This window comes from Pipistrellus hanaki (assembly GCF_964339955.1).
Source record: "Pipistrellus hanaki genome assembly, chromosome: 17".
NCBI classification, from domain to species: Eukaryota; Metazoa; Chordata; class Mammalia; order Chiroptera; family Vespertilionidae; genus Pipistrellus; species Pipistrellus hanaki.
Window position 1 is genome coordinate 15,612,312 of NC_140519.1, and position 288,358 is coordinate 15,900,669.

The following is a 288,358-nucleotide window of genomic DNA, read 5'->3' on the forward strand; positions in this document are numbered from 1 at the left end:
TTGATTTTATTCATGTCATTGTTTGTATTACTATTTTTTTTTTCTCTATATAAAGGAAGTCCTGTATGTTTTAAATAATGAAAGAGTTTTAGTTTTGTGACTATTGCATGAATCTTATTCTGGCATTTCATTAGATGTTTTCTCTTTTTTTTTTTTTTTCTTTTTTCTTTTTTGTTTGTTTTTTAATGTATCATTGAAACACAATAATATAGATTGGCATTTATGTTTTAGAGCAGCAACTGATATTGTAGTAAATACATTTTATTAACACCCTCTCCCTTCTAATAAATGTTTATGCATACATTACTGTGATCCCCCCACCCCCTTCCAAAAAACCCCTATTAAATAAAGCCTTTTTGGGACAATTCACTTCAGTCCATCCATCAGTGGTACATTCTCCTATGCACCAAAAATTTGCTCTCCTATCTCAATTGACTCATGCAATGGAAACATGGTCACAAGCCAGTGCAGACTCACCACAAGACTCTTTTATGAAAGTATAAATTATATTACTACTCCAACTCTAACGAGCTTTGAGATATACTAGGTTTTTCCTGGTCCCCGCGTGTTTTTCTGCTTGTTTGTGCTCAGCAAATACATCGAGCTTCACCTGGCATCCTATTTACCCACACATGTGCTGCAGAGGACTACGATAGCAAGCAAGAAAAAATAAAGACAGAGGAAATAATAATTGGGGGTGGGGGACTAGCCATATTTTAAGGTATAAAAGGAGACACATTCTTGGCTCACAACAAGGTGAGAGAAATGTGCGACTTATTCAGCAGCCTTCAATGAGTCAATGAGAGGAATATAGACCATTCTATATTCTATATAGACTATACTCAATTGCTCTGAGTGGAGTTATCTTCTTAAGTGTTCCAGGCCTGTTTATGTCTATGTCTGTGTTTGTGACTGGGAAATTTATGCTCTTTTGTTCTTGATCTTTATCATTTAACAAGAAAACCCAGGACACAAAACTGCACCCAGGTCAGGAAGCAGCAGGGGAGACTATAGAATAAGCTAAGCAAACAATACAGGAAGCCTGTAGTTCAGCAGGGCCAGCCTCCTGGAAACTCCCATTTGAGCAACATCAAGGCCAACCTCAACATCCACCAAGAGATTGGCGAAAGGAAAGACAACAACAAAAACCCAAATCACAATGTTTCGAGAGGACAAAAATCATAGCCCCAAAACCACATCTAAGTTTACGTCAGCCACACTGAAGAAGGAAAAGGAAAGAGTAGGTCAAAGCCAACCGGCTTAATATTCTGTTAGGAATCTCATGAGTCTCTCCCAAGTTGTAATCCTGATTTATTCTATTACACAACATTCCATTTCATGCAATTTTTAGGTCACGGCTTCAGATTTCTCATTCTAGTCTTCTTCCCGTGTTTTTTTTCTTTTTTCTTTTTTTTTTTTTCTTCTTCTTCTTTAGGAATCTTCAGGGTTAATGTGTAAATTCTGCATTTTAAGTAGGACAAAATTTTCAGTGGTACCCAAAAAGTCATTTTCTCAAAAACAATTCTCTATTTAGAAAAACAAACAAACAAACAAACAAACCTTCTAGCAACTAATAATTAAAAGAGTTCCACTACTGCAATACTAAAGGAGTATTGGGAATCTATTTTTCATTTATAAAGCAAAATGGTAAGTTATTTTGGTATTTTATATTATGAAGCTTTGAGATCTCTATTTTGCAAGCCTGGTTGTTTAAATAATAGGAGGAGGATTCTGGAAGGGACAAAGAATGCAATCAAGATGTCAGCTGTCCCTCTCCAAAGCAAGGCATAAGACAGTGCTCTGTAAGGGCAGCCTCCTCCCAGACCAGGTTGGGGAGTATCTCTGTATCGTCGTCCCCTCTTGGCGATTTTCTGCACTCCTCATCCTCCCCAGGCCTTTCTCCCTCTGAACTCTAGCGACTTGCCAAATGGTACATCAAATACATCTTGTTCATCTCCTATCCCGTCATCCCCTTGTGGTTCTTCTGCTTGTTGAGTTCTTACAATCTGAGGACGTATCACCTGTAAATGATAATTCTGCTTCTCTTGTTGATGTCTCCTTGTGTAAATGAACAGATTGCAATGGAAAGTTTTCATAGAACTTACAAAAGCACATTATTAAGAGCTATGTTTTGCATCCTATGATTAAATAATACAATTACCTATAGCAGTTTAAGCCAGACTGAAATATTTGATTAACTTATAAGTGCATACTCTTGTTTTTATTCAACATTATAAAATATCTACCAGAATGAATACTATCGATATCAGATTTCCTTCCTTAGTCTCACTCCCCTAATCCTGCAAAACATCCCACCAAAAATAAATATGAAGTTGTATCGTATCAGATGCAGCCATAGGAGGATTATGTGTCTTGAATCAGGATCTTCTCACCTTTTCTGCCCTCTCAAGCCTTTGGACATCCAGCCTTAGGCTGAGATGATCCCAGAACTTCTCCTTTGGATTCTTTGCCTATTGTCTGCAGCGCCTTATCTCAGTGCTGGCTGGGCTACTGGCTTGCTGGAACATTGCCCTTTCTGCCTGTTCCAACATGCATGCTTGTTAGAGTACTGGGGCATGATTCCAGTGACAACAAAGCAGCAAGTACATCCATCTACAGTCACACACACAGGCGCACTCACATATGCACACACACGAATTCAGTAAGGACTTAAGAGAGGACTCACTTTTAAGAGAAGATGCCTTTCTGTGGTCCAAGAATATTCAAATCTGGAAAGGAATCAGGTCCTTACAGATACTAAGTTTCTTAGGAGAGCTTTCCCGCTAATCAGGTGTTCACTGAAGATACTTCTCCCCATTGTGTGTGTGTTGCAAGAGGGGTTTTAAATCACATTTCACTACATGTGATATTTTAATGTGGAAATGTCATTGGCTTATTGAAGAATAAGAACTTTTTTGGATTTTGAGCATTCATTAGCATAGTTTTTACAAATTATGTTCTACCATTTCAAATTGTACTGTTTGCTTTCTCAACTTCTCCTTCTTTAAGAAATTGTTTTAAATGTGCATTTTTCTAGAAACTATGTAGAAAATGTACCAGGAAGCTTTTTTTTTAAATTTTTTTCCTCTTTGGAGTTCTACAAGGTTTTCTCTAAGAGTTTTGTTGGTGGTTTCTACGAGTAGCCTGATGTCACTGCTCTGAGCTAAGAGGCTAGGACGACGGTAACCTGGCAGGCCATAGGAAACCATCCATCAGGCCGGGTCAGGACGGACACCCGGAATGTCACAAAAGACATCTCACCTTGTGCAAAGTGGAAGGAAAACCCTTAGCTGGCAGAAAGTTCAAGAGGCACTAGCATCGATCACATGTAGCAGAGAGGGGAAATGTGCAGATGCAAACATCACCTTCCCCGCTACAGGGTAAGATGGCAGCATACTCTTGTTCTGCCACTTAGTGAAGTTAACGTTCCCAGTCAGAATAGTTCTGTCTCTAATGCATTTTCATTTGCATGGGCTTCATGTTTTATCAAGGTGAGTCTTGGATTTGGGGGAACTTACATCTTCATATAAATACACCACAAATGGTATACGTTCGTGGATGTAAAAACTCAAGATTATTCTTGGGCAAAGCATTTGAGGATGTTTGAAGTGCAATGTTAGAATTTTAGAACCAACAATCACGCTTGCTTTTTCTTTACTTTATTGATCATTATTATTATCCGAATCACTGAATTTTGACCTGAAAGGACCTAAGTAAGTTGTAGTAATGCATATATTAATTAGCAATCTTGATCTGACTGTAACAGGTGCAATAAGTATGATTGCTTTTGTGATTTTCGAGAAGCGCATTTCCTTGGCAAGAGTCAATTATTGAAAAATCCGTGGCCCTCAAATAGGAGGTAACCAGGAAGCACCTGTAGCAGGTGATGGGTGTCTCTTGGGTACTTTCATAAACTTTTTTTGTTTTATATTTGAAAGTAGCAGGAAGCTTGAAACTTTGATAAGTAAGAGGTAGTTTTTCTAAATATATGAAGTTGTTTTTTAATGTCATCTAAAGTTATAAGAGAAAGAGAAACATTAGCAAAAAACAAGGGAGCAAAGTAAAAACAGTTCACCTGGCTAGAAAGTGATTCTACCCTGCTCCTGAAACCTGTATCTACTCAGTTGTTTTCAAGTCTTGCTTATGCATTTTCTGGAGTGTGTTCTTTTGAATCAAGTGTCTTCTGTAGTTTTCTGTTAACTCTTTTATGAAAAACAATATAGATATACAGGGAAAATTATTTAATTATATATGTTTAAATAGAGGTATCACGTGTGTTTGAATCCCATTAAATAAAAACACCAAATGAGTCATTTGTCCCTTATCTATCATGGGTCACTCATCATATATACCAAATTATAGTCAGCAACATGGACAAAATGGGTTTAACTAAACAGGAAAAACAATGAAATATTAGACATTTGTTGAAAATTATTACTATTATTTCGATATCCTAAAGAAATAAAATCGATTTAAGTATGGCTATCTCTTGAGAATTTGAAGAATAAAAGTATAATATTAAGATAATATTTCATTAGAATGGGATAGATCAGAGAACATAAAAGATAAAAATGTTTCAAGAACAATAATGAAAGCCATGTTCTAACAAGGGACATTGAAATGAACATCAGACTGTTCTGTACTGTTATTGTTGGGAGAAATATTTGAGATGTTTAAGACCATATGTTATTGTTGCTACTTACATCCAGTCCTTAAGAATTCTTTTGTTAGCCTAGTTTTGTCCTGTAACAGCTCTGAACTTGGGATTGGTAGCAAAGACACCCCTCTTCCCAATCACAACAATATGAAAACATGATGCTTTTCTGAACAATAGCACTTGACAGCATTTTGTAGTAAAGGGAAAAAGCACATACTTCAAATATATTTTTAAGAGAATCTAGATTCTGATTTTGCTGTTTGTTTTTGTGATCTTGGATGCATTTCTGCAGGTGTCCAAGTTTAGAGTTTTCATGTAAAATAAGATCAATCATATTTGTCATATGGCATTGTTTCTACTAAAGGTAGGTGTCTATATATAATTTCCTGCCCCGAGAATGCACTGCCAACCACAGTCAGAGACAAAACCCTAATTACGACTGGACTCACAGTGAGTCTGCCTTTGGCATTGTATTATAGTTTCTATGCCTGAGAAACAACTGAAGCAAATATTCTGCCGCTGGAAATCATCCTCATTACCAAGGACCAGGAATCAATATACTAGTTTTTGAGGAGACAGCAGTTCTAGAAAATAAAACCCTCCGTGTCTCCAGAAGGAGAATGGATTAGAAAAGTTGTCCAAAGCATCTCTCCTTTCCCCAGGAAAACTCAGCAGATGATAAACTTCTTTGTAAAACAGACCAAAATCAAACTAGAAAGCTTCCTTATCAAAGAATTTTTTTTTTTTGCAGAAGCATTAAAAAAAGGGGTATTTATTGCATAATACATTTCCAGATACAGAATTTTCATTTTTATTTTAAGTGAAATATGTAGGATAAAAATATCTAAAAGGAGGTATCTGACCACTGCAGAAAAATTAATCTCCTTTAAAAATTGATAGTTATAGTCAATCACTTGTCTCAATACCATCCAATGCCCCTAGAATATTGATGCCTGTGCTCTTCCAATCTTAGGATACCCGTGGCCCCATGTCAGCTGTAGTCCCCCCCCACACACACACACACACATACTTTGCACACATACACATACACATGGACAACACAACCCATTGTTCCTTTTGCAGGTGCAGCAGTAGCAGCTGCTGAGAGCACATTAGTTCAGTTTCAGGTACCTTTTTGACATCCCATATGTCTTCATTGAAGGTTAGCAAGAAAGGAGGAAGTTTGGAGGAGGCCGAGTGAAGAGCTGGATAAAGCCAATTCACTGTATTTGTGTAACCTACGGTTGACCTCCTGCCACCATCAAACAGCCCTTCAAAGAGCTGCATCATTTATTTCCTCAGCCTTTTAGGACTTTCCATCCACAGAGTGCCCCTCCCCACCACACACACACACACACACACGCACACACACACACACACTTGAGCTTGCTGTGATGGATATCAATTTTGAGAAATACCGACTATTACATCAGCATCATTTTTAAAAATTCCTTTTGGCAGGTTGGTGTGGCAAATAAACCTTAGACTGGCACTCAGAAAACCTGGATTTTCGAGTTAGCTCTGCAATTAAACAGTTGGATGGCCTGGAGCAAGTCCCTGTTCTTGGCCTTGAGTTTCCTCATTGTAAAGTGGAATAGTAGGACTAGATATCAATATATACTCATGTCCACAGTTCTCTATTTCTATGATAAATTCCTAGGCAGGAGATCCTTCAACGTGTCAATGGAATTCATTGTTGCGGCACTTGGAATTGATGGATCACCCTTGAGGAGTGAAGTAGGGACCACGGTCATCCATCTCCTTGTCCTGATTGAGAACGAGGAGTTTCCCTATAAACAAGGTGCCTCTCTTCCAAGACTCAGAGAGCCCTATGACTCAGGTTTCAGGGGCTGGACCATTTGCCCCGGAATAGACCTACCACTCTGAGGCCAACGGCCTAGTTCCGTGGTGTTCTAAATGGGTTAGTTCTGTGGCATTCTAAATACAAATTTGAACAGAGTCACCCATTGAAGTATGTTTAACTTCTTAAAACATTAAGTGTGTCTGGTCTACACATTATTTGCCGTGTTATTGGTAGGAAAAGATATCTGCCTGGACCACCTGGCTCACATTTTGTGGGGCTTGCACCTTTGCCTCTCACAAAACGATGCTTTTAAAAAATAATATCTGATAGAAGAATGATGGCTTTCATCATTCATATTAATTCATAGCTGATCACCTGTAACAGATAACTACTCAGACTACGATGTTACCGTGCCAGTCTGGCTAAGTGCTTCGGGAGACTTGGAGCACAAACTCTGCTCACTCAAAAAGCTTGTTAATGGGTCCCTCATGACTCAGCTATCAATTTTTTAGTATCAGATATACATGCTGTAGCCATTATTACTTTCACTTAGAGCCAGATCTGACCTAACTGTACATCAGCTTATGAGGTTTTATTTTTTTTCCACTCAAGTAGTAGATAAAATTGAGAAATAATGGTGTATAGAAAAAAAAATATATATCTTAATAAAAACGTCCAGTGTAATAGTATGAGTGTAGCTACTTTGTCTTTTTAAAAGAATTGTTCATTTTTTGGCATGCTTTCTACCTTTAACATATCCTGAGTTGTTTAAATGTGCTTTGTAAGCAATGATAAAATGACAAGTTATCATTGATCTGTCCTTTCTTCCATCTCAGAGGGATTCATTAAATAATGCATGCACCCCTGTGAATTACTTTCTTCACTACAGTATCCCCAGACCATTAGCCAAATATAGCAACATTAGCATCTTCCAACCCTCCGAAACCCTTTTGGCTTTCATTTAATTAAATTATCCCATTATGAAAACTCTTATAATGAGATTAAATTTAATTATTTATTAGACACTTATTTGCACTAGGGAGCCTATCAATTATGCATGGTTGAGCTAAACATTTTTCAATCCATCACCTTTTCTCTTCAAGGAAGGTACAATTTATTAAGTACATTTGGGATACTATATCTAGCCAGCCTTAATGGGAATAAGTATTTAGCCCTCTAAAAAGCTACTATCATACGGATTAAAATTACTTTGTCTGAAAAGTAGACAAGAGAATTGCTGTCAGATATTTCAGTATTCTAGACTCCCAGTTTTTGTAAACCCTAATATAGTTTTTAGTCCATTATTATTATGCACTTACCCAATATATCAAATATAGCTTACACTTTACATATAGGATTATTTATGGAACTAGGAAAGTATGCATTTAAATCATATAGTTTCTTAGTAATCCTTTATTAAAATGTCAATATTAGTAATATTTTAAATGCTGATCTTAAAATTTTTTTACCGCTCTGCCAGTGTGACTCAGTGATTGAGCTTTTTTAATCCATGAACCAGGAGGTTATGGTTCAATTCCTTGTCAGGGCACATGCCTGGGGTTGTGGGCTTGATCCTCAGTAGAGGGTGTGCAAGAGGCAGATGGATGATTCTCTTATCAGTGAAGTTTCTATCTCTCCCTTTTTCTTCCTCTCTAAAATCAATAAAGATGTATTTTTTAAAAACAACATTTATGGAAAATTTTAGGAGAGACAAAAATAGAATAGTATAATGAACCATTAGGTAATTGTCTTCCAGCTTCAACAATTTCTAACTCATAGCCAATCTTATTTCAGCTGTCACTTTCCACCCCAGTTGAAGCAATTCTGAGAGTATATTATTTTGACAGTTTATGAAAATAAAGTTGAGTGTCTCAAGACAAACATTTTTTATAATGGGCTGAGTTTTTGATGAATGCTATGATAATAATTGTCAATTTATGGCCCAGGGTCTCCCATCAGGTGCCATTAATACGCAGTTAATTATTCTGGTATGATTTGTGCTTTGTCTTAAGTCAAGATGGAAGGAGGCACCTGATTTTAAGTAACATGTATATTTTTAAGTACTATAATGGACTATATAATAGCTCCCTAATTGGCCTCCCTGCTTCTACCCTTGGCATGATAAAGTTTATTTTCCACACAGCAGCTGCAGTGATCTTTTTAGAAGGATTATGTTATTATACTATTCCAAACCTTCCAGTAGTTCTTTATTTCATTCTGAGTAAAATTAAAATCCCCATCATGGCTACAAAGCTCCATACAATCAGAGTTTCTACTGGTTCTCTGGCCGCATCCCCTCCACCCCATAGCTTACTTCCCTCCACCAGTGATGACCTTGCAGATGCTCAGATACCGGAAGCACATTCGGGCCACAAGGCCTTCTCACCTGCTCTTCCCCCCACCTTCTCTGTGGCCTGCTTTCCCACTCGCTTTAGCTCTCTGATGAATACTACCAGAGAGGCCTTCCCTGAGCAGCCCCTCCTTCCCCACCAGTCCCTGTTTCGTTTTTTCTTTGTGGCACTCATCACCATCTGACAGATATGTTTGCATTTCTTCCTCTCCTACCAATATGAGTTTTCTGAGAGGAGACACTTTGTCTTTTCATTGCTTTCTTCTGTGTCCCCTATGCCAGACACTGCCTGACACACAATAGGGTATTCAAAGAATATTTGCATAATAAGTGAAAGAAAATAATTTAACCAATTTTCTGAGATACATATAATATTTTTATCGATTTCAGAGAAGAAAGGAGAGGGAGAAGGAGAGAGAGAGATAGAAACATCAATGATGAGAGACAATCACCAATCAGCTGTCTCCTGTCTCTTGCAGCCCCACACTGGGGATTGAGCCCACAGCCCAGACACGTGCCCTGACTGGGAATCAAACCGTGACTTCCTGTTCATAGGTTGACATTCAACCACTGAGCCTTGGTGCCCAGGCAATAATGTATATATTTGAATATTCATAACAGTGCCATATTTTTTCAAGATTTTGTTTGGGTGTGGGGCCAGATGAAGTAAAAGGTAAATTAAAACCATTTGTGTCACCAGCGTTATAAGTCAAATTGGAGGCTTTTATTTATTTATTTATTTATTTATTTATTTATTTATTTTTTATTTTTTGCCTTTAAAAAAACAACAGTTTTATTCAAACACAAGCCCACTCAGATATTAATTCTGTAAGTCAGAGTGCTTATGGGGTCAAGGCAAAAAATGGGTTCCAGTAGAATGGGAATAGGGGGCAAAGGGAAGAGCTCATCATAAGAGAGTAGCAGAAGCGATTTATGAGGCTTTAAGAGAGTTGGGGACCAGAATAACCCATTAGGTAGGAAAATGAGATCACATTTCTCTTTGGGAAAGTCACTCGGGTATCCTGAGAGGAGTGGATACTCCTGGTAAGAGTCAAGAGGCAGATAATCCAGCTAAAAGTCTTGATGAGGCAGGGCTGAAGGAGGTGTGTGGGAAGGTGGTCTCAGAGGAGGGAGATTTTATGAGCAATTGGTGAGGTAAAGGGAGACATTCAGGATGACTTTCAATTTTCTCATGTAGGAAAGCGTGATAGAGGCTCAGAGGCCGATTTGGGTCTGGCAATGATGATGGTGATTGGGAAAACAATGTGACTTGCCTTCTCTCTACCTATCAAGATAGAGGTATCTCTTAGGCAGCCAAAAATATGGGTCAGCACTCAAGCAGGGTTTCTGAATGTTGGCATTATGGCATGGGCTGAATAAGTCTGTGGTAGGGGCTGTCTGGTACATTGTAGGGTGTTCAGCAGCTTCCATAGTGTCTACCCATTAGATGTCAATAGCATTTTCCAGTCATGACAACCAGAAATGTCTCCAAACATCAACAAAAGCCCCCCTGAGGTGCATAAATCATCCCCAGTTGAGAGCCATTGGTCTAAAAATATATAATATGGAACCATAGCATTTGTCTAGTGTTTTTTAAATTTTTAATATAAATATAAATAACTGGGGACATTTTAAAATACGGAAACTGATTCAGTAGGTCTGGAGTGGACCTGAAATACTGCTTTTATAGCAGGATCTCAGATGATGCCTAATCTGCCAGTCCAAGGACCACATTTTTTAGTGCCAAATTATAGATGACACTTGAAGACAGAATGGATGAGAATCACCCAGGAAGTTTGTATAGAGCAGGGGTTTAACCTCAAAAACATGGGTTTTCAGGGCGTTATAAATTAGGCTTCCCGGATGACTATTTCCTTTCTCTTTATTTTTAAAATTATTTCTTTTTCTCTTACACGTCAAACATTTTTATTAGAGTAGTACTGCTCCCTTTTACTCTGCACCAGTGAGAGTTCCAGCAGAAGCTAGAATTCCACTCCCATGACACAACAGCGGAGCATATAATAAAGGAACTGTTTACACAGATGTAGGCAAGTTTAGGAAACCAGTCAGGAATGGTGAGGCACCAGGACCCTGGCACCTTTGGGATGTCCAAAGAGCGCTGGTGCCGTGGAGGAGACCCCTGAGGAGGAGCTGTTAGCCCAGAGGGCAGCAGCCTCTGGCAGACCCACAGCACAAAGCAGGGAGAAACAGGGAAGACATACCTCTCCCTCTCTCGCCTCCAGCCCTTCCACCATCCCCATGGAAGGAAGCCTGTGGGCCTGGAGCCTGGGCAATAGATCTGTAGAGAACAGCCTCCTGAGGCAGGAGGGAGTGGAGAAGAGCAGACATGAAGGAGAAGTGGACAAGGAGTCACTAACACTTCAAACAGGTATAAAATATACCTAATCAAGCAATGTGTATTTGTCATCATCCCCACATTATGGTACCCAGAGTGGTTCCCTATCTGGAGGTTAAATAAGAGGCCCCGCTAGTACCACCATACACATTTGGCTTTGTTTGTGTTGGCTCTGGCTCCAGTTGAAAAACATCAATGAAAGTGAAGCAGGGCTTGGCCACCTTTGGTTCTACTTTCGTGTCTGGCCATGCAGCGAGGAGCCCCAGTGCTTCTTTATGGCCACGTCCTGTCTGTAGAGCTGAGTTGTGGAGACAAAGAAGCAGCTTGTGTGTGTTGCCCTGAAAGCATACCAGGCAAGGTAGAATTCTTTGATGAGGGGAAAGCTCAATTTTAAAAGGTTGGGCTGACTCCCAAACTAACAGTTCTCTCCAAAGGATGCTTGCCACACTGTGCAGTGAAGAGGGGAGATGCTGAGGTTGGACAGCAGCCTGTGTTTGGATCCGGGGTTCCCCACTTGCGAGGTATGTGAGTGTAGGCTCATTATTTAACATCCTTTGGTATCAATTTTCTCATCTCTAAACAATGGAATCTGTAAAATGGAAATTATTGTACTTACTTTATTGGGTTATGGTGAGCATTAGTTGAGATGATACACAGAAAAGAGACTTACATGTGGCATATGTAAGGTCCTCAATAATGATTAGTGTGTTGTTCGTACAATTAGGTAGGTTGCCTTTTATCCAAACAAAAGGTGTTAAAATTAGTGAGAACTTCAAGTGCTCTGGAAATGGTCAAAGAAATAAAGAAAAGTGAAGTGGTTCCTTTGTCAAAGGATGTCATCACCCACTAAGAATCACTGGTATTTCTCTACTTTCCTTCAGCGTGTCACTGGGTGAAACAGCTGATAACTCTCAGGGAGCCCAATGTCTCTGTTTCTCTTCTGTTATGTGCATCCTCATGCCATTTACTTCTAAGTTTTTGGTAGTAAAAATATTGATCTTCTTTAAATAAGTGGAGTATCTACAACACTTCAGAACCTGATAGATTTTGTTGTTTCACTGAGGAATGTTCCAAATAATCATCTATCATGAGAGCCCTGAACTCCATGGGAACTACAGACATACATCACTATCTCTTGTAGAAGTTCATGAATAGAAAAACAGTATAAGGATTTCCTCTTTTCTATCTAATATTTGAAGTTCTTATGAAGTTTGTAGGTATTCCAGAGACAAACGCTTCCAAGCAAGTAATCATCAAATGGACATTTCATTTTCTCTGAGTAAAAAGGAGAGCTACTCTCAGAATATTTGACTCCACAGAGTTTCAGCACAGCTTGGCCCACTTAGTGGAACATTTTGACATACATGTTTGAGGTAAATATTTTGATTCAAGAATCTGAAGGAATTCTTACAATACAGGCTGAGAAGCTGTTTTGGCGCACTAGCCTCTCTGGGAGAGGGGATTGCAGGTGGGTTTTAATGCTGAATGTTTAGTGCTTGGAAAGTGTCTACAGACTGAAGACAGAAGTGATAAAACTCTAGCCATTTTTTTGCAGTCAAATTAGAAAGTTTGCAAACCTGGTCTAAGATGGCCACCTATTCTTGGGCACCAAAAATAATGGGACAAGAATTCAGTTCCAGCTCAGCCTAAGTGCCTCAGTGGTTGAGCATTGACCTATGAACTAGGAGGTTTTGATTCAATTCCCGGTCAGGGCACATGCCCAGGTTGTGAGCTCATTCTATGGTGGTAGTCCTTTAGGAGGCAGCCAATCGATGATTGTCTCTCATCATTGATGTTTGATTGTCTCTCATCATTGATGTTTCTATTTCTCTCTCCCTCTCCTTTTCTCTCTGAAATATATATATATATATAAATAATCCAGTTCCAAGAGTCTTAGCACATGCTGGTGTTTCATGATAGAAGCCTGCTTAGTGGTGGCTGTCATGTGCTGCATACCTAGATCTCCCTCAAGGAACCAAGGACTTATTTCCCAGTGTCTGGGATTGTCACTGGCAGTGTGACTGGAAGCTGTTGTTAGCTGTCAGCCCTCTTCAGGAATTGCCTTTGCTGAAAAGCCCATGAGTACAACCTTCCTGGGACAGCCTGAATCCAAGGACTCATTGATACGCCAGTACAATGGACTTCTCTTGGCCCCAAGTCAGGATTATTCTGCAGGGCCTTCCCCTTGGGCTGGCAGAAGCCTTCCTAGAGGTGGCCTTGCAGTCAACCTCTTTCTCTGCCCTTTCTCTTTTACTCCCTAACAGCACTCCCTCAGAAACATACCACGTGCTAATCATCTTTGGTCCTGCATTCTAGGGAACCAAGCTTGTGACACCCTCAGCTAGCGAACAAAGCCAAAGGATCATTTCCTTTAGAAGCAAGACTTTTAGCTCCTCCAACTGAATGGAAGTTGATAATCAACCGAGTATCCAAACATGATACAAACATACCACATCAGGAGCCACACTACAAATACAGCATTTCTGTCAAGCTAAGCAACAGCATTGAGATTTACTTTCTAACATAATTAGCTGGGTTTTTTTTTTTAATTTTATTTTGCATATACAATTTATATTTTCTTTTTTGTATAATAAAATAGTGGCTGGTTTCTATATTTGTGACATGAAGATCGTTTCATAGTCCACATGTTTGAAGTAAATTTCCAATGCAATAATATACATGGCATGCTGAACTTTATGCCTAGGTGTTTATGGGCGTTTTATCATGGGAAATGGCCCATGCCTTTCATTGGATTCCCAAAGGAGTTCATGACCCAAATAAGGTTTAGAACAATTGGTATAAAGTAAAATGAGAAGCAGAGCTAGGATAATATCCTGAGCATATGGAAAGCGCTCAAATATGTGCTGAATATCCAGGGGCAATAAGAGTTGCTAATGCAGGTGACGGAGCAGCCCCTGTGGGAGAGGCAGACTGCTGACCCAGTGGCACCTGGAACTGTCACCACTGAACAGGTGCTGGGGACTCCTGAGAAGTCAGCTAAGACATCCAGTATCCCTGGCTTGTTGTTTGATGATATTTGACAGGTCATCGCTTTGACATTTTGCTCATCTTGGGTTCTCCTTTACTTCCAAACATCTAAACCACTACCTTTGCCACTTCTTTCCATTTTGGTCCTTCTCTCATCCTACAAAATGAAATGATGGCTCTTTCGCTTACAACATTGGTTTGGACTACGACATTTCAGCATGTCTCTCTAAGAAATAAGATAATTTAAAAATACATAGAATTATCCTACCATCATTGTACCTCAAATCAATGAACAATCATTTCTTTACATTGTCAAGTGTCCTGTTGATGCTCATTTATATAATTGCAATTTCCCACGGTTTTGCATAAATGTCACAAATTGATTTTGAAAGTTTGCTTGAATCAAAAAGAGGTCTACAAATTGAGATCACTGTTTATAACAACTACTTTTTTACTTGCCTCTCTCTCTTCTATCTCTCCATTTAGTGTTGTTAGTTGCTAAAGAAATCAAGTCATTATCCTGCAAAGTTTGCCAGCCTGCCTTTTGTGGATTGTATCCCTGTCCTGTATTTCAATATGGGCCTCTGTCATCTGTATTTCCTGCAAATTGTAGTTGGACCTAAAGGTTTGACCAGGGAAACCGCATTTTAAGAGTTAAGAAGGAAAAATAAGCAAAATATGACTAGTTTTCCAGAAGTTTGGCTGTGATAAGGAAGAAGAAAGTACCTTAAAAATTTGAGAAAAGTTTTGTTCTTTTCTTTTGTTGTTGTTATTATTGTTTTAGTAAAAGGTATATGGAAATTTTGCACATGCTTTTTGAAGGATAAGAGGAAAGATTCAGATGTTAGAAGTTTCAGATACAAGAAAGATGATCATTTATGTAGCAAAGCCTTCACAAAAACATAGAAAGAGAACTGGATGAGTGACTTCCCATGTATTCCTTCATTCACCCATTCTGTTTTGCTTTCTGTGTACTAGGCCCAGTGCCCAGCCCTGGAAAAATACAGACAATTTCAACAAAATAACTTACCCTGCATTGGAAGGGCCTTCTGTGCTAGGAGAGAGAGCCCACCATGTGAACTAGTAAAGGGATGGAACTGCAGGTGGCTCAAAGGAGGGAGGGCTCCAGCTTTTCATCCTGCAAGGCCTGCTTTCTGCGCCTTAAACCTGTTAACCGAGCGGGACGTATAAATACGTCAAACGTAAACAATATCAGATACGGGTAGGACATATGAATACGTCCTGGAAATATATGTTGCGCCCTGAAACTTGAGGGACATATATTTCCGAACAACAAAGGTATTAGTCATCCATACATGTCTCGACATGAATTTAAGACACGGAGGAAATCAGTATAATTTCGCTATTGAGAGTGGTGGACGTGTTCTGGGTGAGCAGTGACGGGTATGTACTTACACTTACCTACCTATTTTCGTATTATATATTATTTACTTATATTTTTTATATCTCCAACCTTTATATAATAGAAAAACATATAAAATTGATCCAATCATCAATAATTTGTTAGAAAAGTTTAAAAGTTTTTATGTATGTGAACGAGAAATATGCGTAGATGAATCCCTTTTATTATGGAAAGGGAATTTATCTTGGAAACAATATATATCTACAAAAAGAGCTAGATTTGGAATGAAGTTGTTTATTTTGAGTGAAAGCCAATCTGGATACGTACAAAATATAATTTTATACACAGGCAAGGACACAAATTATGGTTCGAACTACCCACAAGAAAAACAATCAACAAGAATTGTTTTGGAGTTAACACATGACTTACTGAATAAACGGTATAGGATTTACTTAGCTAATTTCTATAGGTCAATTCATTTGGCTGAACTCTTGTGTCAAAACAATGCAGACATTGTTGGAACAATGAGGATAAACAGAGTCAGAATCCTCAGTGAAATAAAAACAAAAAAATTACAGAAAAATGAACATATAGTAAGAATCAAAGACAAACTTATGGTTTTAAAATGGAAGGATAAAAAAGACGTATTGATGCTCAGTTCTATTCATAATGACAAAAAGACAATGATTGAAAAGAGAGGAAGAAGGCAAGAAAAACCGAATGTTGTCCTGGATTATAACAAGAATATGGGCGGCGTAAATTTGGGAAATGGAGTTATGGTGGCCTACATGGCTGCCCATAATAGGGTAAAAAAAATTTTATAAAAATTTTTTCTACGATTAATTGATATGTGCTGCTTCAATGCATATATTATATTTGATCGATTACACTTTTTGATAGAGTGTGTAGAGAAATTGGTAGATAACAACATAGTGAAAACCCACCCAAAGACATCAACAAGCAGCTCTACATCTAAACCATCACGCTTAGTTGAAAGGCATTTTCCAGAACAAATGAAAAGCAATATAGGAAAAACTAAATCCAGGAAATGCCGAGTTTGCTACAAAAAAGGTGTTAGGAAAGAATCTACATACTGGTGTCCGGATTGTAAGGTAGCACTATGTATCAACAATTGTTTTAAAATATATCACACGGAAGTTGAGTTTTGAATTTTTACATCTATATTTCAATTTTTTAAGCTCAATATTTCTATTTTATTTGTGTGCTTTTGTTTATTGTTCTGTAATTGTTAACTTTTTAATATTTTTTATTGTGTATAGAAATAAAAAATATATTTTTTGTAATCTTTATAATTGTAAAATTTATAATTTTTTAATTCGATGTTTCCATTTTTCTGTTGGTATTCTTTTCTATTTGTTTGTAATTTTGTATTTTCCTTTGTGCTTTATATATAAATAAATGAAAATATATATATTTCATTTATTTTAATTAAGTATAAATTAAAAAAATAATAATATATACGTCCACTGGGCGTGACGTACTGACACGTCCTAGTGAAAGAGTATGCGCCCGTTGTACTTTGCGTAATTAAAAAGGGAACTCCCGGGTTAACAGGTTAAGGAGATGGCTGCCCAGGAAAAGGCTGGAGAGGAGAGAGGAGCTTAAGGAACCGTTGTTCGAAATGCAATCTCTTGTTTAGGAAAAAGAAACAAAGAAAAAAAGAGCTGGCTCCGAATGAACAAGGATTCAGAAAAGGGAAAAGAATGTCCTGGATTGCAGTCTGGTCCTGGAAGAGGGGCCTGTGTTGGCCACTTGCCTTCCCGGAAGGCCTAATATGATATGTTGGCATCTAGACCCGTCTTATTGTAAGAATTGGGCTGGATCCTACCTTCGTTCAGGCATCTCAGAGCAGATTAACTAGAGAGATGGGGTCCCACTATGTTAAATAAGATGAAGTATATTACTATCCTTTCATTTTTTACATTTCAAAACTTAACATCATTTGAGCCTTTCTTCCGTTACTTCACAAACTGCTAATTGATGTGTTCTGCTTGTTTTACCTCTAAAAAAAAGTGACTTTTAAACATTCTAAACTGCCACCCACAGTTGGAACTATATTTTCATCACAGTTGGGTACAAACACATTTGTATGTGTGAATATCTACATGCCTGAGGGGGGGGGGGGATTATGGAATGATACTTAAATTTATCAGGGTTGATGCCCTGAAATATTTAATATTCAATTTCAGTTTTCAAAAATGTTAATAGCAAGCCATTCAAGTCACGTTAAGACCCACTAATAGGTTGTGACCAGCGGTTTGAAAAACACTATTTCCATATTTCTCCTTCCTCTCCTTTTGGGAACTTTAAAAATAATTCTATGATATGATATCTTCAAAATTTCCTAGTCCTATTCTGAAGTGTTATTGTTTTTTGATGTAGATTTATTTTTGGCCACTGTCTTTCTTAAACACACAAAAATTCTTGAATAGAAGTGAAATATGTTAGTCCTTCATAATCTGACCCCAGTGCCATTTTAAATCTGACTTCACAATACATCTTTCTTTGCCAATCACTGTGCTGCAGTCAAACTGACTTACAGTGGATATCCCAAACACACACAATTATTTTTATGTTTCTTTCCAAAGTAAAAAAATCAAACATACACTTTAGGAAGAGAAACAACCCACACATATTTAAAGAAAGAGTTCATAACCTTCCCTTAACCCCGCTCCATTCCTATTCTCTTGACAAGTGCCAACAGCCTGAGGTGTATACTTGCATAACTTTCTCCATCTTTTCCCAAACATATATTCTTTATGAGGTTTAATTAATTTTCTTTTCAAAAATGATATTATAGTATGCACATTACTCTGCAACTTGTTTTTTTTTTTCCAATTTTAAAAAATATATCTTTATTGATTTCAGAGAGGAAGGGAGAGGGAGAAAGAGACAGAAGCATCAATGATGAGAGAGAATCATTGATTGGCTGCCTCCTGCATAAGAGGGAATCGAGCCCGCAACCCAGGCATGTGCCCTCACCCGAATCAAACCATGACCTTCTGATCCATAGGTCGAAGCTCAACTACTGAGCCACTGCGACTGGGCTGGAACTTGTTTTTATTTGAAAATGGTTATCCCTTCAGATGTATAGATATGGTTCTAACTTATTCTTCATAGAAGCAGCATGCAATTCTTTAGTGGCCAGAATGTACCCATTTATTGCTCTACTGGTAGAGGATCGAGTAGATTCCAGTTCTGCCATCACCAAAACGATGCAGTGCAAGTTTTTACGCAGTCATCCTTTTTATTCATATAGGACTGTGGTCGGCAAATTGTGGCTCGCGAGCCACATGCAGCTCTTTGGCCCCTTGAGTGTGGCTCTTCCACAAAATACCACAGCCTCGGCGAGTCAATTTTGAAGAAGTGACGTTAGAAGAAGTTTACGTTTAAAAAATGTAGCTCTCAAAAGAAATTTCAATCATTGTATTGTTGATATTTGGCTCTGTTGGCTAATGAGTTTGCCGACCACTGCTATAGGATATGGTCCCGCAAGTAGGATAGCTGGTTACAGCATATGCAAACTCTAGTTGGTTTCCATAAAGCCCACCAATTTACATTTCCAGGTTGTTGTGGCATTTTGCACTCCCACCCGCATCATATGTGAATTTCCACTTCATCACCATTCTGCCAGCACTGCCTATTACTCCCTGAGCATTTCGGTGTCAGTTTCTTTGATTTGCGAATAATAATGCCTTCCTTTTCACATGTTTTTTTGGCCATAGGGAGTCCCACCTTTGCTATTTGTCTGTTCATATTCTTTGAACAAAGAAACGCCACATTAACAGTGAGGAGATATAAGCACATATGCAAGAGAAAGACTTATGAAAACATTTTTCTTTGTAAATCTGTAGCAATACATCTGAAAATTCAGAAGAAATGAATAATTTCCTAGCAAAATATGGACTAAAATGTTGACTCAAGAAGAAACTAAAACCCTGGAAAGACCAACAACCATAAAGCAGGTTGGAAAAATAAATAATGGTCTGTATTTCAAAAGGCATCAGAGCTTCCAAAGATAGCCAGGATGGCACAGGCCCATGGTAGCCTATCTCTCCCACTGATTACAAGGGAAACTGGCCAACATACAAAGAGCAACCATGTAGAATTCTGAAAAGGAAATGAAAGCAGGAAGATTGGGAAGGAAGGCCAAAAGTTAGGAAGGGAATTACATAGCACCGAGTCTGGTTGCTTTTCTCTTTCTTCTCGTGCCTTTCACTTGAGGGTGATCCTCCAGCCCTGTCTGTAGCTGCAGAGATATGGGAAGCAAGGATGAAAAACACCATCTTTCCAGCCAGCCAATGAGTATGGAGGTAACATCTTCAGGATCCCCTTCTTTCTTCATCCCTCCTTCTCCCGAAGGCAGCCCCAGTGGGCAGCTGTGTGAGTAGGGAGTACAGGGCACTAAAACTCAGAAAATCCCTGCCTTTATGTCCAGAGGAACTGGGAATACAGAACCATGTGGTCTGAACAGGGTGGGGGAAGAGAGGGAATACCTGTTATTATTTTGTTTCTTTCTCACTTTAAGTCTTCTGCTTTGGCTCCTAGGCAGGCCCCAGTCAAGAAGCTGCAGATGCAGTTTTAAGAGCAACTATATTTTTCAGCCAAAGGATAGATAAAAGAGAGGTGTAGGATGGTGGGGATCCCAAAAAGGAGGAAGTTGGAAAGAAGGACTCCCTCATTCTATGTATTAATTGGAAAATATTCTGGGCTCACACCTGAGCTCTGCATGTCTGGAATAGACCAAAAAGAAGATGCAAAGGCTTTGAAAAATCACACAAGTATATAAACTACTGTCCAATTCCCAGATTTGCCTCTGTGTGGCTCACAAATACTTGAAAACTAAACAAACACTCTCAAACGACTATTGGGTCAGAGGAAATTTTAAAAGTATCTTGAGGCAACAAAACAAAAACACAACATGCCAAAAGTATTGTGGCGCAGCAAAAGGAGTACTGAGAGGCAAGTTTATAGCAATAGATGCCTACGTTAAAAGGGAAGCAAGGTCTCAAACACCCAACCTTTCACCACATCTGTTGTTGATGACCTGATATTACATGTAGAAAACCCTAAAGTCTCCACACACATACACACACACACACACACACACACACACACACAAATACTGTCAGAGTCCTAGCTGTTTTTGCTCAGTGGATAGAGCATAGGCCTGTGGAACAAAGGGTCCAGGGTTGGATTCCAGTCAAGGGCACATACCTTGGTGGCAGGCTCCTCCCCAGCCCGGGACCTGGCTGGGGCTCATGCAGGAGGCAACCAGTCGATGTGTTCCTCTCACATTGATGTTTCTCTCTGTCTTTTTCTCTTCCACTCTCTCTAAAAAAAAATCAATGGAAAAAATATCCTCAGGTGCAGATTAACTAAAAAACAACAAAACAACAACAATAACAACAAAAACCTTTTAGAACTGCTAAACAAATTGAGTAAAGTTGACCAGTACAAATCAACATACAAAAATCAGTCTCATTTCTATATACAAACAATGAATTATGCAAAAAGAAAATTAAGAAAACAATCCATTCACAATAGCAACAAAAAGAATAAACTACGTAGGAATAAATTTAACCAAAGAAGTGAAAGACTTGTACATTGAAAATTATAAAGCATTGACGAAGGAAATAAAGATAAATAGAAAGGCATCCCATGTTATAGACTGGAAGAATTAATATTATTAAGATGTCCATACTACTCAAAGTGATCTACAGATTCAATGCAAATCCTTTCAAAATCCCAATGTCATTTAGAAATAGAGCAATTTTAAAATTTATAGTTCAGTTATAAATTCAATATTTCAGTTATTCAAGATGAGCAATTTCTGGAGATCTAAAGCACAGCAATGTGACTATAGTAATCAATAATATATGTGTATATGGTGCACTTGAAATTTGCTAAGAGGCTAGATTTTAAGTGTTTTTACCACATACAAAAAAAAATGGTAACTATGTGAGATGATGAGTATTTTAATTAGCTTGATTGTGGCAATTATTTCACAATGCATAGGTAAAGCAAAACATCAAGTCATATACCTTAAATATATTTAAAAATTTGTCAATTATATTTTAATAAAGGTGTGTGTGTGGGGGGGGGGACCAAGCTAGTTATAGAACATGAAAGTTTGATAAGAACTGTATAATCAATACAGTGTCTGCTTTGCCAGCTCACTTTCTGAAAATCTTGCCAAATGCTTGTGGTTATATGCAGGGTGTTTACTACATCCCATTAAAGGGGATTTCCAATGCATTTCAGGTCTCATTTAACCTGCACAATATGGAGCTGTTTTATTTTTTTTTTATTGTTGTGGTTAATAATTAACAGAGAAGCCTGACATTTTTGCTGTAAAGCAGAGATTTAACAGTATAATTACATACTATTTGCTGTTTCAAAGTATTTATGATATGTTCAAATACTGAAGAAAAAAATAAACAAGTCAGACTGGTATACTGAGTGGTAAATGCTGTTCAAATGAAAGACCATGTGAGTTTTGTGGCAGTAATGACTTTCCCTCCACAAGTAAAAGGGAAGGGGAGGCAGGAGAACCTTTGTTGTTTTTCTCTCTCTCCCTTTTCTTTTTTTTTTGTGTCTTTATGTTTTGTTTGTTGGTGGTTATTGTTATTGTTGCTTGATTGTCTTGGCAAAGTCCTGCAATGAGGCAGATTGGCAGGCATCCTGGTGCGGAGGGGTGAAAGGGCCCAGAAGAGGAATGCGCTGCATGCTCTGCTCCACAGAGGGACTTGTGTGTAGGGACTGGCTGTCTTCCCAAATCGCCTGGAACTGGCTGGAGGCTGTGAAGTTGACAGCATGGTGTTTGATAACCAGGACCAGTGCGCATAAGACTTGACCTATGAAATTCATTTCCAAGCTGATTTTGACCATCATTCTCATGCTTATGAAAATAGGAGAGGCCTGGAGCACAAATTCGTGCATGGGTGGGGTCCCTCAGCCTGGCTGGTGATCAGGACCGATTGGGGCCATCTCACCCAGGCCTGATTGGGGCTGATCAGGCTGCAGGCCAGCAGGTGCAGTGGAGGGATCATGGGAGGTTGGCTGTGGGAGCACACTGACCACCAGGGGCAGCGCCTGCATTGAGTGTCTGCCCCCTGGTGGTCAGTGCGCGTCATAGCTACTGGTCAGTCATCCAGTCAACTGGTTGTCCTGTCATAACAGCTGCTTAGGTTTTTATATATATACTTCCTCTGATCGGAGCTACTCTGCTAAGAAAGACCTGCTCATTTCCTCTTCCCAAATGCATGTGCTAGAGCTTTAGCATCATAGCGTTCTGTGTTTTTGTTTGTTTAATTAGAAAATTGATAATATTATTTTCTCTCTAGTTCCTGTTCCTAAAAAGCTGAGATTGAGGCTAGCTGAAGATGCTCAGTAGAGCCATAGCTCCATAGAGGTTCTTGGACCATCTTTCTGTCTGTGTGTTTAACTATACGCTAGCCATCATAATAATGAGCCCCTTATAAAAACCCTTAACAGTTAACTGAATAGCTATGGTCACCCTCACTCTCTAACCTACGCCCCTCTCTGCTTTCTTTTTCCTATTGTGACAGCCAAGCTTTTTTTTTTTTTTACAGGAGTTTCATGCCTTTGCAAATTCCATTCCCAACTGGCCAGTGAATGCAATAAAATGTTTTTAACTGCAATTACCAGTGGCCTCCCCAAGGCAATCTCATGGACACTTATGCTCGACCACTTTGCTGAATGCCCTTGGGGATCACTGGCATCATGATAAAGTGGAAATTGTTCAGTCTTCCAAATGTGGCAGAACTAGGTTTGAGTTACAGGTGTCTTATTACTAGAGAGACCTTGAATAAAATACTTCATCGTTTTGGGTAACTGGGTTTTCTTGACTGGAAGATGACTATACTACAATGGGAATTAACTTGGGGGATGGCAGACAGCATGTACAGGTTTAGCACAGTTCTTGGAAAATACTAGCTGTGCCATCACTGCTTCCCTCCTTGAAGCCTCATCCCAGGTTCTATCAGTTCATCCACATTTCTGATGCTTCCTTGTCTGTGCTATGTTGCCATAGGCACCTATGCTCAGCTTTTCTTCTCAGAATCCCCTCACTCTAAATGTTTTCTATTGCTCTTATGCTTTATTTAATCACCACCTGGTTTCTGAGAATTCTCAAAAGTATATTTCCAATCCACATCTTACCCCCAAGAGTTAGACAACTGAAAGTCTTCACCTGAACATCCCATAGGCCTCAAGCATCCAAACTTAATGTGTCACCTTCCCTGAACCCTATTCCTCTTCATGCTTCATGTTGCATGCTCATCTCTTCATGCTACCTCTATCTAAACTATGACCCAAAGGAAGAAGTTTATGAGTCATAAGCATCAGCTCTACCATCATATAAATCATTCAGTTCCAAAAATTCATCTTCCCAAATATTTTCCAGATCTCTCCTTTTTCTCTCAACTACCTTTATTTCTTTTATCCTAGTCTCGATCTTTATCTCTCAACTGTTACAGAGCTATAGTGTCTATGCCTTATTTGCCTCTCTTATTCTATCCTTTATGCAACCCACCAGGATGATGTATGTATCTGAAAGAGATGGCAATGTTGCTCCTTTTCTTAAATGTTGTCAACAGCTCTTTGCTTATACATTGACAATGACACCATACTATTTCCATCTTATATCCTTTCAGAAATGCTGAAATCTAAACCAGTGGTGTGAAGCATATTCAACCCATTCTGCTTGTTAAAATATAAAATTGGTGATTGTAAACTCATGGCTACAAATGCTGTTTGGGCTAGACAATGTTGGTCCATACGCCGTTTTAAAATGGTTTTTAATTGCAACATTTAGAGATTAGAAACTTTCTTATGGGGAAAAATGTGGAGTTTTGATTTCTCTCAAAAATCTCAAAAGATTCAGACAATGAATCCATAGTCCTATATGACAACAACCCACTTGGGTTGAAAGACAAATGACCAGTCGTGAGAGTTCACACTACACCGCAGGCCCACCCCAATTTTTCTTTCACATTAAAGACATTGCAGCTTGCCAACCACCTCATAGATGTTGACCCTGGTCCTGGAGACAGCTCTGATTCATGGGAGTTTCTAGATTCGTGAGGCTCAAAGATTCAAAAGATGGTAAAATTAAAGAAACGAAAGAAGTGTAACTGAATAATTCGCCATGATGGAAACATTAGCATGCCTGAAAAACAGACACATCTTTCTAAATGTTGTGAGTAATGCAGTTAAGCATATTTTTTTACTACAAAACCAAAACAAGCAGGGACAGATTTTATAGCTACCTAAATGGTGAAATGTCAGGGACAGATTTTCAAATCATTAAATGGGAATTTATTCCACCTGATCTCTATTAGTGTTAATAAGAACCACACCGCTCAGCGCTTTGAATATTCCTCTCAGGTGTTTCTCTATGAATATTTATGCAATCAGAAGTAAAATGCTCAGCTAAGTATAACCCAGAGAGATATTATTCAATTATAGAGAATTTGAAAATTTTCTAAATTCCAGTATAACTATATTCACTCAGAAGCAGTTTTTGTTTTTTTTTTTAATTGGAGGAAAATTAACTAATGGAAGAGTACAGTGCTACATTTTTTTTAAAAAAAGAGACTGAAATGAAAGTAAAAATAATATTGTGTTTAAGTATCACTTCTGGCATTGTCTCTGCAACTTAGCCTCTCGGAGACTTAGTTTCCTCATCTGTAGGACAGGTATATTACCTGAGCTTTCTAATCTAATTCATGTGGGCCTCCTTCCATGACATTACATGGGGGAACGAGCTTTATAAATAAAACATATGGAAACTACAGATTTTGCTATTTGATCAGTAGCGCTTGTAACAAGTAAAATGTGTTTCTTTCTTTCCTGTTTATTTCCTTAACTTATCTCCTTTATTATCCACATTTTCCCCATTCCTGTTCCCGTGATGCCTAGCACATGAGGTTTACCCTTACTCTTGCACAGTTAGAGGCTGTTCTGGCCTATGGAGGCCTGAGCTCACCCCTTTGATCAGTCACCTGATGCCTGGCTGCTTTGAGTAAGATTCTAGTCACTCACTTTATTTAAATAATAATTCTTAGTTTACTGATATATGAGAAATTAGGTGCTAGCAACATACCATTAGCTTCACTCGTCATTACTAAGAGTGAATTAGAAAAATCTTTTGGACCATATTTTAATATTTTCCATCCATGGGGGTCTACCTGCATAGGCGGGTCTAGGAGTATATCTTACCTACTTAAGCGTTACTGCATCAGTGAACATGCCATTGTGAGAACTGTTATTTTTTTTTTTTTTTTTTTTTGGATCAAAGAACCCCAACCTGTAAGCCCCTCCATGCTCAGAACTTGGATTCAAGACTGAGTCTGCATTTCTCCCTCCAGGAGGCATTGCCATTTCCTGATAGAAGGGTTCCATGGCCTATGTCACCCTTTGCTTTTCTGAGATACAAAAGCACTGTCAAAAGAATAACACTAGTGGGAAACCATTGATCCCGGTTGTGTGACAGCCTCTTTCGTTCTTTAGTCATTCTGGGAACAACTTGTCAAGCAAATATATTACAGAGCTAAGACCTTGAGAAGGTCAAAGGAGAACACAGTTGCTGCTTTTAGGATGCTCATATCCCAGGGGAGGAGAGAGAGGGTTGGCAGGAACAGCACTGGGTGACATAGTACCAGGTCCAGGTATCTGTGAGAACACAGGAAGTCCCAGGGAGGGGCCCCAACCTGGCCTCACTTGGTCAGAGAAGGCCACCAGGGGTGGCCCCACCAGAGAAGTCCCTGGGTGAATGGGTTGGGGGATCTGGGCCAGGATAAGTCAGCCCTCCCCCTTCACCTTCTCCCCCCACCCCGCACCTCTTACAATGCTTAGGGAAGAAGACATCTGTCTGGGAGGTTAAGCTCTGTAAACAAACCTGCCTAAAAATGATTCAGTGAGAACAGACCCACCAATTTAAAATATAAGCAGGCTGATAATGTCAGCAACTTGAAAACAGCCAATTATGTTATCAAATCGTGTATCATCAGAGGTCTAAGCTTGTCTCTTAGTGAGGCTGGGAATTGGATGCACTCAAAGATCTGGAGAAGATTATGGAAGGTGGAAAGCACGTAAAATTGTAGTTGCTGTCTCTGAGATGTAGAATTTTAAAAAGTAGTATAAGCATGGTAACACACATTCTATATTTATCTGGGTGAAGAGGTCATTGTAAAGCTCTTTAAAATCTGAAATATTTGACATATTCTGAAAATTAGAAATAATCCCTATATACATCCACCTAGATTGTGAAAATATACATTTTTGTCTTGTATTGTTCAAATGGTTTTTTCTTTTCTTTTTTTCCCCTACGAAATAATACATTAGCCTGGTCAGCATGGCTTAGTGGTTGAGCATCGACCTATGAACCAGGAGTCACGTTTCAATTCCCAGTCAGGGCACATGCCTGGATTGCAGATTAGATCCCCAGTGTGGGGTTATAGGAGACAGCCAATCAATGAATCTCATCATTGATCTTCTCTCTCTCTCTTTCTCTCTCTCTTCCAATGCATTTTCATCTTCATTCTCCTTCCTTCCCAGAGGTGACAACTCTTCTGAATTTGGTGTTCATTATTTCCCCTCCTGAACTTATATTTTAACTGAAATCTTATTTTTTGTACACAATTATATTATTGCATGTTATAAAGCTTAAGTAAAAAATATCCCATAATCTGATATTATCATTAAACTTGCTTTATTGCTTCAAGTATATGTATATATTTATATTTACTCTATGTAGCTCTAGGTCATTGGTTTTACCATCATAGAGTAGAGAATATACTACAGTTTAAAAATAGATTCTCCTGCTGATGTAAATGTAAGTTGTTTCCTTTTTTAAATGTTTTAAAAATAGCCATGGCCCAGTGGCTCAGCTGGATGGAGCTTTGTCCTATACATCAAAAAGTTACAAGTTTTTGATTCTCAGTCAGGTACCTAGGTTGAGGGTTCAGTCCCTGACTGGGGTACATACAAGAGGCAACCAATCCATGTTTATCTATCACAGTGATGTATGTTTCTCTCCCTCTCTCTCTCTCTCTCTCTCTCTCTCTCTCTCTCTCTCTCTGTCTTCAAAATCAATAAAAGCATATCCCCAGGTGATGGTTAATTTTTTTAAATATTTGAAACTGTGTTGTGATGGATTTTTTTGTGCATTTTTCTTTATGCTCATGTATAGGAATTTCTCAAGAAATATGGCTGGAAATGAAATTGCTGGATGTGAGGGTATTGGTATAGCTTTTTTCTAACAACAGTATATAAGAATTTCTTTATTGCTCTAATTTCACCAACTTTTAGAATTGGCAGAATTTAGAAGTTTGATTGAGCTTAGAATGAAATGATATGCCATTTTAATTTGTGTTTTCTTAAATAAGTTACATTTTTAAAATTGGCTATCAATTTTTAAAAGGTGCTCTTAGAAAACAATGTAACTAAGATTATTGTATATTATCATAACTGTTCTATGGAAGAAACGTAACTTAAGCAAAAGTGCAACCTCCCCTCAAAATGGAATATCTTTAAGTTAAGGTAGCATTGATTAGTAACATTATACAAAGCATTAGAATTTTTAAAAATCACAACAGCCCATTCTTTTTGATTTGCCATGCCAACATTCATGTAGTTTTGTCATTCTTCCAAAGTGTGGACTGATGCAAATTTTCTACTCTTGTTAATACTAAACATTAAAATGATGTCTTTACTCTAGCATCTTCTTGAGAGCCTAGAAATCTACATGCTTTCTATAAGACTGTGACCTCAATCTGCGTGTTAGGTCACAGTACAGAGGAATTGGTGAATTTCGAAAGTATAGGTCCACCAAACCATAGAATTCTGACTAAGATGATGTTGGAGTTGCATAGTCTGACTTCCTGAGTAATCAGAGCAAACGTTTGTCTGGATTTATCTAGTTTGACTCCTTCGGCCATGTAGATTCTTTATTCCAACTCTGCTTTATCTTATGCAGTGACTGGAGAAACAAGCATATACATCCTTTCCTAGTAAAGGAGAAAATGCCGTGCCCTTCAGAACATAAACATTGCTTATCTGTTTCCTATTAATGCAAACCTTTTAAGGAGATAAATTGCAACTTTAAAGAATTAGAGACTCTTGTAGGATATAATAATATCGTGTGCTGAAATACATGCAAAGTGAATATAAAATTAAATTTAATATATTTAAAACGTGGATACTTTACCTCCCGTATACCTTTAACCACTGGGACACAGTTGGTATATTTGATCTTTTAAATTTAATTTACTTCTGTTAAGGTAGGGAACCTTGAAATATATTTTACTCACAAATTTGTGTATATTTTAGCGACCCGTAATGCAAAGTAATTCAATATTCTACATAATAATTTGTTACCACTGTTCAAGTACTATTTCAATTCAGTATAACATAATTTAAATTATGAAAATAAAGTTTTTGTCTACTTTCATCTGGTTTTGATTTCTTCATTTTTGTTATAAGAGCCCTTCATAAATATTATGTAATTCATCTGCTGTTCTGCTAAACTGTCTATTATAGCTTTACTCTAACAAATGGAAGATCAGACGGTAGCCTTAATATATGCGTTCTGTTTCTTCTCATCTTGTATGTCATTAGTAAAAATAAGGATGGTTGTGATGTATAATGAAAATGTAGATTCATAACATGATTAACTTGATGTAAAACAAATTTTAAAGTGCCCCAGGCTTTAAAGACATTACTCTGGATCTGTGCCCATGTTGTGTATACAAAGTGCTTTTTATATTATAAGGGACTAGAACCAACCTGTTAACTGAAATACCCATAAATCCCCAAGTGACACACGGAGGCAGACAATTACAAATGATGTCTGCACACAGGAGCATGTGTGATGGGGGCAGTGTGCGTGCACATGTGTGCACACATGTGGGTGTGTGTGTGTATGAGGGGAGCATGTTGGAATATTTTTACATTCCTCTAGGAAGGGAGGAAATCTTCAAAGCACTTTTAGAACCAAAGTGCTAATATGTCTGCTCCGCTGGTACAATGTAGGCCCTGGCTTTGGAGATAATGCTATCAGGCTCCATTTCACAAAAGATGACCATTCTATGGCAGTAAAACAAAGCTGCCCTTAGTCCTGATAAAAACGAATTCTAGTCTCTTGTTGTCTTTCAAAACCCCCAAATCTTGCAATGGCGTTGCTCCCAAGTCATTGTTTGCATGAATCTTGTCCCAGGCCTCCCCGGGCTCCTTGTTTATTCTCCTCCTTCCTCTTTCTCCCAGTTTCCCCACCACCTCCTGAGCTCCTTTGCTGGTGGAAGGAATTTTATCTCACGTTGGCATGGAGAAGACTTGAGCCTGCTTGTAGACGTGAGTGAAGGGGTTGGTGGTTAACGCAGAAACCCTTTTCACAAACGATCTTTCCTTCTGTGTTTGTTCCATTGAAATTTATCTCAAAATACACCATGGCCTTCCCAGCCAGTGTGACTCAGTGGTTGAGCGTCACCCATGAACCAGTTTGATTCCTAGTCAGGGTACATGCCCAGGTTGCGGCTTCAATCCCCAGTAGGCAGGGTGCAGGAAGCAGCCAATCAATAATTTTTTTTTGTCATCATTGATGCTTCTATCTTCCTCTCCATCTTTCTTCCTCTCTCTCTAAGATCAATAAAAAATATAGTTAGCCCTAGCTGGTTTGGCTCAGTGGATAGAACATCGGCCCTAAGACTGAGGAGTCCAGGGTTTGATTCCAGTCAAGGGCACAGACCTCGGTTGCAGGCTCCATCTCCAGCCCAGGTTGGGACACATATGGGAGGCAACCAATCAATGTGTCTGACATCGATGTTTGTCTCTTCCCCTCCTTTTCACTCTCTCTAAAAGTCAAAGAGAAAATATGCTCTGGTGAGGATTAACAAAAATAAATCCAATCTACAATAATAAAGAAGGAATATGCCAATTTTCTACCACACCCTCAAAGATGGGGGTGCCCAAAGCCACAAGATAGCAGCACCTCAGTGAGGGGTGACTAGGCTGGTGGGGGGCAGTTGGGGGCAACCAAGCTGACAGGGAGGCAGTTAGGGGGTGACCAGGCCAGCAGAGGAGGTTAGATGGGATGACCAGGCCAGTGTGTGTGGGGGGGCAGTTAGGGGTGACTGGGCTGGCAGGGGGGGGGCAGTTAGGGGCAATCAGGTAGGCAGGCAGGTGAGCAATTAAGAGCCAGCATTTAGGATTGTGAGAGGATCCCAGATTGGAGAGGGTGCAGGCTGGGCTGAGTGCCTTGCGAGCTTTTTTATGGCTTTGGCCTTCACTCTTTCATTACGGAGTGGTAGTTGCTAAATGATTTGAAGCCCCGAGGTGTTATCATCAGCATCACAGTACATACACTGAAGAGAAGGCAGGGTCAGTGGGGGCAGCTGGGCTGCCTGATCCGGGCAGGGGAAATAAGGTAAGACGAGGCACTGCGTGCCGAGATATGTAAAGGTGGCACCCGCTGGACTTGTTGGCTTTGGATGTGAAGGAAACCTGTAGACGTTCAGCTTGAGTTATGGTTGTGCCCCAAGAGAAATAGAGAGCTAGAGGAGCGGGTAGGAATAAGAGTCTGCTTTGGTAAAGACTGGATTGGAAATGTTTCTGGGACAGCCGGCTCATCGCACGGAAGAGGGAGGGGGAAAATTATTTGGAGCAGCGAGGCCCAGGTGGTGCCCAGCTGAACTCTGATCGACCCGAGGGGCTGGAAATGCCAAGCACAGGGGCATGAAGCAAAGGTCAGGTTTGGGAACGGCCGTGTCTCCGAGTGGCTGGGAGGAAGGAGGACGACCGGCAGTCAGGACTTTGGGCTGGAGGAGGAGGCTTGGGCCGAATCGTCCAGGGCCACTGTGGTCAGCTGACAGGTTAGAACTTCACTCTAAAGCTACGGAGGATTTTAAAATGAGAGATATGATGCGAGTCATATTTTATGCAGGCAGCTGGACAGTGCGGGTACCGTGCTGAGTCTAGATTGGGTTTGGAGCTCAGATGCTGTCTGTTAGGACAGTGCTATTGCGTGTTCCCAATTCACATGTGAAATCAAAGTTCATTTTATTTTCCACATCCAGTTGCCTCTTGCTTCCAAGCACACAGTAGCAAAACAGTAACAACAAAAATCTTTAAATGTGACAATGTCAGAGCAATGCCCTGAAGCCTGTGTGGTTTTAGATGCCCTCCCTCCCTCCCCCTACTCAGTGCCTGGGGCACAGTCGTGTGCCATCCTGCCCTGCACGTGTGGCTCTCACGTCCCAGGTCCATGCGCTGTGCTGGCTGTTGTCCTTGGCCCACGGGGAGCTCTGTGGACCCTGCCTGGCTGCTGGCACAGGTGCGGTCGGTCTGTGTGGTCCTGGCCAGCATCAGGCTGGTCCCTACCCTTCAAGCCCTTGGTCCTCACCATGGCCTCCAGGCTCCAGGGACCCATCTGTAGCCTCCTCCTTTTCACAAATAGCCTCCATCTACTTAGCTGGTCAGGTTTCTTCCCACTTCTGTGTCTGACTTCCCGTTAATGTTCATGTATTTAGATTCTAATTATTCAGGCCCTCTGTGTTTATGTCATGTTACTGCAGGAGCAAGGAAGCAGAAAGGAGACATGAAGGGAGATGAAAGTCAAATCAGTGGTGTTTATTGTTTGTGTGGAGAGACTGGAGTCATCCTTAATTTCTTCCTTTGCTTCAAACCCACATCCAATCTGCAAGTCCTATTGGTTCTCATTCCAAAATAGGCCCTCAGTGTGACTCCATCTCATCATGTCCCCATCACACCTGATTCCAGATTACCCTCACTACTCACCTGGGCCACTGCGATAGCCCCCCACTGTACAGCCCTGCCCCTGTTCCTGCTCTCCTGCTATCTGTCCTTACACAGCAGCCAGAGTCATCTTGTTTACATGTCAATCAGATTGTGTCACTTTTCAACTCAAAAAAACAGAATAAAAACAAGAAAGCAAAAACAAAACAAAACAAACAAAAAACACACCTCTGGCGACTTCCTTTTATACCCAGTCCCAGCTCTTCACTAATCTCCATGCCTCGCACTCCATACGCAGCCCTGGTCCTATTCTTTCCATCTCCTCCACCCTGCTCACCAGACTTGATGCCTTTGAACTTGCTGTTTCTTTTGTGAAGACCACATTCTCCCTTAACTCGATTTTTTTTTCAAGTCTGTCACCTTTTCATCATTTATGAAACTCATAAATGAAACTTCCGCAAAAAGGCTTTTCTTGAGAAGCTAATATGACACCGGTCACCTTCCCCATGACCCTCTCTACCAAATTTTACCTGAAATTTTTGTGCTACTTGTCAATAATTCCTCTCTCTCTTTCTCTCTCTCTCTCTCTCTCTCTCTCTCTCTCACACACACACACACACACACACACACACACAATTGTCTATTTTTTCTTTTTGTTTTAGTCAAAAATATATGTACATAATGTAAAAAGGCAAATGATTCTATAATAATTACTCTATCTACATGCATGCAAAACCATGTAGTATTCTATGACTGCTTTTAACAATTCAATTTCCTATTCTCCCCTGATTGGTTAAATGTACTTTCTACAAGTTCCCACTATTTTTAATTCTATCCATTTTTTCCTCTTGAAAACGGTCTTGGTGCCTTCTGACCTTCTCCAATCTGAAATGCCATGCTTGGTGCAGAGCCCTCACACTAGACATTCGCTTACCCACCAACACCAGGGATTAGAGTCTTCCTGTTTGAGCTACTTATTTCATAAAGGAGGTTTGCTCCAAAATTTGGATGGGACACATCCTCTGTTAGCTTTCTGAAAAAGGATACTTGGGAAACACATTTTTGAGACCTGACGTGTCTGCACATACCCTTAATTTTTCTACTTGTTATTAAGCTTGTCAGGGTACAAAATTCTAGGTTGAGAATTTGTTTTCCTTAAGGAATTTAAAGCAATTGCTCTGTTACCTTCTAAAAACACATGTTCTAATTAACAAGTCTGAGGGCATGAGCCGTGCTTTGTGTCTGATCTGTTTTTTGTTTTGTTTTGTTTTGTTTTTTTGTTTTTCTCTCTAGATTCTAGAAGAAACTTGTAGGAGCTACCCTTTTCCTAAGTCTTTAGAAATTTCTCAATCATGTTTGTTGGTGTGGGTCTTTTATAAAATCCACTTTGTTGAGCTCTTTCTATTTAAAAATTCATATCCTAGAAAACATTTTAGAATTATTTACTTAAGTTTTACCCTTGATTTTCTCTGTTCTCTTTCTGAAATTCCACTTATTTGATGTTGGACCACCATATTTTCTTACAGCTTTTTATTTTCTTATCATAGTTTCTCTTTTTCCCTATTTTCCATCTCTTTTGCTAGTCTATTCTCTGGGAAACGTCCTTATTTTATTTTCCAAACCTTTCTAAATTTAATATTTCTGTTATCCTACTTCAGAAAGGAAGGAAAAGGGAGAGAGAGAAACATCAATGATGAGAGAAATTGATTGGCTGCCTTCTGCATAACCCCCACTGGGAATCAAGCCAGCAACCCAAGCATGTGCCTTGACCAGGAATTGAACCTGTGACTTCTTGCTTCCAGGGCCGATGCTCAACCATTGAGCCAAACCTGGCTGGGCTATTCTACTTTTTATTTCTAAAGGCTCTTTTTGTTGTTGAACATTCCTTTAAAAAAAAATTCATATTGTTATTTTTCAATCTTGTGTCATGGCTGCAGTATTGATTTCTCTGGGGATATTAATGAGAGTTTGTTTTTGCTTTTCTTGCTTTTGCCTAATCTGTTTCCGGCAAGATGTTTTTCTTTGTTCATAGGGTTTCTACATTCTTGACTGTTGGCTCATATGTAAGAGCGTGCATCTTAAAATTGATTGACGTATAAGAACTTCTAGACCCTGGTTTTTCTGTGGGACGATTAGGCTGGGTCCTTTCCTTGAGAGACAATCAGGTCTTTCCTCTTGGGCTGGTCACAATTCTTAGGGAAGGTTCTTTGAGGCTCCGGCCTGGATAACCTGGATCTAGCAGCTAGAGTTCCCGGAATCCTAATGGGGAAAGTGTGCGGTGGAAGGAGCAGAGGCAGTTGTCCTAGAGGTCAGTATTCAGCACTCAGCAAACAGAATCTGCCTGTTTGAGTGTGATAACCTTTCCTCAACATATTCAAGGGCTTCTCCTTCTGCCTACATGTTTGAATGACCTTGTGGAGTAGTGAAAGGAACTAAATGATTCTTACACCAACTTGTACCCAACCCTCCATTTTTTAAAGTCTTCCTTTTACTCCCATTTCCAGAATCATCCAGTACCACTCATTCCTGAGAGGTGGGGGGTCTTTCTGGTTTCTGTTTGATCACCTTTTGGCTTTTTCAGATCTGCTAAATCTGTTACTAATGATTTGCTTGTTTCGTTGTGTGTGTGTGTGTGTGTGTGTGTGTGTGTGTGTGTGTGTTGTTTTTTTCACTTCCAAAATGTGTTACTGCTTTCTTATTACATACCTTGTTTGTTCTTTGGAATTTATGCTTTAAAAAAAAATCATGTACAGCTGCTCTAGTGGGATACATAAAAAGGCAATAATAAATGCCTCTGTTCAGTAGGTCATTTAAAAATTTGTTGACATTCTTGAATGCACACATGGAAAGTGGAGATTCTGTCTGTCCTGCTTACTCCTGCATCTCTTGCTGCCCACATCCTGGGATGTGCTGGGTGTGAGTGACTCGCTGACAGACCAACTAATTAGCTTGGTTAGTTGAATTTTTAAATAGCCTTAAAGCTGCACAATTTGAAAATGACAGTGGTCACTCCTAACTGCCCTCCCCTGCAGGCCTGGTCCCCCTCAACTGCCCTCCCCTGCAGGCCTGGTTCTCCCCCAACTATCCTCCCCTGCCAGCTTGGTCACCACTAACTGCTCTCTCCTGCCAGCCTGACCCCTGCAATTGCCCTTCCTTGCAGGCCTGGTCCCTTCCAACTGCTCTCCCCTTGCTGGCCTGATTGCCCACAACTGCCCTCCCTTGTCAGCTATCTTGTGGTGGCCATCTTGTATCCACATGGGGGTGGCCATTTTTGACCACATGGGGCAGCCATCTTGTGTGTTGGAGTGACAGTCAACTTGCATATTACTCTTTTATTAGATAGGATACTCTCCTTCATTTCTCGCTTCCCACCCCCTACCCCACTTACCCCACCCCCAGCCATCACCTACTGTAGTCCATGTCCATGAGTTTTTTTCTCTTTTGTTTCTTTTTTGCTCAATCCTTTCCCCCATCTTTTTTTTTTTTCCCCCAAATATAGGTCATTTAAATATAGGTTATTTATTGGTTGGTAATAGGTTTGATTTTAGGAAATTGTAAATGCAGAACTTAGAGATGTGAGTTATAGTTTTCAATAATTAATCATGATTTAATTATGGTGAGTAGGTCATTCTTTTCCATTTTTAAATGTATCAAATGCAGTGCCTCTCAGAAGAGATGGGTATACTTTACTTGTAATGGCACTATAAATTTAACACAAATCTAAAAACATTATCTTTTTCCTTTAGAATGTCTAAGTCAGAGATACACATTCTTTCCAAAAGACCTGGGGCCCTGAGCTGGTTTTCTGGGTATTGTCTTGACTAACTTCTTTCTTTTCTTCCACTTTGTTTCTATCCTGTCCCTCCTTCACCTCCTCCTTACCCTCTCCACCCACTCTGCTGGGAGGAGGATCCCTGGCAGGCAAGGGCAGGAAGGAGGGGAATGGCTCTCCCAGGAGGCCAGAGCTAATGGGGGCTCTGTGCATCTGTCAGCAGGGCCTGTCAATGATGACCGTGCCACAGAGGTCCCTCCTACGGGCTCTCTGACCTCTTGGTAAACTATTTGTTTTTCCTTGTATTGATTAAGACACACACACACACACACACACACACACACACACACACCCCAGCCTATAACTCCCTATCAACCAGAGTGTTGTTTTTAAAAATCATACAAATTTAAGATCTTCTAATTCAGATAACCCAGATCCTTGATGTTATTCCTCTCTGCAGTTCAGGGCAATCATATTATTGATGATGTTAAAATAGAATCCCTAAAAGCAGCAGGGAATGCTTCCACCAGACTTCCTTTCTTTTTTTTTTCTATTCTTTTTTTTTTTTTTGAAAGAACATGAACCACAAATGTAAAAAATCAATATAATACTCCAAATAGTAAACCATCCAGAATAAGAAATTCTTATTGAGAATCTGAAGACTGAAAGCTTTCATCTCTTATTCACATTTCGACCATAAAAAGGTCCTCTCTGTCAGTGTTTGAACAAACTGACGCAATTGTTTTCCCTCCTATGAAATGCAGAGTCTATTTTCACCTTTTCTCTACAGCTTTCTAAAGTCAAATACAAGGACCCAAAGCAACTTGATCTCCTGCAAGTATGAATCTTTACAGTAGAGAGAAACCTCCAGGTTGTATACCTATTGACATCGCTTAATAAAAACATCTAGAATAATGGTGCTTCTGGTTGTGTTTCCAATAGCAGTGTGATTGCAGCGCACTGTGGATTAAGTTACCGAGCCTTTGAATGCTGACCTTCTGTCTAAAACAGCTTTAGAGGTTACTTTTTTACCCCCGATTGGGAGACTGGAGTGGGGGCAAAGTTAATGCTGCTTGAGGGAAGAAAAAAAATTCTATAGGTTATTAGGTTTGGGTTTTTTTATTTTTCTCCTCCTTGGCATTTCCTTTGTAAGAATAGGAGAGCTTCTTGATTTGGAATACTTAAACTATACCTCCAAAAGCATAAGGAGACTTGGAGGGCATTTTGTATGTAGTTGTTTCCTCTGAGAGCAAATCAAGTGTTTATGATGTAATAACTATGAGGATCAAAGCATATCACCCTGGGTAACTGAAATTAAGGACCACAAAAGGAAAGAAATTGACAGAACTGTGAAACGAGTTGTCCACATAATTGCTTGTTGTGAACTCAGACCCTTAGCGTTTCCTTTTTATTAAAAAAAAAAAAAAAAAGAATTTAGGGCTATTTATAATCCTTACTTTGGGAAGGTAGTTCACCTTTTTAAATAACTAATGAGAGAAAAAAATATATCTCCTGATTTGATAATTTCAAGCTTAAGGACTTATTACAATTTTCCCCAGTTGATGATTTTATGTATTTTTTATTTTTGAATTGGCAAACAAGCTTGCAAATGTGTTTGTGAGTAATCAGTTATGATATAGTGCTGGTGTCTGTTCTATATTAAATATACCATTTCTATATGTCATCTCAATGTATCACACACCTTTCAGGATTCATTAACTTTATTGAGTGTCACACCTTGCTCCAACGTCCTGATACAACCTGGACACACTGATGTCCCAATGCTCCATCTACCACTTTATGGTTACTTCGATGGTGCTAGGTAAATGAGGTTGATTCCAGAACAAATAATAGGTGGGAGGGGAAAGACTTATTTTTAATAATAGGACTAAAAGAGTTAAACGGTGACATTATTTGTTAAAATAAATGAATAATGGGTATAAAATGCCTAGCACGGTGCCTGGCACATAGTACACACTCAGTACATGCTAATCCCCTTCCTCTTCCATGAGATATGAGCTATTTCTGATGAATTTAAAAACTGTGAACTCAGCTGTCATGGAACCTGCAAAACACAAAGCAAAATTCCAGATCCTCTTACACGTATTGGGAGGTGCTGACAAGGTTGGTTTTGCCCATGGCTTAGAGGGAGAAAAGGCTGAGGGGGCGGCAACTGGGATTTTCTAGGTTGCTTCATGTCAACAGAAATCCATCTTCCAGTGTGAGAAAGGAAAGCAGCATATTCCTGAGATTAAGCATATGCTTCCAAGACCAATTATTTACATATTTTTGGCAGTAGGTAGAAAAAGTAACTCTGCTTGCCATTTTAGAAAAGTCAGTAGATTTTTAAAATAGAAACCTGATGTCATATTTTTCTTAAAGTACCTCTATCAACCCATTCTCTTTTCCTTTAAAAAAATTATTTAGAAAGAGGAAGGGGTGAGAGAGAGAGAGAGAGAGAGAGAGAGAGAGAGAGAGAGAGAGAGAGAGAAGGAGAGAGAGAGAAGGAGAGAGAGAGAGAGAGGGAGGGAGAGAGAGAGAGAAGGAGAGAGAGAGAAGGAGAGAGAGAGAGAAACATCGATGTAAGAGACACATCAATGCCCCCCCACCCCCTGCACGCACCCCAACCATTATCTTTCCTTAAAAATTTGGTTATCATTATTAGTTTCAAGAAGTTCTGCTCCAAGTTCCTATTGAGAATAATATTTTTAAAAAAACATCCTGTAGGCAGTCATTACTACATATGATAACAAGTATTCCACCCTACATAAATAAATGGTTATTATCCACGTGTAATAACCAATGTGCTTATTAAGGGGGCAGGAAATAGGTCATATTTCCACATTGTGTTGGCATAAAGACTGTAATATTTATGAAAATAATTTTCTGTGCTGCAGTGAATAGCTAGTAATTGCCTCCTTAAATGTACTGCTAAAAGCTATTCATGTCGGAGTTTGAATGGAAAACATTTAGCAAAAATACTGGTCGACATTCAGTTTGGTGGATCTCATATCATTCTTAAAATAAATAGAGGATGTTTTCCTTGGTTGCGTTTCAGCAGAAGGCTTCTGGGAGCAGGGCCCTCACTGTAGGTCTCCTGCCAGTGGGGAAAGAGTAGGCCATGGAAGTGACCGCTCCAAATGCCAGCAAGGATCATCATGTCGGCCATCTGGACAGGCTTCCAGGGTTCCAGAAAAAAGCCCAAAGAGCAGGGCATGGCAGGAGCCTCGAGAAAAGACAGCGATCTGGAAGCAGAGGGCTAGAGGCAGAGCATTTTGGAATACTCTATCCGCCGCCATTCCACTTTGAACGTTAGTAAAATGTTGAATACTTGCAGCTTTATGGATGTTCATGACCTACAAGAAGACAAAACCACTAGGACATTGCTTTTGAAGAAAGAGCACTGGTCTTGAAGTGCCAATTATATTTTGTAACTTACTCTCCCATGATTCTTGAGAAATAACCTCCTAAGGATGGTGGGAGCAGAGAGATAAGTGACGGCCAGGTAATCACATGCATGCTTAATTCAAAAAGGATTGAAAGATAAATACAAATCAGAGGCAAATGACCTCTGAGTACATCTTTTATTGGGGACCTCACCACTGCTCAAGAACTGACTCATTGTTAGCTGGAATGGAAGGGGGAAAGGGACATGTGTTTTGTGCTTTCTTTTCTCCATGTTGGTTATATTTAATTGGATTAATCAACTGCTTATTCAAGTAGTTTTTGAAAAGTTCCAAGTTGCCTTTTTTATTGTTCTAATGAATTCCTTACATCTGCTCTTGCATTTTTTTTTAAAAAGGGGCATTTTTTAAAATATATTTTATTGATTTTGTACAGAGAAGAAGGGAGAGAGATAGAGAGTTAGAAACATCGATGAGAGAGAGTCATCGATCAGCTGCCTCTTGCACACCCCCTACTGGGGATATGCCCGCAACCAAGGTACATGCCCTTGACCGGAATTGAACCCGGGACCTTTCAGTCCCCAAGCCGACGCTCTATCCATTGAGCCAAACCGGTCTCGGCAGCATTTATTTTTGCAATCATGCCTCTATTTAAAATTCCCTGTTAATTGAGAAGCACTAACAATTCTATCAAAATTGCAGACTTCTATAGAATCAGGCATTTACCTAGCAACAGCTTGCTCTGTAAGATAAAACCTATTTGGAGACACAGTATATGAAAGATATTGTCCCTTTGAAGGTATTCAAACATTTCATTAATGCTGATTATTTAAAGTGTTTTTCTTTTCAAGATAAAATTTATATATATTTATATATGTATATATGTGTGTATATATGTATATATATGTGTATATATGTGTGTATATATACACATATGTATACAATTTTGTTCTAGGAAGGAAAATCATATTAGAAAATATTTTATTTCTAGTCATATGTGTTGAAATTTCTGTAGGAAATATAAAATAGTAATGTTTCCTACCAATATTTGTCTTTACTAATAGAAAAATTTTGGCAAATTTTCCTAATTTCTGTTGTGATATATATGGTTTTATTTAGGGAACATCTTGGTCCTTAAAGTTGGTCGTTAAGTATGTAATTCTAGTTGGTGAAAATTTAGAAATAGGAAGTTAACAGTAAACCACAAGTTGGCTCTTTTTAGTAATGGCTTACATTTTGGCTATTTATCAGAGAATACGTTGGATGTAAGTTGTATTGTAATTATTGCATATTTGATATCCAAAGCAGAAACCAGACAATTTGTGGATGAGCATGTGATCATTTTTAATCCATCTAATTCTGATTTAGGAAAGGAAACCACTTAAAAGTGCTATATATGCACATGGATATTTCTTTTAGCCAATGACTATGCTCTTTGCTACATAATTATGTCACATGACCTATAGCATGTCAAGTAGGGGTCACATTATGTTCATGCTTTTCATAATTTTCTTCATAATTATATGCATCATTTATTTAATAGTATCTTGTGTTATCTAGTAATTGAATTTCAATATAAAAACTAATGTAATGAATTTGATTATAATGTAGACAATTCTATACAAAAGTCGGGTATTTACATTATATCCCTGCAGTTCTGACTTCATACAGTGAGTATCTTTGGATTTGCCAATACAACCTTTCATGGATCAGAATGATAATATTTTACCCTTTTATGTGTATTATGTGTATATAATTTTTAAATTAGGGGAAGCCTGGGTATAATAGCTTTCTGTAAATTTTCAAACAGGGGTTGCATTTTCTAACCAGGACTTCAAATTTCGTATTTTTATGGAGCTTAGAAATAAATATGATAGCAAAAGCAGTCCTTGTCTGATATCATAGACTGAATCAATGTAACATTACATTGTACTCTAGAAACCTCCATGAAGTGCTGTGTTTTATTTTCTGTGTATTGAATAGCTGATACTCCTGGTCTGAGAAATTGCTGTAGTTGTAACGTCATTCTATTTCTGCTGCATATATGCACAGACCCAATAGCAATGAGCTGATTTTTGACCTGGCTTCCCAAATATGGTAGCTGACTAGCCCATGATTCCTTGCCGCTACCATACGAAATGAAATCCTAGGTGAGTGTGCAGTGTAAGCTTTCTTTTCTGAGGGATTCAGATTGGTATCCTTTCTGGGGGAAGAAGAGGGGAGTGTTGAATTTTGGTCATCAGAAGCTTTTTTGTTTTGTTTGCATCAGAACGGTGCTATCATTTACAAACTAGGAAAGCTAACACTGTGTCTATGTCCTTTATTAATCTGTGATCTGAAAACATCATAAAATCATTTAAGAAGTTACTGTGATAAAACAGTTTTAAGGACAATCCAGTGGGTATAAAGATTTTATTTTAGAGTCATTAAAACTGGTTTGGATGAGTGAGTAGATTCAAAAATAAACACTGGTGTTTGAACTGAGGCATAGGGCTGGCACATAAAAATAGAATAGTCACCTAAGTGATGCCTTCTTTAACTATTTGAGATCAATGTAACGGTGAAGTCACCAACCTAACAACTGAAGCCACTTATTTGCCTAAAACATGAAAGTAACTAAGTATCTTAAGCTGGACCTGCAATTTAGCCATAATCTGAATGGCACAACCCTCTAGGTAGCATAGATTTTCATGCATAGATTGAGTTCTAACTTGTTTTTTAAGAAGAGACTATAAAGAGTTGTAGGTAAAACACATCTTTCTCCCCCCCCCACCCCCCCAATCATTTAAAAATCCTAACACGGCAATATAACCTGGTTCGTACCCACAAAAGTGGTTCAGGTAAAACTCATCATTCCAGAAACCTTTGCAGAATCACGCTCAGGCTTCCATTGTTAAACTGGTAATAGCTCACACGTTTGCTCTCCCCCACTCACCCCACCCCACCCTTGATGTACTTAATGTGGAAAAGGCCATTCTCCTTTCTTTCTATTTCCCCCAGACCTGTCAGTTGTTACACTTAGAAAACAACATTTGAAAAGCATCCCTTCCCCGAGTTTCAGGGACTGAAGAAGGAAAAAAAAAAGTTTTGGAAAAGTATAAAAGATAACGCCTAACGACTCCCCAAAGCTCCTAATTGGTAGCTGCTGCCGCCAGAGATGCGTGTTGACAGTGGCTCGGAGAAGTTCTTCCCACACAGCTGTTTATCCTGATAGCATGGGGCGCGCTCCTTTCTATCATAATTTTTTTTTTTAAAGCAGCAAGGTTGAGTCAGCCCAGCCGGGCTCCCTTTCAATTGTTGCATTGAAACCAATAAGGTTAGGACAAGAGAGAATCGCTGTGGTTGGCATTTGCAAAAACAACAACTAAAAGCCCGCAGGCTGCTGCGCGGGGCAGCCCTACCAGCTGCAGCCAAGCAGCCGGGATGCGAGTCCGCCGCGCCTTTGTCTGCGGCGCTCAGATGCTATCGGCGGCCGCGGGGCGCCGGGGGCGCGGGGCTCGGGGCGGTCTCTGAGCGGCGCCGGGAGCCCATGGCTCCGAGTTTGGGGCGAAGGAGAAACCCGGCGGTGCCCCTTCCTCCGACCCCGAGCCTTCCTGCTGCTGCCGCCGCCGCCGCCGGCCGCTGCGGCGGGCTGCCCGCTGGGGACCGCGTGTGCGCTCAGTCGCTCGGCAGCCCGAGCCCGAGCCTGCAGCAGCGGCGGCGGCCCGGCTGTGCCCGCGGCCCCGCTCCGCCCCGCGGCCCCGCTCCGCTTCCCCAGGCGCCCGGCTGCCCCGCCAGCGCCTGAGCCCGCCCGCGTCTCGGCCCCGGAGCCAAAGGATGGAGGTTTGCTGAGCCGGGAAGGAGCGCAGCGAACGGGTGGACACGGCGGCAGATGTGAGCGCTGTAAGTACGGGCTGACCGTTTGCAAAGCTCTAGCGACTGACAACAGCTGTCCGTCTGTCCGTCCCGAGGGCAGAGCTCGGGGTAACTGGAGCGCTTTGGGTCGCTTTGGGTATTGTTTTGGTTTCTTTTTTAAAAAAGGAAAACATGAGGGGAAGAGGATGACACTTTTACCTAGGACTCGAGGAAGCAGAGGGTATGATGAATTCTCAGCCCCCACATGATCCCAGCGATGGGAATCCTGAACTGGTCATTACAAATGAATTGTTTCACAGTTGCTTTCGCTGTGATCCAGATCAATCCATAGAACCTCCTGCCGGGAGAGTACTTCGTATCTCCTTTTTTCTGAGTTGCTGCACAAACCTCAAACTGTGATTGTGTGGTGTTGAGTAAAGTAATATATATAAGTCTATATATATATATATATATATATCTCCATTGCAACACACAGATAACTTTTCCTACACACTTTTAGATTGATCTGAGAAAATGAGGAAGAAATTAACATTTTTGAAAGGACAACAAAAATAGATACCACTTTTAAAGGGAGGAAATCCTCTTGCTTCAATAAACAAATTTTCCAAATATTATATTAAACAGGCTCGTCTTCAAAAGGTGAGATAATAAACATTTGTCAAATTAATACTATCTTCCACTTATTGACACTTTACATGACTTGAATGGACTTTGAAATTTAACCAGACTTAAACTTTTTGAATCACCATTTGAAATATCTGTCGTTCAGAATCAGTATATGAATTGCCAATTACTCACCGGTGTATGTTTCTTGGGAGGAGTTTTTTGAACACATTTAAGCAAAGCTTTTGCAAGAATTCAATAAATTCAGAGCTGTCCTTGTGGTTAGATAACCGTTTTGTATGTTTCATTCCTTCAAAAGACAAGGGGCCCAAAAAGTCGGTAGTTAAGCACATAGTGTAGTTTTATAGGTTTGGGTTTTTATTTTGTTTTGTTTTTTGAATGTGCCTTTCAGGGTAGGTTTTATATTAGGCTTATATGAGTGTTTTCGCCCACCCTTTGGATTTGAGGACAGGCACACATGAATAGTCATGCCTTTTTTTTTTCTCATTATCAAATATTTGACTTTCTCGCTGCATGAGTTCTAAGGCCCAAAGTGTTCAGTGAGTGAACAGGCAGCCACGGATTTTCAATCCTGAAAATTCTTTGCGGTGACAGACAGAGAAGCCTAATTGAGCCACTGTTCAGTTTGAGAGTGCCAAAGGCAAGTCAGCTGCTCTCTGGGTTTCCTAGACATGATAAATGATTTTCTCAAAAGAAAATTTCCATCGGGATGAAGAAAAAAAAAAAAAGTGTTTTATAAGAGTACTTTGAAAGGAAAAAAGCTTAGAGCGGGAATAAAACCACTTGTTCCATTTAATCAGATATCAACATGGTATTTTGAAAACAGTCCTTTAAAACTCTAGGCAGAACTAGTATCATTTAAATACTTGTGTGTGTGTGTTTGTTTGTTTTTTTTTGTTTTTGTCCACGGGGACTCTTTTGTCATTTTCTTTAAATTAGATACTTCAAAAAAGTAATGCAGTATATTACATTAAAAACCAGAACTAGTATTAAAGCAGTCATTTTATGGAGTCTTTGATAAAGAAGGAAATAAGTGTTAACATTTCAATGGCATCCCTCCACTTCTTGGCAGAAGTTTATTTCAATTTTAGGTTTAGGTTTTAACCAGAGTATTGACACCATAGGCAGAAATATTGATTGAGGAGAGTTTTAGCAAGAATACATTCTGATTAAAAAGCAGATTTGTGCCCAAGGCACATATTTTTTTTTTTCACTATAAGATGCATTCTGATTAGAAAATTGCCATTGTCTTTCAAATTTGGGTGTACTCAGGTTGATCTGTGGTTGGGCAAAACTAGCTTGCCTGCCAACTCTATTTATTTAGATAAGTTCAGTACTTTCACTTTGAAAATTTCTTTTTGGTTTGAAGAAAGTTAAGTTTAAAATTATAGTCGTTTTGTAAAAATTGCTTCTAGCAAGCAGAAAAGCCTGTGGAAAACCCATAATTTAGACAAGTACCTACATTTTATTTGCTCTGTGCTGCTGAGATTTAGAATCCCTTTCCATTTACAGTTTACTTTTCACAGAACATTATTAACTTTTTGGCTTCATACATGATCTTCTGTCAGATGCTTTTGATTTGTAATTTAGCAAAGTATAATAAACAGTGCAAAAGTCATGAATTTTGCTCTGCATCCTGAGCTCTGTGGTAGGGAAAATGTGATAAAATGTGTACCTTAAGTCTTGTTTGATGATCCCTCAAAGCAAGTTTGCCTTCTGGAAATAATTTCTGGGGTTGAAGAGCATGGTATTAACAGATTTAATGTGGCTATTCAATGGATTGGCGAAGTACTATGTGAGGTTTAACAAAATGAGAGAGACAAATTGAACATCAACAAAAGTTACATCTGTGAAGAATTATAAATTTAATTAGAAAAAAGGCAAACATAAAAGACCTCATTAACTAATCAGAAGTCAGAGTTACTAGTTTAGGATTCTTGAATATAAATTCTAAGAAGTTCTGCTATCTTCTCTTTGTGTTTTCAGTAGCTGTGTGCTACTCTGAGTATTCTATAGGAAGAGTTTTAAAAAGCATTAAAATGAAATGACTTCATTGTAATATAAGATGACCATTTATAATGTTCAGGGAAATATTGTTGCACTCATAGGAGCATTTGAATTAAAAATACCAGATTAGGAGAAGACAAGAAACATTAAGTTTATGGATGGGAAGCAGAAAATGTAAGCTTACAGATAGATGTCTAACAGCATTTTTTTTTTTCCTGAAAACCATGAAATATTTTTTTCTCTCTTTTGAATGGAAATATGTCTAATTATTTTTGAAACACATCAGGGTTTTAGACCTTGAAAATACAGAAACTTCCAGAGATCTTGTTATATATATAAGAGAAAATCAACACCAATCAGAAATAGGTGTTCTTTTTAAATATGTCATTACGAGAGTATGTTTCCTTACTACACTGCAATCTTGTACTACACATAAAAAACTAAAAGCATGTGAAGTGTAGCATTTTGTAAACTGTAACTAATTTTGTTCACATCTGTGTCTAATTGTTGTCTGCATTCGCATTCTTGAGAGTAGATTTATTTTTCCTGGACCGCGATGTGGATTCAGCTGACCAGCCTAAGTGAGGATTAGTTGTTTTAAAGTTATTTTGATTAAAGAGTCATTTTTAAATACAGTAACACACAACACATGGTTTAAATAATCCTTGAGACACAAAAGAATATATCTGAAGTCTACTTAATGAAATGAAGATCGTGAATGTGGACTTTCAAAAATTGTAGTGTATAAAAAGTACAGTAGAGACTGAGTCAAGTCAGCAGAAATATATTGTTTTGAAAATACATTTTTTTTTTTAGTGAGAAAACGTGTTAGAAGAATTCTTATTTGGAACTCCAATGAACAGTTTGACTTCGAAATTTAAATATGACAGGTTAAACCTCAAATATAAATATAATCAAGCTTTCAAAGTATATAATGGAACCCAAGTTATATTTCTAAGCTTATACAATCTAGCTAATGTTAAAATAGCAATGTATTTTAACACTTTTAACATTAAACAGAAAGTATGTTTTACATACTCTTTCACATAATTAAGCCAAGAGAGTTCTTAAAACTAAGTTAGTTCTCACCTATAATTTATTCCAGGTGTATAAAAGTGAGGAAAGAAAAAAAGAAAAGAAAAAGATTTTTTTCTTGAGGTATATCGCTGCAGTTTCTAAGGGGAAACATTCCATCTTGTGTAGAACATTAATTTCAACAAAAATTGCAGAAGCCTGTTATTACCGAGAGACATACCCACGAGCATTCACATTAAATTTCCATTTAATGCCCAGGCATCTCTTAAAAATTATTTCCCATCCTGCACATACTCTAGAAAAGCATAACCTAGAAATCGCACGTCACATTCCCCAAGGCATGTAGACTTGAACGGTGGTGCTTCATGCGTGCCAGCAAGCTGGTATTTCTTAATTTTGGAAATCATCATTTACAGAGAATAGGGCTCCGTCGTAGATATTTGGCCGGATAACTTTAAGGCCACGAGAGACACACCGGTTCTCAACTTGGTCCTGGACCCCTAATGCATGTCAGTTCAGGTTGAATGAAAATGCACATCAAAGGTTTGGCAGAATGCTCTCTCCAGCTGAGGCAGCAGCCTGAGCCTGGGAGCCAGCAGCCCACCTTCGCCTGAGCTGAGCTGCTCACCTGCTGGTCCTTGGCGCTGGGCAGAGACTAGCAGAGGCTGCCCTGCCTGGATGGCTGGTTGTCCAGTGAAGTCCCACAACCCAGATTTCTTCTGGAGGCAACCGACAGGGACATGCTGGCTACCTGGGACCCAAACGGATGACTGTCTTACCCATTCTCTCTCCTCTCGGGTTAAAAGATGGAAAATCAGATCCAAGCGAGCAGCTTCCCCTATTTTACCAGGCCTGGAGGAGTACACACACGTGGCTGCCTTTTAAATCCGCGTGGGCACAGGAGCACAGCGCTCCGGGATGGGAGCTATCAGGGTATGAAAACTTGCCTTTGCCACTTGTAAGGAGTCCAGCAGGACTCGTTTTCCGTGAATGTGAAATGCCAAGCAGTCACTATAGGAGAAAACGGGAGATAAGGATAAGAAACTGTCGGGAGTCAGGGGGTGGGCGGGCACTCGGGTTCAGCTGGTGAGAGCAGCAGATGAAAGATCCAAGGAGAATGCTGGAGGGGACCCTGGCCTGGGCCACCGCTGTGAAACACACTCGTTTTGCTACTAGCGATTTTTTTTTTTTCCTTCCCTCCAAGCACCTTTTCCAAGCTGCCTGGGCAAGGCTGCTTTGCATGTTGATTGGGGGAGGGGTAATCCCGTTTGCAGCTGTCATAGGCCAGTGATGAATCACTATCGAGTCATTTGGCCGCGGTCCCCCCCCTGACCAGGGGAGGAAGAGGGTAGACCTGCAGGAGGAAACAACAGGAGAGAGACCTCAACTTAAAGACAATATGCCTTTCACTGCTGCAGGATCCTCCTTCTTCTCTTTTGGTGAAAAGGGAGCATTGTGGTTCTCAGCCATGTGCTCTGTGTAATTAAGAGCTGACACCGAAGCAGAGCTAACAACAGCTTCTAATTCTTTTTACCCCTGATCACAGGTGCAAACACCTCAACCCAGTTCAGATGTTGCTGTTTCCTCAAGTTGCAGGTAAGGAGGATATTGTTGATATTTGACATTTTGGGAGATTATACCTCTCTGTGACCCATATCTATTTTTGTCTAGTATTTCTTAATTATTGCTATTAATAGCAACAGCCTCTGCTGGAAATTACTTAGCAGCGTGTGTGTGTGTGTGTGTGTGTGTGTGTGTGTGTGTAAAACATTTTGAGTATGCAGAAAGGGAATAGGAGCTTGGGTTTGAAAATGATGATGGGCTATGGTTTCTGGAGTGAGGAAAAAAACTGTGACTATAAAGCAAATTTAGAAAAGAGAAATCAAATTTTAAGCCATTTCTAGTTTGGATTCAGATGACTTGGGGAAATTAAAACTCACTGTAGAAGAAAAGAAAAACGGTTCATTTTAAGCCATTTTAAATCAGTTTAAGTGCAACCTCCAAATTAAAATGACTAACTTTTAGTCTTAGCTTCATAGATAGGATATTAAACATGCCTGCCCCGCTTAAAAATACACACAGATTTACAACCAAGTAAGTGGGTCTTAGATTCTCAAAAACTTCAAAAACAAGATGGTATCTAGGGATGTTTTTAGTCACCTTAAATAAATCCTGCCTTCTTTCCTGCGATGGTAAATGCGCATGGGTAGTTGTCCAATGGAGCACATGAGTAGTGGCTTTTGTACCTTTTACAGAAGAAGTAACTGCTGAGCCTAAGGACCTGCAGGGGAGGTGGGACTGTTTTTATAGGGGGAACACGCACGCTTGGAGCACTGAAGTGGAATTGTTCTGTCCCTGAGTGACAGTTGAGGTATTCCAAGTGCTAATGCTCACAGGACTCCGGTCCGTGGGCCTTATCCCTTTTCAATTGGGCACGCTGTGTGTAATCCACAAAGCAAACAGGAGAGCCGACATCATCATGTCTTAATGCTGCGTTTGTTTCAAGGGAAACAGAGGGACAATTAAGCAGTTTGCCAGAGTAAACACACGCAGCAGAGCTATCTCACCCTCTGTCATTAGACTTCAGGCTCCGAGTGTTTTATTTGGTTTGGGGGCCCATTAAATTACCATCGCTGGGTGAATTATAAGGGAGTACTTAGTGCTAATTTATTAGATCAAACAGATTCCATAGAAGGGTGGGTTTTTTTCCTACTTGTTGACACTTTTTTTTTCTTTTAGAAAAATGATGCCTTTTTTAATGTAAAAGTAGCATGACTACATTAAAAAAAAACACATGAAATTAGGGTAATTGTCTCTTTTGATCTGTTTCCCTTGATGAGCTCTATAAGAGAAGAAAAAAAAAAGATTTTAAAAGCTCCCTGTGAACGTTGGGCTGTATAGGTAAGGCAAGTGGCTGACACCTTTCGTCACCACACGTTCGTTCGGAAAGGGTGACTGGAGGTAAAAAGTAAGGTGAACTATTTTGGGTCTGAGGAAAGAGAGACAATGGGGCGTTTGTGAGAGTGTGTGTGCTCCAGAGGCGTCAAGTCGTTAGCGCATTACACAGCGGCGTTATGAATGTGGTGCATCTGTCACACGGAAGGCTTCTTGTCCCTAGGTCTATGGAAATGCAGGATCTAACCAGCCCGCATAGCCGTCTGAGTGGTAGTAGCGAATCCCCCAGTGGCCCCAAACTCGATAACCCTCATGTAAATAGCAATTCCATGACTCCCAATGGCACCGAAGGTGAGTGTCTGCCTTCTCACTGTTTCCTTTGCACCTTGCTTCTTCATGACTGTGTGCTCTGTTGTTAGGTGGTTACGAGTTCAAATCCATGAAATGACTCCTCTGTTTCTCCTTATGTAATTTGACTTCATGAATCAGTACTCATTAGGAGCTGCACGTCACGAGGCTATTATAACACTACATAGATTGGTTTTAATTTGCATAGATACATACAGATGCCTATTATACACAGAGGGCATGCATAACATTTTGAACCTTTTTTTGTTGTATCTCCTGCTGACCATTTTCCACAGCACAGTATCAACTTGCAGTGTTTTGCTTTATGAGTAATGAAAATTTAGAATTAGTTCCTTTATTTTGCTTTCACCTTTTGTTATTAAATATAAACTATGTGTTGCATGCATATAACATTGGACTGAATTGTTGTAAATATCAGTAAAAGAATTTGTGTGCCTAGTCTTCTTGGCACTTTGGACATTAAGTTATATATTGTTTACAAATATACAACCTCATTTGGATGATATACAAAATTTGTTTGCTTCTTAAAGTTAAATAGTATGTTTAAAACATAGTACTATTACAATTATTTGTGTATGATGAATACATGAATATTTATATACATGTTATGTAAATAAAAATACCTACTTTAATCCGCATATACATAAGTCTAAACATGTAAATACGATTATTATATGTATTGTAAGCTGTTATTCATACTTAGATACCGTGTATATTTTAAAACTTTAGCATAAGGATCTATGACATGTTGTAATCCATTTGTTTTCACCTAAGCCTAATGAAAAATTACTTCTTCACAGATTATATGTTTGCTTATTTATTCCCTCCTAAACCTCTGGACCTTGATGAACTTAGAGCATAAGTTTCACTAGAAGTTCAATAACTTATTCATGTTAGAATTCCATCCATAAACATAATTTTCCAATCATCATTGTGATCTTTTATCACATTTCTTAAAAGTAAACAAAACTAAATGCCATGAAATTGTTTGGTTCAGTATTCCAGTGTGTATTAGTGAAGGCTTTTGAAACTATTAGTTTCAAAACTGTTATGAAATTTATGATAGAAAAATATAAAAATCAGCTGTTTTTCATGTGAGACATCTTAATTTTTATGCTGTGACTGTTGTTTTTAACATGTAAATACAGGGATGGGAAAACATAGATTTACAGTGGCATGTATGGAAAATAATAAACAATAGCAAACTTTGTTTCATGTACTCACAATTTTAAACCTACTTTTGCCCACCCTTGTAGCCTGTATTTTGCATTTAAGTAAATGCTTTCGTTACCAGTGGTCATGAAATATGGTCACTGTCAAAAGTAGAAACTTCGCTGACCTAGCCAAAATTAATCTCTGAATAAGGTGCCTTTTCATCTGAAACTCTTTTCTTCCCATTTGCTTTCACCTTTTGTTACTAAATATAAACTATTTGTTGCATGCATATAACAGAGAATTTTAAAATATTTAAAGGAAAACAGTCCTAGGGTTTAAGTAGATTTTTATAAAGCAAATAAAAAGCGAGCAGTCATTTCTCTCTGTCCTTTGGGATTCAGACGCAGGTGGAGGGATGTTGAGGGCACAGTGCAGACTGGGGCCCACAAAGAGGTCCCTGGGCTAGTGTGCCCCACGCCAGTGTCCTTTGACAGGTAGACACTGACCTTGAGCAGGCAGCCACTGACAAACGCCAGAGGGGGCCAGACACGTAACAGTTGTTCTCATCACTGACAAATCCAAATGAGTATCATTTAGAGTAACTTAAATATATAGAAGAATACCAATGCCAAATTATTTTTGCTTAATAGGATATACCAATACATGTTGGTAGGATTAATATGAAATAATGGTCGTTAATTTTCTTATAGAGGAAGAAGTGAAGTCAGGGTGAGATGTTTCATTTTGCCATTATTCACAGGCATACTGTCTCAGATAAAATAAGCACCACACCATTATGAAACCGAGTGTATGTGGGGACTTCCCCCTGGGGTGGCTCCGTGTGAATGATGTGAGGTTTGCGTTTTAAGGGCCTGTGGGGTGGTCATATGTTCCTGAGTATTTACACTGAATCGCTGATATCATGTTCAGATTCGGGAATATTTTTTGCACAACTAAAATAAGTTCAAAATAATAAAACATGTTGGACACGTGTGTAATCTGATGAGCCATTCAGTTTGGGAAATATTTAAAAATGACTCCTTATCCTTAAAAAATCTTAATTATCTTATATATTGGAAATGAGATGTTTAGGCCAATTTCAGATCAAGACACAGTTACTCGTTTCACTCTGTTTTCGGGAATTCTTCAGGGTGGATGTTGCAGGGGTTCTAGTCGTTAAGAGAAGCTAGGAGATGCCAAGGGTTCCAGTCGTTAAAAAGTGACGCTAGAAGACGTTAGTATCAATTGTCCAGAAAATAAAATGGGGTTTTAGTCAACTGATGGGCATATTCCGTTTTATGTCAGTATGAAGTCTGAAAATGTGGGCTCAAAACTTTCCTCACGATCCCTGTTCCATGCCTGTGTAGATGCAAACAGTATTGCAAAGTTCTGGGTTATTATTCAGTTGGTGAATCAATTCATCATGCTACTTACATGTTCTATAATGCGTTGGCTTCATTCCTCACAGTCACCACTAGAGGAGTTAAGCTTAAATGAGTGAAGTCACAATGTCTGGCAGGCTTCCCTGGGGTCTAATCATAATAGATTTCCCTGTCCCTTCTTTGAAAACCTTATTTATTTTGAAGCCAGCAGTGTTTACCAACGAATCAGAAGAATGAAAAAAACACAAGAAATTCATTAAAATTTCAAAGAGCGTTTAAAATACCCATCACCTCCCCTAACTCCCTAGTTTTTCTTTCTAGCTTTCTAGGCCGTGATTTATATTGGAGCGACTTCGCTGCCGCCTCATTGAAGCTGGTCCCCCTTAATTAGGTCAACAGAACTTCCATGCCGTTTACCCAGTCGCTGGCTTTGCCCACATTTATATTGACCGTCTTGTCTCTCTCAGGGCCATTTTTTCCTTCCTGCCACCACTTGTCCCTCTAATGAGGCTAAGAAAACACGAAAATCTCCTGTATCAAAAACCATAACTTCATCTGAAGAACAAACAAGGAGGGAATGGAATGGAAAGGCAGAGAATATTAAGTTTCTTCTTCGGTCTGCTGCCAAATTATCCTAAGACTCAATGTTTGTAGGCTCTGTACTCACAGGCCAGCGCCTCTTTTCATGGTTCATCTAAGGGATAAAGACAGACACTGAGCTGCAGCCTCAAATATTGTGCTTTTTCATATCCTAGATGAAGTGGTCCTCAGTTAGAAAAGTTGTTTGAATGTTTCATGTTTCAAAACTCGCAACTCTTCATACTTGCATGTTCCATTCCAGCCTCTCTGAGTTGTTATTGTTGCAGTTAACTGTTGGTTTCACACAGTTTATACATCTCTGAATTATAAAACGTAAGTAGATAAAAAATACTATAAAATAGCCTAGGTCCATGGTTGGCAAACTGCACTTCTCAAGCCACATGCAGCTCTCTGGCCCCCTGAGTGTGGCTCTTCCACAAAATACCACGGCCTGGGCGAGTCTGTTTTGAAGAAGTGGTGTTAGAAGTTTAAGTTTAAAAAATTTGGCTCTCAAAAGAAATTGCAATCATTGTACTATTGATATTTGGCTCTGTTGGCTAATGATTTTGCCCACCACTGGCCTAAGTGAATGCTTGACCTGCATTCAGAAAAGCACTGTTAGAAGGTGTTGTTTCCAAGCGAATTCATTGTGTAGTTGCTCTTAAACAATTAAAGTTTGGCCTGGCGGGGAGACCAATGGATGGTTTTGAAAACATCAACTGTGGCTTTTCTTTTACCTGTTTTTTCCTGTCTTCCAGGATAGGATGGAGTAGAAATTTCTTGTTATGTTGTTACAGTACAATTTTTAAGACCTAGGACTTCTAGTGGGGATGCTTTTTTAGATAACTGGAAATCTAGAGGGTTCTCAGTGTGTGTGTGTGTGGGGGGGTGTTCACGCGTCAGCGTGGTGGAGGCTGTGTGCTGGTGTTTGTGTTGTGTAAGTGTGAGAAGTAGTTGGGAAATCTCCCTTCAGAAGGGCTCAGGGCTGGAGCAGTAAAAGGGTTTTTATTTACGGACCTAATTAAAGCCTTGTTTGCAAAGCAGTGATTCTTTCCATCTTTGTTTTTCCTGGTTGTCTTAAGTCCCTGGGAGGCCATGATTGGTCCGTTCATATATTCCTGGTTTGACTGTTTATTTTTGGTTGGGGTAGGGGGGAGGGGAAGGCGTGGAGAAGGGCCAAAAGGAGGTGTGAGCAAGCGGAATGAAGAGTTTTCCTGTATTGAAAATTTAGATTTATACGTAAGAAGAAGCTTAATTTTGTCTGAAGGCAGATGAATTTGCCTGTGAGTGACATAAGACCAGATGCCATTGGAATCTTCCCTGCAACTAGGGCTTCAGGAATTCAGTAATTCAGATAGTCGTTTGGAATGATATGTCAGATTTTTAAGATGATAAGAGATACAATCTTGAATGAGGTGGCTAGATTTTCTGCATTTTAAGATGTATTTAATTGTAATATTGCATATTTTACATCACAGGTTAATTCAATTGTACAAACTGGTATTACCAGGAGTTATTTTAAAGTTATTTTATCATTTCTGCAAAGCTTAGAACACTAATAAGTTATCTGACATTGTTTTCCTCACTGTAATATTAATGTAGTAAAATACAGTTTTGTCCAACTGGAGTATTTTAAAGAAATCTATGTACAAGAAATATGCAAACTGGTGTGAGAGTGCATAAAATTACGGTCTGAGGCTGCATTTGAAGGCTATATTTATATTTTTGTGGTCCAATATTCTGTCGTTAATAGAAACATGGTAATATAATTTTATTGTTGTTTACATCCTGCACATGATTTTGTTTCTGGAAGATTAAGGGATATTGTGAGTTAAAGGAGTTTTCTAAGTGACATTTTTAGAGTTTGCAGCCATAGAATTAGCCTCTTATAAATTATTATTTAGCAAAAGCCAGGAAAGGATGAACATGAAAACAATTTGATACGGTTTTATGTTTGCCTATATAGAATATGAGAATAATTATCACGTGCCTATTGCTAATTAATAGTAATAATAGCTACTTTTATGAATAACATTGGCAGTCCATTACGCTGACCATTCCCCAAGATTTATTCCATTCATCTTCACAAACTTTCTTTTAGATTGCCAGCATCATGGTTAGGAGATTGGTTTGAATCCCAGCTCCATTTACTGGCAGTGTGAGCTCAAGCAAGCGAGTGCCTGTGTGGCTCAGTTTCCTTATCTGTAAAATGGGACCATAGCGGAGCTTCACCAGACTCGCTGTGGGGATAAGTAAAACTTGTAGCACCCCTGGAGCGTACTAAATGCTCTGTATCTACTAGCTTCTAGGCCGTATGCAAATAATAGTCACCTCTACAGTTCTCATCACTCCCTTACACATAAGAAACCGAGTCCTAGAAAGTGAAATGCCAACTTGAAAGACATGTGGCTGTGAGGTACCACTGGTGTCTGACCTGATCTTTGAATCAGGTTCTGAGTCCAGAGCCTGGGTTTGCAAACCCCCATGTTATTTGCAGGGAGCACGAGGTTCCCCTCAGCTGCCTTTCCTAATGCCTTCACGCCAAATACCGGGGCCCGCACTGCCACGTCGGTGTCTTCAGGACTGGAGAACCCCAACCCCAGCGAAGAGTGGGGGACTGCTGGCAAAGAACCGATGGCAGAGGCTCTGATGACAGAAGGGCTTTAGTGTAAGGTCAACTCCCAGGGTCAGTGCACTCTGGTCTCTAAGTTCTTGCATTTGTGAGATTTCTTCCCTGGGTCACGTGTGCACAGCATGATGCATCCATAGGGTAACTTTTAGGGGATTATCTCTCACTAATTTCCAAAGCTTTAGGCTTCATTATAATTCCACCAGCCATCCATCTATGCTAAGCCTCTGGGATTAAGTGGAGATGCTAAGTCATCTCTGCTTTTCATTACAAATCATTTCTATGCGCACATTTGGATGGGAGCAGTATAACTGTAGAAGTTAAAAAGCAGTTACAGCTTGACTGCCTTAGTAAGTATTTTTAAGCAGGCGATACATTTGGTCACATGTATCTTGACTTTGCGAACCAAAGGGTATGAAACAAGCACAAGTCAAAAAAGAAGTTTAAGTGGCATTTGTCGGGGGCTCCATAGGAACAGCAGTTGTCAAAGCCGAGTGTTGGGGACATGCCTGGTCTGTTCCAGGAACAGCAAGTGTGCCTGGAGGAGAGAGAGTGAGGGTGTCTGAGAGAGAAAGCCGGAGGAATAAAGGTATGGCCTGTATAAGGCCTGGTAGGTTGGCATATATACTCTAGTCTGTTCTGTAGAGCTAACTGTGTCTTCCATACTGTGAATGGGGACTGCAGTGTTGATTGCCTGCAGCTAAGCTCAGAGGTTCTAGAGAGACAGGCTTCCTGATAAACAAGTGACTCAGGGGAGACGGTTTTCACTACTCCTAATAACGATAGTTCAGAGAATCACAGTTCTGTGGCCTGTCCCTGGTGGGCCAGAACTTTGGTATAAGCAGCAATTCATTTCCCTAAGCACATCCTATCTTTCAGGGAAAAACTTCTGGTTCCCTCCAGACAGATGTGTGAACCTTCAGTGAGTGCTGGTATTTAGGCTAATTCTTATTCCTTTGGTCATGGATTCCTTGCTTTAAGTAATTCCTAATTTCTCATGATAGTCAAGCATGCCTTGGGGTGAGCAAAATGGTGTGTGTGTGTGTGTGTGTGTGTGTGTTTACTTGGAGTAACATCTAAGAATAATTTGCTCTCCTCTCTTTGGCTTCAGACATACAATATAATAGAAGTAACAGGTACATAATCACAACTTTTTCATTTTCACATTAGGTAGGAAAAAAGGAACCCAAATTATATCTAACTAAAGGGTGATTATGATTATGTTCCTGGTAATTTGCTGGATTTGCAGAATTTTAGTTTTATTTCATTCCTCCGATATACTATCACACCAACAAAAGATAGATGAACTCTACCAAACACATTCCAAGGAGGTATGTTTTATTACTCCCATCACACAAATTGGAAACTTTTTTTTACATAAAGTGGATCAAAATCCAAAATGCTTATCTATTCTATCATTGTCCCTATTACTGATAAGAGGAATTTTGCATGGAAAGAATAATTTTTAGCAAGAGAAAGAATATGGACAGATTTGACTGAATTCTTACTATTACTGAGCGCTATTTTATCCTCACAAGAAGTTAGGGTACCTTTTATGCACCACATTTTAAAGCATTTAGATAGCTGGTCTCTGTTTACACAGCTTATTATCTGAGCTGAGGCCAGAGTCAAAGGCACACGAGGCTGGTTTCAAAGCCCACACTCTTCACACTGTAAAACTTGGCCTCCTCAGTAGCCAAAATGCTTGGCTCTTACTGAAGCACTTTATCTGCCTTAAAACATTCCTTTCCGTTATCTGAGAGTGCGGCCCGGCGAAGGCAACATCTATGTACATGTGTGTTTACATGTATGTGTGTACAGTCTCTAGATCAGTGGTTCCCAACCTTTCTAATGCCAAGACTCTTGAATACAGCTTCTCATGTTGTGGTGACCCCAACCATAAAATTATTTTCGTTGCTACTTCATCACTGTAATGTTGCTACTGTTATGAGTCGTAATGTAAATATCTGTGTTTTCCGATGGTAGAGAACCACAGGTTGAGAACTGTTGCTGTAGAGGTGGCTGAGGGTGGAGGTTGGTTTCTACACATGAATAACACTTTGAGTCTGAGGTAGGAGAGCAAAGACATCCCTAATGCCAGGGACAGTGAGCACATGTGTGAGATGAGGGACATGTGCAAAGTGCATAGAGACGGTGCTCAGAGCCACCCTACCAGATGGTAAAGGATGTTTGGTACACAGTTGAGGAGTTGGGATTCAGTCCTGCAGGAGCTGGGCGACCTGCAGGCTGGTAAGGAGGACGATGATGTGCTTGTGCCTGTGTTTCAGTAATGTACTTGGGTGGTATTTTAAAATGTATTTAAGGGGTGGTGGGTGGTGAGGAGATTCCAGGTGAGAAGTACTGATGGCATTTTTATCTGAAATATATCACCATTTCTTCCAGCATAAACTTATACCTGATAATTGCCTTTAAAAAAAAAGGGAATGAATAATATTTATAATGTAGGAAAGCAGGATAGTGAGAAGATGGATTTTTTTTTTTTACTCAGACTGATCTGGGCTAGAAAGTCGTAATCCAGCTGTTGACTGTCCATGTAACTGACATGTGGGTTTCCTGAGAACACAGAGGCGGGCGTTACCCTTCTGGGTTAGTGTGACGCTGTGGAATGGCATGCCTGCTCTCTGCCTCTGCTTCCTGGTCTGTAAAAGGAAGGAAATAATGGCCCCTACCTGCAGGGTTGTGAGGATGGGTACATGAGTTGGAAAAGCACTTAGAACAGTATGTGACTCGGAGGAAGTTCTTAAAATTCATTGCCTGTATCATCATTATCTCTGATCTCCGAACCTCTGCTTTCTCCCTTATATAATTGGGATTGCACCTTAATCACAGGGCATTATAACAATCTATCTAAAATACTAAGCACAGGCATTAGCATCTACTGCATGCTGAAAACATCACAGCTATTAAGTAATAATAAGTGTTATACTTTATAGGAACATATCCAGTAGGACTGGCTATTGTAGTGTCTGCCTAGGAGGAGAGGATCTTTCCTCCTTTAAGATCCTATATGTCGCCTAAGGGCCTTTGCAGGGACTGAGGACTCCAGGTGCTCAGGAAGGACCTGCTTAGTCAGTACACAGTGCAGGTAGGGTTTGTGTCTGGGTGCTCCTGCGAGCTGGTCAAGAGTGGAGAGAGATGGGGAAAGGGTGTGGTGTGAGATGTCAATTTGGTAGGTTGATTACATTTTAGGCAAGTCAACCCTGTTTTCAGATTGATATGATTGAGGTTCTGAGTTCGCATCAGCTCATCTGCTTCCAATCTTGGTCCGCTAGTTTATTTTACCATCTGCTAATTTGCAACATCCACTGATACACTTGGGATATTCTGGGACTTTCCTTTTGCTGTGCCTTTCACTGATTGTTCAGATGTCCATCAGAGGAATGATGGAGGATGATAAAACCCTAATCAGAAAATATTTGACTTTCCGGTGGTGTCGTAAAAGGTATGGTAATCAAAGAAATTTGAAAGTAGCCCTGTGACCTTTAAAACATCTTTAAAACATATTTAAGGTGCAGTTTCCTCGTCTTCAAAATGTGACAGTTATCATAGATATATCATACAATTACGAGGAGGAGCAAGCCATTATCACTTAGAAAGTGCTTACACAATGCCTGGCATGTAGTAGGTGCTAAATAAGTAAGTAAGTAAATAATAAATAAATAATAAACAAACTACTTTAAAAATTCTTACTCTTCCATGCTAAAATTCTACTTAACTATTGCCTGGCCAGAAATTGAGAATATCCTATTGCTACCTGAGTTCTTAAAATTGGAGCAATCTTTTCATTCTGTTGTGTTTTGCTTCCATTATTATAACATCCTAAAAATACTTAGATTGCATTTCAGAATTTAAATATGGGTATCTGTTAAAAGTCATTTAATGGCACATTTAAGATTCATGCATTTAATTATATATACATTTTACTTAAAAGAAAAAGAACCATAAACAAATATGAACTCTAGTTAATGATATAAATACTGAAGTGTTTAGGGGAAATATATTATGTCTGTAACTCTTTTTGAAATGCATGAAAATATGATGGTTTTATGAGAAATAGATATGGAAAAGTAAATGGCTGGTTTATAAATGTTCACCACATAATTATTTTAACTTTTCTGTATTTAGGAATTTTTTTATAATGAAATATGGTGAAAAAATTGAACCTAAAATACTTAGTGTCATAGAAAGGAAGCATTTATTTAGTTTTTACTGTATAATATAATCTACCAGATTCTAATAGATACGCAGAGAGGTATGTGGCACTGTTCCTACATGGAGGAGCTCACAATCTGGTTGGAAGAGAGAAAACTTTTGAAAATTTGGCAAAAACTGAAAGGTCATAGTATGTCAATGAAATTATGAGATGAGGATTTTCAACCTGCAGCTCAAAGATCCCCAAGAGGTGCAGAGCAAGTACTGAAGACCAGCAGATTCTTTTGTTCAAAACCTTTTCAGGCTGAGGAGATGAATAGTCTACATATCAATTAAGCTTTTCTCGCATAGGGATGTTCTGTGATATTTTTGAAAATATGGATTTTCTTGTCTGAAAATTTGCAGTAGGCTTTTGTCATTATGCAGCTTTCTCAATCAGCAGATGAAAAATAGGCTCTCATTTGGTTCTGAAATATTTTGGTGTTAGAAGAGGGCTTCCTTCATTCTCGAGAAGGTTAGCAGCCACCGATCCAAACAAAAGTGCTCTCAGAGTTCAGAAAAAGGAGCTCTTCAGCTCCCTGAGGTCTGGCCAGGCTTCAAGAAGGAGATGGAATCTGAGCTGAGTGTTGGGAAATGGGTAGAATTTGAATAGGTTGAGACGAAATGGAATGCATTCTAAATGAAGGAGCAGTGGGAACAAAGGTAGGATAGTTCTGGAGGCTGTAGGAGACCAGTTATGGCTGGAGAAGGAATTGATAGTAGATAAGGTTTGGAAGGATCAGCTGGAGCCAAACTGGGGAGGACCCTGAATGGGAGGCTAAGGAATTTGGACTTCATCCTGGAGCCAGTGGAGAAGTCACTGAATATTTTGAGCAAGGGATTGATATGGTGAAGGTGTTTTAGGTATTAATCTGGTAGCAATTTCAAGGGTAGATTGGACTGGGGGAGAGATGAGCAGCAGCCTGGAGCCTCATGTAACCTACCCAGATTTTATGTGTTAGGAGCCTGAGCTAGAGTGGCAAGAATGGTAAGTGGACTTGCAAAAGGTATTTCCAAGGAACAGTCATCATTTACCACAAATCATTTCTTTTACAAAAGAAAAAAGTCAACTAGTCTAGACCTCTACAACTGGTCACTGCACAGTGCTACTCCAACATGCTGTGCTTCCCGTGAATCACAAGTTTTGAAACTAACATTTCTTGTTGGCCATTGTATAACCCTTGAGTTCAAGTTTAGTCTATATGTGTTGATTTGGTTTTCAGAACATTGTACCAGATGTACTATTTTGAGGAGCTAATATTTTCCTATCCTCTCTTAAGAGAAAGAGGAAGATTTGAACTTTATAATTTGGGAGAGATAACAATAACATTCCAGACTCTATATGGAGCCAATCTAAACATACATGGATGCCTCATTTTCCAAATGGGAACTGACCAAAGAAAAAACATTGTGTTTATGGATATATAAACTTTTACATCCATATGACTATTTTGTCACTCCAATTAGTACTTCTTAATCCCTTCACCTTTTTCACCCAGCTCCCCATCCTCCCTCCCTTCTGGCAACCATCAGTATGTTCTCTGAACTTATGAGTCTGTTTCTGTTTTCTTATTTTGTTTTTTAAGATTCCACATATAAGTGAGAACATATGTTATTTGTCTTTCTCTGAATTATTTCACTTAGCATATTCTCTAGGTCTATCTATGCTGTCAGAAATGGTAAGATTTTATTTTTTTATGGCCAAGTAGTATTCAAATGTACCACAGCTTTTTTACCCACTTGTTTATTGAGGGGCTCTGGGGTTGCTTCCATACCTTGGCTATTGTAAATAATGCTGCAGTGAACATAGGGGTGCATACAATATATTCTTTCAAATTACTGTTTTGAGTTTCTCAGGATATATACCCAGTAGTAGAGTCACTGGGTCAGAAGGCAGTTCCATTTTTAATTTTTTGAGGACCCACCATACTCTTTTCCATAGTAACTGCACCCATTTGCATTCCCACTAACAGTGCATGAGGGTTCCATTTTCTCCACAATCTTGCCAACACTTGTTTGTTGATTTATTGATGATAACCATTCTGACAGGTGTGAGGCGCTATCTCATTGTGTTTTTAATTTGTGTTTTTCTGATAATTAGTGACATTGAGCATCTATAATTTTTGATTGCCCTATGCAATGTACCCAGGGGTATGAAGTCAGTTGTAAACTGTTTTTTAAAGTCAGTGGTACATTTCACCTTCATGTTTCCCCCGATGAGTTTCCAACTATGTGTTAAACCTTGTGCTATGTTCTGTAGGCATCTAAAAGGGTGATGTTCTTCCCATGAAGAAATTTATAATATATGAAAATGGATAAGATTATGAATTGTAAAGTGAGGTAGAACAGGATATATGTTCTAAAGGAGATATATACTCAGATTTAGTAGCTCAAGGAAAAGAAAATTCATCCCTGAGTAGTAGATCAGGCAGAACTTAACTAAGCAGGTGGGACTTGGGTTGAACCCTGAAGGAATTGTAGAATATAGTCAGTCAAATGGAAATTTTATAGAACATTTAGTGCCAGAGAGAAAGGCACCAGCAATCCTGTGGGTTTGAGGAAGCAGTAAGCATCTTGGTAAGCAAGTTCGCTTTAAATGTTGACTTTCTATATGGACACTGGGTTCTGTAAAACGGGGATATAAAGCAAAAAAGAGAGAGAGAGAGAGAGAGAGAGAGAGAGAGAGAGAGAGAGAGAGAGAGAGAGAGAGAGAGAGAGAGAGATGATTGGTGTTAGAGGCCTTAAAAACATGATAAAGGAATAGTAACAGTTCAGGAGCAAATAGAGAACCTAGTGATGATCTCCGAGCCAGGAGTGACTCACTCAAGTCTGGGCTATGGGAGATGAGTAGAGAGAGCAATGGCTGGAGGTAAATTTGCCAGCTTTAAAAGAGAAGAGGTATAAGGTAATTAAGACAGTGACTGCGAAGTTGAAGATAGTTGTGGAAGGTTAGGGTGGTAGAAACTATAGACCTGGCAATAGGGTATGAAGAAATAGGAACCAATCAGGCCAGGGTGGCTCAGTTGGTTGAGTGCTATCCTGTGCTCTGAAAGGATGCTGGTTTGGTTCCAAGTCAGGGCACACACCCAGGTTGTGGTTCAATCTCAAGTGGAACAGAAGGCAACCAATCAATGTTTCTCTTGCACACTGATGTTTCTCTCTCCCCCTGCTTTCCGCCTCCCCTCTCTCTGCCTCCCTTCTTTCCTCACCCTTCCTCTCTGTAAGCATGTCCTCTGGTGAGGATTAAGAAAAGAAGGGGGGAATGAGGAGCAAAGATAACTCGGGGCTGAAAAGAAAACTTTCAGTCTAGGTGACAAGCCCATTACAGAGGGATAAGATGACGGTTTATGTTGGGGCAGGTTGAGTTTGACCCTGGTTCAGGCAAGAGCATCGCATCATTGGGATGTGGGGATTGGTCCTCATGAAAAAGGTGTGCATGTGGATAAGAGATTTGGGAGTCAGCTACATGAAGGTGATTTTATAAAAAATTGTAGCCAGGAAAGAAATGATTGTGAGAGAAAATTCAAACACACAAGAGAGAGGTGGAATTATAGAAGCATAGAAAAAGGAAGAAAATGCAGAGAAATAGATATATATAAGGAAAAAAGAGAAATATTGCTGTTATATTGATAAAAGTGTCAGAAAAAGGCCCATTGCAGGAGAATTAAGGAAAACCAGGATTGAGAAAAGTTGAATTGGGGAATTGGAAAAGTCCTTTGAGTAAACTAGTAGCTATAAAGAGATGATGCAAAGGATTAAAGAGTAAGTAGATAAGAATTTGAAACATATTTTCAGGAAACTTGATGATGAAAGAAGGGAGATATATCATGGTAGAGAGAAGATTTTTTTAAATGTAGAAAAGATCTGTCTGTTTTTGTAGGGAGAGGGAAGTGGCCACTAGACATAGGATGATCAAGGTCGCTGAGAGACCAAATAACCAAGTAAAGAGTATTGCTGCAAAGAGGTGTGGATATGACAGCAAGAATAAAGGTGTGAGGGTTAACCCCGATAGAGGAAAAGTAACCTCCACAGAGATTAACCAGTGGGAAACTGAGAACGGTTGCAGGAGGATAATTGAAAATTTAATGAAGCTTCAACCTTCTTCATAAAATAATTGGTGCCCTGGTCGGTTGCTCAGTGATTAGCATGCCAGCCCATGGACCAAAGGGTCTGGGGTTTGATTCCCAGTCAAGGGAACATACCTTGGTTGTGGGTTTGAGCCACAGCCCCAGTCAGGGCAAGTGCAGGGGGCAACTAGTCGATGTGTCTCTCTCATGTCTGTCTGTCTGTCTGTGTCTGTCTCTCTCTCTCTCTCTCTCTCTCTCTCTCTCTCTCTCTCTCCACACACACACACACACACACACCTTTCCCCTTCCAGTCTGTCTGAAAATCAATGGGGAAAAATCCTTTGGTGAGGATTTAAAAAAAAAAGTTGGTGATGGCATTATAAGCTTTGGTTCAGGGACTTGAGGAAAGTGGAAACTGCTCAGTGGAAACTGTTAGAGGCACAATAAATGGAGAAGGAGGATTGTCAAGCAACAGAATGACTCAAAAGAATATATAATAGAAGCATGGGTTTTAATCCAGTTGGTCAGTGTGCAAAATTGCGGCCTCTTCTCCCAGGCTCAGCAATCCAGAACAGCTGCTGAGGAGTGAGCAGCGAGAGGCTGCCAGTCCTGGGATGAGAGCTTGGCAACCAGTTGCTTGGAAAAGTGAGTCAACATAGGACCCTAGGGTGGAGTGCTGGGTTCCAGGCTATGCTAGTGCAGCTGGTGGAGGAATGGATCAGGGTTTGGAAAGAGAGGATGTCCTGATGAGAAAGTCTGACCAAAGTGAGCAAATGAAAAAGGTAAAAGGCGACGTTTCTTGGCAGGAATGCAGTTCTAGACAGAGGTGTTACTGAACCTTTAAATAACCAGAGTGGAATGAAGGCACATTTCGCCGAGACAGGAGAGATGAAGGGATCATAAGGAATAGTAGAGGATGGTGACCTGTGTTTTTGAAGTCTTTATGCATTACAGTGGGTAGCAAATAGAGAGGAAGCCCGAGCATGTGCCTCCAAAGACAAGACTGTGCTGTTAGAGTTTGAAGAAAAGTTAAGAAAGGAGCTTAATACTGCTTGGGAGGACCCACTGCTCACCTCGGCTGGTGCAATCCTGGGTGAATTGATAACAATGAGTCTGGCTCCCGATTCAGCAGGCAGAGCTGCCTTTTGGGGTTTAACTGTCCTCCTAATCCATGGTGAGAAATAACCAGTCACATGACTGATACTTGATCCTCTGACCAGCCTACTATCTTCTTGAAGATTATGCATATGACCATAACATTCAAAGTATAACCTGAAGTTCTTGAGCAGAGGCCTAGTAAGATGGGTTAGTTGATGATCTTTGCAGCCATTGTCACCTGCTCCAATGGTCTGATCTGATTTAAGTTTATGGTGAAGGAAGACAGTTATATTTTTGTTATTGTTGTTAATTCTCACCCAAGGATTTTTTTTCCCCATTAATTTTTAGAAAGAGTTGAAAGGAGGGGGAGAGACAGAGAAAAACATCAATGTGTGAGAGAGACATCCATTGGTTGCCTCCCACACAGGCCCTGACTGAGGCCAGGGATTGAACCTGCAAGCAAGTACATGCCCTTGACTAGAATTAAACCTGAGATCCTGCCATCTTTGTGCTGATGCTCTAACCACTGAATGAACTGGCTAGGGCCGGTGTCTTTTTTCCATGGACCAGTGCTTACCTTAAACAGTGCTGAAGAGATGCCTACATTTTTTTCCTGGAATACTTATAATTCCCTGCTGGCCTGTTTCTTCAGAAAGAATATGTACTGATTGTAATGGCAAAAGTATAAGTTTTCTCAAAAAGTCCTGCCTGCCTTTTCTTCAGGAGGCAGGACTATAAGTCATTTAGTCCTGCCTTCTGAAGTGACCTCCAAGTTACCTGGATTTCTCTCCAGAGGCCATGGCCTCATGGTTGATGTAAGACAAGTCACTTAACCTTAAATTCTTCTCATTTGCTTTTTAAACATAGGCTTAACTTTAATATGAATATTATAATAGATTTTGCTCCATAAGAAACACTTTGATTTCTCTAATTAAATACACTATCATGATAGAGTGACTATGAAAACAGGGCCTCTGGACCAAGGACAGTGCTAAATGATTTATAAGCATTTATCGTTTTTTATGAGTGTATTTACCCACTTACAGATGAGGAAGCTCAGGCATGTAGAAATGGAATAACTTTTCCAGGTTTACGCAGCTAATAGCAAAACTAGATGGAAATTCAGATGACAGCTCCAAAGCTGATGCTTTAACGTCTTCCTTTGGCATTTCCCCCTGGGACTCACTCCCCAGGAGAAGGCACTCAGTGCAGCAGAAATAGAATATCTCTACTCCCAAAGACGGTGATAAATATGGATCCAGCTTCTGCTTCAGACCAGTTACTTTACATAAATGTTTATGGCTTATGCATGCCTGTAATGTAGGTATCATTAATTTTTTCTATTCATGATATAATTAAGGTTGAAGAGATCAAAGAACTTTCATAAAGTCTCACTGTAAGTAACTAGATTCTCTGAGTCCAAAACCAAAGCTTAATAGCATTGATAGATGGAAGTCTTGGTACCTCAAGGGAGTCCCGTTGCTTCAGTACAGCTGAGCCCTACGTGCATGGCCCAAGGAAGGAGGTGGGGGCAGGGAGGGGAGGGGGGTCAGGGGTATTAAATGGACAAAGGAGAATTCTGAAACATCAGGTGGAAACGTGGGGTGGTAGAAAAATATAGATTCTTTAGTGGGTGTAAAATAGATTTTTTTAAAAAATTCCCTTTTCTTATAGACTAAAGACATGTAGTGAAGGAGAGGAAAGAGTCCTTTAGTTATTTAGAGAGCAGATTGTGCATGGATTTTTTCCCCCCTTTTCAGATAGGTGGCTTAGATGGGAAAATTGTTCACAGATGTGACAGTAGCTCAACTCTCTAAGACCAAAAACATTCAGCATGTGGTGTTTTTAAATCCAAAGCCTTGGAGCAGTGCTGTGTTCCATCCTCCACAGCGTGCTGGTAACCGCGGTGGTGCAAGCTAGTGGGGATGGGAACCTTTTGGTGGCCCGGATTATTCTTGTATTTTTAACTTTGTGGTGGGTGGGTGCTTGGCAACAAAGGCAGAAGTGGTCTCGGTTCCTTTGGCTTTTATTCAGAAACCATTTACCATCACAATAAATCGCCAGTCTCTTTAGCATCAGGTCCCTGGTGATGAGGTGTTCCATTACAGCACCTGATAGCATCACCCCTGCCCGGGTAGTCACCTTATGTACATCCTCTCCTCTTCAACAGTGAGCCTTTTAAACATCGGATGCATTAGGAAAAGGGAGTCTTTATTCCTTCGTGTGTATAGATGGGCATATTTGAACAATGGCGAGAGGCCATGGACTTGGGGCCTAGAAGGAAAAGTATCCTCTTCCTTTCCTTCCTATTCTTTTGGCCGGCTGTGAATGGATTTCAAGTATAACTGAATGTGTCTCTTGGGAGTGAAAGGTGCATTTGATTAAGCCAATCGTATGGAGCATGGCTGGGGTGGGTTTTAGGGGACAGGAGCAGAAGTTTTGGTATAGTCCGGCTTTCACAGAGTAATTGTATGGTCCAGTTGGCAGAAGCATAGACCTGAGTTTTGGCAAAGATTTAGAAGTCATTGGGCTAACATCCCGCACCATGGACGATGGATTCTTCACCATCTGTCCCAGGCAGCTCAGCATCTACCAGAGATATGCTAGCCAGGACGCTGGCCAGGAAGTGTGGACGTGCTAGCACAGCGAGGACTTGCCCTGCGGGCTCTGGGACTGGAGGAGTGTGCAATTAGAGACTTTAGATCTGTTTGGAGTAAACAGACAGAGTTGGTTATGATTATTATTCTTCATAAAGACAGTGGCATGGCACCTCAGTCATCTTGCTCTGTTATAGAGCAACTCTAATTATTGGCAAGTGCTACTTTTTGCTATTCTTCAAGCCTTAGAACCAAAAGTATCCAAAATTAAATCCCATTTCTGCCCCCTCTGACTTTGGGCAAATTCCCAACCTTCTGGTTTCAAGGTTTTGCATGTGAAAAAAGAAGACAATATCTAACGAGGGAGTCTGTGAGCTGTGCTCTGAGACATGCTTGTAGAATCTGACACACAGTAGGCATTTTACATGACTGTATCCCGTGGGCCAAATTCTCATCCTTACTAGGCATGTGGTAAGTGATTCTAAGCTATAATTCCAGTGGTCACTTGTCCAGGACAGAGTAAAATAGCTCTTGCTTTAGATGTACATTGTAGGAGTTTATTATATATAACTCATTGTAGGAGTCCTTTTTGAGGAAGGTAAGACAGGACGTGGACTACTGAGCAGGAAACTTAGGGACTGTGCACCAGCAGAGGCAGGTCTGCTTTCCTGAATCTACGGCCACATGATGGTTGCTAAGAGCAAGATCATTAGGCTGCCTGGAGGCGTGAAGAAAGAAGGGAAATACAGGCTTATGTCAGAATTTATTAGCATCAACTAAGACTTCTAACCCCCAACTAGTGGTGGAAAAGTGAAAACTTCAGTTACAATATTGTTTGGTCTGCACTGAAACAAGCAGTTGAAGTGATTCCTATTAGTCTCACTGGTTTTATTTTTCAACTTTGTCTAAATAATTAATTTTTTTTGAAGTGACTTTCTGCTGCCACTATTTATAATGCCTATTTTTAAACTACTCAGTATGCATCAGCAAAAATTTCAAAGGCCCTGGGGGTTAAGGGGTCAGGTGAAGGAGTCCTTGCCTGATATTTGTAAGAGATTGGCAATGTTGAGAGAAGGAAAAGCTACGTTTTCTCCATCACCCATTCCCAGATGTGTTTACTTTGTGAGAGAAGCCTCCCCTGATACTATTGTTAGGACTGTCACTTTGGAAAGCACATTATTAATTTTTAGGTTGTCCCTAAATAATTATTGCACTCTTTATGAGAACCTGTTAATGGGGACGAATCACTTCCATAAAGTAGGCTAGGCAAATTCTGACATAGCATTTCACTAGGAAAGGTACTAATGCTATTTTTTCATTCTAAAATGACCTGAAAATAGGGAAATGGCTAGTATTCTGGGCCATTTGTTTGACAGGGGTGCAATGATACCGTCACCGTCTCAGGAGAGTGGGTTGCTTAGAGAACCTGTAACATAAATCTAAAGGTTTTTATTTTACAGCCCCAAGGAGCTTTACCAAAGGTCATCTATGTTTTCCACAAAAAGACAGCTGTTGGTAGTATTTTAACATGGAAAACATTTTTGCTTCATTTACATTTAGTGTGGTGGTGGTTTTTTTTTTGTTTTTTTTTATATTAAATGTACCTCAGATACTGAGGAATTGGCTGTGAGTTATGGCTGGATGGTAATGATAATCCATTAAGTTGAGCACTCTGTTTTCTAGCCCTGGTGGATAACTGAGAAAGTGTGTGTGCATGTGTACATGTACGTGTATGTATTTGTGTGTGTGTGTGTGTGTGTGTGTGTGTGTTTGTGTACCTGTGCCCATAGGCACCTGTCCTAAAGCATTGTGAAAACCTGCTGCTGCCAGTATGTCTTCCATCTTCACGTCTCTCTATCCTATCATCCTGACTCCATTTGGCCACATGGCTACAAACCCATTGTAATTTCACATTCCCTTTATGGCAGTTTCCAGATAAGTTATTCAGTAAACAGCAGTTCAGTACATATGTAAGGAACAAATGAATTTAACTACTTTTAGTTTTAAGCATTTCTTTTATAGAGTAACTTGTAACAATAGATTGTTTTCTTAGGGAGGAAATATTTAACATTTGAATGTTTGGGTTTTTTTGTGTGTTTTTTTTTTAAGAGAAGATTCCATTAGGAATGTTAATCTGAATTATATTTAAATACAAAAAAACTGAATTTGAAAATAATTTTCTGTGTCACTATTTTGAATGTTATTTCTCTTCTGTAGTATCTTTACAGATAACTATTAATTAGATCTATGACATATGTTGTTTATTTTTGTAGTTAAAACAGAGCCAATGAGCAGCAGTGAAATAGTTTCAACAACAGCAGACGGGTCTTTAGACAATTTCTCAGGTTCAGGTAAGGAATAAGTATTAGATTCTTACATTAATACAAGACATTATTTTTCCCAGATTATTTATATATACAAGTATGTATATGCATGTGTGTATATGCATGGTAAGGTATATATCTGTATGTATATCATATAAATAATACAACTTTTCTCAGAGTGACATATTTGCAATCAATATTTTTATTTAATAATAAAGTGTTTGCAGGAAATGTTGCTATCCTATAAAGGATATAAAATCAAAGTGAATTTTCTTCCTTCTATAAATTATCTTTATTATGGCCATGGCTCCTTCCCTTTTTGGCTTGTTTTTATAATTTTTCCGATCATGCAGATTTAAGTAGGTGAAAATCAGCTTCTGATACCCCTAGGCAGACTTAGGAGTCTTCCTTCTAAGCATTTGTCATGTCAATTAAAGACGTAAGTTAGATTTGTCAAGCAGCTTTAAAACCTCGTTAGTTTTTAATCTCTTTCACATTAAAAAAAAAAAAAAAGTCTGCCTCCAACAAGCAAAATGTCCAAGTTTCACATCTGTAATAGTGAAATTGCTGCTAAGAAAGTAATTGTGATAATAAAACAACTGTGAGGATGATTATAAATTTGCCAATTTGCCCAACTTGGACTATTTCAATGAAAATTTTTTTCTATCAGAAATAATTCTTAAATATTTTAACAGTTTTCATATTGCCTGCTGTATTTATTAAACCTCTCAATAGTAAGTGCTGTACTTTTGTAAATTTGTGATTGGTTTAATCTAGCTCTCAGGATCATTTATTTAATACACACCACAATCCAAAGGAATTATACATAGATGTAAAATAAAATGCAAATTATAACTTTTATACTAATTATACCAGTACCCACTAGTTCTTCTGTAAAACACTCACTAGAATTTGGCTTATGCCAGGCAATATGCTTTGTGCTGTTATGGATTCAGAGACGTATGAGAATGGCCCCAGCTTGTGCTAGGGGCTGAACTCTGACCAGGCCATCGCAGTAGAGTTTGTTAGTGGCAGAGGGAAGCCTTGGGCCCCAAAGAACACCCAAGAAGAGCCCAGCAGAGACTGGGATGGGGTGGGGTGGTCAGGGAAGGCTTCTTGGAGGAGATGCTTGCACTCGGCCTTAAATATAGAGTAGGAATATAGGGGTCAGCCCTGCATCCATATTCTGTGAAGGAAGGAGACAGCCCCCAATCTAGGAAGGAAGAGGTCAGGATGGAGGCATGGAGACTTTCTAAGCCGGTTAACAAAAAATAAAATAAAAAGAAAGGTAGGACAAAGCACAGTGGACCTGGGGCATTCAGTGGGAGGAGACCAGGTGCAGGGGCACGGGCTATAGAGCAGTTGCTAATAGCTCAGTGTCCCTGCAGGTACCTTGTGAGCCATCAGTGGGGGCATGCTGCAGAGGGCGCAGGGATCGAGTCCTGCATGGCGTTTGTGTTTTGTCCCGAGTGCAGTGGGAGGCATCAGAGGAAGGGGTTGTATGATCATGTTCACACACAGAATCATGGCTGCAGCTGGACAGAGGGGAGTATGGTGAACTGGAGACACTGGTTTTATAGATATGGATTTGCGTTAATTTGGGCAAGAAGTACTGAAGACCTGAGGTCAGGTGCTGGCAGTGAGTGTGGGAAGGTGACAGATTAAGATGTACTAGGACATAGAATTTGTGGTCACCGTTACCTGTGAACACGGGGATTGCTGGATGGGTGAGTCAGAGAGAGAAGTTCGGCGTGAGGGATGTAAGAGGAGAAGACTGAGAAAGAAGGGTGGAGAAAGAAGGGTATGTTGATTATGGGGTAACACCCACCTGAAGAAGTAGGAGCTCAAGAAAGATCTGGAAAGGAAATTTCTGAAAATGTACAGAGAGTGTACAAGGTTGAGCCCAGGGTAAGCCTCTATGTAAGACAGGGGATTGTATGGAAACAGAGGTGACTGGAGAAAAAGGAAGAGTGTTGAACCTGAGGCGAAGGTGGGAAGAATTTCAGGAAAGCACTGTCTCTGCAATAGATTCATATACAGTGATTAAAAATAGTTTCTTAAAAAAATTAATGATGAGAAAATGTTAACTATATCGAGTAAAAAAGCAGATTACAAATAGTGTAGTCCATATAGTCACAGTTTAATTTCTTTATTTTAAGGGCATTTGTGTGTGTGTGTGTGTGTGTGTGTATGTGTGTGTGTGTACCTATGTGTATGTATATAAAAATTAATGACTGTGTTCTCTGGATGGTGGAATAGAATTTGAATTTTGTTCTTTTTGTGTGTTTTTTCAAAAGTCCCCCCCCCCCCCCAGTGTATATGTATAATACACATACTTTTAAAAAATAATGATTTTAAAGTTGAAAATCACATACTGTGAATAGATAAGTTTTTGAAAGTATGGGTAATAATAGCATTGCATCATTTTTCCTGTTGTTGATAAAGGTATTATGGTATAGGAATTCCTTGTTTCTAAGAAAGTACACTGAAGTGTTATTAAAAGGGCAGCAGATTGCAGATCTAAAAATGTGAAATACACATAGTATACATATATAATATAGAAAAAGAGAATATGAGATAAAGCTAATCTAATAAAATGTTAGTATTTGGGGAATTTGGGTGAAAAGTACTGGAAGTTCTTTTCCTTTTCTTCCAACTTTTCTGCAATGTGAATATAAAAATGAAAAATGAGAAGCATCAGTGGAGTGAGTCAATAGCTGTTTCCATGGATGGATGGACGGACTTTAGTTCCCCCTGTGCCCATGGCCCAGAGGCCCCATTTCTGTGTCTCCAACATAGTTCCTGACAGACAGTATGTGCTCATAAAGTATATTGAACAGATGGATAATTTAATGAATAATAATAGAAAGTGGACACAGAAGAGAAAAATGTCTTTCAAGTACACACTGTAAAAGGAGAAGGAGAGAAGATAGTATTAGAAAGAGGGCTACAGGGTGAGGATGGCATTGAGAAGTTCAGGGGGTATTTGCTGTCCACAGAAACTTTACAGAGGTAAAGGAGGATTGGTGGTGGAAGGAAGTCCTTAATGGGACTGCAATGGCTGAAATCCCAAACAGAAGTGAATCAGTCTAGAAAAGGAGTAACTTCCACATTAGGAAAGATGAATGGAGAGTAATGCAGATGAGTTTGAAGTGGAGGAGGAGGCAATACATTGAGGGAACTCCTGCCTTGATTTCACTGCTCTAACTCTTCAATGGTTCCCAGTCATTTCTAAAAGCCAAGTTCTTGCACTAGCCTACATGCTCCATCAGACCTTACTGCCTGCCTTCCTTGCTTCGTGCTCTTTCTTCAACATGACAGTGGGTATGCAAAGGTGACATATGTGTTTCCAATCAGGACCTTTGCAGGGGCAGCCCCTCTGGTTGGACTGTCACCTTTAAGTCTGGACTCAGATCTCACCTTCTGAATGAGCCCATCCTGATCACTCTAGTCCATGTTGGAAAGCTCTCACTATGGACCTGCAGTCTTTCTAACACGCTGAGCCTCCTCCACCACACACACCCCAGAACACTTAGACTGTTTTCCAACTGTATAATTTACCCATATATTAGGTTTATGTTGGCCTCCCCCCACCCCCAACAAAATGTAAGTTTGTGGTGGCAGAGACTTTGTCGTGTTTCATTCATTTGTATCCCCAACACCTGAAATAGTACCTGGCACTCAGATATTTACTAGGTGAAATAATGAATACATGAATGAATGAGTGAATGAAGGCTCCTACTTTTTTCCTTTGTCTCAAAATGAGAGTAGTTATAGGCTGGTGAGCTTGAAGTGGTAGAGATGATTGAAATAAATGCCATGAGACTGGAGAAGTACAGGCTGCTTGGGAACATAAAGGGGGATGGCAGTAGAGTCAAAGATCCAAACAAAGATGGAAGTAATGAGTGGACCCTTTATGGCAGAGCGAATTTTCTTTATAAGGCTTAGCTGCCCAGAAAAGACACTTGTCTTGATCCAAGATTGAGGGTTTTCCAGGTAGGACACAAAGAGAAAAGAATTAAGATGACCAGTAAAAGAATAGTTTAAAATCATTATTTTGCCCTGACTGGTGTGGCTCGGTTTGTTAAGCATTGCCCAATGCAATGAAAGGTCACTAGTACTGAGTCAGGGCACAATTCCTGGTCGGGGTATGTGCTTGGGGCAACAGATCAATGTTTCTCTCTCTCCTATCTTCCCCTCTTTCTTAAAAGATTAGTAAAAACATATATTTAGAAAGTAATAACCATTTGTGAATCCAGGAGAAGTAGAAAGAATAAAAAGGTAGGGACAATAAGTTGTGAGAAGATTAAGGATATCAGGGGTCCTGCATCTTTTGATGAGGTTGGAGAACAGGTACAATGGAAACAAAGCAATGAAAATTCTGGAAAGAGGATGTTCCTTCCTTAATCTCAAAACCAGTGAGGGTTCTGTAGTTGGTTCTCCATTCTTCCCTACCTCAGCCTTTGGCACTACTTTTAAAATTAGTTTTCACTGTCCTTTCTCCTCCTAAACTATATCCCTATGAGAACAGCGGTTCTATGTGTCCTTTCACACTTACTGTATAGTCCCAGAGGCCAGCATGGAGTCGAGCACATGTGCAATGGTCAGTAAATATTTCTTAAGTGAACACCTGATTGGTCATGGCTGTTGTGGAATGAAGACCGAGGTCCAGGATGCGGTATTGTGCTTGATGGTTGACTTAGAAGGCTAGAGTTGAGGGTTAGATAGAATGAGAAAAGGGTTAATGCATAGCCCACGATAATGTTGGGGACACAGTCAAAATACTACATTTTGACAAATCCAAGGCAGTGTGTAGGAGATGGGTCACCATGGGAACGTTGTCACAAATCTCAGAGAAGGGAGGGTTTTATGGGTGAGCAGGAAAGCAATGGTTTGGAAGCAGCAGCAGTGAGGACATGTTATCAGGTCTTTGTGGTATCTGGGAGAATGAGCAGCCTCAACTTGGAAAAGATGTGCAGGAAAAGCATGGTCGTAACTGGAGGCAGAGGGAGAGTTTGATGCAAAGACTGAAGAAGCTGCGGAGCATCTTGTTTTCCATGGATTGATTCTCTGATCTACACAGAGGGAAGGATCAGGTGAGCTAGGGGATTGGATCAAGACAGGGAAGCTTGGAGCAGCAAGGGGATGAACATTCTTTTTACATCCTTTAACCTTTCTTTTCTTTCTTTCTCTTTCTTCTCTACTATCTTCCCTCTCCCCTCCCTTTCTTCTTTCCTTCCTTCCTTGAGTAAAGATGCAAAAATTATTGCATGCTGGAGTGGCTGTGAACAGGACTTGGGGTTTATACAAGAAAGAAGAGGCTATTGAAAGCATTCTCTATGCATTTAATGCCAAGATGACCTTTGCCTCTGCAATAGCCACTCTTTATTTCCTTCTTCATGATGGCTTAAAAATTAACACCCTGACTGTTCTGGGGGTCTTAAGGAAAAAAAGTAGAACCATTCTGACATTGGTAATAACAATCTCTATGTCTGACCTGCAAGGTAACCTAGCATTTTATTTTATTTTATTTTATTTATTTTTACATATTTTATTGATTTTTTTTGCCCCCCTCCCTCCCACACATCCCCTCCCTCCCCAGAGTTTTATGTCCATTGGTTGTACTTATATGCATGTATACAAGTCCTTCGGTTGATCTATTATCTCCCCCAGATCCTCCTCCCCTCCCCGCTGTAATTTGACAATCTGCTTGTTGCTTTACTGTCTCTATATCTATCTTTTGGTTCATCAGTTTATAATGATCTTTATTATCCACAAATGAGTGGGGTCATGTGGTGTTTCTCTTTCATTGATTGGCTTATTTCACTCAGCCATGATGTTCTCCAATTCCATCCAGGTTGCTGCAAATGATGAGAATTCCTTCTTTTTTATGGCAGCATAGTATTCCATTGTGTAGATGTACCATGGTTTTTTGATCCAATCATATGCTGACGGGCACCTAGGCTGTTTCCAAATTCTGGCTATTGTAGATTGTGCTGCTATGAACATAGGGGTGCATATATCCTTTCTGATTGGTGTTTTTAGTTTCTTGGGATATATTCCTAGGAGTGGGATTACTGGGTCAAATGGGAGTTCCATTTTCAGTTTTTTGAGGAAACTCCACACTGTTCTCCACAGTGGTTGCACCAGTCTGCATTCCCACCAGCAGTGCACGAGGGTTCCTTTTTCTCCGCAACCTCGCCAACACTTGTCATTTGTTGATTTGTTGATGTTGGCCATTCTGACAGGTGTGAGATGGTACCGCATTGTTGTTTTGATTTGCATCTCTCGGATAATTAGTGACTTTGAGCATGTTTTCATGTGCCTTTTGGCCTTCCTTCTGTCTTCTTTTGAAAATATTCTATTTAGGTCCATTGCCCATTTCTTAATTGGATCATTCATCTTCCTTTTATTTAGTTGTGTCAGCTGTCCATAGATGTTGGAGATTAAACCTTTATCAGTGGTGTTATTTGCAAATATGTTCTCCCACACCGTGGGCTTTCTTGTTGTTTTGTTGATGGTTTCTTTTGCTGTAAAAAAGCTTTTTATTTTGATGTAGTCCCATTTGTTTATTTTCTCTTTAGCTTCCATTGCCTTAGGGGCAGTATCAGTGAAGAAGTTATTTTGGCATACGTCTGAGATTTTGCTGCCTGTGGATGCTTCTAGTATTTTTATGGTTTCCCGTCTGATGTTTAAGTCCTGTATCCATTTTGAGTTTATTTTTGTGTATGGTGTAAGTTGGTGATCTAGTTTCATTCTTTTGCATGTGTCTGCCCAATTTTCCCAACACCATTTATTGAAGAAACTGTCTTGACTCCATTGTATATTCGTGCCTCCTTTGTCAAATATTAATTGAGCATATTGATTTGGGTTGATATCTGGGTTCTCTATTCTATTCCATTGATCTATATGTCTGTTCTTGTGTCAGTACCCGGCTGTTTTGAGAACAGTTAACCTAGCATTTTAAAAGGTTAAAGAGACAGGAGGCTCACTCCTCCGGAAAAATGACCAGTTATCCTGGTGTGAGGAACTGGAGGAGAGGAATTGGTTTTCCAAGGCACGTGGCTGAATTAAAAATTGCAAGGTCGTTTATTGGGTTTTTAAAATATAGTGATGTTCTGGTCATTTACTATTTACCAATGAAAAGCAATATTTTAATGATTTAAATATTAGGAACAATTGGGGTTGAAAATAATGTGTTTTTAAGGGATTGCAAAATGTCTTGCCTGCTGTATCTGCCATTTTCGTAAAGCCTAAATGTGTTATTAATTTGTTAAAGAAAATGCCAGCCAATGGTATTACTCATAGAAAGTTGACTTCTGGTGGTATTGGAGCCTGAAAATAGAAACAGAAATGCTTCTAGAGGGGGGAAAGTCACTGTGTGTGGCAAATATGTTTTTATTTTAAGTTTAAAAAAATGTTTGTGAAGAGATATAACTTTTTGGGTCTGATTCCTCCATTCAGTAATTACATATTGAGCACCTATCATATGCCGGGTAATGTTCTAGACAGTGGAATACAGCAGTGAAAAGTAGACAAGATCCCTGTCCTCAGGGAGCTTCCAATCTTGAGAGAGAGAGAGAGAGAGAGAGAGAGAGAGAGAGAGAGAGAGAGAGAGAGAGAGAGAGAGGAGAGAGAGAGAGGGAGAATAGGAAAGTGATAGTGTAGGAACATAATGAAAAGTGCTATGAAGAAAACAAAAACAGATCAAAGAATATAGTGACGAACAGGGGGAGGTCTCATAGGGAACACTAAACCCAGGGGAAGGCGGAAGCTTCCAGCTCTTTGTGTTCGTGTACTCTGCCGAGGGTTTGGGATTTTTCCTGGGGATCATGTGAGCTCAGTGGAGAGACTGCAGGCTGGAGAATGACCATGAAGTTTCCATTGGAGGAAGATCACTGTAGTGACAGTAGTGGGAGACAATGGGTGATGGGTGGGATGCAGGGACGGCAGTTAGGGGGCAGTTGCGGTTGTCCAGGTGAGACATACTGAGAACCTGAACTGGGAAGGGAGAGGGGGAGGGAGGATGCAGGAAGCTCAATGGGCAATTTCTGGATTTGGGATGGGTGACTTGAGAGTCATGAAATAGAAGGGGGAACATGAGATGGTTTTGAGGTTTCTAGTCTCTAAGCTGTCAAGAGATTGTACTAGTATGTTTTGATGAGAAGAATCAGGCTGGCAGAAATACTTTCTCATTTAATCACTTGGATGTGTTACTTCATTTCTACCCCCAGATGTAAATGGGGGGGGGGGGGCGGGGAGAGAATCTTGCTTTTAAGCATTTTGCTGATTAGAAGGTCTATTGAATGTAATTAAAAATATCAAAGGAATGTCAAATTTTGGACAAAGATAGTGGTTATCTGGGTGTCTGAGAAAGTAAACATATTACAGAAACACTGTATTATGCACTTTATGTTGATTATTTCATTTAGTCCTCATAACACTTCTACTGTAAGCATTACTGCCATCATTTTACATGAGAACATATCAATTCTGAGAGGGTTCAAGTCACTTGACTAAAACCACAAAGAAGAGATGGAACTTGAACCGGAGCTGAAATTAAATTCTGATTCCAGAATCTGTGTTTAATTACCACACACTGCAGCCTTTCAAATCTCTCTTGTCATGTGCACACACATAGACTTGTGTTTAATTCAGAGCCTCATAGAACTTCTCATACCCTGTGTAATAACCCTGATATCTTCTATTTTATTATTCTATTGGAAACAAAACATTGCTGGGTGTAACCTATGAAGCTGAGTTTACAATCTTTTTTTATGGGTCCCGGCTCACAATTTGGAAAACACAGGGCTAGAGCTAGAAAAGAATAAAAAGAGGTTTCTGTGGTTTCCATCATCAGATGGCATTTGTGTAATTCTTTTGGTAATAGTGTTATTTTAAAAAGTTTTTCTTTAACTGTGATTGTGCAGGGACTCTGGGATAAGTCTGCTTTGCCCTTGGTTTCTATTCAGGCTTAGAAAATGGGAGTGGAAAAGGTTGTAGTCACAAGTGACCTTGGCAAGTAGTAGTCCTTGGGTCCCGGTGTTCTCTCACTAATCCCTCCCTCCTCTAAATGGCAATATTTAACTAACCCTCCCAAGGCTGTTGTGTGCCCCTCCCTGTGTGTGACAGCAGAACTTGTCTTTGCACCTGTAGCACCTAGTCGATGCCTGGAGCAAAGTAGTGGCTCAACAGGTGCCTGAGGACAGAGGGACATCAGTGGGTCAGCCAGCCATTTCTTCAGTGTGGACCCCGTCTGGGCCAAGGGTCTAGTCTGGCAGCTAGAAGGAGAGTAGCCAGTCCAGATCTACTCTGTTGCCGCTTGGTTGGGACTGCTGACCTTCCAAGGAGAGGGGTAGTCATAGATTTCGAGATTCTAGTTCAGTGCCACCACTGTTCTCCCGAGCACAAGCTAGAAAATTTTGAGAGGCATAAATGTACTGATGTGATGTCATGAACAATATATAAAACTTTGAATGCATGGAACCTTGAGAAGGATTTTAATTAAGACTACAGTGAATAAATAATAGAACCTCTGAAGAGAGGAATTATTATTGAAGAAGAAAAGAAATATATCTGGTGACAATTTACCCAAAGAACCAAAGAATATACATCTTAGCCAGGCAGAGACTAGAGAGAGTTTGAGGGAAACTGTATATACACATTACATTATATATTATATAAAATATGTATATAATATATATTATACATGTCTGTGTGTACTTAAAAATGTGTATATATATATATATATATATATATATATATATATATATATATATACACATACACAGATAAATAGTCCTTATGTATAGTGAAAGAAGCTGAAAACTATCATTTAAGGTCTGTTCTTAGGAAAAATGGATTTGTGTTTCTTTTCAGAAGGAATGTGAGAGCACATTTGATAGAAGAATTTAGTATATTTCTGAGACATAATGAACTAAATGTATGTGATTTTTGGAAACAGAATTCTGCTTGAATGCTCCCTTTGAAAAAACAACAACAACACACACACACACACACACACACACACACACACAGCTTTTTACTGGAACGCTGAAGTTGAGCACCTAAAATTGAAGGCAAAGCAACACCCACCTCAGCCAAGAAAAAACAGGCTCAGCTTGCAACTTAAGAAACTTAAGATAGTTATAGGAATGCGTTTTCACTAAGAAATATTGCTAAATCGGTGCAGGCAAACGAGGACCTGTCCTATTTCTGCTCACCGGAGAGCAGATTAGACAGTGTTTCATGGTAATCCAGTCCCAGGTGTGTGTTCCCGCTGAGCAGAGACAATGGGCCAGGTGACCTTCTGGTCCTGCCCAGCCCTGCATCCCACCTCACATCTCCCCTTTCAGCATCGCTCCACACAGTAGCCAGGACTCCTGGTGCTCCTCAAGCTCTGCCACGGAAAAACCCATCACAGCATGCTGGCAGGTATTTTAGAAGATTGTGACTCTGTTTTCTAAGAGCCCGGTTAAACTTAAAACTACTTAATCAGTTCCTATGGGTCAGTGGTCGGCAAACACATTAGTCAACAGAGCCAGATATCAACAGTACAACAATTGAAATTTCTTTTGAGAGCCAAATGTTTTTAGACTTAAACTTCTTCTAATGCCACTTCTTCAAAATAGACTCACGTAGGCCTTGGTATTTTGTGGAAGAGCCACACTCAAGGGGCCAAAGAGCCACATGTGGCTCGTGAGCCGCAATTTGCCAACCACTGCTATAGGTTTTTAATATGGTTTTACTCTCTATTATGTTGGCTTGATTTCTACAGGTTAGAAAGGTCTCTATGGCCAACCTACAGTTCACACTATACCCCTGCTTGATACATATTTTGTATTTTGCTCTGATCGTGTACATTTCTTGTTTTTTTTCAGCAATTGGGAGCAGCAGCTTCAGCCCAAGACCAACCCACCAGTTCTCCCCACCACAGATCTATCCTTCCAAGTAAGATGTATTTTCTCTCCATAAGGAGCTTTTTCTGAGTAGACTTTGACCTTATTTCCAGTCATGTCTTGTGCCCACGTTACATCTTAATGTAAACTCAAGTGCGTTTCCTAGAGACGTTAATGTATTTACGCACATTGGTTTTGGGCCACCCTTGGTGGAGACGGTGGTCTCTCGGCACTTTGTATCTTACATTTGAACTTGTACTTGCAGAGATAGTCTAACTGAAATTTGTGAAATGCTTGTGAATCGGTTTTCCTTGCATGTTTCCATCTAATGCATGGGCTTTCATTTTCTGTCATTTCTGACAAATAGCAGAGCATACCCACATATTCTCCCTACCCCTTCCTCACAAACTATGGCTGCATATGGGCAAACACAGTTCACCACAGGAATGCAGCAGGCCACAGCCTACGCCACCTACCCACAGCCCGGACAGCCCTACGGGATTTCCTCATATGGTGAGTAAGTCCGGTTTTCAATTTAGGGGTACCATTATGGGATGGGCATACCTGTGTGGCACGGGAAGACTGGCATCTGGGGCCACGTTAGAAAGTGCTGTCACCTTTTGTGTCTCCCTTCCTAATGTGATTGCTTCAAATGAACCTTGGGAGGCCTGGTGGCCACTTATATTGAGGTCAGAGGTGGCAACTGGATGGCATGGGTCATAGGCCCTCTTGGTCTCATTTCCTTCTATTTATATCCCCCTCTTCATTTGCCATTTGAGCGCTCGGCTTTGGAATCCAAAGTATGTGGGCGCATATTTGCGATAAAACGTCTGTGAATGAAGTCTTTTGGGGTAAAGATTCATTTCCTATTTATCAGATGCCTGGCTACGATTAGGGAAGTACAAGCGGAATTCAACCATCCCTCGATCTGAACTCCGGGGTGGCAGTGTGATCGCATTTCAGCGTTATCCGCTGTTAGGAAAAGTGAGCTACACTGCTCTGCGCGGGCTGCGCTTCAAAGAGGCAAATCAGGAAGCGGTTCAAGCTCACCTCCGTTTATTCCTCCTCACCTGCAGATGATCAGAATCTCCATGTAATTTAGCTCAGTTGTTACAGGGTCGAGACCTGTCCTTTAAAAATAAGTCAGGCAAAACCTCAAACTTTACTTTTATAGAATCTAAGGATTTCAAAATACCCTTGCTTCAAATTGCAACCCATTTGAATAGAAATGTATGAATTATTGGCATTTTATGAAGAAATACATAAAACCTATCAAGAAAAAGTATGTTAATTTTGGAGGAAAGAACTGGTAGAATAAATAATTCTGTGCTTATTGCAAAGGGTTATATTTTGTGATCAATAGTCTAATTATGTTTTTGCTGCTAAAAATATTGTAATATTTTTCCTGCGGTATATTGAAAGAAATGTTTTTAAGCATTTCATTAATAATTAGAAAGTAGCCGAAACCGGTTTGGCTCAGTGGTAGAGCGTCGGTCTGCTGACTGAAGGGTCCCGGGTTCGATTCCGGTCAAGGGCATGTACATTGGTTGCGGGCACATCTCCAGTAGGGGGTGTGCAAGAGGCAGCTGGTCGATGTTTCTCTCTCATCGATGTTTCTAGCTCTCTATCCCTCTCTCCTCCTCTCTGTAAAAAATCAATAAAATATATATTTTTTAAAAATAAAATAATTAGAAAGTAAATTACTTTATTTCTTTCATTTTCTGTCTTTACCCCAAACCAAGGCAACCACATATAAATTTCTTATAAAATATCTAGAAATTGAAATCTAAATTATCTATATATAACTTTACCCTTTACAGTTTTATTTCAAAACTATCAGCACTGACTGTGATCTAGTTAAATGTTTTTAAACTAGACTTTAAAAACAGCCATACAATGGACTTCCTAGAATTGTCCTTCATTTCCATAACTTTGACTCAAGGATTCTCAAAATAATATTAGCTATAAATCAAATTGATCTATAATTCACTTTTTAACCATTCTTTTGCTAAAAGGATCTATGAATGTGGAGCTTTAGTTCTATAATGTGAGTTACGGATTCCCCAGTGTATATTCTCTGATTTTATTGTGAGCTGATGATTTGATGTCTCAGTGTCTCCAGTATAGGCCATGCTAGCGCTCTGTAGACCTGCCAGCGCTGTTGTGGGAAGGTACCATTCCTGGCACTGCTTGGGCTGCCTCTCACAATCTCTCTCCCATTTGTTCAGTCATGGTGGAGTCCATTGCCAACATCTGGGCTGTGGCGTAGGGACTCCTCCAGTTCTAAACCATTAGCAAATGTCCTTATTGTCTGAAACTTGTTCCTGGTGGATGAGATGAGCAGAGTTTCTGAGATTAGAATCAGAACTAGTAGAGTAAGGATGGGAAGTTTAATACAACAGGTTGGGTTGGGGAGGAGGTCAGAGCAAGGCTCCTTATAAAGGGCTTCGATCCCTGGGCCTTCCATGCTTATAAATCTTCTGGGAAGGATTCTCAGTCCTTAGAAGTTTCCTGGTCACCTCTTTCTTCTCTTTTGGGCCTTGACTATAAAGTCCCCCAGTGCTTCTGACCAGGCATTTTATTTTGTTCTTGGGTCAGTGCATCAAGAAATATCGCAGCCTTTTCACCATTGCGTGAGCAAATAGTTCGGGTTTTTAACTGCTGATAACCAAGGTTCCAATGGTCTTAAACGATTTTCTCCAAGGATTTGTGCCCCCTGACTTTTTATTGAGACCCTGTAAGAAAAGATAGGCAAATCTTTTCATAGTTAGAACAATATATCGGTGGGGAAGAAGAGCTCATACTAGTCTTCACTAGACCTGTGTGGAGTTTATAAATGAGATGGATTTGCCAGTTTGTGGGTAGAAGCTACAGCTTTGTGGGTGTAGCTATGGGCCTTTTCTACCTCTTCCTGCTTTTCCTGACCTGTTTGTAACCCAGATTCCCATCACTCCAGGCTAACAGCAGAGGTGGCACAGGTAGAGACTGGAAACAGGTCATTATAGCCTCAATGGAGAGAGGAGGGGGGTCGATCCCTATTGTGACAATATGGGAAGAGCAGGCTGATCTAGAGCCATCACACCCTCTGCCCCAGGGATTGTTTTTCCAGGGGCCATTTATACGGATGGGTTATTCATGGGTTATTCGTTGGTTGGGATTACCTATACTGAGAAAATCACATTTTTTAAAACGTTAAGGGTAAGATTTAAATGCCATGGCCTTTATGAGGTTACTTAGTGAGACTGCAGGAATTAGAGGAGGCTCTCTCAGCCAAGAGTCAGATTCTTCTACTGCCTCAGGAAAATTACCTACTTCATTCTACTGATGCAATTCCCCTAAAATGGAAATAAACAGTGAGACTACTGTGTATTCTAGATCCCAGAGATACCATTTATCTGAAGTGCAAAGTGAAATTATTCAAAAATGTGAATTCCCTTGGCAGAAATGTTCCTCCCCTCCCTCTGTGGGAATGGAGGACAACTGGAAACTTTCGTGACTGTCTTTCATTAGGATCCTGGGCTGAGCCTGAACAGCAATCCTACCAGACCCCAGTCCTGAAACTAGATTGGCAAACTGGTGGTTTAGGAAGTAGGAGGCCACCGTACATTATTTCTATTACAATACAATAAAAAGAAGGTGTACTGTAGGCTGCACTTGAACCAATTCTGTTTGAATTGTAATAAGTACTTACCATGCCAGGTAGGTACTCAATTTATCGGGGTGATCACTTCATAAATTATGTAAATGTCTATTCCCTGCATTGTATACCTAAAATTAATATAATATTATAAAACTATAATTGAAAAATTTAAAAATATTTAAAGATATTTTTGAAGTATACAAGTTAATAAAAATTAAGTCAGTTGATTGGCAACCTTAAAAATATTACTTGAATAAATACTTAAAACTACAAGGGATAAAAATGGGAACTACTGGGTAACTTCATTTGTTTATAAGTCACTCTGCTGTTCTACCGGATTTAGTTCTTAATATCCTGCTTTTTGTGTGCTTATTTCCTGCTAGGATCCGAATATTGGGAAGTTTTTCCCTTGTGTGGCTTATTCTGTGCCCAAAATCGCCTCCTCTGACTTCAAAATAAGTGTGTACTAAAACATCCTTGTGTTAAAAAAAAAAAAAAATGCTATGAAGCTAGAGAATCTAATTAATTTTTAGAGGGGAGAAAAAAGGATTTTGATTCTGTCCTTAACACAGCAACTTTTGAAATACTTTAAAGTTTAGTTATGACCATTCTTGACTATAGAGGAGAAAGATAATCTTAAACTCTTATAAAACAATAAAACAAACAAGTATTAAAGTGCTGTCACTGGAGTTCAATTTTATAGAAAATGGAATTCAGAAAAACCCTAAAAAGAACAATGTGAGTAGGCATTCAGATCTGCAATAATCCAGTTTTTTAAATTGAAGGTATAGTCTAGGTTATTTCATGCTAAGTATATATATATATATATATATATATATATATATATATATATACACACACACTTGATTATTGAGATAATATTGGGAAGCATTTGAGATAAATGGTTGTGGGAGTGTTTTTGCATATTTACCAGTTTTTGGAAATGAACAGATAGATAAGCTATCACTAACTGATTTAGGTGCATTGTGGGCAGGCATCAAGACTGAAGGTGGATTGTCACAGTCTCAGTCACCTGGACAGACAGGCTTTCTCAGCTATGGCACCAGCTTCGGCACCCCTCAACCTGGCCAGGCACCATACAGCTACCAGATGCAAGGTCTGTATACACGCTGACATCGCTCAGCCCTGTGTGAACCCCGTAGGCCGGGAGGTACTTACTAAAGTAGAATCTGAAGGTTCACGGAAGGAGTGGGTGATGGTGGAAAGGGGATTGCGCTCAGAGGCTAGATAACCTGATTCTTCTTTTGCTCTTCACTTACCTATTCTCCAGGCCTAAATTTGCACATTTATAACATCAAGGGGTTAGATGGAATGACCTCCCAGCTTCTTTTCAAAAAGCTGCAGAATTCTTTGTGAACTCGAAGTTTTCTGCCCTTGCTTCTTGTGATATATGCTAAAAACTCTGGCTCTTGCTGTGGCCATCAACCCTTCTAACAGGGATTAGTTTTCACCCTGGCTGGTGGGGCGTAAGACATTGGAGCATTGTTCCTTACACCAAAAGGTAGCAGTTTGAGTCCTGGTAAGGACACATACTCAGGTTGTGAGTTCGATCCTCCGTCTAGGCACTTGCAAAAGGCAACCAATGGATGTTTCTCTCTCACATCAGTGTTTCTCTCTCTCCCTTCTCCCTAAAATCAACTTTAAAAAAAGTAAAAGAACTACATTTTCTTTATTTTTATTACCACAGAGTATGTGATATGTGTTGACTAAAATGATCTACCAAAGTCCAAGAGAAATGGATAGCCACTAGTGCATCTTCAAGAGAGGGTTCCAAGGACCAGTACCTGGGTTCTGGTTTTGAAACTGGAGACCAAACTAGCATTTACCAGTCCAAAATAAGCTTACAGAAATTTCCAAGTATGGGTGTAGACGTTTTTTCAATTGGTAGCTAGTCAATCTTATGTTGATTAAATCAAATCTTAATTTTTTTAGGAATTGGGACTTGTACTCTCTGTGTCTTTTCTTTTTTCATTTCATTATGTGAGTGATATTTGACTATTGTAATTTTCTGAATTGTCAGTCTAGGAAGGATTAGGGTGAAAACTCGTCCTGCACCCCTCAGAGTTTGAGAAATCTTACACTTGGGAGTCATTTTTATCTTTCTGTCCTCAAGCATATCCAGCAGAAACAGTTCTAAGAGGACTAACCAGCCATCAAGTATAATCATAGTGTTAGAAGAGAGAATAGCAGTGAAGGAGGAAAAAAAGTTAATTTGGAGGAAAAAACAAACTACAAAAAGAAAGAAAGAAAGGAAGGAAGGAAGGAAGGAAGGAAGGAAGGAAGGAAGGAAGGAAGGAAGGAAGGGAAAAAAGAACATTTATTTGTAGCATTGAGTAGAGGATTGCCTTTCTACCCAGACGCTTCATTGCATCTGGGCTTATTGGATATTGCATTAAAACTTATTTGTGGTTTTGTGTGCCCCTTTGTTGAGTAGCCTTTCTGGAGGGATTTTAGAACTCATTTTTTTGTGTGTGTGACTGAGTTAATATTTCATATGGGTATTTCTATAATGACACTTCACTCAATTTTAGATTATTGGACATAACATTATGTCCACAGATCAAGCCATGTAATATGCTATTAACTTGAAATTTAACTGCCCAGTGTGATGGTGTATAATTATAGATTCCTTCTGGACAAATTTGGGTGAATAATTAGATTCTGTTTAATATCTATTTCTTAATTATTAAATATATGATTAAAAAAATCCACCATTATTAAATGATTTTGTGTGCCCTGTTGTGGGAGTTTATCAAGGTAAGAGTGTCTTTTCAATACACCTTGTTTTAAATATAAAAATTTCTATCATTTCTAAGATTATTTTTATAAAAATTTCCAAACTCTGATGTTTTTAATTACTAACAGTGATTTTTTTACTGATCTCGATCTCATCATGTACCATTACTAAAGCTCATGAAGTAAAACCTGAGACTGGGAAATGGCATTCACCTTTGCTGCAAGATTTCTGGAAATTCCTATTTCTGTTATATCTCTTTTGTACATTTAGTGAAAGATCAGAAACTTAGGATTAACTGAGAAAGACAAAATGTTCTTTATAGAGAGCTGTAGAGTTCACCCCAAGGAAGAGAATCTTTATTCTTTTTTGACATCTTCCTGCTCCCAGAGTCAGCCTCCATGTTTCTGGAAGAAGTTTTTGAATGGTGTGTGGAGGTCTTCACACACCATTGACAAACCTTATGGAAATGAGTTAGCGGAATGGATGAGTGTGGATGGACAAAGGATGCCTGAGGCCCCGGGGTCAGCTGTACAGATGGTGTAGAGTGTTTTCAATGCTGCTGGCCAATCAGAGGGCATTGACAGTGAGAATGAAGCAGAGGGGGAGCATGGTGATGGTGGTGTGTATGTGTGTGTGTGTGTGTGTGTGTGTGTGTGTGTGTGTGTGTACACGCGCGCATGCGCACACGTGCGCGCGTATTTCTACCCATATATACTTGTACTAAGGGCAGGAAAACCACTTAGGAGAAACTGCTTTAGTCTTTGATTTTTTGAGGAGCTTCACAGAATATCTGCCCAGATTGTCACAAGCAAGTCTTATTTTCCTTTCATGTAAAGAGACATCTGAGTTGACATCAAGCTTTAGTTATAATTTTTTAGAACTACACATTCCGGACTTCTTGCTGGTATCAGCACCCATTTAGCCCCACAGCACAGACTTACACTTCCGTCCACCACAGAGGTTCAGTCATGTGAAGAAATTAAATTTATTTAGCAGTCTGAGGTAAAGAAATGCAAAAGATTTCTCACACACAGAACACCCATACACAATTAAAATTAAGTCACTTAACTGACTTTAATTTAATTTTTAAATTAAAATATATTAAAATATATGAAGGATTAATCTTCAGCTTTGAAGCAAGCCCAGTTTTCCCTAATAACTTAGTTCTGTTGATTCCAGACATTTGCAGGTAGAGACCTTTTCTACTCATATTTCATCTCTGCTATCTAGTTGCGTGTCTGAAATTTACAAATGTTGTTGGAAGTGGAGAGGCCTCTGACACAATGACAGAAATTCAGATTCATAAGAACTCTAGTTCTCTTGGTTTGGAGAAATGAATTTGGACATTAGCATAACAAAAATCCCGATTAGTTCATTATTGTGCGTTATTCAAGTCAGTCTTCCCGTGTGCCCATACTGGTAGGTGGAGTGGGGCTGATCGGTGCCCTCCCAGAATCCTGGAATCGGGTGGCGGTGAGAAAGCCTGTTGAGTGTTTTATTGCCCAGAGTAGTAGGGATGGTGTGGGACATTCCTGTCTTCTGCACCAAGAAGGGGTCAGGATCCCCCGTGGCAGATGGGAGGGGCTGCACAGATGCACAGGTCAGGGACCCAGAGGCCTTGTTTGTTTTCCTAAGGCTTTATGACTCTTGTTTAGAGAAGAAAATAACACAAATTCTAACTCCCTCTTTGTATACAGTGTTGTTCGTTCTGTTAAAGAGATTGGGGTTCACAACCAGTTAGGAGAGATAATAATTTAAAGGCAGAGATTTGCTAATGGGGCTTGGAAAAGGGCATAAGTCCGCGGCAATCTGTACCACGCTTTTCTGGGGTTCGTTATGAAGAGGCAGCGAGCTGATAAATATAATCTAATAAGGGACCCTACCCTCACTTCCTGTGGGCTGCCTCTCTATAGCTTCTCAAATAGTTAGATGAAGTGTTTCCGTTTACCAGTCATTTAGAACCTCAAGACTGCTTAGCAAAGTGCACTGTTAAGAGTTTTTCATTCACTAGAGAAATGGCATTTTTCAAAAGGGACAATACCAAACTCCAAAATAATAGGGTTTTAAGAAAATGTATATTACACTTTTTTTTCATAATCTGCTATGACAGAGGCACTTGAGATTTGCACTGTCTGGTGTAAAATAATGGTAGGCAAGAGTTACTATCGCAGCTAGCTCTGATGTCCACAATTGCTTTGCCACTCACACCTATATTTTAGTTCGTGTCTTTTCTCGCATCCTAGGATTTAGTTTTTCTTCAGTTGATTTTTTAAAAGTCATATTCCATTTCAGTTCTTTTAGCATCATCTGATATTTCTAATGACACGTGCTGAAAATTATATGGAAATCTTTTGCCATCCAGTTAGCTCTACCAATAATTGATCAGCGATTCCTACCAATATTATTGTGTATATATGTTTTTAATTTAAAATATATAAACATCAAGAAAGAGCAACATAAAGGCTTTGCAGTCTTTCCTACCGAAGTTAAAAATTTAGAATAGAGAAGCTGTAACAGGGGTGAAAAAGAAAACTTGGTCATTTAACATCCTTCTCATAAGGAGGGGGAAATTTTGGTCTTCAATAGCCCATCTGGCCTTTGAGGCTTTCCCCCAGGGAGCTGTGCGACCTTCTGCCACAGAGATCGTGCCCGTTGATGGGCACAGCCCATGGCGAGGAGGCCAGGGAGGGAGAGAAGCGGGCTTCTGGGAAAACACACCAGGGATGGATAGCATCCTGCACGCCCAGTGAGTGCTGGAAAACACTCTACAACATGGGAAGCACAGACAGGCCCCAGCAGGCCCCAGCATTTTCCTGTTGGCTAGGACTCCGGTGTTTAATGTGGTCCTTATTCCCTGTGAAGTAGACCTTTGACCTACACATTACCTTCTTATTTTTTTAAGGTTTTTTTTTGAAGTTCTAGCTAGGCAACATTCTCTGGGTTAAGTCACACACAACACTTTGACTTAGCATTTTAAATCGTGTTATAAATCAACATAGACTGGGTTCTTCTTAACTGTCAAAAAGTAGCAGGGATTTACTAGTGAAAGTTTTAAGAGGTTGGTTAATTTTTAAACTACAGTTGCTTTGCGTCTACAGAACTGGTGACCCGCACAGGGTCTTCCAAAAAGACTGTTTCTTGTTTGTTACGGTTGACGAGACCACCACCCTTTCTCTGTAGGGACCCCTGACAGTGACATGAAAACAGAATCTTTGTGATACACTCTCTCTGGGTGACTTCAGATCACTTATTTTAAAAATTATTTAGTAGCCTAAAAGAGAGCTACAATGATAGTTTCATTATAAATTTATTTACTGAATTTCTCAGATACCCTGGTCTCTACCTTTTGTGTGTCTGTGATGTTCATATAACCAAAAATGAATGGCACTTTTTATAATTGATAATTCACTTTCCATGTAATGGAATCTGAAAATCTAAGAGGTAGATTTGACGCTATAGAATGGAAAACATTGACCTGGAAGTGGAGATGATGCTAGGTGTCCTTAGACAAGGAAATCACCATTCTCTTTGCTTATAAATGTGTTATAAATGTACTATGAAAACAGGATGTTATTGCATTCTGAATTTGAAATCTTTCACATGTAAGCAACACTATTATCTTATGTTGACTAATATACCCATGGTTTGCTAATATCTGAACTAACAGAGTTAGTAATCTATACCTGTACCATAAGGTACAATATGTTCTGTTAGGAAGCCATGTAATATATGGGTGAGAACTCCTTATACCATCTCTGGGCTCCAAGGTACTCATATCTGAGATCAGTGTGACTTTTATGAACTGTCTAAAATCCATGATGCCTGATCAGTTTAAAATTTTATTTGACTTAAAACTCTGCTGGATTTTATTTCTGGAGATTCAGAAATACTTTAAATCCTTCCAGCAAATACTTAAAAGTTCTGAATTTAATTTCTTTATATAATTTAAATCAAAAGTAGGGATTATAATCTAGTTTGTTTGTTTTTTTTAGATAAGCCTTTATACACCTTCTACTTTAAAAAAAATGCAAAAAACAAAACAAAACTGTAAAGTATGCGTCCTCTAGATTAAAACTGAGAAATAAGCTCAATTATCGTCTTGTTGTTTTTCCTTTCCCTATTCTTCTTTTTATTGAACAAATAAGGAAGTTAAGAGAATTATTTTCTGTCTATTGGCCTTTATGTCACCCTTCCAAACTGCCCTATTCTCATTCTCTCTCTCTCTCTCTCTCTCTCTCTCTCTCTCTCTCTCTCTCTCTCTCACACACACACACCCACACACACACACACAGAAGACTTCTTCCTATTCCTACACCCAATTCTTTATGAAAGTCAATTCTCACTGGACTCTTCTGTCACTTAACACTAGATTGAAATTTTCAAACACCCGCAAAATAAGATATAATTATGAGGTGGACAAATACATGATAACATCATTTGAATTCCTAGAAACAGCCTTTCTATAATACATGCAGCTTCAGGCTTTGCAAATGTTATAAGCCAATTCTTTTTTAAACTTAAAAAAAAGAAGAAATTTTCAAACACCAGTTCTGTCTCCCACTTGAGCCTACATGAAACCCTTTGAAGGCCTGAGGCAGATATGGTTTACCCTTCCTTGTATGAGGCAGTGAGATCAATATAATACAGAACTCATGACCAGGATGAAAAAAAAAGACGAATGAGCATTTGTTTAGTATTGTTCCAATGAAGAGATAAATTAAATGGTATAACTTATAACTGACCTGAAGAATAGTTGGAGAAAGCTTATTGGAAATATGGGAATTGAACCAGGCCTTGAAGGAAGAGAAATGGGGACTACTGTATTTTCTGGCATATAAGACGACCCCCTAATTTTACAGTTAAAACATAAGTTTAGGCCTATATTCGCTGTATAAGACTATCCCCCACTTCCGAGGCAACACCAGTTCTTTTTTTAATAGACCACCTCTCTGACTCTGGCCAATCTGAGCAGGCTTTTTACTAGAACACAGGGTAGCTTCCGGTATAGAACATGTATAATTTGCATGCATAAAAAGCCTGCTTGGATTGGCTGAGTTAGAGAGGCGGTCTATTAAAAAAAGAACTGGTGTTGCCTCGGAAGTGGGGGGTAGTCTTACACAGCGAATATAGGCCTACACCTATGTTTTAACTGTAAAATTAGGGGGTCATCTTATACGCCGAAAATACGGTAATAGAGAGAAGCTTCAAGTTAGAGAAGCAAGAATAAGGTGAGTTTCCAGGACAGCAGTCCCCATCCTGAACTAATAGAGTGGACTGTCGATGGGGAGCCTTGGGATATAGTATGTTCAGCATATTCCTCTCCCTGTACCAGCATCCCAAGTCTCCACCCCAGGCTCCAACTCCAGACCCAGTGATGTAAACATACAGATCATTGCATTTACAATAGCTCTCCCCTCCCCCCCATCTCCTCCAATCCTTAAAAGGAGACTGTGAATCATAACATTTCCTGTGTCCCAGTGTGCTCATCTTGCTGTATTCACCAAAATCCATACTCTTAGGGTTTTAGTTAAAGAATACCATTTCCTATCCTGAACTGTTAATTCTTTCCTTAAACAAATGATCAGGAGAGTTGTTGTTTTCTGTGCACAGTTGTGTTTTTCTTTCCAGTCTAACCAGGTGTTGTCATTTCATTCATGAGCAGCTCCATGTCAACACACGTGGTGCCTATGTAGGTAATGCAAACAGATGTTTCTTTGTGTTGTCTTCATGAATGTGTGTGTGAGTGTCTGTGTGTGAGTTTACATTTTCTCTAAGGGGTGGACTCATGACACCTGCTTCCTTCGGTCTCCAACACCCTCTCTTGTAGTGATTATGGCTGTAAAGACTGCCAGTCGACTGACTTAACTTGAAAAGGGTTTTTCATAATATGATATAGTTCATCTGCCCTCAGAATGTAAACATTCTTTGTTTTAAAAGAGGGCAATGAAGTGAAAGGTAAGTCTGTCTCTTAAAGAAGTTCTAGCAAGAAAGCTTTTCCCAGTGTTTTGTTCTGGAAATTAGTATCCCCCTTCCCTGCCAAAAGAGAAGTATGGCTATGACTTTTCACAATAGTAAACTATTTAAACAGATAAGATGGATACCATTTTTTTTCCTTTTAACTAATGGGTAAGCAGGTACTCCCACAGCCATCCTGCTTGGAGCATAACTTAATTCAGGCTCTACCAAGAATAATACTGGGTATTATTGGAGCTTTACTTGAACCCATATCTACCGGACACCTTAATTGAGAAATAATGGATTCTAAGTAGGGATTTTTTTCTACTTTGGGGAAGTTTCGTGATATAATGTTACATAAAATGTAAAACACTTTATCATAAGATATTTCTGTGCACGCGCGCAATCTCTCTCCCCCTCTCCCTCCCTCTCTCTCTCTCTCTCTCTCTATCTCTCTCTCTTATTTTTTTTTTTACCTAGAAGTGACTTTTCATATAAAGTCATTTGTCTCTAAGAAGGAAAATACTTTTTTAAACTTATCCTAACCTTCTGTTTCCTTATGTACAAAATTAGAATATGAATACTTCTTACAGCATCCAGTTGTGGAGATAAAGCATGTTAAAGAAAAACACAGTCCTAGCATATAGTAAGCATTCAATGGATGTTATAGATTTTTAGTTTTATCATATTTTGTAGTCTGTGTATGTTTGTATGGGTTGTCTATAAATACCCAATTGCTTATATAACCTCTAGGGCAGTGGTTCTCAACCTTTTCTAATACCGCAACCCTTTAATACAGGTCCTCATGTTGTGGTGACCTCCAACCATAAAATTATTTTTGTTGCTACTTCATTACTATAATTTTGCTACTGTTATGAATTATGTAAATATCTGTGTTTTCTGATGGTCTTAGGCTCTACAGCAGTGGTTCTCAACTGCTAGCAGGGTCACCTAAGACCATCGGAAAATGCAGATATTTACATTACAATTCATAACAGTAGAAAATTACAGCTATAAAGTAGCAACGAAAATAATTTTATGGTTGGAGATCACCACAGCATGAGGAACTGTATTAAAGAGTCCTGGCATTAGAAAGGTTGAGAACCACTACTTTAGGGTTTCTTTTTAGACTATTTTGTTGTTGTTGTTGTTAATCCTCACCCAAGGATATTTTTTCCATTGTTTTTTAGAGAGCCGGGAGAGGGAAAGGAAGGGAGGAAAGTGGAGAGAAGGAGAGAGACAGAGAAACATTGATGTGAGAAACACATCAATTGGTTGCCTCCCTCAGTTCCCCAACCAGGGCCCAGGATCAACCTGAAACTCAGGTGCATGCCCTTGACTAGGAATTGAACTTGCCACCCTTGGATGATTGGGCCGACACTTTAAACCTTGAGCAGCATCAGCCAGGGCTCTTTTTAGACTATTTGATAGTGAAAGGACTAATTAGATATAATTAGGATTAGATAATTTGTATTAACTGGTTAATTCATTATTTAGTACAAATTAGCTTAAAATACTAATTAGTAACTTACATACGTAAATATATCTATGTATATAAAAAGCCAACAACCATAACAGCCATAATGACCAGTTGCTATGATGCCCACTGTGGTAAACCATTGGTTCCAATCAGAGTGGGGCCTGCTGGCCAACCTGGAAGCTTCTCCCTCCTGCCAGCCTGCCCCTGATCAGACACTCCCACCCCAATCAAGAGTGGGCTGCCAGCCAAATGCTCCCTCCTTCTCCACCAGCCAGCCCCTCCTCACCACGATAGATCCACAGCCTCTCCCTGCTGGCTGGCCCTCCCCTGATCACACACCCACCCCAATAGGGAGAGGGCTGGGCGATCAACCTCCTGCATCCACTCCCGCTGACTGCCTCAGCCCTGAATGCACCCATACCCCAATAGGGGGCAGGGCTGGGTGGCCAACCTCTTGTAGCCCCTCCCCCTGGCTATCCCACCCCTGATCACACCCCCACCCCAATAGGGGGCAGGGACAGCTAGCCAACCACCCATGGCCCCTCCCTCAGGCCCCTGGTCCCTGATCAGCACCCCTCACCCCATTCGAGGGCAGACCAGCTGGCCCACCACCCACAGCCCCTCCCCATGGCTGGCCCCACCCCTAGTCGTTCCCCCATTTGGGGTCGGAGCCTACTGGCCAATCGCCTTTGGCCCCTTTCCCCATCCGGCCCCGTCCCTTATCGGCCCAATTGGGGCTGGCCGGCCATCCAACATCCTGCCATCTCTTCCTCCCGATAGGCATAGCCCTGATCCATCCTGATTAGGGCTGGGCCAGCCAGACCCCACCTGTGCATGAATTTGTGCAAGTGGCCTCTAGTATATAATAAATATCACGGAGATAGATAGAAATAATTGGTTGGTTGATTGATAGACTTTGCCATCCTGGTTTAGGAGGCAAGGGGAGAAGACAGGAATGCAGGGGAGGTTTGTCTGAGGAAAGGGGTTTCTTGTCCCTGCTGAAATGCTGAGCCCATTAGAAATTAGCAGGATATGATGGGAGGGAGTGGCCTTAAGAGAACCTTGCGTTGCTTCATTAGTGTTGGAATGTGTATCTGGGTGGGCTGGGCTTGGGGTTTCTGGAAAGAAACCAAAGAAGCCCAAGAGGTAAACTGGAGCCAGACCAGGGCCTGATAGGGAAGCCTGGTAAGGAGTTGGAATTTTATCCTGAGAGCAGGAGGAACCCCTGACTGTTACTTTGTTAAGCAACGGAGTGAGAAGATGAGATATGCGCATTAGAGAAAGCATGGCACTGCCTTTGTGGAGCATGAACTGGAGGGGCCAGAAGAGGGCAGGAAGCCAGGAAAGGAGGCTGTCACAGACCACACTCCCTCCCCCTCCGCTGCTGGTGGCGTGGACCAACCGTTAGCCACTCTCTGTGTTTGCATCCTACATGAAGGCAGGCAGGCAGCCCGCAGGTCCGATTCTGCTGGCGAGGAATCTGTATTGCCTGAGGCTGGTTGGTTCTCTAGTATGAACACCTCTCCCTGAAGTTAGATCCTTTGGAAGTTGCTTTGCCTCCTGGGCTGCTGAATGCCATTAAATGCCTGCTCAGCACACTAACCGGAATGGAATCCAGCCCCAGTCAGCCAGTAAATGAGTATAACTTATGTTGGTTTCCAGCTAATGTGCAGGCTTGGAAGTAGCATGCAGTCTGGGCAGTCACTGGGGTGCCGTTTGGAGCATGGAGCTGTGATTTACTTGGTCATATCTCGGTGGCCTGTATGTGCCAATAGAGCTTCCATGGTCTTTTCTACCTTGTTCCAGGGAATAACTTATGGAATGAAAACACCCGTTTTTAAAATATAGTTTCTATATCTTGTTCATTTTCTTGGTGGATAGGGATTTTTGAGGTCAGAATTTATTGTTAGAAAGTGTGTAGTACAAATGAAAGTAGCAAGTCATAACCTAAAAAGGGGGAGTTTCAATGCAAGTACAAGTCATAACTCAAAGTAATTTTTCCTATTAAATGTATAAAATAGGAAAAGTTTATTTAAAAGGCGTTGGTAGTCATACTCCTATCCCCCACCCCCCAAAAAAATGTTCTCAAGGAATTTTAAAAAGCTGATTGTAAGTTTGTTTATAGGTAATATATGAATTGTTCACTGGCATGTAAATACATGATGAGTCATATGCTCATGAGGTTCAATGCTTATAAAAACAAAACTGATGTTATCCTGGTAAGTCCTGTGAGGTCCAAGACTATGACTTAGTCATCTTTTTATCCCCATGTAATTGTCCCCATGAGCCCAGTGTTTAATATGATTAAGAAGTATGAGATCGCCACATGAAAATGAACATTAATAAGGGGATCTTATCTCTCAATGCCCTGATGTTCATGATGGCATACATTTTAGCAGGGAGAGAGCACTCTGCTTATCTGTGATGGGTGGGTGTGCTGAGGATTTTGAACAGTATTCTTGAAAAGATACAAATGAAAAAAAAAAATCCTCAAATAGGAGTCCGTGTGATATCTAAATTTAAAACAATATCTCAGGAAATATTTTCCCTTCTTAATTAAAATAACAAATCTTTGGACTGAGTTTTCAAAGTTCAGAGATGCTTGATAAGTAGGAAAAGAATTTTAGATATGCAAAGAGATGAAGTTATGTTTATCTAGTTTGGGAAAGTAAAAAGAGAGAAAAGATACATAAATACAGTGGAGAATGTTAGAAATGTTTGCTGGGATTAATAATAACAGTTCCTAACATTTGTTGATACTGTAGATTATTGACTGTGCTCTCCAAAACATTACCTCATTTGATCAGTTTAAGAAACCCTACGAAGTAGAGTTTTTGCCAATAGGGAGATTATATCTTAGAGGGATTAGGTGATTTTGTCCAAAATCCAAACAGCTTGTAAGTGATCAACTGGAAACTTGGTTTTCTGGCCCTTAAGCCAGCACTCAAATGTTCAGTAGCAAGTAAATAATTGGCATATAGTGGTTACTACATTATATCTGGGGCATCTGTGAATAGCTCATTCACATTGAGCTTTCTCATTGAACTGCCAACACATTTATTGCCTATACTGTCATTTGCCATAAAAATTTCATTTTTTTTAAATGGTTTTTCTAATGACAGAAGCAGCACAGCTCTGAGTAGAAAATTTAAAAATGTACATTGGCTTTATGAATATTATGTGATCAATGATTATACCTCTCCATAGATAACATTCCTGAGATTCCTGTGGTTTTAAAAATATCATGTGCTTTTAGATACAGACGACAATGACGCTTACCCGGGGGTAGTAAAAGGTAACAGGGGTCAATACATGGTGACAAAAGATTATTTAAGTTTGGGTGGTGTGCACACGATGCAATATACAGATCATGTATCATAAAATTATATACTGAAATCTACACTAAGATGCAAATTGACCATACCTTTGTGATGCCCACCAACCAATCAGGATTGAGTATGCAAACGAACCCAACAAAGATGGCGGGTTAATTGGTATACGTAGGTGCCAAGCAGCCGAGGGCTGGTTGGGACGCTCGTGTCATCATCATGGCGATGATGCAGGTGTTCCACACCGCCCCAGTGGCTCTGGGCCTCTGGACAGTGTGGGAAGGCAGAAAGGCAGCTCCTGCCAGAGCTAAGACAGTGCTGGCAGCCAGGGGAAGGAAGGCCCATTCTTTCACGAATCTTCGTGCATCTGGCCTCTAGTCTGTATATAATCACATTAATGCCACCCCAATAAATTTAATTAAAAATAAAGAAAAAATGTTTTCTACGTTTAAAAATATTTCCAATGAGATTACCAAAAATATTTTTGTTGTTTTAATATTTACTTTAGCAAAATAGTATGAAAAATTTTCTCAATGCCATTATAACACCATTCAAGTAGCTTCATAGTGTTCTGTTTTCTGGTTAACATCTATGAAAAATTTGGGGATGCTTTCTATGTCCAATTATTAGGAGTAACGGTGAAGAATGTCTTTGCTATCTTTTTGCATAAATCAATATTTATTTCTTAGGGTAAATATCTGGCAATATAATTTCTGGGTTAAATGGTATACAAAATTTTTTTTTTTAAATATTTTTATTGATTTCAGAAAGGAAGGGAGAGGGAGAGGGAGATAGAAACATCAATGATGAGAGAGAATCATTAATTGGCTGCTTTCTGCATGCCCCAGACTGGGGATTGAGCCCAGAATCTGGGATGTGCCCTGACCAGGAATCAAACCATGACTCCTGGTTCATAGGTCAATGCTCAACCACTGAGCCATTCCAGCTGGGGCCAAAACTTTTTTCTTAAATACGTCTTTATTGATTTTAATGAGGAAGGGGGAAGGGGAGGGAGGGAAAGAAAGAGGAAGGGAAGGGGGAGAGAGAGAAATAGAAACATTGATCAGTTGCCTCCTGTATGCTTCCAGACTGGGGACTGAACCCACAACTTAGGCATGTGCCCTGACCAGGAATTGAACCAGAGATCTTTCGGTACACAAAACAATGCTCAACAATCTGAGCCACACTGAGCAAGGGCCAGCATTTCTTAGTCATTGACCAAATACCTCAATAGAATGCATTTGTCTATTTAAATTCCCATTTTGCAGTGTATAAATGCCATCTTTTATAAAATTGCTAATCCCTGATCTTATCATTTCCAAAATCTTTGTCAGTATGATCTTGAAATTAGTATATTGTTGCTTTGCATAATTTAACAGGAGGATAGGAAGTAAAGTGAGGGACAGAACTAAGATTGGCTCTTAGGTTTATATCCTGCACAGTCCTTACTGTTTATTGTTGAACATGCGTAGACATTCAACACATATAATGTTACCTAGCTCATCCAATATAATAAAAGCCTAATATGCTAAGTGTCTGGTTGTCCAGTTGGCCGTTCAATTAAAGCATAATATGCTAATGATATGCTAAGGCAGCTTCACTGCTCACTATGACATGCACTGACCTTCAGAGGGCAGACAGTCTACTGGTAGGTTAGCTTGCTGCTGGGATCTGGCTCATCAGGACTGAGTGAGATGGGCTGGACATGCCCTGGAGCCCTCCTCCGGTCCCTCCCCTGCTGGCCAACCTCCCATGCCCCTCCCTGGTTCTGATCATGCACCATTGCACTTCCTCAGCCTGGCCTGCATCCCCCTCAGGGGATGTCAGTTGGTTTTGGCCCAATGGTGGAAAGACGTTGCTATGATGTGCATTGACCATCAGGGGTCAGATGCTCAGCACAGTAGCAGCCCCGTGGTAGTCAGTGCACTCCTATAGGGGGAGCATCACTCAGCCAGAAGCTGGGCTCACAGCTGGCAAGCACAGCAGTGGTGGTCGGAGCCTCTCCTACCTCCGTGGCAGTTGGACATCCACCAAGGGCTCCTGGATTGCAAGAGGGTGCAGGCCAGGCTGAGAGACCCTCTGAGTGCATGAATTTCGTGCACTGGGCCTCTAGGGTAATAACAAAGCATTGGCCATATTCCTTTCTGACCTCTGTTTTATCAAATACTTCAAGTGCTACCTTTCATTCTTCTGTGAAATAAAATAGTCAACTTTTTCAGTGGGCCATTAGGATAAGTATAAGCACTTTAAGTTATTGGAAGTAACAACATAGTTTTTGAGCTTGCAGGAACGCTAAGATCATCTAATCTTGTCCTGTCATTTTACTAAGCATACTTAATGTGAAGATGGGAAAAATCCCTGTTGTGTTTTGCTAATTGAAGTGGAAAGCTCAGTGTCTAATAGTTTGGCACAAATGTATAATTTCATCAATAGTTTACATGTGTTATTCATTCATCACAAATTTAAACCTCCTTTTTAATTCTTCGTAACCTGGTATTACTAAAATTGTCAATCATTTTAAGAAACTGTAATTTTATCCATGTCAATGGGTTCTGGTTCTGAGGAGAAACCAAATACATTTGCAGTGAACTCCAATTCTGCTTCGTCAAAGTAATAATTTCCTATCGGCACATGATTCTGCGAAGCTTAGTCAGCCTATTTCTTTTCCTTTTGTTTTAGGTAGCAGTTTTACAACATCATCAGGATTATATGCAGGAAATAATTCACTCACAAATTCCTCTGGATTTAACAGTTCACAGCAGGTAATTTTAAAAGCCAATTTAACTTCTGAAAGTTTTAAAATGCACAGATGATTTTCTTACATGAAAAAAGATCTGTTTATTGTACACTATAAGTGAGAGCTTTCCTAAGCCTTTTAATAGTTTTTTTTTTTTCTTCTTTGAATATTTCTTTAATAGTCTTACATGATGAGTTGTTTGGTTTGAGTGTTGGTTCAATTTTACCTAATCATGCATCATGGCACATAGAAGACATGGGAAGAGTGTTCTGGTCTTCCATAAAATTCATTTGTAAGTCTGAGCACTTCAGCCAACGGTGTTTTGTGTGTTCCTATGTAAATTCAGAAACACAGTTTTATTGCAATATAAGAAATAAGCAGCCATATTTTTTGACAGATGATTTTTGCATGGTTTGATTTGCTAGGACTATCCGTCTTACCCCAGTTTCGGCCAGGGCCAGTACGCACAGTATTATAACAGCTCACCGTATCCAGCACATTATATGACGAGCAGCAACACCAGCCCCACCACGCCTTCGACAAATGCCACCTACCAGCTTCAAGAACCACCGTCCGGCATCACCAGCCAGGCAGTTACAGATCCCGCAGCAGGTAATTATGCTCGTTTTGTTGGCTCTGCAAGGCTGTATTTCTGGTGGTTTAACTGCATTTTTCCACAGTCATAAAGTCATGCAGTGGTTGCAGGGTTGTGGCAAATTTGGGCAAGCCTATAGGTAAATCAAGCAGCATGAGCATGGCATTGGCTTTATCTACACTAATAAAAGAGAAATGCTAATTGACCTTACCTTCGCTACACCCACAGCCAATCAGAGCAAGTATGCAAATTAACCCAACAAAGATGGCGGTTAATTTGCATTCGCTGAGGGAGGGATAAGTGAAGACTGAGAACAGCATTGAAGGAAAAGGAAGGAAAAGAGGAAAGCAAGGTGGCTGCCTGAGGGAAAGTGTGGGTGGGGTAGGGTGGGGCAACAGGCTCCTAGTACGAAAATAGAAGTTAAGTGAACTTCAAAAGCACATGGAAAGAATATTTTATTTAATTATAAATATACAATTTTCAAGATTTATATAGCTTCTTACATGCATGATTACAAGTAGATATAATTCTTAACTATAATTATCAATAATTTGCTGACATTGAAACTGAAAATAAATGTCATCACCTTGAGTTTAATGTTTATCATTATTAACTACATATTTAATGTGTTTTAAGAAATCAAGTAGCATCAAAGGGTTGGTGATGGGAAACTGATTCCCTGGCCAACCCATTCCCACTCATGCAGGCTGTGAAATGGATAACAGTGTGTTGAAGTGAGGCGTTTTCTGGGCGGCCTTGGTGGGCTGCCCTCTCCTTCCGTGGAAATTTTCCTGCTATGGTTTTGATACTTCTTCATGCATGTTTTAACATTTTTTTTTAAATGTAATCTCTCCTTTCATGGATTATGAGTGAGCTCTTACCCGCCAAGAGTCAGAGAGGGTTCTTCCTTTGCCTTTTATTCCTGGAGCCGACGCCCACTCTGTTGCTATCAGTCAGGGGAAATGGTCTGATATGGAAAGACTGGCTTTTGTGATATTTTGATCAGAAGGTTAATTCTGGGCGGTTATCCTATTCATGAAAAAAAAAAAAAAAGTTTTAGTTAATAGATGCTGATTTAAATTTTGACTATAGGTTTATTCTGTTAAGTGTTCGGAGGGGATCCCCCCAAAAAGCATCTTTACATTTTGTGTTCTACCTTTTCTCTTAAATGCATACCAACTTGGTTTATTCCAGAGTAAGCAGTTAAATCTGTGTTCCTAAACTGTGTTCCAACTCACTGTGAATACTCACTTCTGATAAACATCCCAGCTCTAAACATTTTTATCTTTGATCATCATGTTCCATTTAGCTTTATTTTTTATATAAATCTAATTTGATATTCTTCATCCACTTCACATTGTGTAAATACAGTTCTAGAGCCTCATATACATGTCTCTTCTGTCTTTTAACTAGATTCATCATCTATGTAATCTCACTCAGGATAAACTATGTTAAAACAGGTCCTGAATTTAAAGTAGCTATTATTGTAGAGTTTTCTACCCTTCTTTCATCAACTTCATGAGGGAAGATAAGGGATTGTCCCAAATTTAGGGACTTCTCATATTTTCACAAGAACCCCCAGGGTCATGCAAGAACTTGAGGATTAAAAGGGGTTGAAATCTTGTAATGAAGATTGCTGTGTGGATGAGAAGTAGAAAAAAACTCTACGATCTGTGGGATATCGGGATGAGAAAAGGAGAAGGCAGAATAATTATACTCGATTCATGGCATTTTGGTTTGTAAAAAGTGCAGCATACTAGTAAAACAATCTGGCGGAGACTTAATTATGTATTTTAAATTAAGGTTGATTAGAGCTTTATAAGAAAAACAATTTTGTCATATCATGAGTTTGTCTCTGAAATTGGACACTTTTAAGTGAATCTTATTTATGAAAGGGATGCCATGAAAAGAGTAGGTGTGACTCAACACAAAGGAAGCAATGCAGAATTATCACTTTCTAAATATTTACTATGATTTTAAGATTGAATGATCTGTTTTAAGTTTTATGTTAATAAACAGGGTTTTACATCCTTATTTCAATTTCAGAATCTTTATGGCCACAGAATAGGAATTAATTGAACTGGGAAGAAAATAATTTTCAGATTTCTTGTGTTTATCACTTCCCACTGAAATGAATGTGTATAGTTAAGCCTTTCTTGTGTTGCATAGTTAGAAATGGAAAGTTCAGTGAGTTTCCACATTGAAAAAGAAATGTGGATTACTCTAAAAAAGTTCAAGGAATATTTAATCTGGTTTTTTTTACATTTGCGGTAAGCCTCAGTGTTTTGGCACTACCCTTGCTTTCTTACTAATCATATATAGTGTTGCAGACTTGTCCTTCTTGATTAAAAGGAAATTTTGTTGTTAAAGTACATCAATTTAATTAAAGAATTAGAAGGAGATATTTAAATATTACACATAACCTAAGATCTTTGTTTTAAGATAGAGATAAAAATATTTGAAATAATGTTTATTTTTGTTGAAATAATTTCAAGTGTTTCTTTTTTTATTTTTTAACCCATCTAGTGGTGTTAAAGTCAGTATTCTAATGCTAGAAAGTTAGACTCTAGCCATTATCTGATCTTATGTATGACCAGGGTGCTGTCTTTCAGTTTCATGAAATTGTGCAATACAGATAAATACATACTTGTGGCATCTGTTATTGTATTGTTCACAGAAACATTATGTCAGAATGAACATATAAAGGTAACCTTCAGGGCAAACATATAAGGACTCATTTGCTTATCTTATTGTGCATTTTTAAAGCTATATGAAGAATAGGTATCTTTTAGGTGCATGACATTATGCAGTGTTACTTATAAATGTGAACCTACTCATGAATCTTAAGCTTAAAAATTATTGTGCTGTGTTTATAACTAAATCTGAAAGCTATCTTCTCCCTTGGAAAGGCCAGTCTAATACATTGAAATTACATAACAAATATGAAGTTTAATCTCAAATATTTATTTAAAAAACTAAAAACAATGCACTTACATTCATTTTTGTTTATTTTTTATTAATATGTAATTGACATATAACATTATATTAGCTTTGGGTATATAGCATAATGATTTGATATTTGCATAGACTGTGAAATGAACAGTCTAGTTAATACAGGAGTACACATAGTTAAAATATTTTTTTTCTTGTAATAAGAACTTTTAAGACCTACTTTCTAATCAACTTTCAAATCATTTGCATTCACTTAAAAATGTGTTTGATAGCTATGTTTTGACTATCTTAATAAAATAAAATTTACAGCCCTAACCGGTTTTGCTCAGTGGATAGAGCATCGGCCTGCAGACTCGGGTCCCAGGTTCGATTCCAACCAAGCATGTACCTTGGTTGCGGGCACATCCCCAGTAGGGGGTGTGTAGGAGGCAGCTGATCTGTGTTTCTCTCTCATCAATGTTTCTAACTTTCTGCCCCTCTCCCTTCATCTCTGTAAAAAAATCAATAACATATTTTAAAAATACATTTAAAATAATATAAAATTTACATCATATGAAAATATATACATCATCTGAAAATATATGAGTCTGTCTACCTTGAGAAATACAGTGAGGTTTATCATTCAGCAACATTTTTATTTATTAGGTTCCAGAAAGTCATACTTTCCAACTAGAAATGCCTGCCTCCACCTCCCAATCGAAGGATATTTTGGTTGCTTCTGATTTGGACAATTACATATAAAGCTACTAAAAACACTGGTGTACAAGTTTTTGTATGGACATAAGCTTTAGTTCATTTGGGTAAATACCTAGGAGTGTGATTGGCGGATTGTATGGTAATAGTGTTTTGTTTTATAAGAAACTGCCCAATGGTTTTCCAAAGCAGCTGCACCATTTTGTGTTCCCGCCTGTGACAGAGGGAGAGTTCCTCTTGTTCCACATCCTTGCCAGCATCTGATGTTGTCCCTGTGCCACATTTTGGGCATGCTCATGGGTGTGGAGTACTATCTAATTGTTTGAATTTGCATTTTTCTAATGAAATATGAGGAGAATCTTTTCATATGCTTATTTGCTATCTGTTTATTATATCTTCTTGCCGAGGTGTCTATTCAGACCTTTTGCCCACTTTTTAATCAGGTTGTTTGTTTTCAAATTGTTGAGTTTTAAGAGTTCTTAGTATATTTTGTATACAAGTCCTTTGTCAGATATATATATATTTTGTAAGTACTTTCTCCCAGTCTGTGGCTTGTCTGTCCATTCTCTTAACAGTATCTTTTGCAGAGCAGGTTTTAATCTGAAGTGTAACTTATGAATTTTTTTCTTTCATGAAACATGCTTTTGGTTTCTATCTAAAAATCTTATTGCCAGGCCATAGGTTTTCTCCAACATTATGACCTAGAAATGTCATGGTTTTTGCATTTTACATGTAGGTCTCTGATCCATTTTGAGTTAATTTTTGTGAAAAGTATAAGGTAAATGTCTAGATTCACTTTTTTGCATGTGGATACCCAATTGTCGTAGCATCAATTGTTGAAAAACCTGTTTTTACTCCATTGAAGTGCCTTTACTCCTTTGTCAAAGATCAGTGGATGATACTTGTGTGCGTTTATTCCTCAGCTCTCTATTCTGTTGCATTGACCTATATCTATTCTTTCGCCAGTACTACATGGTCTTAATTACTGCATCTTCATAGTAAGTCTTTAAGTTGGGTAGTGCCAGTCCTTCTTCAGTATTGTGTTGGCTACTGTGGGTCTTTTGCATATATATATATTTTAGAATCAGCTTATCAATATCTACCAAGAAACTGGGACTTTGATTGGAATTGCATTGAATCTGTACAGCAAGTTGGGAAGAACTGACAATATTAAATATTGACAATATTGAGTCTTCCTACCCAGGTAGATGGAATGTTTTTCCATTAACTTATGTTTTTATTTTTCTCATCAGTTTCATAGTTTTTTTAATATGGATTTTGTATTTGTTTTTTAGATTTATATTTCTCTTTTGAATACTAATGTAAATAGTGTGTGGTTTTAATTTCAAATTTCAATTGTTCATTGAAGGTATATGGGAAAGTAATTGACTTTTGTATATTATCCTTATACCCTGTAACCTTTCTATGATAACGTATTAGTTCCAGAAGGTTTGTTGTTGTTGTTGTTGTTGTTGATTCTTTGGTATTTTTTACATAGACAATCATGCCATCTGTGAACAAAGACAGTTTTGTGCCTTTTTTCCCAGTCCGAATATCTTTTCTTTCCTTTCTTATCTAATTGCATTAGCTAGGACTTCCTGTACAATGTTGAATGCAAGAGGAGGCATCCTTGCCTTATTCCTGATCTTAGAGAGGAAATGTCAAATTTTTCACCATTAAGTATTATATGATGTTAGCTGTAAGTTCTTTATAGATGCGTGTTGTTGTTTTTTTATATCAACTTAAGGAAGTTCCTTTCTAGTTCTAGTTTGCTGAGAGTTCATATCAAGAATGCCTTTTCTACATCAGATGGTATGACCATATGATTTTTCTTCTTTAGCCTATTGATGTAATGAATTACATTGATGTTCAAATATTGAGCCAGCTTTTCATAATTGGAATAAATCCCACCTGGTCATGGTGTATAATTCTTCATATACATTGTTGGGTTTCATTCTACCAATACTGTATTAAGGATATTTGCATCTGTGTTCATGAGAGATATTGGTCTGTAGTTTACATTTCTTGTAATGTATTTTTCTGGTTTTGCTATTGGGGTAATGCTGACTGCATAGATTAAGTTAAGAAATTTTTCCTCTGCTTCTGTTTTGTGGAACAGATGGTAGAAAATTTGTATTATTTGTTCGCTAAACACTTAGTGGAAATCCCCAGTGAACCCAGCCAGGCCTAGTCCTTTATGTTTTAGAAAGTTAAGTATTGATTCCATTTTTTAAATAGATTAGGCCTTCTGGTATTCAGATTATCTATTTCTCCTTGTGTGAGTCTTAGTAGATTGTCTTTCCAGGAATGGTTCTTATCTATGTTATAAACGAGAATTGCTCCATAATATTCCTTTATTAGCCTTTTAGTGTCTATGGGATTGCTACTGATGGTCCTTTGCATTTCAATATTAATGTTCATGTCTTCCTTTTTTATTGGTTAACCTAGCTATAAATTTTATTGATTTGTAAAAGAGCCAACTTTCTGTTTCATTGATTTTTCTCTATTGTTTTTTCTTATCTCAATTTTATTGAATTTTCTGCTTTTTATTATTTCTTCTGGTTACTTTTTATTTAATTTGCTTTTCTTTTTCTAGTTTTCTGAGGCTTGAAGCTTAGAGTATTGACTTTAATTTTTTTTTCTAATATGTGCATTTAATGCTTTAAAATTCTCTCTAAGAACTGGATTTGTTGCATCCACAAAATTTGATAGGTAATTTTTTTCATTTCCATTTATTTTGAAATATTTTTACTTTCATTATTATTAAAATGTTCCCTTTTAAAGAGGTATAACATTTATTGGAAAAAATCTCAGAAATTTGATGATGTGCAGTATATATAATTTGTGACAACAGCCCAGTTATTCATATTTTTCCAATTAAATGACTTTGTATTGTTAGAGAATGTGATTAGTTTCTGAGTATTCCATTCAAATCCCACTATCTAAAATAGAAAATTTTGGTCAGAATCAACTCTTTTTTTCTTCTTATTTAAATCTAATACTGTAAAGTAGGGGTGTCGAACTCAATCAGAGAAGGGGCCAAAATCTAAAATCCAGCCTAAATCGCGGGCCGAATGGTTTACTGAACAGTCATAAACTGACAATGTCATAAACTGACAGCGGAGTGCAGTGATGACAGCGCGGTGCAGGCCACATTGCAAGGCCTGGCTGGCTGGATTTGGCCCGCGGGCCTTGTGTTTGACACATGCGCTGTAAAGCAATATCCAGATTAAATGCATGATTATTTTAATTTTTAATAGATGAACTTCATTTTTAAAATTTTTTAAATTTTCAAAACAAAAGTTTATTTTAAATTTCTTTTTTTAAAGTAATTAAATTTATTGGGGTGACGTTGGTTAATAAAATTACGTAGATTTTATATGTTCAATTCTATAGTATATCATCTGTATATTGCATTGTGTGTGTTTATAATTCTTCTTTACAAAATCAATTATTATTTTCTATATTTAAAAACATATAAACATTTCAAAAAGAAAAAATCTTTATAGGATATTTTACTTTTGTGCTACTGTCTAAACATACCTTATCTCTTAGCCACTGATGTTTAAAGAGTATGTTGTTTCCTTGTACTCAACCCTAAAATTTTAAGGATTATTATTCCAACATGACTAAATAAACTTCTTTTCAAAAGAGTGATAAAAAATAATTTTACCACTTGAAAGTACTTATCATGAAAGAATTTTTTTTCTAAAAAGAGTACCAAAGCCATTTTAAAAAATATATTGTATCATATGACTCATATGTATAATCAAAATATGAACACTCATTTGTAATTCAATTACTATACTATATTTAAATAATTTGGCTTGAAAACATTTCTTAACTTAAATCTCTTAGAACATGCATAATAATTAGGACAGCTATCGTCATTGTCATCATCATCATCATCATAATACTTAGGAAAAACACAATGATTGTGTATAGAGGCTTATGTTACATTCCTTGCAATCTTATTCCATATCCATGAGGTAGGTACTATTTGTTCCCATTTTACAGATGAGTGAAACTTAAGACATAGCTCTTAAATGCTCAGTAAATGTTAGGCAATATTAAGTTAATCAAGAATTTTGAGGCCACATACAAAGCATGGGGGAAGGGAGAAAGAGAAGAAGAAAGAGTAAGTGATAAATAAAACATTTCAGGTTATGGTGAAATAAAAAGCAGTTTTATTTATTAGTCGTGAGTTTTAGTGCAGATACCGTAGAAAGGTTAATTTCTCATCCAATTAGTTCATTTGAATTCCTTACAAAACCTTGCTGTTGAAATGTACCTTTTCATGCTCTGACTGCATGCAGACAATTTACTGGTTAAGGTGATGTACAGGAATCTTGCCAATATTGAATTTCAGTGACAGAGGAAAAGTCAGTATAAGAGGGAATTCAATATGCATGGGAAACCATTTGTTCCCTCTGCTTCTTTGATCCTTGCCAAGGCCCCCGAAAGTAGAGCGGAGCGCCTGAAAACAGGGGAACATTCTTGTGCTAAGTTAGAGAATGCTGAGCTCTCACAGGAAATCAGTGTGACAGGCTGGAAAACTAAACTGCCCGCGACTTCCCTGGAAGTGCAAGGAGTTTGGGCCACATCTAGACTACCTAGCACGCCTAGGTCTCCCCTGCAGGAATGATCCTGAGGTTTGCAATAGCGGGCACCTGCGTTTTGCAGCAACATGCGTGGTTTTGACCATCTCTAGGCCATACTTGCTCGTTTTCACAGATGCCTCTTGGACTTTGGAGAAGTTTGCGACTTGTCCAGCTCAAAAATAAACTGTTTGAGTGAAACCGCTTCCACTCACATGCTGGAAACATTTGTCAGCCAAACAAAGATTTGTATCTAAAATAGCCGGGCTATTCAGACGTGAGAAAACAAAACAGATGTTTGTTTGGGGTTGTTGAGTTGGTTTGTCTTGATGACGTTTATTTTCTTTTTCTTTTCTTTTTTTTTCTTTCTCTTCCCAGAGGACTAATGAGATTGTAAAGTTCTTGGAAATAAAGTTCACTCTTTGTTTTATATTGTCAGAAAGCAATAAAAATGAGTTCCCTTACCTTTGAAATCTGGACTGTATTTCCAAGAAGTAAAACAATCAGTGTTTTAGCATTTCCCCATTTTGTGCCTCATGACAGGGTTGAGTAATTTTTTTCAGTTAGTTAGCTGGAAGTCAGGATGCCTTATAGCATCAAATTAATATTCTTGGATGCTAATATGTAATTCTTTCTTATATTTATATATAACATATGACTTGTACATGTCATAAATGATCAAAATAAAAAGACGTATTTTTTGAGCTGATGAAATTAGTTTACTAACTCTCCTAAACACTTATTATTTTGTCTTTTTTTAAAAATAACTAATTGATTTATTGTTTCTGAAAAGTATTGTCTTATGGAGCCAACACAAATTAGTAATACGTTCCCGTGTTTAAGTTGGAGGACCTCAGCACTGACTGATTCGGTTTTTTAATTCAAGATGGTTGGGAAGAGAACCTACTTATCCTGTGTTTGCCTTCCCACCAAATCATTTAAATGTGATTGGATGGTTTAGTGGATGAGTTTTGGATTAACTTTTAAATCAAGGTAGGATTGATGAACTAATGGCTTCCAATTTTATCCCCTGCTTGAAAGCCAGAAAAAAAATTAAGTTTACTGATTTTTTTAAAAAATTTATTGGATGATAACACCTTAGCCTGGGACAAAAGTATAAAAGTACATACGGGTTTACAGAAAAGAATGAAATTCTCTTCTTCTGTACCTCATTTCTTTCAGCAGAGTTTCTTGTGAATCCTTCCAAAAATATACTTTGCATAGTACAATCACTTTTTTTAACATGCAAATATATAGACTTTTTATTATTTTTCCCACTTTTTTTACATGCAAGTAAACTTTTGATTATTTTTTTCCTTAAAGTAAAATACTATATGTACTATTCTATACCCTTGTTTTTTGACTTAACAATATATAGAGAAAAATTCAGTAAGTATTTTTGTTGGGATATTATATACAAATACAATAGTAGCTAACATTTTTTTTTTCAGTGCTTACTATGCTCCAGAGCATCCTAAGCATCACTCGTTGATGAACTTAGCTCATTACCATGCAGGTCCACAAGATAGGCAGTGTCATCATTGTCCCCATTTTGCAGATGGAGAAGCTAAGGAGAGGTCCATGACAGCCCTGGGCCTTAACCTCCAGAGGCTTGGCTTCAAACCTGAGTTCCTGATCAGGAAAGCATGCAACTTCTTGAAACCACTGTGTCTGAAGGTTCGAGCAAGCAGAAATATGAAAGTGTAAATAAATGAGTTGTGAAATGTAGTAGCTACCTGGTATTTATTCTCTTTAATCATTCATAGCAGCCAGCAAGACATATATTAGGAGGGATTTGGTTAAATATGTGTTAAGTAAATGGTCTGTATTTGCTGCTGAAACACATAGGTCCGAAATTCTAGAGTAGTGGTGCGTAGGATAATGAAGGTTATCTTATACTGGAAATATTCCCTGAATTATATTTTCCACTTTTTTGAATCTGCTCTACCTACACTCCCCCTTCATCTTATTGAATGATTACCTGTCATGGACCTGCTTTGGATACAGTTTTCCACAGTATTTCTTTACCATTTCCCTCCTCTTCCTCACCAAGGAATTCATTCTCTACTTTGGTAACATTTCTTCTTCATTTCTCCACTCCCAGCTCTCGGTGGATGAGTCGATACTTGATGACTAAGTGTAGGGAAAATGGTGTTCTTATCTCAAGGAAAAGGGCAGCCATCCACATGAGAGTGAAAGTTGACCTCTTAACCCAGTACAATCACCTTCTAATACTTTTGAAAATATTTATATGACCCCTTCAGAAACTTCACCCATTTTATAAGATTTAAATCGTATTTTTTTCAGTATACTATTTAAAGCAAAGTTTACTGCTTTTCACTTTTAGATAACTGCTAATGTTTGAGTGCAATGTTCTAATACTTTACATTTTATACAGGGTGGGGAAAAGTAGGTTTACAGTTGCTCTTATGGAAAATAATACGATAATACATAATACAAGCATAAACTCTGTTTCATATCTTCACAACTGTAAACCTACTTTTGTCCCACCCCATATGGGCAATATTTGCCAGATTATCAACTAACTTAATCATGGATTGGTTTGGAAATCATGTGTACCGTTATTTCTCTGAGAACATAGTTTCTCAAACAGCTGGTTTAAAAAGATTTTGCACATAACTATTTTAAATCAACAGTTCTCATGTCTACAGGTCCACTTGCGTAATGTAGTCTGAGCAACTGGGCAATAGGGAACTTTTGAAGCTTAAAGGTAGAAGTGACCGTATGAATTCTTTTGCCCAAGACCTGCCCTTGAGTGATTATGAGTGAGGAATCCGGAAGGGCTCCATTTTCCCAAAGCAGAGGATCCTGTCATGTCATCAGGGGCATCTTTGGATGGCCCTCTGGAGTTGCAGCCCTGGGAGACAGCATGACCTGCTGTGACCTTTCCCATCCTGCCCTGGACCGCACCACTGTCTCCTGAAGATTAATGTACCCTGATGAGTTCCATAGTAGATCAATTATGGGCACAAGTTATTGGGGTTAAGGTTATCAAGGTTCTTTTTCCTATGTCTTTTCTGATGCTTTGATACAGTAGGATTCACTGGGAATTCACCCACCCCTGTAGAGGTTGTCTATGAGTGTCACTTGGACAACATGCTTCCTTGGAGTCATGTTTCCTTGGAGTTCCAGTGAGAGAACTGGAGTAGTGGCTGGGACTTGGAGCTGGGCCAAGCTGGGTGCTATGATTTACTCTGGGCAAGTCACTTAGCACGTTGGGATATCCGTTTCCTATAAACTGTGGACAATACCATTCTTACCCATAGAATGAATGTGAGAATGAAGTTATGTGGCTAGTTGACACGTACCAGGCCTTCACATATTCATCTTTTTCATTTATGCATTCAACACATATCTATATAAAACCCTAGTATGCAAATTGACCGAATGGCAGAACAACTGGTCGCTGTGATGCTCACTGACAACCAGAAGGTCAGACACTCACTATAGGAGCTGTCCCCAGCCTGCAGGCCCTGACCAGAGGCAGTGGCTGGTGACGGGGCCAGTGAGTGGGCAGTACCAGGCTAGCCAAGGAAGGTACCAGGGGAAGGGCCCCCCGATTGCCTTTCCAGTTGCGGTAAGCGATTGGCAATGGGTGGTGCCAGCAAGTGGGCGGTGCCAGGCCAAGGTGGGTGTGAGGGGGGCGGGGCAATCACCACACAGATTGACCCTGATTGTTGGCCAGGCCTAGAGACCCTACCCATACACAGATTTTGTGCATTCTAGTTTATAAGTAATTGCTATATGCCAGGCACTGTGCTTGGTGCTAGGGACATAGCAGTGACAGGAAAGACAGATTCCTGGCTTCAGGAAGCCAATGTGTTCTCCCTCTTGACTTTATTCTGTATTGCATTGTGGGTCGTGGTTGTTTCAGAGACTGCAGCCCCCAGTGTGGGGTCACCAGAATGGCTTCACATAGATTGACTGTGGGGGATTTACATGGAAGGTTAAAATGTGTAAGAAGGATGACAGACGTTTCTATGAGGTTGCCCACGGAGTACTGGAGAGTGGATAATGGCTGTACTCCAGGGATGATTAAGCTCTATTAATTTAGTTACTAGACCCTGACTGAGGAATTAATTTACCTAGGCAACCTCAACTAGTGATTGTGTGGAAGGAAAATAATAGATATGGAATATAGACAGGAAAGTCAAAGCAGTTCTCTAAAGCTAATTCAATTAATATTTATTAATCTCTGATTTCTCGTTAACTCTGTAAGACTAGTCATGCATGTTCTTGCCTTTAGTTTATTATGGCTGATATTTAGAGCTAACAAACTTCCCTTATGTTAAGTCTTTTATCCTTTGATAAGGTAATACTCACTGTGGTATAATTTAATTAAATAATTTATTCAAGGGCTTACAAAGCCCTTTAACAAAAAATCTCCTGGTATAAAATTATCATAGTCACCTTCTGTGGCATGCAACTTTGAGGGCTTGATGATCCCTCGCTTTGTAAAGTCATGAATTCCAATAGCTTTTGAGGCATATATCAGACCCTCTCTCAGAGCTATGGCTTTCCGCCTGGGACTCTTTCTTGAATTGAACTCTTGTTATAAGACAGTGTCATTTCTATTTTCAGCATAGCTAGCTCCTAAAGCTATGGGTCTCCACTCTGCCCAGCAACCAAGCATAGTTCCTCTCCAGGTGTAACCTCCTCTTACTGCTGCTTACACCTCAAGGAGAAACTAGCATCTGTCAGCTGCCAGAAAGATAAGTAAAGGTCCCTTCTTCTAGATATTTTCAGTTTTACCCTAAACTTACCATGTGCCTGACCCCAGTGCTCTGTGCTCTGAGGCACTGAGTATGGAGTCAGCCTTACAAGTAAACATCTTGTGAAACTCGCTGTTAGCTGCCATGCGGCAGTGTTCCTGGCCCCACACAACACCCTCTCCATCAGCAGTCCTCTGAGGACATTTCCAGGGAGAACGTGCTCTGTCTCGTCTTATGCACCATGAGAACTGTTGGTGCCTTTGCCCGGGTGAGCTAGACCTCTGGGCAAGCAGACCCTTTACCAGTCATGCTTTTCCCTGGCTTGCTCCTCCTCCTCCTCCTCCTCCTCCTCCTCCTCCTCCTCCTCCTCTTCTTCTTCTTCTTCTTCTTCTTCTTCTTCTTCTTCTTCTTCTTCTTCTTCTTCTTCTTCTTGCTCCTCCTCCTCCTCCTCCTCCTCTTCTTCTTCTTCTTCTTCTTCTTCTTCTTCTTCTTCTTCTTCTTCTTCTTCCTCCCCCTCCTCCTCCTCCTCCCCCTCCTCCCTCCTCCCCCTCCTCCCTCCTCCCCCTCCTCCCTCCTCCCCCCTCCTCCCCCTCCTCCCTCCTCCTCCTCCTCCCTCCTCCCCCTCCTCCCTTCTCCTCCTCCTCCCCCTCCTCCTTTCTCCTCCTCCTCCCCCTCCTCCCTTCTCCTCCTCCTCCCCCTCCTCCTCCTCCTCCCTCCTCCTCCTCCCCCTCCTCCCTCCTCCTCCTCCTCCTCCTCCTCCTCCTCCCTCCTCCTCCTCCTCCTCCCTCCTCCTCCTCCCTCTGTCCTCCTCCCTCTTCCCTCCTCTTCCCTTCTTCCCTCCTCCTCCCTTCCTCCCTCCTTCTTCCTTCCTCCCTTCCTCCCTCCTCCTCCCTTCCTCCCTCCTTCTTCCTTCCTCCCTTCCTCCCTCCTCCTCCCTTCCTCCCTCCTCCTCCTTCCTTCTTCCTCCTTCCTCTTCCTCTTCTTCTTCTTCCTCCCTCCTCCTCCCCCTCCCTCCTCCCCCTCCCTCCTCCTTCCTCCTTCCCTTTTTTTAAAAATATATTTTATTGATTTTACACAGAGAGGAATTGAGAGGGACAGAGAGTTAGAAACGTCGATGAGAAAGAAACATCGACCAGCTGTCTCTTGCACACCCCCTACTGGGGATGTACCCGCAACCAATGTACATGCCCTTGTCCGGAATCGAACCTGGGACCCTTCAGTCCGCAGGCCGACGCTCTATCCACTGAGCCAAACCAGTCCCGGCTCCCTGGCTTGATCTTCCCTTCGTCCAGCCAATTTGTCTTCTATTGCACTCACTCACTATTTAGAAGATTTCTGTGTAGTCATCTCATATGTATTTGGTGGACTATTGATCGTAAGCCCTTTTTGGAGAAAGGAAGGATACAAATTGTCCAGAAAATAAAATAATAATTAAATGTTTTATTCCATAAGAATAAGGGCCAGAGAAAAGATCTCACAGGCACACCGTGCTCAGGAAGGACCTGCTTTGCAAATTGCATTGTAACTCATTATGACCATGATTTTGTAAACATCGCCATTTGCTTAATATGTGGACAAAACCGTAACCATTTTGGTTAATATGTGCACAAAACCTCTTCTCATGTTTACAGTGTCCCAAGCACACACCTCTCTCTCTCTCTCTCTCTCTCTCTCTCTCTCTCTCTCTCTCTCTGCTCAAAGCCCCAAACCTGCCCTAATTAATAGGCTTTTTAGTCTTTTCAACTCAGCTAATTTGTATAAAAATCATGTTGCCAATAATGAAATGTCTCCCAAATGTAAGAATTCATTTTCTCTACCACTGACATTGTTTTCAACTTCTGCAGTTTATTTTCCATCCCTGACATTTTAAATGATGTCTCTTTAAGCATTTGAAGAACTTTTTCCTAAGAAGTGCCTTTTCTTTCTTTCTTTCTTTCTTTCTTTCTTTCTTTCTTTCTTTCTTTCTTTCTTCCTTCCTTCCTTCCTTCCTTCCTTCCTTCCTTCCTTCCTTCCTTCCTTCCTTCCTTCCTTCCTTCCTTCCTTCCTTCCTTCCTTTCCTCCCTCCCTCCCTCCCTCCCTCCCTCCCTCCTTCCTTTCTTCCTTTTTTTCCTCCCTCCTTCCTTCTCTCCCTTCCTTCCTTCTTTTCTTCCTTCCTTTTTAAATATACTTTTATTGATTTCAGAGAACTGTGACTTTCTGGCTCATAGGTCAAAGCTCAACCGCTGAGCCATGCCAACCGGCGAGTCTCTTTTCCAGTTTCCCATTTAGTGTTTTCCCTAAAGTGTCTGCTGCAGTGCATTCGTTCAGCTAATGACCTCCCTTGGCTCGGCTTTGGCATCCTTAGAGGCTGCTGAGGAAGCACCTCTCTCATGAGACATTTTCCTTTTTTGTGCGATTAAGTTGCGTTACACTATGTGCTGGTTGTGGGGAAGGCAGGAAGCGCGGTTTCTGCTGCTGCCACGTGTAAATGGGGGTGATGATGCTCTCCCCCATGTTGGTAGCTGTTCATGGAGCATCTCTTACTTAGGCAGTGCTGTTGGGGTCTGTGGGGATTCATAGAGCTGAAGAGTCACTCCTTGTTTTCAAGGATCATTATACTATGTGAACAGCCAGACTTACTGAAGGTTGGATTTGAAAAGTGTTATGCTAGAAGTAGCAGAGTGCCCATGAAGGATGTAGGAACAGAACTTTCTTATGTAAAGTGTTTGGAGAAAAAACTAACAAAGGAGGTGAAATTTACACCTTAGCATTGAAAGATGTGAATGAGTGTGAGTGTGGGACAGAGGATAAGGAAGGGATATTCATTCAAGGATAGAGGAACAGACCCTTTTAAATGGGCTTAATGACAGGGTGTTTTTTCATCACGATAAGCTTAAACTGCATATCAATTTCACTAACAGATGAAAGCAGTTTTTGAACTGGCTGATCATTTTATGGCCATCTTTACAAATAAGGTAACTGAGTCTAGAGGGGTGACTTTGAACACACAACACTATCGTGTTTATACAAAATACTTTATCATGCATTATCTTATGTAATCTTCACAATGGTGCTGTCCCCATATTACCGTTGAAAAACAATCTCTAAGATTCAGATGATAATAATATAAATTACAAGTTACCAGGCCCATTCTAAAATATTGCAGATTCTTCTGTCTGACTTTGTAGATTATGCTCTCCACCACAAGGAGATCAGAACTGCTCAACCTTCCATGTTCTGTCCTGTGAGCTAGGGAGGATGAGGAGATGGACCAAAACTGGCCAGATCCACCACCTCCGCAGGGGGGTTAGGTCACGTTTCTGGAGTCAGTGCAGGTTCCATAATCCAGGGGCTAAGCTTGGTTCTGGGCTGTTCCTTTCCTCTGGCCCCAACCCTCCAGGAGAAGGTAGTAGCCAGCCTCGCCAGGCAGGTGCCCCCTAGAGGCTGCCTACCTATCCTTGTCCTTTTCACTGCAGAAGAGTGGTCTGCCAGGTGGCACTGTCGCAGAGTCCCACTGGGATATCTGGGGAAGAGAATCCCAGAGAGGAAAGAGCAGTCACCAAGGCCTGGAGGTGGGACTGTGCTTGGTGTATTCTGCCGGTGACAAGAAGGTGAGAGTTGGAGCACAGTGGGAGAGGAGAGGAGGAGGGGCGAGGAGAGGGGTTGTGGAGGCCAGATCACTTAGATGTGGGTTGGGGGATGGGGATTTGGGATGTGGTTTTGAATGAGGTGGAGAAACCTTTAAGAAGAAAAGTGACGAAATGTCACACATTGGAAAATAATCTGTCGGTCGGGCAGAGAGAGTAAGCTGTATCAGGACAAGAAGGGAATGGGGTCAGTGCCCGGTGTGGAGGTGGAGAGAGTGGTCAGAATTGAGAGAGAAAGGAGTGTGACCGGGATTTATCATTAGATTGAATGTGAGGAGTGAGAAGGCAGGAATCACGGAGGACAGCACGGATTTGGCCCAAACAGCTGGAAAAGTGCATTTGCCAGCAGGAAATCAGCAGGAAGCCATGGTGTAGTTGAAGAAAGCAGGATTCTGGTTGGCACATGTGAAGTTTGAGATCTGTTAGAAGCCCCAGGGCGAGATGGCGAGTTAGTTGCTGGATGCGTCTGATGTCCATAAGATGGTGTAGAACCTAAATTTGTGAGGCAGCACAAATGGCATTTAAAGCTATGTGCCTGGATGAGATGAGCAGGCCAGCACGTGTCACTGCAGGAGTGAGAGCCACCAAGCCCGGGACCTTATTGAGGAGGAGGCCTCCTGGAGGCGGGGGAGCTGGTGTTACAGAAGGAAGGGGTGATGGGCTGTGTGCAATGCTGGTGAAAGTTTGAGAAAAATGGAAATTGAGGCTGGACCATTGGATTTGACAGCAAATCATTGATGACCTTGACAAAGTGGATGGTTGGTGTTTTGGAGAAAATAGCATAATTGAAGTGGGTTCTGAAGAGAATGAGGATGTTTTAGTTATTTTTTTCTACAAGGTAATTGAGAAGTGGAGCAGAAATAAGAGAGTGTCAGGGGTATATTTTAGGCAAGAACTAGATCTAGCCTGTAAGCATAGAGTGATCCAGAAGAAAGGAAATGCTGGCTGGTGTAGTGGACACGACCCGTGACTTTTGTGCTCAGATGAGAGGTTGGCCTTAGGAGAAAATTCATTTGTCATAATATACATTGAGTGGCCAAATTATTATGATCTCTGAATGCATAATAATCTGGCTGCTCATTATATATATACACACATATATACATATATTAGAGGCCTGGTGCATGAATTTGTACATGGGTGGGGTCCAGCCAGCCTGGCCCAGGGGAGGGGACATGGGTGGTTGGCCAGCCTGTCTGCTGGTTGAACTCCTGATCGAGGAGACAATTTGAATATTAGCCTTTTATTATATAGGATATACACTGAGTGGTCAGATTATTATGCGCTCAGAGATCATCATAATCTGGCCACTCAGTGTAACGGAAAGCAGACAGAGCGAATAACATCCTGGTTGCAGGTATCTGGCGCTGAGAGTGGAGTAGGAGCTTCCATTTCCTCAGTGAATGAGAAGCCAGGTTACTTGCCCCGTGGCTGGGGGTAGACGTGTTCTTAAAGAGTGGCAGGCTGTCTCCTGCTGATGCTGTGACTCCTGGTGGCCCTGAGCTGCTCTGATAGAGATGAGCACAGAAAATTGCACCCAGAACATACATGTCAGGTGCCCATATCCACCCGAGGAGAATCTCTATCTTGCATGGCAAGTTACTGCATTCAGGAGAAAAGCAAAATCTTACCCTACCTTTGCTTGCCTTGTTGACATGTTCAAGGTAGATGCATTTTGATTTCATGATGGCTCAGCTCCCTGGCCAGCAGGATAGGGCCTTCTAAAAGGTACATGTTAAATTCCTTTCCTACTTAGTAAATCCAAAATAATGGTGCTTTGTTTTGCACCTTGTTCTCCATTTAGTTCATCACGTTTCACTTACTATCTTCCCCACACAGTTTTAACACTTAATGCTTACAACCATTTTTGAAGAAGTGGTATCACCCAGAGAAGTCAGGTAACAGTTACTTACTTGATCCTCATAGTCACCAGAGTTGCACAAAATACACAGTTACTTTAATGAATACAGTTATACGTTCTCATAAGCCAGGTCTGTTTTGTAAATAACGTTTTATTGAAATACAACCACGCTCCTTCAGTAACATATTGTCTGCGGAGTTTTTTGGAGCTATAACAGCAGTTATCATATGGCCAATAAAACCTAAGATATTTACCATCCGACTCTGCATTAAAAAAAAAAAAATTGCTGAGCACTGCATTAGAGTGTCCGGACCAAAAATAAAAAAAATAAATAGTGTGGGCAAATTCACCCCCATGAGACACCATGGCCTATGACCCTGCTGTCCTACAGGTCGATCTCACTGCCTTTGCCTCTCACAGTGCAGCTGATTGAAAGAATGTTGGGGTGCTTTTTACTATATTCATTGATTGTACAACCTATCCCTAGAGTAAGTTGAAATCTCACTTATTACTGTAAGCAGTAATTAACTTAGCTTTACAGAGCAGTTTTTTCCCTTAAAAAAAAAAAAAACAAAAAAAAATTTTTTTGAAAATTATGAACAGTAATATACCAAAGAGGTGTATAGGGTTCTCCTGACCAGTTGCATCAAGCTTGATGCATCTACTTCCTTGGGGAATACCGTGGGATCCTTGACATCCTTTCCTCATTGAATCAGAACTAGGCTCTGTGCTTGCTTTCTCTTAGTCTTCCTGAATTTGACTTGATATGCCACCTTTTGAGATGACTATTGCAAATACTTTGGTCGATTTTAAGAGTCTCAAAGTTTGGGGTTCCTAGTCGTTGATTCCTGTCTGGCATCTCCTTCATGCTCACCTGTATAATTGTCCCCTAGACTTTACGTCTTGAATCGCCCATGATAAGTCTGCTTTTAGGGAAGTAATATACCCTGTTCTTTTTACCTGAGTTCCCTAGAGCAACAAATAGAATATAATTATTGATTAACATGTTTAATAGATTTCAGTAATCTTCAAAAGGATTTTCCCCAAAGCTCTGCACATCTTTTTGTAATTGATATTGTCTTAGTGTTGACTCAGGGTCCAGCCAAAGATAGTAGCTGCCCTGGCCTCAACCCAACATCATACAGGGACAAGAGAGTCCTCTCTTAGAGGAGTCAGTTTACTTAATTCTGTGGGGGGGGGTTCGTGGTTTTTTTTTTGTGTGTGTGTGTTGTTTTTTTTTTTGTTTTGTTTTGTGTGTGTGTGTGTGTGTGTGTGTGTGTGTGTGTGTGTGTGTTTTGGGGGGGGGCGGGTAATTTCAATTCAGACTGAGCAATGAGCCCTCCCAGAGCACAGAGAAGGGAGCCTGCAGGAGCCCTGTATGCTGCTTCCTTTACATCTACCCTGGCAGATGTAGTCTCAAGAGTGTAAAGTTAGAGCAGAAATTCCCTGCTACCCTTAGAATAAATGTGATGGTTATCCCTAACTCTTCAACCAGGCCTTCAGACTGTGCAGCAGGACTACATAAAAATAAAAAACTTCTGTGAAGGAAAGCATACTTTAAGGAATTATCAGCATAAATTTGAGGAACTATCGGGCTTGGGAAAGTATCTGCAAAAAAAAACAAACCCCAAAAATATATATTAATAAAGGAATTTAAAAATTGGGCAAAGAATTTGGACAGTTCATAGAAGGATATAATTTCCAAAAACACATTTACAAGCATCTCTAATATCTCCAAATTAAAAGCACGCACTATTACTCAACACCTAATAAAGTAGCAATGACTTCTTTAAAACAACGACAACCTAAGTGGATAAGGCTTTGGTAAAAATGACACGGTTAAATTAGTATCATCCTTTTGGAAACTACTTGGCAATATGTCTAAGAAAGTAGACAAATGTTAAGGGAGACATGAGAAATAAAACCAGATAAGGAGTTTGGATTAGATACAGTAGACAGTGAACTCTGATGGTTTCTAAGGGTTGGAGTTATCCAAGATATTCTATATAGATTAGTCTGCTGATGAGTAGGGAGAGGCCAAAACTAACACTTAGGAGTATTGGTAAATATTGAACACCATAGATGATAGAACTTTAAAGCTAAGTAACAAGGCTGTCCTGAATTTGACAAACTAAGAGACTGAGAACTAAAAAATATGGAGCTAGCTTCCCCAAGGCTCAAGTAAGACTTGTGAGCTCAGGGGAACTAGAGAAGTTAAGAAGAACTAGATGGAATCTTCTGAGTTGCAGTCTCTGTTTTTTTTGTTTTTAATATTGAAGGCATTATGGAATGAGTTAGCATCTATAAATGTAGAGTTCTAGTGATTTTGTGTAGAGTTTACTGTTTTCTGATTGAATATATAAACATCAGTGTTTTTTGTTTTTTTAAATATATTTTATTGATTATTTACAGAAAGGAAAGTAGAGAGATAGAGAGCCAGAAACTTCGATGAGAGAGAAACATCGACCAGCCGCCTCCTGCACATCCCCCACCAGGGATGTGCCCGCAGCCAACGTACATGCCCCTGACCGGAATCGAACCCGGGACCTTTCAGTCCGCAGACCGACGCTCTACCACTGAGCCAAACCGGTTCCGGCATAAACATCAGTTTTAATATATGTTTAATATATAAACATTAGTAAGATTTTAAAGTAATCACAGCTATTTTCCATTTGAAAACATTCTGACTAGCTAGTACAAATAATTAGATCACCTCTATAGATTTGCTAGAATGACAGCATTCCTCCAGTCTTAATCTTTTTTTAAACATCGCCTTTGGCTCTTGATGCAAAATGAATGCCACCAGTTCTGCCCACCAGGAGCAGGAGTGATGGGCATAATAATTCAATCAAATCCTGTGTTATCCACTGTGAACATAAATATCTGCAAAAAACTGTCTAACTGTATAATAGAGATCCATGCAACTACAGAGGAGGAGCCAAGATTTAAATGGAGAATTCACAGAGAAGACACTTGAACTTGATCTTTAGGGATTTCCAACGGAATTTTATAAATCGGGGGAAGCAGTTGAGTTGAGAAAGAGCTTTCTAAGAACAGGAACAGAATGTGTAAAGTGGTGAAACCGCCTGGCACGTGGCAGCGGACTGAGAATGTTAGATGTGTTTATCCCAAGTGCTGAGCACAAAGGCGAGAGAGCAGTTAGAGGTTGGTGCTCAGCGAGTGACTCAGTGGGACTTTTCTGTTTCTCAGAGGAGCTAACATCATAAAGTTGTCAGTGCCATGCATGGTTCTAAGTACCTTTACTATATATTTGTTTTATTTGATCTCATTTATTCCCATGTCATAGATAATGTAATTGATCATAGCAAAGGTATATAACTTGCACAAATAATACTACTAATCAGTGGTGAGGTCAAGATTCACTAAGTGGCAGTTGAGTCCCTAGTTCAGTGTCCTGAAATTGAGACTGTCCTTCCTGTCCCACATTGGAGTTTTGAAGGGTTTGTAAGCTCTCGGTCTTGGTGGTACAGACAATCGTTCAAAGGCTCCAAGTGACAAGCTTGGAAACAGTTGCAAGGGATGGTGCGAGCCTGAATTAGAGCAAAAGTATTAAGGAGCTGAAAACCACAGAACTTACTCTTGATTTGATCGGGCTTGGAAAATTGGGTAGATGTTGGTACCACTAAGCAAGCTGGTTAATAGAGAAGGAGGATTCCGTTTGGGACGAATTCAGTTGTGCTGTTCATGGAATATTCTCATAGAACGGTGTAGCAAACGGTGTGATGGTCAGGTCAGGAGATAAGGAAGTAAAGCTTTAAAACCATCAACCTGGAGCCTATCAGTGAAATCCCTCTTACAAATACTACCAACCACTGAGAGCTTATAGCGAGATAAGAGGCCGATAGAGAAAACTGGCACGCTATTAAAAAATGTAGTCCAGCCCCTGGCTGCCTGTCCACTAATTGTTTATTGATAGTCCATGATAGCACAAGGGATTTGCCTCAGAATATAATCAACTGCTTCAATAAGCTCACTGTTTACCTTGGCTGACTTTTTCCTTTTAATCTTAGCAGGATTCTCAATGAGGGAAGCATTGCATTAATTAATGTCTAGATGCAAACTTCTTATTTTGTCCCAGATCAGCACTTTTAGTATCACTAATATAGAGAACATTAACGTTTAAGCTTTGGGTAGAGGAAGATGTGTCCAAAGAGACTGAGAAGGAATAGTGTGAATACAAGATGAGAAGCAGAAGAAAGGGATGTATGTGTACGTTTAAAGGAGCGAGTGGTCAGCATAGCCACGGAGTGGTTAAATATGATTGAGGCCTAAAAAAATAATGATTGGAGCCCTGGCCGGTGTGGCTTAGTTGATTGGAGCATTGCCCTGTGCACCAAAAAGTGGTGGGTTCAATTCCCTGTCAGGGCACATGCCCAGGTTATGGGTTCAATGTTTTGTTCTCCCTTCCTCCCTCTAAAATCAATTTTAAAAATGATTGGATTTGGCCACTACAGGGTCTTCAGTAACATTTTAAGAGCTTTAACCCCTGCTTGTTCTTCTACCTTCTGCTATCTTATTTTTATCCCACCAATCTATCTCCCCAATAATTCTCAAATCTATACTTTGGCCAGATTTACCAAAGACCTCTTTGATTCAATCTAAAATACTCTTGGAATCAATCTTCCTTTTATTTAGCTCTTTCTGACCTGAAGTTACTGGTCACTCTTTCCACACCCCACCTATCTATCTCTGCCCATCTTTTTTACACATACCGCATGTCTCTAATTACACTCATTTCTTAAGTTATGTATGGTATCAATTTCCAAACCACACATCTTTCATGAACTACAAGGCAGTCTAACAGTCTATTGGACATGAATGCCCAAGACTCTTCAAGTTTAATATGTCCAAAAGCTGAACCTGAATTCTCACCTACATTCTTCCCTATAATCCTTTCTTCCTAAATCTCATACCTTGGATTATCATCTGCCCTGTTGCCAAACCATGGGCTTGAGCATCATACTTGACATTCTTCTTCTTTCTTATCCAGCTGGTTTCACCTCCTAATGACACTTCATTAACTCTCCCTGTGCCCATCACCTGCATCTGGGCCACCAGTATTTCTGACCCAAATTACTGAATTCTCCTCTGGGCTGGGGGCTCCCTTTTTCAGTCTTCACTACCCCGACCACATAGGAGCTGGAGTACTCTATCTAAATGGAAATTTGATCACATCACTCTCTTATTGAATTATTTGCCCGTCCCCAGTCTTACCTCTACTCTTTCTCTATAGATTCAGGTCAGATTGATTTTTGTTTTAGTTCTTTAATCTCAACCTCAATCTCTCTTCTCTTCTCTTCTCTTCTCTTCTCTTCTCTTCTCTTCTCTTCTCTTCTCTTCTCTTCTCTTCCTCTCTCTTTCTTCCTCTCTCTCTCTTTCATCCTCTCTCTCTCTCTCTCTCCCTCCTTCCCTCTCTCTCCCTCCCTCCCTCTCTCCCTTCTTCCCTCCTTCCCTCCCTCTCTCCTATCCCCACCTTCACCTTCCCAGAAGCTCCTCTGGCAGCCTGGAGTACATTTCTATTTCCTGTTTACTGGTGAGTTTTTTCTCCGTCCTCAGGAAGCTTCCACAACTCTGTAAATCTGAGTTGTGTGGGCTTCCTCTGTGGTCTCCTAGCATTCTGCCTTTCCCATGTTATAACCCTTGACATATTGCTCTGTAATCTTTCATTTTTGTCATGAATCGGTGCTTTCCTCTGAATTTAAATCTCCAAGGCGGCAGGTACAATATCTCTTTGGCACATCATTTTGCTTCAAGCTTCTACCTAGAGCAGTGCCTAGAATAGCATGAACATTCAGTTGATGTTTGTGAAATGAAATGAATGCTCTTCTGAGAACTTTCACATCATTATCTCAGAGGGGGTAAAGTTGAACAATTTGGAGAGGATTTTAACGAAACATGAGATGTCAATGCATTAGAAGATTAAATTTTTTGTTCAGTTGTTTTGCACTAGTAGGAGGAAGGAGAAATTAGGAAAGCTGATTAGGAGAGTACATGCATTTAATTCCACCTCATAGAACAAAGAGAAAGAGATTTTTTTTTTAAACCAGCTTGCATCATTTAAATTTCATCTTCCTTCTAAGAAGCTAAGACCTGTAAACTGTGTGTGTTTTAATATTTAAAGGTATTTTAATATTTAAAGGTATCAGATTGTATACCTTTTACGGCTTTTTCTCTACCTGCAAAAACTCTAGATAAGACCATTTAAAAATCTACCTGTATACTTTGCTCATTGAATTGTGTGTGTGTGTGTGTGTGTGTGTGTGTGTGTGTGTATGTGTGTAGGGGAGGGGGGGGGTTGGTGGCAGAGAGAGGTTACAAAAGTGAGCAATCAATTTATAGCTTTTCCTTTTCTAAAAAAAATGAAATGCAATATATTTTTAAAGATTTAATTGAGTTTTTAAGACAGAAATACAGAAGTAAACATAAAGAAATGGGCAACGATAGGAGGAAATCAAGGCTAAGAAAACCTAGGTAAGATAAACTTTGAGGACAAAGTGTAACTGGAAGTCAAGGCAAAGATATGTGTAATAAGATACATTGCTTGCGACTCTTTAACTTCTTCTCAAAATGAACTTCCGAAAGCTGGAGAGCTCACAGTTCAAGCTAGACGTTGCAGGCCCTGGCCGGTGTGGCTCAGTTGGCTGGGCGTTGTCCCATGCACCTAGAAGTCACTGGTTGGATTCTGGTCAGGGCGAATGCCTGGGTTGCAGGCTTGATCCCTGGTAGGGGGCAGGCAGGATGCAGCCGATCAATGTTTCACTCTCATATCCATGTTTCTCTCTCTCCCTCCCCCAACTTCCCCTCCCTTAAAAAAAATCAGTACAAATACATATTTTTTTAAAGATAAGGACTTTTAAGTGAAGTAATTAAAAGCACAGGGTGGATTCAATGCCAGCTGTGCCGCTGCAAAGTAAATGGTCTGTTTTGCCACTAGTAAGAGATTGGCATGTGTTCTGTCTAAAATGGTGGCTGTCTAGGGTTTGCATGGAGATGTAAATTGTAGAATATTTAACTAAAGGGGAGGTAAAGACTTCAAAGTACAACTTTGAATCCATTGAACTCCTTTAAAAAAATATATATATATATATATATAGTATATATATATATATATATATATATATATATATATATGTAATTTATTTATTTGGAGTTCCTAATTCTCTATAATACATGGAAGAGAGATGCCTAGTTGGAAGCAACTTGAGGAGAGAATGCCAGAGTTATCTGCCTCTACAAGACAAATGACCTCACATAAATTTCATGAATATTTAACTCTGACCAGCCAGCACTATTCTCACAGATCTACAAGAGAAGTTAGCTCAAAATGCATCCCGAATAGCTATATAAAAAGATCTGTTGAGTGGCATTGTATGAGACTTTCTTCCCATAATTAACTAATGGGCTTGTAGGACATCACAGTGGTTTCTGGGTATGAGGTTCACATGACCAGTTTGTCTGAGGAAATTTGCCATCTTGTTTGCTATGGCAGAGGAACATGCAAAAGCCTCATCTCAAAGGAACAGGAATCTACTTAGGTTTCAAATGAAACAGGAAGTATAGGCAGTTTCATGTGATTTAGAAATGGACATTATCACAGTCCATTCCTATCTCCCCTGACTCCCAAGGCTTAAACATGGAGGTAACACTGAGACCATGTGGTTTGACAGAGTCGGGGCTGATAGTCCAATAATAAAAACCTTCAACTGTTCTCCATAAGTTTTCTAGTTGGTGAAATGTAACATCAACAATGTCTCAGTAAGAATAGTCATTCCTCATATTAGATTTTGAGATTCTAAACCATATCTGTAGAGAAATCTCACCAAGATTTTGGGGAGAGTCAGCACACTGGCGCATCTGGAATTCGGGAAGCTGGAAATTGTCTGATGTGTGAACTGGATGGACTAAGGGGGAAAATGTACCTAAGGGATGGGAGTAAATGGTTTGTTCATTCTGGTAATAGATTAAGAGTTTCCTCTCAACTCCATAACCACTGCCCAGCCATTCCTCTGAGCTGTGTGGGGATTGTTCTTAATGGTGTGGTTTCTATATGGTTATATCTGTGGTTCTCTGAGTTACCCAGATGAATAATTTTAATGTGGTGCCTGGCTTGGGATTTTTGGTTCAAAGACAGACACAGGAAGAACCTGTGGTGAATGCTGTACAGAGCACGGGTATTGCCCATGTGTCTCTGTTCTCCATGCTGCTCTCTTGTTCTCATGTAAAATGAGGGAGAAATTGTTTTAAATTTTCCAAAAAACAAAACTCTGCATGGCGATGGTTTCCCCGGCCCCAGAGCTGATTTTTCTCATTCATTTCTTTGCATGGACCGGAAGCGTTTTTGTAGGTTGTGAGAGCGGCTGGTACGGCTCATGTGTGAGTCTCTCAGTGTAGCCAGGCGCTGTCCGTGGAATAAGAGAAACAAGAGTGGGAGTGGAGGTGAGGATTAGGGGGTGAAGGGGAACACTGTCTAATCTTAGAGAACCACAAAGAAAATTTTGGCAACTGAATACCACCTGCTGTCTTCAATTAAATTTTAGTCATTTCTGATCATATGTTTTTTCAAAACAAATCTTGGCATCAAGTATCTCAGATTATTTGCCAATGCTAGTAAGAGGTAATGTAGAGTTTTTGGACTCTTCAAACTTCGCCATGAATTGAAACAAGGATAATCATGGCGCTGGAACCAGGAGATAAAGTTCTTCCTGTCTGTCTACAGAATACAGTACCATCCACAGCCCGTCAACACCCATTAAAGATTCCGACTCTGAGCGATTACGTCGAGGTTCTGATGGGAAATCACGTGGACGAGGCCGAAGAAACAATAATCCTTCACCTCCCCCGGATTCTGATCTTGAGGTATGTCATTGCCAACACCTGAGCGAATAACACAGCATCTTAGGAGCTGAAGGATGGTTCTGAAGATCTGCATTGTTACAGCAGTGACCAGGGTGGCCAAGTGCTATGGTTGCACTTTCCATAGTAACTATAAGGAAAGCATTGTTTTCTCTCTCCTGCATTCACTCCAGGGAAAGCAATTATTTCTGTTCTCTCTCCCATTCTAACTCTATGGTAAAGTGTCTGCTTATTTCTCTCTAAGGGAATGTAGTCAATTACACAATTCTGTTTGAACAAAGTTATCTGATAGTGCTCTGTATCACTGTTATTTTAGTTAGATAATGAAAGACATACTGGTGTGCTAAGAAAGGAAAACCTGGAATGTTTTCAACTGAAGTGGTCATCCTCTTATGAGGCGTATGCTGGTTGAGTTCAAAAGCAGGAGGGATTAGATAAAACCTCCCAGGGCTGGTAGGTTTCATCGCCTTGAATCCATTGCAATTAAGTTTCTGGTTTTTGGTGTGTTTTGTTTTTGTTTTTTGTTTTTTGTTTTTGTTTTTTGTTTGTTTTGTTTTTGGCCATATTGGAATCTGATGGTGGGAAATGTAATTACTTTGGTCAAAAAGATGCACATTTTCAGCAGGACCTAAATGACTGTGTACTGATGTAAGTGGGAATGGAAAGAAGAAAAGCAGGCGTGAGGCCTTTTGCGGTATCTCAAAGAACTTTGAAATAAGTTCTTCAAATCCAATTCCAAATACCCCGAGAGTATGTCAATAGCAGTGTGATATGTCTGCTTATGTTATTAATTGTCTGGAATCATCAGAAAATCAAATATATAACCTGGCCAATTGATAACAGCCCAATAGGTAACATAAGGATGATGGAAAGTTTTAGTTTTTATGTGCAATTTTTTAATACTTTGCTTGATAGAAATAAAGCATCAGATTAGCTCCTTTAACACTTCCTAATGAACAGAGAGTAGAAACAAGGACAAGATAAATTGAATGATTTTTTTAATTGATTGTCCCTCTCTGTCTCAGAAGTTATAAACAGCCTAATTTTAGGTCGTTTTTTATTTCTTCAGAGCTGAGACTGAGAACATGTTTCAGAAGTAAGAAGGCCATGTGTTATTCTGTCTCTGCTGTATTTATGTTGATGTTGCTAATAGAGCTGTCCTCTTGTATGTCATCTGAGGTTACAGCAGAAGAAAAGTTGGGAGACATACTTTGAATAGTTGAATTTAAAAAAAAAATCAGATTTTTCGTTTTTCTCCCATTTCAAAACAACTGCTCATGTTGAAGTTATGAATAACAAGGTTTCTTAAGCAAAAGAAAGACATCTGATTTGCTTCTTCCTTTGTAGAGGGTGTTCATCTGGGACTTGGACGAGACAATCATCGTTTTCCATTCCTTGCTTACTGGGTCCTATGCCAACAGATATGGGAGGGTGAGTACCAGGAGGCTTTTTCTTTTTTTTTTCCCTTTTCTTTAGAATAACAAGGCCTAGAATTGAATTTTTGTCCAAATGGGAATGTGGTTAAACTTTAAATGATAAACCAAAAATCTAAAAAACAAAATAACTTGATAGGTTGACACAAACATGTAAATGCACAAAAGGAGATATATTTTTGATTCTTAAAAATGAGGTAAACTTTATGCAATTTAATTCATTCTTACTTCAGATCCCAATGAATAAAAGTGATTGAATGCTCTTCTAAGATAATATATTAGAATGTTTAGATGACATAGAAAGATCTTTTGGGTTGTATTTTTTTACTTGCCATGCTCTTCTATCTATCTATCTATCTATCTATCTATCTATCTATCTATTATTCACAACATATTCAGTGGAGCAAATATTCACTTGCTATTGTTTTCAGTGATTAGCAGTATTAGTATTTTATTTTCAAAGCATCTGTTATGAATGAATTTGCCATGAGACTGAATTTATAGGAATGGTATGCACAGCTAGGCCTCTGAATGACAATAGAACCAATACATTTATGTTTCAGTTGTTATAATACTTGGTGTTGTAGGTAAAAAAAAAATAATGTTATAGACCACCTATGTAAACAGACCTTCAGTTTCAATGTTCTGCATTTGAGTTTTATAAAACCTTGGTCATTTTTTAAAAAATATATTGCTTGATGGATTCATAAACCTTTCCACACAGTAATCATGCTATTTAAAATAGCTATAAGTAATGTCTGAAATTATTCCATAAATATGATATTTTAATTTTTTTTAATCTTTAAAGAAATAATATGACCAATCTTAGATTTGTAAACTATTGGTTTGGAACCTTAAAAATGAAACTGTGTTTATCACAGTTGGTACCCATAAAATGTGCATGGTGTCATTACAGATTCTACCCAGCCCAGGTATTCGTTGTTTCAATAAGTATAATTGAGTGCTTGCTATGTAGATATAGTGTGGAGGTAAAAGTAAGGCATTATCAATTGAGCTTCACAGTGAAGCTTTCCTTCTCCTAACCCTAAAGATATGTCTAATAAAAAAATGGCTGAAAATGCACATTTGTAAGAGTAAGAATAATCCACCATTTGAATTTCTGTCCAGAAATAAGGTATCTGTAAAACACAGTATGTCCCATCTTATTGTTAAATTTCTAAGAGAAGACAAAAATGAACAAAGATTCAGATTATGAAAATAAAACCATAGAATCACTCATGAAAATCTATTAGGTGCCTAGCACAATAAGGATTCAATAATTATTAGCAGTGTTTTTTTGTATTATTATTTATATTAATACTCTACTTATACTTTTATTTACTAGAAATAGTGATATTCCTATTTTACAAAACAACTTAAAATTGATTAAAGATTAATATATGTAGCCAGTAGGAAGAATCTGGGAGATCTTAACTAAACCATTATCATGTCCTATAACTAACTTCTATGGGAAAAAGGTGGCTCTTGGAACTAACACAAAAGTGTTGCAAAGAGCAGGCACGAAGAAAACCTGAATTTGAAAATCATCCAGAAAGTCTTGAGTCTTTAAAAACTTTCTCACTAAGGGCCAAATTGATGCAAATTGATCAGTTCTCTGTGACCATTTGAAAAGAGCCAGCTTAGAGCATCCTATGACCTATTGACCTCATGTCAGTATTTGACCATAAGTTACTCATTTACATATGGAATTCACACTTAACCTAGAAACTGCTAGCTACCTAGAATTTTCCATTCAGATTCTCAACAATATCATGAGTTATATTTTAAAAAGTGTCAATCATTAGTATTTTGAGGTTTCATCAAATATTATTTTGTTTGTTAATCTGTTTACTTTTGTCATAGTAGAGCAGGTGATAAAAAGTTTTACATATAATTCCCCAAAACAAAAATTGAATATTCTTCAAAGTGTGGGTAATATATTTAAATGTAAATTTACTTACTGATAAGTTGATGGGGGTCTGGGAGAAAGTAAATTCGGAAAGCCTACTTAGGAAAGGTTTTCCTGAAGTCAGAAAGATCTGAATAGTCCAGTAGGTCATGTGACCCTCAAGAGAAAGAATATTCTTTAAAAAAAAGAGAGAATGTCTAAACAAAGGAAATAGCAAGTGCATACAAGAAAAGGGATTGATGCTTGAGAGACAAAGGGTAGTGTTGTCAGCTTTGTGATGATGATACAGAATCAAGAAAGAGGAGGGCCAGGACAGAGGGCCATCCAGCTGTGGTCAGAGAGTTGATCTCATTGTACATGCCATAGGATGTCATTCAAAGTCTTCAAGAAAGTACGTGACAGAACTGATTTGGATTTTTAGATATCTTTGGCCGTGTGTGGATAATCGAAGGTAGGGGCAGAGGAATGGAAGAACAGGGAGGTTTTAGCAGTGATCTGATGAATTAGCAGTAGAAATGGAGAGAGCCAATTAGATTCTTGATTCTAGAACCAGTGGGAAAGTTGGATTTGGAGATGATTTGGATTGGGCTGGTGGGCTCCTATCCTATATAATAAAAGACTAATATGCAAATCGACCGAAAGGCAGAACGACTGGTTGCTATGACATGCAATGACCCCGCGGGGGCAGACATTCAATGCAGGAGCTGCCCCCTGGTGGTCAGTGCGCTCCCACAGGGGGAGCACTGCTCAGCCAGAAGCTGGGCTCATGGGTGGTGAGCACAGCAGCAGTGGCAGGAGCCTCTCCCGCCTCTACAGCAGTCGGACATCTCCCTGAGGGGTCCTGGACTGGGAGAGGGCACAGGCTGGGCTGAGGGGACCTCCCCCTCAGTGCAGGATTTTCGTGCACCAGGCCTCTAATAAGTAATAGAGAGGAATGAAAAGATCATCAATTTTATTTTATTTTTTTTTGTTGGGGGGGGAGGTTGTTCTAAGCAACTGGGAAACTAGCCATATTATGAGAGTGTTGAAATGGGGAAGAACTAATTTGGAAGAGAAATGGAAAGTTTGGTGTTGGACAAGTTTGAGATGTCTGTGAGACATTCCCTTGAACCAGGCAAGGAGGCAGAGATGAACCCAGGGATGAGGCAGTGGTCAGGGCAGGAGTTGAGTCAATAGTGCACAGCTCGGGATCACAAGCCCCTCAGAGGCTCTTAGCTCGATTCCTCACCAAATGTCTATTGCACACCTTCTTTGCGCTGGATGCTCAGGGTCAGCCTGTTGCGTCCTGGTCCAGATGGGTTTTGAAGACACAATGGCTCATTGAATTGTAGCCCGAAGCATGCAAGAACTCTTGCTTCATGTTCTCTTCATTGGAGAACTTTATGAGTCGAGCAGAGTTTGCTCTCAGATCTGATCTTCATGCCTTGTAAAAATGTGGTCCAACAAGGATTCTTCCTGACAATAAAAATCATTAAGATGACCAGAACATCCTGTATCCTTTTGTCTCCCCCGAGGCTGAGGAGAGAGGTTGTAAAGCAGTTCAGGTCCTAAAGGCAGCCTTCCTTCTTGGAGCGCAGGTTCCATGGTGTGCCTTGGGCCTGCACATTGTCAAGGGGAGCACGGAAGGCAGGGCCGTCCTCTCCAGGCCTACAAAGAAATGAATGCCTGACAATGTGATAGCTGTTCTGTCTCCATGGGAACCAGACACTTGAGAAGTAGCTTAGTCACACTGGCTTTGGCAACTCAATGAGTAGGCCATTCAGTAAGGGGACACAGGATCTGGTTGATATAATGCAAAATTAGGGCATGTTCCAGCAATATGTACCCAAAAAATAAAAAAGTTTAAGAATGTCCCACCTTCCGTGTAATCCTAGCTCTGGGAAGCAGGCCTGCTGGGTGTTATGAAAAAGTGTTGTTTTAATAACAAAGGTGATGGGAACTAAAGGAGGGTGCTGGGTCCAGGGCAGGCGTGGCCGGGGAAGAGGAGAGAAGAGAAATAGCCTATTAGCGGGAGAATAAAGCCCGTGGGCATTCCTGTTCAGTAGGCTGTTGGTAAATAATATCTGTCGCAGCTTTCTTTGTTTAATGCGGTTTTAGAAGTTGTTCTCAAACTAAGTCCAGATTCCCCAGTTTCACTGAAGAACACTAGTCTTGATGTTTTTCATTGAATGCTCTTTTAAAAATAGACAATATATTTTGGAATTTTCTTGGAATTGTTATTCTGATGTGAGTTCCCCATGAGCATGTATTAAACTTTGATTTTTCTCCTGTTTAAAAAAAAATAGATCAGAGTGTGCTCTCCCTCCCAGCAGTGCACCCACACCTTCCCCTTTCCCTCTCCTTCCCCCACAGGCATGCCTCTCCTAAACTCTAAGGGACCCAGGAGACTTGCAACCTGGGCAGCAATGGGCAGCAGGAGCTTGTCCTGGGCTAACCCCCTGAACCTGTCCCTAAGGCCCCCTTTTCTCTGACTTCTTAGTGAGCCAAAGCAGCCAGGCCTATGCTCATTGCTCTGCCTGGTCTCTCTGCTATTGCTTGTTCTATCCTGTGCCCTTTCTTGTTTTACTGTCTCCAACTTTAACAAACATTCTCTCAAAAAAAAAAAAAAAAAAAAAAATTGGTCAAGATAATCCAGTTACATCAAAGCAAGTACCCCAGACTTCTATTCCAAATAAGTATTGTGCTGATACCCCAAACATGACACCCCTCTGTGGAAGGGCTCCCCAAGCTATCTAGACCCAATGGCTTCATTGTTCCAATACTTAACATTTATCATTGTTCATATGGATCTGGCCCAGTACACTCCTCGTTTTAACACAAAAACCTAAACATAAGCACTTAAGCCAACATAAAGCTTAGTATTTTTAATTCTAGGTCCTCCTTGTTAAGGATTTCCTATGTGCACAGTACTCATATAATTCAGCACCAATGCTCTGAAACTGCTAAGCCCATTATGGGAGAGGTTAGAGAGGTTAGAGACCAAATGTGAAAAACCCGAGCACCATGACTGGCATAAAATAAATATTAATTATGTCTTAATGTATTGTAGTTGAACCTTGACTGCCAAATACTTGAATCTGGCATAGTGGCCAGTGAGTAGGTAATGTGTGGTCGTGTCTTCAAATTTGTGAAGTGCCAATATGTGACATATCTAATTCAATTCAAATAGCTCTAGACTCAATCCAAGACTTCAGGGTTTGGGCGGAGTGGGGGAAGGGGTTTTTTATTTGTTGTTGTTGTTTTAAATTTACCTTATTGTTGAAAGGATCATAGATGCCCCTCTTTTATCCACTATTGACCCCCTCCATCCTGCTCCCACCTATGCCAGGCCATCATCACTCTGTTGTCTGTGTCCCTGGGTTATGCATATATGCATATAAGTTCATTGGTTAATCTCTTCTCCTCCTCCCTTCCCTCTCAGATTCATCAGTCTGTTCCATTCTTCCATATCTCTGGATCTGTTTTGTTCATCAAATTTATTTTGTTTCTTAGATTCCACATGTAAGTGAGATCATGTGATCCTTGTCTTACTCTGACTGGCTTATTTCCTTACCTTTGGGAAGTTATTTATTCCTACTGAACCTATTTCCTCATCCATAATCCTGGCTGCTAGACATGCAAAATTGTTTGAATAATTAAGTCTTATCAGTTATATCTCAAAGCTGGGGGAAGGGAGAGATTTGGGTTGTGTCATGAATTTGAAGGGCCTCACACTGTGTCTGATTACAGCAATAACTCAATAACAAAAACTGCAAAGATCACATATTGATCATATACCTGCTGCGTGGGCATTTGCTTTATAATATACCAGGCTTCTCCAAGGATCCCAATTGTCATAGTGAGTTTAAATCAACTAAATGTCCCTATTGAGTATTCAGTAGGTTGGTGAAAGACAAATTTGAAAGCAGCTGGTCTAGCCCATTTCATAAGGACACTCCTTTTGCCAGAAAGACTGCTGTTCTTCCCTGTTTTGGGGGACAGCACTCAGCTCCCAAATCTGTTGAGGGATGACCTCCTTCCACGGTGGCTGGTGAAGATGCTGCGCTCTCAGCATGGCACCGGGCAGCCAGGCCCCCCTGTTTTCCGGGGACTGCAGAGGGTCTGGTCACTTAAACGGAACAATCTCTCCATGGAACCTCCTGACCACAGACTGGCAAACCTTCTCTCTAAGGGTCAGATAGGAAACATTTCAGGCTGTGTGGGCCAGCTGCTGTCACCACTCAGCTAACGTAGCCACAGCCAATAGGTAAACAAACAAGCATGGCTGTATCCCAGTAGAACTTTACTTATGGTTCCCATTTTGAATTTTATGTCATTTTCAGAAATATTATCATTTCTTTGATTTCAAATGCCTATACCAGAGCTCTAGATCTGAGATTGAGACCATACCCTGTAGGCCACATTGGTCCAAGGCCTGCTTTCATAGCACCTTCAAGCGAAGAATGTCATTAAGTTTTAAGGGTTAAGTAGAAGAACACTGTGTCTCAGATCACATATGTCCAGCAAAACCTAAAATATTTATGGACTATCCCTTTGGAGAAAAAGTTTGCCTACCCTGATTTATACCAGGCTCTTTGTTGTAGTTGTTGTTGTTAAAACAACAAACATTTTTGATCTCACAGTTTTGTAGGTTAGAAGCTCAATATGGTCTCACTGGGCAAAAATCAGAACTATGTTCACTTCTGGACGTTCTAGGGAAGAATCCACTTCCTTTCCCTTTCTAGTTTCTAGAGATGCCCATAAATCTTGGCCCATGACCCCTTCCTCCATCCAAGCCAGAAAAGGTGGGAATCCTTCTCCCAGTGCATCCTTCTGACCTCTCCATCGTCACATCTCCTCCTCTGACTCTCTTCTCCTGATTCCATCTTCCACATTTTTAAAAAAATTTACCTTAATTGTTGTAAGTATCATAGATGTTCTCCTTCCCCTGCCCGCCAATTGATCCCCTCACCCGACCCAATTCATGCTGATTAGTTTCAGCCCTGCCTTCAAGGCACCAGCACAGTTTATTCAGTGGCAGGACCACGGGTCAGCATCTAGGGTCTCACTGAAGCACAGGACTTTGTCTTGTGGACATGCCATTCACCTCATGTGCACAGCTTTGGGATGGAAGGAACCTGCGTCCTTGGAGAAACCCACACAGACGTGGGGAGAATGTGCAAGTACCACACAGACAGTGGCCCTGGCCAGGAATCGATGTTTTTTCCTTATCAGTGTTATAAGGAAATGATGCTAGTCGAGGACCCGCCGTATAGAACTGATACATATGTTCCTGCCACCTTATTGAGGAAAGTCTGATCTCTCTCATGCGCACATGTCAGCGGGAATGCAGGGAACGAACACAGGCCCTCCCAGCTCCCCAGCCTCCTGTTCGGCCTGTGCTGGCCAGCCTTGGGGCTCCCTTGCTCTGGGGCCTCCGAAGAAGCACCAGGCATCTCAGAGTCTCACTTGTTCTGTCTTCATCTTCCCGTCTGGAAGGTGAAGATGATCACAGGGCTGTTGGGAGAACAGTGGGAAGCACCTAGAAAATGCTCCGCGGCATTCCATAAGGAAGAGCAGTTACTGCTCACTGTGGGGACCGGAGGACGCAGTCAGTGGCAGTAGTGACCGGTGTGTGTTCCAGGTGGCAGGAGAGGGCGAGGCTGGAGCAGAGCACAGCCCCGTAGGGAAATGAGAGCCCAAAAGGCTGCCTATGTTGAATGTATATTTAGTGAATCGGACACTCAGAGGATGGGCAGCAGAAAATGTGCTGACACATGGTAATAAAAACAGTGTGTCTGTGTTTGGCTTTTACAGTTTACACTGCTATCTCCCACTAATTATCCAATTAGTCTTTTCTTTCTTTTCTTTCTTTTTTTTCCAGTGAGGAAACTGTGGCTCAGAAAAATGAAATAGTTGGCCCAGGGAAGCACATCTGCTAACTGACCACACAGGGAATATGATCTAGACTTCCGATTGGCCCGTGGCCCTCCGGGAGCACCCAGCGCCAGGGCTTTGTGCCGCAGGCGTGGGGATGCCGTGAGCACTAGTAAAACAGGGCAGTGACATGCAAGACGTGTACACGTGGGAAGATTAATCTGATAAGCGAGGAGATTATTGCAGTGCCCCTGGTGGGACATAATGAAGACCTGAGACAAGGGCTGTAACTGAGGGAGGAGAGAGAGATAAGGGGAATGGTTACAAATGAAATCTAGATGGCTCTGTGATTGGACTTAGCCTTTTCATTGGCACGGCGTGGGCCCCTGTGTGTGGAGGCCAACTTGGCCAGGACGGCTCCGGCTTTCTTCTTCTCCCTCCCTCTTTGCACCCCTTCTTGGCAGTTGTCCCCTGTTTGGGCTTCAGTGGGTTTTCTCCACAATGAAAACCAATCTCTGGAATGGTTAGGTTCTTTCTCTGATTCTCTACTTGGCTATTATTTCCAAATGTTGAAAGAGGGAGTCTCTTAAGTAAGGAGAAAATTAGAGCAGTCGAGTGTCACGTATCTAATCAGTAAGAAGAGACCTGATTAGCTCCACCACAAGTTTGGATTGTGTGTGTGTGTGTGTGTGTGTGTGTGTGTGTGTGTGTTTAAACTCATTCAGCCAGCAGTTGAACTGTGACTTACATTTCATGTGAATACGGACTCTCACAATAACCCAGATTATTTCTTAATTGACATCAGAGCTACGCCCAACTCCTAAAACTTGGCATTTCACGCCAGCTGTCCTGTGAGAGATCCTTATAAAATTAATTTTTTTTTGTGGGTGGTATTGACAACGTTAGACAGGTAGAAGGTAAGCCGTGGAGCCTCGGGGCCTCATAGGTTGTACACATTACTTACATAACACTTCTAGAGATATTTTTTAAAAAGAAATAAGATTTTAACATATATTTTCCTCCTCCTCTCAGATGTGGGAGCTCCTTTTCAATCTTATCGTTAATCCTTTCCTTGTGAGCAGCCAGCGTGGGGCTTTGAAAATAAGCCACTCCTGTACGCTGTGCCCGTTCTTGTTTTTCAGCTTCTTTTCCCCCAAAACAAAAGATTTTGAATGGGGAGTAATTATTTTAAATGACATTGAGGCCCCATTTGTGGCTGTAATGTTAGCATTCTAAATAAGGAATTGATTACAGGGTCCAAAATGGGTATTTTTTCTTTTTCTTTCATTTGATTGATTACGCCCAAAGATTTCTTGTTGAGTTGAGCATACTTGACAAGATTTCACATTGACTAACAAACCCTCATAAGCCTACTCACATTGTCAGTGTCACTCTGCACGGGGCCTCCTCACCTGAGTAACTGCTGGTCAGAGGAGGCTTAGCCACCCACATTGGAGCAGTGTGGGAACATTTAGGAACCTTATCTTTATCCCATACGTTCAAAACGTAAGCACCTGCATTACTGGTCACATTTTCTGAAATAGTTGAACCATCTTCCAGCAGCTCTTTCTGGCCTGAGATGAATTCTTTAAACAGCAATTTTTAAACATGATAGATCTACTTTTTGATCCAAAGTAGAAGAGCAATTGTTAAGAATTTGTGTAGAGTTGACATCATAGGTGTAAGAGGGTGCAGACTCACTAGAGATGCAGGAGACAGTTATCAGTTATGTAACATATACTTACAAATTGAAAATAGGAATAGATAAATTTAAAAGCAAAATTAAAAATTTTTTTTTGGGGGGGGGGCAGCACTGTAGGTACTTTGTAGAACCCAACTGCTAATTCAGAATGCAGTAACTATGTAAAATTAGAACAGTGACTTGAGCATTAAACTATTTTTTAAATGTCTCAATTGAAAGAATTTAAATTGGACAAGTTTATGTGGCCTTATAGGTTTGGTTTAATTGTTCAATATTTCTTTGCTCTTTAGTTTAGAAAAATAAAATGGAAAAGAAAGAGAAAATGGGGGCAAAATGTTCCAGGGTGTGTAGATAGGAACCAGAGCTACATTAAAAATAGGAACAATTTTTTTCCTTTAATGCTTTATGGTTCATCTAAACAATAAAGAGATATCACTTCCTTATTAGCATTTGGTGCTATTTTTACTGGTTCTTTTAGTAAAACTGAAATGACTTAGCGTTCTTTTTGTCTACACACAATCTACTGTGATATTTGGCATTTGTGGCATTGTCAAAGCTAAAAATCTTGGGATGTATCTTTTAAAAGTTACGTAAAAGAGGGAAATATTTTTATGGTTAAATGAATGCTTAGCGTTAAGATTTGTAGAGAAAGGAGAAGGCATTTCATTTTTATACTCAGAAGAACATTCTGTATCCTATTCTAAATACCCAAGAAGAGATAAACTGGTTTTCCTTAAACTTTTCCTTAAACTTTTAAATACCCACGAAGAGATAAACTGGTTTTCCTTAAACTTTTATCAAAGGACCACGGACATACTGAGCTCAAAGTAGAATTTTTGAGAAATTCAAGGAAAACAGGTTCTGAAAATCATTTTTGAACCAGCCCCAATTCTGGGAGTGGCATTTAAAATGGATTATAAATTGCCATTTGAAGGTAGGAAGAGAGAATTGGGAATGAGTTTTTGCAGTACTTACTTAAAAGATAGTTAAGATCCTGATTGTGTACAAATATAGGAATCAGCAATGCAGATGTAGCTATAATATTTCTCAACATAAACTCTGAGCAGCATGAACTTCATCCTGATCACTGCCGCTCCTCACCAGGGACCTGCAGGTATTCACCATGGTGTCCCACTGGGTGAGATCCCATGCTAACATCATGTGGTCTCCATGTTAGGACTGACCAAATTGAAGATTCCATCAAAAGAATTTGTCAAAATAGAAGTAGTAGATGGTACCCAGTAACTTAGCCTTATGGTGTATAGTAGTTTAGATGAAGTAGTGATCACTGACACCATCCATGAGGTAATTCAGAAAACTGTTCTGACAATTTTGAAATTACATACACAAAGCCTTTGGTGTTATATGGGCCACAGTACCCACAACACATCTGGCTTCCCACCCCCTTCCTGCCGAGTCACCCTTTGTTTCCTGGCTGAAACTAACAAGTTTTTCAGAAAAGTCAGTCTTTTATAATTTACTAGAAGCCTGGTGAATGAATTCATGCATGGGTGGGGTCTGGCCCAGCCCATTTGGTCGATGAGGCTGGCCAAGGGGAGGGGACACAGGAGGTTGGGCTGCCAGCCCCAACCCCCAATCAGGTTGGGGGGTAGAATGTGACGGGGGTGGGGGGGGGCGATCGGGTGTAGGGCTAGTCAGGGGGAAGGGCCCTGCGTGATTGATGGGCTGGCCCTGCCCCTTGGTTGAACTCCTGGTCAGGGGGACAATTTGCATATTATCCTTTTATTATATGGGATTGAACACATACATAGTAGTGTCAGAGGTGCCTCACCATAATCCTTTCCTTCAGGGAGTTTATAATTGAACAAAAGAGGTTGCTGGTAGGGAGTGAATGAATCTTCTACAGCAGTCCTTTATGGGGGCAAAACTATTCTTAACTAAATGCCCCTTTAAATTCACAAAGAGTGAAACTGCAGACTCTGACACCTAAAGGAATTCAGGCAACCAGCCTCCCTGTATTATTCTCTAGTAATTCTACACTCATTGAACCAGTAAGTAGTAGCCCATGATAGGATGTCAAATGGTCACACTAGCACTGTGATCAGGAAAGACCAGGATCCACAGAGCTGTACAACCCAAAAGGAAATGCTGGCGGCCATAAGTGAAGTGCCTGTCTGGGTTACCCTCTTACATGACTCTGGAGTTCTCTGCCGCCGATCAGTGTTGTCCCTTGACACTGTTGTTCCAGAATGTATGAGAGGTAGGTCCCATTATAAATGTGGGCATTCCTCTGATTTTCAGTATAAGAACATCCCATAGGATAAAAATAGTGGAGTTCACACAGGGAAAGCAGTGTTGGACATACATTCTTGTGTGTATTCTATGCCTCCCCTCAGTCTGGGTACAGATCGCCAAGCGAGTCCTGAGACCTTCTTTTCGATAAATGGTGACATACTGGGGAGTTTTGCTTGACTCTTAGAATTTTGACTTTTAAAGCCTTTTTGGCATTTTAGATATGGGTGTGTTTCACATTTTCAAAAGAAATATTTTTAATCCATAGTTACATCCACCGAAGACAACCAATCTTGTCTTGGCAAATATTTTCATACAGTTTTTAAATGTTAACTATAGAAGCATCTTAAACATGTACAAAAGAAGATGGGAGGGTGTAATGAAACCCAGTGTAACCTCTCTCAGCTTTCATAGTTACTAAGTCCACGGTCATCTTTTTGTGTCTGTGTCCTCACCACAGCCCGCCCCTCCCCTGCTTTGCCCTAGGATTATTTTTCAAAGCAAATCTCAGATATTACTTTATTTGTGTATATATATCATTGTTTTTTAGGACTCCATTGAAAGAGTTTTTTAGAATAAATAATCATAGGTGATACCTGGTTTTACTTTAGCAATTTAGAAAAATTAATAATTATTTCCTAATATCATTAAATGTCTAATCAATTCCATTTCTCCAATTGTTTTTCATTTTTATTTTAAATTATAAAATATGTATAATATAGACTCTATATTTTCTTAGCAATTTTAAGTGTGCGGTTCAGGAACATGAAGTACATTCACATTGTTATTCAATCCCCGGAACTCTCTCCACCGTGCAGAACTGAAGTCTGTAGCCAGTAAACAGTTCCTCAGGCTCTCCTCCCGCAGCTCCTGGCAAGAGCCACCCTACTCTCTGTCTTAATGATTTTGATGACTTCAAGTACTTCATCTAAGTAAAATCTGACAGTATTGGTCTCCACGTTAGTGGCTTATTTCACTTAGCACAATCTCCTCAAGCTTCCTTCGTGTTATAGAATTCTGTGTCGGAATTTCTGTCCTCTTCAAGGCTGACTAATACTCCATTGTACGGGTATACCACATTTGTTTATTCATGTCAGTGGACACTCGGGTTGCCTGTACCATTTAGCTATTTTGAATCAGGCTGCTGTGAACATGGATGTACGGATATCTCTTTGAGACCCTGCTTTCAATTTTTTGGGGTATATACCCAGAAGTAGATTTGTGGAATCACATGGTAATTCTGTGCCTAATTTATTGAAGAATGGCCACACTGTTTTCCACAGTACCATTTACATTCCCACCAGTGTGCAAGGGTTCCAGTTTCTCCAAGCCTCATCACCACATTGTCTTCTGTCTGTTTTTTATAGTGGTCCTAATGGGTGTCAGGTGGAATCTCATGGTAATTTTGATTTGCATTTCCCTATTGGTTAGTGATATCGAGCATCTTTTCATGTGCTTGTTGACCATTTATGTATCGTCTTTGGGGAAAATCTATTCAAGACCTTTGCCCATTTTTATTATTCCTGTTGAGTTGTAGTTCTTTATTCTTCCTGGATATTAACCTCTTATCTGATATCTGAGCTGTAAATATCTTTTCCTTCTCCATAGGTTTCCTTTTCACCCTGTTAATTGGGTCCTTTGATGCACAGAAGTTTCTAGGTGTAGTGTGACTTATCTAAGCAAAGCCACTGGCATGACCATTATGACTATGTGCATTTTGGGTGTTTTTCTGACTTGTTTGCAAGAACTCTTTCCCTCAGGGCATGAACACAAATTACTGTAGAAGAAACCTTTTCAGTATCCGTGTTAAGTAGCAAAAGTGCCCCTGCTAACAATGCCTGTGTCAGGACTAGTGTCAGAGCTAGTTCAGTGTATGGATGAGCAGGGTGGCTTCGTTATAGAGTCCCTGTGCAGTGTCATTACTTGTCATCCTAAGGCAATTCCTAGATGTCGAAGCAAATGGGTCTGCCCACAGGAGCAATAGTGTCTTCACCGGGTGGCTGAGTCTTGGTAAAATCACATTTCTGAATCGCTGTGGATTTGGGTAACTAAGGATATTTTTTAAATGACTCTTAACGTTTATCAAATGGCCCAGCTCATCTATGAAACAAAACAGGGCTACGAGAGGCCGTGTCCTAGTTTTCCAGAATTCCGGTTCCCAGCTGTGTTTATAGACCCTTTTCTTTTCTTCAACTCAAATCAGATGATAGATTTTTCAACATGTGACTGCAACACTGACGGACATAAATCTCTCTAGAGGCTGCATTTCAGGTCAGCATTGCTGTGCACTGATTTTGTCTAGAATTCCTTCTTTCTTTTTTAAACCTTTCCATAACATAAAGATCTAGTATAATAGCAGGGGTCAGGCTTGGGGGAAAGGAACAGGAAAGGAATGACAATAGGCAGTGGGCAGTGCTGTGATGTCAGGCGGGATGGTGGTAACTGTAGTCTCTGTGGGCAGTTCTGTGTTCTAGAAACAAAAGAAGACCTGGAGGCCAGGGCTAATTAAAGGTCACTTGACAGGGGAAGAAAGCAAAATGACTGTTTAGGCCTGAGTCTCCCCTCAGCAGGTTTCATTGTTATTTAATATTTTTCACCTTCTGTTCAATAGAATTTAATCCTTTTTGGTTTAACCCACAATAGCCATGGTAGCCTAGCCTTGCAACTCATTCCTTTGCTTCATTTTCATGACTTTAAGAAGACATTTGCAATTCATTACAGTATTAAAATAATTGAGGAGCAGGGTTAAATTTCATTCCTGTATGTGTTGTGGTGTGTGTGTGTGTGTGTGTGTGTGTGTGTTGTGTTGGATGCTATTTGTTTTGTTTTGGTTAAAGAAAGTCTCCATTACAAAGAGCTATAGTAAATTTGCACTGTTTCTTTAGGAAATAAGAATGGGAAAGCAATTGATTGTTTTTTCCCTTTCCAAGCCTCTCCACGGAACTATCCAAGTGTTACTAGGGAACTAAATTGCAGAGCACAGAAGAATACTTTTTGCAAAATGTAATGCATGCCACTTACTGCATTTAAAAAATAAAGAATTGGCTGCTGATCTTATGCTAATATTACCCACTCCTTTAAGTAGATAAGGAGGTTTTGTAAGCAGCTATTCTAAAAGTGGGCTGCTCTTTAATCAGGTACAAATAAATCAGGCGTCACTAATGAACAAGTTTAATACTATATTATGTAGCTGAAATGATTTTAGGGTTCAAATGTCTGTTTGTGTATTCTAATCTAGATATCTAGGAGTTTATTTTTCCCAAGACTGAACAATAGCAACTAACAAAAGATCAAATTTTATATTTTTTTCTTCTTCATTGGGATTATTTGAAATACCGGGTGTCCCAAAATATACACACACACACACACACACACACACACACAATTTAACAGCTGATAGCTCGATTTTGAAAAGGAAATGTATTTTGATAAACAATGCCTTTATAATTATTCAAAGTGTGTGTACACATTTTGGGGGAACACCCTATATCCTTTATTTACTGCATTTCGTTCATTTGTTCTGCTACCAAACTGGGAAAACCCTTGTGCGTTAGGTCCTAAGGATGTAGAGAGAAGGATGTAGGGATAAGCTCTGCCCTCCTTAGACAGGCGCACATACAGCTGTGGTACCCAGCACTGAGGAGCCGGTGGGAGGAGTCAGGGAGGAGACTGAGCTGATGCAGGGGCGGAGGGAGGAGCGCTGTGGGCGCAGGGAGGCAGGAGGTGAGTACACAGGCTCGGTCAGAGACCTCGGTGTAATAATGTGGGGAACCAGTGGAGATGGTTGCCCCAGTTTTCTTTAAGGTCTTTGGTGGGAACTGCCATCAGAGCCACTTGGCTGTTCCATGAGGCCTCTGCCTAGTCGTCTTTTGAAGAAAAGATTTTGTGATTAAATGATAAGTCACATGTTGGGGAGGTAAACAAGAGCCAGACGTCTGCGGGCCCCATACTTGCTGAAGTGTTTGGATGTTTCCTAAAGGAATTAGGAGAATGGACAGATAGGGTGACACCTGGGCTGAGAGCCCGTGAGGGAGCCTGCTGAAGAGGTCTACCCTTCAGACACATGGCTGGGGGACACTAACGGGGCGGTGGCTGTAAGGACGGCGTGGGTTCCAGGTCCCAGGGGCAGGGCGCTGAGACTGACGTGGTATAGGGGAAGGAGAGGCTGTTTAGGAGATGCCATGGTTTAGGCTGGTAGGATGCCGATCCCCTAAAGAAGGAGCACAGTGGGTGCCAGGGGAAATGATGACTCCGATTCCTGGCACACTGAGTGCCAGGTGCTCCGCAGGACATCCGAGGAGAAATCCCAGCAGGCCATCGGTGTGTGAGCCTGCACTGAGCTCTGACTCACTAGAGGGGAGAGAGGCTGGGGTTGAAGGCATGAGTGTGGTGGGGTCGCAGGGCCTGCGAGTAGAATGAGGGGTGGGAGGAAATAGTTTGAGGGACCAGGAGCCTTTCAGGACAGGTGATGGACAGTCGACTCCAGGAAGATGTTCAGAAAAGATCGATGATGTGACAGGCACCAGGGAAGGAGAAATGTCAAGATCGGACAGCCCTGGCAACTGCCACAGAGAGGTCAAGTTCAGAAAGGAATGGGAAGATTTGGCAGACAAGTTTACTTAAAAAGAGATGTTTGTTTGATGTGGAAGCAAAGTCCTATAATCTTTCAAAAGTAACCGAACAAAACATGGTGTTTCAAAAGCAGCCACTCATAACTGCAGCCCTGAAATTGGTTATTGCAGAAAGCACAAGAAACGTAAGATTAAGCCAGCAATGTGGTGATTCGACCATCTCAGTTTTGGTCTTAAAAAAAAAAAAAAATGTGTGTGGTGGTTTTTCTTCTTCTTCTAAATATGCCAAAATAAGGCATCAAGCCACGACTAACTTATTAACTGTTCGGTGGGAGGCTTTGTCACATTTGGTTTGTGTCAGACATAGTTGAAAACTTTGGAAAATATTAAAAGATTATGATAACAGGAAAATAAAACCGAACCTCGATGCGAGAAGAAGTCCCCCGCCAGAACGTGTAAGCAAATCTGCGGACACGGGGATCTGCCTGCTCTTCTGCCAATTTGCTTGTAGGCAAAACACTGAGCGAGCCGGCTCTGAGCCCTGCCAGCTCTGTCACCGCGGGCAAATCACACCGCCGCCGGGGTCCCCGTCTCTCCAATCCGAAGTGGGTGTCCTCCCGGCTCAGCGTACCAAGCTGGAGATTGTGACACACCAGTGGGCTGTGACATGGGACCCTCAGTACCCCCACGCAGAGAGCAAAGGCTCCTTCTGCCAAACGTACATTATTTCAGTTGTGGTGTGTGTGTGTGTGTGTGTGTGTGTGTGTGTGTGTGTGAGAGAGAGAGAGAGAGAGCGAGAGAGAGAGAGAGAGAGAGGTGTTTCTAGATCATGATGTAAAATGTATTTTTTTATTGTGGATCGTGGTTTGAAAAATGTTTGATAAACAATGCCCCCTCAACTAGAGCCCCTTCCTATTCTATTTTTTTTAAAATATATTTTATTGATTTCTTACAGAGAGGAAGGGAGAGATATAGAGAGCTAGAAACGTCGATGAGAGAGAAACATCGACCAGCCGCCTCCTGCACATCCCCCACGGGGGATGTGCCCACAACCAACGCACATGCCCCTGACCGGAATCGAACCTGGGACCCTTCAGTCCGCAGACCGACGCTCCACCACTGAGCCAAACCAGTTTTGGCCCCTTCCTATTCTAAAATTCTCTCACTCCAGCTGAAACCAATTTGGCTCAGTGGATAGAGCGTCGGCCTGCAGACTGAAAGGTCCCAGGTTTGATTCCGGTCAAGGGCATGTACCTTGGTTGCGGGCACATCCCCGGTAAAGGGTGTGCAGGAGGCAGCTGATTGATGTTTCTCTCTCATCGATATTTCTAACTTTCTATCCCTATCCCTTCCTCTCTGTAAAAAAAATCAATAAAATATAAAAAAATAATAAATAAAATAAAATTCTCCCACTCCACTTAGATCTGAAAACTGTGCTTTTGGTACAGTACAGGGTCCCTAACCCGGTGGAGTGGCAGGCATAGACACTGTTAAGGCATGAAAGCTAACAACAAAAGAGGGGGGAAAAAACAGCCAAAGGTAAATAAGGCCAACATCTGTGTTGTATTTGACCAGGAGACCGAACAAGCCTTTAAAATTTATTAGTATTCCGACCCGGCAAGCCATTACTCTAATTTATGAAGAAAAGTCAAAGTATGCTGCATATTAGCAAACAATGCAGCGGTTCTTTTGATGGCGGCGTAAATAAGCAACCGTATCAAGGAGAAATAATACCCTTTCAAAAGTGACAATGCCAAGGCACATAAATTGCAGAATTGGCAATGAAGCCTGTGTGGCGAGGAGGCTCTTGATTCATTGACCTGGTTATGCGACAAGTCAGCGTGCTTTTATTGGCCTGAACCAGAGGGAGTAAACACCTCCATCAGGTGTTTTGTTTTAGAAACAGCTGCTTGCACTCCCCCCCCCCTCCCCCCAAGGGTGATTCTGCTCCAGGGTGTGTTTGAGTATTTGCTTTTCCAGCATGCTTGCTGATACTGCGAATGGAAGCCAGTGAGCAGTTTCCCATAAACGCAGCGTGTGCGGGAGTTTTTCTTATTTGCAAATTGTTCTTAATTCTTCTCAACCAATGGCATTTCATAGGTGTTGGGTGGTATAACACACGGACAATTGGAGAAGGCCTGGGAGCATGAATCCTCGCACAAGAAAGCTGAGGGAAGGGTTTGCGGTCCCTCCCACACAGGTCTTGCACACTCAGTGGCCTTGGTGTGTCTTTCCTCTCTGCCCGCTTACAAACCCAGGGGTGTTTATTAAACCCTGTGTCAGTCTAAGCCCCAGCCTTTGGCGATTCTGTGTTCTCTGCTTTCTTTCCACTGTCAGTGAGCTAGCAGAGGAGGCCCAGCACAGGAGAGGGATTGAGACCAGAGATGCCCAGGGATTTCTGTTAAGTTTAGACTCTGATGGGTGCTAGCAAAGAGTGGGCGGGGCTAGTGCTGTGGGTGGGCGGGGTTGGCAGGGTTGACTCCACCTCCCTTGCCACAACTGATTGGCCCCTGGGAGGCATTCAAGGAGTTCCTGCCCCTTTCCCTCCATCACAGGCCAGTTCTCCCCAGGTGTACCAACAGGTCTGATTGTGCCAAATTAAGAGATGATAATTTTTTTATTATTATAAGAAAAAAATATTCCATTTATGCTCTGAGAACAATGTGTTTGCATCTAGCCATTTGACTTATTAGATGAGCAAACTGAGGCTCCAGGATAAGACAAGGGTGCTCAGGGTCAAGGGCTCTTCCCCGTCACTTCCTCCCATTGGGGAACTCAGGATAATAGACTGTGGAGACATGGACAGTAGAGAGTAAGCCAGGCAAGTCTTGAGCTTTGGAAGGAAGACAATAGAGAAAACATACAAGGTTTACATTGGACAGTATTAGAAAACAAGAATCTTAGTTGCTCTGGGTTTTGGGGAGGTTTTCTAAATATATTTTATTGATTTTTTACAGAGAGGAAAGGAGAGAGATAGAGAGCTAAAAACATCAATGGGAAAGAAACATCGACCAGCTGCCTCTTGCACATCCCCCATTGGGGATGTGCCCACAACCAATGTACATGCCTTTGACCAGAATCAAACCTGGGACCTTTCAGTCCACAGACCGACACTCTATCCACTGAGCCAAACCGGTTTCGGCTGCTCTGGGTTTTGTGTCCCTGACTGTAACGTAAGACTCAAGGACCAGTGATGGACAGAGTGTACCCAGCCAGATGTGTGCCCTGGGTGAAGGCATGGTTTCTCTCATTACAATTTCCCTGATTAATGATGGTGAGGGAAATCCTGTCTTTCTTTGAAAAGTTTGCTGTAATAACAAAACAGTCTATCAGGAATTATTGTTCTTTGGGAAAATGTTACAGTGCCAGACCTGTGAAAGTTGGTATTGTTATTAGAATGTCAGTAAAACTTCCAAACACGCACATTGCGTCCTTGAATACTTTCTCGACAGAAATTATTTTTCCTTCTTCATGATTATGCAGGATATTCACCATGAGCCATCTGGCTTCCCAGGTGTGATACATTAGGAACTGGAACACCATAGAATCTGCAAATATCTCCCTATTCCCCCACATTTGCCTCAGTGCCAGTAAATGTCCTCAGGGTATGGGTTGTGTGAAGCATTGGGTAGAAGTCACTGAATCCCTCTGTGTACATACAGTTCTGGATGTGTGATGACTGGATGGTGTCACATGAATGTTAGATATGCTCCTGGAGTTGGTATGGTGCCAGGCGGTCAGAGTGGCCATCACTTCCTACTTTTAAATATACTCAAATTTGGCAGGCAGTCTGAATCAATAAAAAGTTATAGTTATCCTCTGCCGTAAAATTAGTATTTACTGCCCTTCAGAAGTGAATCTATATTGTATGTATTTTCTAATGTTCGTGGCAATGCTTTTGGACATGTTTAATGGATTGTGATGTGACATAAGCAATGTCTTCTTGATTCACTGACTTTCTTGCTCCTGAATTACAAGTGCAAAGCTGTATTTCCTCTACATTATATGTCTAAGTAGCCCTAGATTTTACATATTTTGTAATATTTTAAGCAGCAAGTTATTTTTTTGTTATGCAAAGTACCAGCAACATTAGGGGAACTTTTTAAATAAAATAAATCATTGAAGTTTGCATATATAAAATAAATCATGCACACCAAAGGCAACTGGAGCCCAAGCCGCCTGACAGTCACTTTGGACCTTTCCCTATACTCACTCCCTCTTAATGTGACAATATATTTCATGTAACCTGGGGAATACATGCTCTTGACCTGTGAAATTTCTTCTTTTAGGATCCACCTACTTCAGTTTCCCTTGGACTGCGAATGGAAGAAATGATTTTCAACTTGGCAGACACACATCTATTTTTTAATGACTTAGAAGTAAGTTCAGTTATTTTATGTAAACTTCATGTTGTATGCCTGAAAATAGATGATTAGTCTTAACAATAAGGGGATAGTATTTTTGAATATATGATTGGGATAATGAGGCAAAGTAATTGCCAATTATATAGTAATGCATTTTGCCTCCATGGTATTTGTTATGCTTTAACTTGGAGTGTTGTGTTTCAGAATTAAGTTTCCACGTTAGCTATTGATAAGGATGAAAATTTGAGGTCAAGGATCTTAAACATTAAGTTGTGTTGATTAGCAGAAACAACAGACTTCTCAGTGACATCCTCACCATTGAGATGAATTGCCTTTAGAATCCAACAGAATCTGTGATATTTGAATGCGCGGTTCATGTCAGATTGTCCCTGTCTTGGGTTGGGTGCTTTCCTTTTCCGCTGGCCCCATCGTGTGGAGGACATTTCAGTCGGGCCTCTGCTGTTGGGGTACCAGGATTTCTTAGGTGAAACCGCTGATGGTTTTACTTGTCCATTATCATTTGGGCAGAAACGTGTCAGGTGGCTCATTGAAGGTGTTATGGGCAGTGACGAATGTGATGGTCTTGATGAGCAGCATTCTTAAGAATAAAGAATATTGTTCTTCATATCTCCATTCTCAGACAACGTGACTGTAACCACATTGCACTCCCTTCTTAATAGAGACAGTTGTTTATTTAAATCCTGCCATTAAGCAAGCTTGTGGCAGAGCTGCTAACAGCCATTAGTCATCAAGTTGTTGTTTTGTAAGATTTTATAAATGTATGTTATTTCAGACAGGAGAAGAATCTGAAAGATTCAAACAGGACTTTTACTGATCGAAGTTAATTGGCAGCAATTGGCCTCTAAATATTTCCTGATGTTCCCCTTTTCAAAATCAAGCAAAATGCACCTTATTTAATAGATGAGCCAAAATCATTTGGAAAATGCCAGTGTGTGACAGAACGAAAATGCGGTTTGTTCAACATCTGCCCTGGATTTTGATTTCTTTTCATCTGCAGTGAAACTACTCGCAGACGGATTGGCAACTTCCAGCACAATGAGATTATTTAAATACGCCTCATTTTCTGTCCATTCCTTACTGAAGTATTTTTATGCTTAGGGAAAAATACAAAAGTTTTTTTTGGCATTTTTAAGTATCCACTTTCCTTAAGGAAAGACATGTAAGGCCTTAGTGCTTTCTAAGGTGCAAATGTTTCATGTGAGCAACAAGTTTAGAATTGCCTTTAGAAAAGCTTGATAACCATACTCATTTTCAAAAGCTGTTTCTGATTTATGGTTGTGATTCACTTCATAAAAGAACAGCACACAAAAATGTTACATTTTACTGGTACGCTCAAATTCCTTTCCAACGTTTTCATTTGTTTCTAATCACATAGACTAAGCTGATATTTTGTGCTGGAAACAACCTTGTTCCTCTTATTAATGTTAATAGGTGTTAATAGCACCTATCAAGAAGAAATTAGCAGTAATTTGCTATTGTTTTTGAACTCTACCTTCTTTAAAAATGCCATTTTTACTTGTCTGTACTGTGCCAGAACTATGCTGTGAGAAGTTGGACAAACTTGGTATAATATAAACTGAAAATTTTCCAAACTTAGTTTTGGTTTAATATAGCTCGATAATTGTTTATTGACATTATTCATACTAAACTGCATATAAAGAGTGTCTAAAATAAATGTATATATTGAAAGGTCTGCTTTAGGGATGGCGAGAATATAGTTTTTCCATAAACCCAATTAAAAGAAAATAACTAGGGGATCTACACAGTTATTGAAATATCAAATTCTATACTTGACATGAGGACTGATTTTTTATAAGTAAAGGAGAAAAGAGAAGGGAGATATGATTCAACCAAATATGAAAACAATAATGGAAAAGTTAAGCTTGTAACTTTACAGACATTGACTTTAAGTCATTTTACTTGAGAAAAATATAAAGGTATCAGCGAGAGTATAAAAGATACATTTAGCCTCTGTCTTTGGAAATTTTTTACTCGCGCTAAACTTGCATAATATCTTATAAAAATAAATTGATTCTTATAATTATTTCAGTCTTTCATCTTATAGTTTTATAATTCAGCACAACTGGAATTGGTTATTGCAAATATTAGTCTCTTGCAAAATAAGAAGTAAAATTATTTTCTGGCAAAAATAAGTGCATTGGCATAATCCTCCTAAGAAAACCAAAATTATCTCATCAGGCAGAAACGATGTGGTAATGCTTGATTTCACACTCCAGTTAGCAATGCGGTGGTAGAGAAGAGGAATATTTGAATTACATGTTCTTAGCTTTTTAAGATCTAGAGTACAAGTAACTTCTAGGAGGTTAACTATCTGTTAGCTTCAAGGGTGATGTCTGAATTTGTTGTTGACTTTTGGCCTTATTTTTCTTTCACAATCTTAACGTTTCTCCAGTGAGTCCCTCTGTGTAGTTTGGCTCGTTCACAGCTCTGGCTTCTGAGAGGTTCTGACAACGAAATACACGATGTGCGGGCCTTCCAGTACCCAACCTCGGGTTATCAAAGAACGGCCACGCATTTAAAATGGCTATTAGGATAGTCTTTAGGAAATTTAGGGTATGATTTTAAAGTAATTTTAAAATATCTTAATTGTACTTTATGAAATAAAGTCCATAGACTTCATTGTAAAACTCTCATGGGTCATCCCACTCAGTGTCAGATTTTCAAAAGAGCAATCACAATTTAATTTTGTTGCCACTCCCGGGAAAAGATACAAAGGGGGAATTTTGGACTTCGGGTACTAATAAAAATGTTTGACAAGGTACGGAACAGGAGTGCCAGGGGGACATAGTTACTAAAGGAAATAAGAGTTCCCCATCAGAGAAGGGCGTAGACTTGGTATACTTCTGGCTTTCCGATTTCTAAGTATCATCTTACCAAAAGGTCTCTGTGTGCAGCACAATGATGCTTAGATGGAAATCATTTTTTATGAATGACAATATGGGACTGGCGGGTTTTTTCAGCTCCTTTAGTAACGTATGACTCTCTGAGTGAACGGAGAAAGTTCTTTCTGTTGGGTTTTTATGGCAAGGCAATCTGCAAACAGAGTGAGGACAGGCCTTCCGTATACAATGATGTTTCAGTTTAGTTGCATCGGTCGGCTCTCCTGCTAGGTTTTTCCACGGTTAACGGGAAAAGATTTCATCAAGATGGATAGAAGTCTAAATAAAAATAAGGCGGAAGCTGATGTTGAGTTTTCTCTTTCCGCCTGGTGTTCAGTGATCCCATTCCACAGGCATTAGGGTTGCCATCCTACCGGTGTCACTGACGGGTCTGCGCTCAGGCCCACTCCCCGCCCGCAGGGACCAGGGCTGGGAAGTAGCAGGTGCCCTCCTCTTGTCCTCAGTGAGACAGGGACCTGGGGGTGTCATGTGCACAGTCCCCAGTCCATGTGAGGCCACATGGGAACTCCCTCCTGTACTCTATCTGCGCGTTGGGGTTGTGGGTTGTGGGACATGGGTTGTGGGTTATGGGTTGTGGGTTATACATCGGTTAGTTAGACAATTCTTTGGTGTCCAGATTAGAAGGTGAACATTCCCACCCTTTCTCTGGCCTTGGATATTTAGACTCCTATCCCAGGCCCCATTTTTGAGGACCTGTTTTTGTAGTCTCTTGTGTTTATCTTTTCTGTTAAGAAAAGGTCTGGGGCAGAATGTTCTGGTCTCTGCAGAGCCTGGGTTGGATGAGTCAAAGGCTCAGTGGATGGTCTCCAAGTAATGCCACCCCTGAAAGGCAGAGCGCTGTAAGGATTGTTTTTAACAAAACAAAGCGATTCTGTTTCCTCTTGGTTTCATCCAGTCTTTAAGTTTGCAGTAATATTTGATTACTATAAAATGTAAGTTATCATCTCAAGTATTTTAATAGAGCTTGTTTGTAATTGATTTTCAGCTGGGAAAGAATCTCTCTTTCCTGTCAGCCACGCCCATGCTCAGTAGCTGCCGCTGCCTGGGCAGCGTTCTGCAGGGAGTGACCTGATGCTCCTACTGCCAAAGTGTCACCGTTTAAGACTAATCCCGAAGTTGATGTTTTGACTTGAAAAACATACTTCACCTAGAAAGCGAGGTAGTCTCTAGAAACGAACAGGAAGAACCTCTGGTACGCAGGCTTCAGCCTCCAGGTGGGGGCCGGGACTCAGATCCTGTAACCAGGGAAAGGGCCTCATGCTTGCAAAGAAGGCACTTAAGCCTGCACTGCTCTCCGTTCCCTCTGCACACTGCACCCGCTATGTGGAAGCATGGGGTAGATCAGTGATTCCATGCCAAACATCTATGCGCGCACACACACACACACACACACACACACACACACACATACACGTATATGCATTCAGCATGCTCAGCTCCATTCACAGGCTTTGTATACTTATTTATTTTCTCCTGATCCCTGTAGCAAACATAGGGATCACACATTTGTTTTAATCCTCGTGACATTCACCATCGCACCCAGAGAGTCCTGCCTTATACCTTGAAATGTGTGTTAGGTTGAGTTCTTGCGTGTTATCTTACAATACAATAGCGATTTCTCTTTCCTTCCCCACTGAAGCCAAGAAGTGACTTTGTATCCCTGTGTTTTAAGGCTTGGCCTTGTCCATGTTTTCAGTTAACATAAATATCATCACCATCCTCAGCAAAATGAGTTTTTTAAACAACGAATGTGTTTTAGACTCAATAAACGTGTATTGAACTTAACTATATTGTAACTGACAGCCAGAAAGAAACAATTCCCATACTTCATTCATTATTATTACTACTGGATAATTTTAGGTATTCCTATTTCTTCATCATTTTTCACAAGATGCTGTCGTCTTTATCTGAAGTAAAAAATACAAATATGAAAATGTATTCAAAGGCTTCCTTAATTCTGATGATCATCAGAAAGTTGAGTCAAAGTATATATTGTAGCTTTTTAACATAATAAAAGATATTTACCTAATACCAACAGCCAACATTGTTCCTGACAATAAAATAACAGAGGCAGGTTATCATAGAAATGGAAACAAAATAAGGAGGTTGGTTTGAACTAGCAGTTTGGGGCAGTGCATTAGGAATAAACTACAATTAATGAAACGAGATGTAAAATATTATTTTTTTGAGATTTGATATACACAGGAAACTGAAAAGTCTATTACAATAGCCTTAGATTTTATAATGGGCTTCAGAAAAGTGAAAGGTTATAGAATTAAATTTAAAAATTAATAGCCTTCTTTTATTATAGCCATACATGTAAAATTTTAATTAAATTATAATTTTAGCCCAAGCTGGTTTGGCTCAGTGGATGGAGCATTGGTCTGCGAACTGAAAGGTCTCAGGTTCGATTCCCATGAAGGGCACATGCTTGGGTTGAGGCCTTGATCCTCAATGGGGGACTTGCAGGAGGCAGCTGATCCATGATTCTCTCTCATCATAGTTGTTTCTCTCTCTCCCTCTTCTTCCTCTCTGAAATCAATAAAAATATATTTTAAAAATTATAATTTTAAATAGCAGAATTACAAAATAAAAAAAATTTAAAAAGATAAGTAGCAACTCATATAAGTAGCAGAAATGAGAAAAGATATGAACAAATCACCAGAGAAAAGCATTCAAATTGTCAGCATAAAGAATGAAAAGTGTTGGATTTCACTTCTAGTGATTGAAAGGTTAAAGAGTAAGTGCTCCACCTCTTGGCCATCAAATTGGAAAGATTTAAAATCAGTAATATGGCCAAAACCGGTTTGGCTCAGTGGATAGAGCATCCGTCTGTGGACTGAAAGGTCCCAAGTTCGATTCCGGTCAGGGGCATGTACGTCGGTTGCAGGTACTCCCCGGTGTTTCTCATCAACGTTTCTAGCTCTCTATCTCTCTCCCTTCCTCTCTGTAAAAAATCAATAAAAATATATTTTTTAAAAAAAGAAAATACTAATTTAAAGTCAGTAATATGGCCTACAATGCAGTATGATGAACACTGTATACTCCACCGATAAGGATATGAATTGACACATGATTTCAGGAAAGCAGTTTGATAATATGTATTCAGCACCTTATTTTCTGATCCTTTTACTCATTCCACTTTTAGCTTATATTCTAGAAAAGAGTTGTAGACAGATAATTTATACAAGAGTAATAAGCACTCATTGAATAATTGTGCTAAGTGCTCTACATACATCATTTCACTCAAACCCCTGATATTTCTATGATAAAAGCACCATTATTATCTCCATTGTATAGAGGAGCCGAGTGAAGTTTAGAGTGGTTAAAACAAGAACTTGCAAGGTCACATGGCTATTCAGTGGCAGATTTCACCTCAGGTCCAAAACTTTCTTGAAGTCCCCTCAAGCCCACACTATATCTTCCAAAAGGTGATTTTACCATTAAAATATAGAAATAGTTTAAAGATCCACAAATAAATTAATAAAGAAACATAGCAAGTACATCTCTGTTGAAAAAAAAATTTAAGACAACTTATTAAATATGCGGAAAATATCCATGGTTCATTTCAAGTTCAAAAATAGACTGTACACTTGAGCACAGCCTTGGTATTGAAATTTATGGCCGAGTATCTGAAAATACATACTGTGTGATTCCAACTCTATGACATTCTGGAAAAGGAAAAGCTATGGACACAGTGAAAAGGTCAGTCGTTGCCAGGGGTGATGGGGAGGGAGGGGTGCATAGATGAGTGGCACAGAGGATTTTTAGGGAAGTGAAACTGCACCGTATGATACTGTTGTACGCACAGAATGTAGGGCAGCAAGAGTAAACCCTCACGTAGACCATGGACTTTGGGTGACGATGATGTATCAGCGCAGGTTCATTGACTACACAAATGTACCCTCTTAGGTGTGCGATGGTGATAATAGAGGGAGGCATATGTGGGGATAGGGGGGAGCCTGGGCAAGGGATGAAGGGTAAAAGATAATAAGGGGTTTGCTGCCCAAATCACCCTGTGGCCTTCCAACAGAAATCCCAGCAGAAAACACAACTAAGTCAGCCGGGTTCAGCTGCAAGTGCAGAGGGTTCCCGGCAGGCCTGGGGCCTCTCGCTCTTTCTTCACTCTCACCTCCCCTCTCGCCGTGTCACAAGGGGAGGCTCACTGTGGACAGGTAAGAGCTCCCCTCTCTGGCTCCTGTCTCTCCTGATGCTGTCCCTTTCTGGAAAAGACGGTGTTGCCTTCTAGTAAAAAGGACACGTGTCCTCAGGCTGTGCGAGCGTGTCCTTCCTGTGCCGTCCTGGCCTCGTGATCTGAGGGAGGGCTCGTGGGCCTCGCTGGTGCGTGTGTGGCTAGGAGCAGGGCGTCCTCCCTGAGTGCAGCCAGGTTGTGAGATGGCGAAAGGAGAGGAGCCAGGCCAGGGAGGATGTTGCCCTTTGCCTGAGGGAGTGGGATTGCACACTGAAGGCAGGGTAACCCCACAAGGACAGATATGAGCTGCACCGTGACGTCAGAGGTGGCGATAATCTGGGTGAGAAATCACAGGGTTTGTTTGTGGGGACAGAGTGAAAGCCATTGAGAAAGTCCTCTGAAGGATTGAGAAATAACACTCAACGCAGGGGGTAGGGAATCAAGAGTCTGGGTTTCTGGCTTGAGCAATAAGGTAACTATGGAAAGAAAAAAAAAATCCACAGGAAAATGGGCTGAATTGGAAGGAAGATGCTAAATTGGGTTGGACCTACAGGTGGACTCCAGCGTGCATTGTGTGTGCAGGTCTGAAGCTCAGGAAAGAGACTTGAACTTGAAGATAAGACCTGAATGAGAAATTTATAGTTAAGATGCCCAGGAAGAATGTATTGAATGAAAAAGAAAAGTGAGCTCAGGGCAGGAGTCCCTTTGTGACACTTTCCTTTGGAAACACACAGATACGTATTGAAATTTCCAGATTCGGAAAAGTCAGTGACTCATGTGAAGCGAAGGGGGGTCATTCTGGCAAAGGGATCATGAGCCTGCGCATGACACTGCCTTCCCGGCTTTGCCCGTCTCTTGATTCTGGGGGTGAAGCAGCCGGGAGGCGGTGTGGTCTCAGCAAAGAGAGAAGGCTTCAGGGTGGGCAAGCCAAGGTCAGTCCTTACTCTGCTGATGCGTGCCCCTCTCACCGCCACGGCTAACCAGCTTCGGGGACGCTTGGGGACACTGAGCCCGTAGGGGGCACCGGGGTGTGGAGCCGGCCCCTGAGTGAGCCTCGCTGCACGGGAGCGCCTTCCCCGCGCAACCTCCAATGGCAATGCTCCTGCGGCTTCCAGGGCTGGCCCGTGGCTGTCCGTTTATTTTAAAGTCCCGTGAAACTGACCTTTGGGTGTCACGGATGACAGACCTTCCGTTCAGAGTCTTGATTTTGACAGGTGCTGGCTGATCTTCCATCGGGGAGAGTCACTACTTTGTCCAGCCAGCTTACCTTCCTGGGAAGTTTGCTTAGTGGAGAAAGGAACTCTTCGTTTAAAGGGCCTCATGCAAGAGAAAGCCTGTAGCTTCAACTTCCCGCCAAGTGTTTCAGTTGCAGCCCCGGGAGACACTGGTTTCCTGGCGGCCACCATGGGGCCTCTATGGGAGGGCGCCGCTAAGGAGATGCTCTGGGCCCGGGCCTCCTGGCTGCGGGCGGTGGGCTGCTCCTTGTGAGGCAGGGGGAGGGCCGGGCAGGGGGAGTGGATGCTGGTTTTGGCGGGCACGACTTTGTACATCCGCTTGCCTCTTCAGAAATAACTGACTGAGGGTCACCTTCCAGGACCCGCATTTTGTCCGAAAGTTAAACGGAGCTCTTATGTCCGAGATGCCAGCCGGCTCGATGGGTGGGAATTGTGTGTTTTAAACACGTATGCATGCAGTCCAACTGGGCTCGTAGCTAAGAGGTTACTGCTAAGCACAAAAAGGAGTAGCTTGGAAAATTGACAATTGAAGCGTAGTGTGTATTAGCACGTGTGCGATAAGATTTTGTAGGGGTGTAGTGAAATAAGAATATTCTTTCTTTTTGAAGTAGTCATTCTGACATTTGCTTTAAGGGAGATGGGAAATTAAGTGGCAAAAGTGAATAATTCATGTGACTTTCCAATCACAAAGCTCTTCAGTCAGTGACTCCTCCTAACTGGTCAGGACCCTATGGAAATTGACAAGGGCTTTCCCACATTCCAAGAGAAGATTTAAACATTGAGATAAGAAACAGAGGAATTTTGTAAAAACGATAGTAAGCAAAACGATGATCCTGTTCTCAGGGAGCTTAGCATGGTGTGAGCTCAGCATCCGGGGGAGTCCTCAGAGAGAGGTGGACCGCCAGGAGACGGCCGTCAGAGGACTGACAGCCATGGGCAGGGCCTGTGGGCTGGGCTGTAGAGAAGAGAGTTCTAAGCAGGTCGTGAAATGAACAAGGCTCCACGATCTGAGTGATTTAATAATCGGTTAGGGAAAATCTGCCATAGCCCCAGGAGGCAAAGAACGTCACAGACACATCCACGCAGGTGCATCCGGGATCACTCACCAGAGCCTCACGGAGCAGTGACGGGCTGTGGGCCCAGGTTCTGTCAGTGCTGCCGGTGGATTGGGGAGGATGGATAATTGTTGCTCTACTGAAGGTAATCATCCAAGGAACTTGGAAACTGTCATATTTCTTGGTCAAAAGAAACATGAAATATGCATGAAGTGGAATAATATATACCAGTGGTCAGCAGACTCAGTCAATGGCAAAAACTACGGCTCACGAGCCGCATGTGGCTAGCGAGCCGCAGTTTGCCGACCACTGTTATATAGCAATTTAAAAAAATACAGATGAGCCCTGGCCAGTGTGGCTCAGTTGGTTGGAGCAATCATCCCATTCACTGAGGGGTCATAGGTTCAACTCCTGATCAGGGCACATACCCAGATTGTGGGTTCTGTCCCCAGTCGGGCTTCTTATAGGAGGTGACTGATTGATGTTTCTCTCTCCCCACCCCTCCTTCCTTCCTCTGTCTCTAAAATCAATAAAAACATGTTCTCAGGTGAAGATTTTTTTTTAAAGGATGTTATAGACGATTAATTGATATAAAAAAGATGTTTATTACATATTGAATGGAGGGGAAAGTAGCCACCAAACACATATCTGGCTTTTACCTGCCTGTGGTATGTATCTCCCACTATAATGTAAGCTTGGCGAAGAACGTGAGAGGCTTGGGATGAGTTAATAGGAGGACAGGAAGGACAGCGGAAGGATGTAAGCAGTGATTACTGCTGAGGGAGGCAATGGGAGTTTGTTTCTTTATGTATTTTTCTGTTTTGCATGCATTTTCTACATGAGCATGTTTCATTTTATAATCAGACAAAATAAATTCACTTTAATAAAACTAGTAGTAGTTAACGCTTCAGTGACATTATCAGTTAACGTCGGATTGGGCACTGAGTCTTTTATGACTAAATCCTGGCTATCAGACAGTCTGGAAGACTTCGTTCAGTATCATCTATGTCAGGGGTCCTCAAACTTTTTAAAGTGGGGGCCAGATCACGGTCCCTCAGAGAGCTGGAGGGCCGGACTATATGAACTACTAATCCTACTGTAACACCTCGGCTGTGCTCACTGCCCAAAAAACCTGGCGGGCCGGATCAGACTCCTCTGCGGGCCGCATGTGGCCCGCGGGCCGTAGTTTGAAGACCCCTGATATGCACTCAGTCCACACAGAAAATAAATAGGAAGAAATAGAACCCTATTTAGAAAATAAAGAGGGAGAAAACGACACATGAAAAGTTCACTCTTCCTTCACAGAGTTTATTACCTGATGGGATCCACAGACATTATCTATGTTTTCTATGTTTTCATTTCTATGTGTGAGTAGGTGGCCTCCATCAAATGTAGAGTTTTAGGGAGGATTGGAAATAACAAGTAATATGCCTGGCACTGTGCCTGACACAGAGCAGGCTCTCAGTAATTGTTGCTATTGTCATTCAGACAGCGGGTGACAGGCGTACATCAGGGGCTAAGAAAGCAGTAGAAGGGGAATAGAGGACATTGCTTTGACAAGAGAGAGAGGAGAGAGAAGGCATCCAGCAAGCAGTAGGTAAACCATCATCTTAAGAGAGAGGGAGTGGAGGCCAGGCTGAATGAGACCGGCTTAGCAGAGATATTCAGTTGGCAATGGGGTGTGCGAGATAGACAGACAGTCATGACACTGGATAGGCAAGGTCAAGGCTTAATGGCATTGGAATATATTAAGTCTTTCTGATGTAATTTTTCGAAAACATCTATTGCATACCTTCTGGTTCAAAGGCAGAGATAGAAACAGAAATGACATGTGTCACCAGCCCCTAAGAAGCTTGTGCTCCACACATTGGAAATTGTATTTCCCGGTGGAGCAGAACCCACTTTGAGAAAAACCTATCTGAATGAGGTGATGCCCAGGATGGGTGGGAAGGAGGACTAGACATGTGATGCATCCCATTTTCATTTCATTGGTAAGAAATTCCTTTCCTTCCTGAGAGAAAGTTCTGATGCTCCCCTGTGCCCTCTCTCCCCAGCTCTTCCCCACATCTATGAAGCCTTCATGGACATATTTGCCCTCATTTATTTTTGTGTGCTGGGTACCTGGAGTGTGAATAGGTGGCCTTTCATTAGATGAACTCATGACGAATGAATGAGAGAATACAGAATGCCTGTCCTATATGTTTTCTAGAGGTATTTCCACTGTTAATATATAACATATATTCTATTAACGCCATATTGGTGGTATATAATACGGCATTTTCCTGAATGATAATATAAATTACCAAAACGACCAGGAATTGAACCCGTGACCCTTCAGTGCCAGGGGATGATGCTCCAACCAACCGAGTCACATTGGCCAAGGCTCATCTATAGTATCTTTTAATGTGTGGCCTCTTATTTGTTGCTTTAAAAGTTACATCATGGGAAAAGAGGTTTTCTAGGGATTGAGAATATGAGTGTGGACAGAAGTTTTTCTTAGTTTTCCTTTCAGGCACCTCCTCCTCCTCCTCCCCTGTTGATACCCCAGGGTCTGGGGTACCCCAGAGCTCCCCATGCTGGTGGAAATGTATCAGATAGGACAGTTCCCACCAAAGTTATGGAGCTTAACTAACGTCCCGTTACCTGGAGTCTTTGTCTTATAAAAGACGATTCAAAGGGAATGAGTTCAGGGGCTGGAATTTTAGACCCACTGACGCTGGGAAGGGAAGGGAACTTTTTAAGTAAGGAAGTGCCCCCGCGGAGGTCCCTCTCCCTGGAGGGCTGACAGTGAGGGGAGGTGATGATGGAACCTTCCTGCAGCTCAAGGGGGACCTTTATTTTCTAAGTGCCCACGTCCGGTCCTGCATACTTTCCTCTCCGGAGTCAGTCATGATTCTGTGGCAGAGGAAACCGGCCAGGAGGGCTTTTATTAACTTCCTAACTGGGGATGTTATTCTGAGCTACACATTCTTTCTTACAAAATTGGGTATTTATTATTACTATGAAATCATCTGGCTATATGATAGGTTAAGTAAAATTGATAAAGCAATCTCTTCCAAACTTTCAAATGTCATTCTTTCCCCCCTGCACAAAAGTCACTTAAAAAGCCAAATGCATTCAAATATTTCTTTAAAAATTGTATTGACATAGAGTTCGCAGTTAAATAAAGACGAATCAATAGACATAGAATGGTCATGAACTGGAACCCCTTTAGTTGTTGCAAATATTTAATTTTAGAGTGAAAAATTGCTCCAGAAAATGAAACAAAACACATTTAAAAAAAAAAAAAACCCTCTCTTAAAATACGACATAGTCAACATCACAGTTTTAGTTCATTGTTTTATATGTGATCGAAACAAATATTCTGTGTAAATTGAAACTTGTAGTCAAACACTTTGTGAATAAATTAGTATGCGATTCACTTTTTCCAAGTTAGCACATTATTTGGTTTTCTTCAAAGGAGGGTTAAAGGAAAAGCATTGCAGACAAGGATAAAAGCGTTCCTGGTTTGGGTACTTTTCCTTGCTTCTGGCGGCAAGTTTGCAGTAAAAAGAATGATTTTTATGAGACTGTGATTCCTCACAGCAAGAGTAGAGCTGGTGTCAGGATGAAAGATTCTCCTGCAGTAGGTACGCTCAGCAGGAATAATAGATCTAAAAGAAAGGCGACCGGAGGTACAAAGAACACTCTCGCCGATGACAAATGATGTTTGCAAAACTCTGAGCAAACCCATCGAAGAGCGAGAAAGCCCTCAGCAGTAAATCAAGGGTTTATTCTTAAGAGTACTGACTGTACATTTCTATTTGATATATGCTGAGTTGCCCCCTCCCTTTTTTTTTTTTTTTTCGAGGTTCTGGGTTATTTTGTATATAGTCAGCCTTTAATATTTCCTCTTAATACTTTATTTTACATTATATGATACAATTAATAATATGTATGATATTTTTTATTATAAACCTGTACATTACAATTTGGCATATTATCAAACACTCACGTATGGCCCTTAATTTGTAGTTGAAAGTATGGGACATTTTCACTCATTCCTGCACAGATTTGTGAAAAGCTTAATCTTCTGGTACGAGCTGACCCGTACGTGAAGCCCTGCCTTTGGGCATAAGCCTTTTGTGTAGAACAGCATGTGGGTGGGGGCTTAAGAACACACAAACAGCGTGTGCTGTTAGGCACAAAACATAACACACAATGAAAATGGACCTTGTAGCATTAGATGCCAGGTATTCGCTGGATAGTTAACATTGTTTTTCTTTTTTTTTTTTAAGTAAAGTAAATTATGTGTTGGTATCATTAGATCAAATTTAATTTATGCCATAATTGTCACTAAAATTAATCTATTATTTTTAGAGACACAATATTGAGCCGTTTTTGAGTAAGCCCATTTTGTTTTGAAAGCTTATTTTCCGTTCTTCCTGGCTTCCATCACGAAGGCTTTTTCCCCCCTCACCCTAAGGTTGAGAATGTGAATTAAGACAAATATATTTAATAAAATCACGTGGGGGAGAAGGCATTCGTGGTGAGAGGAAGGAGCTCCAGGCAGAGGGGAACTGGCAGATTTATTAACTCTGTGCTGCTGGCTCAGAGGCATCACCTTCATGTGATTCCTTTGGATTTCTTTGAGCTACACGCACAGGTGATGTTATTATGACATCTTATTTTCAATGGGTAGATTTTACAAGGAATTGGTATTAGGAGAAGATACTAAAATGTTAAAAGCGTGTTTTCAACTTTTCTTTACCGTTAATAATAAGCTCGAGTGTTGTTTTACTTAGTGATCTTGAACATTTACCCTAACTTCCTGCGCAGGTGAATACACAGCTTAAGCACTTCCACTTACCTTTTGCCTTAATGTGCCATCTTCAGGTACCTTCGGTAAAGATTTTATTCTCTAACTTCTGTGAACATGCATCTACATAGAATCATACTGAATCAGCTAATATCTTTGTTAAAACTGCTGTCATTCAAATCTTGGGCTTCGCGTATAAGCACCTAGGTCTAGCTAATGTAAACACAATTCTAGTAAACTTTCCCATCCCAGTAAGCACTACGGGACATGGGAACACTAACTATATTAAAATGCTGCTTTGTAAGTAAGAAGCAATCATTAAGAGCGGTGTTTGTCTTCCCAAACTGCATCTTATTACCAAATCGCAAAAATAGACATTAAAACTCCTTATCAGTTTGTAAGATTTGAAATCCCCCTCCCCCCTTGGTTTCTAAAGTGATGACATCCAATCAAAACAGATTGCGATGTTTAAATATTGGCTCACAACACGTGTTCGTGCTCATGCTATGCCCATGCTACACGGAGTGGATGGCTTCATGTGGGGATTTGAATGTGACCAGGTGTGCTTTAATTCCTCAACTCGCATTTCCCCAAATTGTCAAAAGCAATGAAGCAGATTTCAAAACTGCCTTTGTTCGTCTCATGGGAAACCTGTGCCTTTTCTTCTTCAAGGACCCTAGTGGTGGGAAGTGAGGGCAATCAGAAGGCTCTGAGATGCACCCCCGGCAGGAGGGCCCGTCAGCCCCACGCAGGGTTGCAGCCGGTCCTGGAAGGGCACCGGGGCACAGCAGTGCCCGCTCTCTGTGACGCTGTCTGAGAGGGAGGCTGGCACAGCTGTAGGGAGCACGTTGGAACGGTATTGCTGCACATCAGTAACGTACATACACACACAGAGCCCTGATTGAACAGACTCTGCTGTGCAGAGAGAAATCCGCAGGGAAAACCTGGTTTCTGCACGTGAACTGACTCGTGGACAGAATTTCCTAACCACAGAGACGGACGTGCGGAATCTGATGGCCAGTGAGTCTGAAGCGGGATTCTTGCCATCTTCCCCACCAGCGGGCTTGATTCTGGGCTACCCCTGGCCCCTCCATAGAATCTCTGCCTCACAGGGCATCTCGAGGGAGAACCCATTTTACCTTTTTTTCCAAAGAAGTTATAAAAATATGTAGGGGGAGTCAGGAGTTATTTCCAAAAGCCACTATGGAAATCTCTCCCCTCAGACCTCTGCCACTTCCGTCCTGGTCACGCTGGAAGGCCATGTGGACGATTTTGATTTTCTGTGAGAAAGAGGGGGGCGTGGGCAGTTCCACCAGGGAAGTCCCCCCCATCCCCCCACTTTTCCTTTCGAAGCATTGCTGACCACTTGTCAAAGCTTTCCGACAATGTGTGTGTGTTTGTCTCTACCATACTAGAGATATTCCTGCCGTCTGTCTCACCTTTTTTGTTTGCTTGTTTAGAAGCAAAAGGAAAACTTACTTCCAGGAAGGTGTAGCTGTCGAAGGTCCCCAGCAGGTATCTGTAGTGTTCAGAGGGGAGGTCAGAGAAGGGACAGAATTGCTCGACGACAGATAGGAAGGGACAGGAGACCCATCCTCCTTCCCTCCACCCACCCACCCACCTCTGGCTGTCTCAGCGGATACCCTCATGTGGGGACACGAGGAAATAGCTCGTCCTCTAGCCGCCCCGTCTCCTCCCGTTTTTACTTGGTGAAGGAAGGCATTGAAACAGTCAGCCGGCAGACTGCTGCTAACTTTCCCCTGGTCCGTTTGGAAAGTGGAGCAGAGAGAGCCCCGGTCAGCAGTCTATGGGCTTGTCTATTTCATCTTCTCCCAAGCCGTGCTGGTAACATTTTCATCTCGTTCCCTTTCGTAACACGCAACCAACCTCAAAGCCTTCGCGGACAACCTCAAAGCCTTCGCGGAGTCTCTGTTTATGCAAAGACGTCAAGTGTACGTGGAGTTTGTGTTTCTAGTGTCGTGTTCGGGGCCGCAGCGCCCCGGCCTGCTGGCTGTGCCATCCCTGCGCCTGGCACAGAGGCAGGACCCACGGTGACGGTCTCAATTCTTCGTAATAATCTTCCTAAACTAACTTGAGCGGCAGGGTGGTGTATTTTTACATGATTGTGGCACAAGTGAACGTCTTCGGGGGTTGGGGGGGGGAGTACAACCACGACGGTATCAAAGCAGAATAAATATTTGCAGAAAAACTCAGCCATAACTTAATATTTTGCATGTGAGCCCGGCACAAGATCGCGGTGGTGCCTGGGGCTGGGCCCAAGAGAGCGTGTCTGTGGCCCGGCCCTGGTGATGGAGCAGGAAAAGGGCAGCTGGAGTCGCGGTGCCACAAACAATGACAGGCACGACCGAAAAGGCAGGAGAGCAGCAAGCCCCAAGTTCTGGGAGCGAGTGTGCCCTTGTGCATGGCCTCCCCATGCGGCTTTCCTCCGCTCCCAGCCCCAGAGCGGGTGTTCCCCCGCCGTCCACATGGGCATTTGCTAACCCCTGGGCACTTGGATCCCTGGAGCTGAGGGCCGGCCCTTGCCGAGGCTGGCTCATTTCATTCATTTTACTCCTCCGCGAAGCACAGGCCGTGGACCCTAAAGGGCGACCACCGAGGGTGGGCCCTGGGCCCTGATTATCGGCTCATGGTGTTTGTCTGGAAGGTGATGGGAGGGGGGTCTGCCCTGTGGAGGGTGCATGGAGCCCCTGAGAGGTCAACACTGAGCCTCTCTGATCGCCACCACCTGCCGTGACTGTGGCCCAATCCCTGTTCCTGGGCCTCAGTCCGCCTGTTTGGGATGTGCCGTGTCAACGCCACCACCACTGCGCTCTACCCTGGCAAAGACCTGATCACCACGGTCACCACAAGGGCGCTCCCTCCCGACGCCCATCATCGAAAGGTGTGGTGAGGAGGAGGGGGCTGTGGTCACAGACGCTGGGCACAGGGGGGAGTGGGGCGGACACGGGAGGCCACAGAGGACCGAGGTCGCGGCCACTGCGTGGAGGGGCAGCCGTCGGCTTGGTGCGAAACTGAGGGAGCCTGGGAGTTGGGGGCCGAGACCCCGCATCTCAGCACTCCCCTTGCATTCGGTAACTTCCCTGCATCTTCACTTTCCTCTCCGTAAAATGGGTCATAACATGAAATGCTGTTGTTTTCATCCCAAATAAGTAGCATAACAAAAAATAGGAGTGTGTGTGGGAAATAAGGTGTCTGCAGAACCCGCACAGAAGTGTGAAATGTGAGTCTTAATTGTCAAGGGACCCACAGTGTCACAGGGAGACTGGCAGACAGTGAGAGGGGCACGGACCCCAGGGGCCGGAGGGCTTGGCAGAGGGGGGCCCTGCCGGCGGGAGCAGTGGCAGATGCTTTAGCAGCGCCTGAATTCAGTGACTGACTGTAAGCTTTCCGTAGCCTGGCCCGGCTCTTCCTTAGGTGTGTTGGTGCGGTGTGGGTGGACATGACATTGGCTAACCAACAGCGTCAAGTACACAGCTCTGCTGTTGACTTCATACAGAGGCTTTATGCAAAATAGGTTGTCGAATGGCACTCCTTCGGAAGGCCCCCAACAAAAAATTCCTTTTTCCCCTCCCACCTCCCTACCCCCCACCCCGCAACCCCTGTTGTTGATTCTCTAACCAGCCCCATATGAGCTCTCCCAACTCTAACTTGGGAGTAAAAAATCCATCCTCAGGAGCCTTCCTCTCCGCTCTCCGGATTCACGAGCCTCCCAGCCCCGCTTGCATCTCTCCCTCGGGTGTTTCCTACGAGAAGGGCAGGTCTCCAGTAAGTGCCGCTGCCCCGGCCCACAGCCGCCGAAGGAGAGTCCCGCATTGGCAGTCTGGGGTCACAGAGTCAGATTTTGTTTCTGTGGCCACAGTTTCGTGGTGGCGGACCAGCTCTAGTCGTCCACCGTTTATCTCTCTGTTCGATTGCTTTCATCGCAGAAGCAACAAGGATAAACCGTGGGCCTCGCTCTCCCTCCCTGACCTAGCAAAATATAACTTCAATTTTTCTGATCCCTTTCTCTCCTCCCCCTCCCCCCACCTCGGACTAACAGAAGCCAGCCATTCAGCAGGAGGAAGTTCCTTTGGGCTTCAGGGAGGTTTTGCAGCGTTTACCACACCTGGAACTGTCACCTGCGCAGTTAATTAACGTGTCTTTTCTGTTAACCTGTAACTGTCTATAGTGCAAGGACTCACCACTTATAAAACTCCCAAAGCCAGCTCCCTGCTGTTCCTGCCAGCCATTTAACTCTTCCCTCTGCACTCTCCTCTCTCCTCCCTCCTGCTGTGGCCCCGGGGCCTTTGCACATGCTCTTTCCTTGGCCTGTTGCTCTTTCCCAGGCACCTGCCCCGCACTGCATGTTTCCCTGCCCTGCTGTGTTTTTTCTCCTTAGCACTGAACACTGTCCATGCTTCCTTGTTTTAATTCCTGGGTTGATAAAGTCAACCTTTCTAAGCTAAGGCACCCATTGGCCAGCTGGGATGGGTGTTGAGCGCAAACTACCAGGAGTCCAGGGAATTGCTACCTCGGCCCACGTGAGGCCCAGGCCAGACACGGAAACATGTGTAGGGGTCCCTGTGTATCTCCCGCCTCAGCAGGACAGATGATTGCGTAAAACATGCTACACTGGCTGACCTGGCCCTGGGGGCCCCCAGACCTGGGATGGCTGCTGTAGGATGTAGGTTCAGTCATGACTGAGCTCCTTCAAGCCCCATGGGAAATTTTTGGAGTTTATTTCAAAAGTCCATTTTCAGCACATCCAGGCATTTTGGAATAGAAACTTACTTTCCCATGAATTCTGTATGTTCTGCCCTCTGTGCAGGAAGCACCAAAAGTAGGATTTTAGGAATACGTTCTGGCACCTAGACATAGGGGCTGCTTCCCTTCCCATCTCCTGTGTCCCATCAGTCCAGTGGGGCTTTCAGCTCTGCTGTGGTTTCTATGGGTCAGCCCACTCTGCTCCCCTCCCCTCCCCTCCCCTTCCCTTCCTCAGGGGTCTGATGATCGGATTTAAAACACATTTGGCAACTAAAAAACAGCTAAGTCCAGAAAGCAGAAATGAAAACCTAAGATTAGGCTCTGAAGACACACACACACACACACACACACACACACACACACACACAGATGAAGGAGACAGTTTCAGGGAGTTTCATCCACAGAGAGAGAGAGTTTCAGGGCTATTTCATCCCTGGAGAGATTCAGGATGTCAGAATGTAGGGACCTACAGTTTCTAGTCTCAGAGTGGATGCACCCAGCACAGTTCACCTGTCACATAGCAGCTCTGCTGTGAAAAGTTTCAGTGTCTTCATAGTCTCCATTTCTTTCAGGAATTAAAGTTTTCGGTAGGTAAGCATCAAGATAGTAACATTGTAGTTTCTCATGAAAATTTCCTAAAACACACACCCACAAAGCTTATTTCTCAAAACATTTATACCATTATTCGTAAACACGCACAAAGACAGGTGATGAATCTTCAGTATGTACCTTGTCGATTAGAAATCTGAGCAGTATGGTGTTTTCCTATTGTTAAGTGAAGTGAGCAGCAACTCCAAAAACACAGTTATCATAAGACATCTTCTTGGCCTGGGTGTGTTTAATTCCTGGGGTGCTAATTGGGCCCTTTAAGCAATGCTCTGGGTTTTTCCATCCATTGTCATTGCAATCATTCCAAACAAAGTCTCCTGATAAAGGGGGGTTTCCTTGTTGCCACCACACCAAACCCTGCTTTAATCCAGGCACTGGGAAGTGAGTTTGGCATCTCCAGGTAAAAGCTAAGCACCATTGAGGCTTAATTAGGGCCAAGAAGATATTGAGCAAAACTTCAAATGAGGCCTCAGCCTGGGGACAAAAGCCTCCAATCCCGCTGCCAGGGGAAAACAAACACAGGATGTGCGGGGACAATGGCCGCAGTGGAGTGATTACCAGTCCTGATCAGATAACTGGCTGCTCTGTTGGTAATGGGGATTTACTAGGCTTTAGTTTAAGAAAAGCCTCTTAATGCCAAAGAATTCCTCCCACTCCCAGGGTCAACCTAGGAACTGTGGGTCAGCATGGATTCCTTGAAATCCATTCTTCTCCACATTATCTTTTCCTCTTGTAGTTGCTCCACTTCCTCCTGTGTGTTCTTCCTCCCAAGAGAGAAAAATCCCTATGGCTTTTTGGTTTGGTTTGTTTGTTTGGGGGTAAGATTTTATTTTATTATTATTATTATTTTTTTTTTTGGTACACTAACCAAAGAGTTGTTTACCAACAACATAAAAAAGTTGTATTTCTGACTAGATGAATGGCAGAAACTCCTACTCATGATTTAGAATCTCTTCAAAGCCAGAATAAGTACGTTGTAAAAAAAAACAAAACAAAACAAAAAATCCCACAACTTCATCTGCAGAAGGACCATGAAAGGAATAACTCGGAGAAGTCCCCAAACGCGTTTTCCAGAAATGGCCCGGTCCTCAATGTGCAATTCATTGTCCACATGTGAGGCCTCCTGGACTTGCTTTTCCTTTTTTCTTATCTGAGGTTATAGACCTCGGGAGAGCAGGGGAGGGTTACAAGGTCAAAGTCTTTTCCTCCCTCGTACTTGCTGCTTGCTGGGAGCCGGTTGCCTGGAAAATAGATGCTTTAGAGAAGAGGTTGGGGTCAGGGTTTTAATTTTGTTAAGCGACAGCTGGTTTGAGTTTCCTTCCACTTCTATCTCCTGCTCCCTTCCTCACAAATCCATGGAGAGCAAAGGATTTGTCCAGAAGGAACCGGCCACACAAAAATACACCTCCTGTGACTGAGGTGCTGCTTGGTGAATGTCATCTTGGTTGCAAACTGAATGTTGAGATTTTATAAAATGAACTACGTAAGGAAATGTAAGCGGACATTTCATCAGAAGATCCTTTCAAAATATAGGGCGTACGCCTGGAAATTTCTCTTAATAATATTTCTGAACTAAAACTTTTAGGGAAATAAGTGCACTAAAGGCCCCTGGGGTATTTGGAGCCCGAGTGCAGAGGGAAGACTCGTGACTGAAATATGAAAGCATGCCAAGGATGTGTTGCTTCTTTCTGGACTGGGGACCTTGTCTGTCTCCAAATGAGTGTGCCTTCACTTGTTCAGCAGATGTTTGTTGAATTCTGCTTTGTGGAGTTGTGTGAGATCGGTTCTTCCCACAATCTAAGGCTGGGGACCCCGGGGGTAGATACAGGGTGCTCCTGTGCTAACAGGTGCCTGACCATGAACTTGGTCCAGTACAGCTTTAGCCCACAATTATGGCGTCCTCTTCTAACAAGTTAACACATGGTTTGGGACTTAAAAATCAAGTCTGTTCAAATGACATTATTGTATAATAAACTCATAAACCTAATGCTTAAAGTGAGTATGTAATAACAATGAAACGGTGAAAAAATAATTAAAAAACAGTGCATGGTTTGATTTTTTTTTCATTTTGGGTTGTGAAGTCTCCCATGCTTTTTTCTCCTACACTTGGACAGAGAGAGAGAGAGAGAGAGAGAGAGAGAGAGAGAGAGAGAGAGAGAGAGAGAGAAGGAATAAAACACATCTCTCAAATCAATGGCAAACCAGTAACAGATTTTTTTGTCTGGCCTCCTCAGCACACTGGCCTCGGGCTGTGTTGGTGTGTGGCTCGGCAGCAATCAGAGGTCATAATTTCATTGGCAGTTAGCATCAGGTTTAATTTTTCTAGCATGTTACATTTACCGAAATGTCTGGTTTCAGTTACGGGAAGGCACTGACTGAATCAGCTCTGAGCAGCATGGTGTCCTCAGGTACCTGAGGTTTATGGAACACATATGCTAATTGTTTCAATCACTTTCCTTTCTGGTTTCTGAAGCTGAATAACAGTAGTCCTTAAATGACACTGCTCTTTTCTCCTCTTAGAAGAGGACCTGAAGTAGGTAAAATTGTCAATTTAATAAGACTGCCACCTACTGATTGACATAGTTGGAAAACAGTCCAATTAAAGTTGTGGGTTTTTTTTTTTTTTTTTAAATAACTCTGTGGTTAAAAAAAAAAAAAAAAAAAAAAAGTAAATGCTTTCTGAAAAATGACATGCAGCGTTTTAATTGCATTTTAGGAATGTGACCAAGTTCATATAGATGATGTCTCTTCAGATGATAATGGGCAAGACCTAAGGTGAGCACGTAGAAATGTGATTGACTCCATTTTGTAGTTTAATTGCTCAGCTAATTAAGGTGAACTTGCTTTGGTTAACTCTGGGCTTTTCTTGCGTCTAAATAGCACATATAACTTTGGAACAGATGGCTTCCCGGCGGCAGCCACCAGCGCTAATTTATGCTTGGCAACCGGGGTGCGTGGCGGCGTAGACTGGATGAGAAAGTTGGCTTTCCGCTACCGGCGAGTAAAAGAGATCTATAACACCTACAAAAACAACGTCGGAGGCAAGTGACAGTCACCAGTGTCTCGCTGGGTTAGTGAAGACAGCCTAGATAACATTCTCAGAGTACCACACACTTCTGTGTCATGATTTTTTATATAGTTTTTTAAGAGCAGTTTTGTCTGACCTGTGATTATTCCCCTGTGATTTAGTGACAGGAATATTAGACTAGAGCCAGCTGCCCTGGCAAGTATAGTCTAGTCCTGGCTCCATGACTTGATAGTAGGTGTGTAATCTGAAGTAAGTTTCTTGACCTCTGTGACATTTCGTTGTCCTTCCAATGAGGTGGGATTAACAGTCTTTGCCCAGATGACTTGAGATGGCTTGTAAAAAGCTCCTTCTCCCCAGTAGATGCTCTGAGCAGTAGATGCTCTTGTATTAATTTGGATCTTTTCGTTGTGGTTCAAAATGGCTCTGGCACAAAAGGGAATGTGTGGGCCTGATAATGAGAATGGGGGGGGGGGGGTGATGTTGGTTTCCAGCATGGCGAAATCCAGGTGCCTGAACGATGCCATCAGGAATCTCTTGCCTAGTTTTTCCTCCAGGAATCATTGTAGGTCAGTCCCTCCCAGAAGGTGGCAAAGATGACCACCAGCACATCCAGCTTTCTATGCAGCCAGTGCTTCCCACCGGGTAGAGAAATATCTTTCCCAATGGATTCCACAAAAGCTCCAAGGTTGACTTTCACTGGCCAATCCACAGTCATGCTCCCACCCTGGGAACCAGAGGGAAGGGTTGGCTCCGTCCAAACTACATGGTTGGAGGAATGGCTGTGAGTAGGCTCCCCAAAGAGAAGAGATGACTCCAATACCCAGAAGAAGAGATGCTAGAAATGGACACTCAATAGATGTTTCCTACAATACTAAACACTTGTCAAGTGAATGCTAGTGTGTGAAAAAATGACTTGGATTACTAGAAAGCTTGAGGGTGGTAGTGGTAGCAGCATCACATGTTTATGGTTTGTAATGTGGACTAGACATGCTGGTCAGGAAGTAGCTCATGTGCTTTTGAATCCACAGGTCTGCTGGGCCCGGCCAAGAGGGAGGCCTGGCTGCAGCTGAGGGCCGAGATCGAAGCCCTGACGGACTCCTGGTTAACATTGGCCCTGAAGGCCCTCACACTCATTCACTCCAGGTAAGCTCACCCCAAGCCCCTTCGTGGTGCTTTTGCTGGGAAATGAGCTGTGCTAACACTTGTTCATTTTGGAGATTTATTTTTTTCTCTCTGTTCTCATAGGACAAACTGTGTGAATATTTTAGTGACAACGACTCAGCTTATCCCAGCATTGGCGAAAGTGCTGCTGTACGGATTAGGAATTGTGTTCCCTATAGAAAATATTTACAGCGCAACCAAAATAGGTGAGCTGATTTCGTTTGGTTTCACAATGGACTCTTCTCCCTCAGGCTTTAAAAAATGAAAGGCATTAAATGAGACTTTTTTCTCAGAATGCTAGATGCCAAAAAAACTAGAAGAATAATTTAATCGGTTTTATTGTCAAAATTGGTTTTAGACATGAAGAGAAATATAAATCATAACCCATGTAGTTTTATTCAGAAAATTTCACTTTATTGCCTAACATTAAGACCTCTGATTTTACTACAGCATCAATTCTAAATTATCCTATTTTCCTTTAGGCAACATCATAAAAAAATCTTATGAGCTAAAACAAATAGTAGTATAGAAATATACAAAGTAGAAATGAAACAATTCTAATAAGAGCTTTATTTAAATTATTGCTGGAACTATTTTTTTGCTTTAATTCAACATGTGTAAACCATTGAGTTCCCATTTTTGTTATGGGGATACAAAAAAATCAGTTCTTTCAAAAACAGAAACATCGTTGGAGAAAGAAAACTAAAGTAAAACTTAGAATACAAACCAAGTCAGAACGAAAGTGGGATAAAAAAAAAAAAGAAGACATGGCTCTTGTTCTTAGAGAATTCACGATCTAGCAGGGGAAGCAGGCAGCTTGAAGAAATACGTAAATGAGCATTTATCAAGTATTTATTAGAGCCCAGAACTGTACTAAGCAATTTACATATTAAAATCAATCTTCACATTTTACAAATTGGGAAACTAAAGCTTGGAGACTTAAGTAAATCGTTCAGGTTGATAGCTAGTAAAGAAAATGGACAAACTAGATCTCTGATTCCAAGGTCTAGACACCTTTCCACATCCTAGGAGGTCCTGCCACTAAGTGTCTGAACGTGCACTTCAGTGAGTAGACATTCACTCCCCTCTCCCCCAGGGAGAGGCAGAGGGCAAATGTCAGTGAAAGCTAAAGGGAAGAAATGGTATCTGAGCTGGGCATAGAATGGTAAATACAGGTTTACTGGACAGACGGGCTTGTGAGAGCAAAAGGTCAGATAAATTAAAACATGTTCCCTTCTGAGGGATTTGTGAGTGGTTCTGCATGACTCGTGTGCAGCGTCCATGGGAAGCTGAAGCTGGAAAGGTAGACTTGGGTCCAGGCATAGTGGCCTCGTATGTCACCCTAATAAGATGAATATTATTTTGGTGAGTCTTGGGGAAGTATCCTGGTAGGTGGGGAAAAAAAGGTTGTTTTTGGCTGCTCAGCTCTTAAGGAAAAGTGGCAAAAATGGAATGCCTGTACATCTGTCCTCTGCCTACACTTTCACACTTCTCCCTCAGATATCACTCGTATAGTTATTTGTTTATAGTCTGACTTCCCCACCAGAGAGTTAAGTCTGTCTGTCTCACTCATCATTGTAGCTTTAGAGTCCAGTACATAGTAGGTGCTCAGTAAGTGTTTGTTGAATGAAATTTATGAATAGATGGTTGTTTACTCTGAAGAAGGCTGAACAGAGGTTTCTTGTAGGCAACTGAGTCAGTAGTGACACTATAACTGATGGGAAATCAGATTTGATTGGAAAGAGAAGGGATTGATCTTATCGATGTAGAGTTTGAAGAGCCTATGTGATGTTCTGATGGCTCTGTGATGTTGGAATACATAGCTGGAGTTGGAGAATGGCAGATGCCTCCTGGAAAGGGCCAAGAGCAGAATGCTGGAAAATTCCTATGAAAAGAAAGGCATATATTAAATAGAACAGAATTCCTTATAGTCCAATAAAACCAAAAATTTATATGTTCTCATGTTCCATAAGAATAGCCTTCAGGTGTTTATCCTTTATCAATACAGAGGAGTCATATTGTGTCTTGTAAAGAGGGGTCCAAGGTAAAGGTTTATCAGCACATGAAAGTCAAAACAGATTCCTAAAAAGCACATGGGACAGAGATATTGCCTTACACCACAGAAGAAAGAACAGGTAGTGCATTACGTCATGCACATTGAACTTTAATTCCAAATACTTCAAAAATGTTAGGTGATAGGAAATGATAACAATCAAGTAATTCTTTTGAATGGGCATTTTGTTTGACATATTGGACCTTTTTTTTTTTTTACAGCACAGAATAAAAATTAGAATGAAATGGATTTGTGGTGATAGAAATTGCCTCAAAACCCAAGTGGTAGGGTCACATTTCTATGATACTTTTATTAAGAAAAGTAGAGACTGAAACTTCTAAGTTAATACTAATTTTGCCATGAAATGGGGACCAGTACAAAAAACCGAGGCATTTTCCAATGTCAAAGTCATAGACGAAAATGACTGGTGTCTTCTATAACAGCTAATGTTCTTTCCAACAAAAATGCATTGATCAAAATGAAAACTCCGGACAAGTCCTCAAATTAACTTTTAATAGTCAGTTTCAATTTTTAAATCTTTATTAGGCAAAATGTCTATATGATCCCAAATTCATAATGAAGCCTGCAGGAGATAGCATATAGGTGGGAATTTTTTGTTCACCACAGCTTCACCTGTAAGAAAACAATGAGTTTACTTCTCCAATGAGTTTTCCATGCGAATGATACTTTACAAAAAAACCTGATAACATTTCCCTCTGAGGAGGAAAAGGTAGTTTCGCTGCAACCCAAGTTTTGGGTTGTGTATTTTTGCACTGAAAATTGTGCTTTGTGTTTGTTTCTTGAAGTGATTTAACATTTCACAGTTTAGTGGGTGACTAAAGGAGCATTGAAATGACATCTTTGACTAAGGCTGGCCTCATTTTTGTTCTGCCAGATGCAAACGAGATATTTTAGTGCAAAATGCAAATATAAAGCAGACATTTGTTTAAGCAAACAAGCAATTTGTTCCCGTGTATATCTGATCCTCGTTTGAAAGAGACGCAGGCCCCACTCAGCCATTCACAGTGGAACACTGTAAACTGCCCCATTGTCCATTAAAATGACCCCATTGGCAGCCCTGGACTGGAAGCACCAGCTTCTTCTCTGAGAGGCAACAATGGCTGCATTAAGAGCCGGGTGTGCTGACAGTGCAGCCGCCATGGGAGCCCAAACCCAGTCATGACATGGGAATGATGGTAGAGAGATAAAGGGATTCTGTTACCTTTACCTGCTTCTCCTCCAGGAAGGGGCTTTATTGAACACGAGATGTCTGGGAAGGCAAGCATGATCCCCCTGAAGTGCCCCAACAAATGACCCGACATTTATTGCAGAAGCAGGTTGATGAGACTATTTCAGGCAAACATGTTAGGCTTTTGAGGGGGGAGGGTCTTTAATTCAAATACAATCCCACCTGAAAATGAAGAGGTAAATTCAACAATGTTTGATTTCTCCTTTTTTTTTTTTTCCCATCCTTCTCAATAGCCTTTGGATCAAACATGATTTTCAGAGTTTAAACGATCATGAAACATTTTTACAACCAATGTGTGGCTAGAATAACATGCCTGTATTTAGTCTCAGCTTATAGGGGGGAAAATACTGCTGCAAAAGAATACTTCTCCCCTCGGATGCTGTACTGCCATGGACCAAGCCCTGGTTTGCCATCAACAAGTCCTCGGGGAAAGAGTACTAAAATGGTCAATTTCAACGAATGGGACACCACATGGGGAATTAATTGACAGTTTTTAATTTAGTGTGCTGGTCCACGTGTTACGCCACGACATGTAAAAGCTCCTCCTAGTTTGCACAAGTAGGTGAGGGTTGAATCACAGGCACGAAGAAGAAAGTGTCAATAAAAAGTGCAAGTGCGATAGCACTAAGTTATCCAGACTGTACATGTTTCATGATGGATCTTTGTTCCCTAGGAAAGGAAAGTTGTTTCGAGAGGATAATTCAGAGGTTTGGAAGGAAAGTGGTGTACGTCGTCATAGGCGATGGCGTGGAAGAGGAACAAGGAGCAAAAAAGGTGAGTGAGCCCAGGGGTACTCCTTCTGCATTAATTTTTCTTGGTCCTCACAATGCTCAGAACTGGGTCATCTGCACACATTCTCTCTCCGAGACCACGTATGGATGTGTTCTGAACGGTAAGCACTGAAAGGGGGCAGTGTAGAGTTAAATAGGAAGTGGGTTCTCTGAAGAGGGGTGCACACAAGCTTGAGGGTCACGGATGGTTGGTCTGCACCCGTGGCAGACACTGCCAGGTGAGCAAAATCTTGTTCTCCAAGCCTGGATGCAACCTGAGAACCTTCCAAACACCACTACAGAAAGGCTCCATCAGGAGACCAGGGCTGGCTGCAATACTATTTGCTGCCCTAGAGTCCAGGCCTTCTTTTGATGATGAAGTTGCCACCTTGCCTCTTGAGATATGGGGAAGGGAACGTGACTCCCAGGTTGCCCATCATCCTCCTTTTCACTCCTCTATATCCCTTCGAGTGTACAACTCAGCAAAGTTTCCTCACTGATGTATTTTAAGGAGACACTTTCCTTATTAATGCCAGTCTTTTGCGTGGTCACAGTGGTGTGCTCAGTGCCTTGGCCATGCCCAGCACTTCTTCCCCGCCGTTGCCTCTGCTCAGAATGGAATTATATCTTCTCTAATGCTCTGCTCTCATTATCTTCCTTTTCAAAGTCCGGTTCATGCAGCACTTCTTCTAATTTTCTTGTTTGTAAGAGCTCGGTTACAGTGGCACTCGCTTATAACGTAACTGGAGAAGTTGTAAATGGCTTGGACTCCTGAGCTGGACAGTCTGGGTTTCAATTATAAAGCCGCCGCTTACCAGTTCCGTGACTTTGAGCAAGTTACTTAACTTTTTTCATTCTCTTTCTTCATCTGTAAATGGGAATAAGAATGGCACCTAGCTGACTGGACTGGTTTGGTTCTGGTGTGTGAAGACCATGGGTCAGATATGAAGTGTGCAATAAATGGTGGGCATTGGTATTATTTGCCTACACACCAGTGATAGCAGTAAAGTGTGAGCGGTAGAGAAATAGGGATCTTGTTTTGCTTGGTTTGTTGTTTGAGACTGTCTCCAAATTTTACAACTCCCTAAATCTTTTTTTTTAAATATATTTTATTGATTTTTTACAGAGAGGAAGGGAGAGAGATAGAGAGCTAGAAACATCGATGAGAGAGAAACATCGACCAGCCGCCTCCTGCACACCCCCCACCGGGGATGTGCCTGCAACCAACATACATGTCCTTGACCGGAATCGAACCCGGGACCTTTCAGTCTGCAGACCGATGCTCTACCACTGAGCCAAACCGGTTTCAGCACAACTCCCTAAATCTTGACACCATCATACACTATAAATATCTCTTAAATTGGAGAGCATTAAATATGAGATTAACCAATAGAACATTTTTCTTTCCCTTCCCTTCTCACACACTGACTCATAGAAGTCGCTGTATATTTCCATAAAGGATTCAGTTCTTCAGTTTGGTGGTTCTGGAGTATTCTAGTATATACCAGAAGTGGCACATAGAGTCGCCAGAATATAGGTGCCTCATTAAGCATGACAGGTGGTCAGCTTTCTAATAGAGTCTGAAGGTGCCTTAATTTACTCTCATCGCCTCTGAATTTCAGTGAAAACATAGACGCTGGTCCTGGCTCTTAAATAATGGATTATTTCACTTATGCCTACAGATATGCAATGTGCCCAGGACTTTATGCTCCCCAAGTGTGATCAGTGCTGGTGGGAACCCACACTCTTCAGATCCAGCCAAGTTTGATGCTAAGCAGTACTTGTCACTTAAATACTAGCTCTTACATTCCAGCTTTACCAATGGCCAACCACCATGGTCCTTAGGTACATCTGTTAGTCCTTTGTGCTGTCTCCATAAATTGAAATCTTTCCCGGACTAAATTTAGAATACTCCACATACAACCCTGGAGAGTTAGAGAGAATGTTTGGTGGGAATCCAAACTCAAGTCTTTTTCTTGGGAAAGCCTCTGGAATCTCTGTGCCATTCCTAGACAGGACCTCCTGGTGGCCAGTGAGGCATGGAATGGATTAGCACCTCTGAGCAGTTAGAACTGAAGCAGCATCCACGCCAGTGGGGCCCAGGGCCAGAGGTGAAGATCTGTTCTCCAGACTCGTCTTTCTCCGTCTAGATTTACTGAGAAGTTTTCATTTCAGGAGAAGGTTGCCAAAATGTGGCTTTTTAGCTTGTGGTAGACAGAAGGATGCTTATGAAAATGACAAAATGCAAGGAACACAAGTGAAATCCTTTGGGCCCTATGGAGGTTTCTGTGGGTGAGTCCCTTCCTAAACCTTACTGAGCAGCGTTTGTTAGATGCTTGGTGTGAGTGAGCACAACATGCCAAGTAAAGGAATTCTTGGTTTGTTGTTAGAATGAAATGTAGTAACAGGTTTAAGTTTATTTGCTCTCTTTGAAGAACTGTTCAAGTTATTCCCACTGTTTATCTTTTGTTATTATTTATTAGAGGCCCAGTGCACGAATTTGGGACCCATGGGGACGGGCGGCTAGGTGGAGGGGACATAGGTGGTTGGCTAGCCAGCCCCACCCCCTGGTCAAACTCCCAGTTGAGGGGACAATTTGCATATTAGCCTTTTATAGGATATTGGGGACACACACACCTATACCAAGAGTGAGGCAGCTGTCTATAAAGAACATGCTCTTTGAATTTTTTACTGTGAGTGAGGACTCCTCACTTCAACTTCCTATTTTGATTCTGTGTGTATGTGATAAGAGTCCAATAGCATCTATTACAAACAAACTCCTTGAAGCCTACCAGTGTGGGAACTCTGACCAGAGGTTAAAATATTGTGTATGTATGAATGTGAAGTGTACAGATTTCTCAGAAGGTTCAATATTCTGTTATTATCAATCTATCACCCAGAGTGACAAGTGATCATTACTTATATTCTGTCTGACCTTTTTAGGTTAACCAGTATTTAAATTTAAAGTTTGTGCATAAGTTAAGAGGCAAATATCTAAGATATTCACAATAGATAATGAGTATCTTTAAAGTGAAGTTCTGCACAGAAATAGAGAATAGTTAGTACTTAACTTGAGAAATATTTCATTTGGGGGGAAAAACTAAAATTAATCAATATCCCATTTTTACAAATATATATAAGAATTCAAGCTAAAGAAATAGTTATCCATGCTATTGCTGGATTAATGCTCATAATGGTAACTAATTATAATTTGTAAAGCCCTTATGTCCCAGTCCCTCTTTTAGACACTTCTTAACTCATTATTTTATTAAATCCCTAGAATAATTTGATGAGGAAGGACCCAATTTATAGTTGAGAAAACCAAGGCACAGGAAAGTAAATAATTTGGCCAAATTCACACAGCTAGAAAGGGCCAAACAGGTCTTTGAAGCCAATACTAGTTGTGAGATTTAACACAAAGTTCTTTCAAATTATAAACTCTATTTACATAGCTTAAGGATGATTTCACTTACAAAAAAATGAATTTTCATGCTTTTTCCCCCCACATTTAAATGTCAGAATTTTTATTATTATTATTTATTGTTGACAGTTTTACAGTGTCCCCCATCCTCCCTCCTTTGCCCCTCTCCATCCAACCCACTCCGGGCCTTCCCCATGTTCATGGGTTATGCATAAATGTTCTTTGGTTAATCTCTCTTCCATGTCTCTATCAAAGTGTGTAAATCTCTCTTCCATGTCTCTATTAAAGTGTGTAATGTTTATTTCATTCTTTTTCAGAGGTAGATATAACTACTCAGCACTCTCCCCTCATTTTACTTTTATGACTAAAAATTTTAAATCACTAATTCTGATATGTAATTTAGTTCATGAGCATTTTAGAGTATTAATATAGTGAATCGGTGAAGTTCCGCACATTGGTGTGCTAAAATGTTTTTGCAAAATCAGATCATTTTGCATTTCTTCTGAATTGATTTTAACCATTTAGCTTGTCTCTCTCGGTTTCCTATGTCCTCTTGAAAATCTGGTACAACACTCTTTTCCCTGTAAAGACGCCTTTCATCTCCCTAAATAATCTTCTGCTCGAGGTATCTAGTTACTTTTTTAAAGCCCGGGAATGGAGACCAGTCACTAGCAGCGAGTTGCCTGTTTTGTTATGGACTCTTGAAGTCTGTGCTCTGTCATCTTTGTTCTGTTTGCCAGATGAGTTCCCAGGCTTTCATCAGTGATTTTGTCTAATTCTATAATGTTTACCATTAAAAAGTACACCTTCAGAGAGAAAAAGTTAGAAATACCTTTATTATTTAAAGGAGCTACGTCATTCTACAAAAGTCTCTTGCCGCATTTCTGGGAGTACCTCTTAGTTCCTTAAAGGACAGTGCAGAGAGCATGTGAGGAACCATCTACCTGTGGATATCTTCCTTTGACCTGTGTCCTTTATTGTCAAAATCTGCCAAGATTTCTTTTTTACCACATTTTGTTTTTGTTTTTGTTTCCCTAATACAACATACCTCAAGTGAAAATAATTAGGCACATGTATGATTTTTTAAAAGACCAAAATGTAATAGTCTCCTGCACAATGAAAGCAGTTTTCATTTCTAGAGTAAAAGTGGCCTTATTTTATAACAACACAACAACATTTATTTTACTACTCAGAGAACTACTTAAAATATAAATCTCTGGTGAACAAAACCAGGAGGAAAATGGCAAGCAATCATTATTCTGCATAATGATGAAGCCTTCATCAAAAAGTGTCCATTTCAAATGTACACTATCAAACTTGTTACAATCCAAGATGAAGCTGAGAACCTAATATTGCTCCTAAGCTTATTCAGGAGAAAGATAGAGCTGCTTTTGTAAAAACTTTAACATTTTTAATGCAAATTTCTGCTTCTAGTTTTATTTCAATGATACAGGGCTTACTAACATGAATTTTATTATTCTAAAGCCAGTCATTCATTTAATATTTAATGAGCACATACAATATGCCAGGTCTTTTTTTAATGCAATGACTTATTTATTAAAGTATAATTGACATACTTCATAAGTTTCAGGTGTATGACATAGTGATTCAACATTTCCATACCTTATAATCATATTGTGATAAATCTAGTATGTTACTGTGCAAATTTATTGCAATAATATTGACTATATTCCCTATGATGTACATTGCATCCACATGACTTAAAGTTTATACCTCTTATAACCCTTCCATTTTTTTCACCCATCTCCATCCCCTCTGGAAACCATCAGTTTATTCTTTGTACCTAGGACTGGGTTTCCATTTTGTTTTTTCATTTGTTTTGGTATTTTAGGTTTAACATGTAAGTGAAATCATACAGTACTTGTCCTTTGATTGGTTTCATTTAATGTAACACGCTCTGGGTCCATTCATGTTTATGCAAATGGAAAAATTTCATTTTTTCCATTTCCTTTTAATGTTCCTCTGTGTACACCACATTTTCTCTATCCACTTGCCTATTAATAAACACGTAGATTCCTTCCATATCTTGGCTGATATGAACAATGCTACAGTGAACATAGGAGTGCAAATATCTTCCATACGAGTGTTTTCATTTTCTGTGGGTGGGTAACTAGCGGTGGAATTGCTGGGTCACAGGGTTTTTTTGAGGAACCATCATGCTGTTTCCCCACAGTGGACAGCTAACCCTCCAGCCATGCACAAGGGTTTTTTCCACATTCTCACTAACACTTGTTACTTGGTTATTTGTTGTCTTTTTGATAATAGTCAAGCTTTAGTGATACTTCATTTGGTTTTGATTTGCATTTCCCTGATGATGAGTGACATTGAGCATCATTTCGTGTGTCTGTTGGCCATCTGTGTGTCTTATATGGAAAATATGTATCCAGGTCCTTCATCCATGTTTTAATCGGATTGTTTGGTTTTTGACATTGAGCTATATAAACTTTTTAAAATAATTTAGATATTTACTTTTTATCAGATATATCATTTGTAAATCTCCCACTCAGTGGGTCGTCATTTTGATTTGTTAATTGTTTGCTTAACTGTGCTTAAGCTCTTTAGTATTTTTTTTCCTAAGAGTATTATGGTTTCTGGTCTAACAACACTCAAATCCATTTTTACTTTATTCTTGTATCTGGGGTAAGAACGTGGTCCAGGTGTTTTTGTGTTTTTTTGCATGCAGCTGTCTAGTTTTCCCAATGACATTAATTGAAGAGATGTCTTTCCTTCATTTTATGTCCTTGCTTCCTCTGTTGTAGATTAATTGACCTTATAAGTATGGGTTTATTTCTGGGCTCTATTCTATTCTTTAGAATGGGTATAGTTTGAAATCAGGTAGTGTGATGCTTCTTATGTTCTTTTTCAAGATTGTTTTCACTATTTGGGGTCTTCTGTGGTTCCACATAAATATCAATTATTTGTTCTAGTTCTGTGAAAAAAATGCTATTGGTATTTTAAGAGGGATTACATTAAATCTGAAAAAATATGAAGTCATTTACCCACTTTTAGCCATTGTTCCAACTCCATTGCCACTATTGGTATTTTGAAAGAGATTGCTTTTGGTGGTATGGACATTTTATTAATTCTTCTAATCAGTGAGTACAAGATTTTCCTCCATTTATATATCTATCATCTACACTTTCATTAATGTCTTATAGTTTTCAGAGTACAGGTCTTTTATTTCCTTGGTTAAATGTATTCTTAGGTACTTTTTTGATGTAATTGTAAATGGAATTATTTTCTCTAAAATTTTTCGTTAAAATTTTTTTATTAAGGTATTACATGTGTCCTTATTCCATTACCCACACCCCCTCCCCCCATGTTGACTTTGTCCATTGGTTAGGCTTATATGCATGTATAGAAGTCCTTTGGTTGATCTCTCTCCCTTGCCCCACACTCCCTTATCTTCCCTCTGAGGTTTGAAGGTCTAATCAATGTTTCATCAGTTTATCTTTCTCTGCACGGCTTATTTCACTTAGCATAATGCTCTCCAGCTCCAACCATGTTGTTGCAAATGGTAAGAACTCCTTTCTTACCATAGAGTAGTATTCCATTATGTAGAAGTTCCATAGTTTTTTAGTCCACTCATCTGCTGATGGGCACTTAGGCTATTTCCAAATCTTAGCTATGGTGAATTGTGATGCTATGAATAGTTCTATTTAATGTATAGAAATACAATAGATTTCTGTATCCTTTATTCACTGAATTCATTTATTTAACTTTTTTTGGAGTCTTTAGGGTTTTCAATTACTTAGTTTATTAATTTTTACTTCGTCTTTCCAATTTGGATGCATTTTCTCTCCTTTTCTTCCTGATTACTAAGGTTAGGACTTCCAATCCTATCTTGAATAAAAGTAGCAAGGGTATCTTTGTCTTGTTTCTGATCTTAGATGAAAGCACAGATATGTTCATTTTGAAATACAAATGGTAACTATATACCTTTTTCATGTAATATATACTGGCAGTCATTCCCTATTAGTACCTGGAGCTCTGCATCTCTAACTCTCAAATTTGTTGCGTCGGCATTCCATTCTGTGGATGTATTATAATTTAGCAAGTCCCCTGTGGCTGAGCATTTAGGTGGTTTCCAGCATGAACGCTATAAACAATTCTATAGTGAACAGTTTTCATTTAGCTTGTTCATGGACAAGTGTCTCTATGAGATAAAATACTAGAATTCCAATACTTGGGCCAACGTTTATGTGTACTTACTAAAACTTTAATTCAGCAAAATTCAGTTACATGTGAGTGTTCATGCACCCAGGTTTTTGTGTTATTCTTTTTACATATAACCAGCAGGGATAAATGCAGAATACCAGGTGATGAGGAAAGGTAGCAAAAGGGAATTTGGGAAGTTGTCTGTGTAGGCAAGAGGAGCAGGAAGGATGTGTCATTCTTTTCCCCTTATTCAGGGAGTATTTTTGTGCTAATGACCCCAAAATATGTTCTATTTGGTATACATCTCACAGTTTCAGTTGTCATTTCTACTGAGATTTGTGATCAGCTCTGTTTTTAGTTCCAGGACCCTAGATACTTAGTTACATTAAGGTATCCCATGCCATCCCAGCTGAATACCAGCAAATGCATTCCCAAACCAGTTCACCCACTCAAATTTGGTACAGTGCTCTCTACCTCGTTCCTGTCATGTGAATTCTCTCTTCACTGTGTCTTCAATCCATTGTCCCAACTCCACTGCCACTGTCCTTCTGCCTAGTTTCTCTCCTGGGAGCCAGCCACACTTCCCAGCTAGATATTCCAAGTACTTCTACCTGGAAAAATCTTTATTAGTCTGTAACATGAACACACCATCTCCTTAGCCCGTTCTTCACATTCAATGTAGACCCAACTTGCCCTTTTCCAATTTACAACTGAGCTCTCCTCTGAGTTTATCATTTTAATTTTTTGTTTTGTTGAAATATAATTGACATATAGCACAAGTTTAAAGTGAACAGCATAATTACTTGATAAACATATATTATGAAATAATTACCATGATAAGTTTAGTTAAAATCCATTACCTCACATTTTTCTTTTTAAAGATATTTTTCCTTGTGACGAGAACTCTTAGGAATCTACTCTTATAATGTTGAAGTCTACCATACAGCAGTGCTAACTGTAGTCACCATGTTGTACATTACAACCTGAGCACTTCAATATTTTATAACTGGAAATTGGTATCGTTTGATCACCTTTATCCAATTGCCCTCCGGTAACCATAAATTTGATCTCTTTTTCTCTATTTTTGGGATGGGGAGTTTTTGTTCTTGTTTTTCTAAGATTCCACACATTAGATACAGTATTATTATTCTCTGACTTATTTTATCTAGCATAATGTCTTCAAGGTCTATATTATCACAAATAGTAAGATTTCCTTCATTATTGTGGCTGAATAATATTTTATTGAATATGCATACCACATCTTTCTTATCCATTCATCAATGGACTTTTAGGTTGTTTCCATGTTTTTGGCTATTGTAAATAATACTGCTAAGAACGTGAGAGTGCAAATATCTCTTTAACATTTCTTTTGGATATGTATACAGAGATGGAATTATTGGGTCATGTGCTAGTTCTATTTTTAGCTTTTTTGAGGAATATCCAGACTGTTTTCCATAATGGCTATACCAATTTATATTTCCACAAAGAGTGTACAGGGTTTTTATTCTCTATATTCTCACAAGCATTTGTTGTTCCTTGTCTTTTTGATGATAACTGTTGTAACAAGCATGAGATGACAGCCAATTGTGGTTTTGATTTGAATTTCCTTGGTGAATAGTGATGTAGAACACCTTCTCATGTACCTGTTGGCCATATGTATGTCTTATTTGGGAAAATGTCTATTCAGGTCCTCTGCCCATTTTTTAATTGGATCATTGAATTGTATGAGTTCATTATGTATTTTGGATGTCAACCCTGTAAAAGAAATGGTTTCTTCTAAATTTATGGTTTCAGTCTTAAAATGGACCAAAGACTTAAATATAAGTTATTTTTGTCAGTGATGCAAGATAGGGGTCTAGTTTCATTCTTTTACATGTAAAATGCCAATTTTCCAGCATCATTTTCTGAAGATACTGTCTTTTCTCCATTTAGTATTCTTGTCTCGCTGGTCAAACATTAGTTGACCATATATGCATGGGTTTTTTTCTAGACTCTCTATTCTATTGGTCTGTGTGTTTGTTTTTATGCCAGTACTATAATATTTTGATAATCAGGGAGTGATGCTTCCTGTTTTGTTTTCTCACATGTACTTTGGCCATTCAGATCTTTTGTGGTTCCATATAAATTTTAGGAATTTTTTTCTACGTCTATAAAATGCCAAAGGAATCTTGGTTGGTATTGCAGATGAATTTCGTTAGTATCAACATTTTAATTATTCCAATCCATGAACACAGAGGATACTTTCCCATTTAGACAAAGTTTTCCGTGTAGAGATCTTTCACCTCCTTGGTTAAATTTATTTCTAATATTTTATTTTTGCCACTGGTAAGTGGGATCATTTTATTTATTTCTACAGATAATTTGTTATTAGTATGTATAAATGCTACCGTGTTTGTATCCTGCAACTTTTCTGAATTTATTGATTAGATCTAATAGGTTTTTGGTGGAGTCTTAATGGCACTTTGAAAATCCTAGATAGTTTTACTTCTTTTCTAATTCTGATGCCTGTTATTTCTTGCCCAATTGCTCTGGCTAGGTCATTTTTACCCTTAATCCAACTACCTTATATTATAATGATACAGTTTTAGTCAATATGGGCATATATCATGTACATATTATATATTAAACATCTTCCATAGCTACAGTACTTATAAGTCATAGATTTTATGTAAATCTAGAAACAATCCCAAGTCATTTTCCCTAAAACCTCATTTTACAGATAAATAAACTTCTAAGGAGACTGTCATAATTCAAAGTCACATGACTAAAGGTCAGATTTGAGAGTATGATATCTCCTCTTTCTAGCACCTTCTTCTCCCACCATGGCACTATAACTGACTTCATATAAGAAATATTTATTCCAGGCTAACCCCTAGCGCGGGGAAAATTATTTACCTTGTATCTACGTGTCCTGGGAATCTCCTTTAGATCCATAAAATCTTCACATCAGTATGTGCCTACTTAGGGAAAATATGGTCTTGCAATATTAATTCTAATTATTTGTTAACATGAGTTTGAGCCCGAGATCAGTCGTATAAATAGTAAGCGATTATATTTTAGAGAGTGGAACACCTGATTATAGCTGAGATCATTACCTATCATGTTATGCAACACTGCTGATAACAGAGCTGCTGTCCTTGTGTTGGGAGTGTCCCCAGACACAGCCTGTTCTTTTTCACATACATCTAAGCCGTTTGCCACTTATTGTTGTAGAAACTTTTACACTTTTGCTCCAATGACCCTATCACCTCTGCACTGTGATGAGTTGTCTGTAATATACCACAGGCATATCGCATCATTGGAACGTGTTTCAGGGTGCTGCCTGACATGTGTTTATTAATGCTCTACATAGAAAGACTCCTGTCCTTGAAATCCTGGCGGCTTTAAGCAAGGCAATGCAGGGATCTTTGTGGATAATCTCACCTTCCTTCCATAACATGTTCTTAATATGGTCTAAAAGTAAAACCGTTTACAGTAAATGTGCTCTAGGCTGACATTACCTCCTCAACCCGTAAAGAAAAAACACATAGCCACTGTCCAGGTCCTGTGCTTACTATGGAATTAAATGTTAATTTATCCATTCACCATGTACCACAAATTAGCTAGATATTTTTTTCAGTTCCCTTTTCAATTTCTTAGCCAATCATTGTGTTCTACATGCCATGCTTCTGAGAGCACCAGTGGCTTTCTAGCTTGTATTGTTGTCTGTGAGGAACAGATAATTGGCATGCAAAATAATTTGAACATGCTCTGAAAAAAAGCATTCCACTTCTCACAAGTACTTTTATATGTATGTATAACCCTGAAAATTTCTGGTTGGCTCTCTGAAGCACATTTAACAGACTGTTACATCCTAGGACATAAGAGCAATAGAACTACGCTATAACCCCCTTTATTCGGTTGTTCAGGGACTCTGAAAAATTATACAAAAATTAAGAATAAAATAGATACCATGGCTAAATATAAAAGAACACTGTGCACATTTGAATACTTGCAATTTTTTCAATAATGATTATCCTTAAAAGTGATATCAAAAATGGGCTTAGATAGTAAAATGAACAGGATGCTAAATGGTACCCACGGACATACCTCAGAGATATTGCATATTCAGTTCTCGACCACTGCAATAAAGTGAATATCTTGTCTTCAACTTGTGAAACATGCAACATCTGTGAAGCACAATAAAACGAGGTATGCCTGTACTATTGCATATACACCATTTCAAATATGAGTGGGTACATTTATGAAGGTTATCTGGGTAGTAGGATTAGAAGTGATTTTCTTTGTATAGTTCTACATTTTACAAATATTTTACAATATGCATGGAGAAAAATCAGGAAAGTTTTGAGTAGACATTTTTTAAACCCAATCCATGTATCATAGTCACTCAGATTTTTCAGCGTCCCTCACCAAACAGAGCATGGGAAGGAGAGTGTGTGCTTTCACTGCTAAATAGAAAGGCCACAGAGAATGGTTAGGAGGCATTACAGCATACAGGCCTCAGGTGCAGACCAGACCTTGTATGAATCTTGGGTTTACTCCTTACCAGCTGCTATTCACATCTCCTCTCTCTTCCTTCCCTAAACCTCAGTTTTTCATCACTAAAGTAGTGGTAAGAGAGAGGCTTCCATGGGAGAGTCTGTGACCAGTCTTAGGACCATGCCTGACACCATACTCAATAAATCATAACTATCGTTATCATTAATCAACTCCTCACCAGGGTTCAGGAGGCCTTGCGTCATTTGGCTCCTGCAGCCAATCATGTCATAAACCACATATTTCTCTCTCACACAGCCAGTATCTTAATAGTGAATTTCTCCTTTATCCTCAACTCCCCATACAAACAGCCAATAAAGAACTTTTTACTGGTGGTCATTTCAGACCTTGCTCAGCTGTTACCTCCTCTATTCAGGTGTTTCCCAGTTCCCCTGGCAAAGGGGCTTGGCCCCTCCTACTCCTATTATAACACATAGGTGCACACTCGTGATTGGTGTACATTTCTGCTACTCACCCACAGGCTGTGGCGGGACTGGCCAGGGCATCTTCTGCACCATGCCTGCAAATTCAAAACATCCATGAGTGGATGAATGCAAAATAGGACAGCCTGTTTTTTGAGTCTAAGGCTATCGATGGAGCATCCTCGTAATTTGAAAACAGATTTCTGGTACCTGGTTTTGGACTGTTCTGTTACAAAGGGTAAAGATATAGTCAAGAAAGGTCTACATTTGATATCAGACTATGGTATAGGCTTTTAGCAGATTACCAAGAAAAAGACATGTTAATAAGTAATTTAATAGTTTGCTTTCCCAGAATAAGACAGCTACCAGAACAGTGAGTAGTTTCCACTGTTCCCTACAGAGAATCCCCCAAACCCTTCTGGCCCACTGTTTGCTTCCATGCCAAATTCTATTAGTCTCAATTTTAAACAATTCCATAGAACCATAGTTGCAAAATATACCCAGGCCCTCATATTATTTTTGTGGGGGGAAAACACACAAGCAAACAGAAAATAAGAAGAAAAAAAAAACTGTCTTTATTCCCCAAATAAGTAGAATTTTGTCTCTTAAGAAAAAGATTTTGCTGATGCATAAGTACTTACTATATGGCAGTGAGCAGTGAAAGTATATAATATTGTATCTGTCCTAAATGGATGAAGTAACCTGTTTTGTCTCTGGCTAATTCAGGTGTTTTAAAAATATTACCATCATTTAAACTTGATGTTTAAATTGATTAAACAATTAGAAAGAAAGAAAACCACCTTTTAAAATGTTCTTTTAAGGTTTTCCCAAGTGGTAAAGCCATTGTAAGGTCCATGCAAAGAATGCCTGATGGAAGTAAATTAAAAAAGTTGCTTCTTCCATGAGTAAAATGAAGCTTTGTAAAATACTATCGAATAAGGAAAACTGCTTAGACCCTCAGCATTAAATATCCACTGGATTCATATTTCCCAAGGCAACGGTTTTTGACAAAGTTTTAGGCAGAGCTACTGTTTTATCTATGTTTGAATTTTGCATTCAAGTCACGGTGTAGATTTACTCAAGAAATCTCACATTTTAAAATGCAGTCCAGTGTTCTTAGGGAAGCATTAAGTTTGGATTTTTGCTTCCACAGCTGTGATGTAAAGATCGTAGCTGGCAGTGCTAGGGGCGGAGCGTTGGAGTGGACTGCAGAAGCAGGGTGCGGGGCTGGGGCTGGGAGCCTGGTCTGTCCTCACCCGTGTCTGCCCTTCCCCAGCACGCCATGCCCTTCTGGAGGATCTCCAGCCACTCGGACCTCATGGCCCTCCACCACGCCTTGGAACTGGAGTACCTGTAACCGCCACACAGCACTTTGAAGCCGCTTAACTGCCCTGTGACCAGGAACGAACCCAGCAGGCCCGCGTCCCTGTCGGTGCCAGCCTAGCGAACTTACCCATTTCAGCGTCGGGATGCCCAGCTGCTGTCGGCCTTCACCTCGGCCCTCGCGGTACAGGGAGGACCACGCACGTCTATTTCTTCAAACAGCTGTTGCCTCGAGTACTGTGAATCCAATGAAAATAAGCCATGAGAATGTTCTAGGACAGTGTGATGTGTCTTTGCCACATTAACTACATGGTGAGCTACATGGTTCAAACCTGTGAAGAAAGGACCTGCAGACGCCTGAGTCTTTAGCATCTTCAATGTGACATAAACAGCTTCCCCAACACAGCAAACTTGATTGCACAATGAAGACTGAAATGTTTCCTGAATACCAGTGGGGGATGTTCTTAAAAAGAAAGGTTTACTTTTCGGTGTCTCATACCCAGGGTAATCTGCACACCTCTACTTATTTATGAACAGACTTTTTAAAAGAAACAGCTTTATTGAGGTATAATCCGAGTACTAGTCGGCTCCTTTGGACAGACTTTGTGGGCATCCAATAATTGAAGAGAGTATGAATAGCCTAAGAAATAAGCGATTAAAGGCCTTGGCCTCATGACACAGCAAGGACTTTAAGTTTTAGCACATTGCAAAGTAGTTTAAAGTATGTCTAATTTAAACGTATAATATGTACATCACTGAGACAATCATGTACAGAAAGAATTTTTGGTGTAAATTTGTAATAATGGATGATTCTTTTACATATTGTTTAGAAAATATTGAAAGGCAGCAATGCCTTGATAGAAGTATGAGGCAGTACATGCACAGACTTGTGTGCAGGGCCTTAGCGAAGTGTACTGGGTATAAATATGTAGATAATAGTTTTTTTGTTGTTTTTTGTGTTTTTTTTTTTAGATAATGTTGTCAAGACCAAAAGCATGGATGTCAATAGGATTTCATTTTCCAAATCTCCCCTCCCCCAATCAGTAGTTTTGTGTGTGCTGTGAGGAAGGCCTTGGTAAAATAATGCAGCAGTGTCTTTAGTCATTTGAATAAAAAGTCCTCTTAGAACCTCACTTTTTCATTTTCAAAGACTAATGTATTATATGTAAGTACTTGGAAAAAATGATTATTCAAATGCTTTTTCTTCCCACATAAAATATGTGGAAGATAGATATATTTTATTAATGAAATGGTTCGTGAATTGGAGACTAGCCAAGTTTTCATATGCTTAGATGATCGTGTCCAGGTAAAGAAGGACATCACCATCCATCTGAAAATTAGCAAAACTTTGCATCACTCTCTACATTCATGTTCCCTCTGCTTTCCTCCACACTCTCCACCCACCCTCCCGGGAAAGTTCATTGCTGGCAGTGGACGTGGCAGTCATCACCAAGAAATAATGTTTCTCTTCACCTGTCATACATAGTACACGACACATCTGGGAAATAAAAATTGTCATCTTGGTTGTACCATACAAAACGTTTCTCCAAAAGGGATTACGTACTTGGAGCACTAGTTCCTCTTGTCCATAAAGCCTTCTGTTGTCATTAGATTACTTTCTGGATGAATTTCCTTTCATTTTATAATGAGCGGGATAAACACCAGCTAAGACCCAAAATAGCTAAAGAGCTACCCTATCCCTTTCCTTCATGTTGCTGCTAGAATTAGTCAGTTGAAAATTCTCCAAATTATTTAACAATTGTTTGCAGTTGTTTTTGTTTCTTTCCTTGCTTGGAGCCAAACAGAATTTGACAGTTTTTAGTCTTTTCATTTTATGTTTTTCTACTCCATAGATTGAAAAGACAACGTTTATCTTGGCCTTACTGTATAAAGGTGTGTTGTGTCCACAGTTGTGTACAGAATTCTTCATTAATTTTGTGTTTAAATTAATAAAATTGATTTGTGAAGTACTGTAAGCTCCTTGATTACCAGTATTTTTTTTTCTTTATCTCCTGGTTACAAGAAATAGCAGGACCTGGTTCCATTGAAATGCTCATAGTCCAACAAAAGAAGTTGTATGAAGCAATTCTAGTAATGACTTCATCAGTCCCTGAGGGGACTAACCTGGAAGGGTCACAACTGGTTCTTGTTCTCTGTAAGAACAAATGAATGGAAAAGCTCTTTCCTTCCTCCAAAACTCTATAAGCCACACTGCATTCAAATGTATTTACTATAGGACAGAACTCAGCATTAAAGATCTTGAATGACAGAGCATAGATTTAGCCACTTATGCACCGGAGGGACAGCAATATAAAGCAGTTTTATCAAAAAGAATGCCCACAAGATATACTTTTAAAAGTTGGCCAGGTTACTCGTGGACAGAGAGCTATAAACCAGCACAACGTGCTTCCTCCTGGGATTTTATCTTAGACACACAACATGCAAACACGTGATAATCCAACATGCAGTTGTCTGAACCATTTATCGAGACCAACATGTACATTTTTCACACACATGCAGCAGGCCAAGAGGCAGGAGTGATGAAGTGTTTGAGCACGCTCAGAACTCCTAAAGTTGGAGAAAGTCCTTAAAGAGAGGCAGGGGTAGGCAGTGGAGGGATTTTTAGGTATCAGGTGAAGAAAGTATGGAAATGGGCAAAATGGAGGACATATCCTCAAAAGATGAATTTTTTTAAAGCACCATTTTTAATACGATATCTTCTGGCAAAAATGTTCAGGCTCCCCTTTGATCATAGATTAGAGCCCCGATTTCTCTACCTGACATTCTAGCGTTGCCAAATACAGTCTGGTTTCTTCCTGACATTCTCTCCCATTATTGTTCTGAGCAAACCTTCAGTGCACATTAACTGGGCCATTTAGTACAGCGTTTTTCAACCGCTGTTCCCGCGAGATGCTGCCTGGTGTGCCGTAGGTGCAGACAAGACAAGAATTTTATAATTTTTCACTATTTTGTTTACTTAATATTTCATAATAAAGTAATTATAAAATACTTTCTTTGTGTTTATTTGATTCCTATTCAAGAGAATTACTTTATATATAGTCAATATAGGCACAGAGTTAAATTTTTTAACATTTTCTAATGGTGGTGTGCCTCGTGATTTTTTCATGAAACAAGTGTGCCTTTGCCCAAAAAAGGTTGAAAAACACTGATTTAGTAGACCAAACAACCCATAAGCATCCCTGCCTTATCTCTGCTTTGAGCAGCAGCTGCCAATCTGTTGGACCTCATGGACCACCAGTTGGCGACCTCTGGCTTAGAGTGCTCCCCATTGCCAGCAATGACCCTCTTCCCTCAAACCACCCAAATCAGGTCAAGCTCCAGTGCCCTCTTCCTGGCAGTGCCTTCTTTTCCATCATGGCGCACAGTGTGAGTTCCTTCTCTTGAACTTCTCCCACCCACTGTCTAGAGTCTTATAGGCAAGTCCTATGATTCCTTGCAATAAAGATTCATGGGGTTCCCACCATGAAGGCATTGTCCGAGGTGCTGAAGGTGAGGATGGTGTTGACATTGGAGCAGGTGGAAACACACAAGAAATGGCTTACTGAATAAGACATTCACTAGGAAATGCTCCTTATGGAAAACTAAAACAAGGGATATGGGTAAGTGACAATGCGTAAGCTTCCTTGGAAATGATGAACAGAGACCAGACATTTGAACTGAGACAAAATGCTAAGAAGTAGGCAGCATCTAATGTTCAGGGGCAGAACATATAGGCAAAGGTCCTCAGGGGAAAATTCTTTTATTTAGTATATGGTAGGAGTAAAACTCATGCCCATGGGACAAGAAGAAGGAATGGAGAAAGGAATGGAGACTGGGAAAACCTTGAGGTCACAGATAGCTATGGGTGTTTTTCCAAAGGGAATGGGCGGCCACTGAGGAGTTTTCTCAGGACTGTGACCCAACCACTCTGGCTGCTGGGTAAAGAATGGGCTGTAGAGGGCAAGAGAGGTAGGCAAGCGAGCTATTAGCCCAGGTGAGCAATGGCCAGGTTCAGATTAGGATGGGGAAATAGAAATCTGGGATTATTTTGAGTGACAGCAATGACAGGACTTTGTAATGGGTTGGATTGCGGTGGGGAGGGGGAGGCAGAAAGAGGTAAGACACTAGAAGAATGTGGACACCACCAAAGGAAGGGCTCTCCCTACCACTGTGAGACCAAGAGGGTGGCCTAGTGGTTAAGAGCCTGGCCTCTGCAGGCAGGCTGACTGGGTTCTGATCCCAGCTTCCCTGACTTAGCTAACCAAGTTATTTAACCTCTCTGTGCCCTCATTTCCTTATCTGTAAAATGGGCATAACAATATCTACCTGAGGGCATTATTATGACTAAGTTAATATGTATACCATCCTTGGGACGCTGCTTTGCATATTACTTAATATTGTGTATTATTATGCTGGCTAAGTATTCACATACATTTTTTTCTCCCCAACTAAAAGCCCAGCTCCTTAACTGCACAGGCCACATGTAAGATCACTGCATTATTCTGTCCTACCCAGGAAACAAGATACAAAAGACAGTCTAGTTCAAGACCTCAAGGATGAGGATGGCGGCAATTGACAAAGAATCAATTACAGTGATAAAATGAGCTTTAATGAGCATTACCAACGGGGCAGGCAGGAAAAACGCTTTCCTGGAGAGCTAATGTCTGAGCTGAGACCTGAGGCTAAAGCCAGTGATAGCAGTGTGGGGAGGCAGGGAGAGCATGGAGAGGCTTAGAACGGGAAGACGAGAAAGGCAGCATGGGACATGGGACTGGAGCACACAGAGTGCGGGGCGAGGGGCTTGCCAGCCAAGGGTAAGCACTTTACTGTGGGCCCTAACTTCAGGCTCGATGCTTTCATTGTACATGAGAGTCACACCCAACCCACCTTGATGGGAGAAAGAGGCTAGAAACAGGCTCCTGCATCAGCGACCAGCCTGGCACCTTTCTACACTGAGTTTGACTTCAAATATTAGGTCTAAGTACTGCCTAGTTGAGCCCCTTTCATTTTACACACAACAAAACTCAGGTTAAATGCTTTGCCCAAGAGGTCACACCACATAAGTTCAAGTCAAGACCCCAACTGACTCTTGCATACAGCAGAGAATCACTGAGCACTCAGGTCAGAGAAGCTGGGGTGGCCCCTGCTCTGTCACCACACACCGAGGGATTCAGCATCCCGTCCACCGTGAGCACAGAAGCCCAGTGATGCCTGAGTGCTTTCTCTTTCAAACCTAAGCACCTCAATTCTGTCATCCTTCCAGAGCTTGGCTTAAAATTTATCTTCCAATCAGTATTTACAAATGTCAGACACACCTACATTTGCAACAGTTTTTTAAATTTGCTTTTCAAAACATCTGAATATGACCTGGGTGTTTCCCAATTCCAGTGGCTATAAAGGAGGCCATTGATTTAACAGAATGCAGAGACAATGCCATGGGTAGTGTACGTTCATTTACTACAGACCTGGGAGAAATTTCTTCCCAGCCTCCAAAATGTGCCCACCCTATACGCAGCCACAAAAGCTGCAGCCGGAACAGTTCTGTCCACCCACTCAGGATAGTTTTTTGACAGCCCAAAGGAGAAATTGAGTAGAAGTTCTCCTTTCTTTCATTGTCTCTCAGCATGTTTCCATCTCTCTCCGTTCTGTGCCGTGATACAAACTGACAGAAGAACTTGTAGCCGAAGAAATGAAAGGGTTTGTAATTTAGGAAACCTTTGGCCCCACTGACTGAAAGCAGGTTGTTTGTAAAAAGGAAATCCTGACCTCAGCTAACTGGCAAACTCTGTCAGAAGCAATAGAAGGAAGCGGAGGAGAAAGAACAGCGCTGGGGATTTTTATTGGCAACAGAAGAAAAGCGGATGCTTTGCCAGTGGAAAGCCCTTCAGAGAGCTCTCTCCAGTGGAGGAGCAGCATGCCTGGAGTCACTGAGCGTGTGACTCCACTATCGCCTGGTGGTCTGCTCTGGTTTTGTGGACTGGTTTGACTGGGGGACTTTGTTGCTTGGGACAGTAGCTAGACTAAGAACCCTAAAAATGGATCCCTCCGGACAGGTGACATGAAGTGCCTCTTCTCTCCGTGCCCACAGCCTTTCCCATCTTCTATCCTGGCTTGGCTCCAAGGCTCCCAGAGGACAGGGTATACCAGGTGTGACAGGAGCTGAGCCATCTAACATTTTCCTGTGGGTGCTATCCACCCACTCACCATTCTTCCCTCCTGCCCTCTGTCTGATATCTGTTACAAGGACTCTGCAGTGAACTCTGGGTACCTCCATAAAAGGATGGAGGCCCTGATTTCCTCATGCCAGTGCTTCTCAGTTGGATGCCCACTGAAATTTCCCAGAAGCTTTGGAATATACCCCTGCTTGAGCCCCGCTGTGGAGACTCTAATTTAATTTGGGTTGGATTTGAACAGTCAAGGTTGAGCACATTGCTTTGTGCCAACCAGGTGTGAGAATGAACAAGAAAACCTAATTTAAAATGGAGTCAAGTAGTCCTGCAGAGGGAGCTTTCACTCACTACCACTCACCTACACCTAACAGATTTTTTTTAAAAAGAGGCTTACCCTTAAATCTCTTGATAGGAAGAAACTTGCTTTGCTATTCTAGCAGTAGGAAGGAAGATTTTCTCCTTGCCTAGCAACAGCCCCGGCCAACGAGAAACTGTCATGATTCAGCCAATGAGAAGCCACTATACTTAGAACTTCAGGTTTCTTCCCATGGACATTTTGGTCACAACAGCCCTTTCCAACTCCTCCCTTTTCTCTATGCAAGAGTGCTCCTCTCCTTTGTTCTCCAGAGTTGCCTACAGCATTGTCAAAGTTTGCTTGTCCTAAATTGCAATTCTCTGCTATTTCCAAATAAAGTAATTTTGCTGGTAAACAACTGGCTATTTCATTTTTTAGGGTCAACAAAGGCATGTGAGAAACACCTCCATCTAGTCACTTGCCAGCAGGGCTGGGCAACTTGAAGTGTGCTTTCCATTTAATGGCCATAATTTTTCTAATCCATTCTGATATCCAGTGGCCATTTTTATGCCCTTGAAATCCTTGTGACCCAACTCAATTCCATTTAATCATCTAGGGAGTAACAATATGAGTGAAGAATTCCACCCTGTGTCAGAGGTGGCCCCAGGACTGGCCACACAGTGGAAAAACAGAGATATGTGATCAAAGACAAATTGGGATGAGGTCCCTATAAATTTCAAGGACACCTGCAATCTAGGGGGGCAAAGGTTACAAAGAATTTTAACTAACGATGGAAACCCAGAGGGTACAGCCATCAATGCTGGCTGGGGAAACAGAAGTCTCATTGAGGGGGTAACAGTTTCATTGGCCTAAATGAAATAAAATAAGAATAAGATGCTTATAGGGCCGAAACTGGTTTGGTTCAGTGGATAGAGCGTCGGCCTGCGGACTGAAAGATCCCAGGTTCGATTCCGGTCAGGGGCATGTACCTTGGTTGTGGGCGCATCCCTGGTAGGGGGTAAGAGGCAGCTGATCAATGACTCTCTCGTCGATGTTTCTAACTCTCTATCTCTCTCCCATCCTCTCTGTACAAAATCAATAAAATATATTTTTTTAAAAAAGAAAAAAGATGCTTATAGGCTCCTAAACCTCATCATCCCTCAATTTAAGGAGAGAGAAATGTAGAGTAACTGAAGACTGGGAAACAGGGGGGAGCTGGCTGCACTAATCCAAGCAAGATGTAACAAAGGTCTGTCCTAGGGCAGCCCTTGGGAGAGAAACATAACACCAACATAGCAGGTGTCCCAGAGGCAGAGTTAGTCATGAGTGGGTGAGTGGGCTTTACCTCTTGCTCCCCTCTTCCAAATATAGCACTAGAAAGGATCCTGCTAGATCCCGCCATATGTAAAAATCCTATTTAATAAAGATGCAATATGCAAATTAACCATCATGCCATCACAAGATGGCTGTGTCCACAGCAGAGGCAGGATTCCCATAACACAAGATGGCTGCACACACAGTGGAGGTGGGGTTCCTGTAACACAAGATGGCTGCACCCTCAGTGGAGGCAGGATTCCCATAACCAGCAACCAGCAGGGAACTGAGGCTGCATCCCCCCTCCCTGACCAGTGTGCCCCAGGGGACCTAAGGCTGTGCCTCCCACCTAGTGGGGCTTGACAGGGGTGGGGCCGGCCAGGTCTAGATCTCACCCAATGGGGGTGGGCCCACACCAGCCAGGTCTGGGTCTCACACAATTTTGAGGTGCATGCAAGTGGGCGGGGACTTGAGTCTGGGTCCTGTGGTGCGCCCCAGACTCTGATAGGAGGAAGATTTTCATACACATTTTACTGATTTCCTTTCATCTCTGACACTTCAATTATAGAGAAAGAGCAAATGGCAATATTAAAATATTTCCTCTAATTAATTCCCTTTTAATGTGCACAAATTTCGTGTACTGGACCACTAGTTTGTATAATTAAATTGGATTACAGCTGAGGGTTGGTTCATTATACAACTTTCTAATCCAGAAGTAGAAGGCCTTGCTGTCTTTGAAACTAATTTTATATATCATTGAGAGTGAGTGTGTGCATGTGGGGGAGAGAGGGAGAGAGAAAGAGAGAGAGGGGGAATTGCAGTGTTTTAAGAGGCAAGAAAAGCATCTTGGGTTTCCTGATGGTCCCAGAAAGTACAGCGATCAGCCTGAAGCCCTTTACATATAATTGAGAAAATATCACGTTTCCATTTACCATGGGGGACGAGGGGCTAGCTCGAGGAGCCCCTTACTCTCACCCATCTGGAGGGTGAACGTGGGCCCCAGCCTGAATTCCAGGACCCCTGAGCAGGACCTCTGAAGCCTCTCCCAGAGTTCCCACAGGTACTCACTCCTCACACCTCCCTGAAGGGACTGTGTCCTTTGAAATGAACCAAGCAACCCAAGGGGTACTTAATACAAGACCCCTTTGACTGTGTCCCTCTACTTCCTTGTTTACAAGCACAGAGCCTACCTCAAACAAATAACAAAGTGCTGAAGAGGAGGAAAGAAAGGGAAGAAAGAGGAGAAGACTAAGACGGAGTTTGGGTGTGGAAAGAGGGAAGGGTTGGTGTGTAAACCTGTACATCAAAAGGGCTATTGAATGAGGTCCCCTGCCCTTGTTCTAGCCCTGATGTGCATGAGGCCTGCACAGGCTCCACCCATAGCTGCAGGGATCAAAGTCCTTGTAAGCACAAGTCCAGACAGCTTCCCATGAAGGAGGAGAAAAGGGGAGGGGGGAAGGGGGGCGATCTGAGCTCTAGGAGCCCCTGGCCTCTCCAGTGGCTCCTCAGAAAGGGCCCATTTCACAGCATCCCATGTTCCTGCTTGTTGGAACTTCTGAGAAATCACCACAGGCTCCATCACCTAGTCTACTTAGTAGTTGAAAGACAGCAAAGTTTTTTACACAATTTCCATTTTCCCCAAAGTGGTTAACAAGCAGGCAGGCAGGCAGGGGCGGGAGTTGATGAAGAAAGCACACGCCCTTATTGGAACAGCCTTGTTTTGAAAAACTTCTGCCCTCTGGGGTTGAAAGCATTTCTGGGCCCAGTGGAATCCAGAGGTGCCTGATAGCTCCCCAAGTGCTTCCAGCCCTGACCTTGATATTTATTTGCAGAGCCTTACAGGAAATCAGTGCTATGCGTTCCATGAAAAACAAAGGCGAATGCAGGAACCAGGAAAAACAACAGACTGCTCCAAACAGCCTTGCATCAACAGACTTGAAAGAAATTTAGATGCTGAACAAATAGTTCCCTTTGACATGTGCTCTTTCAACATGTACTGAAGACCTACTAGGTACCCAGCCCTGTGCTAGGTGCCGACAGGGTCTGTGCCCTGAGGTGCTCATGTTTCTCAGGGCGGGGTAAGGGGTGCTGATGAAATAAAGGCCATGAGTGGGTGATTTGGACCTCACCACTAAGGAGAAAGATGAGCTGGCGGCTTCCAGCACCAGGATTGAGGAGATTACTTTGTTTGGGGAAAACTCCTAGGAGAACGTAGCATTTAATCTGAGCTGTTGAAGAACAGGTGGGAGTTTCGTAGATAGAAAAAAGAGAGAAGCACATAGCAGGAGGAGAAGTGGATAATGACTAAAACAGTTGCAGAAATTGAACCTTAAAATTGCTATAAAAATTAAGCATGACATTGGATGCCCATTTATGGAGTGTTTTCTACAGACTGTGAGGAAATCATAGAATAGCAAGCCAGATGAGCCATGTATGTAAGTGCCCAGGATTACATTCACTGAGGGTTGTAAACTGACAACAAGGGGCCAGTAAGTAATATAAATGAATGAATGACACAAGGCCTATTAAAGAAATCCCAGGGCCCTCTCAGTTAAAAAAGAATTCTTTGCTTTGACAGTGACAGGAGTTCAGAAAAGAATTTCTACACGCTAAGAAAGAAATGAACATGTACATGGTACTTAGCTCTAAGCATTCATCCTCAGAGGGAAGGAGGCAGGGGAAAGTGGTAGGGACAGTGTCAGTCAGAAGAGAGCGTGACCCCACAAAGTAAACAGCTGCTTTCCAATACTAACCAGTTGTTGCCACGTAGGAATTCTGGCTCAGAGTGTCAGGTTATCCAGTTTTCAAAAGAAGCCAGATATCCTGATACAGGGAAATGTTTACGGTGGGATCTTAAGCTTTGAAAATTATGGATCAAAATTTTAAAATCTGTAGACAGATTAAAATATGATGGCGGGCACCATGTAATGGGAAATATTTCTATCTAGAATGTCTAAGAATACTTCCTTGAGGAATTGATGTCTAAGCTGGGCCTCTAAGGAAGTTATTTGCAGAACGGAGGGCGTAGAAACCTGATGGGCAAAAGGAGTCAAATGACAGCCATCATTCATATTCTTAAAAGTCCTTTAGCCCTAGCCGGTTTTGCTCAGTGGATAGAGTGTCAGCCTGCAGATTAACTGAAGGGTCCTGATTCCATTCTGATCAAGGGAACATGCCTGGGTTGTGGGCTCAATTTCCAGTGGAGGACATGCAGAAGGCAGCCAATCAATGATTCTCTCTCATCATTGATGTTTCTATCTATCTCCCTCTCTTTTCCTCTCTGAAATCAATAAAAATCTATTTAGAAAAAGAAAGTCATGTAATTCAGTGGTCCCAACTTTGGCTATATACCAAAATGAACTTGAGAATGTCTTCCCCACATTTATATGTTTTCAATATTAATTTTAAAATGTGTATATCCAGAGACTTCCAGTCAAGATAGCAGAATAGGTAGATGCTGTGCTTGCCTCCTCCCATTACCACACCAAAATTACAACTAACTTACAGAACAGCCGTCATTGAGAACTGCCTGACATCTACCGTGTTTCCCCGAAAATAAGACATCCTCTGAAAATAAGACCTACTTACAGGTTTACTTCTGAGTGAAATATAAGGCATCCCCCCAGGCTAAACATGAGAGATTTGGTCTACTGATTCTGAAAAAAAATGGAGTCACAAGAAATTCACCAGGAAATTCAGGAATTGGATTGTTATGATGATGTTCCAGAAGATGATGACATGATTGTCATTGAATAAGTGAGTAAATTCTTGATACTGTAGGATTCACAGTTTGTCTGGTTTGTGTTGACAACTACTATACTACCATACCATATACAGGTAATAAATTTGCTTTATTTTCATTTAACAATAAATGTGTACCATATTCTTCTTCATAGAAAAATAAGACATTCCCTGAAAATAAGACCTAGTGCATCTTTGGGAGCAAAAATTAATATAAGACACTGTCTTATTTTCGGGAAAACGGGGTAGCTGAATAGAATTTCTATAAATGAGGATGTAAAGAAGAAGCCACTCAGAACGGTAGGTGTAAAGAAGTAGAACAGGCTGGCCCCATACCCATGGTTATGGCAGTTAAGAATCAGGAGGAATATCTCAGCTGCATCTGAAACAGGAATTTTGGGGGTGAAAAAGACAGGTTTTAGGAATTTTTAGAAAGTAAAGGGACCATGGAGAAAGCACAGAGCTGCAGAGCAGCAGAAGGTATATATATCCATAGAATGGGGAAGCTGAAACAGGTACATTTCCATAGAATTAGGGAACTGGGTTACAAATAAAGATTATAAAATAAAGAGAAGGAAGCCCTTCATCCAGAAAGAGAAGAAGAAAGCCCAGAGGGAAACAATAAGGAAGGAGGGGCAAGAACTTCACAGTCCCAGGTGAGGTTCAACCTTTGATCCCAGAAGTTACTATAGTAACCAGTCTAAGAGAACAGTGACCAATCAGAGGGGATATCAGGCACCAGGATCTGCAGCCTTTATAAGCCATAGGGAAAGGGCACTCAGTAGGATCCTTCCCCCCTCCCTGAGAGTCCTTTCTGTGGGACTCTTTCCCTCTCCCCATGTGGGAATCTGTACTTGTTCTTCAATAAGTTCTTCAATCCACTTTCTGTCCTTGGATTCATTCTTCCAGCGGACAAAGAATCCAGGTTCCAGTCCAAAAATTCCATTTCACACAGGTTCCCCCTGAGGAGCAAGGGTTCCCAGCCCATACTGGACTCCCAGCCCAGGGCACCACTGCCAGGAAAAGTTCCCTTACAATCTGGCAGTGACAACAAGTGGATTTGTGTTGAGAAAGACAACAGGGTTCGAGAGACCTACGCATGCTGGTCTTAGAGGGCCTGCACTTGCTCACAGACTCACTGGCTCAGCACAGTAGCAGCAGCTGAAAAAGCTCCAGGGACAAACGGGAAGAAGCTGAATTGCCTAGCTTCAGGGCAGGGCTGCAGGGGCAGGGATCAGGGCAGCTCTCTCTGGAGAAGGAAGTGCTGCCAAGTGCCATTGTTTCTTTGCTGAGCCTTTCCCTCTCCCAGCCTGCAGGCACAGGTGGGTGCCAAGTCTGAGCTCTCCATTGACCTAACATCCTTCACCCTGCTCTGATGGTTCCCATAGCAAACAACTAATCTGAACCTCTTTCAGTGGCTTTTCCACACAAATAGCCTGCCTCAGCTCCCACTGCAAACTTGCCTGAAACCTCTCAATGGTTCATAAACCACAAACAAGCTACCCTCCGCATGCCCTATACCTCGTGGTAAGTGGCCCCAAGCCTGGCACTAATGGAAGCTGGCCTTGGTTTGCAACATAGTCTGTACCAGGTGCTTCCAAGACCAGCATAGGAAAGGATGTGAAGAAAAGGAGACTCTTGTGTATTGTTGGTGGGAATGCAGATTGGTGTAGCCACTATTGAAAATAGTATGGCAGATCCCACTCACCCAAAACACTAATTCAAAAGAATATATCTATGTCCATGTTCATTGTAGCATTGTTTATAATATCCAAGTTATGAAAGCAACCCAAGTGCCCACTAATAGAAGAGTTGATTGAACAACAACAACAAAAAAAGTGGTGGTGCATGTATCTTGTGGAATATTACCCAATCATAAAAAAGAATGAAATCTTACCATTTGTGACAGCATGCATGGGCCCAAAGGGTATTATGCTAAGGGAAATAAGTATGTCAGAGAAAGATAAACATCATCTATATGTGGAATCTAATGAACAAAATAAATGAACGAACAAGATAGAAACAGACTCATAGAGACAGAACACACTGATGTTTGACAGAGGGGAGGGGGGTTTGGAGGAGTAGGTGAAAAGGTGAGGGCATTAAGCAGTACAAATTGGTAGTTACAAAATAATCATAGGATGTAAAGTACCACATAGGGACTATAACTAATATTTTAATAACTACTCATAATGCCCAGGTGGTACTGGAAATACATGGGTGAACATTTTGTAAAGTATGTGGTTGTCTAGTCACTATGCTGTACACCTAAAACTAATACAAAATAATATTTAACATAAATTATAATTTAAAAATTAAGTTTAAAAAATGATGCTGGCAAAACTGGACTGATACATGAAAAAAAAATAAAACTACTTTCTTACATCATGTACTAGAATAAACTCAAAATAGATTAAAGGAAAATGTAAGACCCCAAACCATAAAGCTCCTATGAGAAAACAGGCAGTAAACTCTTTGACATCCCTCTTAGTAATATATTTTTTTTTTAGTATGTTTCCTCAGGCAAAGGAAACAAGAGAAAAAATAAATGGGACCTCAGCAAACTAAGAAGGTTTTGCATAGCAAAACCATCAACAAAACCAAAAAATAAAAAATAAATAAAAAAAAATTAGTGGATGGAAAACAACATTTTCCAATAATACATCTGATAAGGTGTTAATATCCAAAATATATAAGGAACTTATACAACTTAAAACCAAATCAACAAATGAGCATTAAGTTTAAAAAATAGGCAGAGGACCTAAAAAGTTATTTCTCTAGAGAGGACAGACATATCAATGGTCAACAGACATATAAAAAGATGCTGAACATCACTAATCATCAGGGAAATGCAAATTAAAACCACACTGGGATATCACCTTATACCTGTCGCATGGCTATCATCAATAAATTAACGAACAATTATTATTATTATTATTTTTAATATATTTTATTGATTTTTTTACAGAGAGAAAGGGAGAGAGATAGAGAGCTAGAAACGTCGATGAGAAAGAAACATCGACCAGCTGCCTCTTGCACACCCCCTACCGGGGATGTGCCCACAACCAACGTACATGCCCTTGGCCGGAATCGAACCTGGGACCTTTCAGTCCGCAGACCGACGCTCTACCACTGAGCCAAACCGGTTTCAGCTTAACGAACAATTATTGATGAGGATGTGGAGAAAAGGGAACCCTTGTGCACTGTTGGGATGGTAAATTGTTGTAGCCACTATGGAAAACAGTATGGAAATTCATCAAAAACTTAAAATTACATCTTCCATATGACCCACCAATTCTACTTCTGGATGTTTCCAAAACTAATTCAAAAAGACATATGCACCACTATGTTCATTGCAGCATTATTTACATTAGCCAAAACTTGGAAGCAAAACAAGTATCTATTAATGGATAAAGAGATGCATATGTACAATAGGATATTACTCAGCCATAAAAGGGATGAAATCTGTCCATTTGCAACAACCTGGATGGACCTAGAGGGTATTGTGGTAAGTAAAATGAGACAGAAAGACAAATTCCTTATAATTTCATTTATATTTACAATATAAATAAACAAAAACAAAAAACTGACTCATAGATGCAGAGAGCAGACTGGTTGTTGCCAGAGGCAGGGGATGTGAAAGAGGCAAAATGGGTGAAAAGATAAAAAAGATCCAGTAATAAACAAATCATGAGGATATAATATATAGCCTCATGATTATAATTAATAATACTGTACTGCATATTTGAATGTTTCTAAGAGTAGTTCTTTAAAGTCGCCATTATAAGAAAAAAAATGTAACTATATATGGTATTAGATATTAACTAGGTATTATTGTGGTGATCATTTTGCAAAATATACAAATGTCAAGTCATTATGATGTATCCCTAAAACTAATATGTTATATGTCAATTATGGCTCGATAAAAATAGAGTGCCTGATGACCAATGTAGAGGTACTATGAATTACACTTACATGTGCCTACAACTAGGAACTTGTGCCTCTGTGCTCCAGGAGAAACTTCCTCTACCTTCCCCACATCACATTAGCATATGCTAATTGTGTTGGTTTAATTGCCTCAAGTCCTCTCTAGCCTCTTTGCTCTATGAGAACAAGTATGCCTGTTTTGTCTAATGCATCTCCAATACACAATCCACGTTAGAATTCATTTTTAAAAAATTAGGGTACATCTATGCAATGAAATACTAAGTAGAACTATACCTATCATCATGGAAAGCAATCCACAATATATTGTTTAGCCAAGGGGGAAAAATAACAGTATATGTACATATTTGCATTGTAAAATATTTAGGTGAATATATATGAACATATACAGTAATAATTTGAATGGTGGCATTTTGAAACATTTTAACTGATTCATTATATCTTTATTTTCTGAAATTTCCAATGCGCATGTATTATCTAAAATAATTGTAAAGCTATATTAATTTTTAAATAAAATTTCCCCTATTTTCTAATCACCACATTTAGCAGATTAAGCTCAAACACCAGTCTTTCCTACTATACTGTACACATTTCAAGAGCAATTATTTCACATTTGTATTTCCCTCAAAATCTAGTACTGAATCATGTTCTTGGTAGAACTCAGTGAATGCTTCTGAATGAATCAGGATTACAGAGCATCAAATACTAGTTTATTTACCTGTTAAGAGCCAAGATATTTTAAGAACTGAACAAAACAAATTAAAAATAAACAGATTTCTGTTTTCTGATCAGACTTCAAATTTCTCAATAAAGTAAAACAAAATTGAGTCCTGACGGGCACAAACATGTCATAATTTCCATGATTATGTAAGAGTTTTAAAAAATGCAAAATAAAGTGTGAGGGTTTTTTCCCCCCTGCAATTTAAAATAAGAATCCCACCCCCCTCAGCCAACTGTAGCTTAATAAAATCTAAAGATGATTTTAGATTTTACACACACACACACTAGAGGCCTGGTGCACAAAATTCTTGCATGATAGGGGTCCCTCAGCCTGGCCTACACCTCTCACAATCTGGAACTGCTGGCTCCTAACCACTCACCTGCCTGCCTGATCACCCCTAACCACTTTGCCTGCCTGTCTGATTGCCTCTAACTGCTTGCCTGCCTGCCTGATCACCCCTAACCATTCTGCCTGCCTGCCTGATCATCCCTAACCACTCTGCCTGCCTGCCTGATTGCCCCTAACTGCTTGCCTGCCTGCCTGCCTGATTGCTCCTAACCACCTCTGCCTCACCCCAGCCACTGTGGTTTCATCCAGAAGGTCTTCCAGAATGATGTCTGGAAGGTTGTTTGGCTGCCTGGTTAAATTAGCATATTACACTTTTATTTTATAATATATATATATATATATATATATATATATATATATATATATATATGTACGTACGTACGTATATATACCCACACACACATACTGATCAACAGGGGTAAGTGGTTTATTATTTCAGGGACTATATAACTGGCTGCATACTTATTTTAAATGCTCAGGATTGGACACGGTTTGTTCTATTTATAGCATTAGCACTATTTTTTTAAGTTTAAATAAACTAAACAGATTGAAGAATTGAAGCCCGCATAGTAATGTTGTTATATAATATAAAAGGTATGAAACATAAACCTCTTCCTTCCTTCTGTGGAGTCTAATGAAACTGCCAGTTGTTTATTTTAGCACAAGAAACTCTTGGCCTGCAGAGCACAGGAAAGACAGAAGAAACGCTTGCTTTGATGCTTCCAGAATTAACCCAAGAGGCCTGTAAACCAAGATAGCAAGACTGCCTTCATGCCGCCAGTCCAGGCACTGTCTCCTCTGTGTCCCCCTCATAGCAAACAAAACTTCTAGAGCTCACGAAGGACTAGTCCAGTAGTAGTGGTGTGTAGGAAGAGAAGTTGCCTTTATTTAAGCCAGAAGGGCTCAACCTTTTATGTGACACAGACTTCTTTGAAATCTGATGAAATATATTAACTCTGATCTCCCACCCAAACCCAAACCCAAATGTACTTGCAAATTTTTCATGTGATCTCAGGGGGTTCACAGACTAGAACTTCCAGTCTATTGAGTGCCAATATTATACTACATACCACGCTAGATGAATTCATACAATGTTAGATTCCACTTTAATATGGCAAGTGATGGTGTTTGGATCAAAAGATTTAAAGAGAGGTTGTAGAGCCCTAACTGGTTTGGCTCAGTGGGTACAGCAAAAGTCTGCAGACTGAAGAGTCCCAGGTTCAATTCCAGTCAAGGGCACATACCCAGTGTGGGCTTGGTCCTCAGTAGGGGGGCATGCAGGAGGCAGTCAATCAGTGATCTCTCTAATTATTGATGTTTCTATCTCTTTCTCCCTCTCTCTTCCTGTCTGAAATAAAAATATATATATTTTTTTTAAATGAAGAGAGGTTGTAGAGTGACAAGCTTGCTGGTTCATTTTAATGTCTTTGCCAGGAAAAGAGCTCCAGAGGTGGAAGACCTGGGAACAGTGAAGAGACTCACCAAGCCACTGCCCACTGAAGAACTTGGCCTTGCCCAGAGAGAGGTCTGGCTGTTGTCCTCAGCTTCTGGGAGGAAGTCTATGGAAGAGACTGGACACACCAGATTTAAGGGGGGCCAACCACACACTCTACTCTGAAGTAGGAAGTGACCACCTAAAGAGACCAAGTGTGTGCTTTAGAGTGAAGTCTTTGGATCATGTAATTGATCTGAGATCAATCTCATAAGTAATGATGACCCAGTAAAAACCCAGGAAACCCTTGCTGGTTTGGCTCAGTGGATAGATCATCAGCCTATGGACTGAAAGGTACTGGGTTTGATTCTGGTCAAGGGCATATGCCTGGGTTGTGGGCTTAATTCTCAGTGTGGGGCATACAGGAGGCAGCCGATCAATAATTCTCTCTCATCATTGATGTTTCTATCTATCTCTCCCTCTCCTTTCCTCTCTGGAATCAATAAAAATATATTTAAAACAAAAACCCAGGACACTGAAGCTCAGATGAGTTTTGCTGGCTGGCAATACTCCATATATTTTGTCACACATCAATATCTGGAGGATAACATTATCTCGGATGATGATGGAAGTTTTGTATTTGAACCTTCCCAGACTCTGCCTGTGCATCTCTTCCTTCGACTAATTTTTATCTCTATCCTCTGACTGTAACAAACCATAGCTGTGAGCATAAAGTTTTCAGTGACTTCTGTGAGTTCTTTTAGCAAATTATCAAACTTTCAGTTGGTGTCAAAAGTGAACCAGTCCTGGGACTGCACCCTCCCACTTTGCTGTTGGATCCTAACACTTTGCAGAGTCTTGGGTGGGCGCACTTGGCAGTCTAGAGAACTGACTTAACCTCACAGTTTGGTTGACTCTGTGTTGCCACTTTCAAGCAGAGCTCAGCAGCACCCAGGCCCTTGGCCATCAGCTCTCCCAGGATTGGCTGGTTGGTTGTCTGCCCTTGAGCACACTTAACTATGGGAGGCCACCTGACTTCTGATATGAAGTAGTGGGGGCACTCAAATCAAGGTAAGTTAATACCTTAGTTAACCTCTCACATGACAGAGCCACTTGTCAGCTTCTCACACCCAAGTTCAAGCCCAGAAAAAGTGCAAAGAAACAGCAAAAATGGAAGCTCATATGCACAGAAGCCTCAGTCTTGCTCTCCAGAACATGCTTGGAACAGCCTCACACTTTCCAGGACCAAGGAAATGACTTCCTGAGTGGGCACCAACAACTGATACATTCTGAGATTCCCTCAGAATGTTTAGTTTTGAGTGTATACTGACTGATGAGTTCCTAAAAGGAGCACATGGCATCTACTACTAAAAGGAATTGGTTTTTCTATAGGTATATCCATTTTTATTACCTACTGCAAAAGAAACCGGGTGATAAATGTTTAATTTATAAGATAAGCAAATTAATAAACTAGTAAGATACCTTAAATTGGTGAAGAGGTAGGAGACTGTCCAACAATTTACTTTTTATCCCTTCTCCCAAACCGGCATGAGAGTCAAAGCTAGAGATTAAGTGGAAATCATATTAGTCTGCTCCTAAGGTGCTCTTGAGGATTCACACTTTCTTTAATAAAGGTGCACTGAACGCTTTAGGCACTTAAAATACTACACTAGGTCCTGGGATGTGGGCGGGAGCTTTGGTTCAAGACTAAGTTAACACCCTGTTCTGAAGAACTCATGGCCCAGGGAATGCCAGGAAAGTAGATGCAGAGGAGACCATAAGAAATACACCAAAAGCAAATAAATAACAACCTAAGGAAATTGAAGGGAGATGCTGGCTATCACCAATAAGTCAACAAACAGGTATTGGCAAGGACATGCAGAAAAGGGAACCCACATTTATTGTTGGGGAGACTGTAAACTGGTGCAGCCACATTTTTCCATACAGGAAAACAGTACAGAGGTTCCCCAAAAAGTTTAAAGTAGAACCTCTATATGACCCAGCAATTCCACTTCTGGGTATTTATACGAAGAAATCCAAAACACAAATTCAAACAGACATATGCAATCGTATGTTCATTGCAGCATTATTTTCAGTAGCCAAGATATGGAAGCAACCTAGATGTCCATCAATAGATAAATGGATAAAGAATCTTGTGGTACATATATACTCCCAATGAAATATTACTTAGCCACTAAAAGTATAAAATCTTACTATTTTCAACATGTATATTATGCTAAGTGAAATAAGTCATACAGAGAAAGACAAATACCATATGATTTCACTTATATGTGGAATCTAAAAAACAAAATAAACAAGTTGAAGATTTCCAGATGGGAAGTGGTGGGTAAGGAGGATGGGTGAAAAAGGTGGAAGGGATTAAGAAGCACAAATTGCCAGTTTAAAAAATAGGCCTGGGGATATACATAGTACAGTACAGCATAGGGAATATAGTGGAAAATACTGTAATAGCTATGTATGTTGTCAGATGAGTACTAGACATATTGGGGTTATCACTTCATAAGTTATATAAATGTCTAATCACTGGGCTGAACATCTGAAACTAATATAGTATTGTATGTCAATTTAACTGAAAAATACACACATAAAAGAAGGGAGATGGTCATTACAAAATTAATAGCATTAACTAGAGAAGAGATTCAGAAATTTAGTGCTTTGGAAGGGGGGGAAAGTAGGAAGTAACTTTATACCAGAGTTGCCCTAAGACAGTTGAGACTAAAGATCAGAAAGGAATAGCTGCTGTAACCCAAAGGGCTAGATTGCATCACTCTGGTTCTATCATCAGAGTAGGAACAACTAGAGAACTGAGGGCTTTGTGCAAGAACCTACAGGGAGTGAGTAGCTGACTGGTGGCTCCAGTTCAGACCTATTTGATGTTCTGGCCTAGCTCAGGATCCTGGTGGGTGAGGGGTGGGTCTGAGAGGACCCATGGGTGCATCACTGCAGAAGTCCTAGGGGCAGCAAAGCCACCAATCTGGCCAGGGGCACTGGCTTGTGGTTTCAAACAAGCCACCCATTCTTGGCAAGATGAGAAGGCCCGGCTGAGGGCAGGATTAGGGTAGGACTGCCTCTGGGGTAATGTGTGAAATGCTTCCTGTGTTTTCCTTTGATCTACTACTCCACCAAGACCATGGAGAGATTCCTCTGAGCTCTCACTGCTTACAGAAAGGAAGCTCTGTTTTCTGGTTTTGTATTAGTGGAAACACAATTTAAAAATTCTGTCCCTGATGTGCACCTGGACTAGTTACTGTCTTCAATACTGAAGCCCTATCTCTAACTATTTAAAAGAATAGAGAAATCAACTTGTCCTGTCTATCTCTTTATCAGTAGCCCTACCATGTCTCACCAAAAGTCAAGGAACTGACTGGAGAGCCCAGGAGAATTCTGGAAATTATTAAGGAAAACAACAGGATCTCAGCTCCTAGGCTCTGTTCCTATGATTCTGGCTCCTGATGGCGGCTACCTATAAGCATTACATATTCTGGAATGATTCAGGGAAAAACTACAAACATGGATACAATATGGGACCAACTCTGAGATTCTAATATTCCACTAAGATACCACTAGGACAATATAGTAAGGTGGAAAGGAGAAGCCCAGAGGAAGGAAATCCAATGCAACAGGAAGGATGGATTTACTAGGAAAAGGAGGGAAGCGGGGCAAGAATAGATTTGGACTCTACAAGACCACTGTTTCTCATTCCCTGTGGATTCTCTTCAGCCTCAATTTCCCTCTCTGTAAGTGGAGGTAAAAGTACTTCCCTCAGGGGAAACTATTCTGGAGTAAGAGGTTTAGCAACCAAATCATAATGTGGCCGTGCTTGGATCCTGATCTGAACAAGAAATAAAACGAAAAAGTACAAAATGAAATAAGATACTCCTGAGACAATATAAAACATGTAAAGTTGAACCGAGTATCAGATGATCCCAAGAATGATTGTGTTTATATTTTGAAGAACTTATATATATATATTTTTAGAGATACATGGATTGTAGAGGTAACATGATAGGAGTTCTGGAATTTGCTCTAACATACTTACCAACAAGGAATGGAGAGAAGAGGGAAGGAGCAAACAGAAGTTATAATTTTGCTCCACCCAGCTATAAACAGCCAACGCATCCAAACCCTTCCCCTCTAAAACACAGTGCCACGTTGAAAACCCTTCCTAAAACATTTTTAAATATGAGCCACACAAGATGCCGGCTCCTGGTGGCGGCTACCTATAGGCATTACATATTCTCAAATCAATCACTTGACATTTTTACAGCATCACAAAATCTACACCTTTGCACCAGCCTAAATCAACAATGAAGGCATCAGCCAAAACTGCATGTATTATAGGATCCTTGTAAATCAGCAGTTGCCTTTAGGCTCCTGGGGCCTCCAAATTTGACCAGCTGTTTGAAACAGTAAAATCTCATTAGCTCCATGCCCAACCACTCAACAGCGAGGCTGACTTCAAAGTCACAAACACTCTGCAACCAATGAGAGAATAGCCAGGAAACTCCTGTTTTTATAAGTTAATTAACAAGCCAAGGAACCAATTTCTTGTCAATAGGAAAAAAGGGAGAGTGTGCTATGTAAGGCTCATTTCTTTTTTTATTTTAATTATTCCTCCCCTTCCCTTTTATGAGAGTTTTTTCTGGCAGGAAAACACTGATAGGACTTCGCTATGACTGAGGTGGGAACTTAGATGTTAAAAGCCATTTACACAAGCTTGATGCTGACTCTTTGATTCTCTGAAAAATGCCAATTAGTGATCATGTTGACTTGGGCACCAGGACAGAAGATATTAACTTTCATCTCTGCTGAATAATATTATGGAAGGAGGGGTGTTATTTACTGGTATTTAAGTCAAATCCATTGTATGCCAGCAATCTCTCTTAAGTACGTCAGCACTGAAATTGGTTGGCAAGTATACTGGATGTCAAATCTATCCCAATATCTATCAGATGGTGAAAGAGAAAAGGGGAAAAATATGTGAGCATGTGTGACCTTATTTATTAATTTTTATTTCACTTGCTGGGGCCAGGGAGATGGGACGCCAAGAAAAGCGATTTACAAAGGCCCGTTACTCTCTGATCCTTGGTTACCCCAGGCAAAATATGCCACTCATGCTCTTATTGAGAACCAGATGTTTTGGGATCGCTTTGCTCATGGTCTACATGTACTTTGAAGAATTTGATAAATACATGTTCTTATTTGTTTGGTGCAAAGTTAATAGGGGTGTGGTGAGATCTGGGGCACAGAGAAGGCAGGAGTTGGAAGGTGGTGAACTTGACTGTGAATCGCCCACTTTTTGCCAGTGGTGAGCTTTTTCATGGAGCACATCTGCCAGTACATAAAACAAAGCCCAGTTACTGGAAACAGAGTCTAGGAGCCACGCTCTGGTAGGAGGAGTTCAGCTGGCGCATTAAGGAATGGAGCACCACACCTGGCTGGACCAGTAAACCCTCCCCAGAGAGTGTGCTTGCTGACATGCTGGCACCTGCACAACCTGCTCTTAGGTCTTGTCTCAACACCTTGCTTTGATCATCCTAACACATTCCACCTCTTCCAGAAGCTTCTGGATGATCTCAGCTTTGAAATTTAAGAGAATAAAGGGGATGCTAATAACCAGGTTACCATAAAAAAATTTTTCTTTTAATATTATTGTTATTAATTTTGGAGAGGAAGGAAGAGGGACAGAGAGACAGAAACATCAATGCCGAAAAAGAATCATGGACTGCATGCCTTCTGCACGCCCCACACTGGGGATCGTACCTGCAACCCAGGCATGTGCCCCAACTGAGAATCAAACCTATGGCCTCCTGGTTCATGGGTTGATGCTCAACCACTGAGCCACACGAGCCAGGCACAATTTCTTTTCAAAGAACCATATCACTCTCAGATTATTTTTATAGTGGCTTTCTTTTCAAAAGAAAATAATCTGGGAGTGACAATAACATTTTCTATTCAAATAAGATCCCTTTGCCATTATGTGATTTCACTACACGGTTTCATGACAGCAATGGCTTGTCTTGTTAACTTAGATTAATTGGTGTAAGAATAGAGATGGCACATAATGGCGCTTGTTATTTGTATGAATAAATGAATAGGATAAATTAAGAGGTGAGAGAATAAATGAAATCTGCTTTACCTCTTGTTTGGTGGCAAAGAAAAAAACTACCTCCGGTTAGATTCACAAGATTATGGCTGAAAATGAATTTTACTCCTTAAGACTTTGTTCATTTCTTTTCCTCATGTTTCTCACATATCATAAAAATGTTTTCTAAAGATACTAATTTGTATGCCAAACACACTTGGCCAAAAAGGAGTAAGCAGAAAGCTTGCTGGGCATGTTTTGTATTCTTTAAAAGCAAAACCAAACCACCATCTAAGAATTAAACTGGCAATTTTGTTGAACAATTGGCTCCTGCTAGCAAATCTTACAAATTACCAGAATGGTTTTAGAAACTGGACTGGAGACAATATTAGTGTACAAAGCTCTGCCAGATCCTTACACAAGTTTTTACCATCACCTTCCATGTTTTAGTACAGATGAAAGGGTAATTGGAAAATATGAGCAGTGGAGTCACATAATTTTTTTTGTTTCTCATATATCCCTCCACATTCTAAAGGGAAGGAAATGACTTATGTAATGTTATGATAGCATTAAATGATTCTTGTTTTGATGTTAGTGCCAGCCACCTAAGACAGGTTGGGCCATGGATTCAGGCTTTCCAATGGAGAGACCACAGAACTTATGTGTTTCAGCTCTTCTCCCCTCTGGTATCCAGTCTGAATTAAGCAGCAGCACAAAACGAAGATTTCCAACAATCTGAGGTTCTTCCCTTCTAGCCCAATGATGTGCTTAACAGGAAAAGGGAAATGAAATTAAATGAAAACAGGTTTCCAAAGTCATTGTTGTTACCAGCCAAATCAAAGTCCAAAAAAATGTTAACAGCCCATGATTATAACCTTGGTAAAGGATGATCCAAAGCATAATCCATCAGGAAAAAGACAGTTTAGTCCAAGATATTCCTTGAAAGGGGATCCCAGTAGTATGTGAAGTAGCTCCAACCTTCCTCACAGAAGGAAAGTGTCCCCCTCCCCCAATCTGGTACATGAGTCCACCACGCCAAAAACCTTCTAGAAAGCTGCTTCCCAGCCTAATAAGATGAGAAGGGCCCAGCAGAGTAGGAGGCCATAACTCTATGCTCCAAATGTGTCCTGCATCCATCTAAGGAAAATTAAACTCTTGGTTACTAAGCTTTATGCAAACATGCTTCCAGACTGCTGAGGAGTTCCAGAAAAATGAATGGACACTTTTTCTAACATGCCTTCCATATTGTGGATAATGTTGTGTCATCACCACCCACTTAGGCCCTGGCATTTATTTGTTCACCTGGATCCTGCTGGTTATATCCCAGCACTTAGCATCCTTCTTTGTTTATTTCCATATCCATGTCTCAACTTCTGTGCTTCATATGCATGATTTTGTGATTTCTCCTGTTCCTCGTATCTTTTCACTTGTTCATTACGTATTCTCCTCCAAATTTACATAGATCCAGATTGAGTCACACAGCACCAAAAATTTACCATCAGAAAGTGAAAGTCACCCCAGCCCACCCACCAGACATAAATTGGGAACAGGAGAGAATATAAGGAAGAAGCTTTTATTTTATTAAGTTTGGCATATTAACAAAAGAACAATAGAAATAACAAACACAGACATGAATGCATGAGAGACAGGAATGATGTGGGCATCCAGCCATTTTTTCAATGTATTTACTGAAATGAATTATAAGAACAAAAATCCATTCTAACCACTGTACTCCTCATTTATACTTCTCATAAATACAGTTGAGACCTCCTTTGTATGTTCAGATATTACATATTTAGACTGAATTCCTTCCTTTCTTCCTCTCTCTCAGCTACTAGTGATAGAAACATCGATGAGAGAGATATTGATCGGCTCCCTCCTGCATGCCCACCACTGAGGATCCAGCCAGTAACCCAGGCATGTGCCCTGACCAGGAATCAAACCAGTGAACTCTTGGTTCATGGATCAATGCTCAAACATGGAGCCACACCGGCCAGGCTGTATTATAGCTTTTTTTGTTGACTTATCTACTGATGAGCACTTGGGCTGTTTCCAGATCTTCTATTGTAAATTGCAAAATGCTGCTATGAACATAGCACAACATTTCTTACATTATGGCCAAATTTTGACTTGCTCATTCTTTTGTTTTTTTAAATTTATTTTTAAAATATTTTTTTTTATTTTTCAATTACAGTTGGCATATAATACCAAACTAGTTTCAGGTGTACAACACAGCAACTAGACATGTATATAAACCATGAAGTTTTCACCCCATAAATCCAGCACCCCCGTGATACCATACACAGCCACCACAATATTATTGACCATATTCCCTATGCTATACTTTATATCCCCGTGACTGTTTTTATAACTGACAAATTGTACATCTTAATCAGAAAGACAAAGAAATAAAATGCATATAAATTGGTAATGAAGAAGCAAAACTGTCATTATTGGCAATGACATGATATTATAGAGAACCCTAAAAACGCCAGAAAAAACAAAACAAAAAACTACTAGTACTAAAAAATGAATTCAGTAAAATAGCAGGATACAAAATTAATATTTACAAATTAGTTTTACACAACAATAATAAGTGATCAGGAAAAGAAATTAAGAAAACAATCCCACTGCCCCAACCAGTTTGGCTCAGTGTATAGAGCGTTGGCCTGCAGACTCAAGGGTCCCAGGTTTGGTTCCGGTCAAGGGCATGTAACTTGGTTGCAGGCATATCTCCAGTAGGGGGGTGCAGGAAGCAGCTGATTGACATCTCTCTCTCACTGATGTTTCTAACTCTCTCTCCCTCTCCCTTCCTCTCTGTAAAAAAAAAAAAACAATAGCCGAGACCGGTTTGGCTCAATGGATAGAGCGTCGGCTTGGGGACTGAAGGGTCCCAGGTTCGATTCCGGTCAAGGGCATGTACCGTGGTTGCGGGCACGTCCCCAGTAGGGGGTGTGCAAGAGGCAGCTGATCAATGCCTCTCTCTCATCGATCTTTCTAACTCTCTATCTCTCTCCCTTCCCCTCTGTACAAAATCAATAAAATATATATTTAAAAAAAAAAAAAACAATAAATATATAGTTTTTTAAAGAAAACAATCTCACTTACAATTGATAAAAACATACATAGGAATAAATTTAACCAAGGAAGTAAAAGACCTATACTTGGTCTTTCACTATAAAACACTGAAAAAAGAAATTGAAGAAGATACAAAGGTAAATGAATTTAAAAAAGTACAAACTGGTAGTTACAAAATAGTCATGAGGATATAAAGTACAGCAAAGGGAATATAGTCAATAATATTATAATAACTATGTATGATGTCAGGTGGGTACTTGAAATGTTGAGAGGATCACTTTGTAAAGTATATAATTGTCTAATCACTATGCTGTACACATGAAACTAAAACAAAATAACATTAAATGTAAACTGCAATCAAAACTTAAATTTTAAAAATAAAGAAATAAATCCATACCTATATGGTCAATTAATCTATGACAAAGGAGGCAAGAATATACAATGAAGTAAAGACAATATATTCAATAAATGATGCTGAGAAAACTGGGCAGACATATGCAAAATAATGAAACTGGATTATTTTCTTACTCCATAAACAGTAATAAACTTAAAATTAATTAAAGACTTAAATATAAATCGTTATGTAAAACTCCTAGAAGAAAACATAGGCAGTAAATTCAAACATTCCTTTTAGTGATATATTTTTGGATGTCTACTCAAGCAAGGGAAAGAAAAAAAAAATAAGCAAATTGGAGTACATCAAATAAGAGTTTTGCATGGTGAAGGAAACCAACAAAATGAAAAGGCACCCTTATTAAGTGGAAGAAGTTATTCACCAATGAAACATCCAATAAGGGGTTAATGTCCAAAATATATAAGGAATTCAAAACTTAACACCAAAACCCCAAGCAATCCAATTAAAAAATGGGCAAACACTTCTCCAAAGAGGACATACCGATGACCAATACACATATGAAAAGATGCTAAACATTTCTATTCATCAGGGAGATGCAAATTAAAACCACAATGAGATATTGCCTCACACTGTCAGCATGGCTATCACCAATAAATCAACAAACAACACATGTTGGCAAGGATGTAGAGAAAAGGGGACTCTGGTGCACTGTTGGTGGGATTGCAAATTGGTGCAGTCACTGTGGAAAACAGTGTGGATTTGTTCATTCTTTATTCATTCATTTAACATTTAGTAAGTGCTTATCTGTGCTAGGTTCTCAGAATATAAACATAAGTCTGAATTTTTTCACTCAAGGTTACTTTGAGATTTACTAAGAAAAATCATGCATGTTCATGATCATAATTCAGGATTAAAAAAAGAAAAGTGCCACAAAGGAGATACAGATATAATGGGAGGGCAATTCATGGGAATAATTGTAGGTAGAAATTATTCAGGGAAGGCTTCCTGAAACTTTGTGGGTTTTTTTTTTTTTAAGGTTGAAGAATGAGCTCATCAACATATTATTATTACTTTCCTATTTGTCTCTCTCCATTATTACACAAGTTCCTTGATGGCAAGAGGCACTGTTTTGTTCACATTTCTGTTTTTATTTTTCTGTCACCTAGGACAATACCTGGAATGTGCTCATTAAATGTTTATTGAATGAATAACCTTATTAATAATTCATTTGGTCACAGGGAGCATTCCAGACAGAGACCACTGAGAGTAGCTGATTAGAGTCAGATCCCTTTGATTCCTTTGCTTGGCAAATAATTGTTCAGCTATGAAAAATAAAGCAATATGTGTCGTGTTCCATTTGAAAGTTTATTTTTATTTGAAACAAACTTCCCAGTCTTCTCCCCGTGCCCTGCTCCACGAATCTGTTGGGTGTGCCTGCATGTGCTGAGAGACAGCAGAGCTCAGGGTAGACAAGTCCTTTTCTCACCCAGGTTCCTAAGCAGAGTCCCTGCTGAGTGGGGGCTTCATTCCCGGCCCCTCCAAAATGTGGGAATGTTTTACCATGACTACACTGAGGATTAACCAAACTCAGGCAAGTGTTTGCAGAGATTTAGAAGAAGGTCCCCATAGACCCACAAGGTATTAATGCGATGGAATGTTTACAGAATCATGCAGCTTGGCTCGATTCTACAAGCTTGTGAGGCTCCGGTCTGGAGTTATTGCTGAGTTCCCATTTCCAACAGATCATAGCCCATTACCATCCATGGCATGGGAAAAGACTTATGGGAAGGAGAAAGAGAAAACAAAGTCTGAAGACTATGTCCCTCCTATCTCTCTCTCTCTCTCTCTCTCTCTCTCTCTCTCTCTCTCTCTCTCTCTCTGTGTGTGTGTGTGTGTGTGTGTGATGGGGAGTGTGGTGGGGAGGGATTAGGAAAAGAGCTTGTAAATAACCGATGAAATGTTCCATGCGAAGAAGTTCCAAGAGGGTGGGAAAAGGACAAGCCCTCCCCCATGTTATGGAGAGTTTGGAGAGAACTGAATCTTTCTTGTCTGCTTTACTCTCAGCATCGTTTATATGTTACATGATAGAGAAGACCCTTTAATTTTAAAAGGGTCTTTACTGAAATTCATTTGATTATGTTCGGTTGGTGATTAAAGACAGAGCCAACCTTGTGATCTCATTGTCACTTTCTCAAAAGACCCGTCACTAGCACAGAATGAGGTGAAGAGCCGGGAAAGGGCAACTGCTTGACAACCCTTAACAAAGGCACATGGGGACAGTGCCTTACACTGGATGACATACACATCTTCCTGCGTTCACATCCGTGACCTATTGGAGCCTAATACCCCATTACAGAGGAGGACTCTTCAAATCGGAGAAAGTAGGTACTTTCCAAAATGTGTAGAACGGTGACTACTCTAGGTCAATATTACCATTAGAGCATTAACACTATTCTTAATCACTCTCCTTTATTTATTCTACAACCTGTGCATTGAGCACCTATTATGTGTTAAGCACTGTTTAGGCACTTCAGCTTTATCAGCATCTTTGTGGAGTTTACATGTTCAAGATGGAGACAAATGAGAGTGTGTGTGTGTGTGTGTGTGCGCACACATATCTTCTGAGGCTCTGTGGGAACTCCCAGTCTGAAATATTTGAAATGAATTCAGCAGGACTTAACTTCACAAGTGGAAGCAGCTCCTATTTTCTGAACATAAAGTGTTGCTCAAGTGTTTGCAGTGGCAAATGGGAAGATTTTCTTAACCTGTTTAGCCAGAATCCACTGTCTACATCGTGAAAGTACTACCTCCAGGGCCTTGATGGCTAAATGTAAGTTCTCAACCCACAGTCTCAAACACAGACTCCACTGTCAGAGAGAGGATGTATCAGTGGAAAAGCTAATCATATTAAATGATGTCTATTGATGGTTTGTCAAAGATCCAAAGAATCTGATGACCCAGGTTTAAATTTTAGAATACAATATTTAAGAGTAAGTTGTGATATATAGAAACAATTACAAGGTTTTGTGCAATTCAGCCATCAGCCGTCTCTTAGGGAACTGGGAGAGTGCTATGCTACCATTCACATATTTTCTTTCTCTCAGCCCCAACTTTTAAAATGTTAATTGATTTGCTCCATGAAATGTCCTGTAAAGTGGCCAGATGTTGTAAGGGAATCTTGATAGTATGGGAATTCAGCAGGAGACTCCAGCAGCATAAAATGATTCTCAAATTTCCCTAGCTCTCAACTTAGCAAAAACAAAGGCTCCCACTTTAAGTGGGCTCATGAAGAATCCCCTGGATTCGCAGACATGTCAAAGAAAAGAAAAATTGCTCACTACCCATACCACTGAACACACCAAACAGGATTTTGTAAGCCCGGAGAAAATTACCCTGAACTAAGTAGCCAGGAGACCTCGGTTCATTTTTGACTGACATTGTGTAGCTCTGTAACCCTGGACAAATCATATGTTATCTGGGTCTCACATTCTCAGTTATCAAAATGGATATTAAACAAAAGTGTGCTTTCATTAGGAATGAACAAAAATGCTGTGGGGAATTAGAGCAGCAAGTAACTCTCCCAGAAATCAGAGAAGGCTTCACAGAGGAGGTGATATTTGTATAGCCTTTGAAGGATAAGTGGATTTTTGCCAGCGGGAAGAGACGGGGACAGAAATGTGGGGACTGTATCAAGAGCTAATTGCGGAGACACTCATGAGAGGGGATGGTGTGATGTTGTTTTCGGGAATTAGGGAAACACAGAATAACCTCACAAAGTGTGCACAGTCTAGAAGGCCAGGCTGTGGGATTCCTCCCACCCCATTTTTAGGGCCTCATGTGCCTCTCTCAGGTTAGATTTTATCCAGAAGGTAACAAGAAGCCAATGGGAATTTATGTTTGTTTCACTGTATCTTGCAGTACAAGATTTTTAACATAGGAAGATAACGGTTGGCTATATGAAGGATGAACTGGGTGGGAAAGTTTAAGTGATTTCTGAGAGACCAATTAGGAAGTTACAGCAGGCATTTGACCCCTGGCAGAATTTCATGGCAAAATAAATTTCTGAAGGAGAATTAACAAGACTGTGGCTGGGGAAGAAAAGGAGACTGAGAAATCCAGGCTGTCACAGCAGTTCTAAGTTAAGAGGCTTTCGTGATTCCACATAGATAAGTGTTCTCAAACCTGAGCATCACCTGGGCGGCTTGTTCAAACACAGATTTCTGGGCCTCACCCTGCAAAGTTTCAGTTCAGTAGATCAGAGCAGGGACCCCCGAGTGTGCACTTCTCACAAACTCCCCGGAGATACTGCTGCTACTCTGGGAAATACACTTTGAGACCCACTGATGTAGGACACAAGGGGATGGAGAGACATGTTCTGTATTTCTTTATGTCCCATCACCCCATCATTTGTGGAATAAATGAGTGAATGGCCAGGAGCATTTAGCATTCACTCGGATATTCACTCCGAGAGAGCCAGGTACTGTTTAGTTCACATCTGTACTGCGAGTGCCTAGCATAATGCCTGGAACAGCTCTGCAGCTCAATAGTGAAAAAAAGAATGTTTACATTAATCCAGGTAGAGATGCACAGGAGGCAATGGGAAACAGGGCTCCATGAATTTTGGAGAGAAGTCTTGTCTGTTCATATGGTTGAAATGTATGGATTAAAAAAGGATGAGTATACATAATGAGCTATCATTATCAGAGCTGGCATTTTTCAAATCATTACCACGTCTAACAAAATTAGGTATAAGAAATTCCAGAGGTCATAGGCCCTCAGTGTAAGTGCCAACAGAGGGGTGAAGACATACTCCATGTTCCAAATCTCTCACCATTTGAGCAATAAGTATGCAATCTGCAAAGCTGACAATTCTCTGTTCCTAAAATGATGGAAACAGATATTGAAGGGGCACCATGCAGGACACAGAAGGAAGAATGCATGTGCTCTGAGGTCAGCAGGACTAGATGATCTCTCAGTTCCCTCTAACCTGATATGATCCTGTGATTTAAGGAAGGAGCAGGGAGCAATGATGAATTCATGGAAAACTGAAATAAGAAACATAGTTGGATACAGCAGTAGAGCCAACTAAATTTTACTTCAAAGGGAGAAAGACAAGCATAATAACAATAAAAACAAGAGTTAAGATACTTTATTTTCTACCTTTTTCATCCTGTGGCACATATAAACTACATACTAAAATTCTGTGGCACACCAAAATATATATATATATATATATATTTTTTTTTACCGATTTTATATACACACACAAAAAAGGTATAATTTTGATTCATTCACACTGCTATTGTTGTGTTGGCTGCTGTTTCTTTATTTCATGATCTAAGGGAAAAGAGGTCAGTGCCCCAACTAAATAGTCAGGTTTTGCATGTTTTAAAAACTCTTGCTCACTGGTTGAAAAATGCTGCTCTAGGGGAAAGAAACACACTTGAGTTGGGGCACAGGTGAAGGCCAGCCATGACCCACCCTAACTTGCTACAAAGAATGGATGGATCATTTCAGCTCCTAGCTAAGACCAAGCCACACACTGTATAACAAACCCATACACCTAGCAACTCTTCTGTCTTCTCTGCCTCGTTTTTCAGAAGTTAATACATTGTTATGAGACAATAAAGCTCTTGTTTGTCAGAATATCAGAGGATATCCTTATGCTGAAAAGTCACAGTTCCAGTATCAGAGGCATCAAGAAAATATATACATTTTACCTCTGGCACTCAGACCTCACAGAGGATTATTTCTAGAAGGAAAGCGTATAAATCAGGCAACGTTTTGCTGAGAAGTGAATTCTTTTTATCAGCAAAGGAAATGCGTGGCCTGATAGCGATAGAACACGGCCCTCTCAGGTCCAAATATGCTTTTACCTCTGCTACTGCTATAGAAATGTTTTAGAAATACACAAAGGATTTAAAAGGGGGGAAAAAAATAGGAGCGCCGTGCCTTGGGGAGTACCGCTAGTTTAAATAAAACATGAAAAGTATTTATGAGCCCTTTTTTATGAGGTGGTCAAAGAAAAGACCATCCAGCATGTAACATAAGACTGGCTGAAGAAGAAAGCATTTCCAAACCGCATCAGAGAGTGAAGCATGAATGGAATTTTATTTCGGTCTCTATTGCTTATTTAAATGAATGGTGTTTTCAGATGGGGCCTAAATGATAATGCAGATTAAGGTGAGCCTTGCCAGGAAGAAAATATACTAGTCTATTACTCCAAGAATGTTACTAGGCAATGCTGGACCTAACCTGAAATATATGGGTTTCGGAAAAGGGGGGTTTCTGGAAGGCATACGTGGTTGTAATATGCCCAAGTCCATTTGGAATGCTGTGGGTTGAACGGTTCACTAAAGTTGGAGCTTTGGAACGAGGCCACATTCAGCAACTGTGGCCAGGTTGCCCGTAGCCAACCGTGCCAGGGCGCTGCACACACAGAACCACCACGTGTTGTTACAGCCCTCAGTCCCGTCCGCTGCAGAATGTACTCTTCTCCTTTTGATTGTTGTACTGGGCCTCTCTGAGGAACGCATGCCTTCAGCTTTATTTCTCCTAAGTGGGTGTAGGTCTGAGCTAATCTACCCCCAGTCTCTTGCTGGGCCTCGGTGTGACAAAGAGCACGCCCTGGCATGTGACAGCTGGCGATGGTTACGGGTTGTGGATGCAGCCATGGGACAGAACAAAGATAACTGGCCCCTAGAGGCATTAAGCTGAGATGCTTAGGCCTCATTAATTCTCTGTCTTGTAATGAGCATCTGCCCTATGCGTTGTATCAGTAACAAATTATAATGGTAAAGTGTTCCCTTAGGCCGCCGGCTGACTGAGTTCCATAGCTCTGTCAGGAGTATTATTGTGTTCAGCCCTTAAATGAATGCTAAATGCTCCTGGCCATTCACTCATTTATTCCACAAACACTGATCGAGCACCAGCTATATTCTAGGCATTGTGCTAGGTTAGAATCTAACTTACATGATTTTTCTATTAGACTCCTTTTGGGTACAACAAATATAACACAGTGCATTAAATCTGAAGTTAGTGCTTCTGGATCAAAAAAAGGAAACCCATTTTGTGTTTGATCATTTTAAGTAGAATCTGTCATATCATTAACATAGCATTCCTCCTCAAAAAGCCACCGTTTCAAATTTAGCAGCTTCAAGCAAGGCATGAATTTTATAAACCGTACACTTAACAAGGGCATTGTTAATGTTTTTTTCAGAGAGGAAGAGTAAGGGAGACACAGAAACATCAATGATGAAAGAGAATCACTGATCGACTGCCTCCTACACACCCACTATGGGGGTTGGAGCCCGCAACCCTAGCATGTGCTCTTGACTGGAATCGAACCCGGAACCCGTCAGACCGCAGGCCAACACTCTATCCATTGAGCCAAACTGGCTAGGGCAAGGCATTGTTAAATTTAACTTAGAAAAAAAGAAATACAACCTAAGACTATTTGTCATTTGTGTTTTCAACACAATAGCTTCAAGATATTATCAAGGTGAGGAAAGAAGGAAATTTGTGATAGGAAATTTACTTTTCAATCAAGTCAGTAAAATCGTTATGTCATTTTAGTCCCTTTTATAGAACCAAACCAGTGCTGTTATAAATTTTCCTTCAAATCAGGGTTGGGGAACATCTGGCCAATGGGCCATATAAAGCCCAAGAAATCATTTGGTCTGCCCTTGCCAAGACAGTATGGGAGAGTTCATTAAATGTTTGACCAAATATAGCTAAGTTTTACAGTGATAATTTGGATGGCCCGTGAATGAAGTTGTAAGTATCCAAAGGGCCCTTGGCAGAAAAAAGGTTCCTCACCCCTGCTTTAAAGTTTCACTTTTTTTCCTCCCTTGGCTCATCCACTTTCCCTACCCCATAAACTTTTGGCTTGTGGTGGGTTGGATAGTGTTGGAAATGATTTATGCCCATTTGAAAGGGACACCATCAGCCAGTGTGCCCTGCGACTTGGTGCACACAGCCCTGCCTCTTTGGTGCCCATCCTCCACTTCCCTTTCTTCCTCTAAGCTCCTGGCCAGATGGAATAGTAGTTTACCAGCAGGAGGGAACTCCATCCTGTGACTGTCTCTATATGAGACCACTGGCTACAGAACCAAACGTGTCTCTCCTTTAGCAGCTGTCAAGCCCAACCCACAGTGAATGATCACTTCTTCATCGTGGTGTGGGAGCAACATCCCGGGAAATAAAGGAGAAAGTTTAATTTGCTTCTAGTGAGAGTTAAACCATAATTCCCCACTTTTCACCCTAGCAAATTGATTTTTAAATTATATCCTGCTCTACCAAATACAGAGCAAATAAAAACAGAATGCTCGCCTCCATTGCTTTTTATTGCCATCTTGGTCAGACCTGGTGGAGGCTGGAATCTCAGTCTTTGTTTGCTAGCACAGCGCCATGTGGTAGAAAAGGTTTTCAATCTGCTTATGGATTTTCAGCCATTTTTAAAAAGCCAAAAAAAATTTTCCCAGGTAATCTACTTTACAGTTCAGCAAAGACTGCAAGCCCCTATGTATTTGATTTTTCCCCTCTAAAATAAAGAACCTAGTACCTCAAGTTTATCTGATTAACTTGTTCTTTCTGCTCAAATTTTCTTTTCTTCGCCAGGGGCAAGCATACTTTGAGTTTTAAAATGAAAAGATGTAACAGCTGAATCCAGACACACAACAAGTATCCTATATAATAAAAGGGTAATATGCAAATCAACTGAACAGTGGAACAACCGGTCACTATGATGCGCACTGACCACAAAGAGGCAGATGTTCAACACAAGAGCTACCCCCAGCCTGCAGGCCCGATAACCAACAGGGGCCTACTGGCCAACCTCTCAGTCTCTTCCCCTGGCCGGGAGGCTCTGATCACCCGATGGTGAATGGGAACTGAGAGTGGGTGGCAGCAGGGGGTGGGGTTGGCTGCCAGCAGCCAGGAAAGATGGCCCTGGTCACAGGCCAGGCCTAAGGACTGTGTCCATGCATGAATTTTGTGTGCCAGGCCTCTAGTCTCCAATATTTTGGATTATCTAATGGTAATTCTATTAGATTGTTCCAGCAGCTTAAAAGTCATGAGCACCCTAGTCTGTTTGGCTCAGTAGATAAGAGTGTCAGCCTGTGGACCAAAGGGTCCCAGGTTCGATTCAGACCAAGGGCATGTACCTCCACTGCAGGCTCCTCCCTAGCCTGGGCCCTGATCAGGGCACGTGCAGGAGACAACCAATCGATGTGTTTCTCTCACATCAATGTTTCTGTTTTATCCTCTCTCTTCCACTCTCTCAAAGATCAATGGCAAAATATCCTTGGGTGAGGATTAACAAAACAAAACAAAAAAGTCATGAGCAATAAATCCTACCAATGTTTCCTCAAGAAGGCAATTCAGTGCATCCTTATAGTATGGTGACAAAGTCATTCATGAAACAAAGCTTCTAGCATCATTATAACTATGAAGAACATAGTGTTGATCTTGGCTCACTCAACAAGTAGGTCTAAAACAGTATTGTTAATAGTATTTCTATTTATGAATATCCCACAGTCAAGAGCAAAATTCTGATTCATACTACTGATAAGCCACAGTTCAGATATTATACTATCACCTGCCTGTAAAAAATCAGAGTGTACTAGGATGCTTGGATTTCACAGAGGGCATGGTTACTGCAGCATCCAGAGAGCTCTGAACATAGGACAGCCAACAGGCAGTAACCAAGATTCTGCTTTGCTTTGAGTGTCACATTTGCCAATTTATGAAGTATTATAATAGCCTACCGACTTTCCTATAATAATATGAAAAGAGAGCCATTGAGTCCCTAATACATCCATTTATTGAACACTATTCACTGAGCACCAACTTTGGGCTAGGCACTGTACTAGGTCCCAGAGCCACTCCTCTTACAGAAACTGCACTCCACATCCTTATACTTATAAGCATTTTATTGAGATATTTTCCACAGGTTGGACAGAGGTGGCCATATCTGAAGTCTTTGGGTTTTCTGGAGCCAGCAACTGCCATTTGTACTGATTCTATTAGTGATCCCAGTTGGCATATGTGGGGTAGGGAGATGGTGTAGGAAACTGTCCCTTGGTTTCTGAGACACCTGGAGGTACAATTCCATCGACAAGGGCTTGGTGATATGCCACTGGAAACACCAGACTAGAAGGTTGAAAGATTAAGTCCAGGCCTGCACAACCACTGGAAGGCTTTTGTCATGGACAAGGCACAAGATTGCATAAGGCACTCTCTCTTTTGGCCTGAAACACTCCCACCCACACACATCCCTCTGCCCGGCACTGAGACACAGGGTAGGGATCTGTGACAAAGGCAGCAGGACATTTGTCATTTGTAAATGTCAATATCCTACAACCAAATAATGGGGAGCTTGGGGTGATTGGAAATGATTTTAGTTACATTTCATCTAGTACCATTCTGGGGAAATAGAGAATAATATGAGAAATTCTGATTGATAAAGAGACTTTGTAGTCACATTTGCCTGAGTTCTAATTCTAACTATACTGCTTGCCACATGAGGGTCCCTTCCAAGCTCTGTAGACTTTCTGAGTCTCAATTCTCCCACCTGTGACATGAAGGATTCTTCTGTCTCTACCCCAGTGCTCTTCTGAGGGTTAAGTCAAAGTCCCTGTCATGTTGCCCAAAGTAGGAACCAAATCATGTTAGAAATATGCCCTTTCTCACTGGATACAAAAATTTCTGCCTTTGTAGATGATTGGCAAGAAGCACAGCCAATTCAGATAAAAGTTCTGTAGTTTAGAGTAATATGAAAGTCTCCATAAAAATCACTCAACATATTTCTTTATTCTACTACCCACTGGTCACATACCCTGAGAAGGCCAAGTAGGCCAACTGCCATCACACTCTTGATGATTACATCGCCATTTAATCCCAGATCTGCGTGACTTTTAGGTGCAGCTTCTAGTTAATTGCTTACCAAGAATATTTGAAGAAAAAAGAAAGATTTTTTTTTACACTTCCTAAGAATGTCCAATTTGTTTTTAAAAGGCAAGATTCCAATCTCACAGTCAGAAAATGTGGTGTTTAGGGTGGCAGTTATAAAACTGTGACTGTATTTCTCAAACCATAAATTGACATGTGGTCTGACAAGCATAAAGTGTACTTCTGGAGACAGGGGGATAGAATATTTGAAATCAGAAGTGGAAAATTTGGGACATATGAAGGCTATAAATAGTGGGCAGAGACCAAGCTGCTTCCAGAAGTGACTCAATTCCTACTAAGAACCACATAATTAGCCAGCCCCCATTTGTTACACATATAAATACTGGTACATAAGAGGCAATTTAAACCAGAATGGTAAACAACCCATGCCTGAGCCAGAGGGCTGCCTGCCACACACATTCCCTGTTCCCAGAGCTCGCAAAACCATGTACAGGCTAAGAACGGAGGTGGGAAATGAACATTAAGACCCTAAGACACCCACACAGAGCAACATGCTCTTTGACTTGAAATACTCATCTTTACTGACCCTCTGTCCTAGAGGAGGGAGGTAGAGTGATTCTACACAGAAGGTTTTAAGATGTCTACACCTCTTCCCAGTGGGAAAACCCACTTTCTGTTCAGACTCATGAGAAGTTACTTTCCTTCTTTGGCTGACAAAACTACGCTAGGATCAGAGTGAGACAGAGGAGAGCTGGGGCAAAGGCTAAATGCAGGCAGCAGGCACTTCACATATTCCAGGAAAATCATGCTTCTTTATTACTGTCACACTGGTTATTTGGGATAAAGAGGAGCACCTCTCTGCAAGATAGAATAAATCCCACACGAGATTTTTACTACTCCAATACAGAATGGCAATGGATGAGATGGGTGTGGCATACATTTATTGGAATGTTAGTAATAGTCCATTTGATGAGCCAGTACTCATGACTGGTACATACCAGACAAGCTACTAAGGGCCTTGCTTATATCCTCTCTTAATCTTAATAGTCCCTATTATCATCTTACTTTCTACAGATTAGGACATTGGAGATGAACGATCTTAAGGGAAACTTGTCCAAGTTCACACAAATTCTAATAAATTATACAGTTCCAAATTGAATCCAGGTCTTCAAATGCCAAGATTCCCAACATAGCACCATGACAAGAGGAAACATATTTCAGGAAGAACCAAAGAGACTATTCTCCCAGACACATTATATTTCCTCACAGAAAAAGCATTAGAATCACTACAGAACACTTTGAAAATATAGATGCTTGGACCCCTCCCTGGAGTGTATAATTCAAAGGGCCTGGATCTTTATATTTGGAAGAAGCTGCCCATATACACTGATTCTCATCAACACTTCCTACTAAAATCTTCTTGACAAATTCACCTGTATATGGCCTAGTTTCCACTTCTTTCTTCATGGGAAGGGATTTAAGAATTAACATTTGCCTGGCCAGCATGGCTTGGTAGTTGAGCATCGACCTATGAACCAGGAGGTCATGGTTTGATTCCCAGTCAGAGCACATGTCCAGGATGCAGGCTCAGTCCCCAGTATGGAGTGTTCAGGAGGCATCTGATCAATGATTTTCATCATTGATGTTTCTGTCTTTCCCTCTCCTTCCTCTAAGAGCAATAAAAATATGTTACAAATTGATTAATCTTCAAAAAAAGAATTAACATTTAATATTACTTTCAAGCATGTGTTGTCTTCTCAATATAAATCCACCTCTGATGAATATGAGATTCATGATGATGGTTCAGGCATTCTCTACCCATGCTTCAGGACTTTATATTCAGTTGATGTCTATTGTAGGGGACACATTCTTATAATAAGCCAAAGTCAGATTAAGCCAAAACCAGGTTAAATAGCATTCTTTGTGAAATGCTCTGGAGATAGCCTCAAATTATAAAAAACTAGCGGGGAGGTTGGCTGGTGTCTCAGTTAGTTGGTGCACCAAAAGGTTGTGGGTTTGATCCTCAGTCAGGGTGCATATGGGAAGCAATTGATTGATGTTTCTCTTTCTCTCCCCACTTGTTCTCTCTCTCATTCTCAAATCTATAAAAATATATTTTCAGGTGAGGATTAAAAAAATAATTTTAAAAAACTAGAGGGGAGAGGCAGCAGTGGGTGGTATAGGTGTAGTGATGCAAGCACAACTCAAGTGGCTTCTGGTCAATAAAATATGCACATTTAAAAGCATAGCACACAAACTTGGACTAAAAGTGAAAATGCCAAGAAGAGGAATCCCTTCATTTTCTTCATCCTTTCTGCCATGGAGATGAGTACATAAAAGAAATTGTACCAATATTTGTGTATAATACAAATCTCAAAAGTAATCCACTGTTTACTGTCTTAAATGTACACTAGAAGAATGGAATTAATATGTTCCACTAGTCCCCTGGCTTGATGATTGCCCATGGGCAATTTTTAAATTTTTATTTTTTACTCCCATGGGCAATTTATATTCCTAATTTGTCTCTGCTACTCAGTGGTTTAGGCAAATGCCTTGACTTCTCAATCTGAAAAGTTGGGTGGAGGGGACGAAGGGGAATATTGGTAGGTGGTAGACACTGTATTTGTCCTATACTTGCACTATAATTGTAAACGACCCACAGTTACGTACATTTTATTTTATGTGCTTTATTAGAGTCAGATGTGCAATTCCCTGTGGTGGTGGTTGGTTTAACTCTCTAGAAACTTGAAGGGAATTTAGAACTAAAAAGAAACTAAAGAAATTGGACTTAAGAATGAAATGTTTTGAATATTTTCCTTCCTAATTTGCTTTGAAGAGAAATGGAATACAAACTATCATCAATGGAGTACTTTTAAGTGAATCATAATCACATGCTTGTGCAAAACCATCGGTAAAGTCTAGATGTGCAATTAAATGCCTAATTATGCTTAAAGAGCCCCTGCATTCTTTACTCCCTGACTACATCCTCAGGAAAACACACAGTAGTCTTCTGTCTTGAGTAGGGTTTCTTTAAAGTGTTTAAATGCCATGAAAGTGCAACTGTGTGCCCAATTAGGAGTGCAACGGCCAGGTCAAAGCATGACACTCAGCCTGGCCTTGCAATGCTGTGTTCGTGGTCCGGATCCTAGTAACCAGCCCAAAGGACCTTATTAATCAGCTTCCTCTGTCATCCCACGGCTCTGTGAGAAACACTGGGACTTTATCCTGTGCTAGTTTGAGAGATGGTAGGACAGAGAAAAGTCAAACTTCATTGCTTCTTTTAAGAGCCTTTCTTACTTCCCCAACTAAGTGACTTAAAATTGTCGTCAGATATGGCCCTGCTGCAAGATCAATGCTGATCTTGGCCAGGCCCTTTTTCAGCCCATTGAAGAAAGATTGTGAATTACCAAGATGTGCTCACTACAAAGGTCCCATAGCACGTGTTTTTAAAGGTCATGTAGTAAGGGTTTCTAATATTCTCTAATTTGGAAGTCACAGATAGATCTCTTTCATCAAAGGGTCTTACATTTGTCGGTCACCTATCTCCCTGGGACCTGCCACAGATTTTAAGCCTGCACACACATCCATCTGCCATGTCTAAAATATCCCCTCTTCTTCACCACTGGGACCTGCTCTTAGCTTCCCTACGGAGTGAGGCTGGCTAAGCCCTGGCTCTGGCCTTTTCTATCCCTCCCCACTGACTATCACCTAATTTGGAAGTTCCTTAAAAGTCAGTGGGGAGCAGGTGGGGAGAAGAGAACTGATGTCAAGTAACATGTAACAGTCACATGAAAGATGTTGCAGAGATAGAACTTCAATTCCTAGGACACTGGGATAACCAGATTCAGGTCCCAGAGGAAGCAATGAATGCAAGGAATCCAAGAATGGTATAAAGCAAAGCAATGGAAAGAAGCCAGAGCCCTCAAAGCTGGCTTGGAGGACGAGGACAGGGTTCGGTCGTGAGAAATAAGACAACAATCCGGGCATTGGGAGTTCTTACTTCAAAAAATTTGACTAAACTCTTATAATGTGTCAAGTGTTGATTACAATGGTCAGTGTTGATAATACAACAGTAAACCAGCTGATAAAACTTATGGTTAGGAGAAGACCTGACAAGAGACTTGGGATTCAGAATGTACAGCTAAGGACTCAGAGAATCTTTTTTTTTAAATATATATTTTTTTCATTTCAGAGAGGAAGAGAGAAAGAGACAGAGAAAAAGAGGGGGAAGGAGAGAGAGAGAGAGAGAGAGAGAGAGAGAGAGAGAGAGAGAGAGAGAGAGAGAGAGAGAGAGAAAGAAACATCAATGATGAGAGAGAATCATCAATAGGCTGTCTCCTACATGCCCCACACTGGAATTGAGCCTGTGACCTGAGCATGTGTCATGACCAGGAATCCAACCATGACCTCCTGGTTCATAGGTCGATGCTTAATTACTGAACCACATCGGCTAGGCAAAACTCAGGCAATCTTTTAGTTCCCTTTGCAGATTCCATAGTCTGGGAGAACATGTGGGTGGTTTAGACTAGAGGAATCCTAGTGCTGTTGGAGCAGGGCTCCAGAAGGCAAGTCAGAACCCTAATACACTGGTATGTGCTCATTGTTCTTCCCCCTTATTTGTCTAGGCTGCTGCTTTTCTACATTCCTGGTCTTATTTTTTTCTTTAAGGGGGAAAGAGGATTGTCTTAACATGCTTTGCCTCCTTCCCAGTTAGCTAAGAAGCAAAAACTCCAGCTGTTGATATTTCATGCCTCATCATGAAACAGGGCTTGACTTCTCACTGGCAAAGTTGTCCCCCATTGTATGGTGGGCACACAGAGCTTCTGGGCCTGTCCCATAAACCTCATCCTTGCTCGTGGCAGAAGAGATCTGTGTGACTCTTGAGTTACACGTAGAGCAGTGGTGAGAGGCCAGTCCCTATCTCAAGGACAAATGCAGTGGCTATGCCACAACATAAAAAAGACAGATGGCATTTCTAAAGTAAATCTAAACAATTACTTGAAATTTATTCTCATCAAAACTATGCAACCTTGATGGACAGTACTAATAATATGGCAGGGATTAAAGACATTATCTTTAATACTTTCAACTGTGTGTGACCAATAATACATATAGATTTCTACTGACACACAAGTAGGAAGGGAAAGTGTAACTAGTCGCCTGGTTGAGGTGATCCAGTTGTTCATATTGGTTGTTAGTGCATCTAACTCGTTCATATGGTTTCCCCCAACTATAAATATTGAGTCATAACCCTTATGTGCAAACTACTGAAATGGAGAAAACATAGAACTGGGAGAACCCCTCAAGAGCTGAAGTTTTGTTAGTGAAATGAGAAATCTGTCTTGTGGAAGACACAGGACAGAATGTTAAAGTGGAGGGATTTGATGCCTGGGTATCAGAAGCATCTAGAACTAGTTTCTGCCTTGAAACTTTACCACTCTTTACTGAAAACATCCTATAGGTGAAAAGGACTAAAGATATTCATGGTACCTGATTCACTTGGACACAGAGGCTTCCTGGGCTAATGTTGAGGAGTTAATATTGAAATTGCTACCTAAGATACTTACACAGAATGAGCTATTCCTGATTGAAACCATGAAAAGAACAAAATGTCTACATAAATGAAGCCTAGAATGGCTGAGCCCATTCACCAGCAATGTGGTCACATAAACCACCCTACTCCAAAAGGGCCAGAGGCTACCATACTCTGGGGCATGAGGCTAATCAATTTCAGAAGAATTTTGCATACCCTTCTTGAGGTGGCCACATCCTGGACCCTGAGACATCCCTGCTCTGTTTCACTAAACATGGAAAGGGGGGGCAGTCTTGCTACAGAATGATCCGTGCACCACCGTGGGACCATGGTGTGGGTGCTTGGTCTGCATCTCCAGCATGTAGACTAAGGCATCGCGCTCATGATTTCACTCACTAATTTAGATCCGCTCCTGAATCTAATTGGCCTTAGGACACGCATTCTCACAGAGGTGAAAAAGGGAACAAGAACTGGTTCTTGGGAGATGATAGAAATCTTATTCTTTTTATGTATAAATCACATGAGGTACAAAAACATATATTCTATATCTATGGTATTAAAATTCCATGGTGAGGGAAATCACTAGGAAAATACACTTCTTTGTGGGAGAGGGACAAGAAGGAGCCCACATTTAGAACATCAGAAGACAGAAGCACAAGAATATTGTAAAAGATTGCGGATGGGAGAAGTTGGACGAAAGGAGAGACAATACTCCCCAACCTTCAGTTGCCAAACCCACCCATAATGTCTAAGGACATGTCTAGAGCCTACATCCAAGTTATTCTTTAGTATAATCGGTCCAACTAGCCACCATTAAATCAAATAATAAAGGAATCCCACTTGTACAAATTAAGACAAACCCAAACCCACAGGCAATCTGTGTCCTACAACTCAGAAAAAAGGTGATGAGGCATCAAACAAAACCTGATGGCACCTGATCTTGGACGTCTAGCCTCAAGAACTGTGGGTAAAATAAATTTCTGTAGTTTAAACTGTGTTATGGCAACTCTATTATACCTGCTATTGTACAAATGGTAGGGATTTCTTCATTACTAATGCTCATTCAAAGCTGGTTCTCCTTTCCTGGCCACAGGAGGACAATTCCCCGATATCTAACCAATTATTTGTAAGCAGAAGTAGCATCACATTTCTAGCAAGGCATTCAATTGCTGGATTAAGATACTACGTAACTGTCTTCCATGCCATGGTATCCGAAGAAAATGCTGAGATGGAGGTGTCAAAGACAGAAGTAGCCCAGAATTTTAAACCACAACTTCTCGAGAGAATTGGCTCTGAGAAGACATTGTGTGGAAGAGAAATAAGCTTTGTTCTGTGAAGCCATTGAGATTTTTTAATGTTATTTTTTGCACAGCTTGACTTCGCCTCTGCTTTCTGATATGCCTACCATACATATGTTTGGGAGAAGGCCTCCTGGTGGTCCGGGGGTGTCTCCTTGCAGGCTGTCCACGAAGTGAGAATTCTCCCCTTCAATGAAGTTATGAGAAAATGAAACAAACTGACAGTGAAATGAAGAGTTTAAGCAAAGGGGCTGATCCATGTGGAGCTTAACAAACCAGAGACTAAGAATAAGAACCTGTTGATGTTTAGGTTTGTCCATTCAGGCTGGGAGGGAATCTTGGGGGCCTGAGGAACTAGCGGTTTAAAAAAAAAAAAAGTGTGTGTTTTGGCATTGATGGATCAATAGATTCTATTGTGGCATTAAGGAAATGTCCTTCAAGACCTTCTCTGGTTTCATTCTCACCAGGAAGGTCCTTTAATCCTAGGAGTTTGATTTCCTGGATAGTCAACAAGAATATCTGTTCTCACAAAAATATACACTACCATCAAAAACTATAGATTTCCCTGTACACATCAGTTATGTAGAATTCTGACAAAGACCTCAAGATTTCATCACCCCAAAGTACGTTGGATACCAAAGTTCCAAGCCTCCACGATGAACTCTACCGAAATAAGCTTCCCACCTTTACCACAAAGTGTAGGGGTGAGTTCCCTAAACTTGTTGGTGGAATTCATTCAACTTACCCTCTTTTCAGCTGGACTTTTTACTCATGTCTCACCCCCTTCTCGACTGGTAAGTCCTCTTATCCAGATGGTAATTAATTCTCCCAGGCTAATGTAAAGCTGCCCACCCCAGCCTGAGCCAGTCACCCATCCACTTAGTGTGGAACTGATCTTTTGTTCTTAACATGTGATTTCTGCTTCATGTGGAAAGCCAGCCAAGGTGTATGTGAGTTGAGGCCTGTGAGAGGCAGGCCCAGAAGCCAGGAGAGGCACCTGATATCCAGGCAGGGCGCCACCTGCCAAGTCAGTGACTTCTGTGTGCTCCCACCACTACAGACAGGGCCTTTTTGCTAACTGGTCTGCCCATAGGTAGCACTTTACTTCACACGAAGGTCCCCGTGAGCTGGCAGTGCTGTGTCCTTCCTCACACACCCCCTTCCAAAGCCTCAGCTGCCCCCTCATTATCGTGCACATACTTCAAAGCACTCAGTCCCTTGAACAGGGCTGCCTCATCCCCACTGACTAAGGATCACTTCTGTGAGTGGCTTTTGCCAGGCATCTGGTGGACAGACAGCGAACCCACATCATTACTTATTTCTGTGGTTCTCAGCAGCACCACCCAAAGGGGCAATTTGGGAATTTGTGGTGGTGGCTTTTGGGGTTCTCACGACAATTAGAAACACTAGTGACATCAGTGAGCTTGGGCAACAAATGCCAGTTGTCCTGCAGTGTTTGGGGCAGCCCTACACAATGGAGAGTTGTCCCTCATCCTGCACGAGTTTCAAAGGTTTGATTCTATTCAAGGGCATGTACCTGGCTCGCAGGCTCAATCCTGGCCTTGATCGGAGCGTGTGTGAAGGCAACCAATTGATGTCTCTCTCACATTGATGTTTCTCTCTGCGTGTCTCTATTCCTTCCACTCTCTCTAAAAATTAATGGAAAAATATTCTCAGGTGAGGATTAAAAGAATAGTAATAATTTTTAAAAAGTAGCACTGTTGACATCTGCTTATTTTGAGATAGACAGGGCAACAGATGGAAAAACCAGAGACTCGGGTTTCCAGACAACTCTGCTAAAGAATTCCCCGTGTGGCCCTTGAGGAGACACTTCCCCTCTAGGCCCAGCATCTTCAGCTATAAAACCAGGGCTATGAATGAGATCATCTCCACGGGTCCGTCTAGGGTTGACATCCTCCCATTTTATGTGCCCCTTCGGGGAGGGGAAGAAAGCGAAGCAGAGGCACACTGCTGAGTCACCTTCTCATGGCATCGTGATAGAAATCACACCTCCGACAAGCCCCTTCTCTCTGTTTCTCCATTTCCTCTCGCCCTCTCAGCCTTCTTTCCCTTCCCAATCACGTCACAGTAAAACTCATTTTGCACTCCCAACACTTCAGCGATTCTGGCTGTTACTCAGATAGTTCCATTCTTATTGGTACCTGATGTTGCTCTGGCTCTTGAGGGGGGGGGGGGGGGGGGTCTAGATATTTCCTCCTCTCCACTTCAGCTCGTTCCAGCAAAACTTCACACCCTCTCCTTTGCTGGAAGCTCAGCCAGCCCCTCCCCACATGGTCCTCCCTGCCTTCTTCCTGGTCCCACTTCTGTCTCCCAAAGTGAAACTGGCATTTAAGAAAACTTGGTGTGAGTGCAGGAGGTGGGGCCCTGAACTCTGAAGGTAACCACACTCCTGTGAAGATCTGCACTCGTTTGTCCTTGGCTCCGCCTCCCCAGAAATGACTGGCACAGGAAGCTTTTGCGCAGGGCGGTTGGCTCCAGGCTCGCTTGGCGGGTCTTGGGGGAACGTTGCAGTTACCGTTTCATCTGCCAAGTCTATTCCCCTCTGACCCAGTTTGGATTTTAAATTTCCATCGAGACCACCTGCCTGGTGTTAATTAGTTATGGTTTCTTGTTTTATACCCAAACTTGTTTAATGTCCATGAGCTGGCACAGAGTCCTGGGCTCCTCCCCTGGTTCCACTGTACGAACAGCATTCCTAGCTGCCCCCTGCCCTTTGAACCGGAATAACATGGTGTGGCCAGGATGGCAAAATCGTCAGCAAAAAAATCTGAGGATGAGGCTTGCAAAGTCCAAGTAAATCCCCATTTGTAATTTTCTTCTATACATTGCTCTTTGAGATACCTGAACTTATCTTTTAGGACAATTCTTTCTTATCCCCCACCCCACAGATGTGCCCTGTACTCCCTAGTAATATACATTGTAGGAGAGCCTAATAGAGAAACACATACCTATTGGTTTAATGCTACTCTAGAAATCTGTAGTTTTCACCCATTTGTGATGGATTTGCCAATTGCCAATTATTAGTTAAATGAAATCAGCTGGTTTCTTCTTATTTTACCAGGAATTGGAGAGGATGGAAATTATCTTTTCAGCCTTTTTTTTTTTTTTTTAATCTTACTTAGCTTTCCTTTGGCATGAAAAGAGCTATCTTCCTCCACTGGTGTGAACATGTACTCAGAAGAACCAGATAGCCTTCAAAAATTTAACCTAAACTTTCCTTCAATCTCTGGTACAAAAATAATCATAGGCATATTAGAATGGTGGACAGAGCCAAGAGTGAAAAAGATTTGGCATTGACACATAAAGTGACGCATGAACTCTGGAAGGTGTAAGAATCCTTTTGGTCCTGAGGGAGAGTGAAGAGTCATTAGAGTCATTTGCTCTAAAAGAAGGGTTTGCTTCTGTAAGGCATTGTGATGTTAAATCCACTAATCTTCACATCTTTTTGGACCAACATCAAATGGAGGTAGAAAAATTAACTAATATTGTTGTCATTTTTCATTTATTTGAGTTGCCCACCATCGTGTTTAGAAACATCAATTTGGAGAAGGGACAAGGACAGTCACCTTCTCTGAAGGGGTACCTTTTTTATGTGCCCTAGACTATCTGATTTTATGTTCCACTGTGCCAGTGACTAAATCTGGGGCCAAAGTGGCTGGAAAGAGAGGGTATGGAATTACTTTTCTGTCATAATTTAATGGACAATTTTCTGGGTGCTAAACATTAAACGATTTTAGGAAATGATGAATAGCACCAGCCTCGGGAATTGGAAGGATTCCATTTCTCTAATTACTGCCTTTTAGATCCACAAATAATCTGGGATTAGCTGGCATCAGGAAAAACCATCAGCCAACGCCCCCTCATCTTCCCCTCTGGGCTTCTCCCCTTGAGCACTGGCCATGGATGCCTCTGGATGAGGGAAGGGGAGATTGACATGCTGGTAAGATCCTCTGTCAGCACCAACACCAAACAAGACTTTGGAAAAGAGCTAGATGGATGGCAGATGATAAACATAAATATGTAATATCTAAAGAAAATATCCTTTTGATTTGAACATAAGTGAATTACTGAAATACATTTCCTAAGGAAACTTCTGGAAGGTAAGAATATTGACATGTCCCAGATAATATATATATATATATATATATATATATATATATATATATATATATATATATATATATTATATAGATGGATGCATATGTATATTGCATAATTTATTCATTATACATATTAATAAACTATGCATTCTTCTACAGATAATGTTAGACTGCAGTAAACAATTACTTACACTGTATAATGAGTGATGGGTACTGGTTAGGTATAGATGGAATAATTTCCAACATAATAGTCATTTCCTGTCAAAATCTACATCCATCCCTTTAATGGAATTTTTTTTTACAATGTTGGTATGATTAGAGAGAAAAACAGCTATTCAAGTTCAAATTATAGCACTATTTATTTTCATGTAATCACTTCAATTGAAAAATAGGTTTGAACAGCCTGGTCCACTTACACATGGGTTTTTAAAATAAATATTGTAAATGTATTTTTTTCTCATGATTTTATTAATAGCATTTTCTTTTCTTTAGCTTACTTTAAGAATACAACATATAATACATGTAACATACAAATTATGTGTTCACCGACTACTATCAATAAGGCTTCCGACTGGTGTACAGTAGACTATTGGCAGTTAAGTTTTGAGGGTGTCAAAGTTATACATGGATTTTTGATTGCACAGGGATCATACCCCTAACCATCACATTGTCCAAGGGCCAACTGCATTTGATTACTTCCATGGCAAGTGATTAAACATTATTACGTTGCCACAGGCCAAGCAAAATTGCCTAATTCATTTTTTATGCTCCTGCTGCTGTTGCTACAATTTGCTTTTTTTTTTTCCTCTTTCCCTCACCTTCTGAGAACTAAAATTTTTCTTTTGTAAATGTCATTGCCTTTGCAACAATCATCATTTTGCTGTCATTTTCCCTCCTAAATCACTTTATTCTGATCCCAAACCCTTTTTTAAAATTCCTAATTTCTACTTCCTGTAAATAAAAGGCCAGTGTTTGTATCTCCCATTTACAGAACAGAAGTACTATATTTACATTTGGACCTTATTCACTTCCTTATTGAATCAAAAAAGTGTCTCGTTTGTTACTACTATCATTCTTTATAAGAATGTCACTTTCACGTTTTGAATCATTAAATATCTTGTTTCATATTTTGCTTGAAAGTATGAGGCAAGCAGTTCATTTGTCACAAATAAGCTACTATTTGACTTAATTTGAATTTTTAAATTTTTAGATTAAAAATCGCATATTTCCTTTAAGAGCCCACCTTAAATTCTTTTTTAAACAAAGTGTGATATATATGAGTGGGCAGATGGATAGACAAATAGATATCTTTCTTTAAAAAATCCAGCAGAGTCAGTAACCAGATACATATTTTTAAATATATTTTTACTGATTTCAGAAAAGAAGGGAGAGACAGACAGAAACGTCAATGATGAGGGAGAATCATTTATCAGCTGCCTCTTGCACACCCCCTATTGGGGATCAAGCCAGCAAAGGAGGCATGTGCTCTGACTGGGAATTGAACAGTGACCTCCTGGTTCATAGGTCAATGCTCAACTACCAGGCCAGAAAAGTATTTTTAAGAACATATAGGAACTCTGTGACTAAGTTATTCAACATTAGTTAAATATTGATGAAGATAGAGTAAACTAGAACACTAATTAAATGTGGACAGCTCCTGACTCAAAAAAAGGATAATTGCAGCATTCATATTTTTGCTTTAGGGAGGGCAAAAGAGAAGAGAAGCCACTGCTGTAGAAGCCACTGCTTAGCCACCAAGAGACACATTAGGTGATATCAGCCACAAGCAGCACAAAAACGTCAGGCCTGCAGCAAAACTACAAACTAGTAATTAGCATGAGGATCTCGACTATCTAGCAAGACACTGTGGCTAGAACCCAAGCTTGAAACAAAAAGGTAAATAGGCTATAAAAATAAATGGATTTGTACCTTGATGTTTGTGTTTAATTCTTAGTCTATCTACATAATATCTCTGAGTGTCTAATTATAATAAACTATTAAATATTTATGTTTTAATAGAGAATTCTATCATTATATCAAAATGACACCAATGGGGTGTCTTAAGTCCCTTCTATGACCACACTGGAGGAAATCCTAAACCTCTCCCTACATGTTTTAACCCCAGGTACTATGTGTATAGAGCCGACTACCTTAATTGCAGGTAAAATATGTAGTGGGATTTAACAGACTTTCACAGAGCTGGCTTTCTGTGAGAGCAGATTTTGCAAACAAGACATTAAAAGAAGGACTAAGATAAACCCCTAGTCCATTATGTAAACCACAGAAGATAATATACTATTATCTTTTTATAGCTTGGGATTAAACTATTTATCCACTATCAAAGGGGCCTTTGAATTATGACAATGTTTAAAAAATGACAATGTTTCGTTTTTATCCATTCCAGGCTCCCCCAGTAAGTCTCCCTGCTGACGGACACTGTGCATTTCCAAACAGCCTCTTGGCGTGATCGGAAACAAACCAACCCCCAGGGAGCCTGAGCCCTGGGCACTTGTCTCCAAGGGCACAGTCAACGGCGATCGCCTGGGGCTCAGAATGTACCCTGAGGTTAAAGAGATATTTTTCCTTTAAAGATTGTTTTGAATGAGACCAAGATCTGCAATTTTTTTTTCAGTCTTGTTTTATACAAACTATTTTTTTTTTCTGAAGTCATAGATGACTTTTTAAAATAAAAATCAGAAGTTATTGTGGGTTTTTTAAATCTTTTTTTCACCTCCATCCCCCTCTACCTGCAATAATCATACTGTTGTCCATGTCCATGAGTGTTTTTGTTGTTTTGTTGTTCGTTTTTTTGGGTTTTTTTCCTCAATCCCTTCACCCCTAGCACCTCCCCCCAACACACACCAGAGAGTTATTTTTAATACCCAAACAAAAGTCCAGAAATAATATACATGAATAATTTTTTAATGCTACAGAACAAAGAAAAATTGTCTGAACTGGCTGCTGACCCTCTTCCTCTTTCTGCCCCTCCCTTTGCTCTGCCTTCCTTTCACTCATTCACAGAGACGTCTTAAAGAACGTAATACACTGTTTATAGAATGATTTAGGGTGAGAAATACTGGTCACAGCAATTAGTTAATATATCTAGAATATTATAAAAGTATATACATATAATAGTTTATCAGTGTATAGATAAAACAAAGAAAAGACTCAGTGTAATCTAATCACTAGTTGTAAAAAAACAAAGATTCATCTCAATTGTGTCATATTAAATACACTGAACCACCCAAGTAACCTAAACTTTTACTCATTAACTGTGTAAATCACATAGACTCAGCCTGAGACAAACTTCAAAATTTGGCTTAAACGTTGCATAGTCTTTCATTAAGAAGAACTTAACATCCATATACTACCAAAGACAATTCAACTACATATAGGACTTTCACTGTCTTCTTTAAAAGTACTTATTTTAGGGCATGATTTTAATATCTCATGCCTCCAGACTATGAAGCATAAAAAAAAAATAAATAAATAAAATAAATTTTTAAAAAAACAGTTCCTAATTTTCTGTGGTTAAAATCAAAACCTTAGTTTTAATCAGCTTTAATAGTAATCAAGCAATTTTCCAAGAACCTGACTCAAATGCTCTGCCTGCTATATATAATCCAAAAAATTGTGTCAATAAAAATTCAGGTAACATGCTTTATGAATAGCTGATTGATATAAGATCTCCATAAAACCTAAAGCAATTTCAAGAAAGTCATCATTGTTGGGATTTAGTGTGGTTTTATGCTTTTACTCCATTAATCCTCCAGTGGGTGGGATTTATCTTTTTATGGGAAATGCATGACAAAATATTTGACTGGTTATCAACTCATTATGAAAGTAGTTACATGGTTTTTCCAATGAGGTTGGAGCAAAGTGATTTTGGAATTTCCAGAATTTGCAGAAATGGAAAGAAGCCTGACCAAATTTGAATTCTACTCAAGGAATTTTAAAAAAGAGGGTTTGGATGCCATATTGAAATGTGTGTGCATATGTGTTTGCCAGGTTCTCTTCTTGCCAGCTGCAAAACCTCCTGAAATGTCATCCAAATCTGATTAAAGACAGGTTATGCTAAACTCATTCTTTTACATCTTTATAATAATTTTACAAAAGGGGACTATTTTAGTATTATTGACAGAAAAGTAAAATAACCAAACCAGGTGAATGGTTGGGACTAATTTCTCTCTTTAGGGAAGTAGCAGACTTCCTACCTGGTGTTAACACAAGGACCCATAATAGGTTCTAAAACAAATAACGGCTATTTTACCTTTTTTTCTTAATGATCTCATTAAATAAAGTCGCCCCCACAATTTAGTGCTTCTATATGTCAGACTGAATCTTAGAAATACGAATGTGCTAATCTCATTGGCATCAGAAATCATTTTAGAAGGAATAGAACTACTGTTTGCTCGGAAGATGGAACTGCTATGGAAGAAACACACTCTGAACTGTCTACATCAAGCAAGTCAAACTCAAGAACCCACGGGCAGCAAGTGGCCCACAATGAATATTTTTGTGGCCCAGCCAACATAATGGTATGTAAGAAATGTTTTAATAAAAATTTCATAACTTTAATTTTACAATAACCTGTTATACATAATTATTAATAATGAACTACAACATTTGCTAATGATTGATTACTATCATCGCATTGCATTCATTTCCCTTAGGCGCCTTAAGTGGAGGCGCACCATTTCTCTCCACTAATACCAGCAGCAAATATTTTAGCAGCTGATTGCCACATCATTAGTCTTGGACTGACTTGTTTGGTGTGTGCAACAGGAAATATTTCACTTTCAGAGAACAAGAAAAATAGGTGCATGTGCATTACGTTTATTAATTCGTGCAATTATTCAATGTCTGATAAGTTAATGTTCAAGAAAAAAATATTAATTTTTATTAAAATGTTCTATTATTTTAATGATTACTCATTTATTTCAGCCCTTTGTATTCAGCATGTCTCTATGGAAACAAACCTATGTTTCTTTGAAAATTGAAGCTTTTGTTTTTTTTGCAACCTACATAAACTTAAACCTTGTTTATTTGGCCCGTGGTAGCCTTTGAGTTTGACATACTTGGTCTACATCATCAGATGACACTAAGTTCCACTGGACACCTGACAGCGGTGCTTCCTGTGGGGGCTGCAAAAAGGTCAGACAATGCATGGCCTTTAAAGGCAACTCAGTAAACAAACAATTATCATGCAAGAATATCTGAGGTAAAGAAACATGGGGGATTTCTTAGATTCAAGAGGAAGGAAAAGCTATGGCACCGGTAGATGGGTGGCATCTGAGGCCTTGAAGGATGAGTAAAACATAAAACTTGTTAGCTGGACAGGAAGCCAAAGGAGAGGGGAGACAGATGTCACATGAGAACGAGGCACAGAATGAAGTCATAATCTCCTCACTAAAGAGCGAGCCCTCCGGAGCCAAGAGCAGATGTTTTTACTGTCCAGGAGAATGAGATACCGTCTCCCCCTGGAGCTCGTCCTTAAAGGGTGGAGTTCCTAAGCTCCGATTTCTGCAGCAGTGATTGAAACGCAGTGTGTGCACAGTATCCGCCTGAATCACTACAGGTCATCTCTGTGGGATTGGGGAGCAGGGAAACCTACATGATCGTAAAACTCATGCTGCTTGCTGTGCCACAAGAATGTCCTTTGTCTCTGACCCAGGAACCTTGTGTCTTCTGCCAGTACCCATGAAACTGTGGCAGGCATGACAAGCTTGCCTAGCTTATAAGTAGTGTAAAATATCAGACCACTCACAATTATTAACAGATGGGCAGTGGTTCCTTCAAATGAGATAGAAAACTGGAGAATTAAATGGAAATGCAGGAAAAAGATGATGAGTTGGTTTTTGTTCTTATTGAATTTGAAGTGGTTGTGAAGACAGAGTTGGCAACACAGGTCTACATTTCAAGAGGGAGGTTTGGGCTAGAGATACTTGTTTGAAAATTACTAGAATCCACATGGAAATTAACACCTTGAGGATGAAGAACCATACCCTGGAAGATATTCATATTTAAGTGGTAGGTATGGGAATGTGGAAGTCTTTAAGGAAGAGACAGAATTAAATGAAGATACTGTGTCTCCCAGAAGCCAACAAAGTGGAGAGTTCTAAGGAGGGCATAATCACCAGTGTACTTAGCTGAGGTCTAATAATAAAAAAACAAAAATTTCACTGGATTTGACACTGGAAAGCCACTGTAGTCCTTATATGATATGAAATGTACAATGGTCCTAAATCTGTTGGCCGCTGGGACCCCTCGGCATTCTCCCGCTCACCCTGTATCCCCAGTGTCTGACCCTGCAGGCTGCACTTCCCAGGCTCTGGTGCCAGCCACTTCTAGCTGAGCTGAGTTTAGCCAATGGCAGGCATTGGTGAGAGATTAAAAGGTCATAGGAATGGAGTGGTCAGGTATCTGCTTCTCCTCTCTGCTTTGGATGACATGGCTGGCAGTTCTTGGGCTGAATCCCCTGCATGACTTTAGCTCCCACTGGACAAGCCAACCATCCAAGCTTCTTGCCTCCCTGGGTAATGCCAAGGCCATAGTCTGACAGCACAATCTTTCCTTTGCCCCTCCATGCTAAGTGTGGTAGTGACCCCAGCTGTTGCCACCTCTGGGATTCCTCACCATCCTCTGTTTGGTTTCTCAGTTACTCTGCCACCCTTCTAATAAATTTCCCTGCATTGTATTTTCTTTGTAACAAATATAATGAAGTGGTTTATTTTTTTCCAGGTTAGATCCTAATTAGTACAAGTGGTAAGAACAAAAGCCAAACACTATGGGAGAAAGAATGAGAAAAGAAGATGCCAGAGACTGGTATGATAGACTATTCTTCTAGTAAGTTTGGGTGAAAAGAAAAGAAAGAGTTGACGATAATTAGAGAAATGCATTGTTGTTGTTGTTTTAAACTTGATTTGGGGTTTAGATTGGGTAAGACATGCTCTTGTTTATAGGCTCAGGGGAAGATGTCTGAAAAGAGAGACAATAGGGTAGAGGAATTGAGGGAACTGATTAATGGAACAAGGTCCAAGAGGAACAAGAAGGTGAAGGGTTTGACCTAGAGGACGATGGAGAGTTGATACGCTGAAACTGGCAAGAAGAAGCTAAACTATAAATGAAATTTTCAGATAGCCTCCATTTCTCCCAGAGGCTCTGTTGAGAATGAAGATAAAATGGGGGCTGGAGGAGAGTGGAAGTAGTTTAAAATTCCTCTGTGGAGAGCGGGACATGACCAAGAATCTCTAGAAGGATTGCTGGGTAAATGCAGAGGTTCGAACTGAGGTAGAAAACAAGGAATGTTCATGGTATTAATCTGAATAGTCTTATAGTTTGGGTCCCCTCCCAAAATATCAGCTGCCCCTGTTTGGGAGCAGAAAGGCAAACCCAGGGTTTGGGATCTTGCCAGATGAGCATTGGGAGGAGGACACCAGGAAATCACAGGTGAGAGGCTCCATGGAGGATCCACCAGGAAATTCAGACAGCACACCCAGTAGAAAGAACTCATGGTGTTGCACAGGTGGGCAGACTGACTTCCTATCCCAGCTGTGGAACCTTGGGCAAGTGACTTAACATTTCAAAGCCTCAGTTCTCTCATAAAATAAAAATAAAAAAAAATAAAAACCCACAACAACAACAACAACAAACCAGAAATAGTATCAGTCACTTCCTCCACAGGTTATAAGACTGAATGACAAACGTAGAGTGCCTATTAAAAATCCTGACCCATGAGGACTCCGTGAGGGGCAGTGAGTTGGACATTTTCACTATTTAGATCTCTATTAAGTCTTGGCATCTGTATATCTCTTATTGAAAATGGGTCTCAAGCCGAAACCGGTTTGGCTCAGTGGTAGAGCGTAGGTCTGTGGACTGAAAGGTCCCAGGTTTGATTCCGGTCAAGGGCATGTACATTGGTTGTGGGCATATCCCCGGTAGGGGTCGATGTTTCTCTCTCATCGGCGTTTCTAGCTCTCTATCCCTCTCTCCTCCTCTCTGTAAAAAAATCAATAAAATATATATATATATTTTTTAAAAAGAAAATGGGTCTCAATCGGGAATAACCCTGAAACATACATGAGGGGTTCCATCTCTAGCAAACTTCTCAGGAGGCCCCTGGGGCTCCTGGTGGGACTCTGAGATACCCTCCTCCAGACAGAATGGAACTGTATGAATCCAACTCTGTGCTAAAACTGAAATCTATATAGAATACAAGCCTCTTGAGAGCCATTGACTGTGCAGTTCAGCGTGGGCACAGAAAACGGGCCAGGTATGGAAAGGAATCTTCCCAGGACCAGAGCCTGAGATTTAGAGCTGGCGGAGGCATCTGGGAAAACAGCCCTAGACACACTGTCTAACAGCCCCACAGAACCAGGCCCCGGTACCTCTCCCACACTGCAACCTGCTTCTCACTAGTCACAAAGTGAGCACCCTGGGTCCTAGTTCTGTGCTTTCTGCCTTCCTACCCACGCCATATATATTGATTTCAGAGAGGAAAGAGAGAGAATCAATAATGTGAATCACTGACCAACTGCCTCCTGCACGCCCCCTACTGGGGGTTGAACCCAAACATGTGCCCTTGACCAGGGACTCTTCAGTGGTAAGAACAAAAGCCCAACAGTAGGGGAGAAAGAATGCATCAAACCTGGGACCCTACGGTCTGTACAGGCTGATGCTCTATCCACTGAGCCAAACCAGCTGGAGCCTACCCACTCCTTTTTATCTCATTACCCATCAAAACAGAAGAGGATTTTCCACAGACCTGTCATTCTCAGAGGGATTGGAAGATAAGAAACCCATGTCAACCAATTGCATCACCTTTAACAAGTTGTTCAAGGACAAAATTATTACTCTAATGAGTTTAAAAAAAATACAGTTGTGGATTTATTTCATTTATAAGTAACCATCCTGATTTTTATTTATATAATAGGAGTTAAATCAGCTAAACGATACTGTAAATTTACCTATTTTCACTTCCTCTCTGTTAAAAAGAAATTATATTCTCAGATATTTGAAACCCCACAAAGTGAAGATTGCTAGCCATTGTATACTTTCTCAAGGATGTGGAAACGACAAGTCATCACTAATTCCTAGGAATCCAAGAGAAAATATACGAAAGGCTTAATGAGCAGATGAAGGAAAAAAAAAAAAACTAGTAACCAATGTTTCTGGCTAGGGAGTGTGACAATCAACAGAAGGGCTACTGGCCAAATCGTTTCACAGCGAGAAAATACCGAAAACTTCACCCAGAGTCACCAAATGCCACGTTCTGAGGAGCGGCGTCTTCAGGGACAGATCTGTTAACCATCAGCAGGCATATTTCATCTTACCGCTCACGGCGGGCAAGTTAAAGGAGGCTTTGTGTACCTGCTTCCAACAGAAGCCGGAGCTCTGAGCACAGGAAGGCCCGAACAGCCCTTGGGCCCCGGGACAGATCACACACACACACACACACGGCGTGCACAAAGACACACACTGCACAGTCTTCAAACACTTCCCTTTGGGCTATTTCTCTGCATGTTAGACTCACTGAAGAAAAGGGTGAGTCAACGACAGGTCAGGAAGACTAGACGAAGAGACTTTTTTTTTTCCTTTTCTTCCAGTTTTCTATTTAAAAAGGGTTTTCCTGTTCAGCCAAGTCAGAAAGATTGGATGTTCTTTCCAAAGCCACGGGACTTACTAAAAAGAGAACAAAATGTGCAGAAAGGTAACTGAAAAATTAGCCTGACAGCAAAGTCCCTTCACAGCACGCCCAGTTTCTGCAATGCATTCTCATGTCATCTGAAAAACGGAACATCTGCTTGATGCTCTTATTAGTGTCTGCTATAAAAAGTCCCCGGGCTTCTCTGGTGGTAATGATAGGGACGCAGAAGGTAAGCCTGTGGGAGCAGTTCTGGAGCTGGGGCAGGTACCCCTGAACCAACTTTTGGGCCAAGCTATGCAGTTCTAATCATCACACGGTGGGAAAACGCTCCTAAGTTGCAGAGGTGCAGCCGAGGGCAGATGGAATGGCTCAGAGGCCCCTGAATGAGGCCCATATGTCGACCTCACTCTCCTGCTGCAAATCAATGGCAGTAAAGACCCCAACAAGAGGAACCTCCTAGAGCCTTTGCTTACAAATCTCAGCATGGGGTAGAAATGGTCCTTCCTGAGCTCCTGGATGTGGAGGGGAAATTTTTTTAACACCTGGTCCTAAAACCCATTCAAAGGAACCCATGCGTCAGTCAAAAATCCAATCTGTCTGTAGCATCTAGACAATGCTTTTTGATTCCTATATTCTTATTAACTCTTTATACCAGAATATAAGAAGTAAGATTACCAAATGTGACAAAGCAGAAAACTGATCTCCAAACCAAGACAGCAGCAGGGTAGCCTGGTATTCCTCTAGTTCATTGTGGCTGTTTATTAACATTGCACTTGAATCAGTTGTGTGTTTTTTTGTTTTTGTTTTTTTTTTTCTTCCTGTTGTTAGGGCAAGTCCTTCATAGGGGTGAAGCACAGGCAAGAGAAGAGTTTTTTTAAGTGATGCATACCATGAAGGCAACCTGGGTGAATTTAATTTGCTGTGGCAGTGTGACAATACTGAAAGGGTGTACTCAATCAGGGTCCCTTTTGATTATTTCTGTGAGTAATCTGAGGAGAGTTTCTTCATAATGGGGCCTTTTTCACACAGCAGCCACTTTTGAATCCCACCTGTAAATCTGGGGTGTCTACAGGGATTTGTCTGTCCTTTCCCTCCCCATCTCTTTTATCTCTACCTCTTTTCCAGTTGTTTGTGAAAATAAAATAGTCCGCCTAATTCTTTTTTTGTGAGAGAAGATTGGGCTGTTCCTCCCTGAAAGTGGCACATTAATTTTGATCAACAATTTGCTCTCTGAAATTCAATCTCTAGCATATTTAACCTACATTCTACTTTAAAAAGAAAAAAAAAATGTCCATCTAAAGTTCTTGGAATGTAAAGATACAACACTGATGTTTTAAATTAAGGTTTTTGTATTGACTTCATGTCCCTCGCCTAGAAAGCTGCATGCTATACACACAAATGAATTAGACTATATATGTTGTTTAATTTCCTTAACATAGTTATTTATCTGACTACTAGTAAAAGTTAAAATGAAGGATTTAACTGATATAAATTTATCTTATAAAATTACTCTGCTATATCAATCTGCATTGGAACTCATTCCATATTTGTGTCTCAAATTTTAAATAAAAGTAACTAAATATTTTAACTTTGGATCACAGAATCAAGCTGTTTAAAAAGCAGGTGTTCAGACCTAACCGGTTTGGCTCAGTGGATAGAGTGTCGGCCTGCAGACTGAAGGGTTCCAGATTCGATTCTGGACAAGGGCATGTACCTTGGTTGCGGGCACATCCCCAGTAGGAGGTGTGCAGGAGGCAGCTGATCGATGTTTCAAACTCTCTATTTCTCTCCCTTCCTCTCTGTAAAAAAATCAATAAAACATATTTTTTTTAAAAAGCAGGTGTTCATCAACACACACCATAATTTTATAATTTAATAGTATTTATAATGGAAACAAGTTAAATGTCTATTGGATTGTTCAATAAACTGTGATATATCCATACAACAGAATATCATCCAGCCATCAACAATAATAATGTAGAACAATGTTCAATGGCAGAAACATACTACCATCACAAACAAGGGAATGTCAAAAATGGCGAAGCACTATGCACAACATTCCGTTTCCATTAAAAAAATGTACCCTTACAAATGCATAGGATAAAAAGGCTGAAAGAATTTACAAAATAATGGTAGTTACTACCTCTCAGTGATTTGATTATAGGTATATTTTGTTTGTTTGTTCTTTGCTTGTCAGTTTCCAACCTCATCTCACCCCCAAAATTTCAAGGAATGTGCTGAATTTTAAAAATCAGAGATTTTTTTTTTTTATAGTAATTACTTTCTTAACCGAGGCCAGGAGAACCCTAGGGGGGTGGAAATGGGCAAAGGGCCCATTCACATATAGTGTAAGTAGGGGACAGCCAAACCAACTGAGTTAACAAAACCTCAAAAGGTTAGAAATGAGTTAAAATGTGTGACAAACCATGGTATGTGCTAAGCTGACAGAAAATTGGCTGCATTGCTAGTGAGACAATTTGATTACTGCAGACCTGACGCTCCTCTCACTTTCTCTGCTCAGATATCTCAGGGGCATCTCTGGGATTGTTTTCTAGGACTCAAGTCCAGAAACAGCAAGGAGAGTGTCGTAAATGTATCATGCTTTTAATGCTATAGAAATACTGGTTATCATTATTTGTGATGACCATTCCAATAAAGTTTTGTGTGTTCAAGGCATGCTATAAATTTTTTTTGTCACAAAGCTCAGTTGTAATAAAATAAGCACTCAAATACTTATAGTTTAAACAAATTACTTTTCATATGTCTTTTTGAAAAAATTTACAAAACATTTTGTACTACCATAAAAACAGAAGTAAAAAGAAAATAAAAGAGGGGAGGGAGGGAAGGAATTAAAAGCTTAAAGAAGAATACCAACATAAATGGAAAATAAATTTTAAAAAAATAAGATAGCCATGAGTATAATTAGCATACTATAATGCCCCATACACTTGATAACAATGAACCAGAAATTTATATTTAAGCTTGTTAACTTCAATTTATACTTAAGCCCGTGCCACAAATAAAACACAATCAATTCTATAATTCCTAATATTTTAAAGATAAAAGTTAAAAGCACAGCAGAAACGAGAGGGCAATTTCTCCCATGAATCCTTAATAAGAAAAATATGTAATGATCAAAATTCTCAACATCTCCTACAGTACATTCATGCCTCTTGCAATGGTCCATGACTATTATAACCCCACTCACAGTTTATGTAAGTAGCTTAGTTTGTAGACTGTAAAGTGAACACAGTGGTCCAGGTTCACAGCTCAGTGATTTTGCCTAAACTTAGGATTACTTTTTTCATATCCAAAAAGGCACAAATGACATATCTTTTTTTTTTTAAATGCACCATTATTAATTCTGTCAGCCAACCTTTGAAAAGCAGAGTGCTGCAGTAACCTTGATCTGATATTCCCCAATACCAATATTTACAATCAAAAGCAACCCTCTATGTTTTAGCAGTTGGCATACTAAATGAAAAGCCGCTATCCTTTTTTATTCAATCCATCATTCAATTAATGAAAAGAGACTCCACAAACACTTGCTGGATACTTCTCTCCTGGAGGTCTGTTTCCGTGCCAGGAAAACATGACCGAGGCAGCCTTGCATTGTCATGGAACTGACAATCCCCTCCAGGCCAGAGTTTCTCCCATGGTGCCATGAGGGTTTGAGCTGGGTAATTCTCTGTTGTGGGGGATGTTCTGTGCATGGCAGGAGGTTTGGCCTCTATATGCCAACTGTCAGTAGAAACTCCACCAGTTGTGACAGGAAGAACTATCTCCACTTGCCGGTAGGACCACTGGTCTAGAGACAATTTAACATACAAAACTACAATGAGTCTGTTCTGGGAGAGGAAGTAAGGGGTGTGACTGTCCCAGTCTGGTGGCCCAGAAAGGCCTCCTTAAGGAAGAGAAGTTTAAAAGCTACAGGGGACAGTTATCCACAGAGCAGTGAACTGGGAAATGCAGATAGACTGGGCCAACCTCTTCCTCAAAACACCATTTGAATCTACTCTAACACAGTCCATTCAAGCCAAGAGTGTCACATAAAAGGCACAAAAAAGGCCACTAGGGGAGGGAAAATTAGCTAACCACACATTTGTAAGTTAATTTGAAAGTAATGAACTTCCTACTGTCCTTCCTAAGATAAAAGGATCACAAAATGCACCCCTAGAAGCTGACTGTGTTGCAGTCTAGTAGAGAATTTTTAGGAATGAGCCATTTAAACATGGAAACAATGATTGTACTCTAGGGAGTTATTAAACATTAAGAGAGGTATGTTTTACTTAGAAACGTAGCATTACACAGAACTGTTTGCAAAACCAATTAGACCCATTAAAATCCAAACATCCATTAACCAGCTTGTCATCATTTTTAAAAGTTACTTCACTGCCTTTTGTGCTGCCATAAAATCAAGAAGTTAAATGTCATGGTTTTCTAAAGATCCTAGCAAATTTTAAAATTTTGTGAATTTAAGATCTAAATTTATTTTTTGTTATAGAAGCCCGATGCATGAAATTCATGCACTCAGGGGAAGAGGAGGGGTCCCTCGGCCCAGCCTACACCCTCTCACAATCTGGGAGCCCTGAGGGAATGTCCAACTGATGGCTTAGTCCGCTCCCTAGGTGGGGAGTGGTCCTAAACCAGGGGTCCTCAAACTTTTTAAAGTGGGGGCCAGATCACGGTCCCTCAGAGAGCTGGAGGGCCGGACTATACAAACTACTAATTCCTACTGTAACACCTCGGCTGCACTCACTGCCCAAAAAACCTGGCGGGCTGGATCAGACTCCTCCGCGGGCCGCATGCGGCCCGCGGGCCGTAGTTTGAAGACCCCTGTTAAATAAGCCATCAGTCAGACATCCTTAGCACTGCCACAGAGGCAGGAGAGGCTCCCGCCACCTCCGCTGCACTCACCAGCCATGAGCCTGGCTTCTGGCTAAGCAACACTCCCCCTGTGGGAATGCACTGACCACCAGGGGGCAGCTCCTACATTGAGTTTCTGGCCCCTGGTGGTCAGTGCTCATCATAGCAACTAATCATTCTTTAGTTCAAATGATTTGCATATTAGCCTTTTATTATATAGGATTTAAATCCTAGTTCTAAAAGCAGGTTTTTGTCCTTAAGAGCAGAACAGATAATTTTATGAAATTTATTTAAAGGATTGAAAAGGTTTTAATTTTATAAGAAGAAAATACAGATTCTAAGACTTCTCTGCCTATGTTCCTTGCTTACTTGTCCAACTGATACCCCACTGATAATAGGGGCAGACGGGACTGACTCCTAGGTTTTAGCATGATAAAATGTATTTTTTTTCCATCATCATTATCCTTTTTTATTGTTGATACAACTGAGGCCCAAAAAGGTTAATTAATTTTCCCAAGGTAACAGACAATAATTAGCCAAGTCAAGAATCAAACCCATATTGTCAAAGGCCACACCAAACTGCAGGTAAGACAGTGTTCTGTGTTTTCAGGAAAGGAAGCTTTGGGTGGAACGTGCTGGGAAGCTGGGAAACAACATAACAGCACTGAGCATACATCCCTAGGGAAGAGGAGAGCTAAACAGTTGTCTCTCGTAATCCTATAATTGTGGGCTCTCCCAGCAAGCCACCTTCTATTTTATAAAAAAGGGGATGGTAACAAAGAACATTGTTGAGTGCCTACAATATGGTAGAGACTTTACATTTACGATCTCTAATCCTCACAACCTGTACAACAGGCCTTCCTGAACCATAATGTGTGGAATCACCTGGGGTTCCTGTAGAGCACATGCAGATTCAAATTCATGAGGGCTAGCATAGGGGCTAAAAAATTCATGTTTCTAATGAGCTCGCAGGTGGTGCTGATGCCACTGGTGTTGCTGATCCTGGGCCACAGACTACTACACTGTGAGTAGTAAAAGCTGTAGAGTACTTTTATGTAGAGCATGAGAGTCACTCAGTGGTGCAGTCAAGTGCATGTCTGGGTCCCATCCCCAGAGATGCTAATGCAGAGGGTCTACTATAGAGTCCAGGATTCCCATGATAACATATGTTCCATATCGGTCTGTCCCAGTGGCCTAATGGAGTGCGTGTCTAACCCGCCTGGATTAAAATCCTGGCTCTCTTACTTTCCAGCTGTAGGGAAGCACCTTAAGCAAACAACTTCTCTGAGATCAGTTACCCCCACCTGTGAAACCAGGATAGCAGAAAATACTACATTTTTGTGCTGATAATAAAAGATTATCTCTGTAAAGTTTGTTTGATGATGATGATGATACTCATTTAATAGATGAAAAGCTTAGGTGCCCAGGAGTTAAATCACTTATCTGAGCCAGTTTATTAAGCAAGATTTGAATCTAGAACTAAATCCAATGCCCCATGCATTTCACTGCACCAGATCACATGTATCAAATATTATACATTTCATCTGCTATTATAAAAATGACCAAATTATTCTTTCCTCTGTCCGTCCTGCTAGTTCTGCCAGGTGCTTCCCCACTAGACTTTGTTTTCAGGTTTTTTTCTGCGACCTTCCTTCTCCTACCCACCACCAACCCTTTGAGCTTTGTTCCCAGGGCTTGACTTTCAGGGTTCTCCAGGGACCCTCAGGTTCTCCTGCCCTCGGCCTCCTGAGACAAGGTCTCCTTCCCAGCCTGTGAACTCAGTTCAAGAAGGGACTTGTCCATAGAAGAAAGATGGTAGGTGGGAGGCAAACAAAATCCTGTTTTGCAAAAGTGTACAGGCATTTTTTGGATCTTAGTATGATGTACAGTCTCTGCCTTTTAATGCTCTTGGATCCCCCCAAATTGTTCTATTTTTTAATAAACAACTCTTGAGATAATGTCAATCACAACTATAAAATATCTATAAGAGTCAAAATAGAAATACTTATCCTAATACACCTGGGAGGAATACAAAATGTATTATGGGGATAACACAATCCCAAAACATCCATGACAAGAAAAACTAGTTACTACTGCTCTGGCTGCAAAGATATTTTGTAAGGGCTAGACACTTCAAAATGATGGGCAAAACTCGGGATCCCAAATAAGCACATTGTTTTAGCATTTCTGTTCCAAGCAATAATGTTCAATGTCTTCCTGGATATTATTGTCAATAGAGATTTTTATGGGAAAACTATAACTGGAAATAAAGGGAATGTTCTAGGCATAAACATGACGTATCTCTTGTTGCACATGTTGGTGATGACATTAATAAGATCTCCAAGCAAAATAAGAGTTATGATGTGTGGTGCCAGCATAATAAAATAAGACTTTCCCTCTCAGAGGTCAATTCCTAAGCTTCATAAAGATGGACAGAATTTCATAGCCTGAAAACGATGTGTAGGGGACACTGAGAACCAGATGGCAAAAGAGTTTTAGAAAAGAAAAACAGAGCCTTGTGCCTCTGCCTTAATTCATTGCAGCCACAAATCAGTGTTTTAAACTAGCTATTTTCTCCAACAGTCACTTAAACAAATGTTCCTAGATGTGAATTCTCATGAAGAGTGTGCCTATACAGGAGAAAAAAAAAAACACATGGAGAGTTGAGCTGAGATCTTAAACATCCAGCATTGATCATGCTATTTCTTCTTCAGTAGGTACAAATGTATAAGGCTTACTCGAATTATTTAAACAGCTTTTAACCTCCATTTTTCTTTTTCTATGCTGAAACCAAAAATATGACACAGGATGAAAAAAAGTGGTAGACAGAGGTCAGTTGAACTGAAATAAGACATCTCAACTAGTAGAGGTCGTGGTTAACTTTAGGTTTTCAAACACACTAATGGCTGTGAATCCCAAATCTGTCATTTACAGGCTATGTGGATTTAATCAACATTTAAAACTTTCATATCACCAAGAAAGTGGAAAAACAACCCAACGGAAAGGGAGAAAATATTTGCAAACCATTTATCTGATAACGGACTTGTACGTAGTCTACATAAGTAACACTTCCAGCTCAATAGTAAAAGACAAATAACCTGATTAAAAGTGGTTAAAGAATCAAAATAGACATTTCTTCAAACGCATACAAATGGCTAATAACAACAGGAAAAGGTGCTCAACATCAGTAGCCATAAAGGAAATTAAAACTCAACCACAATGAAATAGCACTTCACACCCACAAGGAAAGCTAGAATCAAAAAGTATTGGTAAAAATCTGGTGAAATTAGAGCCCTCACATTGCCGGTAGAGACATAAAATGGGAAAGCCCCTTTAGGAACCACTCTGGCAGTTCCTCTGGAGGTTAAATGCAGAGTTACAGTAAGACTGCAATCCCACTCCTCCACTACCTCAATCATACTGCGAAAGACTGTGCTCTTCTTTCCTGTTATGCCGACTCCCTACTAATGACATTTTAATCTCTTTTGTGCCCTAGAAACTAGGAATTATTTTTCGGTCCATGTTTCCTGAGCTACCTTTTCTTTAAAAGACAGAGGTATCCTGTTTGGGGACAACCATCTTCAGTGGCCTCCAGCCCTTAGAAATTTCTTATGTGTTCCATGTCTTTATCTGCTACATGGCAATTCCCAAAGATGATCCCAATTAGTCTCAAAACAAGTGCATGCTACCTGCTGAAGGCACCCAGGCCTTCTCCACCACTAGACAGATCTCTGAGGTTCTTGTTGGCCATCATCCTTATCAACCTTTTTCATTGTGGCCTCTCCAAAATTTTCCAACACTTCTCAAATGGCCAACCATTTCCACCTCATTTTCGGTAACTAACATTTACCGATAAAATGTAAGCCATTCCACACAAATGAGCTCTTCCAGTTTTGCTCCTCTCTCAGGGACTTTGCCCACACCGCTTGATTCCTCACCAACTGTGCATGTAGGTCTCTTTCCTGCTAATGCGATGCCAGGTGCCTTAAGGCAGTGTTTCCCAACCTTCTCTCATGATGAGAATCACCTGGTGGAGTTGTTAAAACACAGATTCCTGAATCCCAACTAAGAAGTGCTAAACTAGAATTTTTGGGAACATATAGGTAAAATTGTATACTTAACTAGTGCTCTAAGACAGATTTTATATACAGAGCACTAAGTTAGGTATGCAATTTTACCTATATGTTCTCAAAAATTCTAGTTTAGCACTTCTTAGTTGGGATTCAGGAATCTGTGTTTTAACAACTCCACCAGGTGATTCTCATCATGAGAGAAGGTTGGGAAACACTGCTTTAAGGTAAGGGCCTGTGGTATTTCTCATGGTAATTTATTCACCTAGCCCAGTGCTTTGCACTTAGCAGACAATTAACTATGTACCATACACACGAATAAATGAGTGGATGAAATGCATATGCACCAATTGAAACAAATTCTTTTTCATGAAAATCCTAGACCCCATCTATCATTGATATGCTGCTCCAAAAGGCTCATTCAGTAGAGTGGGGAAATTGGCCCACACTTTCTGCCGCGTTCCACACTTAGCCTCAGTTCAGCAACAAGGCAAACCTGGTCCTGAAGAGAGACCAGGGATTGTGTTTCTAAAGGTGTCATTTCAGAGAACCGTAAGCAATCCATCACACAGCTTTTTGGGGTGCAAAATAGTTCTTTGTGGTTTTCACAGACGTTATTTAGCTGAATTTAAAGTTTGTTCCAGTTTACTTCAACGCCAGTTATCCACTCCTTAAGATTTTTATCAAAATCCAGGGATTAACCTGATTTCTCGTGAGGACGTTTTGAGAACTAAAACAGTTGACTTTGTTCGCTCTTCAGGACAGATATGCTTTTGCTTCTCCCTCTCCTCCCCAGCTGGACACCCACCTAAAACACATTTTAATCATGGCACTTGCTTCATGGACACCCACACGAGGCTACTTACAAAACAAGCTTCAAATCACCCCATGGATTTAATCTCTCTGCCACTGTCGGGACCCCTCAGACAACTCTCTGAAACCCACAAAAGCCACCAAACCTACCCTGGCAGTTCTTGAATGCATGGGACAGGCGGGCCATTCCTCCATTGGGAAATGAATTGTTGCTTTTTGGCACATTTAAATTCTTACTCAAGCGTTGGAACTGGGTCCCCAGGTCAGTGAGGCTCCCCAGCTTAGGCCCCCGAGGACAAAAAGCCTAGTACTCACCTGGGAGTGCGGCCAGGAGGCCAGGCTGCGGGGGCATGTCCCCAGCCATGGCCATTGGGTGGACAGGCGGCCCAGGCGCAGACCTGGCAGGCTTTCTGAAGGTGCCCCTCGGACAGTTCATGGTTTGGCACATTTGCTTGCTCTTGGCGGCCATGCAAAGCACATATGGACCTTCAAACGCCACTCGCGCAGTTTCAGGAACCAGTCGGGCTCCTGGTGGATTCCTCCTCCTGACTCCTTCCCTCTTCACCTGGGTATCTGAGTTCATTTTTCCCGGAGCTCATCCTGCAATGAGTTTTTGGCAAAAAATAATGCCTCTTCCCTTTGCTTATCGCAGGGAAGGATCTGGAGTGACAGCACACACAGTAGGGCAAGGTAACTCCTTAGATAGGAGGAGGCTGCTGGCGGCCCAAAGGTCGAAGGTGGTGGGGCGAGAGGGGCGGGAGCACGCATAGCTTCACAGGTGCAGGCACTTTGCTTTCAAATGGTATTGGGTGCTTCTGACCGATTCTCAGAGGTAGCCATCCAGCCTTAACTGGCCACACCAGCGAGGAAAGCACAGGCCCCCAGTCAAAGGGCATACGGAAAAACATCTCTAAAGTACTAACTATGAATTTGGCGTCATTTTCAAGGCAGCTTCTCCTGCTAGACTGTGATTCTTTGTGGCTGGGATCTACCTTATTCCTGTCTGTGGGGTTAGGGCCTCTCCTGGTGCCTGGCACACAGTTCGGGGTAGTCAGTTGGCAGAATGAATAAATGAATATTATTTAGAATTCAGCAATAAAGTCTTTGAAATGTCTGGTGACAAACAACGTCTTACAAGTGTAGCAACTAAAATAACCACAACTGCATCATACTGGGCATTAGGCTGGCGTTGGTAGGTCTGCTGGACTTCAAACAGGAAGTCCCGGGCACAGCAGGCTGCGGTAACAAGCCCTGCCTCATTCCCACCCCAGAGTGTAAGCCCGGGGGAGAAGTTCTGAGTTTTCCCTCCAGGACCTCTTTTTTCTAAAAGACCATAAAGTCACCAACTAGCATGTAAAGTAAATTATGTGTCCATATTACGCGTTTTTAGAGGGCCCAGTGGATTTTTAACTTTATCTTAGGAAATGCAACCATGGAATGAAAGAGAATCAAACAAAATTTATGGGTTAGACCCAATTCGGAAATCAGTAAGCCCACCTGCATTTTTTTAGTCCCTTCGTAAAGCTTCTGGATCCAAAGAAAGAGGAGGTGTGGTGATTGCCGGCCCCAACAAGCAGAAAAGAGTAGAGAAACACAGTGAGAAAGAAGCCACATTGCCCTGGCTTTTATTAGAAATCATTTGTTAATAGATTATTTTCTTTGCAAGTTTGTGTTTGTTGCACCTCAAAAGGTAGAATGATTAGTAACGAGGTGAAATAAGCTATGCATAACATATGTTTAAATTTGACACCAGTTTTTCGTGTTCATTGTCACCAGCTTAAACCTATACTGCCAGAGAGCCTTTTTTTTTTTTTTTTTTTTTTAGAATAAGCCAGCTGACAGCTGTGAGGTGTGTTTGCAAGAGTTTTAATGATTTACTTGCAACACGTGCTGAATACGCATCACCTCCATATTTCCTGGAGTTAATGCAGGAGAAAGAACACCACTGAAATGAAAATCAATCATTTTAGAAGCAAAAGGTAACTTTCTTTGAGAGCATAAATAAGCGCTGCTCAGCACTCAAATGTGATGAAAAATCATTGTTCAGAATCAATGGTCATCTTTGTCAAGAATTACAGAAACTTTGTAACGTGTTAATAGATCTGGAAGTTGACAGAAGCTTAAAGTCTGCCCCTAACCACCATTTCCATAAACCTATAGAAATTACTAGCAAGCAATTACCTTCTTAGGCTTTCCTGGACGTGTTAAAGATCACCGATCAGCTCCATTTTAGCTTGCACAAGCCTGACATTGGTCCATCATTGTCAATGCTGAGATGTGGGTTAAAAAGTTCAGGCTGAAAAGGAAGACTTAAACAGTTAAACGCTAACTAGTCACAGATAAGAACCAATTACTTGTCTAACTCTTAAGTATTACCCTCAACTCATTTTAATCATCAAATAAGAATCAATTATTGACCTGACCTTCCCCATTTTCCAAGACAGGTTTTGATGTGATTTTCTTATGAGCCTTATTTCATTACCCTTTTTTTATGCTGCTGTAACCTCTTGTTCTTAACTATTCCTTTCCTTCAAGTTTCTCAATTCCTTCTAGAATACGAAAATTTTTCTTCCACCCAATTTCCCATTAGCTCTGCCTACCTCTTGTTCTCTCCAATCTGCTTTTTAAACCCTTACCACCATTTTTCAGAGAGTGGGCTAATCTCCTGCTTTCACTCCTTTTTTTCCTAGTCCCTGAACTCGGGCTTTCCACTTACTCCCTAGTCAATGAACTTGGGCTTTACTAACAAAAGCTCTGTGTTACTTTCTGAAAATTCTAAAAATTTCTAGAAAGATGACCGTTGTTCAGGCCTTTCTTCTGGAAATCCCAATTCAGTACCTCTTGGGCTGGAAGTCAGAAATTTCTTTGGTTTTAAATCTCCACAAGTGATCGCAAGACACAGTCAGTGAGAAGAGTGGCCTTAGGCCTTTGCAGTCTGACTTCTACCCCAACACGATTTTCTCTCTTGAACATCCCTGATAACCTCTTGATCACCAAACGGAACTGACTGCCTTTGCTCAGGGCTCACCTCTCTGCAGCATCGCCCTAATGAGTACCACTCCTCTGAAATGAGTAAGACTTCTCTACATCTTCACCTCTTTGTCTTTTCCCTCAACAGACTTTCTCCTCTGAGAGCCTTCGTTGAAGGCATTCCTCAATATTCTGTCCCAGGCTTTCCTTTTCTACTTACACTCTTGGCATGGGCATCCTCAGCACCCTCACATGTCCAGACTCTAAGTTCTAGATTTGCTTTTCCTACTTTCAAAAGCAGAATACATAACCAGAATTCCTTGTCCCTGAGGCCGCTACAAGGACGGGCATGGAAACTCAAGGTTTCAACCCTTCTTGAACATCAGAAATACTCATGAAACCATTGATAATGCACATATGCAGGTAACCACTGGGAGAAACTGATTTAGTAGGTTTGATTTGGGCCCTGTCTGAAGTTTTTTAAATTATTTTTTCTTTGCATAGATAATTGTGATGTGCACCTAAAGCTAAACACTGTGATCAGAAATTAGGCAATATTTACCCTGAAGAATACCAGAAGAAGAAAAAAATGTCAGTGCCACTCCTTGAACTACTAATAGCAACTGTGATACATTGTGTCAGGAGCAGAGTCAGAGAGTAAATCTACTCCCAGATGACATCATAGTGCCATCTCCTGCATACAAACAGATTCTTTCTCTCCTTAAAGGTTAGTCTCAGTACATTGCTCCATCCAACCAAATCCAATTTCAAAGCCTCAAATAATAATGAAGCTCCTTATGTTTCATTGAGGAAAAAGAGGTTACATTTCATCTTACACAGCAAAACTGGATTTTCAAAATTTACTTTTCTTTAAGCATTTTTATCTTGAAGTTACCTCTAAAGCAACTACCAAAATAATCTCAATCCTCTCTCCCTCTGACAGTTTATGTTAGAGCTGATTCACTGACCTTTGAAAACCATGATTTTTGAAAGCTCTCTCCTTGCGGAAACATCAGCCTATGGCGGTGGTTATGGTGGCCATGGTCACCATCTTTACCTGGATCCACATCTATTTTGGCAATTTACAGACCCTATGTGGTATGCCTTCCTGTAAAAAAAGAGGATAGGCCCATCAGAGCCAAGAAGTTTAGGTTGATCACTAAGCAATGGACAGCTGTCAGGTCCAAATATATATATATATGATTAAGAAACATCAAAGAGTAAGACTAAGAAAGGGATTGATTAGCTATCTCTGTGTCAGAGAAGCTCAATGAGAAGCAATGAAAGCAGTGAAGAAATACAAAGCATTAAAACAAAAAATTAGAACTATGGGGTACAGAAAGCTAAGTTGAATGACAGAAGAGCCAAACTATATAATCATATAAGTATAAGCTAGGACTAATGTCCTAAAATAATACTTATTTTAACAGTTAATAATACTTAATGCTGAAAGGATTAAATAATCTTCTGTATTGATTGTGTAATTGTCAATAGCAGGGGACAAGTTTCATTTATCTTTGTATATAGTCTGGTGTGTGTGTTGGTAGATGGGTGGAGGCATGAACAAATGAATGAATAACTGATAAATGACCTGGACTCAGTAATACTGCTTTTTAAAAATAATATCCTGACTTCTTGCTTGTCAATACAATTTTAGTAATTTATTTTAATGGACATGGTATCACTGAAAGTCATTTACCATCTTGCTTACTCCTCTGTCAACCCTCTCTTTGTATGGTTGAAATAATCAGAAAAATTATGATTATTTGTGTGTGTGTGTGTGTGTGTGTGTGTGTGTTTTATTACAGAGCCATAATACTCCATATCACCTTCCAAAAAAAAATAACATCCATGTTCAATAACACAAACTTGAACTTCTCAGTACTCATGAATATTGCACAAAGCTTAGGAAAATAAGACATTAGCAATATCACAAATAAATACTGGCTATTTAGATATAGTCAAATCTGTGTGATTTTCATAAATGGATTCAAATTACTAATACATGTTTGCATGTGGTCTTTCAGGTACACAATAAAATGTTAGTGTAAATACCAAGTTAATTTTCATAAATACTATTTGATTAGATTCAGGATTAAGTTATAAAGTCAATAAGAATTTGTTGAGATATTTAAAATTGCAAAATAGAGATGCATGCGCTAAAATAGCCATGCAAATGTGCTAATATCTGCTTTCAACACATAAAGTGAAATATAAATTCTTTATTGTGAAGATGTATTATCAACTATGACTTGAATAAAGGTGATTCAGAGCTTTGCACACATACTATGTTGGCTGACAATTCTATTACAAGTAAGATACAGGTATAATTTTAGTCTTTAATATCCCTATGATTCAGGGTCCACATACTTGAACAAATAACTAGATATGCTAGATATTATTACTATAGTCCCCTATATGTCAAATTTGTATTATCTCTGACCTAATGTGATTAAATTATAATCTCTTAACTTTCAGGTATACATTAGTACACTATTCTAAAATCACAATAGGCCCACCCCATTCAGAGAGGCCCATGATCCTAGGTTCTATTAGCCTGATACTATTAATATTCAAATTAATTTTTTTCCTTTACTCACCAAGCACTCTTTGGATAAAATTTGACTTTTCTTATATACCAGTCTACACGCTAATAAATTCTAACTTATAAATTACAATAACAGACTTAGCTGTCACACAGACCAGAATGTCTGTATCTGCTCAACCCTTACTGGCATATTTTAGTCTATGTGACAGTTATAGTCCTAATTGTCCATTAGTAAATTGGCATTCTGGTTTTTTAAAAAATAAATTACTTTCTCATTTGCCTTTGTTCATCTTGCCTTGAAACCACCTGGAGCGAGGATCATCTTGCAGCAAGTGATACTGACATTGTTCCTTGTGGGCTGACACATATGGTGCCAATGGCAGGAGCAATTAAGGACATGGATAAAAATTAGACGGCGGGGGGAAGCAAAATAAGAGCAATTAAGTTGTTGGAAGACACTCCCATCATGCAAGAAACTGAAAAACTGTATGATGCCTCATTAATTCTCCTACCACTCTGAAGAACGCAGGGAGAGCTGACTCAAAAAAAAAAAAAAAAAAAGAAACTGGCTCATCAAGATTTTCTCAATGACTCCTTTACACAGGCATTTCTTTGCTTTGGTTTATCATAACAAATCTTGCTTTTCAAGCTTATGTTAGTATGTTAGTAGTATAGCAAAGAATTAAACTGACATAAGACAGATTAACAGGAATAAAACCCAGAAGTTTTATTAAATATTTACATGTACATGGGGGCCTTCGAAAGAGAATGAAAACCCATCGGAATGAGCAGAGCAGGAAGCTCTTATGCCTTTTGACAAAGAAACAATAAATTTGCAAAGAAATGACAAGACAAAAGGATTTGGACTAGGGGCAGTAAGTTGTGGGAATGTGAATAGGAGATATGGGGTTGGGAGGGTTCTAATGGAAGGAAAGGTTTATTTTAGTAAATGTACAGATCCATTTAATAGATTCCCAGTCTGGTGCGAAGAACATTTCCCTCTTCCTGGTAGAGGGAGGGCACCATTTTAATGGGAAATTTTATGGCCTGTTTTTTAGGTAGAAAAGGGTAGGTCAGAGAGCCCTTCCTATATCTTCTCCTTCTCAATTGCCTTCAGTTCAAAATAATCAATATGCTAAAGTGGCATGTTTTGGGGTAGCATGCCCTTATCTCCTTCAGTAGCTGTAGATGTGTTATTATAGGTTGATTGACATCTCACCTATCTCTAGTTTACATACTGTCAAGTTTCTTCTAAATACAATCACCACCTCTAGAGAAAGACGAAAAAGTGTCTTTATATCAATCAAAAAGAATAGTGCCTTTCCAGTGCTGAGTTAAAAGCAGTGAGTTTGTAGAAATACTGTCCAGCTTTTACATTCACCAGAATCAACTCTTCACCATTGGAAATGAATTCCTACTACCTCAAACATCATTATCAAATATATGGTCAAAGCAATTGCCTAGGTTAAAATAATTTATATTGTTATCCATGCTTCAATAGAAAACAACCATCTATTGTTTCTAAACAATCGCCTATGCAGGTTACTAGATTGAAGTACAGATATAGCAGAAAGAATGGAATAGTGGTCATAATAATAATTATACAAGCTAATAATCAAATGACTACTATGTAGCGGAATTATACTAATTACTTACATGAATCATTTGTTCTTATTTCACGTGTCCCATTATTATTTCCTCTGTGTTACAAAAGCAGAAACTGAGAGGAAAGAAAGGTAATGACTCTTGTCCAAGGTCACAGCAAAGTAAAGTAAATGATGAAGGTGAGACTTAAACCCAGGTTGTTTACAAGTTTGAATGGTTAACCACTATGCAATAGACACTTTTAAAAAAGTGGAATTGAGATTGGAAGGAAGGAGGGATACAGAAACACTAATCCTTATTCTTTTAGTAATTACTTATATGACTTCGGAAAAATACTTCAGTTCTATAGTCTCTTACTCTCCAAAGTATCATTCTTCTAATAGAGGTATTTGCATCACCTAGGAGTTTATTAAAAATGCAGAATCACAATCTTCATGTTATGAAGATCTCAAGGTGATTTATATGAACACTCAATTTTTAGAAACATGGCCTTATTAGTAGTTTGAAAGCTAGCCTGGATGATATTAGAGACTTAGATTCAATCAGCATTTCAAAATTGTATAAACTATAATTTACTCATAAGTAAATCTTAAATAATTGTCTCCAAGAGGAGTGTTAGGAAAATGCTGATTCATTTCTGAATTGTTTTTCTGTAATGAATACTTTAATTGGCTTTCCTGTATTTCAGTAAAATATATAGTCAATGTCCTATTTTCTATTTAACCCATTAATCACATGTTGTTGTTGTTTTTCATTTTGCACTAATGACAATTGACTTCTGGAAATTATTGAATTTTACAAGTGATCATGAGGAAATAAACTACAATAAGGCATTAAAATCACTATCTATTTTGATATTTTAATAAGTAGATGTATTTTAATTATTTATGATACTTCATAACATGCCAGTAAATGCTTTCTAATGCTTTTTGTAAAGGCAATGAAGTCTTGATTATTTTATATCTATCATTTCTAACTATTAAATTGTTCACTGGAAATGTAAAGTAAAACTGCTGATGGGATTTTGAGAATTAGATTTGGGGATCGCTGAAGGCTAAGCCACTGTATGACTACAATTCCTGTAATTAATTATCTCAGAAAAAAACTTCATTTGTTACTTACTGGTCTTACCACTGGCATATTGCTTTTTGGAATGACCTTTGTGAACATGTTGATCATCAATAAAAACCAAATGCCTACTTTTATGTCTGTCCTAATACTGGTTAGCTTGGAGGAAGGGGACACTAACTCTCAATCTGCCAGTAAGCATTTGGTGACTTTGGACAAAGAATATCAGTTGTCTAGGCTCTTGCTGGTGTCTAACACTGAATCCTCAAACTAGAGAATGCCCTTCCTGGGAACAGTGAACCCTCCTAACTCTCTGTTTACCCATAAAAAAAAATAAATAAATAAATAAAGCCATGTGGTTGGGGAATTCCTCCATGATCATCCTGGGGTCTCTGATTGTACCCCTGGAATCATTACTGGAATCTATGCCTCCCACATGCCCCTTTGCATTAATGTGCTTGCATGAACTGCCCAATGTTAAATTCATTTTCCCCCCGGACATGACCTCTCTTACCATCCTCTTCAATCCCTCTAGGTTCCTACTGGGGGAGAGAGGGGAAGAAAGAAGATCAGATTAAAAAAAAAAAATCTATGGATTGTAACTTATTTATTTTTTATCATCTTTGATCATTTGGGCTTCGATAACAGAATTCCAGAAATAGAAAGGCTTATAAACAACAGGAATTTATTTCTATAAGCTGAGAAGTCTAAGATTAAAGTACCAGCATGATGGAAGGGGCAAAGGAGCTCTATGTTTCTTTTATAAGGATGCTAACCCCGTTCATGAGGGTTCCACTATCATGACCTAATCAGCTCCCATAGGCCTTACCTCCTAATATCATCACATTACAGATTAGGTTTCAACATGCAAATTTAAGTGGGACACAAGCATTCAGTGTAGAGCATGTATATTCAATTTTAAGACTTTTAGGCTTGAGTAAAAATAAGGTACATAAAGGGTACCAAAAAGAGACTCATAAGAACTTTTTGACAACCAGGACTTTAAATTTAAATTAATTAAAATTAAATAAAAATTTAAAATTTAGTTTCTCCATTGCACTAGCAACATTTCAAGTGCTTAATAACCATCTGTGGCTAGTGTCTGCCATACTGGTCCATGCAGACAGAACATTTACTTCAAGGAGAATTCTACAATGATATTTCTGCTTGACCTTGATTTAAGATTCAAGAGAGAAGTTAGCTAAGTCAATTTAACTCTAACAAAATATCATGTCATGTATATCTGAAAGTTGGACAAGATAGAGTGTGCTTGTGTGAACACACATATGAATAAGCAAGCACCTTGAGCTGAGGGGTAGAATGTGGTAAACAGCTCTCTGTCTGGCTCCTCCTCTAGGAGTGAGACCCATCTTACACACAAAGTGGGTCCCCAATAGCTATGGCTGTGGAATATATCCATGCTTCCTGGCCAAAGCTGATTGAGCTATATCTGACCCAAAATTGGATTGTCTTACTTGGGACATTTTTAAACATAGAACACAAAGAATGGCTGATGCTGTGGCTCATTGATGTACCCTCTTGCAGAAAATATTCATGGAATCCTACTGCTGAGAACCCCAATATTGCCCTGGATGTGTCCTGCCCAAAATTTAGTAACACCTTCAATTCTGAGAGAGACAGAGAGAAAGAGAGAAACTACAATAAACTGATCTTATCTAAAGCTAGCCAGAATCTTTCTTACAACCAAAAGAATATTAATATTCCATTTCTGTGCAAAATTCATTGGGAAATTATTATACTAAATCTTGACTTAACAGCTCTTTCTAATGCATGGAATTATCATCATTTCATAAATGAGGAAATAAATGTAATTCCCTCATTTACATAGCTAGAAAGTAGATGGCCAACCCGAGATTTAACCTCAGGTATAATTGACAGCAAAGTCCATATTACTTATGCTATCTCACTCCCAAAATAAGTGAATCTAGGACAATCATGCATATAGATATCAAATTTTAAGACACCTGGTTTCCAGATGAAATCAGTAAACACACAAGGTCAGTCAGAACACTGGAGCAGATTCCAAAGGACCTTTAAGATGCAATGCCTGTTCTTAGAGTTTAAAGTATATGGAGAAATGTTTTCTTTGGTTTGTTTGTAGTGTTTTGTTTTGTTTTTAAAGAAAAGAGTTCCAAATAAAAATGAACCCAAAGATGTCCACAACAAAACACATCATAATTAAAATGATAAAGGTTAAAGACAAAAGAGAGGACCTTAAGAGCAGCAAGAGAGTTAGTTACCTATAAAAAAGCTCCCAAAGACTGTCAGCTGATTTTTCAACAGAGACATTTTAGGCCAGAGGGATTGGCATAAAATATTCAAAGTGATAAAAAAAAAAAAAAAAAAAAAAAAAAAAAAAAAAAAAAAAAAACAAGAATCTACAAGCAAGACTACTTTACCCAGAGAAGCTATCATTTAAAATTGAAGGAGGAGCAGAGACCGGTTTGGCTCAATGGATAGAGCGTCGGCTTGGGGACTGAAGGGTCCCCGGTTCGATTCCGGTCAAGGGCATGTACGGTGGTTGCGGGCATATCCTCAGTAGGAGGTGTGCAAGAGGCAGCTGATCGATGATTCTCTCTCATTGATGTTTCTAACTCTCTATCTCTCTCCCTTCCTCTCTGTACTAAATAAATAAATAAAATATATAAAATTGAAGAAGGAAAAAAAAGCTTCCTGGACAAGAAAAGCTAAAGAAGTTCATTACTGCCAAACCAGTATTACAAGAAATGCTAAAGGGTCTTCTTTAAGAAAAAAAATAAAATAAAAAGAGCATAGTTATAAAGAATAAAATGGGAAAAAAAAAACATGTACCTATCAATAATCATTTTAAATGTAAATGGCTTAAATGCTCCAATCAAAAGACATAGGTTAACGGAATAGATAAGAAAACAAGACCCATATATATGTTGTCTACAAGAAACCCACCTCAGAATGAAAGACACACAGACTAAAAGTAAAAGGATAAAAAATTATATTTCATGCAAATGAAAATGAAAGGAAGGGGGGAAAAATAATAACACCATCTCACACTATATAAGAAGTCAATTAATTTGTATAATTTTTAAACTATAAATATTTAAATAAAATGTGATGTTATTTCTAAGTGCATAATGGAACTCAAATTAGGCTAAGAAACAATTCCTTAAAAAAGAAGTCATAGCTTACCAATTTAATATATATGAACTAGTGGTCCAGTGCACAGATTCATGCACATTGAAAGAAAATTAATTAGAAGGTGGCTGGCATGTCAAGACTGGGCGAGATGGGCTGGACAATCTCTGGAGCCAACCTCCCTTGGTCTCTCCCCTGCAGGCCACTCCTGGGTGGCTCCAGGGCTCAAAGGGCTTCTGCTGAGTGAGCAGATAGGATCCCTCAGCCTGGCCTATGGGGATGGGGCCAAAACTGGCTCTCCGACATCCCCTGAGTGGTACTGGAGTAACAGAGGGCACTCTGCAAAGTTGCTGTCCTACAGGGTATGGAACACAAATGCGAGTGTTCAGTAAGCCAGATTCGGGGCTGACAGTGCCCCAGCAACAATGTAACCCACGGCCAAAGGTTCAATGGCACAGGCCTGTGAGGAATTGGGCTTCCTCCCCTCTGGTTCTGGGGTGCATCACCCCAAACTATCACTGCCAAGTCACCACAGCTCAGCAGCTCCTGTGTTTTAGTGTCTGCCCCCTGGTGATCAGTGCATGTCATATCACATGGTCGGATGGTCGCTTAGCCTTTTATATATATAAAATTACTCTTTCAAGAGTATTCAAAAGTCAAGTCTCTGATTACATGCAATTTGCACTGTAAAAAGTAAAATAGATGCTTCCAAAATCGATTTTAAAATGTTTGTTTTTTTAAATAATAAGGAATTTATCTTATAGCTTTAGTTGCAGCATTAACTTTTTTTAAGTCGTTTCAAATACTTAATATACTGGTAACCATCCACCCAGGCACTGACCAAATTATCATAAATTCTGAATTAATCTGATTTAAAGTATTTTATTATAAGTTCAGCTTTTTATTAGCTCCTCACAGACATCTCTGAACATAAACAATTGAAGTTCTTAAAATTGCTAACACATTGTAACTTTTAATAGGCTATCTTCTGATCTCTAGGCAAGTTTATCCTAAAATGAAGCTAACACAAAGGAACCAAGGAAACAAAATCATCTTCAAAGCATGTAAGATATCTTGTTGAAGGGCATGGCACAGAGATGTTCTCCAGGTGCTATCCAAAGGCCATGTACTTTTGATAAATTAAAAAAATGAACAGAAAAAAATCGGAATTACTAGATCAGAATAAACAAATGATTATTGCTGCGGTTTAGTTAAATATATGCAGATGATTGAAATATTTCCCTCTTCTATGTACAATTCATTTTAAATTTAATCTTGAAGCCTTACGCAACTCTCTAATTGCTTTATTTGTTTTTGCTTTTCCTTAAATGGGTTACATGCTCTTTAAAGAACTATGTCTTATCCTGGTGTTTCCTTACAATGCCTAGGATAGTGCCAAGTGAATAACAGATTAGGGATGACAAATACGTCTTATTTCCCATCTTCAGTTTAATAGTAGAGTCTGCCTGGGGAAGTACACTGAGAAAAATTACAAATTCATGACTAGATTCCACCAGGAGAAATTGCCAATGGTTGATTAGTGGTGTCTGCTGTGAGCTCAAGAGGAGGAAGCAGACTGCATGCTACCTATTTTTCCACCTCACTAGCAGACATTCATTTCATACTGGCTAAATGAAACGAGGAGAAAAGGTTGCTGTCGGTTAAATTTTACCATGGAGTTTAATTTTCACTCATATTTAATAAAAATTTCACTGCCTGTAGGTTCATTACTAAGCATGGAGTCAATAAACTGAAATTTAAAGAAAAATATATTGGCTCACAAAATAATGACAGATACTTTATCTTTGTGTCAGATCTATTCTCTTAAGTCCTTTATTTGAAACTGACTCACTTGAAATCTTCACACCTCTATCGCTAAAATGGCAAGGCCAAAGATTCTTATAGCTGAATATGTGTGCATAGAAGTGTACATTTTGAGGCTGGCTCAAGGGCACAGAATAGCATCATCACAATGAAAGGCTCTCCCAGTGGTACTACTTTGAAATGGCAGAGGTTCTGATAATGATAATGGTTACTGGCCCCAAATAACCTTCACAGTCCTTCTAGCTCCGTAGCTGGTCATTCTAGTAAGAAGAAAACAGATGCAATTACATCTACCCCTCACACACAACATACACATATTTTCTCAATTTGTACATCTCTACAGCTATCTCTGTAAGCACGCCTTTCTCTATGATTTATAGAAGTTTCAGGGAAAGTCAAGTTTCCATTATCAATAGCTTTTTGAATATCCTATTTAATGACTTAAAAAAAAAAAAAGGTAGAGCTAGATTTCATTGTATTTTGTGTTATAGGGGAGGGGCATGCAGAAGTTGGTGCTTGAAGCAAGTTTTAACTAAAAATAGGTTGCTAAAAAAGCATTTATACATCTAGTAGCATCTTTAAAAAAATCAAAAAAAGATTATAAGTCACATTTCATTCAATTTCTCAAAATTCTAATACTTACACAAGTGGCAAAGGATTCTCTTTAGTGAGGTGTATTTAAATTCAAATAGTATGTTGAAGCAATTAGGGGTTAATTATTCTAGTCAAAGTTGTCTAAAAGTCTCACAATGTTTGGACTAGGAAATATAGCAAGTTTAAAAAGAAAAGCATGGGATGTGCCTTACAGAAAGTGATTGAAAACCATGAGTTTGTAGCTAGTTGCCCATCCATAGCACCTGCTACCTGACACTGTGAAGTCTATACTAAGCGAGGTGGGTGGCCAAAAGAATCCAAAAGGCCATTGGGTTTGACCCCAATTATCTTTCATTGTAAATAAGCCATATGTCAAATTCCAAGATAAATTGGAAACATTTGATCTATCTCCTGTTCTTGGATTCATTTTAAAGATTCATTTTATATTCTTACTTGGGCTACTATGCTCTTATATATTTTTTAAGAAAAGACATCTTATTTGCCTTTATAGATTCAAGAGGATTCTGTCTTCGAGAATACTTTTGTAAGAAGAGAATTTAACAGTCAGAGCATATTTTGGAGAAAAATGGCTAGGAATGAACATACTAAAAATTTAAGATAATGACCAATACAGTCTGCTAAGTCTCTTTATGGCAATCTATGTTTACTAAGGACAAAAAGATATCAAGAAAACTTTAATTGCCATGCTCAACAAAGATGGATGCTTTAACAAATCTTCTCATTTCCCCATGCAAATAATTTCTATATCTATTCAAACCAACACAAATAAATATATCACACATGAAAAATAATATTCCTATGAGCCTTTGAGGTTGAAACAATGCTTCCTTAGAGAAACTATTAAACCACTGAGAAAACCCTGATTTATTCAAAAATGAAAATAATATTAATGTAAACCAACATGACCAACAACCAAATATATTCTGCATGAATGATTCAGGACAATGTGATTTTCATAACACAATTTGGCATTAAAACTAAACAGCATACCAAATTAGAATCCACACTGCCCATTCCCCTCCCAAATACTCATGGTTTTGAACACTATAATATATACTTCTGAATTTTGCACATACTCTGTTGTAGAAAGTGGTGGTTTTCTTTCAAATTAATCAGAATGAATGAGATTTTAAGTCTAATATAAAAGGGTTTTGTCTACTTAGTAAAACACCTCTGAAATTAGAGAATTTTCTTTTTTTGAAAGACTATTCCAAAGATGTTGCCTGCCAGATTTTTTGTGCCTATTTCTAAATGATCAATGCTCTACTTCCAAAATCAGAATTATTTTCCACTCCACAGATAACATAACAATAGCTTCAATGAGTAGAAAGATGAAACAGAGCTGACAGAAGGAAGAACATAAAAGCAATAAAAGGCTGAGTGAAGGAAAGAAGACCTTGCTGTAGTGGAAAGAAAACAGCATCCTGCTCTGGTCCTGTTTGACCTTAGTTGCTACTTAATTTTGAATTTTGTGTAATGATACTGAAGAAGTGATGAAAGGTAATGGCCTCAAATGCCCCCTGGGTCACACTCAGGTCTCTCATATACATATCCACTGACCTCTCTTCTCACTGTCCTCATTCCCCTTTCCCTCACATGACCCTAAGTCTCCTTTACAGTGTAGTTTCTTCCTCCAACACCATCCTCTATTCTTTCTAAATCTATAAAATATTATCGTTGTATGTTGAGAAAACAGCTAAGATAGAAAATGTAGTAACACTGAACTTAGCCTAAATATATTTATGTAACACACACACACACATACATATGGTCTAATGAACTTTCCACCTTTCCACAATAAAGCATTAATAAGCACAAAGCAAGATCCTCACAGTATCAATGATCATTAATGATGTATTCATTACCAATAAGTGTTAGTGTCACATCAATGATGTGTCTACATAAGCACCTAATTGCAATATTAAATAGCCAGCACATATGATTAATTTATTTTCCTAAACAAGTATACATTAAGAACTTGTTTCTAGAAAGATTTTAATAATAAGAGTCTCTTGTTAGCCACATGAGTTCATCACACTCCTTAGGCTGATCCTTAAAAATAAAAATTTACCTATTATGGGTCATAAGATCACTGAGAAGAACTGACCACCGTCTGGAGATAGAAAAAGGCCAAGGAGCTCTAGACTTTTTTTTTCAGCTAAGCTTTGGTTTTTAAATATTATATAATCTAAAATATATAATGTAGAAAACAGGGTTCTCTGAAACTTCAGGCAGAGAGCATGTTCTGATGGCAGCTATTTCCATCTCTGCCTCCATTACCATCCCATTGACCAAAGGAAAATGGGCAGCATAATTATAAATGCACATTATGATCTTTGGTGCTCATCCTCCACATTCTGGGCCAAAAACCAGACTGGTCAGGGAGATGTCATGCACATCCAGGTACTCAACTATGATACTCCAGCAATGCCATTGGAGAACTAAGGGATACTGGGCAATCACCCTGCTTTCTATGTCACTCTTTATGTTATTATAAAGATCCCTAATATTCCTGGATTTTAAACAAATATTATTCCAGGGGGGGAAAAGTAGTAAAAACATTTGTTATATAATCTAATACTTATAATCAACTGGGACAATATCCAATTTTTAGGACACTGATGGCTTTCATGTCTAATTCTCTTTTTAAAAAAATATATTTTATTGATTTTTTTACAGAGAGGAAAGGAGAGGGATAGAGAAACATCGATGAGAGAGAAACATCAACCAGCTGTCTCTTGCACACCCCTACTGGGGATGTGCCTGCAACCAATGTACATGTCCTTGACGGGAATGGAACCTGGGACCTTTCAGTCTGCAGACCGATGCTCTATCCACTGAGCCAAACTAGTTTTGGCTCTAATTCTCTTTTATAGTTTTACTAGAGGCCCAGTGCACGATATTTGTGTACCCAGGGGTGTCCCTCAGCCCAGCCTGTGCCCTCTTGCAGTTGGGGAGCTCTCGGGGGTGTCCTACTGATGGTTTAGGCCCGCTCCTCCCGAAGAGCAGGCCTAAGCTGACAGTTGGACATCCTTAGAGCTGCCACAGAGGCAGGAGAGGCTCCGGCCACTATCGCTATGCTCGCCAGCTATGAGCCCAGCTTCTGGCTGAGCGGTGTTCTCCGTGGGAGTGCACTGACCACCAAGGGCAGCTCCTGCATTGAGTGTCTGCCCACTGGTGGTCAGTGTACATCATAGCAACCAGTCATTCTGCCATTTGTTCAATTTGCATGTTAGCCTTTTATTATGTAGACTATTCACCTGAAACTAAGGGGGGAAGAGGCTAATATATTAAACATACCATCCACTATTTATAAGCGAACTCCTAAAATGATTAGTTTGTGGGAAAATTCAAAGCTCAGTGTTCTAACACAGGACCTAGGGATTTAGTATTCCACTTATCTGTATTTTTTTACCTCATATATCTGAGGACATTTAAATTTTTAACTGTACACACAGCATTTCTGAAGAGATCAAATAAATGTTGGGCATGATCTTATTAATAATTTTAACTTCCCAGTAAAAGAAGAGGAGGAGAATCCTAAATACTACTAGAGGCCTGGTGCATGAAGTCATGTATGGATGGGGTCCAGCCAGCCCGCCCCGAGAAGGACCAATCTGGCCTGGCTGGCCAGGGGGAGGGGACACAGGAGGTTGGCCAGCCAGCCCTGCCCCCTAGTCAAACTCCCGGTCAAGGGGACAATTTACCTATTAGCCTTTTATTATATAGGATAGTTAATAATATTGATGATGATAATAACAATAATTGAGAGGAGGGGGGGGGGCTATTAAGAATGAATGGAACAACAAACAATAAATTCCAGAATAATACATTCCTTCACTGCCCATGTTTCCCTATAAACAAATGTGTTCAAATCTACAAAGCAATTTACAAACAAAGGAAATATTTAGCACCTGAGGTTCTATTTTGTCTTAACCCAAGCTTCTAGGTAAAATTTCTTTTCACTCTGATGAAGGGCACATGTCCTAATAGTATCTTTCAAAACCTATTTTTAAGTATTAATAAATCTTTAAAAAGATATTCTAAATCTCATGCCTTTTTCATTGCTGTTTTGCTACATCCCTTATAAAAAAACAAAAACAAAACAAAACAAAAAAACCCACAAAAACATAAAACAAAACAAAACACTAAATTTATCCATCTGCCATGACACAGCTATCTTTACCTCAGTTTAGAATACAAATGTATGTGTTGAATACCTACTGTGCTTTCAGCAGCATTCCAGCCATCACACTTTTGCCCTGAGATTTTCCTTGACAGCCCCTAACGTTTGCAGGTAAATATTACTTCATGCATTTAGTGGCACATGCAACACCATTCTGATAGATCTTAGTAGTTAATAAAAAGTATTAGTAGTAGTTAATAAAGTATTAACACACTAGTTTATCTCTTTGTTATTAAAAGCATATCTAACAATCTCATTTTAAAATGCAATCCTTAAAAAGTCCAAAGATCGACAGAGCAACAGATTATCTATCACCAGATACAGCTTGCAGAAGGTAAAAAAGCAGAGTGACTCTCAAGTATGTTCACGTTTCAGACTCCAAAAATCCATGAAATTCCTAAAAGTCAAAATGTATTGGTGTCAACCTTTATAGATCACAGAACACTTACATAAGCATAGACAGGTTGATCATGTGACAATGATGCCTAGCTGAATCCCAGAGAAACACAGATATAGATGAGTGAACAATCTAGACTGCCAATCTAGACTCTAGTAGAGCAGGAAGCATAATTACCATCTTTTCTCTGGCCCACACATAGTAGAGCTGCAATCAATATTTGTTAAATGAAGGAAGATGTTGAAGTCCTTGAGAAATGGGCACTATTTAGTCTTTGGTAGATGAGGACAGAAAAAACTATGGGATAATTGCCCAGTGTAGTCTTTCCTGGATTATAATGAGCAATTGAGATTGAACAATAGTCTAGAAACTGGAGTAATGGGAAGAAAGAGGGTTTCTGTTGTAGGGAGCAGCACTATTGAACCAGTTGAGAAAGGAAAAGCTCTAATTAAGTTTAAATGTGTGAGGTGAAGACTCCTTTTTAAAAAAAACACACACAAAAACATCTAGATATAGACAGAGTGTTCGTCTAGATATAGACAGAGTGTTTTCCAATAATGAAATGAGTATGCAATGCTTATGCCTCTCATATTGGAGGATATAGCAATCTTCGAGACCGTATTTGTGTAGCATTTAGTTCATCCCCACCCCACCCCTGGAATAGCTAATGAAAAGAACAATTGCCTTTGTTACTTGGCAGATCTATCACTACAAAAATCTTACTTTAATTTTTTCCCCTGTCTCCGGGTATGTTTTTGTTCATCAGTCCAAAATATTACTTTATATTTAGATGGTTGAATATGGTTTGTTTTCTGAAAAGTGCGATTGAGTTGGTGTCTAACAGAAGCTTAATATCTATTAGTCTTTGGAGATGCCTGAGTGAAAGGTGCTGTATACTGAAATCATTGAGTTTTACCACATGCTCCCAGTGCTTGCAGATGTAAGAAACAACTGATTCATTTTTGAAAGGCAAAACAAAACTTTTAGGAACTATACTCACTAGTTGTAGATTTCATTTCTGATTTTTATTCATAGTAGCCAGCTATTCTAAGCTATAGTATTTATTTATCCACACATACCTGTTTCATTCTTTAATTGCATTTAAAATCTTTTGGGGAAAACATGTTATAAAACATGTCCTTGTTATATAAGGGAGCCATATACATACAGGTTAATGGCATACTAATTTATCAATATCTAGAATTATTATAAAGAAGCTGTTTGAAAGTACCTGAACAGTACCAAAGTTTCATTCATTCATGAAATGATTGATTGCATGTACTCTGCAGAAATGGATTCATATTTCTGAATACATGTTACTTTATATCCCTCAAAGAGAAAAATGCATTTGCACTCAATATGCATTTACAGGATAATATGACACAGGTGTGGTGATGTTAGAAAAGATAAAGCTGGTTATAAAAAAAAAAAGAAAAAGAAAAGTTTTTATAGAGAAGAAACTCGGATTTCTGAATGGAACTGTGGATTTAAAAATAGGAAAGTAGCCAAACATGAGAAATGTTTTTCATATTATAGGGAGGTTCAGTCAACCAAAGTGTCCCAAGCAAAGGTCTTGGTAGAGCATGCTATAAGACAAAATCAAGTTTATAACAACTGAGATGTTGATTTAAGCAACAGAGGCCACGTAAGACAGGTTGAACAGGAGGCTGCTACTCAGCGTGGAGCTAACATGAAAAAGACATGCAGAGGAGGCAACATCAAGTATCCGAACACTCACCCCCTGCAGAGGTTCGTGTTGCTGCTGTATTGAATGACACACTGCTGCTGTTGAAGAAGTATCCAGCACATATATAAAATTTTAAATGTGTCAATCTTTAGGGTGACCACAGTCTTTTATATTCCATCTCATTCATGCATGTTCTTATTACCAACACTACTTCACTTTAATTTTTAAAACTGAACTCATAGGTCCTTACCATCTAGTCATTCTTAATACATTTTAGAAATTTTCAAGATGAAGAAATAAATTATGCTAGACATTACATTGTTAAAAACTGACCAGCACAGCTTTTTGCTGATACACCTTAGAAACTATATATATATATATATATATATATATATATATATATATATATATATCAATGTACATGTTACTGCAAAACATTGTGGTTGGAAATGCCAGAAATTTGGATGGAATTAGAAATAACTGCATATTTTTAATAGCTCTTATGATGATAGTTAAAGTGCAAGGCAATTGGGAATCCACTTACTTAGATACACCTCAGCAGCCAAGTGAAAAGGCCAAATAATGACCACGTGACGATAAAAATTCATCTGCTGGCATTCATTGAACACTTAAGTGCCAAACATTGTGGCTTTCACTAGATCATCTCTAAGTTCATTTATATGAATTTCTACTTAACAATGATACCCTCAGATACTTGTTCTGAGACTTTAGCTCAGCAGTTAAGCAGTTAAAAGCATGGCACTGGAATGAGGCGGGACTGGCATTGGTTACACCCTTAACTAACTACATCAGCTCAAGTTCCTTAACCTCTCTGTGTTTGTGTGTTTGTCATCAATAAAATGGAAATACTAATAAAACTAATTTCTATAATATGTGCAAAATGTGTAAAAGAATGCTCAAAAAATGATAGCCGTTAGGGTTATTTTAAAAATGAGTAAACTGAGGCAGAGAGGTTCAGAAATTTGCAAAGGCCACATAGGTGGCAGCAGTATGACTCCAGGACCCTTGTTTTTAGCCATATGCCATCATGAACATGAAATCTTGACTACACTCTTCTAAAGTAAAACTTTGCCATTTAAATTTTACATAAGGTACAAGCTATAAACATTTTTAAATTCGGTTCATATTTAGGATGGAGTCACTGAGTTGATCCAATTTGTTCTAGAGCCTAGTTAGAATTTTAACCCATTCTTAGTTCATTCTACCACCTTCTAGCATCCTAAATTAATACATTTTAAATTTTTTTCAATTTAAATTTATTGGTCTGACATTGGTTAATAAGAGTATATACATTTCAAGTGTACATTTCTATGACACATGACCTATATATTGCATTGTGTATTTAATTCCTTTAGCTCAAAAAACCATTGCTTTTTTACTAAGACAAAATTGAAAAGGAGAAGTATTGTATGAACTAGCATGAACTCTGTAAATTATAGAAACGAATAGATTTTTAAAAGTGTTTTTAAATTAAAACTTTTCAATCATAAATCTAATTCAAATTGGTATCCTTTTTTAAGTTCCAAAGCTTACCAGACATTTAACATTTTCATGGAAACCTAGTACCTAGGACGTTTAAAGGACTTAGTAAAAATAGAACGAACTTTCAAACATTTTCTTTAGATTCTTAGGTCTATTTTCTAAATCATTGACTGCTGAAGAGCACCAAAATTAACTCAAAATCACTGCAATCTTCTTGGTACCCTTTTAACATGCCCTGAAGACCACACTGGCTTTCAGACATTTGGATGCTTTTCAATATACCACAAGGCAGAAAAGCTATGGCTTCCCTAGCACTTGGGAACTTTAATTCAAGAAAATAACTTACAGATGAAAATGCAGCCACTTCTCAGGGTTAAATAGATATCTAATGGAGTGCAGGTCATCCAAAGTTAAGCACAGCTGACAAATAAATGCCTTCTAGTCTGGCCACCTCAAACTTGCTCCCAGTTGGTGCAACTGCTTATCTCTCCTTAGCCAGCCGATTCCCACCTCACCATGTGGTCAAAATGGCTCTAACCTAGATGAACTCCTAGGGAATTATGCTAAATGAAAAAAAAAAATCCAAAACGTGAAACACTAATTTTTTTTTTCCATTTGTGTAATATTTTGAAGTAACAAAATTTTAGAAATGGCACAGATTCATGGCCCCCTCCCAAGCAATAGTAGGAATTCTTGGTGATGAAGATGCTCAATATTTTGTCCGTGTGATTGATAAGCAAACCTACATGTGATAGAAATGTATAGACATGTAAATACACACACCACAGCCCGTGCATGCACACACACAAATACAAGTAATATGGGAAACCTGAATAAGACTGGCAGAGTATTGCAATGCCAATAGCTTGCGTGCAATGTTATATACCATGGTTTTGCAAAATATTACTACCACTGGGGGAAATTGGGAAAAGTGTCCATTGGCTCTCTCTCTTTCTCTTATTTCCTACAGCTGCATGTAACTTCACATTAACTCAATAAAAAATGTATTAAAATTTAAAAAGAAAAGCCAGGACCTGCAGCGGCAGAAACAGCAGTGGAGAAAATGAAGGTGGAAATCATGAAGAAAATAAAAGCTCGGGACCACTCATCCTTCCCTCCATGAGTGGGTCCCACACTGCCCAAGGACTCCGACTTTGGTTGGACATGGGGCATTTAGGATTCCTGTCTCACCTTTGGTCCCTTCAAGCCCATCCCTGCATTTTAGTCATGGGCTCCCTGCCTCCCCTCCTCACTCCTGGTGAAGGAGTGACACCATCTCAGGGAGACATCCACACGCCCAGCAACTCCGTGGAGATTCCTCCTCAGTTCTTCTTCCTGAGCACCTCTTCTTGTACTAGGGATTTCACCCCCATGTGCCTCCATTTCTCATCTATAACATGTGGCTACTCATTGCCTCCCAGGACCCGTTGAGATGATTAACAATAGTTTTAAGCACTGGAAGCATCAGTTCTACAGTTCCTTAGCAATAAGCACAAATGTCCACATCTGTGTGTTTAAGACTGTGTGTTAAGAAAACCCCTGCAGGTTTTTTTTATGGAAAAGGAAATTGAGGCGGCATGAAAGGAAAGGGACCCTTTAACAGGCCCTGGGTTGGTAACTCAGAGCAGAACCCTTCAGAAGGTCTGTGAACTTGTTCTGGAGTGAGAGAATGGTGGAGAAGGGAGGGAATGCATCCTGCACTAAGTGGGCCAAAAGGGAAGGAGGAGAATAGAAAAAAGGCAGGGGTCACAAAGGGAGAATGGATCGTTCAGAGAGCACACTGGTGTATGAAGTACCTGTGAGGAGTTGGGGTACAAAATCAAATAAGAACTCCTTTTGTCTTTAAAAGAGGTTACAGCAAGGGATGTACATGGCATGGGTGACGATAGAGAAGTTTCTGAATACTGTCAGTTTGAAAGGGCTGAGATGGAGGCATGTAGCATACATAACTGCAGAAAAGGAAAACATTGAATCAGAGCAGAGGAAAGTAGAAGGGATCCCTGGAGGAGGTGGTACTTGAATTGAGTCCTAAAAAACAAAGAGGGCAGGGAAGTTGGGGATAGAAGGAAGCAGGAAGAGGTAACAGCACCAACAGGTAGAAGGCATTAAGGTGTGAAATGTCCCTGACATGTTGGGTAGGCAGGAGTTCCTATGGCTGGCAGACTTTGCATGAGTTGGGGTTTGGCAGGGGCAGGGGTGGGGAGGGGAGGAGATTGGAAGAAATGCTAGAGATGAATCAGAAGACATGCTTGACCTGTGGGAGACTTGTGTTGTTTGGCAAGCTGATATTCTAATATAAAAGAACCAGTTGCCAATATTTAACCATTGGGGGATTTCACATAAATATGAAAATTTCAAGATCCTTTTGGGGAAAATAATAAATGAGAAGACCTGGCAACATTGGGCTTTCACTAAGGCAATAATTTTGCTGATTGTCTAGTTACTAGTGAAGGTGCCTCCACTGGAGGCATAGATGACCCAGGAGCAGCAGAGTGGCCGGCCGTTCTCAGCAATGATTTGAGCTCTGATCCTTGCCCGTGGGAGGCCCTCCATGTTTCCTACATTCTCTCTGGTGACTGGCTGAGCTTCTTTCCAACATCAACAGCCCTCTGTGTGTTTTGTCACTAACACACTGGCCTGCTTCTCAGAACTGCATGTGAGGCCACCACAGTGGATGGCTCACCCAACAGACTGAGCTCACTCTGCACAAGGACTATTTTCCATTCTTTATTGTATCTGGAGCATCTTGCACAGTACCTTATGGATACAGATGCAAATGATAATGATGATAATAATAATAACTACTTTAAAAAGAGTAGTGCATGGGTTTTGAAGTTAGACCCTGGTTCAAACTTCAGCTCTCTGTCCCAATTTAGGTAAATTACTTCGTCTCTCTGAGCCTTGGTTTTTTTTTCCTACAAAATGGACATACATGATTCCTATTAGAATTAAATTATACAATGAAATCGTCCTAACTTAATGCCTAGCTCAGTGAGGTCAATAAATGTGACATACCACCTCCCCCTTTGGATGCTTGTGGAATAAATCTTTATATTAATAGACAGAAATCTATTACCAATAGATTTTCATAAATCTTTGGCCATGGAGCACTGTTCTGAGTAGTGTGGGTAGCTGGGAGAGAGTGTTCCAAGAGGAGACAAGAGCAAACTCAAGGTCGGAGGCTGGATTTTCCCAGGCATGTTTGAGAAATCACAAAGGAAAGTGAGAAAAGAAAAGGGTAGTAGAGGAAAGAAAATTAAGGCTACAGGGCAGCTGGTCAGGTCTTTACCTTTGCAAACCTATGAATGAGTCAGAAAATCATGGAAGAGTTTTGAGCAGAGCAGTGAGATCTGACACCATGTAGTACAATCACTCTAGTCACTATGATGAGAACAGACTGAAGCAGGAAAACCAGCCAGGAGGCTCCTGCAAAAATCCACATTATGAAAGAAGGTGGCCTGAGCCCGGGTGGTAGCACCAAAGGCCTGATTCTGAATTAGTTGGAAAGCAGAGCCAGGATCATTTGCTGATGGACTAGATGTAGGATGTGGGGCGGGGGGGGGGGGGGGGGGGGGGGAGACTTGAGACTAACTACAAGGTCTGTAACTTGAGCAACTGGAAGAATGGAGTTGCCATTTCCTGAGAGTACAGCATGGGGGTGGCAGTCTCGCCAGGTCACTTGGAAGCCACAGAGAGCTACAAAATTTCCAAGTGCTAGAGAGGAATTTAAATTCAAGTTGTCTGATGCAAAAATCAGGGCTCTTTCCTTCCTATCCTGCTGTGTCCATTAGTATGTTGTATAGTTCAGAGCAGATCATTCTGTCAGGAGTATTGGGACAAACTTAGGAAAGGTATAGTGTCTGAGCAAGGGGGACCATAAGGCTGACATGAACAATAGCAACAGCAAAGCTCAGGGGACCTGAGGTGCCTACTGTGTATTCTAGGATGTCCTTAACTACACATAATGCAAGACACTGAATGCCATGCTTAGGAGCTCAAATTTAATTATTTGAACAATGAGAAGCTATGGAAAGCAAGAAGTAAGAAATGAGATGATTTGGACTAAAGGGAGAGTTTTAGAATCATTGGAAATGATCACTTGGAGAAGCAAAATTAGAACCCAGAAGATAAATAAAATAATCCAAATTTGCATTAAAGTAATGCTATAAAGAACAGAAGGCATAATTTAAGAAACATTTGGTAGTGAAATTGAGTGTTTTGGATTGATAAATGAGGAGAATGAAGGTGGGAAACATGTCAAAAGGGTTCAGCTTACCTGGTTTTGAGAGGAATATAATTAACAAAGATGAGGGATACAGGGGGGAAAAAGAAAGTTTAGGGGGGAAACTAAATCAGGACAATAAATTGAATATAGTTTCAATGTTGAGTTTAAAGACCTTGGATGCATACCCACATGCAGAATTTTTCAACAATTTTCACTAGCCAGGGGAGAAATTAGGGCTAGAAATTGAGATTTAGGGGTCATTAGCATAGATGTGATATCAGGTGGTTTGGATCTACCTGAGATGACCCAGAAAAAATGTCATCTAACAAAAGGAGATCCCTGCACAGAACCTTGAGAAACACTTGCCTTTGAGCGGCAGAATCCCTCAAGGACAGGAGGACAGGGGTTAGGAAGAGGTTGGCCAACAGTGCCAGGTTTTACATAAAGTCAATTAACAGGAAAATCAAGAAACTGCCGCTCGGTTTGATGATAGGAAGCCTCTGGTAACCTTCAAGAAAGTGATTTTCTGGAGAGGTTGCGGGAAAGCATAATTCAGTGAAAGCTAAAAATTTGGAAACACAGCCTTCTCTCAAAAGGATTCTGAACATCAAAGAAACCAAAAGGGATCGTAACATGTCTAGGAAAGTTTTTCATTGTTGTTTCTTTGTTTTTAACCTTTGTTGTTAAGACATGAGAAAACAAGTTGTTTATGAACATAAGGAAGGATACACAAACAAGGGACAGGTTGCAGATATAAAAGAAAAAAAAAGGGACATTTGATGGCACTGGGGCAATGGAGGACAACTGGAAAAGTCACAATGGAGTGTGGGATAAAGAGCACCTAGGCAGCAAGTCAGTAATGAGCAACAATTCAGGTTTCCAAGGAAATGGGGGATTTAAAAAGGGGAAGAAATGAGCACAAGGACATCAGGGGAGAAAGAGAAGCAAGGAAGAATGCAGCT

At 40.2% G+C, this 288,358-nt stretch overlaps 1 protein-coding gene across 1 annotated transcript; it reads left to right on the forward strand.

The window, feature by feature from the left end:
* Nucleotides 1-42,700: 42,700 nt before the first annotated feature.
* On the forward strand, nt 42,701-194,849 carry EYA1 (EYA transcriptional coactivator and phosphatase 1). Its single transcript, XM_084864941.1, has 18 exons — nt 42,701-43,373; nt 48,559-48,608; nt 50,131-50,258; nt 70,269-70,346; nt 81,200-81,269; nt 81,585-81,730; nt 85,852-85,974; nt 101,059-101,141; nt 101,542-101,728; nt 128,912-129,051; nt 130,396-130,479; nt 151,062-151,151; nt 173,448-173,506; nt 173,612-173,772; nt 174,788-174,902; nt 175,005-175,126; nt 178,896-178,996; nt 192,827-194,849. Exons 3-18 carry the CDS (start codon nt 50,135-50,137, stop codon nt 192,905-192,907), a joined length of 1,764 nt encoding a protein of 587 aa, XP_084721067.1. The 5' UTR covers nt 42,701-43,373; nt 48,559-48,608; nt 50,131-50,134; the 3' UTR covers nt 192,908-194,849.
* Nucleotides 194,850-288,358: the final 93,509 nt, after the last annotated feature.

Excerpts from the sequence above, each read along its gene's own strand:
- EYA1 (XM_084864941.1), top strand. The coding sequence starts at position 50,135 with ATGGAAATGCAGGATCTAACCAGCCCGCATAGCCGTCTGAGTGGTAGT. Across the intron at positions 85,975-101,058 it reads ATACAGCTACCAGATGCAAG|GTAGCAGTTTTACAACATCA; the intron begins GTCTGTATACAC and ends CTTTTGTTTTAG. Across the intron at positions 129,052-130,395 it reads CCCCGGATTCTGATCTTGAG|AGGGTGTTCATCTGGGACTT; the intron begins GTATGTCATTGC and ends CTTCCTTTGTAG.